Source organism: Hypanus sabinus, chromosome 3 (assembly GCF_030144855.1).
Source record: "Hypanus sabinus isolate sHypSab1 chromosome 3, sHypSab1.hap1, whole genome shotgun sequence".
NCBI classification, from domain to species: Eukaryota; Metazoa; Chordata; class Chondrichthyes; order Myliobatiformes; family Dasyatidae; genus Hypanus; species Hypanus sabinus.
The window spans coordinates 116,383,293-116,671,650 of NC_082708.1; the positions used below are offsets into that span (position 1 = coordinate 116,383,293).

Below are 288,358 nucleotides of genomic sequence, written 5' to 3' on the forward strand. Positions count from 1 at the left end.
TTGAGGCCCAGTTCACAGTGTGGGCAGTCTCACAAGACAACACGAAATATTACTACATCGTCACAGCATTAGACAGCTCTAGTGTGAGCGTCCTACAGCAGCCCCCAGAAGTCAGCAGGTACGAGACTTCAGCAGCTCCTTCTAGAGACTTCCGAACTTTCCAAGTCTGAGTACACCCGTTGGCTGCTCTCATTGCCTGGCTTAGGCGACTCCAAGTCGTTGGAGTACTGTCTATACGAGGTCTAGTGAGAGAGGCTGACAAGGTGTTTTCCGTCACCAGGAAGGCCTGTCTGACCATTTGGCTAGACGACTTCGCTGCCTCACCACCACCAGAACATGAGACGATCGCCACGGTTCAACGACGGTCCCTTCCCTTGTTTCTACCACGCCAGGTTTGGGCCAAGGGCTAAGAAGTGCTGCCCACCCTGTAGGTTCAGGGGGCTGGGAAACGGAACAGCCAGCGCCTATTAGATGCTGTGGGTGTTGGTAGGTCAGGCAGTTCATTGCTCATTACAGACTCTGCTTCCAAGTGCCATTTCCTCTGACAAGGGTATTCGTGTGAGCATCCTGCCCGTGGTCTAAATTGCCCGTGGAACATGGACCATCTCTCGAGGCTGCGAATGGCAGCGCCATCCAGATTTCCGGTAAGCGTGAGATGACCCTGTGCTTCAGTGGGCAGAAGTTCCACTGGAATATTGTGTTGGCGGTGGCGTCTATGCTCCTGCTGGGGTCTGACTTCCTCTGCACCAACACCCTTCTCGTTGATGTCCAGAACCGGGGCCTTGTCAACACAGAGACTTTCTGCTCCCTCTCCGGCACATTCAGCGCCACCGGCACTTCAAAGTTGTCCAGCGCCCTTTCTGCCCTGTCCGTGAGTGACATTCCTAAGACTGCCGTTAGTACAGGGTCTGCTTTCTTTGAGTTCCTTCGAATGCCATCCAGGCTGAAGAACACAGCCCAGATCTTTCAGTGCCTCTGCCATTCCTGTTTGTTCACTTCGGTAGCCATCTCTTCTAGGGACGAGCATCTCTTACACTTGAGAACACCTTAGTCAGCACGGTCTGATCATCAACCCGGCAAAGTGCCAGTTCGGACCGTCTATGGTTAATATCCTTGGACACCGCGCAAGTGCAGCTGGGACAGTCCCCCTGTCGGCTAAAGTTGAGGCTGTTAAGAGATTCCCTCAGCCAGTCACCATTAAGGCCCTGCAGGAGTTTTTGGGCAGGGTGAACTTCTACCACCGTTTTGTCCCCAGAGCAGCTTGGCTCGTGCAGCCCCTCTACAAGGCCCTTAAGGGAAACACAGCCCCACATCGTGGACTGGACAGAGGAAAGGTCCGAGGTGTTCTGTGCGGGATACCTCCGAAGTCAAGCCTGCCCATTGGGACCTGGACTCTCCAGTGGCACAGCCCCTGCAAAGGGGCCGGCCTCCCACCTCCAGACCTTCCGACATTGACTGTTCTTCCTCCCCGGCACCTGCCCCTGAAGGCAGGAGTAGATTCCGCTGAGTTAATTCTGGGGGAGGGGTGTGCATAGGGACCCCTTAATTTCAGTAGCAGAATTCACTCAGAGTGTTAAGGGTTAAGTTGGGTGTGTATGTTACAGGTTACGTTGCATGTTATTACGTTTTGGGGGCAGGGTTTTTTCTTATATCCAACGTCACCATTTGTTGGGGGTTTCAATAAAGTGCACATTAGAAGCAATTATACTCATGTCGATTTTTGTCGACACTCCTACTTTATAGTGCATTTTCCCAAACTACTGTAACACTAAAGCCACACAAGTTTATAGTAACTAAAGTAGTTATAAATTGTTTACAGTATATTACTAAGTACCAGATTCAGTCATAATATTTCTTTGCATTCATCGCTCCTACAGGTCTTCGTTTCTTTATCCTCAGTCTTGGCTCTTGACTTGCCATCGACACTGAGCTGTTTTTGGTCACTCTGACTCTTGCTCTCCGAATTAATCTCATTCTCGCTGTACTAAGGCTAGATAGATAGATAGATAGATACTTTATTCATCCCCAAGGGGAAATTCAACATTTTTCCAGTGTCCCATACACTTATTGTAGCAAAACTACATACAGTATTTAACTCAGTATAAATATGATATGCATCTAAAATCACCCTCCCAAAAAGCATTAATAAATAGCTTTTAAAAAGTTCTTAATACTGCTACCCAGTATTGATCTGACATTCATTACTCTGAACTCAGTGTACAGTACACAGACCTGCTTGCACGTACAATATATTCCTCTGCAATGTCTACCACAACGAGGATGAATGATAGGGCCCATTATCATTGCAGGTAGCTCTCACATAACTTGGAGAATTCTGCTGTGTAAGGTGCCCAACGACATTCTTCACCAACTCAATGGGAAGTGTTTGAGGTGGTTCCGATATACATGCTGGCCCAGAACTAACCGGTTTGAAACAGCACTGATGCATGGAATGATCATGGTACAGTAAAGCTCCAAACGTCCAGCATCCTCGGTACTTTCATGGTGCCAATAGGCAGATCTACCAGACTACTGGATGACACTACTACAGTATTAATATCCTAATCTGCTTTCAGGTAGATCTTGCATTGTAAGATGATACATTTTTCAGCAATCTAGGTGAATTTAGAGAGAGTACCTGAAATAAGTCTCAGTTAGCTTATAGGGAAGACTAGAAAGGGGTACTGGTAAATTTTAAAGGGGCACGGGAAACAAGGTCCCAGTGAGCACTGGAAATAGGAATTTACCGAGTTTAATAGGAGCATAGAAATGGGGTCCAGTGAGCCAGATTCTGAACCATCAGACTTTCCAGAAAAAGTGATAGCAGATTGTCCGAATTTTAACTGTACAATATTTGCAATGAATATGGTGATGTATAATGTACTAGCCTGCTTAGCAATTGCCTAGAAATTCAACTTCTGCATGTGACCAATATCCCAGTGATACAGTTCCATAATTTTACCAAGCCAAATAGAGTACTGCCTTTGCTAGTAGTTACTGTCCGTGGCCTTTGTACCCACATGTGATGTAGCCCATTCTGTGATCATTATAGAACTAGAATAAGCATTATGAACACCTCCCTCCCTTTTCTCAATCTTTCTGTCTCTATCTCTGGAGACTTTATAAGACCATAAAACATAGGAGCAGAATTAGGCCATCTGGCCCATCGAGTCTGCTCATGACTGATCCTTTTTTTACTCCTCTTCAACCCCAGTTCCCGGCCTTCTCCCAGTAACCTTTTATGCCATGTCCAATCAAGAACCTATCAATCGCTGCCTTAAATACACCCAACAACCTGACCTCCACAGCTGCCTGTGGCAACAAATTCCACAAATTCACCACCCTTTGGCTGAAGAAATGTCTCTGCATCTCTGTTTTGAAAGGGCGCCCCTCTATCCTGAGGCTGTGTCCTCTTGTCCTAGACTCTCCCAGCATAGGAAACATCCCTTCCACATCTACTCTGTCTAGGCCTTTCAACATTTGAAAGGTTTCAATGAGATCCCGCTCATCCTTCTGAATTCCAGCGAGTCCAGACCCAGAGCCGTCAACGTTCCTCGTATGATAACCCTTTCATTCCTGGAATCATCCTTGCAAAGCTCCTCTGGACCTTCTCCAATGTCAGCACATCTTTCCTAAGATGAGGGGCCCAAAACTGTTCACAGTACTCAAGGTGAAGCCTCACCAGTGCATTATAACCCACCCCTGCATCACATCCATACTCTTGTATTCTAGACCTCTTGAAATGAAAGCCAACATGGCATTTACCTTCCTCACCACTGACTCAACCTGCAAGTTAATCTTCAGGGTGCTCTGCTCAAGGACTCCCAAGTCCCTCTGCATCTCAGATTCCTGGATTTTCTCCCCGTAAAGAAAAGAGTCCACACATTTATTTCTACTACCAAAGTGCATGACCATACATTTTCTAACATTGCATTTCATTTGCCACCTTTTTGCCCATTCTCCTAATCTGTGTAAGTTCTTCTGCATCCTACCTGTTTCCTCTACATTATCTGCCCCTCCACCAATAAATCCCCTGAATCTCACAGCTACCTGATCTATACCTCTTCCCACCCTGTTACTTGTAAAAACACCATGCCCTTCTCTCGATTCCTCCGTCTCTGCCACATCTGCTCTCAGGATGTGGGTTTTCATTCCAGAACTAAGAAGATGTCCTCCTTCATTAAAGAAAGGGGCTTTCCTTGCTCCGCCATCAATTCTATCCTCACCCGCATCTCTTTCATTTCCCACATGTCTGCACTTACCCCAACCTCCCACCACTCTACCAGGATAGGGTTCCTCATGCCCTCACCTACCACCCCACCAGCCTCTGTGTCAAGTACATAATTCTCCATAACTTGCAGCACCTCCAACGGGATCCCACCACAAAGAACATCTTTCCCTCCACCCCCACTTTCTGCTTTCTGCGTGGATCACTCCCTACACGACTCCCTTGTCCATTTGACCCTCCCCACTGATCTCCCTCCTGGTGCTTATCCTTGCAAACAGAATAGGAGCTACCCCTCCTCCCTCACTACCATTCAGGGCCCCAAACAATCCTTCCAGATGAGGCGACACTTCATCTGTAAGTCTAATGGGGTCATCTACTGGACCCAGTGCTCCTGGTGTGGCCTCCTGTATATCAGTGAGACACGGTGTAGATTGGGAGACCACTTTGTCGAGCACCTACGCTCCATCTGCCAGAAAAAGTGGGATTTCCCAGTGGCCACCCATTTTAATTTGACTTCCCATTCCCATCCCAACATTCCCATCAGTCCATGGCCTCCTCTACTGCCATGATGAGGGGCACTCAGGTGGGAAGAGCAACACCTTATATTCCGTCTGGGTAGCCGGCAAGCTGATAGCATGAGCATTGATTTCTTGAACTTCCAGTAATGCCCCCCTCCACCATTCCCCATTCCCATTTCCCTCTCTCACCTTATCTCCTCACCTGCCCATCACCTCCCAGTGGTGCTCCTCTCTCTTCCCTTTCTTCTGTGGCCTTCTGCCCTCTCCAATCAGATTCCCCCTTCTCCAGCCCTTTATCCCTTTCACCAGTCAACTTCCCAGCCCTTTACTTCACCCCCTCCCGGTCTCACCTGTCACTTACAATGTTGTACTTCTTCCTCCCCTCCCCCACCTTCTCACTCTGACCTCTCATCTTTTTTCCCTAGTCCTGATGAAGGGTATCGGCCGGAAACTCTGAATGATTACTCTTTTCCATAGATACTGCCTGGCCTGCTGAGTTCCTCCAGCATTGTGTGTGCGTTGATAGGCATTATAAAGGCAGGTGGTTTCCTTAACATCCAAGATCTCCCACATGTTACACCCACATGACTTGCAACCCAGCTAGAGGAAACATCATCCCTACAGCTGATCTATCAAACTGTTTAGGAATGTTGTATGTTCATTGAGGCTGCCTACCATTCTTCTAAACTCTAAAGTTCAAAGTACATTTATTACCTAAGTATGTATGAATTATACAACCTTGAGATTTGGCCCCTAACAGGCAGCCACAAAACAAGAAACCCGAAAGAACCCATTAAAAAAAAGCTAACAAATACTCAATGTGCAGAGAGAGAAAAAAAACACTAATCGTGCAAACAATAAAAGTAAGCAAAAGCATTCAGAATGAAAGTGAGTCCGTAGACACGAAGCCCGGAGCAGCAGCACCAGGCCCTCAGCCTCAGTTCATCACACAACAGAGCAAATCGGTGTGGAGCACGCAGATACAAAGCCTGGAGCAGCCAAAGCAGGCCACGGCCTCAGCCTCAGTTCATCACAGAGCGGAGTAAATCATCACAGAGCTCACAGACATGAAGCCTGGAGCAGCCTAGACAGGCCACGGCCTCAGCCTCAGTTCATCACAGAGCAGAGTAAATTATCACAGAGCTCACAGACATGAAGCCCAGAGCAGCCTAGACAGGCCACGGCCTCAGCCTCAGTTCATCACAGAGCGGAGTAAATCATCACAGAGCTCACAGACATGAAGCCCAGAGCAGCCTAGACAGGCCACGGCCTCAGCCTCAGTTCATCACAGAGCTCACAGACACAAAGCCTGGAGGAGCCAAAGCAGGTCACGGCCTCGGCCTCAGTGCTGCGCAGAGCGGAGTAAATGACGCAGAGCAGCAGCAAGCGGAGAGCGAAGAAAGGAAGTCAATCAACCAACCAATAGAAGAGGCTGATCCCATTACACATGATTTATACACTTCATAAAGGCAGTCTGATATTCACAAATACTACAAAAAACAACTAAGCCTTCCTTTGCCCAACACAAACAGTTCTGGTCCTGTTACAAGAAACATCATGCCCCAGCTGTTGCTATGTGAACGATGAGGAGTTACAGCCGCCTATTGAAATGAACAATTGTTTAATTCACAGGTAAGAAAGAGGCAAGTATCAACTAACATCTGGTGAACTCTACATTGCTATTTGTTCAAATGAGAAAATAGTTCCAACTTAGAACACTGATTTCAATCAGAGAAAGAATAAATTTCTTGAAACAATGTTTGTTCTTAGTAAGAATAGATTTGCCCAGGTATTATAAACATTCACAATCACATTATTGTCATTCAAGGTTATTTCACCGATGCAGCTATGTTCATGTAGATCACAATATCATCACTGCAAAGACCTGCAAGGGCACGTTGCAGTTCGGCCTTCTGTTTTGGTAAAAATAAAAACCACTTCCATCACTGTGCCATCAGTCTCTTGGAAGTTTTCCAGTAGGTTTGATATTAACACACAGCATCAGCAACTGGAGCGTGTAGACAAGCTGTCTCCCCATATAGTACACCAGCACCAAGAATTAGATTACACATTGCAGTCACGTTCTCTGCTAAAAATCTTGCTGCAGCATGTGCTAAAGCTGCCAAAACTTAGGTCAATGAAAACATTTAAATATTTCAAATGTTGTTGGCTTATAGCTGCCCCCAATTTCATTGAGAGTTCAGTAAATGGGAGAGAAGTCAAAGTCTGTTTACAGAATTGTAAAATACACAACAAGGAGATACACTAAACAATCTGGCTCTTTCAATATCTACATCACCTTCACCGTGGCAGATCAATGGGGCTTTAGTAATCTACCTTGGGTATAGTTGAGGTATAGCTTTGATATACCAAAGGGATGAGGACATTCCAATTTGGTCCAGAATACAGGTCCTGGCAATAAATTAGTAAGGAATTGTTAATTGCACACTACAGCTCCAGCTTCAATCGACTAATTAGCTGAAGAAATTTGTCAGCTTTTTCTTCCCACCATTAGAGCTTCTGACCTTCCCAACTGTGAAGTCTGGTTGGCCCTGTTATGTCATTGTATGCTGAATCGTATGCGCCTTTAGGGCATCCTCTTTATAGAAACATTGTACGTTTTTGCAGATAAAGTGTAGAAAGTATAGTTACTAAAGTCTGCTTCCAAACTCTATCGGAAAATGTGCAAATATAATTACGGGGCAGATAACCGACTTCTAACAGCGTACCCAAGGGAATTTAAACACGTGACAGAAACTGGACTTAAGACCACCAAAAATAAACATGAGAAAAGGAAGGCCCAATTCCCTCTTCACCTCACCGGTTACCATAGACTTGTTTCAGAAGGTTCAGGGCTCACAACGAGGAATGGATTGGCTCCAGCCATCACGAGAGTATAATCTCAGCGGGCTGGCACTTGGACAGCGGCACTTCACAAGTATGCTTTGCAAGTGACCTAACCTCCTCGAAGTTCCCAGGGTCAACTAATTGAAATAATTTCAACATTGTTCCGGGTATTAATAATGCAGATAAAGCCCAGACAGATGATCTGTTGCAGGGATTACTGGGAAGATTTCTTTGTGGTAAGAAATATAAAAGCTGACCTTCTATGTTGACTATCTGTGTGACCCACCACCTTTCCACTCACAGTTCATTGAGAGTTGGGCAAGCCAATGGACCAGAAACTTAAGGGACTAATACAATAAAAGACGTGTATAAAATTTCACAGTAAATTTTCGATTTTGCTGAAATGAATGAAGATAGCAATGAACATTTGAAGAAAACATTTCAAAGCCCAGAGTCTTCCAACTACGAAGCAACTCTTATAGATGTGTAGTGGTGAGCATATTCACCAACTGCATTACAATCTGCTATGGAAACAGCAATGCCCTTGAACAAAAAATCCTAAAAAAGTAGCGGATATGGTCCAGTCCATCTCCCACACCACCCCCCCCCCCCATCCTCATCACATTCTACAGGGGTTGTATTGAGAGCATCCTGAGCAGCTGCATCACTGCCTGCTTCGGAAATTGCACCATCTTGGATCACAAGACCCTACAGTGGATAGTGAGGTCAGCTGAGAAGACCATTGGGGTCTCTCTTCCTGCCATCACGGACATTTACACTACATGCTGCATCTGCAAAGCAAACAGCATTATGAAAGACCCCACGCACCCCTCATACAAACTCTTCTCCCTCCTGCCATCTGGGAAAAGGCTCCAAAGCATTCAGCTCTCACAACCAGACTACGTAACAGTTTCTTCCCCCAAGCTATCAGATTCCTCAATACCCAGAGCCTGGACTGACACCTTACTGCCCTGTTGTCTTGTTTATTACTGTTGTAATGTCTGCACTGTTTTGTGCACTTTATGCAGTCCTGGGTAGGTCTGTAGTCAAGTGTAGTTTTTTTTTTCTGTGTTGTTTTTTACATAGTTCAGTCTAGTTTTTGTACTGTGTCATGTAACACTGTGGTCCTGAAAAAACATTGTCTCATTTTTACTGTGTACTGTACCAGCTGTTGTGGTCAAAATGACAATAAAAGTGACATCAGGGACACCACCACCCAGCACATGCTCTCTTCTCACTGCTGCCAACTTGAAGAAGATACAGGAGCCTCAGAACCCACACCACCAGGTTCAGGAACAGATACTACCCCTCAACCATCAGGCTCTTGAACCAAAGGTGATAACTTCACTCAACTTCACTTGCACCGTCATTGAAATGTTCCGTCTTTCAAGGACTCTTCATCTCATGTCCTCGATACTTATTTATTTATTTATTTATTTATTTATTTATTTATTATTATTTCTTTCTTTTCGTATTTGCACAGTTTGTTATCTTTTGCACACTGACCAAATTGGTGTGCCCAAGTTGGTGTCATCTTTCATTGATTCTGTTATGGTTATTATTCTATAGAGTATTGAGTATGCCCACAAGAAAATGAATCTCAGGGTTGTATATGGTGACAGATATGTATTTTGAACTTATTATTTTATTGAAGTGGGAGGCAGGCCATGAAGCCCAGTCAGCCCTATCTCCTCCTTCTTCCTGCATGAACTGAAGATCAGTGTCTGTGCATATCTGCTGAATATATTTATGTAACATTCCTTTTCCAATATTTTAATTGTTCCTTCTCCAGAACCTTACCTAGTAGTTGAACTGTCTCAGGTATCTTTAGGACACTGGCTAGTACATTGTATGTTAGTCCTGAATGTGTTCCTTTAACATAATCATTAACCTGCAGCACGCACTGTAACTGGATATGAACGCACTAAGCAGCACACAAGAACGGTAACACAAACACTCCTAAATGTCACCTGGTTATGCTTTCTGCTTCAGAAGCCTTCCTTTGCAATCAATTTCTACCCAGTCCCTCCAGTGGACTGAGCCAGGGCTTTCTAAATCCCATGAGAAGCCACTCTGGGTGAAAAACCTGCCAGGAAAAGCAACTGATTTACAAATGGAGAACTGGAATTGTAGCTGGTTTATTATTATAATATGTGCAGTGAAGCTCTGGATGTTGTCTATTTGTACCTTAGCAAGGCCTTTGACGTGATGGGCTAACCTGGAGGTTTTGGTGCATGGAATCCAGGGAGAGCTGTTTAGGTGGATTCTAATTTGTCTCAGAGCAGGGAGTACAGGTTAGTGGTTAAAGGTTATTTCTCAGAATGAAGGCTGGTGCCTAGTGGTGTCCTGCATGGGATGCTTGTTATTATTGACAAAAATGACTTAGGCATAAATGCACAAGGCTCGATCGGCAAGTTTGTGGGTGACACAGAATCAGATGCTGTCAATGGTGAAGGAAGTTATTGTAGATCAAGGGTGGGGGGGGTGGTTCTTGATCAGTTAGGGAAGTGTCTGTGGAATGGAAAACAGATTTGAATACAGACATGTGTGAAGTGATGCATCGTAGAAAGTCAACCCAGCATAGGACCTACACTAGTAGGGCATTAGGAAGTGGAATGAAATAGAAGGACCCAGGAGCACACGTACACATCACAGAGTGTTATAAAAAGTGTTTAGCACACTGGCCATGTGCACTGATAAAGGAGCTGGGATTTTATGTTGCAGTTCTATAAGTCGTTTGTGAAGCCTCACTTAGAATACTTTGTGCAGGTTTGGTCACCATCAAAGGAAAAAAAATGAAGGATGCATAAAAGATTTACAATGATATTTCCAAGACTTGTGGGCTTGAGTTGGTGACAGAGGTTGCCCAGGCTAGCTCTATATCCTTTGAAAGGTAGGGGAATGACAGGCAACCTAACAGAAGAGTTTAAAGTTATGAGAGACAAAGATGAGGTGGATCTTTTCCTCAGAGTAGGGGAGTCCAAAACTAATGGACATAGATTTAGGGTGAGAAGGAAAAGATTTAGAAGTGAATGAGGGTAGCGTTTTCCATGCAGAAGTGGGAGAGTATATGGAATGAGCTGCCAGAGCAAATGGTTGAGGCAAGTACAATAGTATTATCTAAGAAGCACTCAGATAGGTTAATGGAGGGCTGAGGTATGAATGCAGGAAATTGGGACAAGATGGCATGGACTCATTGGACTGAAGAGCCTGTGTTTGAGCTGTATTTCTCCATGACTCCGTGACTCAGACGTGTTAGGAGCAGAAATAGGCCACTTGACCTCTCACATCTGTACTGACACTTAGTGAGATAATGGCTGATCTCAGTGTAGCCTCATCTCCACATTTCATCACAACCTCTCACCTCTCACTCATGTACCCTTCCCTGAACACAATCCGAAACCCTACATTCACCGCCACCAGAGGAATAGAGTTCCAAAGACCCATAGTCCTCTGGAAGATAATCATCTCGTCTCTTCCTGGATCCGGAAAAAGCAGAGCCATTATCCAAGTTAAAGAGTGTTGAGTATAGGAGTCTACAATGTCCTTTTCAGAAGTATTTTCCTTTCACTTATTTAGGATTTCAGCGGGACAAAGAAAAGAATGAAGACAAAGAGATCAGAATGGGGTGAGGTAAAGTGACAAGTAAGAGACTGGCACAGCTAAGAGCTGAGCCACACGTCATCTCCGTTCCTGTTTGGTTGATAGATTTCTCCGCTCTGACTGGTAGTCCAAATTCCAGCTGAAACAGATCGGCTATTTGGATGACATCTTTTCTCAGTGGTGACAAGACTTCAATCAGAGCATGTCCTTCACCAGTCATTCGGACCCACCAGCCTATTCAGTCATTCAATTAAATGACATTTACTCTGTAGCTGTCCCCACAGATGCAGGCTGTTCACTGCAAGGAGCTTGGCCAAAGTGCTGGGTACGTAAGTCTGCCAATGCTAGAAATCCAAGCAACACACACAAAATGCTGGAGGAACTCAGCAGGTTAGGCAGCACTTATGAAAAAGAATAAACTGTCAATGTTTCAGGCCAAGACCCTTCTTCAGGGTCTCGAAGAAGTGTCTCAGCCTGTAATGTCAACTCTTTATTTATTTCCATCGATTCTGCTGACCTGCTGAGTTCCTTCAGCATTTTGTGTTGCTTGGATTTCTAGCATCAGCAGACTTTCTCGTGTTTATGTCATCTCATTGACTGGAACATTGCAGCAACGCACTTTATCACCCAATCTGACCATAGAGAGGCTTCCCTCCTCCACTGTGTACCCTGCACCCCTAACAGGCAGTGGCAGGGATTGAACCCAGGTCACTGGTACTGTAAACAGCTGTGCTAACCACTACACTACCCTGCTGCCCCTTCACTGCTGTACTGTATTAATGTAGGATTCTATTGCTTTCAAGAAGGAGCTAGATAGATATCTGATGGATAGGGGAATCAAGGGATATGGGGACAAGGCAGGGACTGGGTATTGATAGTGAATGATCAGCCATGATCTCAGAATGGCGGTGCAGACTCGAGGGGCCGAATGGTCTACTTCTGCACCTATTGTCTATTGTCTTTTGTAAATTCTATGGAATACAAGATGATTCCGTGGTTTTTAATACTGGAGGTAATGAAGCTCGGGGTTCACCTGAAGCAGGATGTTCAATTATTCCTCTTCTCCAGGTCCATTTTCCACAGACTTAAGTGGACAACCAACACAGAGGCTATATACAAGAAGGGCCAGAGTCATCTCTGCTTCCTGAGGAGACTGGAGTATGCAGGCCTCTCCATCACATGTTCTACCAGTCTTACGATCTTCTATGCGGTGGTGTGCTGGGACAATGGCATCAACAAGGGTGATGCCAACCGGCTCAATAAACTGATAAGAAAGGCTGGCTCTGTTATAGGAGTCAAACCGGACACACTGGAGACTGTGGTAGAACAAAGAACCCCATGGAAAATCCTAGCAATGTTTCTCACCCTCTGCATGCCACTTTGGCTAAACAGAGGAGCATCCTTAGAAACAGACTAAGTCAACATCGCTGCTCCAAGAAGCGCTATATGAGGTAATTCTTACGCTCAGCCATTAGACTCTGTAACAAGTCAGTCTACAGCCGCGGAAGTGATGACTCCCTCCTGTTATGCTGTTTGAGGTAACATTTTTTAATTCTTTCTTACTTCTCTTATAATATTTGTACATCTGTGCACTTGTAATGTTACTGTATCATTGTAATTTCCATTGGGATCAATAATCTATGTATCTCTCTCACCAGTGAAGGAGAGAGAGATATCGCTCCAGCCACAGCAAGAGGGGAGACCAACAGCGCACTGTTGTGATGTTACAATCTGCCGCATTACTTGTCCAAATTTCCCTGACTCGAGAGAGTGAGAGAAAGTGTGAGAGAGAGAGAGAGAGAGAGAATTCTTTCGACAGCAGTGTACACTGTCTGCCTGCTGTCTTGATGTTTCAATCTTCTGCAATGCTGAAGGAATTGGGTTGTCCACAGGGCCACACCCTGAAGGGGCATGTCTTCCTGGCCACACCTGGAGATGTTGAACACCAGGCCACTCAGCGAGCTGAGAGAGCAAGAACTCATCACGTGGGAAGAACCACAGTCTGAGCTGTGGCTGTAGATTACGGACTGCAACAGGACCCCAGCCACCTTGAAAAAGGGAAAGGAGACATTAGAAGAGGAGAATTAAACTGTTACATGAACAAACTGGAAGAAGTTGCCCAGGTCAACAAAAACCTCTGGTGCCATCTTTAGCTCCTCCCAGTCCAGCAGGAGGGAGTGTTGAAAATTCTTCAGGAATTTGGCTGCCCAAGGGAATAGGTATGTCTCCATTCTACATTTGCCACATGATAGCATGCAAAATGTAATTCTAACCAATAATTTGAATGGAGAATATGGCCAAGCAAGACTGCATCATTTTCCACCATTTCCTTCAATCTTTCTTAGCTGTTGGAGTGGGAATGATCTCCAGGACAAATAGAATGTTCACCGCTCCACTACAGAGCCAACTTTGTCGCAACTTCAGTCCGAAGAGCAAAGTTCCTGACTTTTGCATACACACACCTTGGGAAGCTGACAGGGTCGCTGAAGCGTCTGGGAGACTGGGCCTGACCCTCAACACCTGAAAAACAAAGGTTCTCTATCAATCTGCCCCTGCTGTACCAAGACAGGGACACAACAAAACCCATGGAGACAGCTGTCAGCGGAGACAAGTATCAATGATGAAATTCACGATCCGTGTAAATAAAGAGCTTTCATCGGCATTGTGGACTTCCAGCATCAGCAGAATTTCTGCTCTATTGCAAGATAACCTTCCCCACCCACCCACATCAGCCTAATTCTGCAGCTTCAAACAGCAATACCTAATGTTCCTTGGTGGAGAAGAGAATCAGAAATGACAGACCTTCAAAACCAGTTGTTGCTTTTGCATTTCTGATTTAGCCAGTTATATTGTTTTCAAATTTGATTTGAAAGAGTTGACATGAATCACAATTTGAGAGAGGAACAGATGATTTTCTGTTTTTTTTTCCATTTCAAACAGAAAAATATTGTCTTGAATATACAGCTATATGTGGTGCAGTGAGGGGAAGACATTACCAGATGGATAGAGGAGAAGACTTAAGGGTATTGTTCTGTTTTGTAACTTCAGATCATTAAACTAATTCAAAGGAACACACAGGAGTGCGGAATACAGGGAGGGGTAGCTTCAACTTTACTTGGAGTGAGGCGCGCACGTATCATGTGGTAACAAGATGATGAATGCAGTTAACATATTTTTACGTACAGCCTGTGATTAATCAAACAAACAAGAGTGATTAATCAAACAGTATACTGTATATACAAGATTACTCAAATATTATTGAAATATCAAATAGACAACAGGCATGTCAAAAGCTTCTTGAAAAATGTAACATTCTCACAGACTCTAGCACAGAGTGTAAGGGTTAATAAGTTGTGGGCATGCTATATTGGTGCCAGAAGCATGGCAAGACTTTAAGGCTGTCTCTAGCACATATTCGGACTGTGTCGGTTGTTGAACTACACAACACATTTCTCTGTATGTTTCAATGTACATGTGGCAAGTAAAGCTAATCTTTATAAGGGAGGAGGAACACTCCGATGGTATACAAAGCTCAAGTATATGCATCAATGCCCTGTGAGAGAGGCTGTGGTTACTCATACTGACCTTATCAGCCACACAGAACCCACAAAACCAGATTGCATGCAAGCTGTCATTGATCTCAGGGGTCTCCATCAGAAGACTAAAGACGATGTTATAACCGCGTGGCAGAGCACATTTATAGCACATAATCACACATTAAAAATATTATATTGCAGACAAATATATGTTGGTAACTAACTCTTTCTTACTCTTTGAAAAGGGTATCTACTAACTATGTCAACATTAAATAAATAAGCACTCCAGATTTATTTATAATGTAATAAAGGTTCGGTATGCTTTTATTTAAAACAAAGTCATTTGCGTTTAAATTAAATGACACTATTACAGCTCGGGGCATCAGAGTTCAGAGTTCAATTCAGGGTCCTCTGTTGGCACGCTCCTTCCCTCGTGTGCATGGGTTTCCACTGGGTGCTCCGGTTTCGACCCACAGTGCAAAGGCATACAGGGTAGGAGATCAACTGGGTATTGTAAATTGTCCTGTCATTATCCTAGGGTTAGACAGATGAATGCTGGTTGTAAAGGCCTGCCCCACTATATCTCTAAATTTAAAAAAAATTGAAGTCCATTCTAAACTACTTACAGTGCTGCAGTTGAATTAAAGTTTAATTTTGTTTTCCAAAATGAGTGATATCATCCCCCGGGAGTGGTGGGAGATTCTAAGGGGAGGGACGATAAAGATAAAGGGAACACTGGGGGGGGGATGCTCAATGGAGGGGGCAGCTGAAGGGGTACAGGCTTAATTTTTAAAAATGAATGACTTAGTATAATTGATTACAATGATCGCATATTCACCTCATCTCTTGCTGACCCACAGTTCTTTAGCTTTTGATCGAAGCCCATTATAGTTATTGAAAAGCAATGTGACACTTCTGCACCTGGTACATCATGAGAACTCTGGACTAAAGAAATGGTGTTATTTCCAGGCCTGGCCCACACATTATTGTCATTCACCACTGTCGTAGCTGGTACAATTCCCACACACTAGTCACACAGTGATGCAATTCCTGTGAATTAGGGTATGGCATTCAATGGGGTAAAGTTCAGAATCTTCCCCTTTGAATGGTCTTGAGCACATTTCTCTAGCTTTCAGCCCAAATGCAATATCACTGCCCCTGCTTTATATACCTTCAGGCAGAGAGTCAGGTTTTGCCCGAGCTATGATGATGTCATAACTTTCCCCTTCATCGATCGCAGCACTTGAGGTTGGACATAAACAATAACTGACTGACTGTGGCCATTAATTCATAATGAAAATGGCAGAAGCAAACCCGATGAAAAAGGGTAGACAGTATAGTGTGGAGTATCTGAAATATGGATTTATACCAGCACCAAGTAACCGATGTGTCTGTTGTGAGAAAAAGTTTTTTTTCAAATGAGGCAATGAAAACATGCAGGCTTCCTGAACATTTGAAGAGAATACACTTGAAAAAGCAAACAAGAACTTGGCTTGTTTTCAGTCACTTTGTGAAAACTTTCAGAAATGGAAAACAAAAACTTCAATATATGTTTACTCACACTTCACAACAAAATAGTAATGGTTAGCATGCCTCATACAACATTTCATTACTCTTTGCTAATGCTAGAAAGCCCCATTCAATTGGAGAAGAACTGATTCTGTCAGCAGTATGAGATGTTTTAGATTTAATTTTGTTCAAGTCACCTGGCCAAATAATTAAAGGAATTCTGCTCAGTGAAACTCTGTTCAAAGGTGAATAGATGAAATGTCTAATTATGCAGAAGACACATTGTGCAACATACTTAGGACAACAGAATCTGGTGTGTGTTTGGATGAGTCAACTTTATTAGTTATGCTTGCTTCATAAAAGATGAAGGCATGGTTCAAGAGTTGTTACTTCCAAGGGGACTAGAAGCAGATACTAAGAAGGAGTTGAGCAATTTTTCAAAGAGAAGGTCATTCTGTTTATCAACATTCTTATTTGTGCAACAGATGGGTCTCCGCTAAGGATAGGACCCCACTAGTTTCCTGAAGAAAGCTGTACCTAACATATTTACCATTCACTGTGTAATTCACAAACGTCATGTTATTAAAAAAAAACCAAGTCATCAGTTGCAGAAATTATTGAATACTATTATCACAACAGTAAATAAAATCAAGTCCCATGCTCTTGATTATTGACTATTTCCAGAGTTTTGTATTGAGAATAATGAACAGTTTGAATGCTTGCTGTTGCACACAGAGGTCAGATGGTTCTCTTTCTTTCTCTTTATTAATCTTTTTATTAGTGAAATAAAAGTGTGTATATATATAAACAAGAGGAGAATTATCTCAAATATCTATATTAAAACAATTTATATAAAAGGTAAAATAAACATTATCAAGATCATACATAGTATTAATCTAATAGTATGTAATAAAGAAAAAGATCATTGATTCTTCTCTTATCCATGAAAGGAAGAAAAAAGATAAAGGAACTTTTATAATCATAATATACACAAAAAAAACACAAACAGAAAAAAACAAAAAAAGAGAGAGAAAAAGGAACTGGGCAGCTCAAACTGAGAGTAAAAGCAAGAAAAAAGAAAAACTTTCTGATCAAATCCAACATTTCGTGAAGGTAATTGGAACAGCCATAAGTCAAAGCATATGGTTCTCAAAAGGAAACTGCCTGAGATGTTTTTATGCACTTTTAGAAACTGAAAAAAAATCTTTGAAGACTCAAATGCTTCATTCAGTAATCAACTCAAGAATATCAGGCATGACATTGCTTATCTGTCAGAATTATTCGCAAAGTTTGAAGAAATCAATCTCCAATTGCGAGGAAATGATGTGAATCTTATTAAAGTAGGATCAGACATCTCCACATTTCTGTTCAAGTTAACTTGATTTAAGTGCAACATTGGCCGACATGACCTTTTCTAATTTCTGAGCCTCTCTGAGATGGAAGACAAAGAAAGAAGACCAGATGATCTTTGAGTATACTGTGCTAAATCATGGAATACATTCCTTTGGACTCTTTGACAGGTATGGTACACTCAAAAACAAATAGTTTTCATAAAACATGGCAACCTTTTCTGCGGTATGTAGATGCAAACCTGTCTGCTATACTGACAAGGGCTTTTGTATAGGATGTTGTGGTGATGTCTGTATTTTGATGGAAGTGTTCTGATAGCTGATATCTATGAAGGGAAGCAATGTAAGTGTAAATGTATCTGGAAATTGAAAGTTTTGTTATGCTGAGCAAAAGAATTTTTTTTTAAGTATACTGTGCTGAACTGCGTGAGTTGTATAAAGACATGTCAGAGAGATTTCAGAATCTTCTCTCAATCCTAATTCCAGATTGGGTTATAAATCCAATCCTGAACACTTGTAATGGGGAATTAACCGGAAGGATGGAGGAAGAACTGATCTCGCTATAAAATGGCTTCAAGTGAAACTAAGTTTCAAAAATTCAAATCAAGACTTTTATTTTCAGAAAGAAATTTCTGAACACTAGCCTGCACTGTGGAAAAAGCTCAGGATGTTCTTTATTGCCTTTCCTACATCATATTTAGCCCAGCGTATTTCCAGTGCAGTCAGACAACTTCTTTCAAAGCAACAAACAGACTGTAAGTTACTGAACGTGGGGATCTGAAACCCTTTCAGAGTGATATCCAGCCTGATGTTGAGGAGTTGCTATCACTGCACCAAGCCTGTCCGTCTCACTGAAAGGTGAAAAACCAATGAAGAAGTGAATAGTTGGACTATGACTGTACACTCTAAAATTGTTGATTAAAATTGTTTTTATTGTAATTAGAGAAAAAAATTATAGTGTTAAATATATTTGAATATTTTTGCAATTATTTGTCACAGCTTTGAATTTGCAGTTCCTATCGCTGCTCATCATAAATCAAAATTCTTTGTAGTTTTTACATAACAGCTGGACAGGGAGAGGGGGGCACTGGGGATGTGGCCTGGGAGCCCAGGGGACAGTAACCTGAAAAAAGTTTGGAAAGCACTGAATTAAACACTAACCAGTCCCACCTACTGGAATTGCATGGAATGACACAAAGAAACAACTGAGTTTTTCAGACGCAAGTAATTCTGCCGATGCTGGAAATCTTGAGTGACACACATAAAGTGCTGGATGGACTCAGCAGAATCAATGGAGGGGGAAAAAATGATGTTTTGCACCTGATGAAGGGTGTCAGCCTGAAACTTTGACTGCTTGATGCTGCCTGATCTGCCGAGTTCTTCCAGCATTTTGCATGTGTTGTCCGATATTTTTATTTGCTTTTAAAATATGCATGTAACTGCTTGTACCTACATTTTCAGTTTCACATTCACAACTGTTTCATTGTTGAGTACAAGACGACGTGACTATTGAAAACATCTTACAGTGCTTTCTCAAGCACTTTTGTTCTCATAATGCTATGAATTCAGACGACAGATTGAAACACCAGAACAGCAACTGTTTCTTAGTCTCCCCTTTCTCTGTGAAATGGGTGACACCTCTCCATCCCTTGTTTGTGAGGCATATCAAACTGTTGGGTAAACAATACTTTCTGTTAACTGCAGATTATAGTCTCTCTTTGTTGTTGCTAGCATTGATGCTTTGCTGCTGCTTGTGTGTGGGAGGAGGAGAGGGGCTTTGGGGTTCGAATGCTTTTTGTCGTTCACTCTTTGTGGTTCTCTTCAGATTTTTGTGGATGTCTGTGTAGAGTAAGAATTTCAGGTTGTATACTATATACATTCTCTGATATTAAAATGGAACCATTTGAATTCCAGTTCCACCTTTAAAGAGGACAACAGCAAATTTGGGTTGGAATCACCAGAAGAGTTAAGGAAATAGCCAAAGACACAATGAGAGACAGAAGTCTAGGAGGGTATTTGTAGGTGGACAGAGATGCAAAACTAGCAGGAGGTTTTTTCAAGCATGCAGAGCAGATGACTGCAGGATCAGACGAAAGTGAAAAACAGCATAGAAATTTTACAACACAGAGGCCTATTCAGTCCACCTTCCTGGTGCTGATCAAAAACAGAACTATATAATCGAAGCCTGCCTTCCAGCACCTACCATTGTTTACATTTGACGGCAGTTTCGGCCTCTACCACTGTTTCAGGTAGTGAGTTGAATATTTTCTTCAACTTTTCTCTAATCCCTCTACCAAATACTTTCAATCTGTACCCATGATTTTAAGCCTTTAGCTAAAAGAAGTGGATCCTTCTATCTAGGCCACTCGTAATTTCATATATCTTAATTAATTCACCATCACCTTCCTCTCTTACAAAGAAAACAGCCCTAGTTTATCAAATTGTCCCTCGGCAGCATCCTGGAAAATCTCTGCACCCCAGCTGGTGCAATCACACTGTTCATGTAAAGTGTTGACCAAAACTATATGTAGTCCTCAAGCTGAAGCCAAATTCAAACTCTCTGCTCTTATATTCCATACCATCTTCTTGACCTGCCCCATTATATTTAGGGTTAGACTGATGGCAGTGCAGATTTATATAGGTTGGTACAACATCTTGGCGAAAGGGTCCACACTGTGCTGTACCGTTCTATGTTTTATCTGTAATCATACATAATCTGTCTGTCCCTTCACACTGTCTAATCTCTTCCAATTTAATGCATATTGCATTCCTTGTTGCACCTCCCCAAATGCATTACTACACACTTCATATGCGTATTTAAAAAAAATGTAAGTCTGAAATAAAAACAGAAAATGTTAGAAACTCTCAGCAGACCAAGCAGCACCCATATTATCCCCTCACACTGCTGATTATTTCTTTAACCACCTCCTTTTTTTCATCACCCCTCACAATTTCACCAAAAAAAAAGCCCGGATTTCGATGTCTATTTAACTCTTTCACTACTGGTCTGCCTTCCATTTTCCAGATCTGCTTATATCCCCTCTAAGTCTTAGCTCCACTTCTCATTCCACTGCCAATTTAAGGTAAACATCCCAAACATATAATTCTGGGACCCAACACATTGATGGCATTAGCACTGCCTCATTTGGAGTTTGATATGTCACCAGACTCTTACAAAAGATGTACAATGGAGAGCATTCTGATTAGTCACGTCACAGAGCCTCCATTGCACGGAATCACGTGGGGCTGCAGAAGATCTTAGACTCAGCCAGCCCCACCACAGGCATCTTCGAGAGGTGAGACCTCAGGAAGGCAGAATTGAGGACATCTTCAAGAGGTGGGGTCTCAAGAAAGCAACATCTGCCACTAGGGACCCTGACAATCTTGGACATGCTCTCCACTTGTTACAACAATCAGGGTGGAGGTATGGGAGCCTGAAAACTCACATTCATCAACTTAGGAACAGCTTCTTCAGTTCCACTATCAGATCTCTGAGCTTTCCATGAACCCATGAATACCTCAATATTCCCTTTATTTCCCCTTTATTTTGTATTTTATTGTCATTTTAATGTCCCTGTACTGCACTGTTTCCACAAAGCAACAAATTTCCCATCATATAAGTCAGTAATGATACAGCTGAATCTGATTCAGAAAAAAACCAGCAAACCTGCTGCCAGGAAGTTGAACCCATCACTGTTGAATTACAATCTGTCTTGTAGAAGTAGCGCCTTCCCCAGAACTGGTTTCTGTGTCCCAAGAACATAAGACTCACCCTGTAGCCACAATCTGCACCACCAAGCTCTAGCTGTATCCACTGGTGGAGCGGATTGGAAGTAATTGTTGTGTAGTTCACATTTCAATGATCTTTTGTATGTATATTGACTGACTGAGCATTTGAGTTCATTTAAATAATTAATTATGGGTCGTATGTAAAAATACATTAATTGCATACGTCATCTCGCTGCCATGTAATACCTGCGTGCCTCAGTAAAAGTAAAGAGGAAGTTACACTCGTATTTCAGACTCCCCGCATCTTCCTTTGAATTAATTTATCATTTTGGAATTACAAAACATAATGGTAATCTGGAGATTAATGTGTTTGCAGTCATGTTTCTTAATCTCTTTGCTTATTTGTTAAAATCCCTATTTAAATACCGTACCCTCTTTTCTACTTTTGATATTAGTAATGATATTTGTCCATAATCTCTGGTTGCCGATCCTCCATAACATTTTGCAACCACTTAGTGATATCCTTGTGATATACCCCAGCCACCAAAAGGAAAACAAGCAATCAGAAAGTTCTTCTAAGGCTGCAACAATGATTATTTGCCCCCTGAATTACAGAATCCCCTACAGCCATTGATTTTGAAATTTCTACTCCCGTCCATATATTTCCTTAAATGTAGATGGAGCTTGAACCCTATGCCAGCTCACAGTATAATTCGATTTCCCCACTAATATTCCCGTAACTTATTCTCCCACCCAACCCACACTTGGGATAATTTGCCGTGATCAATTAACCTGTAAGTCAGAGAAGTGAGAGAAAGCTCGAACAGCCAGGGGTGACAGGGAGAGTGACGAGGAGGGATGACGGGGAGGGGTGACGGGGAGAGTGATGGGGAGGGGTGACGGGGAGAGTGACGGGGAGAGTGACGGGGAGGGGTGACGGGGAGGGGTGACGGGGAGAGTGATGGGGAGGGGTGACGGAGAGAGTGACGGGGAGAGTGACGGGGATGGGTGACGGGGAGGAGTGACGGGGAGAGTGACGGGGAGGGGTGACGGGGAGGGGTGACGGGGAGAGTGACGGGGAGGAGTGACGGGGAGGGGTGACGGGGAGAGTGACGGGGAGGGGTGACGGGGAGAGTGACGGGGAGGGGTGACGGGGAGGGGTGACGGGGAGAGTGACGGGGAGAGTGACGGGGAGGGGTGACGGGGAGAGAGACGGGGAGGGGTGACGGAGAGAGTGACGGGGAGAGTGACGGGGATGGGTGACGGGGAGGGGTGACGGGGAGGGGTGACGGGGAGAGTGACGGGGAGGGGTGACGGGGAGGGGTGACGGGGAGGGGTGACGGGGAGAGTGACGGGGAGGAGTGACGGGGAGGGGTGACGGGGAGAGTGACGGGGAGAGTGACGGGGAGGGGTGACGGGGAGAGTGACGAGGAGGGGTAACGGGGAGGGGTGATGGGGAGAGTGACGGGGAGGGGTGACGGGGAGAGTGACGGGGAGGGGTGACGGGGAGAGTGACGGGGAGAGTGACGGGGAGGGGTGACGGGGAGAGAGACGGGGAGGGGTGACGGGGAGAGTGATGGGGAGGGGTGACGGGGAGGGGTGATGGGGAGACTGACGGGGAGGGGTGACGGGGAGGGGTGACAGGAAGAGTGACGGGGAGGGGTGACGGGGAGAGTGACGGGGAGGGGTGACGGGGAGAGAGATGGAGAGAGTGACGGGGAGGGGTGACGGGGAGAGTGACGGGGAGGGGTGACGGGGAGGGGTGATGGGGAGACTGATGGGGAGGGGTGACGGGGAGAGTGACGGGGAGGGGTGACAGGGAGGGGTGACAGGAAGAGTGACGGGGAGGGGTGACGGGGAGAGTGACGGGGAGGGGTGACGGGGAGAGAGACGGAGAGAGTGACGAGGAGGGGTGACGGGGAGAGTGACGGGGAGGGGTGACGGGGAGGGGTGACGGGGAGAGTGACGGGGAGAGTGACGGGGAGGGGTGACGGGGAGAGAGACGGGGAGGGGTGACGGGGAGGGGTGACGGGGAGGGGTGACGGGGAGAGAGATGGGGAGGGGTGACGGGGAGAGAGATGGGGAGAGAGACGGGGAGGGGTGACGGGGAGGGGTGACGGGGAGGGTGATGGGGAGGGGTGACAGGGAGGGGTGATGAGGAGACTGACGGGGAGGGGTGACGGGGAGGGGTGACAGGAAGAGTGACGGGGAGGGGTGACGGGGAGAGTGACGGGGAGGGGTGACGGGGAGAGAGACGGAGAGAGTGACGGGGAGGGGTGACGGGGAGAGAGACGGGGAGAGTGACGGGGAGGGGTGACGGGGAGACTGACGGGGAGAGTGACGGGGAGGGGTGACGGGGAGGGGTGATGGGGAGACTGACGGGGAGGGGTGACGGGGAGAGTGACGGGGAGGGGTGACAGGGAGGGGTGACAGGAAGTGACGGGGAGGGGTGACGGGGAGAGTGACGGGGAGGGGTGACGGGGAGAGAGACGGAGAGAGTGACGAGGAGGGGTGACAGGGAGAGAGACGGGGAGAGTGACGGGGAGGGGTGACGGGGAGGGGTGACGGGGAGACTGACGGGGAGAGTGACGGGGAAGGGTGACGGGGAGGGGTGACGGGGAGGGGTGACGGGGAGAGTGACGGGGAGGGGTGACGGGGAGGCGTGACGGGGAGGGGTGACGGGGAGCGTGTGTTGACTCGCAGAGACTCCAGAATCAAGCCCGGGTTATGAGCTGAGGGACAGCAGCACCACTACACTGTCCTGTACAGCTGAGCTAAGCCACCCAGAGTCTTAGGTCTGGCTACACTCCCAGGGTAAGTATCTCTCTTTTCTAAGTCCCTGAATTATCAGCTGGTCTGACAGTCATCCCTTGCAACTCTGTTCCATTCTGATTGCCAGGAAACACGTAACCTTCCCAATTGACCACAGCAACTTCAGGCATGCCTTAAGTTCCAGAATCCAGGGATGAAATTCCTTTAACCAACAGAACTTCCAACACCTGTAGCTATCAAGGATATAGGAAGCATCCTTAAGTTTCCACATTGCACAGAGGGCCATTCCACAGATCAGAGGGCCTCTGCAATGCCCCTTTTTGCTCAGACTTGCATGCAAAGCACAAAACAGGACATTTTATTTATTTATTTACTTACTTACTTACTTACTTATTGTTAGTCCTGACGAAGGGTCTCGGCCCAAAACATCAACAGCGCTTCTCCCTATAGATGCTGCCTGACCTGCTGCGTTCCACCAGCATTTTGTGTGTGTTATTTAGTTTATTTAATTCTTTACCGCACTATTGCCTTTGTTTCATCAAAGTCTATTATGTACATATGATGAGAATCCAGAGATATCACACCTGGTGAGCACCAGATGATGTGCAGATCTACTGATTTCTATTCTCCTTCTGAGCCGACTGAGTTGCTCAGTTCTGATTGGTTGGTTACTTAATTAATAACTGTTATACTTATTTAGGAAACTGGCATACCAATTTAAACCAACTGTAAATAGAAATGATAAGGTTAAGAAAAATCCTTAAGCAGGCGAAGTTAAATTTAAAAAAATAAATATTTCATTCACCTGGCTTTTTCCTCCTGAAGTCAATAATCAGTTTCTTGCTGACACTGAGTGAGAGGTTGTTGTTGTGGCACCGTTCACTCAGCCACACTTTCAATTTCCCTGACCTTTGATATCAGCCAGTGACAGTGGCGTCATCATCAAACTTAAATATGGAATTGCAGCTGTGCTTGGCCTCACAGTGATGGGTGGAGCAGAGGGCTAAGCACACAACCTGTGCTGATGGAAGTTACGGAGGAGATGCTGCAGATCTGAACTGACTGGGTCTGCAAATCAAGGATCCAAATGCACAAGGAGTTATTGAGGCCAAGGTCTTGAAGCTTAATAGATTCGTCTTGAGGGGATGATAGTTAACAAGATTTATAAATAAGTCAATAAAATATAATTCAAAATGTATGTGCAGCGTGCAGCACAAGTAAACAGCTCACTGTCCTGGTGACTAGATTTCAGTAGTATTCTTTAGTCTCACAGCCCCCTATACACTACAGAACAGAACTGAAGGTACAGAATGAGTTTGTCACTGAGAATATAAGGCTGCAGAAAATCGAAAAGTTGAGGCTAGATTACTTAGAGGTTTAAAAAGGGATTTTGAAATGGGGAGTTAGGAGATAATTGGCAAGACCATTGGTGATGCATAATTGACACTTGAACCAAGGTAGGATAAGTTATAATTTTTGTGAGTTAGAACTTAGAAGTGATGGAACAGTTAAAACTGACCTCAAATAAAGCACCCCATAAGATGCAAAACTATACTGTGTAGGTGAGACAGAAGGAAAATAGGTTCTGCTCTTAATTAGTGCCAAACTCCAGTACGAGACTGGTGACAATTGGGGACAACATGTTCAGGTCTCCTGTGCATCCTGGTCAAAGAGACAGCTCACTCTTTGTCTAATGAATGGACTTGTTTAGGAGAGGAAGATAAATAAATCTGCTCTTCTGGCAATTCATTCTAAGATCTGAATGCAATATTCTTGAATAGAAAAGAGAAGACTGGAAAATTGTGGATTGCAATAATGGACTCATACAATTTCTTAGCTTTTTTGACTACATTTGTGACTGTCACAGCAAGTTCCCATTTCTCATGAGCTCCTGTCAATGAGACTGACAATTTCTTTTCCAGCCTGTTTATTAGAGTCAGTATACATATGGCGTTCTCGAGTATTTATAAATCAGTTGCTTCTGGCAGAAAAAATACATAACATAATTTGTATCCATCATAACATCTGAATCATTTTCATGGAAGCTGTATACGTACCATTCAGCTGTGAAAATACCAGCATATTGCCAGTGCAGTCGAAAAGTGATTTCAGACTTTGTTAATGTCGAATTTAGCTACATTCATCAATTATTACTTGTTACAAAATTGGCTTTCTCTTGTGTTTCCTAGTATTTTGTTCCCTCCTGTAATTATATGTATATTTTCTTAGGAACGAATCATTATCAAATAACAACAAAAATCTCATGGAGACAATACTCTCACTATGAAACTTTGCCTGCTGGAATTTCAGGATCATTGAGCTCATAAGGTGTCATCCACTCATTTCAACAGATAGGAATTCATAGGGAGCATTATGACAAAACATGAGCCCTACTCAGTACTCGACCGGTTACCTTGTAGACTACATGATGTTCTTTGAATTCAATGGAGATTGCTGAGAGAAAATGATCAATTAACCTTAAAGAGCCTTCTCTCCGCGGGTTCAGACATGTACCTGACACAATTGTATTTCATACAGCAGCTTTGCAGATAGACCTCAGCTTTCCACTGAAGCCAATGGCAATGTTCTAAGAACTATGTAGACTAAACTCTGACATACAAGAGGGTGATCTCTCTTTTAACATAAAAGCAAATACAGACACTATATGAACCCTACTGCTAGGATTAAAATCAATGGATATTTATCAAATAGTCTTACCCTAGAAAGGGGCACGAGACAGGGTTGAGCATGGTCACCGCTACTTTACACGTTATATCTGGAACCATTAGCTCAATACATCAGACAAAATGAAGATATCAGGGGAATTACTATTAAAGGGACAGAGCATAAATTGGCTTGTTACGCGGATGACATTTTGATCTATCCAGGGCAACCAATATACTCTTTACCTAAAAACACAAAATGCTGGCAGAACTCAGCAGGCCAGACAGCATCTATGGGAGGAGGTAGTGAAGATGTTTCGGGCCGAAACCCTTCATCAGGAGTCTTTACCTAAATTGATGGAATTCTTTGAACAATATGGTCAATTATCAGGATACAAGATCAACATAGATAAAACCCAATTACTCACATATTACTATAGCCCACCGAGAGAAATTGAAAGGCGATACCCCTGGGCATGGCACACAGAGTCTTTCAAATATCTGGGCATCATTATGCCAAAAGATTTGGCAAAATTATCAGAATGTAATTATCAGCCTTTATATAAAAAAATTAAGGAAGATGTGGCAAGATGGAACCCGATTCCTTTTTTCAGTCTCAGTTCAGGGATTGAGTCTATTAAAATGAATATACTGCCAAGACTGTTAAATTTCTTTCAGACCCGACCAATAGAGATTGATCAAAATCAATTCAATGAATGGAACAAGATGCTATCAAGGTATATTTGGCAGGGTATAAGGCCTAGAGTTCTTCTCAGAACTTTGCAATTAGCAAAGGAAAAGGGGGATGGGGCCTACCTTCTCTTAGAGATTATTATTATTCAGCACAGTTGAGAGCTGTGATATGTTGGTGCAACATATGACTCTCAATGGTAAAACATTGAGGAGCGGGTACTTCCCATCTCCATACAAACAATTTTGGCTGATAACAACCTGCAAAGGTACATAAATACTATTGAAAACCCATGGGTGAAGTTGACTCTTAAAATATGGAAAACTACGATAAAAGAATATAGTCTAGAGGGAGATATTGCAATTCTTAAATGGTGTGCATATGACTCAGATTTTACATCAAATAAATTGGATGCTAGATTTAAGTACTGGACAGCTAAAGGAATAACAGTTCTTTGAAACATAATGAAAGAAGGAACACTGTTCAGTTTTGAAATGCTTAAAGAGAAACACTTATTAGAAAAACAAGATTTCTATCGGTATTTACAGATGCGACAATATGTTAATAAGACGCTTAAAAATGTAACCAAGACAAGTACATGCTTGATAGAGCTCTTTAGAAAAGCATATAATTCAGATAATGGTAGTAGAATCATTTCAAGCGTGTATAAGGGGTTGTCAAATCTTAAAACACATTCGACTTCATACACTAAAACAAAATGGGAGAAGGAAGGAGGAATAATTATATCTGAGGAAGAATGGACAACAATATGGAGGTATCAATGGAAGTGTACCAGTTCACAGAAATGGAGGGAGTTTGGATGGAAAAACTTGATAAGATATTTTATTACACCCTCTTAGAAATCCCATTATGATAGTAACCTCCCTGTTTGCTGGAGAAATTGTGGAAATCAAAATGCAAATCATTATCATATTTTTTTGGGACTGCCCTGTTATCAAAAACTGTTGGAGAGGGATACACAATGCCCTACAAGACATCTTTAAATATGAAATACCCTTAGAGAGTAAGACCATATATTTTGGATATATACCTCAAGAATGGTTGAAAAGAGATAAATATTTAATGAATATACTGTTGGTGGCTGGTAAACGACTCTTACTAGGAAATGGTTATCACAGGAGAGCCCAACTTTAAATACGTGGATGGAAATTACAATGGACATTTACATAATGGAGAAGATAACAGCATCTGTTAATCATAAGCTGGAACAATTTGATTCATACTGGGAAAAATGGTTTAACTACATAATGCCTCATAGGCCTGATTCTCACAAATCAATGTATCTGTTGTGAAAAAAAGATCACTCCCTACTTGTACATAGTTCTTTCCTTTTGCTTGTTTTTTCTTTCCATTCTTTTCTATAAGTGTATACCTCAGATAAATACTTTGTGGAGATTTGTGACATATATGATTATATGATATATATGTACAATGTCTGAAATACATCTTATGGAAATGTTCGTTCGATGATGAACTTCAATAAAAAAATAAATTACAAAAAAAAAGCAAATTATACGATCATTGGCATTTTTCAGCAGATAGATGATATGGTTTCATGTGAGGACAGTAGGAGAAGGCTTTTTTGTAGTAAACATTTCCTCTTCACTTTCCAAACATTGGACAAAATCCTTCTGGATGTCCCTCCTTCTCTGAGAGACAATTCAAAATTCAAAGTACATTTATTATCAAAGACTGTTTACTTTATACAACCTTGAAATTCATCTCCTTACAGGCAGCCATGGAACAAAAAAAAGACAGTAGAACTCATTAAAAACAAATGAAGACCATCAAACACCCAGAAAATAAACAAATCGTGCAAACAATAAAGCAAGCACATAGCATTCAGAACTGAAGTTCACGAAGCCAGGCATCACTGCAGCGAATCCAGAGTCCACTAGTTGCAGGCTACACCTTCGGTCTAGCACAGAGACAAACAAAGAGCAGCAAGCCAAACTGGACTGACTCTCACCTCTGACCCTGACACCCTGACCATTTCAATGTGGCCCGGCGCTTGAATCGTCCAAATCTCGGCTCTGCCCATGGCCTCGTTTTGAGGTCACAGCTCAAATTGCAGGAGGCATTCCTCTGCACATCAGGGATAAATTTTAAGACCTGAGGATTGTGTACTTATGATACTGAGTTATGACCTTTCTCCTGTGTGATCGATTTGAACAGCTGAGATGATGTGTTACTGTTATGTAATCCCGTAACTGGATCACTTACCAACAAAGATAGAGAGGTCCGTTGAAGTCTGATGGTACTATTTTTAAAAGTCTTTATTTGAAAAGGGGCACAAAAATAAGATTAATACCGACATTCAGATAAAATACGTCGTCCATACTCAATCTAAAAAACGCGGGTATAATAATAATCATCAATTAAGCAATAGCTCTATCGGTTGTCTAGGGGATATTGCATTGTCCGATGGAAAGATAAAAGTCACTGTCCTTTCAAGCTGCAGCTATTTGGGTTTAAGAGAGACGGTTTTAAACTTGCCCGGGACTTTTATGAGGCCAATCCGTTGAGTCGGGGGAGTTGGTTCCCCGTTGTTAGTTCCAAGTCGTTTTCCGTGGTACCAGCCACCAGTCCCCAGGCAAGGGAACCGAACGCACGTGGCTTCCTTCAAATGGCTTCCTGCTATAACGGGATCGCTAGTGTTTCTTCTGGTGCGTCTGAAAGGGGTTGTTGCCCCAGACCCTCTTTTATACTTCCTCACGGGGTCTCAGATGTCAATCAGGTTGGGATGATGCAATCCCTCTCTCAACCAGCCCACTTTGCCCGAGGGCCTGCACGTAGCATAGTCCCTAATCCACAAACGTGGTCTCCAGGAGACAATGGCCATGTCTCTCTCTCATTTCCTGGGTCCTCTGAGCCAACCCAATAATGCTCTTGCGATTCTCACAAAGGAGGGGGCTCCCCTGCCCCTTCGGCCCCTCAGAGCTGTGGTGCATTCATAACACTACCAAAGCAAATATTTCTTAAATAATTAATCTACTTCAATGCATGCATATTTTTCAACAATGGAGATATCATTTTTGCTAATATAATTGGGAAATAAATTACTATAAATGTCAGAACCTCTGATAGCTGAAGTATAAAGCAAAGGAAAATATTATAGCAATGATTGTTGAGGTTACTGATTTTTTCCAGCTCTTCATAAAACTGTCAGAAGATGGCACTACATTCACACCACTTACTCCAGGGTTTATCATTAATGAGACAAAAATATTGTGAAGCAATTAAATTCTCATATACCAGCATAGTGACCTTTTTGACCACTTCAAATGCATCAATGTCATTAATGCAATAAAAGTTATTAATATCAAGAACAGTTACATGTTCACCCATTAATTATTTACATCACTTACATTGCTTTGCCTCCGTTCAATCTAGTTCTTTATTATAGACATTTCTCTGTCCACTGCAACAGCAAATGACACTAATCTATTGCTGACTGTTGACAATAATAGTAACACATCCCAGAAAGAAATATCATTCACGCAACACTTTGTTCAGTTTTGTCCCCACTGAAGTAAAATGGAACTACTATTTTACTAGAAACTGCTTTTGACAGGGATGGCAAACCATTTTGACAGTGTGAGTCCAAATAAGCGATTAAGTTTCTAAGAATGTTCTCTCCGGTGCCATGGTATATTTGAGATTATCGTTGATTAATGAAATAGTAACCATTATTATGGACTTTCTTAAGGTAAAAGAAATGAGTGCAGTTGATTATTTATGTGTGTTCATTGTTTTAATAATAATAAAAGTTTAATAGAAGCAGATTGCAATAAATGAAGCATTTTAATCAATACTAATCAATACTAATTTTTGAAAAATAATATAATTTCTAAATGGCATTGCTATTGTATCTCATAGATAAAGTAAGAATCCTGAACGTGAAACTTATAAACTTTGGTGCATATTCTTAAAAGTTAATGGAGAGTGAAATAAACACACTTTACTCTCAGTGAGACTTGGATGTTGCTGCACTAATGATGACAAATATTTTCTATTGAGCTGGTACTGGTTGCTCTGAGAGCTACGCACACAGCGTTAGTTTCATCAGTAAATCTATTCACATAATTAGACTTGACCAAGTTCATCACTGAAAACAATGAGTCACGTGGATATGTCAATGAAAGTACTGTTAATATCGTCATTGCACAATTTTTCAGTGAGTTATGTGTTTCAAGAATGAAACCCCAATGTTGAAACCTCATTGTCTTGATTTTATGCATTGATTCAGTGACTACCTGATCTCTTCTAATATTTTCTAATTTACCTCTTAAATTGAGCTTTGTAAATCGATCAATTGCATTTCAAAATTATCCAAATTTCCAATTCATTTTGTCTAGTGACTGCATCATGAATGTTGCAGTTTCTTCAAAAGACCTGTACTTAGTGAAGCTTAAAGAAAATTGTTCAGTATGCTGCTCAAACAAATGCTGCTCAAAATTTGCATAGGAAGGCTCTGGAAGTCTGCCTTTTCATGGACTTCAGTATCTATAGGTCCGGAAATATTTAGAAAGGGCCATTTTCTGCAGCACACTTAAATACTTCCAGTTTGATTTCAAAGACTTTTATACGAACAGAGGATCAGGAGTTTGCCGTAACTTGGTGTTGAAGTCATTTGAATGTGAGAAGAAATCTGAGAAAAACATCAATCTACAATCCATTCAATGTCAAATAATTCTTGACAACACGAGTTTTTTTTGTCAAAAACAGGCAAATTTCATACAAGTACTTGTTAAAAAATTTTAAGGACAGAGCTCTTGTGCACAAGTAGTTCTGTGTGCACTGAATGCATCTTGCTTAGTAAACTGCGAAGTTGTCAAAGTACACCCAGAAATAAAATCAATTACTTTGCTTACAATTTTTGTCACTTCTTCAAGTTCCTTAAGGCCATTTTTTGCACACAAAGCCTCTTCTGGTACTGTACAATGAAAGCCCATCAATGAATGTCTAAAGTCCTGTAATTAGCCAAGATTCACAAAACCTGCCTCTTCACCAATTATGCTGGATGCACCAGTTATTATGGAAACTAATTTTGAAGGGTAACTTGTCAACCAGACAATTCTTCTACTATTTCCTTACATATTTCAACCCCTGTGGTGTCTTCAGGTAACAACACCAAGTTAACCATATTTTTGCATATGTCAGCACTCCTATAAAACCAAGCAATAATGGCCAGCCTAGCTTAGCATGTAAAATCAGTGCTCTCATCAACACAAATGGAAAGAAATTTACTTGTCCTGATAACTTTTGTTAGCTGTTCTGCTATGTTTGTTCACGACATTAATATTCTATCTTTTACTGTGTTTCTGCTCTCTGGCAAATCCTTAATCACTGAATATTTTATTCTTTTTCTGGAAAACTGTCAAAAAGGAAAGGAGCACACTCTACCGATGATTCTTTAACATGATCCCCATCCCTGAGTGGTATCTAAGTCGGAACTATCTGAAATAAATATCATCAAAATATTCAACTGTGTTGATTTATTGTTGCTTTCTCAAGAACCATGTTTCTATTTTCATTTTTATTTTTATTGCAAGGTCATTCACGAATAGTTTCATTATGCTGATTTAAAGGGGAAGTCCTACTCATTGCTATTTTGGAACATAAAATGGATAATGCTTTATCAATCTTTTTAATCATGCCAAATCTATCTCTCTGCCACTCTTGAAAATCTCTGCTGGTGTATCTGATGTTTTGAACAAGCTGAAAATGGTAAACACAATTTAAAACTATCCCATAGTTTTACTATTATAAATAAAATATTTTTATTGTGATAAAATAAATATTCATGTGTGGAAGTTACAGTAAGGCAAAGATAGCCTGGGGCGGTTGTAGTCAAGTGAGGCTTTCGAGTTGAGACTGCTGAAGACATCTCTGCTGAGGGATTGTGTACTCAATTCAAATAAGTGAGGACTCTGTAGTGAGGCTTTTCCAGAAAGGTCTTCCTAAAAGATAGTGTCCCTTTACACAATAGGAGGTGCTGGAGACAGATGAGATCACAGAAGGATATGAGGCATAGCCAGCAACTAAGGCTTTATTGTCTTTACTAACTTCAAAATATCATTGGCTGCGTGATCGAAGTTTTGATTGTCTTTTAACAGCTCTATTATGAATGGCAATGGATCCTGCAAGTATGGAATTCAAATACATACAATTTACAATAATTAATAAGTGTAACTGATAAGCCATTTCTATACAAATTTAGCAGTCTTCTGTTCAGACTACAAAACAGTGTGGGTGACAAGGGCCCATGCTGTTTTCCTTGTGCATAAGTAAAACAAGTAAAAGATGTTATGGTGAGGCTGTGTAAGACATTGGTGGGGTGTATAAGACATTGGTAGGATGCTATAGTGAGGTTGTATGAGACATTGGTGAGGCCAAATTTGGAGTATTGTGTGCATTCTGGTCACCTAAGGATATCAGTAAGATTGAAAGAGTGCAGAGAAGATTTACTAGGATGTTGCTGGGTCTTCAGGAGTTGAGTTACAGGGAAAGATTGAACAGGTTAGGACTTTATTCCTTGGAGCGTAGAAGAATGAGGGGGGTTTTGATAGAGATTTACAAAATTATGAGGGGGATAGACAGAGTAAATGCGAGCAGGCTCTTTCCACTTACATTAGGAGAGATAAATATGAGAGGACATGGTTTTAGGGTGAAAAGGGAAAGGTTTAGGGGGAACATTAGGCGGAAGTTCTTCACTCAGAGAGAGGTGGGAGTGTGGAACAAGCTGCTATCTGATGTGGTAAATGCGGGCTCACTCTTAAGATTCAAGAATAAATTGGATAGGTACATGGATGGGAGAGATCTGGAGGGCTATGGACTGTGTGCAGATCAATGGGACTAGTGGAATAAAGTCTCAGCACAACTAGAAGGGCCGAATAGCCTGTTTTCTGTTCTGTAGTGTTCTATGGTTCTATGGTTCTAAAAGGATGTTTGAGTCATAAGTGTGAGTGTGTATTGGGCCCAGGTATTTAGTTATTTCATTTCATTACTGGCAATAATGGTTACTTCAATACATGAAGATATAGTATTTATTATCACTGAATATCAGTACTCACTCACAAATGACAGAAGAAAAAACATAATTAGAGTAAAGCCAATGCCAACTGCCCAACCGTTTGCTATCAATCAATGTCACGTGTTCTCACAACTGTCCAGCTGGCGCCAAGCCAGTATGAGACATTTCTTGTGAAAGCATCTCACTGCTCTCAGGTTACAAAAAAGTAATTTGCTGCTTCACCTGGCAGCAATGATAATCACTATGTATCTTTTTATTACAAGTGGGGTTTAAAGAATCAAGGGGCACCACCACATGCTGTGTGCCAACAAAAATCTTGCATGTGACATCCTGGGACCATGTGCCATAGGTTCACCATCCCTGGATTTTAATACCTTGCGGTTGAGATTACACAATGGGAAATTAATCTGTCTGAAATGAAATGATGGGAAAACAAACAAAAAGAAAATGGCCAGTGTCCCTAGTTTCACTCCAATCCTTTCTCACATGGTCCTGGGAGGTTGCAAGGTTCAGTGGCTGAGGCATATTTTCTGCGCATGCAGAATCTTCAATGATGGATATTAACCGTTGTTCTTCAAGGACCACTAAAGAATCAAAAGTCATCATGGTCAAGGTAAAGCCTCAGTGGTAGTGGCCAGAAAAATAACAATATTTCCTTTCTTTTTACATATTGTAGTGTAACTAACTTTGTAGAAATACATATGCTTCTCTTTCTTGAATAGTTAACTTGCTGCAATTCTAAACTTTGCCAGGGTGTTGGAGTTAATTTACAATAGGGTACCATTCTGCCATTGAAAAGGTTTCTTATATCTCCAAATCTTTAGAAATAATCATAACTTTCAGCTTAAAGCATACTGCAAAAGCGGACAATAATTTTCTCAATTGTGTTAAATCAGCAATGTATAAATAAACAAGTCCTAAAATAAAACAATATTTCAATCAAAGCAAGGTTTCTTGTATGTTCCCATTCAGTACATGCATGCAAAACTCCTGCAAACATTGTTTCAATTTAACAAACTAAATCAGTCTGACAGCCCTCATTCATTTCCAGTGCTGAGTCTAATATTTAATTTCATCTTGAGGTCAACCATATTAAACCATAGAAAATAGTTTCCCATTTATCAGTAAGTGCCCCAATAGCAGAGCCACCCCTGATTGTAACACAGAAGTTACAATCTCTCAGCATAACCAGTGTTTTAAATAGCAACACAAGCAATGAAGTAGCGGGCTATACATTGAACTGTATGTTGACTGTTCAGTAATGGTCCTAGGTTGTGCCTTTAAACTCCAGATCCTCTCACTAAAGACAGAAATAGGTGAGGCATGAATAATGATGTAATGAATTTCAAATCTGACTCTAGAAAATTAACATGAATACCACACCAAATCCCCCAGTTTAAATGCTTGAAGACAGACAGGTAAGAGTTTATATCACTCGGTATTGATCACTAGGGTGGATCTTTGTCAATTTAAATCACACTATGCATGACATACAAAATAAAGAAGGACTTCAATTGATCCAGCTTTTGAGCTGTGGCCTTCTTTCAGTTCACAACTCGAGCTGCTCTGTCCAATTATGATTCTGGAGATATAATAGAGAATTCCTTTATTGATGGCCTGGGGATGGGAAAATTGGCATCAGTCAATACAATGTGAGATACAATTCCAGCCATCAGAACACCTTTACCTTGATGCTCAATGACTTTGGTTTACCAGGATGGCCTGATGTCAAGGACACTCACTATCAACTCACCTCTGGAACTCAGTCCATGCTTCCACCAAGGTCATTATGAAGTCTTGAGCCAAATAGTCCCTGATAAAACTGAAAATGGCCATTGGCAGACGCCACCTTGGTAAATGTCACTTGATAAGCGCTGTTGACGACATCTTCCACCTGATTATTGAGTGCTGATTCTGGATGGTAATTCACTGGGTTTTATTTGTCCGGCTTTTATAAACAAAACAAGCCTGGGCAATTTTCCAACATTGATAGGTAAGTGTCACTGCTGTACCTGTAATGGAACAGTTTGTCCCAGAGCCCTTGCAGTATTCAGTGATGTCGGCTCTTGCTGTTGTGTGGATCAAGTCAAATAGGCAAAAGACTGGCCAATGTGATGACATGGGTCTCAGCAGGAATCGGAGATGGATTTTTTAATTCAGTTCTTTTGGTTGAACAAGTTAAGAATGCTTCAGCCTCATTTTCAGTACTCACATGCTGAACTCTGCCACTGTAGGGGATTGCAGTCTCCTCCTTCCTTCACTGGAGGGGGAGGGCGGATGGTTTGACCTATCATGAGATGGTTAGCTGTGTCTATTACATGCAAGTTCACGTAACACACATGCCGCAGCGTCACCGGGTTGGCACTTCACTCTAAGCAATGACTGCTGCTACTCCCATCATGCCCTACTGCACTTCTCATTGGCCAGGATTGATCACCTGGCTGAATAAGGAAAGTTATCGTGTCATGGTGTTGCCAATTATGGCAGAGCCTATTTCTGATGCTCATGGAGAATCAGGATGCAGCTTCCAGATTTACTCGACTTCTATCCAATTCAGCGTGTTTGCGGCTCCGCTCTGCACGTCAGAGGGACTTTAGTTACTTGAGAACTGCGCAGTGGTCACTTACACTATCACACACACATGGGCCCATCACCGGGCAATTGGCAAGGACAACATCAGAAGGCTCATCCCTCATGGTGGCTCATTCACTGCCTGTGCAGAGCCAGCTTGGCATCACGTCTTTCTCAACTTGGCCTGCAATAGTGCTGCCTAACTGTCTATCAAATACATTGAAGTCACCTACCCATAATAGGTATTACTTTCAGTGCTTTTCTCAGACAGGGTGGTAATTGGCGGGAAGATTCCTCTCATGCTCTAGGAATCCAAGACTGCTGCTTTCCTAAGCAAAGTATTACTGCTGTTCCCACCTGAGGGCAATCAACAATAGTGATGGAAGGGACCAGCAGTTTGATACAGTGAGTATGGTTCTGTCAGGAACAATACTGTCACTTGATGATTTGTGGGACTGGGTTCTGCATATAGTTGAAAAAAGAGCTTTGGGCAAGGCCAACTGCACTAGCAAACTAAAACCACAGGCAAAGTAATGAGACTGAAGAGCAACAGGTCCCTGGGCCAATGCCCTGTGTCCTGCGGTCTTAAAGGAAAGGGCTGCTGAGATGGTGGGGTTTTGGATGTAATGTACCAGTGTGGGGAGATCACAGAGGACAGAAAAATCACTAAATACAATGAATATAGAGAGTCCAAAAGCAGGAAACCATAGTCTTTACTTGTCATTGAAAACATACTGGAAACCATTAAGGAAGCAAACTTGGGACACTTAGGAAATCATAATACATTCGGGCAGAGTCATTATGTTGCATAAATTTACTCAATTTCTTTGAGGATATAACAAGCAAAGCAGATAAAAGGGAATAGATGGATCCAGTGTTTTTGGATTTCTGGAAGACATTTGATAAGGTGCAACATGAAAGGTCACTGTTTGAATCATTTGTGTCTAAATCCATTGGGTATAGAAAAATGGAAGGTGATCTCACTGAAGCACAATATTTTGAGGCGGGGTAGATGGTGAAAGGACGTTCTCAGTGATGTGGATTTCCAGAACTAGACAGCATAGTTTCGGAATAAAGGATTGACTTAAATGGGTAAATGTGAAAAGGAAATTCTCCTCTAAGAAGGTTATGAATCTCTCCGAACATCTTCCCACAAGAGCTGTAGAGGCTGTGTTACTGGATATATTCAAGGACAGAGACCGACAGACATTAAATCTACAAGAGAGATGGGAAATAATGCAAAAGGGATGTTGAGGCTAAAGCTGGCTCAGCCATGATTTTATTGAATAGAGGAGTAGGCTTAAGGGGCCTATTGGCCCATGTTGTGATGTTGAAGTTGATAGAAAAATGCAATAATAATCTAAAATGAACAAAGGAATAGCAGAGACAACTGAATGATGATCCAACATTGAAAAGAACTCTCAGATTTGAAGAACATGGGGCATTTCAGGAAGAATAATGCAAATGAAAATCATCTTAGACTGGAATGATTTCTAATAAAACTAGTAGAACTAGTAAGACCAAAATGTGAAGTTTATGTCGATTCTGATGTTTCACTGTGCAGTAAAAGATCCAAACAAACTTGCTTCTAAGTGGAAAGATCCTCTTGTGATTGTAAGATAATAATTTGGTTCAAGGGCTCATACCGAGGTTTTAAGAAGGAAAAAAAACAAATTAACTTAGCCCACATACTTAAGGTTACTCTCTGACAAGTGTCCTATTACAAGTTGCCTCCAGGTAATGAACAGGTTCCATTTTTACAGACATCCATGAGACAATTATGTCCATAAGTTAATACAAGCACAAAAATCACTCAATGTTAACCATACCTCCATGGTATTGTGATGAATGGCATCAAAAACACCTAAGCTGATAAAAAAGACAGAGAGAGGAAACAAACGTCGGTATGTAGGATCTGCATTCTGTTTCTCCATCATTTTGTGTGTACTGTATGTATCTTGGGCTTTTGAATTTCATATGATAGAGCTCATTTATGTTTAATGGGTGTCCATGACTCAGGTGTTCTCAACCAGAGAATGGTATTTCCATTATATGTTATCGTGATAAACTATTTTTGACAATGTATCTTTTTAGGTTAATGTTCATCCGACATTCCCTCACAGGATGTCAATTGATGATTTGTCTTCCAAAGGATAATAAGGTTGATTTGGAAAGTGACAATCAAAATGAGCTTCCAAGACATAAATTATTGTTTGGGCTTCTGCTTTGGGATGGTCTTTATAGTGCTGGATAGTGTCCCAGGGATTATTATTATTGTCTGTGCATTTTGTCTTCAGAACAGCTAGATGAGAAAATATTTTATTGTTCTTACTGGAGCAGCCAGAACTCTGTCTTTGCTTATTTTCCTTTGTTACTTCTATCTCATTCAGCTTCTAAATGTGTCCATGTTGCCACTCCACATCAGTATGAGAATACATTGAACATAGAGCAGTACAACACAGGAAAAGGTTACCAACCTAACTAATCCCAGTGTCTGCTCATGTTCCTCTGTTCTCTGCCTCTTCGAGTGTCTGTCTAAATTCCTCCTTAGGCATTATTGTCATATCTGCTTCAATCTCCTCGCATCACATACCAGACACCTACTACTCTCAGTGTGTAAAATAAACCTCCCTCAAACTGACTCTGTTTACCTCTCAGCCACTGACATGCCAGATAAAACAATTCGAATTTGCCCGATTTCTCCTTGTAGCTAATTACTGTGCGATTCGGGCAATATCCTTCTTGTAGGGTAGCACACAGAACTGCACACTCCAAATAATCCAACTGTGGTCTATTAAAGTTCTATACATTTGCAACATGACTTTCTAACTTTTGTACTTAGAACAGCATTGAACAGGCCTTTCAGCCCATGGTGTTGTGCCAATCTGGATGCCAATTCATGCTAAATGACCCCTCCTATGTATAGATCCATATCCCTCCATTTCCTTCAGATTCATTCATCTATCTGAAGTCTCTTGAACTCCACCAGAATGCTTGATTCCACTAGGGCACAGGACTAGATGCCTGTTTGATACGGGCAGCACTGAGAGTTTTATTCACCCGGACACAGCGCAACGCTGCGGACTCGCAACACGGCCGGTAAGTCGGAGGATCAATTTGGCTTCTGGGTCACATTCCACAGACATCCGGGCGGGTTGTGTAGCGACATTGGTGGTGCAGGGCACAGAATATCGAAACTTTGCGCTACTGGTCATGCCTAAACTGTGCGCACCTGTGCTATTGGGGCTGGACTTCCAGAGCCATCTCGAAAGTGTGACTATGGCAATATGACGGGCCCCTCCCACCACTCACTGTCAGGAATCCTCAGTTTTGTGGGACTTCATCACTACTGACCACACACACACACGGGCCCACACGTCCCATCCAGAACCATGCCAACAGCTGAGCTACTGACACCACTTGCAGTCTCTCCACCCTCAAGGTCCCTCCCCCACTGCTGTTCACCAACCTGACCCCCGACTGTAAACCTGTGGCAACTAAAAGCAGGAGGTACAGCGCGGGGGACAGGGCCTTCATTCAGTCAGAGGTGCAGCGGCTGCTCAGGGAGGGGATCATTGAGCCAAGCTCAAGCCCTTGGAGGGCCCAGGTGGTTGTTGTTCGGACCGGGCAGAAAAATAGGATGGTCGTGGACTATAGCCAGACCATCAATAGGTTCACGCAGCTTGACACGTACCCCCTACCCCGCATCGCGGATACGGTCAACCAGGTAGCTCAGTACAAGGTGTACTAGACAATAGATCTGAAATCCGCTTATCACCAGCTCCCCATCTGCCCAGAGGACTGCCCCTACACCGCCTTTGAGGCGGGCAGCAGGCTCTATCACTTCCTGCGCGTCCCCTTCGGTGTCACGAATGGAGTCTCTGTCTTCCAGAGGGAAATGGACCAGATAGTGGACCAGTACCAACTGAGGGACACATTTCCCTATCTGGATAACATCACCATCTGTGGTCGTGACTGACCAGATCATGACGCCAACCTCCAACGATTTCTCCAAGTGGCCAAAGCCCTGAACCTTACTTATGACAGGGACAAGTGTGTGTTCGGAACCACCCGACTCGCTATCCTTGGGTATGTCGTGGAAAACGGCCTCATTGGCCCTGATCCAGACCGTAAGCGCCCCCTGTTAGAACTCCCTCTTCCCACCACTCTCAAAGCCCCCAGACGGTGCCTGGGTTTTTTTTCCTATTACGCCCAATGGGTCCCCCATTACGCAGACAAGGCACGCCCCCTGGTCAAGTCTACCACTTTTCCCCTCTCTGCTGAGGCCTGCGCGGCCTTCAGCCGCATTAAAGGGGACATTGCCAAAACTACGATACATGCGGTGGACGAGACCATTCCCTTCCAAGTGGAGTGTGACACCTCCGATTTCACTCTGGCTGCTACCCGCAATCAGGAAGGCAGGCCAGTAGCATTCTTTTCTCGTACCCTCCAAGGCTCTGAAATTCGGCACTCCGCGGTGGAGAAAGAAGCCCAGGCCATAGAGGAGGCTGTTAGGCACTGGAGGCACTATCTCGCTGGCAAAAGGTTCACCTTGCTGATCGACCAGCGCTCAGTTGCATTCATGTTCAGCAACCAACAGCGGGGCAAAATCAAAAATGATAAGATTTTGCGGTGGAGAATAGAACTCTCCACCTGCAACTATGATATTCTGTACCGGCCTGGCAGACTCAATGAGCTCCCTGATGCCCTATCCCGGGGTATGTGTGCTAGCTCACAGCTCGACCAGCTATACGCCCTTCATGCACAACTTTGCCATCTAGGGGTCATCCGATTTTACCACTTCATGAAAGCCCGGAACCTGCCGTACTCCCTGGGGGACATCAGGACGCTGACCAGGGACTGCCAAATTTGCACTGAGTGCAAACCACACTTCTACCGTCCTGACACGGCGCAACTTGTCAAGGCCACCCGCCCTTTTGAGTGACTGAGTGTTGACTTTAAGGGCCCCCTTCCCTCCACCGACTGCAATGTCTATTTTCTCAATGTTATCGACAAGTACTCACGGTTCCCCTTTGCCATTCCCTGCCCCGACACCACTGCCACGTTAGTCATAAAAGCCCTGCGCCAGCTCTTCATTCTGTTCGGGTATCCCTGCTATATCCACAGTGATAGAGGGTCCTCCTTTATGAGTGACGAGCTGCGCCAGTACCTGCTAGCTAGGGGCATTGCTACTAGTCGGACCATGAGTTATAATCCCCAGGGAAATGGACAGGTGGAGAGGGAGAATGCCACAGTGTGGAAGGCCACACTTTTAGCCAAGTCAAAAGGATTGCTGGTCTCTCGATGGCAGGAGGTCCTCCCCGAGGCACTCCACTCTATCCGCTCTCTGTTGTGTACGTCCACCAATGCCACCCCTCACGAACGCCTATTCTCTTTTCCCAGGAAGTCTGTCACTGGGACCACTCTGCCAGTTTGGCTGACGTCCCCGGGGCCAGTGCTGCTCCAGAAACATGTGAGGAGTACTAAATACTCCCCGCTGGTTGAGAGGGTTCACCTTCTACATTCGAACCCCCAGTATGCCTACATGGTCTTACCCGATGGGCGGGAGGACACGGTCTCCGTCCACGACCTGGCGCCCGCAGGTGCAGCAGACCACTACCCTGAACACTCTCCGGTAACTATGAACCCTGTACCCGAGGTGACACCGCGCTCACCAGGCCCTACACAGACTCCTCACGACACTCATATACCGGGCGTTTCGTACGCATATATTCCAGGCGCCTCGCACATGCGTGAGGGACCACTGGCGCCTAGTGAGCTGGAACCAGCACAACCTCTGTCTCCTGTGCAATCACCACCACCGGCACCTGTGCAATCACAGCCGGTGCTACGTAGATCGCAGCGACGGATTCAACCACCTGATAGACTTAACCTGTAAGAAACTTCGCCACATGGGGACTCTTTTAAAACAAAGGGGGGGTGAATGTGGTGAACTATGTGTGCCTGTCTGGACACGCCCCCTCCCACAGACCCCTGTATAAAGGCGATCAAGGCCTGAGCCCGGCCTCTCAGTCTCCAGGATGTAGTTTGGTGGTCACTCACTGCTGGTTCCTTCTTCCAGTCAATAAAAGCCGATATCTCGCCTTTATGTCTCAGAGTGAGTTATTGATGGTGCATCACACCTCTGACCTTAAAAACATGTCCTCTGGTGTTAGACATTTCTATGTTGGGGAAAGTATTCGGACCATTTACCCTATCTATGTCTCTCAAAATTTTTAAGATCCTCTTAGCCTCTGATGTTAGGGAGAACAACCCAACTTTTCATTATGGCTCATAATCTCTAATCCAGGCAGCATCCTGGAAAATCTCTTCTGCGTCCTTTCCACATCCTTACTATAATGGAGCAACCATGCGATACTCGAGAGTGGCCTGTTTGAAGTTTTATACAGCTGCAGCATGACTTCCTTACTCTTACACTCAACACACTTACCAATGGAGGCATAAAGTTTCTTTACTACGTTATCCACTTACAGTGAACTATGGACCTAGACCTCAAGATCTCCCTGTATTTCAATGTTATTTAGTGGTTTACCATTAACTGTATCCTTTCTCCTTTCACTTGATGCCACAGTGCAACACTTCACACTTACCCAAACTGAACTCCATCTGCCACTTCCCTGGTCATGTCTGTAACTAATCTATATCCACTGTATTCTTTGATATTCTTTTACGCTGTCTACAACTCCAACAATCTTGGTGAGATGTGTAAACTTGCTAATATACCCATCTATATTTTCAACCAAATAATTCATATACTGTACGTACATATCACAGACATCAGAGGACCCAACCCCAAACTTTTCAGAACACTTGATCATGGTTCTCCAGGCAGAATACCAACCTTCCACTGCTATCTTCAAACCTGCAGTTCACCCTGGATCTCATGCATCTTTATCTTCTGAATCAATCTACCTTGAGGAACTTTATCAAATGCTTTACGAAGGTCCATGTTGATAATATCCACTACCTAGCCTTCATCAAGTTCCTTTGACACCCTTTCAACCACTGACCCGACAATGAGGTCTGGCATGTGCTCTCCCAACTTCCTTTTCCTTAAGTCCACAATCAATTCCTTGGTCTCGCTGACATTAAGTGCAAGTTTGCACTCAACCAGCTTGTCAGAATCTAAGATTCTGTCAACAACAGTGATGGCATACGCAAATTTATGGGTGCTTGAGCTGTGTCTAGCCACACAGTCATGAGTATAGAGTGACATATTCATTCAGATCCTAAGAGAGTCGTTGAATTTTTTCCAGTTCACCATTCAAAGCAGTCCTGTGAAAGCTCCTCCACCTCTCTTGACCATTCCTTTGTGGTCTTCACTATTGTTGCTGTGGTCCTCAGACTCTACTCATACACTGGGAGTAGGAGAGCAACCAGAGTTTTGGACTTGCCAAAGCGCGAGCATAGGATGGCGCTGTGAGTGTTATTGCTTAGTGGTGTAACAGTGATTAAGTGTGTTGACTCCTCTAGTTCCACAGGTGACGTGCAGGTAGTATTTGGTCAGAGAGTTCTTCTGTTAGAGATAGGGTGCACTGTCTCATAACTGTTGATCACAGTGCTCAGCTCCTCCAGTGCCAGCTTGATGTTTGCCAGTGATGCAAAGCACACTGTAACCATGTTGATGGCAGAGAACTCCCTTGGCAGATAGAATAGTCAACACTTGACTGCCAAAACACTCCCCCCAAATACTTTACTATAAAAGGTGCTTTTGAAATGCAAGATATTATGTGATTATGAATGAAATAAACTTTGAAATCAAAAATTCAAATGAGGCAGCATTATCTTTATACTAGAGGTGCAGCACAATAGAACAATTCAGAGATAGATTTTCACCTGAAACTTAATGTACTTTTAAATATCAACTCTGAAAGCTAGCAGTTGGAGGTTAATGCAGGAATATTGTATATCTCCTGGGATATTATAATTTTCATATTAATATCTTACTGGGATGAACAGAAGGAGCCCAATTCACCATAAGACAGGTTTGTTCTGCAGAAAATCATCATGGGAATAAATTCAGGCACCAGCATTCAGTCAAAGCGAAATACCTTGCTCAAAGTATGTGAAGAGACATTTTGAATCAGTTTGGCTGCCATATCATATTATGCTCAAAATTTAATAGTAAGTCGGTTTATTATTGACATGCGTAGTGAAAAACTTGTCTTGCAAAAACTATTCACAGAGATAAATTCATTACAACAGTGCATTGAGGTAGCACAAGGTAAAAACCGAGTACAAAGAGTTATTGTTAAAATATAGAGCAGGTAGACAATAAGGTATAAGGTCATAACAAGGTAGATTGAGAGGTCAAGTGTCCATCTTATATACAGAGGAACCATTCAATAGTCTTACAAACACAGGGTAGAAGCTAACTTGGAGCCAGTGATATCCATTTTCAAAACTTTGTATCTTCAATCCAATAAGGTGGGGGTAAGAAGTGGGAATGTCTGGTGTGGGAGGGATCTTTAATTACATTGGCTGCTTTACCAAGGCAGTGAGAGGTGTAGACAGAGCCCATGGAGGGGAGACATACATGCTGTGTGGGCATCCTTGAGTTGTTCAGGTGCTGTAACAGGGTCTACTGTAAATACTTTCTCATTAAACTACTTAGCAGAGTGTGACATGCAAGAATATCATACACTTTGTCAATATCCACTGTTAGATATGCAGTTGTTTCTCCATTTTGGGAGGAGTGACAACAATTTGCAGATTTCCCCCGTGCTTCAAAGTGTTATAAAGAGAAAATGCAGTGCAGGTAGACAATAAGGTGCAAGATCATAAAGTAGTAGGTGATTCCACCAAGGGTCTATATCAAAGTTCGAAGTAAATTTATTATCAGAGTACTATACATATATGTCACTATATACAAACCTGAGATTCATTTTCTTGTGGACATATTCAATAAATTTATAGGATAATAACCATAACAGAATCAATGAAACACCACCCAACCAGGATGTTCAGCCAGAGTGCAAAAGACACCAAGCTGTGTAAGTACAAGAAGAAGAAGCAACAATAATAAATGATAAGCAATAACTATCGAGAGAATGAGATGAAGAGTTCTTGAAAGTGAATCCAGTAGCTGTGGGAACATTTCAATGAAGGAGCAAGGTCTGGATCCTACAACGATCACAATATTAGTCAGTTTTCTAACATGTGTTACGTATTCAGGCAACAATAAATATATGAGTTCGGCAAGGGTTTCTTATAACAAACAACCCGTTTATTAAACACAGAAAACAAACCCCCCAAAAGTAAACAAACACTACCGTAACCGGAAACAGCTGCTGAGCGGCTGTTCAAACAGTTCGTAAAGTGATATTCCAAAACAGTTCTTTAAAGTGGTATTCCAAAACAGTTCTTTAAAGTGATATTCCAAAACAGTTCTTAAAGTGATATTGCCAAAAGTTCGATATGCTCACAGTCCATTTAAAAGGAGAGACTTTACAGGACGATTTAAATTCTCTTTCACGTCGCTTGCTTCGATTCCCGACGTCGAAATTCCCACGAAGAATTTACGAAACAGAACGGCTTAAAGGCACTGACCTTTCCTTCTCCACTACCTTCAATCCTTTCTAGGTAAACCTAGGGATTAACACGAAGATAGTCAACGAAATCCTTCCAAATAAGGATCAAACAAAGGTCGCCCCCGTTTCACCGTAGAAAGCGATTCTCCTCGATCTTTAACTTCCAACCTTGAATCTTCACTCTCCTTCAATTCTCAAACTAACAGAATCATAAAGAACCTGTTGGCATTAACCTTTTAAACTTTAGGCATTAAATAAAAACTTCATCCTTCAACTAAACTGCGTCATCACTTCAAACACGCAGTGGCATGAAGTCAACTTGGCAAATCCAGCCACGAACTGCCCCTCCTCACAGGGTGGGGTCTACCTTTTATAACCTGTAAAAAAAACCCATCACATGATCTCTACTGGCGGGAAAATGACGTCATTCCACCATCACAAGACCATCACCTCAAGTCCAGTACAGCTTCAACCCCAGTCACATGACAAGGGCACCACTGTCATGTGTCACGAGTATGTAACACCTCCCTCCAAAAAAAAACATTTTTGGTCTGACAAGAACAAAAATTTTTAACAATTGCTTACAAGAAAAACAAAGGTATAAATTTTATAACATATACAATCCACAACACCATCATATAACAGCTTATAACTCACAATACAGTAGGAGTGTTACAATTGAAAAAAAACCACTCCATAAAAAAAATTACAGTGTACATTCAACATCGAGATAGACAATCAGCAACCACATTATCTTTACCTTTAATATGAGTTATCACAATATTGTACTCTTGTAACATCAAACTCCAATTTAATAACCTTCTGTTTTTGTTTTTCATCTTACTCAGAAAAACTAACGGATTATGATCAGTGTAAACAATAAGTGGTTTCTGAGTTGTACTAACATATACCTCAAAATATTCCAAAGCTAAAACAAGAGATAACAATTCTTTCTCTATTGTCGAATAATTTCTTTGATGCTTATTAAATTTCTTAGAAAAGTAAGCTACTGGATGATCAAGCTCATTCCCCTCATTCCTTTGCATTAATACTGCTCCTGCAGCCTCATCACTAGCATCCACAGCCAATGAAAAAGGTTTTCCAAAGTCAGGTGCCTTAAGCACAGGTTGTTGACATATCATTGTTTTCAATTTTTCAAATGCTTCTTGACAAGGCACCGTCCATACAAACTTCTCATTTTTCCGCAGAAGGTTAGTTAATGGAAGGGCAACATTAGCAAAATTCTTACAAAATTTCCGATAATATCCTACCATTCCCAAAAACCTTCTGAGAGTCTTTTTCCCCGTTGGAGTGGGAATCTCTAAAATTGCCTGAACTTTTGCCTGAACAGGAGCTACCTTACCTTGACCCACAACATAACCAAGGTAAGTCACAGTGGCATGTCCAAATTCACTCTTAGCTAAATTTATAGTTAAGTTAGCTTTTGAAAGCCTTTCAAACAATTTCTCCATCGCAATAATGTGTGCTTCCCAAGTATCATTTCCTGTCACTAAATCATCAATATAAGCATCAGTATCTTTCAATCCCTTTCTAACTTGGTCAGACTCTAACAAAGCCTCATTTGTTTTTATCAAACCCTGTAACTTTACAGGTTCTTCAGTATGTTGCACACAAGCATCTGGAACTGCTTCCTTCTCTTTCTTTCTCAATTTGAAACAGTTAGCTATTACATGGCCAGGCTTCTTACAATAGTTACAAGTAAGACCAAACTGTCTTTCCTTCACTGGCTTTCCTTTCTCATCAACTTCCTCATTAACCCCCGATTTAATTTCAAATTTATCTGGAGTCTCCATGTTATTTTTCCTCTTAAAAATTCTGCCCTGAGGAAATTTGTTCTTGTGGATCAAAACATACTCATCAGCTAATCTAGCACAGTCCTGCAATTTATCAGTATCCTTCTCATTTAAGTAGATCCTTACTTCAACAGGAATGCTTCTTTTAAATTCCTCCATTAAAATCAGCTCTCTCAATGTATCATAGTCCCCATTTACATTTTTAGAAGAAACCCATCTCTCAAAACACATAGCTTTATCATAGGCAAATTCCACATAAGTTTTTTCCACAGACTTTTTCAAACTTCTGAATCTTTCCCTATATGCTTCTGGGACTAACTCATATGCGTTTAAAATATGACTCTTTACAATATCATAATCAAGAGCTTGTGCAGCTGTTAAAGCTGTGTAAACTTGTTGTGCTTTGCCTTTAATTACACTCTGTAACAACACTGACCATTTATCTTTCGGCCACTCTGACATCAGAGCAATAGTTTCAAAATGTTGAAAATACCTTTCCACTTCTGTTTCACTAAATGGAGGGACCAATTTAATTTCTTGACTAGCAACAAACGTTTTTTTAGAACCAGAAGACTGATTTCCAGTCCTTAATTCCTCCATTGCATATGCAAATTCTCTCTTCTTTTGTTCTGCCTCCAATTTACACCTCTCCAAATCAGCTTTACTTTGTTCCAATTTCATTTGTTCGATTTGCAACTGCATCTCCAGTTTACTTATTTGAAACGACTCTAAAATCGATTCATCAAAAACACCCGAATCCACATAGTGTGACGCGATTTTCCTCTGTATTACAGCCTTAGAAGTAGTCTGCAAAATACCTTTAAGTTGCAATCTACTAGCTATCTCAAACACCTCAGTTTTTTTCGCCGTCGCCAACACCTCTGCAGCTGGCGAAGCCAGAAACTCATCAATATTCATTGCTGCCGAATACCACAACAAGTCAAACAAAAGAACCGAGTAATCCCCGTTTCCAAAACACCGATTTAAAAGTCAGCAAGCATTTAAACTCAAATGATTCGATCCCGGACGAGCCCCCATATTTAATGTTACGTATTCAGGCAACAATAAATATATGAGTTCGGCAAGGGTTTCTTATAACAAACAACCCGTTTATTAAACACAGAAAACAAACCCCCCAAAAGTAAACAAACACTACCGTAACCGGAAACAGCTGCTGAGCGGCTGTTCAAACAGTTCGTAAAGTGATATTCCAAAACAGTTCTTTAAAGTGGTATTCCAAAACAGTTCTTTAAAGTGATATTCCAAAACAGTTCTTAAAGTGATATTGCCAAAAGTTCGATATGCTCACAGTCCATTTAAAAGGAGAGACTTTACAGGACGATTTAAATTCTCTTTCACGTCGCTTGCTTCGATTCCCGACGTCGAAATTCCCACGAAGAATTTACGAAACAGAACGGCTTAAAGGCACTGACCTTTCCTTCTCCACTACCTTCAATCCTTTCTAGGTAAACCTAGGGATTAACACGAAGATAGTCAACGAAATCCTTCCAAATAAGGATCAAACAAAGGTCGCCCCCGTTTCACCGTAGAAAGCGATTCTCCTCGATCTTTAACTTCCAACCTTGAATCTTCACTCTCCTTCAATTCTCAAACTAACAGAATCATAAAGAACCTGTTGGCATTAACCTTTTAAACTTTAGGCATTAAATAAAAACTTCATCCTTCAACTAAACTGCGTCATCACTTCAAACACGCAGTGGCATGAAGTCAACTTGGCAAATCCAGCCACGAACTGCCCCTCCTCACAGGGTGGGGTCTACCTTTTATAACCTGTAAAAAAAACCCATCACATGATCTCTACTGGCGGGAAAATGACGTCATTCCACCATCACAAGACCATCACCTCAAGTCCAGTACAGCTTCAACCCCAGTCACATGACAAGGGCACCACTGTCATGTGTCACGAGTATGTAACACATGCACTTAAAGGAAATCATTTTAATCTCCTTTTTGTTCAATTTATTGGATGAACAAATTGCAGTATAAACTGATTCCATTGTGTAATCCAATCACTTTAAGGATAATGGGGGGAAATAGCTTCCTGACATTAACGCAGGATTGATTGTGCACATCGACTATTGATCACACTAAATATTAAATCTTGGCAAGTTAAATTGGTACATTTTTGCCCTCATTTAGCATTTATAGAACTAGCAAACATGTTCTGTGCTGTGAGTTTACATTGCTAAACAGTACCTCCAGATTACTGATGGAAACCCTGTGTTAACATATAGACACAGAGCAGTTATGCACCAGCTTGTACATATTACGTTCCCGGACATGTCATCAAATTTTAAAAACAATGCTGCAGAAAATATTCTGCTTCTAATTGATTTGTAACTATTTCCAGTAGGCTAAGGCTTGATAGCCCAAAACTTTTGCAAACTGCTCAAATCCCAACCCACTTAAGCTTTTACCTTGACACCTTGAGATCTGCAGGGTTTTGTCAATCACGAATTCCATATAAATACTTTTGAAAGATGTTGATCCAAGCTCCTTAAGGATGTTACAGCCAGGGTGGTAATGGGAATAAGCTCCCACTATCTATTAAATGCTCCCAGTGGCAGGTGTCTCAAATAGCCTCTGACAACTAAGTTCAGCTCCTGGTCTTCATGTGTGGCTTAGCTATTAAGCCCAGCAGAGCAGTTTCTACTGATAGGAGAAGGAGCAAAGGTGGATTATTGGCGCCTTAAAACTTGTCTCTTCGGGCAAATGGGGCTCATTAGCCCCATGATGGCAACTCACCTAGAAGGAAAATTCTGAGCTCTGCTACCCTGCAACTATACCCTCTCACGGGGAAGGCTTCAGGAGTAAACCCCAAGGAAAAATCTGGAGCAGGTGTCCATCAGGCAACCCAACACTGAGTTCAACACTGACTGAAACTGCGTCGGTCTCTGCCATTTTTGGATTCGTCAGCTACGTGGAGAAAGGTATCTTGCTACATGGGCAACAGCTTACTCTTCTTATCATACTGCCCTGGTTTGCATAGTGATTTGCTCATCATGTTGACAGCTGGGATGCAACATTCATGGTCAACCCCGACCAGCAGAGTCCTCCATGTTGATGCAATGTCCCTGGTTGAAATGGCTACCAAAAGTTTTAATTTTTGTAAAGATCTGACATTAAAGAGTTATTAATCTTATTAAAGTGTTTTATTTCATCTGAAACACACATCAAACACTTATAAACAATTAAATACATGCAATTCCAAAAAGTCTAAATTACCTTATACTCATTTGTCTCATTTGCTTGAAATGAAGTCACTGAGAGAGGGCCAGGCCTCATTTGGCTCTGATTCAGATTACCCACTGTTTCTGGACATGGAACCTAGCATTGTAGTGCTGTTGGGGTAGCAGTGGGAATCAACTGTGCTAAAGTTTGGAATTTCACTGTTTGCATACAATTGCAAGAGGATTTTGAACTTCTGAAAATTTCTAAACAATTTCAGTCATTGTAACTTACATTGCCCTGTATCTTAAAATAATTAAAGAGTGAGGGGGTAGAATTACATTGCTCATGTTGGCTGTCACTATACCAGTCTGCAAAAAAAAATTTCATTATTAGCAAATGGCAGAATCAAACAATCAAATGTTTATGTGGGCCCAGCCTAAATTAATTTGGCTTCAGTTGATCAATAACTGTGTTGAGTCTCCAATCAAATCTTCTTTTTGCCCTTTTATCAATAATTTAAGTGTTTTGGTGCATAAACACACATATTTTACTTGCAAAAACTTCTGGTTGATAGGCAGGTTTAGAATATAATAGGTGCCCTACTCAATGTCATGCACTGACTTACATCATTTCTCACTTACGTGAATGTTTTACCTTTGTCCTACACCCTACAAACAAATGCACTGCAGTGGTATATCGAAGTACAGCATCCCCAAACTCTGTCATCAGGAAATGGAAGGACAGGAGGTGCAATGGAAAGTGCCTGCAAATTCCCCTGCCATTCTCGACTATATTGGAAATGTACTATTGTTGTCATCAATGTCAATATAAATTCAAGAACTTTCTATCATAAAAACATTGTACAAAATACCTTAACAACAAACAGATGTAAATCAAGGCAATTACCCACTGCTGCCTTCTTTGGGGCCATTTGGATTGAGAAACAAATAGTGAATTGTCAGATTTTTTTGTAGTCATAATTTTACAGCAAGTACGGCTTGCCTTATACAATTATTCCAAAGGCACGTACACTGTAGCATTTTAATTTAATTTCTTTTCTGGTAATCTTTTTAGAAGGGTCAGTGGGATCAGTGTATTTTACATAGCTGGATAAATTTGCTATCACAATGGACTACAAATGACCTAAAAGTAAATGAAGAGACTTTAATTATTTTAAAGCTATGTTTCTAGTCAGTATATAAGAGTTAATCATTCTTCAGAACAGACGATCACATTTCTTACAACCAAGTAGTCTTAGTCCAAGGGTTAGAATCAGTCATACTGTTCTGCCTCTCGAAGAGTTGTTCATTGTGTACAAACATCACTTCCTGGTTGTAAGCTGTTTTTACATTATTTCCTGCGCAAGTTAAAATTTGGATTACAACTTTGAGTAAACATGTTAGAAAGACATCTATTTCCATTCACTCTTTACTTGCCTTTGAAATAGCAATATCTGAGAGTCTTAAGCTTTCTTAATATAACGCATTTAGCAGATGTACTTTGAAGGAACTATTATGTTGATCATTCATCATTAAGTTATTGCTGTTGCACAAGTTCACTTTAGTCCACTGCACAGCGACAGAATGCCGCATGTGTATTACCTTGATTAATGCTGTTAGTGAGAATAATAGTTATCAATAATATTAGTTTATTCTGTGTTTTATTTAACTTTCTGAAATTTCACAAACTTTTCACATTTAAAAACCCTGAAGAAAGTTTCCAGCTCAGATGATTTTTGAGAAGGTGTTTAACTGCCTGCCTAACTTTGTATGCAATCCACTGTGAGGGCAGCAGGGTGAAAATGTCACTTCTTAAGGACATGGCTGACAAGATCCTCACACTTGACTCATCCACTGAGATTCTGCTGTTGCTTGGCAGAGACACCATCTGTGGACCTGGGTTGGGTCACAGTGGGTGAGATCTTGCTTGATGGCGCTCATTAGCCCACTCTCAGCACATTTAAGACTAATGTGCAGAAGAATAGGCACCCAAGTTATTTCAGACCCTGTGAGAGTATAATTGATAAGAAACTGAAGATTGTAGAAGTAACCAAAGACAGCCTTTGTAGTGGTTGGCACACATATATGCAATCTCAGTGCAGAGCAACTGGATCAGGCAAACGTTAGAATCCTTCTTGCTGTTCAAAGACAGGTGTATGCTGAGGAAGAACAATGTATCACCAAGCAGGTACTAATTCTAATCAAAAGTTAACTTAGTGAACTCTATCCTCTTCTTGACTCTGAGGGGCTACAGCAAGTTGGAGGATGTATTAAGAAAGCATGACTCACTTCAGAGGTGCCTCACCCGATGGTCATTCTGGGTGTGCATCATGTCCGATCTGCTCATGAGACATCACCATGAGAAAGTACATCAACACTGATGACATTTTCGAAACAAGAATGGTTGAAGACTGTGCAGTAAGACTGTTTTCAAGACCAGTTTCTGAGACTATCCTTTTTTGCCAAAGACTTAATGAAATGATCATTTGACTTTTAGTTTCAGTAGATAAGTTTGACATCATGGTTATCAGGTGCACAGTGCTCGGCCTTTGGAGGCGCTGTTTGTTTTGTACAAACAGCACTTCCTGGTCACAAGCTGCTTTTTACATCATTTCCTGTGGGGTTAATTTGGATTTTGACTTTGAGCAAACATGGTAGAAGATTATCCATCTCTATCCATTCATTATTTGCCATTAAATATTTGAGAGTCTCAAGCTTTAACATCAGTAAACATTTAGAAGATGTAATTTGAAGGAACTGTGAAGTTTATCATTCACTGCTATCATTCCACCACACGTTCACTCTCATCCACAGCATAACAATAAAATGTTGCATGTATGTATTACCTTGTTTAACACTGATCATGAGAATAATCAATAATATTAGTATATTCAGGCTTGCAATAATTCTGAATTGAATCTAACATGTGTTTTACCTAAATTTCTGCAGTTTCACAAAGTTTTCTCAAGCTTCTGGCTTGGGAGATTTTTGAGAAGGTATTTAACTCTCTCTCTAGCTTTATACGCAATATACTGTGAAGGCAGCAGACAAATAATTCTCAAAGTGCGAGGTTTGATAAATTATTTTTATTTTGCATCCATTCAATATAGAACATTTTCATGATAAAAAAAGACCATTGCTGATTAAGAAAAAGTGACTACTGATGTAATCATCAAAGAATGTACACAAAACATTTGATTTAATGTTCAATCATCTGATGCAGCGATACATCATGAAGTCTATAGTGGTACATCTAGGAAATTTACCAATTGAACTTTCTTCCACTGGCGTGTAGACTTTAATCTGCCTCATGTGTGTGTCTCTTCCATTCTGATGATTGGCTAGTACAGCAATCTGTATCATAAACGTACGGATTGGCTTCTTGTTGATATCAGTGAGTGGAACATGAATCCAGCCGCTGGGCTCCACTAGTTCCAATTGCTGTAGTTAAATTAGAAACAAGAGTTTAAACACTGATTCCATCTTATTGCAAGCATAGACAAAATAACTCCAGTATGCTAACAGCATATGAAAACAAATAAGTGCAATGAGAATATGACCTTAGAACTACTCAATTTTTAAATCTGTAAGTAGTTCCATTATGCATTATTGTAGCTTAAGTTCATCAGCCACAGACCTTAAAATATAGTGGAAGCTACATACAACTTATTTTACAAAAACTAAAATGTAGCAGATAGAAATGTAAGAAAAAGACTACTCACAATACAAGATTAAAATGATACAACTCTCCAAATGTAGGAGATCCAAAATTGGCATCACATGTATTAGGCACAACTATCGAAATGTGCCTTTGAGTCAGAAGATTATGGAATAATGCCTCAAGCCAGTGAGTTGAACATCAAAATCTCAGATACCCATCCTGGTATTGCACCAAAGGTGATCTGGAGCCACATGTGCCCTCTCAGGTCAATTTTAAAAAATTACAAGACACTATAATGCAAGATGGCTAGCCATGGTATTGTGGCCAGGATTTACCCCCTCAACCGGTATTACAAAAACAGAATATCTGACCAATGACAAACATTTGGTTGCAGGTTTTTGCTATGTAAAAAAATTAAAAGCTGCAATTTCTACATTCAAAAGTAGTTTACTGGCTGTGAAACACTTGTTGCAGACTACCATAACCTGCATTATAAAATGTAAACCTCCCTTTGTTCTTTTTTAAAGATCAAGAGCAGCAAAGAAATTTATTCTGAAAAATCATTTGCCAAGACAGCTAACTACTCTCTCCCCACCCCGCAAAGTTGCTGTCTGACCCCTTAGTATTTACAACATCTTCTGTTTTTACTAAAAACTAGTATCTGTGTTTTTCTTTTATGATTACAATGTGAGGGAGATTTTTAATTATATTACATTAAATTCCATTTGTGTACCTCACCAGCTGGAATTCAGGGAATGGCTGAAACTAACTGGAAATCAGGAAATAATGTAAACTTAGTCACAAATTCCACCCACCGTAGTCATTTATTTAAATGATGAACAACAATGGTCACACCAGTAGTCACAGGCTTCCAGTCTGAAAAATAACATTCCATCATCCCTCTGCTTCCCAACATCAAGCCAATTATGTATTCAATTAGACTGATCTCCTTGGATCCCATGCAATATAACCTTCCAGCCTTGCCTTCCATACAGAACCTTGTCAAAGGCTTTGCTAAGGTCTATATCGACATTGTCCACTACTCTCCCATCATCAAAATGCTTGGTTACCCATCAGATTTGAGAGAGACAATTTCCCCATACACAAAGCTTTGCTGACTATCCCCAATTAGTCCTTACCTATCCAATGCTGGTAGATCTCAGAAACGCCTCCAGTAACTTGTTCAACACTGATGTCAGGCACACTGGCTTATAGTTTACTGTCTTAGATTTATTTCCTTCCTAAGTAACAGTATAATAACACTCTCCAGTCTTTTGGAACTTCACCTGCAGTTAAAGATGATTCAAAACATCTCTGCAGAGATCTCTGCAATGTTATTCCTAGCTTCCTACAAAGTCCATCTCTTCCACAGATTCTTTCACAATTGAGCATTTCTCCAGGGGCATCAGCCTAGATTTTAAGCTAGCTCCAAATTAGAACTCTAACTCATAATAATAGTAGTCTTGCCTCAGAGCTATGTCACATTGACTGACTGGTACTGGGGCAATAAACAAATGAGAAGCTGGCTGTCACAAGACTGTCTTATGCTCAAATCTTGAGCAACCAAACATCTCAGGATAAAGTGAAATAGAGGAAGTAGTTATGGATGAGGTATGGAGGGAAAAGGAAGGAAAAAGAGAATGCTATGATGGAACAAAAATCTTGCACCTGCACAAATAAAAATGGAAGTATTATGTGAACTCAAACATGTTAAAATTACTGTTTCAACATCCTGGACGACTTCAACAAAAATATTGAATAAAACTTCACTTTTCCATTAGGAAAGATGAACAAAAGTACACCATGTATATTTTACTTGAATATCAGAGTACTGCTAGAGGGTATTTAAGCTGACCATTCTAACAGCTTGTAACCAAAACATATTCATTGTGTTGAATTAAAATTATTTAACTTGGCTGTATAAAGCCAAATAGACTTTCAACCATAATGAATTGCCCATGCACTGTTTTACTACAGGAAGATTTTCTTGGCAAACTTTTTAAGCAATTGATTACATTTACATATCATTCTTTAAGTCAGTTTTAATATTAATGTAAAACAGCCAAGTTTCTGTTCATAAATTGAATACAAACATTGAGTACTGGGTATCAGTTTAATGTATTTCCATTGGCATTAAAGTGAGTTTCAAAGTAAAATCTATAACTTATTTTTAAGATTAAAACTTTTTACTTGTCTGAAAGTAGATTACACACAACAAACGTGAAAGTTTAGGTATATATGATTACATCGTTTTCTAAGGTCATTTGGGAATTCAGAATGGGCTGAGTTCACAAAATGGAGACAATAGTAACATTTTCCAAGTGGTTGAACGCCTATTTTGAAACTGTAGACAGCCTATAACAACCCATTATAAATTAGCATAACCTGCCACCCACATTGCTGAAGAAACAGCTTTCCAACACATGCATTAAGATAAAAACCTACTAAATCCTTTAACACCCATTCACATATTTACGACACTTCATTTAGTTGAAAATGCCAAAAAAAGCTTTCTACAATGAATCTACTCTGTTGATGGATCAATTGCGAATTCAGCTGCTGTTGAAGATTCATGACTAAAAGCACTTTAAAAACAAAACTGCTGAGTATACTATATTCTTTATATCACCACTTGTGGAACACATTTGATGATTTAAGAAAACCTACCAGAAGTTCCCACAGCTTGTGGATACAGTATTCAATGCTCAGAAATGCAACTGGTCACAGCCAGTGCTAGAGCCAGCTAGTTCCCTTTATTCTCATTTCATTTCACTAAAGAGCAGCTGAACAGACCCTGAAACAGTAAATTTTACTGGTAAGTACATTTAAAATGAGCATGTACCTCAGTAACTACAGAGAATTGGGAGAATATACTTCAAAGAATAAATGATGTGAAAATAAGATTACAAGTTTACAGATGCTTTTATTTTACGTTAAAAAAAACACATGCGACTCATATGAAGTCTGCTGCAATCACCTTATAGCCATACAATGATTCAATCCAAAGGACAAATAAAAGCTTTTAGGATCAGAATCAGATTTACTATCACTGAAATAAGGCATGAAATTTGTTTCATGGCAGCAGTGCTGTGCGAAGACAAATAGTATTGTAAAAAGGAATAACAAGATGGTATTCATAGACTGTTCAGAAATCCAAAGGCTAGAGGGAAGAAGCTGTTCCTAAATTGTGAGCATGGTTTTCAGGTTCCTGTACCTCATAACTGATGGTAAAAATGAGAACACAGGTGAGGGTCCTTGACAATGGATGTCTCTTTCTTAAGACACTTCTTGAAGTCTTCGATGATGGGGAGGGTGGTGACCTTGGAGCTGGTTGAGTTTGTAACCCTCTTGCAATTCCATGCATTGGAGGCTCCACACCTGTCTGTAATGCAACTAATCAGAATGCTCTCATTGTATAGCTATAGAAATTAGTACGAGTAGTGAAAAACCAAATCTCAAACTCCTAACAAAATAGAAATGATGTGCCATTTACATGATTGTATTAATGTGTTGGGCCCAGAATAAATACTCTGAAATGGTAATGTCCAGGAATTTCAAGCTGCTCTTTCCACTTTGATGCCTCACTAAGAACTGGTTTCTCCCAACTTCCTTTTCCTGGTGTCCAAGATCAGTTCCTTGGACTCACTAATGTCAAATGCTAGGTTATTGCTACATCACTGAACCAGCTGATCTAATTCATCCCTGTAAGACTCTTCATCTGAGATTCTGCCAATAATGATGTCATTAGTAAATTTATAGATGCATTTCAGCTGTGCTTAGTCACACAGTCATGAGTATAGAGGCAGTAGAGCAATGGGCTATGCACACATCCTTGAGGTGCACCTGTGTTGATAGTGTACAAGGATAATATGTTATTACCTATCTGCACTGACTGTAGTCTTCCAACAAGGAAAGGGTATCCAGCTGCTAGGGAAGTACAGAGGCCCAGGTTTCCAAGCTTAGTTATTAGTACCAAGGAAATGGTGGTATTGAATACCAAGTTGTAATTGATAAGAAGTAGCCTGATGTATGTCTTGTGGTTGTCCAAGTGCTCCAAAGCAGAGTGGAGAACCAGTGAGATAGTGTCTGCTGTAGTAGGCAAATTGCAGCAGTTACAAGTCCTTGTGTTCAGATCCTGGCCAGGTAGACCCATCAGGGTCTGAAAACTTGGGAGGGTTTACCCACTTGAAGGATGTTTGGACATTGACCTCCAAGACAGAGATTATAGGGTCGCTAGATGCTCTGGGGATTCACACAGGTGTAGTGCAATTCTTCCTTTCAAAGTGTGCATAAAAGTGCACATTGGGGAGTTGAGCATCACTGCCATTTATGCTGTTATGTTTCACCCTATAGGAAGAAATGGCACAAGAAACCTGCCACAGCTGGTGTGCATCCGATTCTGTCCCTAGCTTCACTTGGAGTTGCCTTTTCACACTCACAATGGCTTTCTGTAGGCCATACATGGATTTCTTGTAGGATTCTAGATACCAGCCTTGAACGTCACAGATCTAGCTCTCAGCAGACTGCAAATCTTCAAGTTCATCCTGGGCTTCTGGTTTGGGGCAACTCGGTATGTTCTCGAAGGCACAAACTCATCCAAACGTGTCTTGATGAAATCAGTGATAGCTATGACATGTTCATTCAGATCTGAAGGTGAATACCTGAATGCTGTCCAGTCCACTGATTCAAAGCAGTCCTGTAAATCCTTGTTTGCCTCACTTGACCATAACTTCGTCGCCCTCACTACAGGTAGTCTGCCTATACGACTGGACCTATTTAGGTCAGATATTAGATCATATATTGGGTTGGATTATAGGATACATGTCACAGCAATAAGGGGGAAACAAGAAAAGATCACCAGAGACAATCTCAAGAAATCTAAAGATATATACGATTTCAATTTACATGGTAATCCTCATCTTCTAGAATCACATAGTTCATCAGTTCTTTCCTTCAAGTGCATATCTGTATAGTGACAACTTTGCCAAAGAAATGACACAGGAAAGGAAAGAGAAAATGAACAAGATCAAAGAGCAATTACTTAATGATGTTAAACAATCAATACAGCTTCACAGGCAAAGAGCATAAGACCATAATATAGAGGAGCAGAATTAAGCCATTTGGCCCATGAAGTCTGCTCTGTCACTTCATCATGGCTGATTCAATTTTCCTCTCAACCCACTCTCCTGCCTTCTCCCCGTATCCCTTCATGCCCTGACCAATCAAGAATATATAAAGACTTAACCTCCACAGCTACCTATGGCAAAGAATTCCACAGATCACCACTCTGTCTAAAGAAATTCCTCATTATCTCTGTTCTCAAAGGACATCCCTCCAGTTTGAGGCTGTGCCCTCTGGTCTTAGAATCTCCCACCACATGAATATTCTCTCCATTTCCACTCTATCACGGCCTTTCACCTTTCGATAGGTTTCAATGAGGTCACCCCTCATTCTTCTGAATTCTAGTGGACACAGGCCCAAAGCCATTAAACATTCTTCCAATGACAAACCATTTAATCCTGGAATCATTTTCATGAACCTTCTTTGAACCCTCTCCAGCTCATCCTCTCTAAGATAAGGGGCACAAACCTGCTCACAATACTCTAAGTGAGGCCTCACTTAGTTTCAACATTACATTTTTGCTTTTATATTCCAGTCCCCTTGAAATGAATGCTAACATTGCATTTCCCTTCCTCACCAAACTTAACCTACAAATTAACCTTTAGGAAACCCTGCACAAGGATTCCTAGGTCCCTTTGCACCTCAGTTTTTTGTACTTTTTCTCCATTTTAAAAATAGTCATTTTCATTTCTTCTACCAAAGTGCATAACCACACACTTCCCGACACTATTCGACCTGCCATTTCTTTGCCAATTCTCCTAATCTGTCTCAGCCCTTCTGTAGCCTCTCTACTTCCTCAAAACTACTGTCGTTCCGCCTATCTTCAAACTTTGCAACGAAACCATCAATTCTATCATTCAAACCATTGACATCTAATGTAAAAATTGTTCCCAACATAGACACCTGTGGAGCCAGAAAATGCTCCCTTTATTCCCATTCTGTTCCTGCCAATCAGCCACTGCTAGAATCATTCCTGTAACCATGGGCTCATAGCTTGTAGAACAGCCTCATGTGTGGCTCCTTGTCAAGGGCCTTCTGAAAATCCAAGTACACAACATCAACTGATTATCCTTTGTCTATCCTGCTTGTTATTTCCTTAAAGAATTCCAATAGATTTGCCTGACAAGACTTTCTTGAGGAAACCATGCTATGGCCTATTTTATCATGTACCTCAATAATCAACTCCAACATCTTCCCAACTAGGGGTCAGACTAACTGGCTTATAGTTTCCTTTTTCTGCCTCTCTCCCTTCTTCAAAAGTGGAATGACTGCTGCAATTTTTCAGTCTTCTTCATTCTTGGACCCAGGCCTGGGCCCCACTGCTTCAACTCTGCCTCACCTCCGCTCACCTCAGTTCTGCCACTTCAAATCACCTACAAGTCCACTACTGCAGTGACCAAACATTGGCTCATGCGCCACTCTTGGGCCTAGGACCTGCCACCTCATTTCATCCCATACACGCCACACCACAACTGGCTTCACCTGCAAGAATTCAGTTCGCATTGCAAATATGCTTGATCGTACAGGCGATTACAAGCTCAACTCCAAAAGAGAAGTTACAGGCTATTGATTGCAGTGATTGTATCGAGTAGAAGTGTGTTTAATACAATAATTTATAGTTGAATTTGCCACCAGCAAGTTGTTGCTGTGCTTCACCAGTACCACCTTAAACTGGATTCCACAAAATAACTAAAGAATGCAATCATTTTAAATGTCTGGGACTTGTTTTTTCTTTTTCCAACATATTGAAGGGCTTAATTATATGTAACAGAAGCATAAAACAAATGTAATAACCATTGAACAAATAAATCCTGTGACCTTTTTAAGTCCACATTTTTAATATTTAATTTATGGAGGAACCAAGGTATATTGTTCATCTCTCAGGTAACAGAAAATGCTTAATGCAAATTACTCAAGTTTCCCACATTGTGGTTCTGGTACTAGATGTTCATTTCTGAAATGAGAGCAATGTAACCCAACACATATTATAGCATACAACTTTGAAGAGAATACTTGATGAGTCACAAGCAAAATTCCCTTTTCGTACCTTGAGAGTGAATTATTTTCTGGAGCATAATGCACAGGTAGCAATAGTCAATTATTCCCAACATGCAAGAGTGGCTGAACAGAAAATTAGGAAAGCATAAGGGGAGCAATCACTGAAATCTAATATAACTCATAAAATAGTGCAGCAATGGCATTTTTCATTACAATACATTTCATGTACAATTTGAATAACCATCAGAACATAGAACAGGGCAGCACAGTGCAGGCTGCTCAGCCCATGATGGTTCTGACCTTTTAACATATTCCAAGATTAGTCTAACCCTTCCATGCCACATAGTACTACATTTTTCTTTCATCCATGTGCCTTTGTAAAAGTCTCTTAAATGGCCCCTTGTATTACCCATTCCCACCCTGGGAAGAAGTCTCTGGCTATCCACTCTGTCTTGTACATTTCTACCAAGTTACCTCTCATCCTCCTCCTCTGCAAAAAGCCCTAACCCATACAACTAATAAGACATGCTCTCTAATCCAGGCAGCACCCTGGTAAATCATCTCTGACCTTATAAAAAGCTTCAACATCCTTCCTATAATAATGTGACTACAACTGAACACAACTCCAAGTGTGGTCTAACCAGTTTTTCTGAGCTGCAACATTACTTCGTGGCTCTTGAACTCAATCCCTTGACTAGTACAGGCCCATGCACCATAAACCTTCTTAACACTATCAACTTGCAGTGTAATTCTGAGGGATCAGTGGACATGAACCCAAGATCCTTCTGTTCATCCACATTTAAAAATCCTCCCATTAATCCTGTACTCTGCCTTCAAGTTTGACCTTCCAAAGTGATTCACCACACTTTTCTGCACTGAACTCCCATTGTAACCTATGACAATCTTCTACACTATCCAAAACACCACCAACCTTTGAGTTATCTGGACCTTCGTATTATCTGAAAACTTACTATCTCACCCTTCCGCCTACTCACCCAAGTTATTTACAAAAATCAAAACCAGTAAGAGTCCCAGTTCAGATCCTTGTGGAGCACTGATGGTCACTGACCTCCAGGCAGAATCCACTCCATCTATTTCCACCCTCCATCTTTTTGTGGAAAAGCCAATTCTGAACCAACATCAGCAAATTTCCCTGGATCCCATGCCTCCTGACTTTCTGAATGAATCAACCATAGGGAAACTTGTCAAATGCCTTACTAAAATCCACATACACCATATCAAATGTGTTTTGTTACCTCCTTGAATTTAATCAGGCTTATGAGGCATGAAATGCTCCTCACAAAGTCATGTCACAAAGCTTCACTATCCCTAATCACATTATGCTTCTGCAAATGCTCATAAATTAGGCCTCTTGAATAGTTTGCCCATCTCAGGCACAAGACTCACTGGTCTATAATTCCCAGGAGTATATCTATTACCTTTCTTGAACAATGGAATGACATTTGCCATTCTCCAACAATCTGGTATTACTCCTGTGGTGTAAGTTAGGCTGCAAAGATTGTCATCAAAAGTACAGCAATTTCTTCCCTTGCTTCCCATAACTTGAGGTATATCCCATCCTATCTGGGAGACATCTATTTTAATGATTTTCTTAAGTTCTACTATATCCTCTTTCTTAACATCAGCACGTTCAAGCATATCAGCCTGTTCTACATTGACCACACATTCGTCAATGTCCCTCTCGCTGGTGAATACTTAATGAAGTATTAATAAAGAGCCACCCCTACCTCCTCTGACTCCAGTTACCCATTTCTACTTGTATCCTGATCAGTCTTACCCTCACTCCAATCATCCTCTTGTTCTTCACATACATGTAGGACACCTTGGGGCTTTCCTTAATCCTACTTGGCAAAGCCTTCTAGCTTAACCTCCTTCTTGACTATCCTTTAACTCTCTAGAGCCGTCTGATCCTTGCTTTCCAAACCTTAAGTGTGTCTCTTTCTCCTTAACTAGATGTTCCACATCTCTGATCAACCATGGATTCCTTCAGCCTATCAATCTTTCCCTGGTTCAGTCAGAAAATCTAAACAGAATGCCATGCAAGTGTTCCCTAAACAACCTCCACAATTCTGTTGTGCATTTTCCTGTGTACGTTTGTTCCCAATTTACGTTCGCAAGTTCCTACCTAATATCTTAATTCCCCCTCCCCAATTAAATAGTCTGCTCCTATCCTTGCCCATGGCTATAGTAAAGGACATGTAGTTGTGATCACACTCTCCAAAATGCTCATCCACTGAGAGATCTGTCATCTGACCAGGTTTATTGCCAAGTAGGGTCTAGAAGGGTCTCTCCTCTAGCCAGCCTGTCTACAAACTGTGTCAGGAACACTTTGCAGACACACCTAACAAATTCCACACCATCTAAACTTTTTTTTACTGATGAAATGCCAATCAATATCAGGGAAGTTGAAGTCCCCCATGACAAAAGCCATGTTATTTTTGCATCTTTCCAAAATATGACTCCTGATCTGTTACCATTGGGGGGGTAGTTCTATAGAATATTCCCAATAGAATGATTGCTCCTTTCCTATTTCTTATTAACACCCACTGACTCAATAAGTGATCCTTCCACAATGTGCTCCCTTTCTACAGATGTGATACTATCCTGGATTAGAAATGGGAACATTTCAGTGATGGGACGAATGAAGTAGTGAATTTATACACCCTGGTTCAAAAGCCTGCTGACTGAGGGATAATAACTGCTCCTGAATTTGGTGGTGTGGGTCCTAAGTCTCCTATGCAGTGAGAATAGACCATGGCCTGGGTGCTGGGGGTTCTTGATGATGGATGCTGCTATCCTGTGACAGAGCTCCTTGTAGATGTGATCTACACAAGGTTAAGGATAAGGTTTTGAATGACTTAGAGGAACATGATAAAATAGGGCTAAGTTAGCATGGTTTCCTAAAGGAGAAATCTTGCCTGACAGATCTGTTAGAATTCCTTGAGAAAATAACAAGCATGATAGATAAGGAGAGTCATTTACCTTGTTTACTTGGGTTTTCAGAATGGTTTTTATAAGGTGCTGCACATGAGCCTGCTAAACAAAGTAAGAGCCCATGATATTACAAAAAAGATACAAACATGGATAAAGATTGGCTGACTGGCAGGAGGCAGAAGGAATAAAGTGGCCTATTCTGGTTGGCTGCCAGTGATTAGTGGTGCTCTGTACGAGTCAGTGTTGGGTCTGCTACTTTTCATATATGATCTCAATGATGGGTCTGAGGCCAAGTTTGTGTATAAAGCAAAGATAGGTGAACGGGCAGGTAGTGGTGAGGAAGCAGGGAGTCTCCAAAAGTGTGGCAGATGGAATAGTGCAGGGAAGTGCACTTTGGTAAAAAAAAAATAAAAGCATTATAAACAGGGATCAAAGTCAGAAATTGGATGTGCAAAAGGTCTTGTGAGTCTAGTGCAAGAGTTACTGTTAACTTGCAGACTGAGCTGACAATAAGAAGAGCAGAAGCAATGCTACCTGAGAGGACTTAAATATAAAAGGCTTTATAGTGATCAGACCACATTTCAAGTCAAGTGAAGTTTACAGCATTGTCATTTACTACATGTGTATATAACATACATAATGTATGTAGAAACTAGACGACGATTCTTTGAACCAGGGTGTAAAACACACAGCACACAATAACCTATGAAGAATAAGATTTACAAATGAATCACACATAAATAACACACTAAAGTGCATTAATATTAAATATTGTAAGGTACAGTTCAGATTAACCAGTGACACTTTGAATATGACGTGGCTGGGAGTTCAGAAGCCTAATGGCCTGAGGGAAGACACTGTTTCTCATCCAGACTGTTCTTGTTTTTAATGAATTGTAGTCTCCTGCCTGATGGTAGAAAGTCAAAAAGGATGCTGGATGGATGAGTGGGATCCTTAGTAATACCAAGGGCCCTGTGAATACAGTGCTCCTGATAGATGTCCCAGATGGATGGTAGGGAGACCCCTATGATCCTCTCAGCTGTTCTCAGCCCTTTGTAGAGGCTTCCGGTCCAATGCTCGTCTGTTCCCATACCGGATGGAGATGCAACTTGTCAGGATGCTCTCAATGGTGCTTCTGTAAAATGCACTTAAGGAGGGTGGGAGCCTTGCTTGCTTCAATTTTCTTAGGAAGTGGCAGCGCTCCTGTGCCTTCTTTTTCATGGAAGTGATATTAAGGGACCAGGGGATGTCATCCATGATGTGAACTCCCAGTAACTTGGTACACATTTGGAATACTGTTTGTAGCCTTATCTAAGAAAGGATATGCTGATTCTGGAGAGCAGCAGAGATAGTTTATGAGAGTGATCCTGGGAATGAAAGGGTTAATGTACAGCGTGTTTAATAGCTCTGGACCTGTACTTGCTGGTGTTTAGATGATGCAGGATCCCATTGAAACCTACTAAATATTGAAAGGCCTGGCTTTAGTGGACATGGACAGGATGTTTCCAATATTGGAAAAGTTAGGACCAGAGTGCACAACCTCAGAATAGAAAGACTTCTCTTTAGAACAGAGACAAGTGGGAACTTTTTAGCCAGAGGGTAGCGAATTGTGGGGAATATAACTGCAGCTGTGAAGATTCCTGCTGCACCCACTGACCCTGTGATCTCTGTTTCAGAGATGAGAGGGCGTACAGGAGTGAGATATACTAACTAGTGGAGTGAGGTCACAGCAACACCCTTGCACTCAACACGAGATAAAAGAGCTACTTGTGGACTTCAGGAAGGGTAAGATGAAGGACCACATACCAATCCTCAGAGGGATCAGAAGAGGCGAGAGAGAGCAGTTTCAAGTTCCCGGGTGTCAAGATCTTTGAGGATCTTACCTGGTTCCAACATATCGATGCAGCTATAAAGAAGGCAAGACAGTGACAGAACTTCATTAGGAATTTGAAGAGATTTGGTATGTCCACAGAAACACTTAAAAACTTCTACAAATGTACCACAGAGAGCATTCTGATAGGTTGCATCACTGTCTGGTATGGGAGGGGGGCTCCTGCACCAGACTAGAAGAAGCTGCACTGGGTCGTAAATTTACTCAGCTCCATCTTGGGTACTAGCCTACAAAGTACCCAGGACATCTTCAAAGAGCGGTGTCTCACAGCATCCATTATTAAGGACCTCCAGCACCCAGGGCATGCCCTTTTCTCATTGTTACCATCAGGTAGGAGGTGCAGAAGCCTGAAGCCACACACTCAGTGATTCAGGAACAGCTACTTCCCCTCTGCCATCCAATTCCTAAATGGACATTGAAACCATAACCACCACCTCACTTTTTTTTATATTATTTCTGTTTTTGCATGATCTTTAATCTATTCAATATACATGTACTGTGATTTATTTATTTTCTTCTATATTATGTATTGCATTAACTGCTAAGTTAACAAATTTCACGACACATGCAGGTGATAATAAACCAGATTCTGATTCTGAAATGATTGGGTATATTTAATGTGGAGGTTGACACGTTCTTGATTAGTAAGGGTGTCAAAGGATTGGGATTGGGATTGGGAATGGGATTGAGAAGGAAAATAAACCAGCCATGATTGAATGCAGAGCAGACTTGATAAGCCAAATAACCCAATTCTGTTGCTATGTATTAATGCTCTGTATATCAAACACTTTAAACTAATTTTTATGACAGCACACAGCTAACTGATAACTATATATCATTTTAAATTCTAAAATGATCAATTACAAATGAACATATGAAACTTAGCTCTCATTGTAGGCATAAATAACCATGGCTAATCAACAATGTGTATCTGACTTTAAGTCAATGAATGAGGTACAAGTGCACCACCCCCCCACACCCCACATTACAAAGGGGTTGCATTTCAATGAAACCATCCATATTGCATTAACACAAACCCTTTTTACCTTCCTTTTGTAATAACTGGAGATGCATTCCTATAGGAACAATTTCTCTCATCATTAATACCCTTATCGGTACATATCTAAAGGCAGACAATTGTATTTTCAGCGGAAGAGAAAGGGGTGCTTGATTAACTAGAATGTTTAGGAATCAGTAGCAAAGATTGCCTTGTCAGTTTCCAAAGCAAATATCCTTAAGTGGCATTCCTGTGTGAAATGGCAAACTGTGATTATTGTGCTTGGGAAACTCATCCAATTTTCTGTATACACTTTGTGTTTATTATCTTCCCCTCCACCACATACATTCTATAAAAGCAAATTTTTATTCTGCATCACAAAGTCTCTTGCAGTGATTTGAGTTCCATAAAGGTGACTTTCCATCACTCAAGCTGCTATAACAGGTATACACCATATAGTGAATCAATCCATAATTAGTGTCCCCATCTATTAGACATTATCATTAATTCCAGACATTGATTACTGAAAATAAATGTTTTTGCACAAATGATACTTCATGCCCAATACAGGTGTCCACCGTTTATCGAACGTTCACTTTACGACACTTCGCTGTTATGAAAGACCTACATTAGTTACTTGTTTTCGCTAATAGAAGGTGTTTTCACTGTTAACAAAAAAGGCAGCGCGCGCACTCCCCCGGAACTGCATTCTAGCCAGCGTTGCTTAAGCATTAATGATGAGTACTAAGGTATCGGGAAACTCTAAAAGAGCATGTAAGGGTGTTACTCTTACCGTAAAACTAGACATAATAAAGCATTTCAATCGTGGTGAATAAAGTAAGGATATAGTGAGTTTGACTAAGGGCTTGTGGAAGTTGACGAAGATGATGTTGAAGAGGTTTTGGCATCCCATGACCAAGAAATGACAGATGAAGAGCTGATGAAGAGGAAAATATAACAATTGAAACCAAACGCAGTAGCGAATGGCCCGAAAATGAAGTTGTCCAGGAACTGAACGTGAAGCAATTGCGTGAGATTTTCACTGCGATTGACAACGCTGCAATGTTTGCAGAAAAGTATGACTTTAATTTTGAAAGGGTACGTAGGTTTAGGACATATTTGCAGGATGGCTTGAGTGCTTACAAAGAACTGTATGATGGAAAAATGCGCGAGGCTAAGCAGTCAGGAAACTGTCATTTTTCAAGCCACAGCAGACGACGAACCTCGACCTTCGATATCGAGGCAGGCAGACACAGAAGAAGGTGACCTGCCTGCCCTGATGGAAACAGACGACGATGAGATGACACCCCAGTCTCCTCTACCTCCCACTACCCCAACCTCCGACAACTCAGCCTAACACACCATCATCAGTGTGCTCACTGTCTTCCCAATTCCAGTAAGTTAAACTACACTGGACGTACATTATTTCTACTTTATACAGGCTGTGTATTTTTATGTGTTATTTGGTATGATTTGGCAGCTTCATAGCTTCAAGGTTACTGGAAAGAGTGCTTCTGCTGAGAGCGCTTACACAGAGTCTTTCTGCCGAGCGCGCTCGCATGAGATTTTCACTGTTGTTGACAGTACTGCAATAATTGCAGAAAAGTATTCCTCCTTTATATAGGCTGTGCATTTATCAGATGATTCCTGCTTTTACTATATGTTACTGTTATTTTAGGTTTTATTGTTATTTGGCATGATTTGGTAGGTTATTTTTTAGGTCTGCGAATGCTCACAAATTTTTCCAACATAAATAAATGGTAATTGCTTCCTCATTTTACGACATTCCGGCTTACGAACCATTTCAAAGGAACATTCTACCTTTGAATAGCGGGGGGAACCTGTATGACCATCTTCCCACGAGAAAGAACATTACAAAGTAAACCTCAGATTAGTATGAATTCAGATTTTATATATTGTCTAATTTAAGCAAAAGAATTTCTGTAGTACAGTGACACCTGGTGGATATACACTAGATTTAAATTAATTAAAGGACACTTTCAATTCGATAAATTATTAATTTTATATACAGTGAAACACAAAACATAGGTGATACCACAATTGTACAACCTAATAAAGAATATTTTAACTACAGGAATAGCTTCTGTGTCTTTTCTCACGCGTTAACTTCATTGAGCTCTGCTTTTCCCGTTTCTCAGCGTCTGCAAGAGTTCCCCAAGTAATATTAGGTAATGAGAAAGTGCCATTATCTATATATTCCTTGACACTACCCTGCTCTGCTCCCTCCACTGTGACTTGTGCTAAAAAGTTGCTTTTAGGTAACATACATTTATGAACATGCCATAATTTCAAAGATTTCAAGGACTGAAACCAAGAAATTTAATAGATTTATCACCATTTCCAATCCTGTGCTTTGACCACAGTCTTAACCTGTTTTTTTCTGGGTATCCTGTCTGAGTCTGGACACAGTTCTTTGATTTATTTTCTGCCACTGCAAAAAGACTATAATTCAACTTCCATAACGTTTGCCACATCTGCTCTTGCTTTAGCTTACCTACCTGGGAAGTCTCTCTGCCATGAGAGGGAAAAGGCTGATTTTTAAGAAGTCACAAAGTGAGGAATCATGAATGTTAAGTAGATGAGATGAAGAGGATTAACAAATGAATCAAAACTAATATGAAATAAAGCAGAGACACATCAATCATGGTGTTCAAACAGGAACTGGATAAAGGGGGAAAACTGCATGGCTATAGGAAGGCACAGGAGAATGCAACAAGCCAATTACTAATGCATACAACTGTCACAGACTTAATGGGCTGAATGATTTCCACGCACTGTTAAGTTTTTCATGGATTCTTACCTTTGTCAACTCTAATAGTTTATAAAATGCAGCTTTACATTACTAACATGTTATACCGTCTTTAAAAATCTCGTTATTTCTTAGTTTTTTCTGACTAAAAAAACCACAATTAATCATCATGTCAAATGATAGGATCCAACAATTTTTACATGGTTCATTTTAAAAAGCTTTGTCTTTATAACCTGTGATAACATTCCAAATTCTCAATTTATTCAAAGCCTTGCAGATTTCATCCCCAAACCTCATCCAACCTCACAACCCTCAATCCTTGTACTTATCCAATTGCAGCCACTTGCACATTCATAATTTTCTTTGCCATTTCATTGGCAAATGTGAGGCCCATTTTCAGTAGTTTCATCACAACCACTAGTAAGCTTAGGCAGAAAGTAACCGCTCTTCTGGGTGGATATAACACTGCAATGGTAGGTGATCTAAAGACCAGAGCTGAATCAGAGCAGTTAAAGGTCCAGCTTTACACATACTTTGCCAAGTACACTCCACAAGCAGCCTTAACACAAGTATCAGTGAATGTGCATTTTGATGATACAGGCTAAGTACCTCTTATCCAAAATAGCTGGGCTGGAAGTGTTTTGAATTTTGGAGTATATAATGTGATAGTTCGGGATCACTATGATTTCCAACTCTGAATTTATGTGCCACCGATAAGCTATCTTTGTCTTACACCTGTTCATCACTCAAACAGTATGTATTGATGCAGTCATTCAGTGCGTTAGATTTTCTTCAGTGTTAATCTTGGCAAACTCAATGAATTTCTCTCTGCTTCCTGGTCAGCCGACACTCTTATCACCATAAATCTTTAAAAATTTAATGCCATGCATTTTTTTTAAATTTCTGCAACCAGCCTGTTGAATATTTAGAAATACCTTCAGTTTTCAGATTATCATGGTAGATCTTTGCTTGTTTCATGACCAGCAAAATGCTCACTCCAACATCAACAAATCCACTAATTGAGATTTTCATTGTTCTATTTTTCATTAACTTCTGTTCATTACGTATGTGAGGTCACTTATCAAAACTCTCTGTGGTGCACTGAGATCTGCACATCGCCTGAAACCTTCCTAGTACTTAAGGAATTTTCCATTTGTGATGCCACTTCAGCACTCAAAAAAATTTGGATTTCAGAATTTTGGATCAGAGGTACTCAACCTGTAGTCGCTATCTGAACAAACAAGAAAAATCAAATGGGGCATCTGTTTGATGTACAAAACATGGAACAAATATACAAAAAACAGAAATGACACAATTGTAAGAACTTCCTTGGCAGCATTCTACCAGATTCCTTCTGAAGTTATTTGATCATCTGCTAACTAGGAATAGAAAGCTAATTTTTGTCAAAAAAATTAAAAATTTCAAAGCAACTATTTTATTAAAGGGATCACACGATGAACATAAACATGTAATTGAACTCAGGATGGAATCTGCAATACTGAGTTAATGGCAATATTTTAAATTACTGCATTTGAAATCAAGAATTTTCTTTAAATTATTTTCTTGTGATGATTTCTCTATATGACAGTGAGTATAGGAATATAGTGAGGCAGAGGATAAATGTGTGGCTGAGGGATTGGAGCAGGGGGCAGGGATTCAGATTTCTGGATCATTGGGACCTCTTTTGGGGCAGGAGTGACCTGTAAAGAAAAACGGTTGCACTTGAATCCCAGGGGGACCAATATCCTGGCAGGGAGGTTTGCTAAGGCTATTGCGGAGAGTTAAAACTAGGATTGCTGGAGCGGGGGTAGGAACCAAACTGAAGAGACGGAGGAAGAGGCAGCTGGCTCACAAATAAGAGAAAACTTGGAGACAGTGCGAGAGGGAGGATAAGCAGGTGATAGAGAAGGGACACACGCAGATGGTTTGATGTGTGTCTATTTTAATGCAAGGAGTATTATGAACAAAGCGGATGAGCTTAGAGCTTGGATTAGTACTTGGAGATGATGTTGTGGCCATTACGGAGACTTGGATGGCTCAGGACAGGAATGGTTACTTCGAGTACCAGGCTTTAGATGTTTCAGAAAGGACAAGGAGGGAGGCAAAACAGGTGGGGCATGGCACTGTTGATCAGAGATAGTGTCACAGCTGCAGAAATGAAGGAAGATATGGAGGGATTGTCTACGGAGTCTCTGCGGGTGGAAGTTAGGAACAGGAAGGGGTCAATAACTCTACTGGGTATTTTATATAGACCACCCAATAGAAACAGGGATATCGAGGAGCAGATAGGGAGACAGATTCTGGAAAAGTGTAATAGTAACAGGGTTATCATGGTGGGAGATTTTAATTTCCCAAATATTGATATGCATCTCCCTAGAGCAAGGCATTTAGATAGGGTGGAGTTTGTAAGGTGTGTTCAGGAAGGTTTCTTGACACAATATGTAGACAAGCCTACAAGAGGAGAGACTGTACTTGATCTGGTATTGGGAAATGAACATGGTCACGTGTCAGGTCTCTCAATGGGAGAGTATCTTGGAGATAGTGATCACAATTCTATCTCCTTTATCATAGCATTGGAGAGGGATAGGAACAGACAGGTTAGGAAAGTGTTTAATTGGACTGAAGGGAAATATGAGGCTATCAGGCAGGAACTTGGAAACATAAATTGGGAACTGATGTTCTTGGGGAAATGTATGGAAAAGTGTAGCAAATGTTCAGGGGATAATTGAGTGGAGTTCTGCATAGATACGTCCCAATAAGAGAGGGAAAGGATGGTAGGGTACAGGAACTGTAGTGTACAAAGGCTGTTGTAAATCTCGTCAAGAAGAAGAGCTTACGAAAGGTTCGAAAAACTAGGCAATGATAGAAATCTAGAAGAATATAAGGCTAGCAGGAAGGAGCTTAAGAAAGAAATTAGGAGAGTCAGAAGGGGCCATGAGAAGGGCTTGGCAGACCAGATTAAGGAAAACCCAAGGCATTCTACAAGTATGTGAACTGCGAGAGGATAAGACACAAGAGAATAGGACCAATCAAGTGTGACAGTGGAAAAGTGAGTATTGAACCGGAGGAGACAGCAGAGGTACTTAATGAATACTTTGCTTCAGTATTCACTATGAAAAAGGATCTTGGCGATTGTAGGGATGACTTATAGCGGACCAAAAAGTTTGAATATGTAGATATTAAGAAAGAGGATGTTCTGGCGCTTTTGGAAAGCATCAAGTTCAATAGGTTACCAGGGCTGGACAAGATGTACCCCAGGCTACTGTGAGAGGCCAGGGAGGAGATTGCTGAGCATCTAGGGTTATGATCTTTGCATCATCAATGGGGACGGGAAAGGTTCTGGAGGATTGGAGGGTTACAGATGTTGTTCCATTATTCAAGAAAGGAAGTAGAGATAGTCCAGGAAATTATAGACCAGTGAGTCTTACTTCAATGGTTGGTAAGTTGATGGAGAAGATCCTGAGAGGCAGGATTTATGAACATTTGGAGAGGCATAATATGATTAGGAATAGTCAGCATGGATTTGTGAAAGGCAGGTCGTGCATTATGAGCCTGATTGAACTTTTTGAGGATATGACTAAACGCATTGAAGGTAGAGCAGTAGATGTAGTGTATATGGATTTCAGCAAGGTATCTGACAAGGTACACCATGCAAGGCTTATTGAGAAAATAAGGAGGCATGGGATCCAAGGAGACATTGCTTTGTGGAACCAGAATTGGCTTGCTCACAGAAGGCAAAGCGTGGTTGTAGACGGGTCATATTCTGCATGGAAGGTCAGTGACCAGCGGTGTGCCTCAGGGATCTGTTCTGGGACCACTATTGCTGTTCATGATTTTTATAAATGACCTGAATGAGTAAGTGGAGGGATGGGTTAGTAAATTTGCTGATGACACAAAGGTTGGGGATGTTGTGGATAGGGTAGAGGGCTGTCAGAGGTTGCAACAGGACATTGACAGGATGCAAAACTGGGCTGAGAAGTGGCAAATGGAGTTCAACCCAGATAAGTGTGAAGTGGTTCATTTTGGTAGGTCAAATATGATGGCAGAATATAGTATTAATGGTAAGATTCTTGGCAGTGTGGAGGATCAGAGGGATCTTGGGATCTGAGTCTACAGGACACTCAAAGCTGAAGTGCAGTTTGACTCGTGGTTAAGAAGGCACATGGTGCATTGGCGTTATCAATCGTGGGATTGAGTTTAGGAGTCGAGAGGTAATGCTGCAGCTGTATAGGACCCTGGTCAAACCCCACTCGGAGTATTATGCTCAGTTTCAGTCACCTCACAAGGGTGGAAACCATAGAAAGGGTGCAGAGGAGATTTACAAGGATATTGCTTGGCTTAGGAAGCATGCCTTATGAGAATAGGTTGAGTGAACTCAGTCTTTTCTCCTTGGACCAACAGAGGATGAGAGGTGACCTGATAGAGGTGTATAAGATGATGAGACGCATTGATAGTGTGGATAGTCAGAGACTTTTTTTCCCAGGGCTGAAATGGCTGGCATGAGAGGGCACAGTTTTAAGGTGCTTGGAAGTAGGTACAGAGGAGATGTCAGGGGTAATTTTTTTTTAAAAAAACACAGAGAGAGTAGTGAGTGAGTGGAATGTCAAAGTCCATCTGAAGTCCAGATAAACATCATCCATTGCCCTGCTTTTATCTATCCCCTTAGTTACCACTTCAAAATACAAACTCCAGAAAATCTCACAGACATATTTTCCAGTGCACAAAACCACACTTTCTATTGCTGATCAGACTTTGACCATCCAAGTGATGGTCGATCTTGACCCTTAGTAACTGCTACAACTGAAGTTTGGTTCAACAAGCTGTAGCTTCTTGACTTGTCCTTACTAACCTTCTTAACAATGGAACAACATTAGCTACCCTCCAGCCTTTTGGGATTTTACTAGAGGCTAACAATGAAGCAAATATCTCTACAAGGGCCTCTGCAATTTCTTCCCTGACCTCCCAAAAGGTCAGGGGACACATTTGGTCAAACCTGACTTCAATAAAGTTCAAAACTGCAAATACCTCCATCATCATAATATGCATATGTTCCAGGACCTAACTGTATATTACCCTCATACTACTTTGGCATCAATGATATTTTCCTTTGTAAACATAGTGAAGAAATAGACAAAAAAATCTCCACAATCTCTGCAGCCCTGGCGGTCTTTAAGAAAACTTGGTCACTGCCTAGTCACTCTTTTACTGTTACCTTAACTGAAGAACCTCTTGGATTATCTGTAACCCTGCCTGCCAAGTCCATCTCGTACCCTCTTTCTGCCCTCCTGATTTTCCTCTTAAGCTTGCTCTTAAACATTTTATATTCATCGAGAGATTCATTCATATGCCGCTGTCTAATAACAATGTATGCTTCCTTTTTCATTATCAATGCCTCAATATCTCGTATCAATCAGGATTCCTTGAACTGCCCTTCACCCTACCTGCTGCCTCTGCACTCTTGATATGACCCTTTCAAAAGCCTCCCAATTGTCAACTATTCCTTTGCCTTTACATAAAGTCACCCAGTCGACTCCAGTTAGATTCTGCCCAATGCCCTCAAAGTTGGCCCTGTTCTGGTTCAAGAGTTTTACTAGCGGACCTGTTCTATCTTTTTTTCATATGTGATTTAAAACTAACAGAATTGTGGTCACTGGACCCAAAGTGCACCCCAACCTCCACCTAAGTTACCTGGCCCACCTTGTTCTCTAAGAAGAGATGCTGTATTGCTCCTTCCTGAGTATGTTCCTCATGAGGAAACTGTCTTTGAAGCACTACCCAAATTCCACTCCATGCAAGCCCTTTGCATTCTGGGTGGCTCAGCTGACAGCAGGAACATTTAAATCTCCCACTAGCACTGCTCTACTATTCTCACAGCTACGTGCAAAATCTCAACCTTTGTTCTAGTTGCATTTGTATACAAACATGAGGGCCATACAGGCAAAAAAATACATTTGTTTCTAAATTATTAGTCTGGAATGCCCTGAAAGATGAGAAGGACTTAAATATCAAAGCCAACATCATGAGCAGCAATATAGTAAACATACCCGCATTTCTTTAAGATCATGAAAGTTGTTTCCCACTCTGACGGAGACCTTGCTTGGTGTATAGCTTTCATCAGATTTGTAGTCAGCATAAATACACAAGGTTTTCACAGTTGTTTTTCGTCTATGAGAACAATTTATTCTCAGTAACCAATAATCAAATACATACAGGTCAAAAACTGATCAAGGGCAGCTACAACATTTTTATTAAATCAGCTCTGATGCATTATATTAAAATGTAAAAATCACACAAATGTACCACTGCTTACTGTAATTTCACTATTGAACTTCTACACCAGGGATTTCCAACCTTTTTTACGTCATGGACCTTTACCATTAACCAAGAGGGCTGTGGACCCCAAGTTGGGAATCTCTGTTCTATACGGTGGGCTGGAAAAATAAATCTCAATAGCCTAATATAGCCCTAATATATCATAGCTATCTAAATAGAAGCAACAGTCATTCAATAAGGTAAGAAGAGCATGGCAAGAGCCGCACCCAGCTTTGATACCAATCTTGTGAACATGTAGCACAGGACTATACACATGCTAAACAGAAAAACCAGCATGTGAAATTTTGTTCATAGTCAAGTGTGTGAGCTAAGTGATTCCACAACTGACATTCTAGACTATAAGTACATTCTTATGACCTTTAGTTAATTTATTAGTTAACAAGTTAAAGAGGCCATTAGATGATCTCCATCTTGCATGACCAAGCCTGGTAAAAGTGCCAAAGGCTGAGATATTTGGAACCATATTTATCCAGAAGTATGGAGAACAATTTAATTCAGCTCTTTCCAACAATCTTCATTAAAGAATCCAACCTTTAAGCAATGCAATTCACTCAATATGGTATCAAGGAACTAGTCAAGTACGAGATTGTGTCCTCCCGCTGTCTTCTATTATAATCCTCATTACTTAGCAAAACTGCAAATTTGCAGGTGTTAGCTGCAATGTTTGAAATATTAGCCTGTACCCTTATACGTGGATTTGTGAAAGGAAAATCATGTCTGACGAATCTTATAGAATTTTTTGAAGATGTAACTAGTAGAGTGGATAGGGGAGAGCCAGTGGAGGTGGTATACTTAGATTTTCAAAAGGCTTTTGACAAGGTCCCACATAGGAGATTAGTGTGCAAACTTAAAGCACACTGTATTGGGGGTATGGTATTGATATGGATAGAGAATTGGTTGGCAGACAGGAAGCAAAGAGTGGGAGTAAACGGGACCTTTTCAGAATGGCAGGCAGTGACTAGTGGGGTACCGCAAGGCTCAGTGCTGGGACCCCAGTTGTTTACAATATATATTAATGATTTAGACGAGGGAATTAAATGCAGCATCTCCAAGTTTGCGGATGACATGAAGCTGGGCGGCGGTGTTAGCTGTGAGGAGGATGCTAAGAGGATGCAGGGTGACTTGGATAGGTTAGGTGAGTGGGCAAATTCATGGCAGATGCAATTTAATGTGGATAAATGTGAGGTTATCCACTTTGGTTGCAAGAACAGGAAAACAGATTATTATCTGAATGGCGGCCAATTAGGAAAAGGGGAGGTGCAACGAAACCTGGGTGTCATTGTACACCCCAGTCATTGAAGGCGGGCATGCAGGTACAGCAGGTGGTGAAAAAGGCAAATGGTATGTTGGCATTCATAGCAAAAGGATTTGAGTACAGGAGCAGGGAGGTTCTACTGCAGTTGTACAAGCCCTTGGTGAGACCGCACCTAAAATATTGTGTGCAGTTTTGGTCCCCTAATCTGAGGAAAGACATTCTTGCCATAGAGGGAGTACAAAGAAGGTTCACCAGATTGATTCCTGGGATGGCAGGACTTTCATATGAAGGAAGACTGGATCTACTAGGCTTATACTCACTGGAATTTAGAAGATTGAGGGGGGGGATCTTATTGAAACGTATAAAATTCTAAAGGGATTGGACAGGCTAGATGCAGGAAGACTGTTTCCGATGTTGGGGAAGTCCAGAACGAGGGGCCACAGTTTAAGGATAAAGGGGAAGCCTTTTAGGACCGAGATGAGGAAAAACTTCTTCAGAGAGTGGTGAATCTGTGGAATTCTCTGCCACAGGAAACAGTTGAGGCCAGTTCACTGGCAAAATTTAAGAGGAAGTTGGATATGGCCCTTGTGGCTAAAGGGATCAGGGGGTATGGAGAGAAAGCAGGTACAGGGTTCTGAGTTGGATGATCAGCCATATCATACTGAATGGTGGTGCAGGCTTGAAGGGCCGAATGGCCTTCTCCTGCACCTATTTTCTACGTTTCTATAAGAAACTACGTTAACAAAGATACTACTTATTCTGTCAGTTATATAAAATGACCTCCCCATGGTGGGGGAGTCTAGGACAAGAGAACACAGCCTCAGGATAGACGGGCGTCCATTGAAAACAGTTGCGGGGAAATTTCTTTAGCCAGAGGGTGGTGAACTTGTGGAACTTATTACCACAGGCAGCTGTGGAGACCAGGTCGTTGGGTATAGTTAAGGCAGAGCTTGGTAGGTTCTTGCTTAAATATGGCACCAAAGGTTTCGGAGAGAAGGCTAGAGAATGGGACAGAGGAGGGGATAAAAAAGGATCAACCTTGATTGAATGGAGGAGCAGACTTGATGGGCAATATGGCCTAATTCTGCACCTATATCTTATGGTCTTGTGACTCATAACTTTCTGCCATTAAGACACTGACTCTCTACTTCCTGTCCTTGTATTTTGCTAACCAGCTTTTGGGTGGGATTTGACACTTTAAAAGTTACATTACTGAAACCCTTTTACTTGCCTCCTTTATTGTCACATTACTAAATTGAATCACATTAATCAGCATGGTTTGCCTTTATCAGATCTGTGTTGCTTCTCCTTTAATTTTTATTAGTTACTTAAATTTGATTTTCTCCTGATGAATGTTTCTCAAAGCATCACTAACAGATTAAACAACCAGCACATAGTTGTGAGACATGTCCATATATTTTGGAATGAAGGCAAGATCTTTTGCATTTTCCATTTCCCATGTCCCTCACAAATTGGGAAGCATTTATTCTGGATTTATATGCCATAAAACATAACCAACCTTTTAATATAATTTGTAGATTGGGTAAAAATTGAGATATTACATCCAGTTTCCAACAGATTTTGATAGTACTAATTTATCTGATTAAAGACAGGTACATAAATATTCTACTCTTAACTCTGACACTGGTCATGAATGGCAGGTGGACGGAGGAAAAAGCTCAAGAATATAGTCTGAGTCTCTCGGCAAAAGAAGTACACCATCCCCATTGGCCCTATGACTGAGACAGCAAGTTGGATTGGTACTGAGAACATTGCAACAGAAGCTAGCATAAAAAGCGGAAGAGGGAGAACACCTCACCACCTACCCATCCCATCAGACATTTCTGGCTTAATTGGTATGGTGAGTCTGGGCTCCCACATAAGTCTCATCAGTCATCTCAGAACCCATAAACCTTGAGTAATTCCAAAGGAATGCCAAAACGTAGACTATTCTTACTTTGTAGTTCTATGTATAGAGCATACTCTTTGCCCCTCACCTACCTGCGAATCATTTGCAAATTTACTTTCTCCTTTTGCGCATCTGTTTTTCCTTTAACCTCACCAGTCACCTTGCTTACTTCAGTTTAGTTCTCACTCATGTTATTCACCCGACATGCAGCAAGGCTGCCAATATCCACTGCCTTTTTTTTTGTTCCATCATTCTCTCTGCCATTCATATATTTCAGGGATTGGCTCTCTCTTCTAGAAGCATCGCCAACCAGTTCAGAAAAATCTCGTTAAATGCTGCCAAATGTTGGAACATAAAATGAAACGTGCTTTTATTTTCTTGAGTGCCAATACAGTGGCTATAAGATGCTATAAGCAAACAATATGACATTGAAGAGGAAAAAAAAAGAAATGGTGCAATGTACATTATGCCAACTGGAACAGGCATTATCAATATTTCTAATCAGCTGAACCAATATTTTGCTGTATTGTCATACCTGAATTGAATGTTTACAAGATGAGGCTGAGATCCATCTGACTGCCAGTATGTTTCCAGGTTATCATCACGTAACTGATCCACACCAAATCCTAATAAAGCAATCAAATTTCACTGTATTCCTAATTGTTGAGTCAAATGAGTATTATTATTGCTCATAAATACAAAATTAAACTTTAAACTTTAGATTCAGCTGCAATACCTTAAATTATGTTCTTTATCTTGAATATTTGCACTTACCCAGATGAAATTTTCAGCATTACAGGTTATTGATACAGGAATTCACTAACAGAACTATGTATGTTAAAAATAGAATTTCACATTCAATTTTAGTCAAAATTGTGTTGAGACAACCCATTATTTAACAAATCTAGATTTAATGAGTAGCTGCTTAATCATTCAAGCATTTTGAACTAAAGTCAATTTCAAAATTGTGAAGGCAACTTAAAAACAGGGTAGAAATTATATTGCCTTGCAAACACACAATATGTAAAGTGTTCAAAAGAAGACTGCAGAATATCTGCAGGAAATATTTAATCAAACTACACTTTTTGATTGGATATTATACTCTGATTATGTCACTCTGCTCCTCCTCCTCTCTCCTGCCTGTTAGCATCCAACAGTTTCAAATTGAACTCTGCTTCCATTGATTAAAGAAGGTAAAATTACATCTTTGGCACGATTTAATTCCAACCCTGAAGATACCCAAGCCCAACCAGCTAAATTGTATTTACCCTATGCCAGCAGTTCATAGGAGAACCTATCGGCACAGACATTCAGAAAGAGCCTGAAAGACCTTTGACAACATAAGCTTTCATAACCTGCTCTCCTTGGTATAACAGCTGCCCATTTACAGCTGCAGTGAAGCAAAAGGTCAAAATGGCCACATAAATCAAGCATGATCTAACATCTCCAGAAAAAGAACTCAAGCAAATCCTTGATCAGAGGCATCCTGAAATGAGGAGTTTTGTCAGTGAGGGACCTGTGAACTTAACTGAGTTCAAATATATAGAAAAATTATTATCTTTTATGCAGGCAGAACAAATGTTAGACCAATCATATTTGCATAAAGCACTAAAACAGTGGAAATGGGGGAGAATCAACAAAGATGTTAGAACAAAAAGCAAACTGCTCGAGTAACACAACAGGACAGGAGGAAAATAAATACAAAGTAATTTGCGTTAAGATCTTACATTGGATTGAAAAATAGAAGGGAGGTAACTAGTATAAAGAAGTGAGGGGAAAGGCTGAAGAAATGCCCGGCAAGTGATAGATGGATCCAGGTGAGCAAGAGTGATAAGCAGACGGAGATAGTGATAGGGGTTGGGAAGTGAAAGGTGGAGGCAGCGAAGGGCTGTACATGATTAAAACCTGATAGAAAAGTTAGCTGGAGAGTTAACTGAAGTTTATTTCAGCAATTCCAATACAAAATACAAATACTCAATATCAAATATCTGATCTGATAGTGCAAGGTTTATGATACCTGTATATCATACTGGATTTACAACCTGCATTTTTTAAAATTAAATTTCACATACTAGGGTCAAATCCAGTGTTAATCCAAATTGAATATAGAGTCTCAACATTATCATCCAATTACAATACCGTGCAAAAATATAAAGCACACATACAGTTGCAAGAAAAATTTTCTGAACCCTTTGCAATTACCTGGTTTTCTGCATTAATTACTCATAAAATGTGGTCTGATCATCATCTAAATCACAATAATAGAAAAACACAATTGTACTTTCCATGCCTTTATTGAATATATTGTTTAATTGTTCACAGCCCAGGCTGGAAAAAGTATGTGAACCCTTCTATTTAGTAACTCCTTTAGCAGCAATAACTTCTACTAAACCTTTCGAGTAGCTGCTCATCAGACTTGCACAATGGCGAGGAGGAATTTTGGACCATTTCTCATACAAAACTGTGTCAATTCATCAATATTTCAGGGATACCTTGCATAAAACAGCTCTCTTCAGGTCTTCCCACAGCATCTCAATTGGGTTAAGGTCTGGACTCTGTCCTGGCCATTCCAAAACACAAATTTTCTTCTTTTTAACCCAATCAGTTGTTGATTTACTTCCGTGTTTCAGACCATTGTCTTATTGCATCATCAAACTTCTATAGAGCTTCAAGTGAAAGCTGTAAAATGTCTTGATACAATTTTGAATTCATTGTTCCCTCCACAATTGTAAGCTGTCCAGACCCTGAGGATGCAAAGCAGTCTAAAACCATGATGCTCCTTCCACCCTGCTTCACAGCTGGGATGAGATCTTGGCGTTGGTGTGCAGTGCCCCTTTTCTTCCAAACATAGCAATGTGCATTTCTCCCAAAATATTCAACTTTTGTCTCATCCGTCCACAGAACATTGTCCCAAAAGCTTTGTGGAACATCCAGGCATCCTTTTGCAAACTTGGGACGTGCAGCAATTTTTTTTTTGGGAGACCAGTGGTTTCCTCTGTGGTGTCCTTCCATGAACTCCATTGTTCAGTGTTTTTCTTATAGTGGACACATGGAGAGAATTCAGCAAGTTCTAGAGAGTTCTGCAGGTCTTTTGTTGATGCTCTTGGGTCCTTTTTTTACCTCCTTCAGTATTGCACCTTATGGTCTTTGTGTGATCTTTGCAGGATGCACACTCCTAGGGAGAGTAGCAACAGTACTGGGGAGAGAGGCGGGAAGCACCAAAGAGATATACTATAATGACCAATTGCTTGGAATCAAATGACCTTGCCTGATGACTCAGGACTGGGCTTGTCTGCACCTGTACCATTCCCCCCCCCCCCCCACCCCACACTCCTTTTCTACCACCTGTCCCAGACTCCTCCTGTGGCATCCGATCCTCACCATTCCCAACATCTTTTGCTCCTGCTATATTTATAAACTCGCTCTCTGCTCCACTTTGATAAAGACAGTACAGTGCAAAATATATATGCCCTTGGGCACATATATATACCCTGACATTCATACTGTGAATTTCAGTATAATAAGCTAGCAATTATCAACACTTTCATATTTGATGCAGAACCTGCTATTTATCATCCAAATCAGGACACATTCGATTTGAATGGATAAAGTTGTTAAAATGCAAATATGGTGCTGTAGTGCATATTTGTTCTTATTTTTTGATGAATCTTTTAACATTTTTGAGGAAAGAAAGATTTCCAGAACAACAAAGTTAACAGGATTCTAGTTGCAGTTTCAAACTAAGGTTTTAGTTTGTTATTCTTGACTACTTACACATTTTCAACTGTGTTGCCTATTGATAACTGGAACACTTGGGGCTATCTCATAGAATGGAATACCACATTATATAGTACTTCATTCTATTTTATGTACAATTAGGAGCAAGAAATTAAAGCAAAGTCAAATGATTACACAAGCAATATTCAGGGCTTACCTGGTTTACACGAAGACAAGGACCAGACAGCCTGTGAACCAATCTCTCGCACTGTACCAGTTCGTTCCAGCTGCTTTGGGTCATCTCCAGGGGGTGTCTTACTTGGAGTGGTCATTCTTCCTAACTACTGTTGATCTGCAACAGATTATATGATTACAGTTGTAGTTGTTAAAAACAAAGTAATGTTTCAGAAAACGCATTTACATTCAATGTGGACAAGAAATGCACCTGTTGTAGTTTTAAGTGCTAATGATATTTTCACTAAAGGTCGCATGTCCTCCCCAAAAGCTTGTACTACCCTACCTATCAGTTTCTCATCTGGGTACTTGAGTCAAGAGCAGGCTTCAGTCAGTACCATCTGTCCTTTCCAGGCTGCCAACTGTCTCAGCAGTGCCCCAGTGAACATCTTGTGAAAATGGCCTCATACTAGAGCAATTATTCCATGAAAATGAAGTGAAGAAATGGCTGCTAAAGAAAATTATGCATGTCTTCATCATTTTCACTATTTAACTAATTTTAACTTTTTAAAAACTGGTTTTCTTTCAAAAGATCCCAGATGATTTTGAATGTTTGTAAGTTACAGGCTGAGAGCTGAGGGCACAGCCTTACTAGCTGCCAATGCCTTTCTAAGGAGTAACCAGTATTTCACTAGAGGCAGATCCATACTGCAATCTGCCATATGAAAGCTGGGCTCTTAGTGGAAGATTATCTCTGAGGCCACATCAGAAGAAACAGCACGGACCAAGGGCAGGCAGTTAGATATATCTGTGCTGCAGAATATTTGTCACCATCAATACACATGTACATATCATTTGATAATAAGGTGCTCTTTATTTGCATTTAGCAACCCTAAAGTAAATGTTGTCAATTTTAAATTAACATTTTAAAACTGAACTTGAAATAGCAATAAATTAAGGAAGGTGAACTTTAAGTGAATAACAAACATACAAAACTTCTTTTCAGCATAATTTCTGAAGAAAGGTTCTTCAGAGGTTTCAATCTACCAAAAAACACAATAACATCACCACATGATGTCTAACACTAAGACAGAAATGGACATATCATAACTTATTATACTAAAATTATGGATATAATAAAATTTCACCATTCAAAGTAAATTTATTATCAAGGTACATACTGTAATGTCACCATAAGATTTGTCTCCTTGTGGGCATACTGAGTAAATCCAAGAACCATAATAGAATCAATCAAAGACCATACTCAACAGGACAAGTGCAATGTGCAAGAACAAATGAACAAAAAAATCATAATAAGCAATAAATATCAAGAATGCAAGATGAAGAGTCCTGAAAATGACTATTAAGACTAAATGTTGATATCAAAATAAATATTTACTAATAACTTCCTAAAGTTGCAAGATACAACCCATTAACATAGCCATCTTTGTATCATATTACAGTCAGCCCTCCTTATCCGCGAGGGATTGGTTCTGAAACCCCTCGTGGATACCAAAAAATGCAGATGCTCAAGTCCCTTATTCAACCTGTCTCAATGCGGTGTGGCAATGGAGGAGCCTATATGATGACTCTGCTTTGGTACACCATGTTTCAGTACATCCTTAGAATAGACTCCTGCAGTCTGGACAATGCCAGTCTGATTCATTCCTTTAGAGAAGTCATACTCTGCTGCAAGATCGAGGGGCTTCTTTCACTGACTTGGTGACCTTGATGTCTGTCTTAGTGTGTCCCTAGGAACAACCCAGAGAGCAGTCTTCTATTATGCAGTTGCTGTAGATGAACTGGTTTCATGGACACTTGTATCTGTCCACACACCCTCTTTGCAAATCCAGAGTCTACAAAGAAGTGGGTGACCATCTTTTCCACGACAGCTATTCCAAAGGCAGCGTGCATTAAGGATGAAAATGTCATTTGTACAGGAAGGACCTGACAGTGAGGATCCCACTCACTGCCAGCCATGAGGTCCTGATGTTCATTTGTGAATTCCAGTGAACTGATGGGGAAGGGGACATTTTATTGGTCAAGACATCCAGCAATAACCTTGTCTAACAAGAGGGATGTTAACTAACTACCCATGACATTCAACAGGGTGGCCATTGAGGTGAAAAATCATGAACATTCTTCAGATCTGCATTGACAAGAAGCTCAACTGGATCAGCAACTAAGGCTGCAAGAGTACTGTACACCAGGTAAATCACCACCTGACACTCCAGAGCCTTTCCATCATATGCACACAACTTGCCTGGACAAGTGTAGCTCCCAAAATGCAATGCTCTGGCAGCTTGAAGCCATACAAGGCAAAGCGTCCCACCTGACCAGCACTTTTACCATTGCCCTAAACATTCATCACATTGAGACTACAAATTCTCAGCAGTTACTCAGCAAACTCCGCAATTGCCTCCAAAATGATGTGACATTAAAAACATTGCAATTTAAAGGCTCCCCTCCAAACATGGATCAGCTCAACTTGAGGGAATAAAAGGTCACCAGGTATAATTTCTGAGAAACTCTAGCCTTCACTGATAGGAATGGAGTGGTTCATCTTTATCACTGAGAGTGACTCATTGTCTTCCCCTTCAAGAATTAGAAATGAGCAATAAACATTGGCCTTGTAACTGATAACCATAATCCCATAAAGTGAAAAAAATATTCTTCAGTTATACCCTTCTCTAGACTGTCTTTAAAATATGACATGCTTGGACCTGTGCATTGACAATTAGAAAGAAAATTCTAATGCAAAAGTTGAAATTGTTTCACACTAGTGTGTTCAATGCAAGACAAAACTGCAGTTGAATAGAAAGCACTTTAGACTACAAGCTATACAAATTCATATAAATTTCATATAAAGCTTGTTTTCCAAAAAAGTAGAGTTCTGTAACAAAGTGCAAACACTACCACTCTTTAACCACATTTAATTTTAAATATACAGAAGTGCCATTGACAGCTTTACTCGCTGTTGACAGTTACTCAATAGTAAAGGCAAGTAGAAAACTCATTCAAAACAAATTTTGCCCAATTCGCACCACGTCCCATTCACATATCAGCCCCGATTTCACTAACCACCATTAACTCAAGGCTTCAAAGTTTACAGTTTGTTTATCAAAATGGACAAATGAAACCACCATCTTTCTTTAATTATGTCAAATCATAAAACTCTGAGCTCTGCACACTTCCAGTATTGGCCTTACGCACACCCTTAATTTACCAGCTTTCTCTCTCACATATACCCTCAAAATATGATTCTCTATTTTGTTTGTTTTTAGTCCTAGTACAAGTGACTGGTTCATAACTGCCATTTGATAACACACTTCTGAAGCACATTTAAACGGTATGCCTTGTTTAAAGGCCTAAATACAGTCGGCCCTCCTTATCCTTGAGCTCCGCATGCGCGAATTCAACCAACCGCAAATCAAGAAAACCTGGAAGTGCTCTTCCAGCATTTGTTGTTTGAGCATGTATAGACTTTTTTTTCTTGTCATTATTCCTAAAACAATGCAGTATAACAACTATTTTACATAGCATTTACATTGTATTATAAGTAATCTAGAGATGATTTAAAGTATGTGGGAGGATGTGCGTAGGTTACCGTGGATCAGGATCGAAAAAAAAATTGGGAGTTCTCTTACTATGTAAGTCTGAACAGGTACATCTGGTATTATTTAGCATCAGTCAAACGTTTGTCTTAGTATATAGTATATATATGCATATAAAACACTTAAGAATGTATGTTTCAGTGCCGGGCTCGGGAAGTTCCCAAGTTCGATCCAGTGACAGACCACTTCCGAGCGCGCTCTCCATCTGTGTCTGGTTGATGTGGAGGATCAAAAACCCAAAACCCAATAATTAAACCACTGTGTTGCTTAGTAATAATGGTAGCTTTCATCGGGGCAGGGCCTTTCTCACTTTATCCTTTAAAATTGTTCTGATCGTTGACCGACTGTAGCCTAATGCTTTTTCAATGACCGATGGCGTTTCATCTCTTTTGATTGCTTTATTATTTCCACTTTATTTTCAATTGTGATCGTGATTACTTTCATGAACAGAAACACTGCAGATTCAGAGCTCGACCGCAGGTCCTAATGTCCATCGCATTGAGTCAGGTTAAATGAGGTCTGTGGTTCCGTTGGGTCCTAAGGTCCACTGCATTAAGACAGGTTGAATAAGGGACTTGAGCATCTGCATTTTTTGGTGTCTGCGAGGGATCCCAGAACCAATCCCTCACGGATAAGGAGGGCCGACTGTAATTGTAAGTCATTAACAATGTAAATATGCAATGAAACTGCCTTTGCATGTATGACTAATGCACGTTATTTATACATTTGTTTCCAATTTAACAATGAAATTCCTTTGCCACCAAGTTCACTCCTTTCACATCATTAAAAAAATCCTGTGGCAAGTGAATATTTATGCAAGATTTGGTTGCAATTTTAAATTATTTGGTTTTGTTACACTTGTGCAGGTTGTAGTGAGGCCATACCTGGAAAACTGCAGTATTGGCAGTTACCTAAAAACAAAGGATATAGTTGCCTTAGAGGCAGTCCAAAGGGCTAGGCCGGGGGTCGGCAACCCGCGGCTCCGGAGCCACATGTGTCTCTTTTACGTCTGTGCTGCGGCTCCCTGTTGCTTTGGGAAATAATTGGTTGTGGCGACCCTTTTCCTGGCACATCCGAACCGACTCACAATTAGATAGCCTACGGGGGTTTGCGAGCCTCTGCGCCATGGGGGGCAGGTTGAGGGAGGCTTAAAAGTGAGGCTGAAGATTTCGAATAAAGTTTTTTCCTTCGACTGCAGTTACCGACTCCGTGTCGTAATTTTAGCGCTGCGTGTAGCACACCGCTACATGGTCAGTATTTAATTAAAATGTATTTTATGTTAGTTTGTTAGTTTTTGAAATGTAAATCTAAATTTGAAGATTATGGTGATCTTGTACAATCTAAATAAGACGTTGTGGCGACCCATTTCCTGACACATCCGAACCGGCTCACAATTAGCCAGCGTTCAGGCTAAGGGAGATAGCCTACGGGGGTTTGTGAGTACGTGTCTTTTGGAGCATCCGCGCCCATGGGGGGCGGGTTGAGGGAGGCTTAAAAGCAAGGCTGTTTAGTTCGAATAAAGCTATCTTTGACTGCAGTTTACTGACTGCGTGTAGCACACTGCTACAACGTGTTTTCATCGCTGGCTGTCCAGAGGGGAGGTGCTGAAACGCTTTGTCGCGTGTCTGGAAGAAGTGAAAACTTTCCTGGGCAGCAAAGGGCTCACCTTTCCTGAGCTGGAACAGCCAGAGTGGCTGGAAAAACTACACTTCATGGTAGACATGACAGCGCACCTGAACACGCTGAACACAGCTCTTCAGGGGTAAGGACGTACAGCCCTGCACATGTTGGAGGATGTTTTGGCATTCGAGCGCAAGTTGACGTTGCTTGCCAGAGATCTACAGAAAGGCACTTTGTCTCACTTCCCCAATTTGAGAGAGTTCAAACAAGGTCACGACATGATAAATTCGGGGTATTTACATTCTGCAATCATCACAATGCAAACATCGTTTGGGAAACGCTTCTGTGAGTTCAGAGAGGAAAAAAACACATTATCCTTCCCGGTCATTCCCCTAAGCATCGATCCATCCCTACTGAATACGACTGCATTGTCAGGTGTGAGTCAACCTGAACAAGTATGATAAATATTTTAATTGCCTATTATTTTACGTATATTCATATGTTTTCATTGTTCAGTGAAATAGTCCTTTTATTTTTCAGGTTGACAGCTGGCTGACGTTATTTTTGGTTTGCTGCTGGCGGCAAATTTAAGTTTGGCGTTTTTCATAAATACAAGAAGGACTCAAATAGACGTTGAGTATTTTACTTAAAAGTAACCTTCAACCCAACGTCTTTTTTTCGGAGTTCAAAATGTTTTTGTTGCATGCAGAAATGTAATTTCGTTTTCTCTGCAGGAGTTCATCAATTTCATAAATGCAACACATTATACTTTGTTTATACATAGCATAAAGGCAAAACAAAACGTTGTATGCAGTGTTATTTCATTTTAAATGTCAAACGGGTTCTGCGGCTCCCAGTGTTTTCTTTTCTGTGGGAAACGGGTCCAAGTGGCTCTTTCAGTGGTAAAGGTTGCTGACCCCTGGGCTAGGCTAACCTTAGGATGAAGAGGATGTTCCATCAGTAAAGCCCAGACAGTTTGAGTCTGTATTTCTTGGGGTTCAGAAGTATGAGAGGTGATCTCACTCAAACATACAAGTTCCAAAGCAGGCTTAAGAGAGTAGGTGCTAGATGCTTTCATTAATGGGATGGTCATGGACAAGGGGTCGTAGTTACAAAATAAGAGACTAGTCATTTAACTGAGGTTCATCGAGATTTCTTTTCTCAGAGGGTATTAAATCTCTGGAATTCTCCAACCAGGAAGTGGTGAAGTCCAGATAGTAAGTATTTGAAAGATTCATAAATTTAGGGTTATGAGGATATGGCACAGAAGAGCAATTGAGATCAGCATAGATCAGTTTGAATGGCAGGGTGGTCTATGACTGCTGTTATGTTCCTTGAGTATTTTGTTATCACATGCCTAGTGAGAAAAGCATGCTATATACCATGTGGCTAATGCTATATTGCTTTAAAAAGTACTTTTTTCCACACCTAAGGTAAGCTAAATTGGGAAAGGTATTACACAAGTGAAAGGTTTGCTTTAAGAACTCATAACATCAAACCAATTTTGAAATCAAGGTGTGATATAGGTTACCCAATTTTCTTGCAGATGTAGGGTTTACCAGCATATTAAGACTGTAGAAGAGACATGTTGGACATTTAAACATAGTATGAAAGATACTATTAAAAAAAAATGCTGTGCTATACTTTTCATTTCATAGTTCAACACAAAGCGTATTATCCAGAATCAAGTGTTGCTAATCATCACTAACAATCATGTGGTAATTTCCAGTAGTGTACATATTTGTCCAGTCTAGATCTATCATTGTATACAGTAGTACCTTTAGCCAAACAGACAACTGTGATGAAGACTCACCAGTTTCATCAAAGATACAGCCCTCCCCCTCCCTACCAACGAGGCTATCTTCAAGAGGCGATGCCTCAAGAAGGCAGCATCCATCATTAAAGACCCTCAACTTCCAAGACATGCCCTTTCCACATTACTACCATTCGGGTATTGGTTCAGGAGAGTGAAAAGCCACACCTTATAGGAACTGACCCCCCCCCCCCAATCAGACTTCTGAAAGATCAATGAAACCTACGTTTTCCATCTTTTTACACCACTTATTTACTTTTGTAACTTAAGGTAATGTTCAGTCAAGTCGCTTTTTATTATCATCTTGACCATAAACTGATGGTACAGTACACAGTAAAAACAAAACAACATTCCTCCAAGACCATTGTGCTACATGAAACAATACAAAACTACTCTAGACTATGTGAGACAACTCAAGGCTACATGAGACTATGTAAAACACCACAAAAACTACACTAGACTAATCCTACATAGGACTACATAAAGTGCACAAAACAGTGCAGGGCAGTACAATAGGCACAAGTAGAGGACAAATTTCAATATAAAAATAAATGATGTAGATGCCCGTCTAGACTCTGGGTATTGAGGAGTCTGATGACTTGGGGGAAGAAACTGTTGCACAGTCTGGTTGTGAGAGCCCGAATGCTTCGTACCTCTTGCCAGATGGCAGGAGGGAGAAGAGTTTGTATGAAGGTTGCGTTTATGTCTTGCATTATACTGCTGCTATAAAACAAAATACAGACATATATCAGTGATAATAAGCCTGACACTGAATCCTAATGCTTGTCACAACTGTAACCTCATTGCCTATACTCAGGAGACGAATGGATACACAAAAACACAATTAGCAAACAGAATTGCCTAAAAGCACAGAATACTCTGCAGATGCTGGGGTCAAAGTAACACGCACAACACGCTGGAGGAACTCAGCAGGTTGGGCTCCCAGCATCGGTGGAAACGAGCAGTCAACGTTTCAGGCCGAGACCCTTCGTCACGAAGTCCTGACTATTCGTTTCCACGGATGCTGCCCGACCTGCTGAGTACCGCCAGATGTTAACCCGTTGAAGATAAGGGGGAGGCGGATACCATGGGTTCAGCGAACACAGCTTTACGCTTACCCGGAGGCGGCAGCGGTAACGGTGCCGAACGGCACAACGGAGCGGGAACAACTGGGGTGACGAGTACACCACATGAAATCACGCCTCCGAGTCCTGCTCAATGACTGACGCGAATGCAGGGCTCGGACAACAGGTGCTTCCCGCTAGATAAGGACGCGCAAGTGCGAACCGAGAGTCACAAACTGCCGCTTCGGCTACCGGGCCGGACATCCACCGCGCCTGTCCGGCGCATGCGCAAGGGGAAGGCTTCGGGGTTCGCGTACGAATTGAGGAAACGTCACTACGTTTGCGTGCCTCGGCGGGTGAGCTGGTAGAGTGGGCCCTGCGCATGCGTGCCGGGCGCCATCTTCCCCGGCGTTTTCTGCGGCTCCAGGGAACGTGTCAGCGGAGCTGGATGGTCGGCGTGGAGACTATTCTCATAAGAAGTTAGACCTAGGCAATTGCTCTATCAGGGCCGGCTAGGCCAGGTAATCGGGGTGCTAGTGGGTGCTGCCAGATGTTGTCGGGTGGGGCGAGAGTTCGTGAGAAAGTGAGTGAGCAACTTGCAGCATTAACCAGGCCGCGGCCCAATTGGCCCCATTAGGCCGCAGCGGTGCCTGTTAATGTTCCAATATGGATAGTTAGCAACATCAATATGGAAAGTAGAGGGATGGGGCTGTGCTTAGAATAAAACAGTCATTCAGCCGATAGGATTTCTGTTTAAACGGTATGTCTCCCGCCGACTCAACCAAATCCCCCTAAATTAAAGTTAATTTGCCCTTTCAGGGTGTTTCAACCGGACATTGCCGTGTGCAAGCTTGAATGTCCTCTATTATGAAAGATACATAAATAAACTTTTGACAGTGCAGAATCATTTTTGATGAAAACGATAGGGAGTTCAACGTTTAACCTGTCAGAAGATTCATCGTTCTAGAAACTCAACGTCGCATTTACAAATTTCCTAACCATTTAACTAAATATTTAAATCTACAAAATTGCTAACGTTGTGTCTTGTAAAAAAATAGAAGTACTACCGATGGAGGGGATTCTCTAGGGAAAAAAAATTCTGGAAACAGTCAACAGGTCCGACAGCATCTACGGAAGGAGAAACAATGTCTCAGGTGGAAGACTGTCAGAACCGAAGATCGATTGTCAGACCGTTAAGATAGTTTGTTCTGATAAAAATTAAGTCAGTGAGCAGAGAAAGCTTTCCTTCACTTCTGCCAGAAGGAAGTGATAATTTGAAATCGGGTTTGTTCTTGGAACTTTTTTTAAATCGCAAAATCTGATTCTTTTGGATATTGTCACATTTTGGGTTTTTTCAGCTAAAATGGAAACCACTGATAACTTTATTGGATCTTTCATTTATTTAAACACAAAATAATCAAAAATGGTGCTGATAACATTTTGAGCTATTGCTTTTAATCGTTTATTAAAGCGAAATAGTAATAACCTGTGTATTCACTTAGTGACATGTCAATGTGAATGGAATTGTCAAGCAGGGCAAATGAAATTATAGAATGATAATTTGAAATTGAATGTAGTTGCCTTAGATGTTGCAATTTCAAAAAATATGTATTCCATATGCCTATATTAAAATGTGTAAAACTCAATTAATACTGAAGTGAAAGTTAAGATGTGTTTATCCCTTGTCTAAAAGGACTGTGTCTTGCTCTCACTCTTCAAAATGCCTTATCAAATTTAATCTTTTTTACACGTTCTGTAAAATCTGAAAATTGATAGTTTTAAGTTCAGTAGATGGTTGATAGTGTGCAGCGCTGTTTATTAAGTTTGTTCTTGCACTTAAATAGACCTTATTAAAGGAAATTTCTTTCTGCAGTCCTTGAGTCACACATGGCACTATACAGCATAATTTTTTTTTGCCACAGAATAAACTCAACCGTACAGAATGGCAGATAAACTCACCAGAATTGCTATTGTTAGCCATGATAAGTGCAAGCCTAAGAAATGCCGTCAGGAGTGCAAGAAGAGTTGTCCAGTTGTTCGAATGGGTAAGTAATTTTGTCTTTAACTTATTCATGTATTACATTAGAAGATAAACAGTCATTTTGTTGGGTTTAGCTTAATACACTTAATATGATCAACGTGGGGTTTTTTTAACATTTAAAAAAAAGCTGGCAAAATGTTAAAAACAGTGAATTTACTGTTGAGAATACCTGTCCTCAGATATAACTCAGTGCATTAATATTAAGAAAAAAATGCTCTTGTTTCAGTTACTTTAGACAATTATGAAGCAATCCTGTGAATAAAGATTTTGTATTTATTCAGTCTTAGGATGCCTGATGAAATGATTTGGATGTAAAATGTTGCTGAGTAGTTTACATAATTCAGTTAATCAATATAATTACTTGACAATATTTAATTTGTTCTGTATATTTTGTTATCACACAGGAAGAAACAATTTGGTCCATCAATTGTACATTTGCTTTCAGCAAACCATTCCACTACTTATTTTTCTGTTACCTATTCTTTCTCGTATCCAGTAACGCCCCCTAATTTTAGTGGCCACCTACCTAAAGTAGCCAATTGCTGTTTTGCAGAGGTCTCATTGGACATGATCTCCTTCCAAGCTGTAAGCATTTTGTGATTCATTTTCTATACCGGTGCTGTGCAGCATCTCCAGAGATTCCATACAGATTAGATTTCTGGTATTTTTGTTTTTGCTTTCATCTTACCACAGAATTATGCTGATGGTGACTTTTCGTGAAGCCATGATATGTTTGTAGATGTTCAGTACAGAGATGTGGAAATATCCATTAAGTGTCTTTCTGATCAGTTTAAGTGATAGCATTCAGTGAGTGTTTTTCTTTCTCACAGGAAAGCTTTGTATCGAAGTAACTGCCCAGAGTAAGATAGCCTGGATTTCAGAAACTCTCTGCATCGGTTGTGGTATTTGCATTAAGGTAATCAGCCTTACAGGTTTTTCCAACTCTGATCCAACACATGGCCTCTATGCTATTTTGAAAAGCTTGTTGTTTAATGTTATCCAAAGTTACTAATGAATTTTACTTTCAGCACTTAAACGTGACATTTATTATGGGTTCACAGCATTTAGCACAAGGAGCATTATTCATCTCCAGATGTTATATTTTGCATATCTTTAAGATAAATTTACTGCTTAAGGATTCTGTGCTTCTTATCACCTCTGGTACTTGGATGTCACATTATTTGCAATTGGCAATTGTTATGTTGTGCGGCTTATCAGTTAGAAGAACGCAGGGAAAAGCAGAATCTGGTTTGACTTACCCCCTGGATTTTATTCATTCCTGGGTGAATTTCTATTGTCGGTCAACAATCTCTGTAAGATAATCATTGGACAATGAATGTACAGACTAATAGAATTGAGCATCACAGTTGAATCTGTTGCCTTTTCATTGGTTATCCTGTAGGAATTATTGATTGGTACCCCAAGCAAATTCTTATAATTACCTTCTTCACCCTGTGGCTTGTTGCACCTGCATTGGTCCTCAATTATTTTTGTCAGAATGATTTGTGCTGACTGATTTTTTACCACTTTAGCCACTGAGGTAATTAAATGTGGCTTACACATCTACATTGCTATCACAGAGTACAATATACCATCTGGTAAATGCTCAAGTGGAGCATTTCAGAAATGAACTTAAGAAATCCTCTTAAGTATAAAGGTTCCTTTTAGATTATTGTAAAGTATGCAAGTCACCGCAACTTTTGTGCGTTCTTGTTCACAAAATTTTCCAACCAGTATTTGTGAATGCCAAGATTGAACGTCCATTGCTTCAACCAAACCCATAATAACCTACAGGCATTTTTAGTAGATAAAATACACTTGTATTGGTTATGTTGCCAGTAATCAATAGTAGATGAAGTGATTTTGACCTTTTATCAATATTTTCTGTTTCAGAAATGCCCTTTTGGAGCTTTGTCAATTGTTAATCTGCCAAGCAATTTAGCCAAAGAGACCACGCATAGATACTGTGCAAACTCCTTCAAGCTGCACAGGTAATGGAACAATGCAGGAGAAAAATGAATACTTTGTAAGCTACTTGGTAGTTTTAGACAACATCAAATAATAAATGGTGTATGTAAAACTTTGTGTGTATGTATGTGTATGTTTCAATCAGTATGTGTTTCTCCATGTTTCTCAAATGGTTAAAACTTGTTTAGAGAGGAATAACATTACATTCAAATTTCAATAATTTTGAGTTTATAAGTAGTCCATGCTGCTAAAAAAAATCAAATGTCACAGCATGTTGATTGTTTGCTGAAAATTATTTTCCTCTTCCTTGATCAAAATTGCACTGATTGCAGCTGTCTTGTGTAGTAAGCCGCCTTAACTGTTTGAAAAAAAATTAAACTTCGTTTCAATGTAGATTCATTCCCATTGCAGCTCAATTATAGCGTACCGTTATATGAACAATTTGTATAATTCATTATTAACCTTGATGAGTATGTAATCTACAGGCACTTCAAACAAAACACTTTAAGGTATTTGTATTCAGTTGGAAATTTGTAATTTTATATTTTATTGTTGCTGAATTCAGACAATTGAAACCTATTAAAATATCTCAGGTCTTATTGCCAGCAAAGCTGAATTTGGGGCATTTCTGGTTGGGGATGATGGAGAAGGGGCAGGGACTTCAGTGAAAACTCAACAGTCACCGTATCACTTCACTGAAGTTCCTGTTGCTGTTGGGAATGTGCTGCTGCACAAGAATGCCTCTATCCAGTGAGGTGACCTTTTACCCCCAGACCTAATAAGTATAAGTGCAGTTGATTGTGGATATGGATTAGAGTGGGGCTAGCATCTGGACCAGGCATGGGCAAACTACGGCCCGGGGGCCATATGCGGCCCGTTAAGCTTTTTAATCCGGCCCGCATAACTTGATGAAATTATATTAATAAACCTTGTTAACGTTTTCTCCCCGCAATTCTGGCGTTTTCCCAATAGATGACGCACTCTATATACATTGACCTTTGTTGAGGTGCAGCGTATTACTCCACATTTGTGCTTTACTCTTTGTTCGGCTCGACCTATTTGTGTGAACAGGCGTTCAGCGTCATGAGCATCAACAAAGCCAGCCACAGATCCAAGTTAACTGACCAACACCTCAGATCCATCCTGAGAATCGCCACAACAAAACTAAATCCAGACTTTGATGCGCTGGCTAAAAAGGGAGACCAACAACACTGTTCCCACTGAAATTAAAAATAAGTTTCTTCGTTGTATTATGTAAAAAATGCATTTGAAAATATGTTTTTTCAATAAGCCTTACATGTTACATGTCATTTCTGTTAAGTGATGGACATGAGTAGTGCGCAGGTGCACGTATGTTCTCAAAATAAAAAATGCGCTCCAGATCAAATAACGCGCTCCGCATACTGGCGCGCTCTCACTGTTCTGTCCTTGGGCTGGTTGTTGTTGAGTTTTGGCACAGGGGACAATTGAATAAGAAGGAGCAGGACAAGTAGACCTGCATCTCCTACCGTTTTTGAAATAAAGACAGTCAGGAGGAGAGTGATGATGATAATATCTTGAAGGATAACAGAATTTTCAGTGCTTTAAAATAATAACTGTTACTATTAAAAAAAAGCTGTATTTTATTCATTTAATTTTCAGTGTTTTAAAAGTCATTTCAATAAATAGCTAAATACCATGGGACTTCAAAGACAGATATTTTGTTGTAATGCATTTGTTCATTTTCAATTGAAATTAAAGCACATGTTTTCTACATATCCCATGATATTTTATTTTCTCTTATGAGGTGTATTACCAAAACACTCCATCCATCTGGTCCTGGTCCGGCCCCCCTGTCAAATTTTAGAACCCTTTGTGGCCCACAAGTCAAAAAGTTTGCCCACCCCTGATCTGGACCAATGTTGTCATAGTTGTGTGAATTTTCACAGATTGCAAATAATCTCATTATTAGATTGCCTATTCCTCGCCCTGGTGAAGTTTTAGGCTTGGTGGGAACTAATGGTATTGGAAAATCTACAGCTCTGAAGATTCTAGCGGGAAAGCAGAAGCCTAACCTGGGGAAATACGATGTGAGTTTTCTCTGTTATTTTTTGCAGTTATCAGTTACTATTGCTAACAATTTTTAGAATTGGTCCAAGTGACTTGTTTTTATAAAATGAAACAGTTTTGTTGATTCTGTTTCACTGATCTGAATATAATGGATTTCACCTAGTTTATATCTCTCTCTCCCCTCCCCCTCCTACACAGAAGGTTCAACAGGTCTATCCTGGTTCTTGGGAATTTTTTCAGTTTCATTCCACCTCTTATTTTCTTGTAGCCTTGTAAGATTTCTGAGATACCCTCCATTTCATACTTTATTTTTTTCCATTTACCTAAAGGCTATACTTTTGACTACATTTTTGTCTTTTTGAGAGAAAAACCACTCAGCTACAGAAAAAATGCAGTTTCCACTCATATTGCTAGCTTGGAATTGAACTTGTGACCCTGGATCTATGGCATTATCCATAGTGCAAGCTATAATTTAAAAAGTGCATTGAAATAACTGTTCTACATTTTAAGAATTACTGGTTGCTCGGGGCAAGAAAAACATGCACAACTGTACATTTTAAAGGGGGGTAGTGATATTTCTGAAGCTTCATATTTCAAAATGTTTGAGTGCCTTGCAGTCCTAGATTTATTCTGTCCTAGTTTTGTCAAATGAATGTAACAACAAATTTTCACCGTTGTTGCTCTGTCATCATGATAGATCCAACAAATATTGAAATAAATTGAATGATAATACAATTATTAAGATAATTGGGAATTAACTTAGTCGGCACAGACTAGGAGGGCCAAGATGGCCTGTTTCCGTGCTGTGATTGTTATATGGTTATATAAAGTAGATGTGTTAAATCAATCAAACCTCTAGGGGGAAGCACCTCAGAGATGGATTGTATTTTAAAGACTTTCGGGGAAGCAATGGGAAAGCCCCTTATACCTAGGGTAAAATGCCGGAGGATTAGTAAGTTTCTTACATTTTTGATAAAATAGGTGACAGAGTGAATTTCACTTGTGCTTTATTTTCCTGATGCTCTACAAGTCTTACCATTCATGTGGTTTTTCTGATAGGATCCTCCTGACTGGCAGGAAATTTTGACTTATTTCCGAGGGTCTGAACTGCAGAACTACTTTACAAAGATCTTAGAGGATGATCTAAAGGCTATAATCAAGCCCCAGTATGTGGACCAGATTCCAAAAGCAGTAAAGGTAACTTTTGACGTAATATATTTCAGCAATCACATGTGTCTGTATCGCTTGGCCTGTGCACTTTTGAAATTGTACTGAATGTGTGTTAAAATTTAAAACAAAACCGCCTATTTGATGTAATATATTTTGAAGATCGTAAAATAATTAATTCATTTCAAAGACATTGTAACTTTTAAAAGATTTTTAGTAGTGTTGTGGATTTAACTCAGTCAAATACAGTATTCAGGTATGATAATTGCCCAATGGATGTTGCATCAATATATAGTACAGAATTTACTTTGTGTTTCGCTGTGCTCTTCTATTTTTTCAACAAAAGCTCTATTTAGTTATGTTGTTGAATAGAGGTAATTGTGATGCATCTTCTTGCAGCATTGATGGGTGAAAATCAGAGTTGAAATTCCATGTCAAAATCTTTCTTTAGATTTGGAAAAAGGCGAAATCAAGCATGCTGAGTTGCTAAGTTTATTTTACATTGCACACATCTGAACTTGGCAATGCTTTATTTACTAACAATGAACCACACATCATTGGGTAACCCTTTTGGCAATATTAAATATTGGTGCTGTTATGGCTTGGTGAAATTACTTCTACTCACAGAAATTGAGTGTATGAGAGATGATAGTACTTTCTCCTCCAAAACAGGATTGCCCTAGAGACCCATTTTTTCAATGTCTTCTTGTCGCACAGAACTTGCTTCTTTCCCTCATAGCATTTGGGGAGCCAAATACAATTCAATTCTCAACCCCACTCCTATTTAACCCTTGGCATTGGTAAATCTAGAGAGTGAATTGCAGAGTGTGCAGTGGTTTTCCTGGGGTTGACACCAAATCTGGCAGATAAGATGATGGTATCAAAACAAACAGCATCAGCTGCCTCCTGATTAAAGACAGAGATCAAAGTGTAATTTTTCATTGTGTCCACTAGATTCAGTGTTAGTCAAGAAAATTGCACACTGTTAAGATGTAACAGAATAATGCAAAACCATTCATATGGATCTTTAATAAAAACTTCTTACAGATGCTGCATTCTTACTTTGTTTTTCCAGGGCACTGTGGGTTCTATTTTGGACAGAAAAGATGAGACCAAAACACAGGATATAATTTGTGAACATCTGGGTAAGAAGACTGAAGCTAAACATTCTGAAATATTTTAATTTTACCCTATTAGTGTTTAATTCACAATGCATTAAAATATCAAAATATTTTTGGGTGCCATTTGTCCTTGTTAAGTACATTTGGTGGATTTGGGCATTAATGGTAGGGATTTATTGAGTTTTTAATTGTCCATCCATAAATTCCATTCGAAAAATAAGTTGATAACAAGTCTAGAGAGCAAGGGTTTCCAGGGTCTAGAAATACTGTAGTGATGTACTACATACAGAGCTAAAGACAACACGCAGTCGTTAAGTCATTTCGAGACTAGTTTATTCAAATTTCGTGGCACTGGCATTTAATTTCTAGCGCCCGCCCTCTCCGGGCGGAAATGACATCAGATGTGCATTACCAAAGTCTCTCCCCGCGCGCTGGCTATTTGTGAGCTGGTTTGCCTGTGCAGAAAGTGGGTCACCACATAAACCGCCCCCCCCCCAGAACCGGCGATACACCCCCCCCAATGTCCACAGTCTGGATCAGCCTCTGTTTGGGAGGTCTGCCTCTGCGCCACGGTGCCTGAACCTCGACCAGCTGCGCCAAGTCCACATGGGCTGGTTTGAGTCGATCCACTGTGAAAACCTCCTCTTTCCCCCCAATGTCCAGGATGTACGTGGACCCGTTGTTGTTGATCACCTTGAACGGCCCCTCGTACGGCCGCTGTAGCGGTGCCCGGTGTCCGCCCCTTCATACAAATACAAACACAAACTTACAGTCCTGCAGGTCTTTGGGTACCTGGGTCGGGGTTCGTCCGTGCTGTGAAGACAGCACTGGGGCCAGGTTGCTGAGCCTTTCGCGTAGCCTGCCCAGGACTGCTGCGGGTTCTTCCTCTTGCCCCCTTGGGGCTGGTATGAACTGTCCTGGGACGGCCAGGGATGCGCCGTACACCAATTCGGCTGACGAGGTGTGCAGATCCTCTTTGGGCACTGTGCGAATTCCACGCAGGACCCAAGAAAGCTCGTCCACCCAGTTAGGTCCTGGTTTCTCCTGGGCATTGTTAATCTTGAGTATCATTGGGGCTGCATTTGCTCAGGCAGCTGGAGACTATAGCACCAGTTCCCTAAGTTTAATCCTTCTGGTAATGGAAAGGCTTTGGGTACTGTAGAATATTCATCCTCTAACGCTGACGGTTAATGATTGGGATTTAATAAAGGCAGTGTAATTAAATCACATGGGGATCTGGTAAGATTTTTTATTGTTGATGCTGGTCATTGCTTGTGTGTTCTACATATTCTATCGGTGCTGGGATATTTTTATACCAAAGCTGAATGTATCCAAAATCAGCTAATTGTGGGCAAATAGAACTTAAAAATGTCCAGTCATTAACCAATGCTATAATTTCTGATCTTATAAGGGTAGGGTCACTAGCAAGCAGCTAAGACCTGACCCAAGGAATTTCCATATCTGTGTCCTACAGATTTCCTTTGACTGGATTTGCTAGTGCTCTAAATGTCTTGCATACTGCTTTACATTTGAGAACTGTTGTTCATGCCATATGTAAACTTTCCAGAATTTAGCTTGTCACCCTTACAAGGACCAAGGCTGTAATAGATTTTGGAGCCAAGTAAACCTTGTAGAATTCTAACTGAACATTGCAGTTTGTTATTAGAAAACCAGGGTGTGATAAAAGTTGTTGTTCATATCTTGCATTGTACTAAAGATCTGAGAATTGAATGTGTAACAATAATTGGCAGGATTGTATCTGTACTGCTCTCCATGGACTTGTCAGTTCAAGACTATTTTTCCTTGGATGCTAGAGTTGTAATTGCACTGGAGCAGCTTTGTTGGAGTTGTAGCTAATTTTGGAGCTCAAGTTTTAACAGCAGCTGAAATGTCAAATCCCAATATCATTTGTTTGTTCTATTCTGTTCATGCAATCGCTATTAACTTGCCTAGATCTTTGAAATTAGAGGTAGATTTCTAACACACGGATGGGGTAAGGGGTGTGAGATGAGCAGAAATTTCTATTGGAGAGTAACAAGTTTTTGAAATTTTCAACTGAAGAGGGCTGCAGATGTTGAATATATTAAGGCTTAAACCAATGAACATTGAGCTAGCCATGATTACAGCAGGGGTCCTCAACCTTTTTTGCACCGTGGCCCGGTTAATATCGACGATATTCTTGTAGATCGGCTGACCCGGGGGTGGGGGGGGGTGGGGAGCAGTGTTAATCACGACCTGAATATAGGTGAAACTGTAAGTCACTTATGTGGCTAATAGTACACTCAATTTTGTTTCTAACGAATTTAATATTAAACACGCAGCACATATTTTCCTCCCATGAATATAGTGATAAGTCCATTGTAAGTCACTTATAACTCAATAGCATCATAACATTTTAAGTAATGTTTGGATATTAAACACACAGTGCATATTTTCCTCATATGAACATATAAAATCATTGCAACACACCAGTATCGGTGAATCTGTGGGGGCCCTGTGCTTGTTTGCCTGCAACAAGATGGTCCCATCGAGGGGTGATGGGAAACAGCAATACTCGGAAATGGGTTCCTTATGTCCCAGCCTATTCTACAATTTAGTTTTTGTTGCATTCATTGCAGAAAATCCTGCTTTGAAAAGATATGATGTTGGAAATAGAAGCAACATTTGCAACATTTTCAGTGCTTTCATGGCTATCTCAGGATATTCAGCATTGACTTTGATTCAGAATGCCAGTAGAGATATTATGTCAAACATACTTTTCAGCCCACCATCATTTGCAAACTCGAGGAGTTGATCTTCTTCCCACGCTGACGTGGATGATTCACCGGAGACATTCACAAATGGGTCACGGACCCATTCCTTTGCACATCTTGGATCATTTGCAGTTGGGGTGTAACGCTTGAATTCTGTCGACAGCGAAGTTAGGTGATCACGCACCAGCTGTGAGAAAGACAGTGCAGCCTCAGTCTCTCCCAAAATCCCAGCTAATGTTGGGGGCATGTCAAATATGCCCCTGTCCATTCACTGTCCCCACAGTTCCAGTTTGGCTTTGAAAGCAGACACTTTATCTGCCAACTTGAAGACAGTTATCATTCTCCCCTGAAGTGACAATTTGAGTTCATTTAGCAGGTTGAAGATGTCACACAGATAAAGCGAGTTTTGCTATCCACTCCTCGTCACTGAGGTGTGCTGCCAGTGGTGACTTTTTTCCTGAAAGAAATCTCTGAAGCAGTTCTCTTAACTCAAAAACCCTGGCCAGGGCTCTTCCCCTGTGATAACCACCTGACTTCAGTGTGTAAGAGAAGGCATTTGTGCTCTACATCCATTTCCTGGCAAAGCTGCTCAAACAGACGTGAGCTGCTTTGATGTGATTGATAACTTCAACAACATCACTCAATAAGCTGCTAAGATCAGGTGACATTTTTCGGCTAACCAGCACTTCCCTGTGTATGACACAGTGTGTAGGCTGGCATTCAGGAGCAACTTCTTTGACTCAGGTAGTGAAACCAGACAGTCGTCCAGTTATAGCTGCAGCTCCGTCTGTGTATATTCCAACACAGAATGACCAGTCCAGTTTGCCTGGCATGTAGTCATTCAAAGACTTGAATAGTTCTGCCCCAGTTGTGTTAGTTGGCAGTGGCAGTGTACACAACATATCCTCGTGCACATCGTTTTGAAATATAAATCGCACATAAACCAGCAGCATTGCCTTATTGTCGACATCGGTAGACTCGTCGATCCGGATGGCATACCATGGTGACTCGTTAAGCCGTTCCAACAGCTGTGCTTCGATGTCCTCTGCTATGTCATCGATTCTCCTTGAAACTGTAGTAGCTGAAAGAGAAACCTGTGCCATCTTGTTAGCTGCAGCTTCTCCCAACAGTTCATGGCACATGTCCTTGGCAGCAGGCAGAATCAATTCTTCACCAACAGTGAAAGGCTTCTTAGCCTTAGCAATACGGCTAGCCACTAAGTACGATGCTCTCAGAGCAGCAGCATTTGTGGAGGTGGTGAGTCTCAGCACTTGCTTCTGTCCCGCTTGCTCACGTTTTTTCTGCTCAAAAATCTCAATGGGTTTGTCTTTAAGTGCAGGGTGCTTGGACTCAAGGTACCGAAGCAGTTTTGAGGGCTTCATTGCCTCATTAGACAGCTTGTCTCCACATATCAGACACAGGGGGCTTGGAGCGTGGGAGTCACCGGTTGCAATAAAGCCATATTTTATGTACGACTCATATTTTCTGTTGAAGGAAGGTTTTTTTTTGCGGTCTCTGCCTCAGCTGTCTCTGCGTTATTATCATCATTAGACCTTTTATGTCCTCTTCCAAAGAAACTTTCAAGGGACGTTTTTTTTTTAAACTCATACCGACCAATGACCTCCGGCGTGGGTAATGACCTCATGTGCGTTCAAGCTCAGCAGAGGGCATGACAGGGAATGAGGAAAGGTGCAGCTGATCCATATTGCCAAATCATATCGTTTCCTCGTGGCCCGATAGCACATGCTTTGCGGCCTGGTGGTTGGGGACCACTGGGTTACAGAGATTAGGAGGCAAAGCTGACTGGAAGTTTCAGATCAGCCGTGATCTTACTGAATATAGAGTTAGGCTCAAGTGGCCAATTTACAAGTTCTTTTGCATGGGAAGTTTCTGAAGCACTGTTAATGTTTGCCCTATCATACTGACCTACTTAATTGCCCACCATCTGTCTGAGTTGGGATGGTAGAACTTTGATCTGAAACATTGGTTGGATTGCTTGACTCTGCATTCCTCAATTGTTGTTTATTAGCTTCTCCAAAAGCTTGTCACCTTGCTTTTTAGATACAGGCAGTGAGTGGTGTTGTTACTGATATTCCTGTTGAGCTACTGGCTTAATTGTAACATTTGGGACAAAGGTTACAGATCATGGCAATGAGATTATTTCGCATGTTCCCAGTTTGAAGCTTGTATATCTGTACTGAATCTGGCCATATTGGCACAGTGACAATATCACATAGTATTGTGAAAGGTGTCTTCTGAAATGAGATGAGTCTGTACCCATTAGGGAACAGTGATAAATCTGCTTGTTAGTTCTCAACATCTATAGCAGCCCTCGTCCAACAGCAGATTTCTTCCGGGCTTTGTCAGTTAGTTAATAGTACTGTTGTTGATATAATATGAGATGAAAATCAAAGTTTTCTATCCAGTATGTATTCTATTCCCTAGTCATCCAAATATCATTGAAGATTATTAATCATTTGAAGGAGGGCAGTTGGTTGTCATTAGTTTTGACATGGTCACATTTTCTTTCTTTCTTTTCTTTTTAAATCTTTTTATTAATTTTTAAGCAAACATAAATGAAACATGAATACAAAGAGTTTGAGAGTATATAGTTAATAGTTTAAGTAGACATTCAAATATATAATAATATATATAACCTCCCAAACTCTTAGTATTTATGAACAAAAGAAATAAAATGAAAAAAAGCCCCAAAAAAAAAAAGAAAAAAAAACACTAACCAACATGGGCCATTGCATAATGTCAGATATATACAGTAGTGCCAATAACTCCAAACCTCCATCCAAGTAATTAAGGATAATAAAAGTGAGGTTTAGGAAAAGACAATTTCACTCGTATGAAAATGTTGAATAAGGTCACATTTTACTTGTATAGGTTGACTGCTACCTTTCCATGCATCGTAATAATGGATAAAAAAATACTTAATTTGGCATATTGAGGTACCCAAGGATGTAAAAAGACACAGATGTACGTTAAATCTTCATCAGTAGGCCCAAACATTGCTTTCTCATAATGGTAATTTTTGTGATTAATAGACCATAACTCTCTTACACAGATCTGACTCACTTGAAAGAGAGGAATGTTGAAGATCTTTCTGGAGGAGAGCTCCAAAGATTTGCATGTGCAGTAGTGTGCATTCAGAAAGCAGACATGTAAGTTTCTGAAAGAATAAGTTTCATTATTAACAATTCATATACAATCATTGTCCACTTTATTAGGTGCAGGAGTGGCACCCAGTGTGGTCTTCGAGATTCGATCCTATGTGCATTCCGAGATGCTCTTCTGCACACTAACGTTATAATGCATGGATATTGGATTTACTATCACTGTCCTATAAGCTTGAACCAGTCTACCCGTTCTCCTTTAACCTATCTCATTAACAGAGCATTTTCACCCACAGAACTGCTGCTCACAGGATGTGCTTTTTTGTGTTTTTCGCATCATTCTCTGTAAACACTAGAAAAATCTCAGGAGATCAGCAATTTCTGAGATACTCAAACTACCCTGTCAGGCATCAACAATAATTCCGTGGTAAAAAGACATGTTTTTTTTCCCCATACTGATACTGGCCTGAACAACCAAACCTCTTGAACATGTCTACATGCTTTTATGCATTGAGTTGCTGACATGTGATTGGCTGATTAGATATTTGCATTTAAACTGGTGTACTAGATAAAGAACCACTGAATATATTTTACAAGCAATATCTATATATCAATATCTTCTGTTGGTAGGTTTAATATACCTCCACAAAGAGATTAGGCATGCCTGCAATTAAATGTTACAGTTTATGTTCAATTTCCACAAACATTTTTGAATGTTCAAAGTCAAGAAGTGAAAGGTTAAGCATGGTGGGACAAATGTACTGATTTGCGTATATTTCAATGCAAGAAATATTGTAGGAAAGGCAGATGAGCTCAGAGTATGGATCAGCACATGGAATTATGATATTGTAGCCATTAACAACTTGGTTTTAGGAGGAACAGAACTGGCAGCTTAATATTCTGAGGTTCTATTGTTTTAGTCGTGCTAGAGCGTGAGGGATTAAAGGGGGTGTTACTAGATGTGGAAAAATCACATCAGTGTTCAGTCAGTATAGACTGGAGAACTCAACTAGTGAGGCTTTATGGGTGGAACTGAAGAAAAGGTATGACCACGTTAATAGGGCTATATTATAGACTACCCAACAGTCCACAGGATTTAGAGGAACATATTTGTAGAAAGATCGCAAATCGTTGCAAACTTAAGATTGTGATAGTAGGTGATTTTAACTTTACACATTGATTGGGGCTTCCATACCATAAAAGGACTAGATGGGATAGTTTGTCAAACGTTCAAGAAAATTTCCTTAATCAGTACGTAGAAGTTCCAACAAGCAAGTGTGCAATATGTGATCAACTATTAGGGAATGAGACGGGACAGATGACAGAAATTTGTGTAGGAAATGCTTTGCATCTAGTGGTCATAAAGCCATTAGCTTCAAGGTAATTACAGAAAAGGATAGGTTTGGTCTTCAAGTTAGATTCTAAATTGGAGAAAAACTAATTTTGATGGTATCAGATAGTGTGGTATCTGCAAGTGTGGATTGAGACAGGCTGCTTCCTATTTGGTAAGTGGGAGCCTTCATATGTGAAAATTTGAGAGTACAAAGCTTGTAAGTGTCTGTGAGAATAAAAGGCAAGGATAAAGAATAAACACACACAAAATGCTGGAGGAATTCAGCAGGCCAGGCAGCATCTGTGGAAAAGAGTACGGTCAAAGTTTCAGGCTGAAACCCTTCAGGAAGGATAAAGGATAACAGGTCTTCAAAAGATAAGAAGGCTCAAGTTAAGAAAAAAAGGAGATGCATATCAGAGATAGACAGGTACGAACAAATGAGTATAGGAAATGCAAGAGAACACTTAAAGAAATCAGGAAGAGTTTAAAAAATGGCATGAGGTTACTTTAGCAACAGGGCGGAGGAGAATCCTAAGGGCTTCTGCAGATACGTTCGCGAAAGGATGGCAAGTCACAAAATTGATCTAGAAGACCAGAATTGTAATCTATGCATGGAGCCAAAAGAGATGAGTGAGATCTTAAATGAATTTTTTCTATCTATTTACTCGGGAGATGGACATGGTCTATCGAAGTGAGGCAAAGCAGTAGCGAGATTATGGACCCTATACAGATTATGGAGGAGGAGATGTTTGCTGTCTTGAGGCAAATCAGGGTGGACAAATACCCCAGGGCCTGACAAGGTTTCCCTTGGACCCTTCACCCTTAGTGACAGGTGAGACCGGAGTTTTGGAGGATAGATAATGCTGTTTCACTGTTTAAGAAAGGCTCTAAAAATACACTAGGAAATTATAGATCCATAAGCCTGTCACCAGTAGTGGGAAAGTTATTGTAATGTAGTCTAAGGAACCAGGTATATGAATATTTGGATAGATGGTTTGATTAAGGATGGTCAGCATGGCTTTGTGTGTGGAAGATCATGTCTAAAGAATCCAAGGAAGCTACCAGGGAAGTTGATGAAGGCAATGCAGTGGATGTTGTCTACATGGACTTTAGTAAGATATTTGGCAAGGTCCGGCATGGGAATTGATCAAAAAGGTTTAGTCACTTTGCTTTCAAGATGAGGTAGTGAAGTGGATTAGACATTGGCTATGCAGGAGAAGCCAGAGAGAGGTAGTAGCTGGTTGCCTCTCTTACTGGAGGCTGTGACCTGTGGAATGCCAGAGGGATCTCTGCTGGGTCTGTTGTTGTTTGTCATCTATATCAATGATCTGGGTGATGATATGGTTAACTAGATCAGCAAATTTGCTGATAACGCCAAGATTGGGGGTATAGTGGACAACGCGGTCTGGACCAGCTGGGAAGATGGACTGAAGAATGGAATTTAATCCACACAAGTATGTGGTGTTGTACTTGGGTAGAACCAACCAATGTAGGTCTTACACAGTGAGCAATAGTGCACTGAGGGATGAGAACAAGGGGATCTGGGAATGCAGGTTCATAATTCTTTGAAAGTGGTGTCACAAGTAAACAATGTTGTAAAGAAAGCTTTGGGCACATTGGCCTTCATAGAACAAAATTTTGAATAGGAGAAGTTGGGATGTTATGTTGAAGTTGTGTAACGTTGGTGAGGCCTAATTTGGAGTATTGTGTGCTGTTTTGGGCACCCACCTACAGGAAAGATGCAAATAGGATTCAAAGAGTACAGAACATTTTCAAGAATGTTACCGGGACGGGAGGGCCTGAGGCATAAGGTAAGATTGAATAGGCTGCAACTTTATTCTCCAGATCATAGAAAATTGAGGGGAGATTTGATAGAGGTATGCAAAATTATAGATGGGGTAAACGCAAGCAGGCTTTTTCCAGTTCAGTGGGACTACAACTAGAGGTCATGGGTCAAGGGTGAAAGGTGAAAAGGTACATAGAGGGAAGGGGTATGGAGGGCTATGGTCTGGGTGCAGGTTAATGGGAGTTGGCAGTTTAAGTAGTTTGGTGCTTAGTAGATGGGCCAAAGGGCTTATGTCTGTGTGATAGTTATCTCTGACTCTGTGACACATCATGGGGGGGGATGTGGGAATGTTTGCTGGTAACCAAAATTATAGGAAGCAATGAAAATGTGCAATGCCATTTCTAAATTAATTGTAGTTCCCAATTTATTTGAAAATAAATACATTCAAAAGATTGTAATACAGTAGTGTTTTTAGAGCCCGTAACATTGTGGCTAGTAGAATTTTACAGAGGTGATGAACTCATTTTGTTCTGTGAGCAGAATCACATTACTGGTTGATATTTATTACAACTGGTGCAAGAGATTTTAGAAATGAATATTTCAGGTGTGCAATCTTTATCCTAATGGTGTACAGCTATCTTATGAGAAAGTCCAGCTATACAATTGTTCTTATTCACGTATTCTAGGACAGTCTTTATGAAATACGACTTTTGACCAAGAATTACAGTCCTTGAGTATCTGGATGATGATTATTTGACAGGTGCATTACATTCAGTAACTTTTATTTTTAAAAATCGATTGGTTTTTCCAGTCCTCTGGATGTAAAAGCACTTGTATGTGATACACATATATCCATAATCAAATACTGTTGATTAAAGAAGTCATGTTATTATTGCTGATGTTAAATTTCACATTAAGTTTTGCACTATGTTTGATATCACAACATTGACAATTGCAGAACAGGAATTTACAAAAAGTAGCTGTCTGGGTGTTGTTTTGTTGGATTTTGACTCTTGGTTGGCAACACTTGACGGATGTTCCATCAACGTCCATCAAGCCTAAATGGAAGGATACCCACATACTTTTGTTCCCTTTTAGTGGGGTGAATGATCCAAAAGTAGAGGAGGTTCCTGTCTCAATTTTGGGCATTTTGCAGCACTGGGCATTGGAAATATGACCACTTGATGCAGTTGTACATGCATGATACAGGAGAGTAAATGTACTAAAGTCTAATGTGCATGTTCTTAAATTTTAAAAAAAACTTTATAGTTTGCTGGTATTCCTTCCCCCACTCCCTTCTGCCAATCTCAGTTTTGTTCACCACACAATCAACTGAGTCAAAATGATCATATGCCTTCATTTTTTTTTACTTCCTTTGATCTAGTTCTTTTTAGAAAGTTGATTGCTGTCCTGCAAAATGAATAATTATTAACCGGATCTATTATCCAGAATTACAACACACTAACATTCATGTTGCAGTTTAATAGTCAACTCTCTTAGTTCTTTGGTAAAGTTACAGAAAACTGATGTTATTGCATCTTGAGTTTATTATTGTAATCATAATAGTTTATCTGCTTCAACTTTGCTTTTGTTTTTTAACTGTATATTTCAGCAACAAACTTTTTTTTAAACAGTTTTATGTTCGATGAGCCCTCCAGTTACTTAGACGTTAAACAGCGTTTGAAGGCTGCCATTACTATTCGCTCCCTTATAAATCCAGATAGGTAAGCTTATGGTATATGTTTGATTTTGCCAAATATTGATTCTGTCTAGAATTGTGTTGCTCTGTGAATCTAATAGCCATAGTTACTTATATTATCAGTTTTTTTGCAACTATGTTTTTAGTAAATAACTTTTTACTCTTATAATAAATATATGTGCAGTGCTACTTGAATATTAGCATTGCACATTAGACAATTTACTACATTTTTGCCACACCTTGAATCGACTATGTAAAACTATAAAGGTGGTCTGACAACTACAATGGTATGAAAGAGGAGGGACTCACATTAATATACTTTCAGATCACATTCACAATGTTACTAGTACTCACTAATATAGTGTAAGTGTTAGAAGCCGTAAAAAATGTGCTTTGCAAGGAAAATTTCAGTACATGAGTCCAAACTTGTCATTTGTAACGTATTTCAGATTTTACATGAAAGAGAGTACAGACTGGTGCACACATTCTTATCAACAAGATGGAAGAAATGAAAGAACTCCGATTACATTTCCCACTCCAAATAGTGCTATTAGTGCACAAAGCATCATTGTGCAAAATCTTTCTGCATTTCTGCTCTTGAAGTCTAATGCAACCACTAGTCTGAGCTTTGTTGATAGTTATTTTAGAGCAAAACAGTTTTGAAATTAGACCAGAATTTACTGACAGCAGTTAGCTGGCTTGTTGTTTTTCTGTTTATCTTTGGGGGAGGGGTGGGAAAGGGTTTGACTTGTTGTTAAGGCTGATTTATACTTCTGCGTAGTAGCCTACGCCGCAGCCTTCGTAAGTGACCTGCGCCATTGTGAACATTTATACCTGTGCGTTGGTGTGTCTGCGTCGATCTGCAATTCACCGCCAAAACGCTAGTTGGCGGTGGGGTTTCTATGCCTCTGTATGTAGGAGTTGGAGCTAATAAATGTTGAACAAGGGTTACTTTTATTGAAATTACTGCAACACAGAAAAGAGGGAAGTCTTCGGAGGAGATGGTACATATGACCATTGAACGGATCGAGGCAGAAGGAGGGTGAATTTTCTGTGCTTGTCCGACCACTGAGAGACATGGATGAGGAAATGCATTTCAAATATTTTCGGATGTTGGCAGGTAGATTTGACGATTTGGTTCATCTTCTCCAACCATTATTTCGCATCAGCATACACACAATATGCCTATAGACAGGAGGAAATGCGATGCTACCAAACAGACCAATCACAGTTGTTGGGGTCTGTGTCGCCGTGATGCGCAGTTATATTTTTGGAGAGGTGCGCGTAGGGTACAGTGTAGGTTACGTGGCTACGCCATACCTAAAACGTTCATTTGACACAGAAGTATAAATCAGCCTTCAATATTGGGAACTTTCTGTGTATAGCCAGCTTTTTTCCTTATGGGACCTGCACATCAAAAAGACTACATTAAATTGGAGGTGGAGATTTCCTATTCAGAAACACTCAATACCATATTAAAACTCAATTCAGCAAATAAATTAAAGGCTGTATTTGCTAAAACTAATCTTGGTCCCTATCAAAGTCAATGAGTCATAGAGAAATACAGCACTGAATGAGGTTAATAACTGACAACTGATTACAGCTTCAGGGCTTCTCTGACTGTAGGGACTATCAGCAGTTATGGGGGAACTAGCAGTATTTCCCTAAAAATGGGGAGTAGTAATTGTTTTTGCCATGTAAATCCACCTTAAACCTATATTTTTACCATTTTGTTTTGAAATCTGGGAAGAAATTTTGATGTGATATTCTTTTTAATTTCAATGTTTTGACCATCTAAATTACATTCATAACAAGGAAGTATTGGAGCTTATCATAAATTGTGTAGCTGCCAACTATATATCCTAAGGCCTTGTAAAATTTAAAACTCTATTCTTGTTATATGATACTAAAGGCTACTTTTGCAAGTTTCCAAATTTAAATCTTAAAAATTCAAACAATATTGGTCATTACATAACCAATAAACCATAATTTGGATCAACTTCTGTTTGAAAGTTGGGTTGATCGCTGAGTTTAGCAAAATGTTTTCAGACATTTTGGCTCCAATCGAGAAGCCATCATCAGAGCGCAGTTGAGGGTGTTGTCTCCTTAATGCCGCCTTATATATTTCTCTGGGGCCCAAATTAATATTGATTAAATGTCATGATCTGTCATACAAGATTCTGATTGGCTAGCCTTGAGGAAGGTCCATTTGCTGTCCAGATCCCGAGATCACTAGCGATTCATTGATTGTATATAAGTCAGCATTCTGAGGAGACAACACCCTCAACTGCGCATTGACGATGGCTTCTCAATTGAAGCCAAAACATCGGCACACTTTTGCCAAGCTCGGCGATCAAGCAAACTTCCAAATGGCCAACCCCAAGCTTTCAATATTTCAATCAAATTCTGTCATCGGAAGGGATTGGATAGCCTTGGGACTTTCAAGGACTTGGTCCTTCTTGAATTTTTTGACAAAGGTATTATTAAAATCTCTGTTGTTCAGTTTTCATATAGCTTGAATTATAAGTTTCATAGTTTTATTGTCATATTTTACAATAACTATTTGTTTCCATGTGCAAGTGAAATTTCAGTTACTGAAATTCAAATTTGTGTGTGATATCTTAGTGCAACTTGAGTTGTGGCACAGATTAATTTCCTTCAATTAATTTTGAATCTTCAACAAATTACTTTTAAAAGCAATGTTAAATCTTATTAGGATTAATATTTCCAGCTGACCTCGTGATTAAAAGTTACAGTAAATGTTTACTAGATGTGTGATTTCTCATCTTTTTTTATTTAGATATATCATTGTTGTGGAGCACGATTTGAGTGTACTAGACTACCTTTCTGACTTTATTTGCTGTTTGTATGGTGTGCCAAGTGCATATGGCGTCGTTACTATGCCTTTCAGTGTTCGAGAAGGTAAAACTTAAATGCATTTAAAAACCTTATTTTGTACAAAGTTGTAAATACTCTTAACAAAAAAATGCACCTGTAGACTATGTAGAGACTTTAAGCTTTGAAGTGTGGACACGGTTAATATTTTAACATACTCTGCCTTACCAAGTGGGTAATGCATAACTACTTTCTTTAAAAGTTTGATTTCAGCAGATGTTTTGGAAGCATTGGTGATTAGGAAGCTGTCAAATCCTTGAAGTATTTCAGCATTTTACTGTTAAGATAAAATAATATGAAATCATTTTGATAAAATAATGCATGTTCAAATTGAGGGTTACAGTTTGAAATAAATATTTGAATATACATGGAAAAACTGCATAACTGATCCTAGATCTGTAGTTATGGCAATGCAGTTTGTAAAGTTTGTTTAGGTTAAAGCCACTGTAGTGGAATTACATTGTGCCAGGTGTCATACACAACAGTAACAAAATAATCTAGATTCAGTGAATATATAGTTGAGGTATTCATTGTAGAATACTGTGTTATGAAAGTAATATTGGGTTCAGTTACACTTCTGGTCATGAAGCCAGTAACAGATATGGTCTAAATAATGTGAAGAACATTTCTCTCTAAAATCTCTCAAAAGGTATCAACATATTCTTGGACGGGTATGTGCCAACTGAAAACTTGAGATTCCGTGATGCTTCACTGATTTTCAAAGTGGCTGAAACAGCAAACGAGGAAGAGGTGAAAAAAATGTGCCGGTACCATTATCCAAGAATGAAAAAAAAGATGGGTGAATTTGACTTGGAAATTGGCAGTGGCGAGTTCACAGACTCTGAAATCATGGTAATGTTGGGAGAAAATGGTGAGCATTTTATTACACATGCTGAAATCATGGAAAATTTATAGTTCAAAACAGGTACTGGATTAACATGCATTTGATGTAGTAATGTCTAAAAATGTGTCCAGCGTAAACTCACAATATCCTACAACATCGCCCATGCCACATTTTCCATATTAATCCCCATCTGATAAGGAAATCAGTTTTTAAAATCAGATTCATCTGAAATCAGATGATATGGAAGACCTGGCTACTACTTGGTCTTTCGGCTGGAATTGGATGTGAATGGTTCTCCTATTAACATGTAATTGTCTATAACAAAGTAATCATAATCACTAACTGGAGGTGCACATTTCAGGGTATCCTGCTGGGTCACACCCACGTGCTTACTATATATTCACTGGTATGAGGGTAGTTAAGGGGCAGAAGTTTAGGGGTAACACGAGGGGGAACTTCTTTACTCAGAGAGTGGTAGCTGTGTGGAATGAGCAGTAGAAGTGGCAGGTTCAATTTTGTCATTTAAAAAAAATTGGATAGGTATATGGACAGGAAAGGAATGGACGGTTATGGGTTGAGTGCAGGTAGGTGGGACAAGGTGAGAGTAAGCATTTGGCACGGACTAGAAGGGCCGAGATGCCCTGTTTCTGTGCTGTAATTGTTATATGGTTATGTGGAGCAGGGCTCTGCGGGCTGCCCTGCAGGGTGTGAATGGTAATTAACGTCACTTCCCCTCCCCCAATCAATGCTAAACTGTTTTGTTGCCTCGTTTGCATCATCTGCAATATTTTCCCATTCATCTCATTCAGGGTTCCAATTAAATTTTATACTCATTTTTTAAAAACTTATATATTTTGTTAAAACAGTAAACTTACCATGGCCTATTCAGAAACTCCTGTGGCCCCGTTTCTTGTTTTTTTACTTGAGACCCTATGGAACCCAGTGTGGCCCCTGGAGGGCCATATGGCCCATGTTGAGAACCAATGACCTAGCATATACAGTGAATTGGGCCATTGATTTATCGGGCTGCTGCTTATTTGGGACAACTCTAAAAGAACAAAATCTAATTGAAAAAATGGCTGGGATTCCCTTTGTTTATTTGCCACTTAATTGGGACAAGAGACTGTTTCTAACTCCCCTCAGTCATGTTCAGTTATGTGACTGTTCAAGACTACACCATGCTTAGAACAAACATTTTTAAATAGCATCATTTGCATATTTTGTGTTCAAAAAGCAATGGTTTTTGTCACTGATTGTTGGTGAGAACTAAGCAGTAAGACAATTCAGAACAGTTTTGCTCAATAATATTTCAAGCATTCAGGCATGGAGATGCCAGAAACAGCAGGGAGCGAAAATGAAATCATTTCACTACCTCATCATGTTAGCCATTACAAAAGAATTGACAGTCATCTCAAATGTTACAATGAAAATGAAAATTAGGATGCAGTCATTAAAGGCATTGTATGAAGGCAGTCCGTTATCTGCACTAAGCTGTCTGCACTGAATTTGTTCTTTTACAATCAATCAAAAGAACACGGCATTGTATATTGGTTGAATTCTATCAATAACGATTGGGAACTAATACAGTTTTATGGTACTGTAGTGGAATTGGTAGTGCTATAAATTGTTCTGGTTTTCATTTAAATACATAATTTGTTACTTGATTAAATTGTGGTTTATCTTTTTGAACTGTTTCCATGAAACTTCGGCTAATTGGGCCAAAATGTGCTGGTCCCAATGTGGCCCGATTAACCGGAATCCACTGTATATGCGTCTCTGAACCTTCATTTTTGTGTAGTTTCTCATGGTGGTGCAAGAAAGAGAATTGAATTGTTGAGGCACATGTTGCAATAAGAAATTAAAAACAAATAATCAGGAAACCCTATTTATAAATTAAGACATTCTAAGGCATTTTTTTCTATTACTGTTTGAACAATGCAAATTGGAGAAAGGAACATTAGCTTGGGAAATTGAACTCATGGCTGAAGAGGTGGTTTGAGAAATAGGTGCTACTACATAATACACAAGTGTCGTTAACTGTAAGGTTAAGAATCATTGGGATGGGCCCCTTTAGAGCAGGCTGGGACTAGGGTTTTATTATAAAGAATCGGGATAGTCATGAGGACTTCGAAGTATCAAGTAAATGGGGGTGGGTGGTAGGTGGGTGCAGGTTGATAGTATGTTAGCAATAATAGTAATTCTGTATTAAAAATGAAGTACCTTTAAATGGAAGATTTTAACTTTTAAATAATAAAAAGATCAGCTTTACTTGTCACATGTACTTTTGAAATATATAGTGAAATGCATTTTTTATGTCAATGACCAATACAGTCTGAGAATATGCCGGGAACAGGTAGCCATGCTTCCATCTCCAGCATGTTTACTTACTAATCCTTATTAACAAGTGTGTTTTTGGAACGTGTGAAGAAACTGGAGCTCCTAGACGAAACCCACAGAGTCACGGGGAGATTGTACAAACTCCTTAGAGAGCGATGGGAATTGAACCTGATCACTGGCACTGTAAAGTGTTACTTTTATGCCACTCTTAATTAACATGTTTGATTAGAGCAGGGGTTCCCAACCATGGACCAATACTATTAACCAAGGGGGTCTGTGGACCCCAAGTTGGCAACCCCTGGCAAATCTGCTAGAACTCTTTGAAGAAATAACAGGCAGGATAGACAAAGAAGAGTCACTGGATGGTGTTTACTTGTATTTTCAAAAGGCCTTTGACAGGGTGCTGCATATGAGGCTGCTTAGCAAAATAGGAATGGTACTAACAGGAAAGAAGATTTGCTGACTGGCAAGAGACAAAGAATGGGAATAAAGGGGGGCCTTTTCTGATTCGCTGCAGGTTCCACAGGGATTGGTGTTAGGACCACTTCATTTTGTGTTATATTTCAAAGATTTGGATGAAGGAATTGATGGTTTTGTGGCCAAACTTTGTGGTACAAAGATAGGTAGAGGGGCAGGTAGTGTTGAAGAAGCAGGGTGTCTGCAGAGGGACTTAGATTGGAATATAGTGTAGGGAAGTGCATTGTGATTCACTCTGGTAAAAGGAATAAAGGTGTGGGTTAGTTTCTAAATAAGGAAAAAAAATTCAATAATCAAAGATGCAAAGAGACTTGGGAGTCCTTGTGCAAGATTAGTCCTAAAGGTTAACTTGCAAATGAATCGGTGGTAAGGAAGACAAATGCAATGTTAGCATTAATTTCAAGAGAGCGAGAATGGCATGCTGAGGCTTTCTAAGACATTGGTTAGACCGCACTTGGAGTATTGTGAGCAGTTTTCGGCCCTTATCTAAGAAAGGATGTGCTAGGGTTTACGAGAATAATCCCAGGAAAAAAAGGGTTAATATGAGGAGAGTTTGATGGATATTGGATTGGATATTACTCCTGGTAATAATGTAAACTTTTTTTTTTAAATTGTGTATTACACAAATTTTCCAGTAAATCTGGTGAGTGTAATGGAACTGGGAAATGTACAAGCATAGTCCAAAAATCAGCTCTGACTGTAAATACAGCTTGTGTTTGAAACCCAAGGTGCACATTTCAAATCATCTGCTGAACTGTTAGGAGTTCTAAACAACTGGCAGGTAATCAGAGCTTTACTGTACATTCTTAGCTGTACCAGTTAATTTAAGAGTTTTGGAAAACAACTGGAGTTTATGGTAAAGGAAAGAATGATTATTTTATTTTCTTAATAGGTACAGGGAAGACGACATTCATCCGAATGTTGGCCGGAAGATTGAAGCCTGATGAAGGGGGTAATGCATTATTGATACGATTTTAGGAAATGGCACTATCAAATTATAACACTCACTGTCACATCTGAAATAATTTATTAAATATTTTAATAGGTGCAGTGCCTGTACTAAATGTCAGCTACAAGCCACAGAAGATAAGCCCTAAGTCTCAAGTAAGTAGCATTATAACTTTTGGCTGTAAATGATGTAAAAGAATTGCTGTAAGAGGATTGGAAAGACTTGCAGTTGTGAAAATTGCCCCTCAGTTATGTGTGCAAGATTTTAAACAGTTACAAGTCTAGAAGTGGATGGGCTTAAATTTAGTTCATCCTATCTGAGTATTTCAATACCTACAGTAATAGGGTAATACAGCACAGAAATAGCCCTTCAGACCAACTGGTCCATGCCAACAAGAGGTACTGCTTCAGCTAGTCCCAGTTACCCATAACGCTTCAAGCTCTACTTACCCAAATGTCTCTTAAACGCACATGTATTGGCCTTGAACCCTTGCTCTGGCAGCTCATTACAGCTACTCACTACCTTCTGTATAAAGAAGTTACCTCTCATGTCTCTAAATTATCCTGTCTTGTATTTGCCTTCTTCAAATCTAAACTGAACTTTCAATTCTGTGCCTCAAGGTACTTTAATGTTGCAAATGAAAGTACAGGTAGTCCCCAAGTTACAAAGGTCTGACTTATGGACAACTCGTACTTATGAACTGAGGAAGGAGAACGCCGACCACCATTTTAAGTTGTTGCCATTGACACTGTGTTGAGTGTGTAACTTTGTATTTGGCTTAAATTTTTCTTAGCAAGATTCACCCTGACCCCGCCCACCCCACCCGCTCTGGTCGGCTGGTGGCGCAGTGACATCAGTGCTGGGCTTGAGAACGGAGGTTCCCGAGTTCAATCCAGTGACAGACAGCTCCCATGCCGGGTTGATGTCGATACCCCCGTACCATCCGTACCGGGTTGATATCGAGCTTGCAACTTGACCTTGTAAAAAAAACACTACCACCTCCAGTTTAAGTTCCCATGCAGAATATTGTGGAGGATCAAATACCCAAACCCAGCACAGCCCCCATTTGTCCCATTTAATCTGTCTCCGTGTGGTGGACTTTAGGACCCAGCAGACCTCAGGAGTCAGCAGAGGTCGGGACTCGCCGCCCACAGTGTTTCTGTTCTGTTGATGGGAAGCGATCACAATTGAAAATAAAGTGGAAGTAATTAAGCGTTTAGAAAGAGGTGCAGCTTCATCAGTCATTGAAAAGTGTCGGTCAATGTTCAGAACAATTTTAAAGGATAAAGTGAGAATAATGGAGCATGTGAAAGGCCCTGCACCGATGAAAGCTACAATTATTACTAAGCAACACAGTGGTTTAATTATTGGAATACAAACATTTCTTAAGTGTTTTATATGCATAGAAAGGTAAAATAAAACCTACATACTAAGACAAACATTTGACTGATGCTAAATAGTACCGGATGTACTTGTTCTGACTTACGTACAAATCCGACTTAAAGACGGACTCAGGAACGGAACTCGTTCATAACCAGGGGACTGCCTGTTATACATAGAATACTTGTAGGTTTGTTAATCTTGTTATAACATTTTAACTACATGCATTGAATTGAGCTATTGGGGACATATTCGAAATAAGTATTAGTTTTTTAAAGTAAAAGAGAAAATGCACTTTGCCTTATTAGGGAACTGTTCGTCAACTACTTCATGAAAAGATCAGAGATGCCTACACTCATCCACAATTTGTAACTGATGTAATGAAACCACTGCAAATTGAAAGCATCATTGATCAAGAGGTACTGCTTCAGCTTTTTTTTCCTGTGTAACATCTGGTATTATTAATGTAAAAAATTGCTTGAAGGAAATATCTCTGCTAAATCAGGACCACCCATTATACTTTACTCCTAATTGCTGTCAAGCTGGCTGTCAACTGAAATGCCCAGTTTGAGCAAATAGCTGATTATTATTGGATCTTTAGCATTATTCTCTTAATGAGCTGGTCTTATGAGATGAAGATCATCAAGCTGCAGCTCCTCGGAGAAAGTGTTAAGGAACTGGAGTTGCAGCTCAATGACCTTCAGCTCATACAGGAAACTGAGGTGATAGATAGGAGCTACAGAGAGGTATCACCCCTAAGTTGCAGGAGGCAGGAAAATGGGGGACGGTCAGGAGAGGGAAGTGAAATTGGAAGAAAGTACAGAGTAGCCCTGTGGCAGTTCCCTTCAATACTATTTTGGGTACTGTTGAGGGGATGACCTACCAGGGATGAGCTGCAGCGATCAGGTCTCTTGCACTGTGGCTCAGAAGAGAACAGATGAGCAGAGGACTGCTGTAGTGATATCCTAATTCTTCCATAGTTAGAAGAGGAGACTCAGGATTCTGTGGATGTGGTAAAGACACCCCAATAGTATGTTGCCTCCCAGGTGCCATGGTCGGGGTCAACTCGGATCGAGACCATGACATTCTAAAGAGGAAGGTGAGCAGCCACAAGTCTTGATACATTTCAGTGCCATTAACATAAGTAGGAAAACCGAGAAGGTCCTGAAGAGAGAATTAGGGAGCTAGGTAGAAAGCTAAAAAGCGGGACCTCCAGGGTAACAAGGATTGCTGCCTGTTTCACATGCCAGTGAAGGAAAGAATAAAATGATTTGGCTGAGGATTTGCTGCAGAGGACACGATTTCAGATGACTGGATCATTGGGATCTCTCTTGGGGAAAGGTATGATTTGTTCAAAAGGGATGGATTACACCTGAACCTGATGGGGATCAATATCCTTGCAGGGAGGTTTGCTAAATCTATAGAGGAGGGTTTAAACTAATTTGGCGGGGTAATGGGAACCAGAGTGTTGGTTTACAAGCAGAGGCTGTGTGTAGTAGAAGTGATGGCAGTCACTGGGATGAGTTGCAGTGTAAAAGCAGACATTGTCAAAAAGGATGACAGATACAGGATTGAAGGTGTTAGATTTGTATGCATGCAGTATATAGAATAAGGCAGATAATCGTGTAGCACGGTTAGAGATTGGCAGATGATGTGGGTATCACTGAGTTGTGACTGAAAGATTATAGTTGAGAGTTTAACATCCAAGAATTCACATTGTATCATAAGGACAAGCAGGTCGGCAGAAGAGGTGGCGTAACTCTGTTGGTAAAAATTGAATTCAAATCCTTAGAAAGCGGTGATGTAAGATCACAAGATGTAGAATCCTTGTGGGTATAGTTAAGAAACTACAAAGATAAAAAGACCCTGATGGGAGTTATAAACAGGCCTCCGAACAGTGGCCAGGAAGTGAGCTATAAATTATGAGAGATAGAAAAGGCATGTCAAAAGGGCAATATGATAGTGATGAGCCAGGTACATTGGGAAAATCAGGTTGGTGCCAGATTCCAAGAGAGAGAATTTGTAGAATGCCTATGAGATGCCTTTTTAGAGTAGCTTGTGGTTGAGCCCATTGGGGAATCAATTCTGGATTGGATATTGTGTAATTAGTTGGATTTGTCCTGGGAGCTTAAGGTAAAGGAACTCTGAGGAGTCAGTGAACCTAATATGATAAAATTCACTCTGCAATTTGAAAGGAAGAAGCTAAAGTCAAATCAGTGGAGTAACAGCATGGTCCTGGGGGACTGGAGAACTGCAGAGGTGGAAGAAAGGAAATTGTAGGCCAGTTAGCCTGAGATCAGTGGTTGGGAAGATGTTAGAGTCCATTGTCAAGGATGTGGGTACTTAGAGGCACATGATAAAAAAAAAGAGCAAAGTCAGCATGGATTCCTTAAGGGAAAATCTTGCATGACACATCTGTTGGAATTCTTTGAGGAAGTAACAAGCAGGATGGACAGGAAATTCTGAGGATGTTGTGTACTTGGATTTTCAGAAGGCCTTTGACAAGGTGCCACACATGAGGCTGCTTAACAAGAGCCCATGATATAACAGAAAAGACATCAGCATGGATTGAGGATTGGCTGATTGGCAAGAGGTAGAGTGGGAACAAAGAGAGCCTTTTCTGATTGTTGGTGACTAGTGGTGCTATGCAAGCAAATGCAATGTTAGGATTTAATTTTGAGAAGGCTAGAATATAAAAGCAAGGATGTAATACTGAGGCTTTATAAGGCACCAGTAAGGCCTCACTTGGGGTACTGTCAGGTTTGGGCTCTTATTTAAGAAGTGATGTGCTGACATTGGAGAGGGTCACTCCAAGAATGAGAGATTTGCTTTATGAGAGGCAATTGATGGCTCTAGGCTTTTGCGTGTTGGAATTTGTAAGAATGAGGGGGGATTTAATTGAAATCTTATCAATTATTGAAAAGCCTCGATAGAGTGGATGTGGATACAATTTTTCCTGTGGTGGGGGAGTCTAGGACCAGAGGGCACAGCCTCAGAATACAGGCAGCTGTGGAGACCAGGTCATTGGGTACATGTAAGGCAGAGGTTGATTAGTCATTGCGTGGAAGGTTACAGAGAGAAGGCAGGAGAATGGAGTTGAGAGGAAAATGGATCAGCCATGATGAAATGGCAAAGCAAGCTCATTGGGTTGGATGTCCTAATTCTACTTCTATGTCTTATGGTCTTAATGTGGGGGAGGCGTGATTACATGATAGTTCCAAGCAAATAGAAGGGTAAATGTACTGCCAATGGACGAGATGAAAGGTGTGACAGAAATGTTTCCAGAATGATAAATTCTAAATCTTGAGTGAAGACCAGGTGTTGGTCTAGATTAGCTGGAAGGTATAATAACTGATGGTTTTGTGCAATGGAAGAATCAGAAGAAGTGTTTGAAGGGGTTGTTACATATCTCAGGAGAAATGAAAGAAGAGAAAAGTAATTAAGTTATTTGAATTTTAGTAACCAGTAGGCGATAACGTCAGATGGTAGGAGTAACGAGTGAGAAGAACTTAAATGTGTGCCAGGTGCAGGTAATTACAGACTGGATGTCTAATTTGTAGATGATGGCTGATGATCAAGATGGGGTTTTCATTTGTCATTAACATTATATTTCAGGGTTATTCTGGCTATTTTTGCTGTAGAAAAAAAAGTCACTGAAGGTCACATAAAACATAAAGTCACATAAATTTACTTTAAGCAGATTGTTCCCTTTATAAGAGACTATTATGATGTTAAGTTTTAAATTAGGAACCGGTTGTATAAACTAGGATTGTAATTCATTGAGAATATGAGATTAAATGGTGATCTGATTGAAGGGTCGAAAGTAATTAATTAGTTCCACTATAAAGTTCAGGATGAGGCTCGAGTAGATTAAACTAGAGCTAGACAGTGAATCTGGACAACATGGTTCACGCTTGGAATCTTTTCCCAAAAAGAAATAGACCAATGCAAGTGGAAAGATTTAAAATACAGGAGACTTGTGATGTAATTCAGTGGTAAAACAGGTTCAGATGGTTGAATGGGACTAAGTCCTGTTTTAAAGTTTTCTGCCAAGCTTAAACTATCTGATTACTCAAAAGTGGCTTGTGCATACTGTTATGAAAAGTCATTTGCCCATTATCTGAACAGGAAGAAAATAAGCATTGGAAACTAACAAATGATGGGAAATCAGCTTCATTAAAGGGAAAGCAAAGATGTAGAGCTGTATGTTTACTTGAAATAAGGTGACCAGCTTGAGATTTTGTTACACCAAGCCCAGTTATAATTACTACTTTCACTGTGCTGTGTAGTACAGAAACTGAACCCGATCACCTGGCCTTCTTCAATCAAGCTCGGCCTGCTTTGTGGGATGTGAATATCCAGTTCAAATCATGGCCATGCTTGCTGCCTTAAGAGTTTGATAAAGAATAATGAATCAAATTGCATCAAAGAATGATATTTAAATCACGTATGTGAGTGACTGATACCATTTTACCTAGACATTTGTCAATATAAGAAAAAGTGACATGCTGTTTTCATTAACAGAACTGATATCCACAGTGGGAGCCTTGGGGATAGATATCAAGCAGCCATTACGTTTGAGAGGATACAGACTAGAAATTGAGTGCATGGTCAAAAAGGACAGTTTCTGGCTCAAGCTTTAACTCTGTTCTCTTTATTCATATATAGTCCAGCATTTTCTTTTCCTGTTTCAGATTTCCAGCATCTACATTAGTGTGTCATGGTTGCAAATTACCTTATTTAAATAATTGATAAATACTTATGTGAAGTAAACAGACTGAAGGCATCTCTCCTAAGCAACAGACCTTCATAAAAGAGATTCTTTTATGTTATGAAAATCAGGGATTGTGGGTACATTGCTCAGTATCTTTGTTTCTTGGAGTAAGGAACATTCTTTGCGTGCTGCTTTATTGGTCATTATCCCAATCAAGAAAATAAGTAGACAAATAGTTGAGACTTGCTTCAGAACTTGGGCAAAACAGCCCATAAGGCAACTTCATGTGTATCAGAGTGAGCTTGGACCCAGTGTGAGAAATAGGCACTGGACCACCTACCTATAGGCACCTCACCATTGCATATTTGAGGTATTATCATTGTTGTGAACTTTCATCCAACATCTGTTGCAATGTGGTGTAATGTAGTTGTGCAACATTAAGAAGTTTGAATCTATTCCATTAGATTTTGCTCAGTGCATAATATATGGCAAGATTTATCTCTTTCACCATAAATTTAATAATCCATAATCTCATATAGGTTCAGAATCTATCTGGAGGTGAATTGCAACGTGTGGCACTGGCGCTTTGCTTGGGTAAGCCGGCTGATGTCTATCTGATTGATGAACCATCAGCCTACCTGGATTCTGAACAGCGTCTCATGGCTGGAAGAGTAATAAAACGGTAATTTTTTTTAGGGGCAATTATTCAATAACTTAAATGTCACCTTAGTTCATTAGGATGTACTTTCAGTTGAACTTCAGAGATTACTATAATGTTAGTGATGCTGTTTGCTAAGGATAGCATGCACTTCTTAAGAGAATGTAGTTGCATTTAGAAAGGAGTATTAGTTAACATGATTGGCCCCTGTTTGCACCAAAAGTTGATGACAATATGGTGTTTGATGGTATATGTGACTTTTGCAAGGCCTTTAATGAGGTTTTGTTATGACAGACTGATTGTGAGAACCAAAGTCCATGAGATCTGAGGGTGGGGGACAGGCTGGAGCCAAAATTAGCTTGGCAAGTAATGGTTTTACGTTTTAAGGATTATAAAACTATTGCAGTGGAGTTCTGCTGAACTAGATTTGACTTTTATGGTAAATGCCATTCAAACAGACAAATACAGTTATCCTAATTAAGAGGTTTCAGGTGGTACCAATGAGAAAGAACATTTTTGCTGAAGTTAGTTCTTAACGGACTGAACACAAGCGGAAAATGAGATTTGGTTGAATGAAATGCCTTTGAGGAGGAAGAACATGGCAAGAAACTGTGCATAGTTGGGGAGTCTTTCTGCTAGAATTCCCATCCTAGGCATGGTACAGTTTGTATTCAGAGGCTTCTTTAACAAAGTTGGAGTTTGTACAAAGCAATTGAAACATTTAAGTTTTCAAAGATGTCTGAGGCACTTAAAGCATATTTACATCAGTAACTTTCTATTAAAATTATTTGATAAATATTCCTTAAACATAAATCAACTCGAGATTTTCAAGGCAAATTCCACCTTTTTGTGCCTGTAATTTCCATTAAAATAGCTTCTGTGAGATAATTACTATCAAATATCTGGATTTACAATGTTTTATTTTTATATTTGTTTTATATAAAATCATTGGTTACTTGATGTCTTGAAACCATTGTTTATTGGATTAGTGACAAGTGCTCTCTCTACAATTATTGTTTAGTTTCATTCTCCATGCCAAGAAGACTGCCTTTGTTGTGGAACATGACTTTATAATGGCCACCTATTTGGCTGACCGTGTGATTGTGTTTGATGGAGTACCATCTAAAAGTACTACTGCTAATCCGTAAGTTATGTTTTTGAGAGCATGATTATTTGCATCCATTTTGGAAGTCAGACCGTGGTTAATGGGGCTGAATGCCTCTTTTTCTTTGAACTCTGTTCGCTCACCTGTGCAAAACATTGATATAAATATGGGAAGTCTGAACTCAGTCCGGTATTGTAGAAATAAGAAAGATGTCCTTCTTAATTATGATGGGATATCCTGTCAATTTTAACTTATTTTCCTTTCTTTCTAAATCTTTTTATTAGTATTAATAATATGGACAGAATACAAATGATATATTGATAAAGAAATTACCAACATACACATTCCATTACATATGAAAAAAAACATACATAATAGTTACAATATATGAGTTTACAAAGACCTAAGCCATAAGATATATGTATGGACATAGTAAATCTAAATATTTCATAATGTATAATATAAAGAAAACAGAAAAAGGAAAGAAAAAAAATTTTATAATGCAAAACTAGCTAATCTAATAACTATAACTAATAAGTAATAAAAAAAGAAACAAAAAAAAGAGGGAAAAAAAGGGGGGCTGTTTATAATATCTCACAAAAATAAGTATTCATCAATGCCATCACTTCCGGTCCTCTCAAAATACATAAGCTAAAAGCTGGGAAATCAAATGAACTTGGCACGGGGTCATATTACATCATATGAAAATGTTGAATAAATGGTCTCCATAACTTTTCAAATTTAATAGAAGTCTCAAAAACACCACTTCTAATTTTTTCTAAATTTAAACATAACATAGTTTGAGAGAACCAATTAAATACAGTGGGAGGATCAATTTCTTTCCAATTCAACAATATAGATCTTCTAGCCATCAGAGTTAGAAATGCAATCATTCGACGGGCTGAAGAAGATAAATGCAGTGAGTCTAACATTGGTAAACCAAAAATTGCGGTAATAGGATGAGGTTGTAAATCGATATTCAAAACCGCAGAAATAATATCAAAAATATCTTTCCAATATTTCTCCAAAAATGAACACGACCAAAACATATGAGTTAAAGACGCAATTTCAGAATGACATCTATCACAAATAGGACTTATATGAGAGTAAAAACTAGCTAATTTATCCTTGGACATATGGGCCCTATGTACGACCTTAAATTGTATTAGTGAATGTTTGGCACATAACGATGATGTATTAACTAATTGAAGAATTCTATCCCAATTCTCACTAGAAATACTAAAACTAAGCTCTCTTTCCCAAACCTTTTTAGTCTTATAAAGAGGCTCTGAACGTATCTTCATAATTATATTATAAAGTTTTGAAATAAACCCTTTTTGAAAAGGGTCTAATTCAAATAAACTCTCCAAAGTATCTGAAGGCACAAAATTTGGAAACGTAGAGAGTACAGAACTTAAAAAATGTCTAGTCTGTAAATATCTAAAAAAAAATGAAATCTCGGCAAGTTATATTTGTTGGATAATTGCTCAAAAGACATGAAACAATTATCTAAAAATAAATCAGAAAATCTTAGTAATCCCTTAGTTTTCCAAGCCGAATAAGCTTGATCTATAATGGAAGGGTGAAAAAAACAACTAGATACAATAGGACTATTTAAAACGAATTGAGTTAACCCAAAAAATCTCCGAAATTGAAACCATATACGCAAAGTATGTTTAACTACCGGGTTGTCAATTCGTTTCGGCAATTTAGAAAGAGCAAAAGGGAGAGAAGTCCCTAAAATAGAACCCAGAGCATAAGCTGATACCGATTTAGTTTCTAAACTCACCCAACAAGGGCCAAAAGATCCACCCCCATCTTTCAACCAACATAACAAATATCTAATATTAACTGCCCAATAGTAAAATCTGAAATTAGGTAATGCTAACCCGCCTTCCTTTTTTGTCTTCTGTAAATATGTTTTAGCTAACCTGGGATTTTTATTCTGCCATATATATGAAGAAATTTTAGAGTCAACATTAGTAAAAAAAGATTCCGGGATAAAAATTGGTATGGCTTGAAAAATATATAAAAAATTTAGGTAAAATAACCATCTTAATAGCATTAATCCTACCTATTAGGGATAAAGACAGAGGTGACCACCTAGTAAACAAACCTTTAATCTGATCAATTAAGGGTAAAAAATTAAGTCTAAATAAATCTTTATGGTTTTTTGTGATTTTGATCCCTAAATAAGTAAAAAAAAGTCATTAACTAATTTAAAAGGTAAATTTCCATAAATTGGGACCCGTTTATTCAATGGAAACAATTCACTTTTATTAAGATTTAACCTATACCCAGAAAACTCACTAAATTGAGCCAATAATGATAAAACTGCTGGAATGGATTTCTCCGGGTTAGAAATGAATAGTAATAAATCATCTGCATACAAAGATAACTTATGAATATCTGTCCCACGATTAATACCCAAAATATCCTGTGATTGTCTGATGGCAATTGCCAAAGGTTCTAAGGCAATGTTAAATAGTAATGGACTAAGAGGGCATCCCTGTCTAGTGCCCCGAAATAGGCGAAAAAAGGGAGATCTTTGATTATTGGTAAACACTGAGGCTACTGGAGTATGATAAATCAATTTAATCCATGATATAAATATCAGACTAAAATTAAACTTCTCCAACACATTAAATAAGTAAGGCCATTCAACTCTGTCAAATGCTTTCTCCGCATCTAATGAAATCACGCATTCTGAAGTATCATGTGAGGGAGTATAAACAATATTCAACAATCTCCTAATGTTAAAAAAAAATAACGATTTTTAATAAAGCCAGTTTGATCATCTGAAATAATTTTGGGTAATACCTTCTCCAATCTAGATGCCAGTAACTTGGAAAAAATCTTGGAGTCTACATTCAATAAAGATATAGGTCTATAAGAAGCACAGTTAGTAGGGACTTTATCTTTCTTCAATATTAAAGAAATGGAAGCTCTATAAAAAGATTGTGGCAAATTCCCTAATCTAATGGCTTCCTCAAAAACCTTACCTAACCAAGGGGAAAGAGTAGCGGAAAAAAATTTTAAAAATTCAACTGTATAACCATCTGGACCCGGTGCTTTCCCAGAATTCATTGAGGAAATAGCCCCTTTAATTTCTACATCCGTAATAGGAGTATCCAATATCAAAAGATCATCAGATGATAACCTTGGAAAATTTAATTTTCCAAGAAAATCAGACATGGTATTATAATCTTGAGGAAATTCAGATTGATACAGGGAGGTATAGAAATCTTGAAATGCCTTATTTATCTCATCATGATTAACTGTCAGATTCCCATTCTGCTGACCAATCTTAGTGATTTGACGTTTAACCAAAGCATTCTTCAGTTGACTAGCTAACAGTTTACCAGATTTATCACTATGTATATAAAAATCAGATTTAGTTTTCATTAATTGATTTTCAATCGAGGATGTAAGTAATAAACTATGTTCCATTTGAAGTTCAACCCTTTGTTTGTAAAGCTCCTTACTAGGAGCAATCGAATATTTCTTATCAATCTCTTTAATTTTATCAACCAATAAAAGAGTTTCCATCTTAGTATGTTTCCTCAAACCAACAGAATAAGAAATAATCTGTCCACGTATATACGCTTTAAAAGTGTCTCAAAGTGTTCCGCAGGAAATATCATCTGTAGAATTAGTTGAAAAGAAGTCGTCAATCTGCTCCTCCATAAATTTTATAAAGTCAGAGTCTTGCAACAAGGTAGAGTCAAATCGCCATTGACTAGCATTAGAAGCTGTATCTGTAAATTTCATAGAAAGTAATAATGGAGCATGATCAGAGATAGCTATAATATCATAGTTACAACCGATTACCAATGGAATAAAACGAGAGTCTACAAAAAAAATAATCAATTCTCGAATAAGAGTGATAAACATGTGAGAAAAAAGAAGACTCTTTGTCATTAGGATGCCGGAATCTCCAAATATCAAAAACTCCATTGTCAGTCAAAAAAGAGTTAATACAAGTGGCCGACTTATTAGGTAAAGTCTGAATAGATAAAGATTTATCCATCAGAGGATTTAAACAACAATTAAAGTCACCACCCATTATTAACTTATATTCGTTTAGATTGGGTAAAGAGGTAAATAAAGACTTAAAAAAAGTCAGGACAATCCACATTTGGAGCATAAACATTAACCAAAGCAACCTTTTTATTACAAAGTAAACCCGTAATTAACAAAAATCTGCCATTCGGATCCGAAAAAATATCATGTTGAACAAATGAAATAGAGGAGTCAATAAAAATTGAAACTCCTTTTACTTTAGCATTCGAATTTGCGTGATACTGTTGACCCCGCCAAAATCTAAAAAAACAAAATTTGTCCTCCTCCCTCATTTTCCTTATACAATTGTACTCTATTCTGTTATTTTGAGTAACTGTAGCTTTAAGTTACAACAAATTTGTGGAGAAATATTGCCCTATGCAAGCTCAACACTGCCATTTTTTTCAAATGGATATATAATGTATTGAAAGTTCATTATGAATAACCTGACAAGAAAAAGGTCAACTTTATAAATGCTAAATAATCCAAGGGATTGAGCTGTGTGGACTAAATTACCTTTCTCTTGATCTCCTTTCATGAGGTTACTTTTATTGAAAATAGATTTTTCAACTTGTGGACATTAAAAATGAACATTTCTTAAATAAAAATATTAAGTCAGCAATCTGTTCCAATAACTGAAAGTAGTTTCCTTTTTTGTGGCTTTTGTTCTTTTGCATGTTAAACTCTGGTCTCTGGTGAAAATTAATAAATCCCTTGAGCGATAAATTATATTAGAATAATATTGTTACAAGTCAAGTAAGATACTGTGTAAAACTTTTGGACATTATCAGTGCATTGCAACAGTATTTTAATTCAGTTTTGCATTTGGGAATTAGCTTTACATGGAAGTGAGGATTACATTATAAATGTTAAAAATTATTCTCAGATTTAGTGTGCTTCAACTTGGATCTGGATTTCAGTTTACTAAATATTGCATTAAACAATTAGTCCACAGACTCTGCTTGCGGGAATGAATAAATTCTTGTCACAGCTGGAAATCACATTCCGAAGAGATCCGAACAATTACAGACCAAGGATTAATAAAATGAACTCTATCAAGGTAAGCATAAATTGTGTGTGTTAACTATGGTTACAAAATTTAAATCAATGTCCCTTTTATGTGCTCACAGATTACAATGTTACCTAAGGGAAACTTAGATCCATCAAGTTTGATTGTCTGTGTATATTACATACAAATGATTTTATTTAGGTCTTTCTGAAAACAAGGGTGCTGCAAATGATTAAATATTAACTAATTCACAGAGTTAGCATCACAAGCTGTTGCTTCCTACATTTGTTCTGATAGAAGGAAGTCTTATATCCATTAATACTACCTTTCTTTGTGGTGATCAGTGTTAGTGGTATCATGCAACTAAGTGATAGGAATGGCATCACATTTGCTGTTGCCCATAAGGAAGTAGATATGACTGAGGTAATGCACAGACACTAAGCAGCCCTTCACAGGAGAACTAAAGGAAGCAGTTTGAGGGAGGTGAGCAGCTGCAGTTCTTTTTAAAGTAGATTCAGCTGTTTGAATTATCTTTATATAATTAGTTGCAGTAGAGATTTTTTGTTATTTGGAAAATGTTTGGGAAGCCTGTGACCTACTACTTTTTTGTTAATAGGATGTGGAGCAGAAGAAGAGTGGAAATTATTTTTTCTTGGATGACTGACCCATTGTATGGTGAATCCAGTTGTCATATTCAAGAAACATATGGAATGAAAATGAACAGTCTACATCTCTCACTGCTCAATCAACATCAAGAGCAGTTCTTTCTAATAATTCTTAATTGTTCATTTTCCCCCTTGAAACATTTATAGCTAATTGATAATATAATTGTGGTTTTATTACATCAACATTTATTTATTCCTGGCTGTAATGTGGAACACCAATTTGAGGTGTACAAGGGGGAAGAAGCGTCTCAGAAAGAGTAAAACAACCATGTGCTATAAAAGATAACCAGAGGGGTTGTGGTGTAATTAAAAAATGGAGACATCAATTATTCTTTTATTTTTTACATCAACCTCTTATGGCAATAATTGAATTTTGAGGAATAAATCTATTTCAAAGTGTCCTGTAACAATATTAAATCCTATAAAAATGAAGATTAAGTGTACTGTGTTTCCTGTTCTGATTGACAAGTTGTACATTGCCATATGTGGAATAAGTTACAGTATGAACAGATCTGCAGCTGCAAAGGAAGATCTTATGACATTTGTATACATTACAGGAAGGAAATATTTATGATCTTTTGCTTGATATCCAAGCCTGCTTGAATTAATCAATTATGATTCTCTTTTTTCTTGTGATCAGAAAAGTGGATGAACACAAGCACCTTATTGTTGTGGTTGGGAAATCAGACAAAGTGGCTTCAAACCAATACTGCTTTGTTGGTGGGCAATGCAGGTGTATTTAAATGGTGGTAGTAGTATGGGGGTGGTCTGTATGCATGTACGTTCATCTAGTTGACTGCTTGTTATACTAGACATCATTAGTATTCTGTGAATTAGTCATTGACTATGTAACAAACATTTTGTAAATAACTAATAGTGGTATTTTGACAAAACTTTTATTGGGGTCTGTCCTAATCCAGGGAGGTTAATTTGCAGTTCCAAAGTTGAATGGGATATCTGCAAATTAAATTGATAAGGAAGCTTTCCAGCAAAACACTAATACAGTGAATATCCAGAGAACACTAAGATCAAAATTTTGGATTAAACTTTTCTGTAATAGTAATGAGCATCCTCAGGCCAATTTTATCCTAGAAAATGTGTTATTTCAGTGACCATGTCAAAAAGTATTGAAAGTGTTAAATTACAATTTATTTGAAGTCATTGAGCTTTGCTTTGTAAATTTATGCCTATTCACTTTGATTTCATGACAATTTATACTGTAAACATTTCCAATCAATGTACATTACTACAGATCACTGAAATATTGCCTTTGTTTTCATATTAGTCAATTTTCCTGAGGAACATTGGAGTTTTGTAAAGACTCATTGTTTAAGTGAAGAGTTTACTTGGGCTTGAAGAGGGAATCAAGCTCCAATTAGTTTTGTTTTAATTTCTGTTGCTACATTTGTCTATGGTTAAACAGTCTTGTCCCATACATGGCTGCCCCATCCCTTCCCATGGCAAACTTAGGTCCCAAGTTGTTAAAATTGTAGAGTGTAAATCTGAGATAATGCCTTAATACCAGCCTAAAACATATCCATGCACCTCATCCTCTCTCAGAACAAATAGTAACTGAGCAGGGAATACAGTTAAAATTCTGTATAATGATGCATTGTAAGCTTTACAATACTATCACAAGTTGCAAATAAATGTAAAATGTGTTAAAAGAAGCCAATCCCTTAAAACATTAGATTTGATCTGTAGGAGCTGTTGTTGCGTTTGAAACTTGTCAGCAAAGCCATATGGAGCAGTACCAGGAAACCTAATATTTTTTGTTTTGTAGTCTAATTCTTCCCCTCTATGGCAATAAAAACCTTTTGGAATAAACTTCAGATTTATATAGCCAGTCATTCACATAATCTTGACATGGGGGAAATCTGGCAAATTACAATTTGGTATGAAAACAAACCCACTTAATCAAAATTATCATTGTTTAATATACAATCTTTGAAACTATTAATAAGCTAAGAACATTAAAAAGTAAACAACACCAGTGTTCAATTCTAGACAACTGAATAGAGAAATTCAATGGTTAAACTACAGCATTAAGTTCTAAGCCATACTACTCTTCAAAAAACATTAAGGCAATGGAGAAAATAGTAAAGGAAAATTCATTTGATGTTATGCCCATCAAAAACATTAGCTAAGTTCTTTTTCTAAAAGGGAGGGGGTGGGTGGTTTTAGAACCAAAGTTACTTGGAGTGCCTTTGAAAAGGATCAAGATGGTTTCCATTGCCAGGTGATGAACGTCTTTTGGGTATTCAAATTAAACAATCACACTTAAATTTGTAAAAGAAAATCACAAAAAAAAACCCTGATTGACAAAGGTGAGAGCTGCTACAAGAAATAATGCACAAAATTATTGTCAGGTCATTTAGTTCACTCCCCTACTCTACATTGAAAGTGACATGGAAGATCCACAGAATATCCAATGGAAGCTCACCTACCATGTGTATTTGAACCAATAAAAGGTTCTCAAAGAACAAAGCTTCTCAAACTTGCATTCTCAGAGATAAGTAATGTAGAAGAAAGTTTAAAAGGTCCATTGATTGTCATGCAAACCGCATTTCTTTAATTTTATGTACAGTCAGCCCTCTTTACCTGTGCATTCCGCATGCGCGAATTCAACCAACTGCGAAAACCCGGAAGTGCTCTTCCAGCACTTGTTTGAGCTTGTGCAGACCTTTTTTCTTGTCATTATTCCCTAAACAATGCAGTACAACAACCATTTTACATAGCATTTATATTGTATTAGGTATTATAAGTAATCTAGAGATGATTTAAAGTATACGGGAGGATGTGCGTGGGTTATCGTGGATCAGGATCGAAAAAATCGGAAGTTCTCTTACTAAGTATGTTGGAACAAATACATCCGGTATTTACCGTCAGTTAGTCAAACGTTTGTCTTAGTATACAGTATATATTTTACCTTTCTATGCATATAAAACACTTAAGAACATACATTTCAGCACCGGGGTCAGGAATGGAAGTTCTCGCAACTCGGGCAGATCGCTCCCAAGTGCACTTTCCACCATCCCGGGTTGATGTGGAGGATCAAAAACCCAAAACCCAATAATTAAAACACTGCATTGTTTAGTAATAATTGTAGCTTTCATCAGGGCAGAGCCTTTCTCACTTTATCCTTTAAAATTGTTCTGATTGTTGACTGATGTAGCCTAATGCTTTTCGAATGTTCTACCTTTTTCCAATCGCTTTATTACTTACACTTTATTTTCAATCGTAATCATTTTCGCAAACAGAAACACTGCAGGTTCAGAGCTCTGCCACCGGGTCCTAATGTCCACCACACTGAGGCAGGTTATATAAGGTCTGGGTTTCTGCTGGGTCCTAAGATCTACCGTATTGAGACAGGTTGAATAAGGGACTTGAGCATCCGTGAATTTTGGTACAATATCTGCGAGGAGTCCTGGAACCAATCCCCCGCGGATAAGGAGGGCCGACTGTACAACTAAACAAAACCAAAATTAGAATGCAAAAAAAAATCCCAGCAAACAGGTGCAGGTGATTTACTGTGTAGAAAGTTTGCTCGTTGATGACCTGAAATCACATTTACAAAATCTACAGCAGCTTGTTTTTAATACAATAGTAAACTATATCTGCCAATAAAAAACCCTTACAGGCCATTCCTCAGTTAACAAATGGCTTGTTTTTACAGATGTCCGTAAGATAGTTTTGCCAGCATGTTGGAAAGTACACAGAACAAAATCTCGTATTTCACTGTATTGTAATGAATAGCATCAAAAGCACTTAAAAACCAGTAAGAACCATTACTAAAAGTGGAGAATGGGCAGTTGTTTGTAGGAACAAATAAACAAATACATATTCAAGTTTTAAATTTGGGTATCCACATCAGATATTTTTCCTGTGGAAACAGCTTGTATTTCCCAAATTATGCCATGGACAGACAGTTGGGTAAGTAAGTCTATGTTTAATTGTACAATGTTCTTTCTCCCTTTCACTTTATTGTCTTATAAAATTAAGACAAGTATTGCATTGCAAGGCAGTTATTTTATTAATGCAAGACACCCTTTACAAATTCAACCATCTTGGAATACAAAATGAGACAGATTTCCATAATCAATAGGAAATGCCCATCAAAAAATATGGCTCAATGAAATCTGCAAACTAAAAAGTCCAGTCTGGATTATATTACATTCCTGTTTGCATGGTAAAACGTGTAAGATGTTTTAGCAAAATGTAGTTAACACCACATTTCAAAATGGAAAACAATCCAACAAACGCATGGATCAATTAACATTTATTACAAGTTTGTCAGCGTTTTTGTTAATAACTGTTCATCAAATTGAAATAAATCATTAATATTGTCTGTCCACAAGTCTATGCTGTTGTGTCCATCTCATCAATGCATTATATTTTCATAACCACATTTAAGTACGTGCAATATAATCCCTGCAAAGTTAATATTGTCATCTTTTTATTAAAATAGAATGTTTCCTGTAGTGTTAGGGTACAGTTATTTGAAGCATGAAAATAAAATACATACAAATTGGGATAACTATAGGATGAAGCAGCACAAGGGTCTGCCAAAGCTAAGAAATCTCCAAAACTCCAGATGCGATTGGTCAAATGATGTTATTGTGCTGCTAATATTTTGGTTATAATTTTGAGATCATGGGGCTGGACAGCAAGGATATGTTGGGCCAAGCCGTGAGTCTGGCGGGACGTTTGAAGGCCAATAATAAAAATACACAGATACTTTGAAATGTTAAATCTATGGTTTTAAAATGCCAGAGGACAAATTCTCTCACAACAAATGTCTCATTACCTTAATGCTTACAACCTCAATACAGAGACTAAGACAATTAAAAGGAACATATGCCTACTTTTTAAAAAATTTAACCACACACATTTAATGTCACTTTAGTCTTTCTAATTGGACTACAGCTACACTAGTCATTTACACTTTGCAGATAAAATTGTACTGAAATATTTCGGCCTGGGAGGTCATATTCAGATATGAATGGAATACCACATGTTTGTGAGTAATGAGTCAAGACAATCATAAGCAACATTAAGCAGTCCTGAGGTAGGTATTGGCATCCTAATGAAAAGGCACAAGGCAGTACTCAAACTAAGTGGTGTTGCAGGTGTTCTTTGAGCTTCCACCAAAAAAGGAAGTAGTATCTCCCCAGCATTTCCAAAGATTCACATTTTTGTAAAGGTTGGGTAAAAGGATGTAGGAGTGAAACGATAACAAACTAAATGGCAAAACTGTACTAAAGCAATCACTGCTGCAGCTCCAGTGAACAGGTGCCAACAAAATTCTGCCGAAACTACAATCATGGTATATAGAAAAACTGTGTTATACTTAAGCCTTGAAAGAGGCAATAAGGTAACATCTATTCAATTTGTTATCTTGAATATGAATTCCCTGTGCCTCTATTATTACTAGGAATTACTGCATTTTGCAATCTAAACAAAATAACATTGTCCTTTAATACTAAAGGAAATATTTCTAGACTGAAAAGAGTTCATTCATATTCTTGGCAACTGCAAAAAAATATCTTAAAGTAAGATAGAATCATTATCACGAGAATGAGTAAAAGAATTATCAGCATAACTGAGCATTTTTGATATGCTTTAAATAATGAAATACTCCCCAAGTTGACTAATTTCAGTATTACTTCAACCATTTACACCTAGTGATCACTTTTATTATGTGCGCCTGCTCATTAATTCAAATATCTAATCAGCCAATTAACTCAATGCATAAAAGCATGCAGATCTGGTCAAGAGATTAAGTTGTTGGTCAGACCAAACATCAAAATGGGGAAGAAATTTGATCCAGGTCAGTTTGACTGAAATAAATGATTGTTCATTTCAGATGGGGTAGTTTGAGTATCTCAGAAACTGCTTATTTCCCGAGATTCTAACACACAAGTCTACAAATTACAGAAAATGGTGTGGAAAAACAAAAGACATCCAGTGAGTAGCTGTTCTGCAGGCGACAATGCCTTATTAATGGAGAGGTTGGAGAACAGCTAGTCTGGTTCAAGCTGACAGGAAGGCGCCCGTAACTCAAACACGTTACAACAGTGGTGTGCAGAAGAGCACCACTGAACACACATCAAGTTTTGAAGTGAATGGGCTACAGCAGCAGAAGACCACAAACACACTCGGACCACTGCAAGTGCCTCTCTAGACACTTGCAACAAGGGCCTCATCTTGATTTTCAGTGATTTCGAACAATTCAAAAATAAAAATAAAATCGTTGGTTCTGTAAACAGGAACATGGAAACAAAACATGCTAAACATTTTGTATCACTGGATTAGGCCTCAACAGCAGTGCTAAGAAAGATGTCAGCACAATGCAGATTTGTTTAAGAGGAATGATCCCATATGAGTGTTTGCAGCTATGAAGTGATATTGAAGGAACTGGAAATATTATTTGAAAGCAAAGGTTAGGAAACAAGGAACATGAATTGTAGAAAACACAATATCCTTTGTTGAGGGGAAGCTCATCATTAAATACTAACTGCTTTTTTGTGGGAAATAGTCAGTTGATCGCTTCTTTTAAGTCTTTACTCTGTACATCCTGGATGTTCTGCTGTCTGACTTTCAACACTTCTACCAACATCCAGTCTATCAATACTTTATAGTTATCAAATTATCTAATGCATATACCTGCAAATACAATAATTAATCTAATTTCTTAGTCCAAACCCTTGAACCCCCCTTAATTTACCGGTGAACTTGTGCTAGAGACCTGACACCTAGAATTCCACAGAATAACTCAGATGAGGCATAAACAAGAATATACAACTGTGATAGAATTGTTTACATTCCAGGCCTATTGCTAGAAAAGTTAAATATTCCCCAAGTCTTAATTTTTTGTGACTATTGCTGTATTTTACCAGAACCTCAAATCAAAGTCTTTAGCAGGATCTATTTCTCAGACAATACAGATCACCCTTCTCTTGGGTTGAAATACATCTGCCACATGATCTTTGTAATTTAATGCTTTGTAACTGAAATATGCCTTCAACTTCCAGTATTATAAACTTACCACAAACTATATGATAATTTATTTATATATAACCATCAAGTCCCTCAGTACAAATCCTAGTGGAATATTTGTTTTCAATAAAGGAAATCTAACTTAAAAATTTCAAAGCTTTTTAGTGGAGGTGGAAGCAATTTCTGCAGGAAACAGATCAGTAACAAGAGGATACAGATTTACATTGTGACAAAAGGAACAAGGATTTTTTTTAAATCAAACTAACGGTTAAGATGAGTAACAACAGGAGGTAATGAAAGCACATTACATATATTTTTCAAACAACAATTGGACTCAAGACCGATAAAGGCTGGGATGTGGGACTAAAATGGCAAATGATTTCAGAAGTCACAGCACAACAGGAAATTGGTCTCAACCTGTAATGAAGGCATTTAGATCCCAGCACAGTAAAGCACATGAATAGGCTCTCTGGCTTACAATGTCTGTGCTGGACATAATGCTGTTGATAAAGAAAACTCTTTAACTCCTTTCAAAAATCTTTCTAGTTATGCCAGTGTTAAATTAATAATTATAGAAAGTATTATCATTTTCTTATGTAACTATTAGACTTCCCACTCTCTTTATATCTCTGTTTCCTAAAACTACTGCGTTTCCGTTCATATGGTGCACCACTGGTGTCTTCCACAGCTGTTGGATTTCGAAACGGTCTTCCATCGCCATCCCTCCTATTGGCTGAAGTTCTTTCATGAGATCTATTATCACTCATATGGTACCTTTGGTTTTCAATTCTTATCTGCAAATTTTCCATCCCACCAACACCTGCATTCATTTCAGATCTCTGTACAATTCTGTCTCTAGAAGGTGGTCTTCGATCTTCCTTTGAGGCTGCTTCACTGGTCCTGTCAATATCGTCATCATGTAAGTAACTTGTGTCTCTTGATGACCATGGCTTGCCTTGTTTATCTTTCCTACTCATTTCTCCTTCTTCCTGCTTATGGATGTGCGGATTACATCGAAGTACATTCTTTTCTGAGGGACTATCATCTTTTGAGTAGTCATTCATGTCTCTTGAAGTCCGTTTGTGAAAATGTCCAGGTTTATTGTACAAGGTGCCGGGCAATTTATAATTCCTAGAATTCTGATTCCTGGAGGTGACTGCTACAGGCTGCTGCTCTACGCTATCAACTTCTGATTTATCAATACTTTGAGAAGCTAAATCACCTTTGGATTTTGCCTCTGTGTGTAGACTCTCTGAATTACTTGCAAGATTCTGTGACTCGATATTCTTTGGATCCAGACTAGAAAGCCCAGAAGTAGAAATTATGCTTGCTTTCTCTAGCTCTATTTCTCTTTTAAGGACTGGGTGTTGCTTTACATATTCTTTATGCGGACTAGGAGCTGACTGCTGCTTATCACTTGAGGGACGCAAGTCTCTGATATTACCAACAGTTTCTGGAAGTAGCTGAGTCTGAGAAAGCTCACCCTTCCCTGCATGGCTGATTTCTATTGGCTCTTTTTCCGATTCATCCAAGTTGAGACTTTCAGTGCTGTCGGAAATTTGTGCACATTGATGTGGTGCACCAACCTTCTGCTCAGTTGGACACACTGAGGTCCCACCACTTACTTGTAATGGATATGTGTGTCCTTGTACATTCATGTACATAGGATGAAAATTGAAAGGGTGCATGTGTGCAGTCTGAGGAATTAAATTCTGGGGTGGAGGTGCAGCCCATCCAGAAGGCTGTGTTCCATCCAATATCAAGTTAGGAAAAGGACATGGGAAGAAAGGATTAAAATTTTGTGGGGCTTGTAAAGGGTTTGATGAGACTGGGACAGATTTGTTTTCATGAGGCAGGTGTCTGGTAGCTGCTTGTGGAGCTACTGAATGACCAGTGTCTTCACCGACATCTGACCGATTAGCAGCATTGATTTCTTGAGTATTTGACATGGGCAACGGGGCTCCCGCATCCTCAATCCGCACCTGCCCAGCCATCGCCTGGAACTGAGGATTTGCATGGAATATCGGAGGAGGACACCCAGCATACATTCCACAATGTTTCAAATAAGCCTGATTCAGTGGATAAAGATAGGAAAATGGTGGCCACCATGGAAAACTGTAAGCCTGGAAAAGAAAGTGGTTGATGTGAAAAAGTGTGATCACCAACATGACTGACGCCTTGCACAGCAACTTTCATGCTGCAAGCTATCAGCATGAAACTGACATCCCTTTGTGAGAAACTCATTATTCCCTCTTTCCCCAAGGCATACAAGGAAGTTATCCAAGGTCCTCCTGCTCATTACTATCCGATTAAATTTATTAGGGTTTAGACAATATGGGTGTAGACAATAGACGGCAGCAGATTAGCAGTACAACATATGAAAAGCTTCCCACTCTTAATGGCCAGGCACACACAGGAATAGTCATTTATGAGCAATGCATTAGAATTAATACCACCGTTAAATGTCATGTTAAAGAGGTGGACCATAAAAGTAGCAGTGATAGTTTCCTTTTATGCAAAAGCAATTAGACTAGAGGACTACAATGATCACAAAGTGTAAAGCAACTTATTAAACAAAACTTAAATATTCAGGAATTAAGATTAGTCCACAAAGCCAATGTAATGGCAGGCAATAGAGCCAACATGCTTCCTATGGCTAATAATTTCCTACTATGAATGACAGTAAAGTCACAATAAGCTGGCTTACCTTAACACCAAGGTTGTAAAAAAAGCGTAGAATGCTTTTATCTATTTGAAGAATGAAAAAAAAATACTTTTTCATGAAATGGAAATGACCATCAAATTTGTGCACATTTTACTAAACGTTTAAATGTTATTTAAATTTATCAAAGCACCACTCTGGAGTGCTATGAATGCTTTTATCTTGTACATGTTCAAAAACAAAATCAACAAAAAAAAAATCTGTAGATGCAAAGAGCAGCAGGAAAACAGAGTGGCAGTCAGTGATCTGCACTGATCTTTCTGAGTGGTTATAATAAATGAGATGGTTTATGCTTACTCCTACTGATCCTGTGTTCTAAGCTCCAGAGAAAAGAGACCCATTCCCACTAAATCTCATTTTCATTCTTTAAATCATACAAGAGAATCTTCATCAGACCACTTCTAAGTTTGCAAACAAGAACTGTATCCTGGCACTTGCTAACTGCAGAACTTGTTGTTGTGTGATATTATGAAAACTCTTCCATTCAGACACTGATTGGCTGAATATGCATTTCAAACATCCACTCTACTTCTACTTTTAATTGCAATATATTTTTCCTTTTGAAACTCTTGGCCAATACTTGACATATGCTGGAAAAGAATTCACAATAGTTTTGCAAGTTAAAAATATATGATACTGTATTTTTAGTCAATGTTTTTATTGTTTATTAAATAAAGAGAACATAGTGTAAAGAAGAATTGTGCAGAGCATACTAAATGTAATAAGTGTACAATTCTCATTCATGAAAGAGATGCACACACAGTACAAATCATTGTCACCCCACTGCTCCCAGTCCCCAACTCCAAGCCATCAATGAAAGGCAGAAAGGGTTAAACAGAACCTTTGTCCCCACAGAGCTGCAATGGTATAAAGGTGGTGTATTTTTCTAATACATAGCCTGTTGTATGATAACAAATCTGAGTCCGAAGAGTTTTACCGGGAAATGCTGGAGGTCACGGATTTATGTACTGAGGAAAGGGAGAAAGAATGGACCTTTAGTCTGGCTGGGAATTTTGAAAATATTCAGAAAGGGTCCCCACACCTTTTGGAACTTCATTTCCGAATTGAGGATTGAGTAGTGGATCTTCTCAAGGTGTAGATTGGACATGATGTCCCTGAGCCACTGAGCGTGGGTGGGCGGGCAGCATCCCTTTACTTGAGCAAAACTGCGCGCCTAGCCAATCGCATGTGCCCCTCTCCGGAGGTGCCGAAAAAGGAATCAAAGGGTTGGGTTCCAGGTTGTAATTAAGTACTTGGGATAGAGTTTGGAAGAGATCTTTCCAGTATTTTTCCAAACTAGGGGATGTCCAGTACATATGAATAAGGGAAGCCTCGCCCCTTTTGCATTTGTCGCAACAGGGATTAACATCTGGGTAGATGAGAGATAATTTAGTTTTAGACATATGGGCCCTGTGTACGACCTTGAACTGTAGCAGGCAGTGGTGGGCACATAAAGAGGTTGAGTTAACTAATTTGAGAACTTCATCCCATACCTCCTCTGACATTTAAAAATGTAAACCTTGATACGCTATTTAAAAAAAAAACAGCACTTACCATCTGGAAGGTCTGCTCCACTTTTGTTATACGAATACACAGGTGCGTTAGTGAGGTACTCGCCCCTTTCATTCATAGCAAACCCAGGGTATAATACATCAAAAGTGCCTGGGATCGGAGCTGTCGGCATCCGTGACAGAGTAGGTCCAAGGAAAGGGGAACTAAGTGGCTTCATCTGGACTGAGCTCATTGGAGCCTGCGATACCACTGGACTGGGAGTCACTGCGGATGAAGTTGTAGATGGAATGACTGTCTGTGATGAATTTTCTGTCAAATAACAGAAACTACGTCCATTATCATTATTTAACATTTTTAAAATGTTAGTCAGAGGGGCTGTGATCCATCACAGAATTCAGAAACATAGTTCCAAATAATAACTTTATGCATATAGCACCTTTCATACATTAAGATGCAGACTTAAAGTGCTTTACATTGATTGTAAAGATAAATCAAGTCATAAAAAAATTAAAATTTGTAAGACAAACATTCTATAGAATAAAAATAATTGAATATACCAAATTATATAAATATAATCATTAATAGGCATTAAGTAGGCCAAATTTAAAAAGGTAAGTTTTTAAAAGTGTTTTGAAATGTTCCTCAGAACTTGCCAGGTGTACCTCAGTCAGCAGATAACTTCAGAATTTTGGGCATAAGAGCAAATGGCCACATCATCAGTTCTTATATGCTTGGCTCTAGGAACATTAAGCAAACCAGTATTTGCAGTTCCAAGATGATGATTAGGTTGTAAGACGATAGACACTCAAAAATATATGGAGGAGCTTGATTATTCACAGCCTTGTATACAATTAAGAACATTTTAAAGTTGATCCTAAAAGACACAGACAACCAGTGTAATGATGCTAAAAACCAGTGAAATGTGCTCGAATTTTCAATTTTTGGTTAAGATTCTTGCTCCCGCATTTTGAACAAGCTGCAGCCAATTTATATCTTTCTTAGCAGTCCTGAAAAGAGTGCGTTAGAGTGATCTAATTGACTAAAAACAAAATTGTTTATCAAATTTTTTGCATGTTGAGATATTATAAGAAATCTAACCCTTGCAATGTTCCTTAAATGCAAGAATACAGTCTTTAGTAATATGGTTAATGTGTGACCTGAAATTTAGCTGAGTCAGTGAATTCTTTCCTTCTGGCTGATTTGTAAAGCCAGATGATCAAGGTTAATTCTAAGATTCACACTCTTTGTTATTACTACCAGAATTTCTGGGTTTTTTTTCCCCTTAATTTAAGGGAATTCGAACTCATCCATTCTGTAATGCTGGTAAGACCAGAGGGTTTAGAGCCTCAGAGTCAGCTGGAATAATGGACAAATACAGCTGTGTGTCATCTGCGTAGCTATGGTAGTTCACCTTGTGTTTTGAAATAATCTGACCTAATAGGAGCATACAGAATGAGAACAATAATGGGCCAAAAATTGATCCTTGCAGCATTCCAACATAATGACAGGAATTGAATAATTAGCTAATTATCTGACTCAACAAGGAAGTTAAGCAAACATATACTCCAGCACCAAGCTTTAAAAATTAGAGAAAAATTGCACTTTGCTACAAGAAAATAACAAATACAGTGGAATCTTGTTAATTGGGCCATTGATTAATTGGGACAGCCACTTATTTGGGACACTCTTAAAGAACAAAAACTAATTGAGAAAATAGCCAGGATTCCCTTTGTTTATTTGAGACTTTGCCACTTAATTGGGACAAGAGTCTTGCCAAACAGTTTCTAACTAGCGTCACTCACAGGTACCTGTATGGCTGTTAAGACACTACACTATGCTTAGGGCGAACAGTTTTTAAACTAGCCTCAGTTACATATGTTTGTGTTCAAAAAGCAATGATTTTGTCACTGATAATTGGTGAGAAATAAGCAACAAGACAATTTAGAACTGTTTTGCTCACCACAGGCCTGGAGAGTCACAAATAGCCCGGAGTGAAAATGAAATGATTTCACTAATTCAGTAAGTTAGGAACTACGAAGAATCTGCAGGTATCAACAATCATCTCAAATATTTTAATGGAAATGAAGATTTGGAGAATGCAGGCATCCTAAAGAGACATTTGCACCAGGTGTCTGCACTGATTTGATTAAGGCCAATCAAAAGAACACAGCAGCACAAACTAGATGAATTTCTCTGGCAATAACTAATGAAAATTAATATACAATTTTATAGTACTGCATTGGTCTTGGTAACGTTCTGTATTTAATTAAAATATATAATTTGTTACCCAATTAAACACTAGTTTGTCTCTTTTTTAAAATATCTTTTTCACCATTTTCATGAAATTATTTTCATAATTGGGGCAATCGCTTAATTGAACCAAAATGTACTGGTCCCAATGTTTCCTAATTAACTGGAATCCATTGGACGTTGATATTAAAATCACTGACTATCATTGAATTTGTTATATATTCAAGTCATTTAATCTCAATACATTTAGAATATTCCAATTTTGGCAATACAGTATATCTAAGCACTCCAACCCAGAATATACCTATAATAACTCAAAAGTAATAGATCCTTTTATGAAATATATATTGATACTGAGTATTTACTATCCAGGCCCTCCCCAGATTCCAACCCCAATTTATGGACTCTCCGAGCATATGAACAAGTGCTTGGGAGACCAGCTGCTTGGATGTGGATGGATTTGCCAGCTGTTTCTGCCACACTGTCGGGGCATTTCCGCGTGCCTTCTCTCCCTACCCGCTCCTTCTCCCGATCTGCAACGATCAGGAGCGGTGTCAAGCCAAGCCAAGCCAAGCGGAGCCGGACCACCGAGCAGACACCCCTCACTTGCTCACTCACTGAGCCGGTGAGGCTGGCTGGCAGCCACTCTTTCTGTACCTGCACTCTCTCCATCACAGCTGTTACTACAATTATCACCCACACACAGTTTTTGTTCATTTCTGAATTACAAACAGTTCCGGTCATGAGCAGTTCCCTGGAATGGAACCCTACTGTAAACTATATAATTATACCTCCCTGTATAATTCAAGATTAAAAGAGATTAAATTTCTAAGTTTGGATGGTTTTCTAACATTCTCAGTTAGTTAAGTGAAGTTTGAATTGCTCTCCCAGCCTTTGAACTTCTGTTGGAAAATCTCTTCATTCACAATTTGTGAAATGTATTAACATATCTGCAAAGTTAAGGATTGTAAATATGCTTTAACACATTACCAGCTGATTGACTTGGCAAACATGTTGGAACTTCAGATGGAGTTGCTACTGGTGCTGAGGAAGAAGAATATGATGCTTGCTGATCCAACTGCAGATCGGGCTCTATCTGTTCCACTTTCGTGTGAGGAGCCTTCTCCAGAATGATCTTCAGGACAAAAAATTTTTAAATAATATTTCTGAAAAATCTATGCAATTTTACTCCCTAAAATTTGCAACATCAATGAACCTAGGGAACATCTGAACACCTCATCAATGACTGCAACATGGGTAAAACATCAGGAAGGTACAAACCACCAGGTCACAGATGCCGTTCAGCCAAACCAAAACAAGTCTTCGATGCGTGTTCACATTGTATAAGTCCAGAACCTCCTGGCAGTTCTGGGGGTTGCAACCTGTTACTACACTCCACTGCAGTATTCATCATGGAACGCAACAAGTCACTGATGGAATCACTATTCTGATTTACAAAATGACCTGACATTGACTCTGAAACCCCACTAATTTCAATGGGGATTCCAGACCCACAGATTAACATGGGAAGACCCTCAAACATTGTTTTGCTTCAGTTTAAAATTTCTTTAATTATTTCTGAATAAATAGCTATTTTTATTTTTATTTGGAAGCTATTAGTATTGCAGTAAATGTTTCTGAATACCAAAAACATCCAAAAGCTTCTAAATTCTGTAACAACCTGAGAAAAGACAAAGAAGCCCCACCCCCAACCACAACTGAAAACCAGGAGCATTTCCAAGCAGTTCCTATTCACTAAACTGCCTGTGGCACAGTCATAGTTTAGATACTGCCACCAGCCCCAGAGTTCAGAAGACCAGCAAAACAAGCCTTCTGCATCCCAGCTCTGCATAGGGCAGCAAGATCTAAACCCGTGATTTACCACAACATTTTGTTACGAAGTTTACAATCCATGCAATTGCTGCAGAATCACTCATATTTTCCAGTTTTAAGAATTAATAATCATTAATTACTGATTTATTTTTCCTTTGTTGCTGATATAATGCACTCATTATCAACCTATCCCATTCAATGCCATACCCCATCTCTCTAACAAAGCACCGTTTTCACTGGAAGTAAATACTGATTTAACAATATAGCATTTGGTTTAGTAATACCATTAAATTGAAGTACATTTTTTTAGCAGTTTTGCTAATTCATTGTATATTTATTCATCTTAATCCGTGCAAATTGCGTAATTTAAAATTCTTTCTGAAGATGTGAGCACTGCTTAAAAGATCAGCATTTCATCTCTACCTCCAATAACTTTCGAGTGCTGGGGCGCCACCTTCACTACTAGCAGCTGTTAGAAACCACAGTTTTTCTTTAAATAATACTTATTGTAAGATTTGTACTTTTTAAACAGTCATGTACTTTTCACACTCACGGGCAGAAAGCGGTACAGCAGCTAAACTAACGGTTCGTCACCTTTCTCATTTTTCATTGGCTGAGTATTAGCACATTACCCACGTGATGTAACTGTTTTAATTATATAGACTATTAACTAATTTAATCCTGTCTAAGGAATTTCTTACCCATAAATGTAATAATATTTTTATTTTTTTGTCTTACCCCTTAACATTAGTTCCCCACTTGGCATCATTTATCAGCTCTTTATTTAGTTTACTTTGTACTTTACGTTTGTTTGTACTTTAAAATAAACTGATATCTTGGAATTAAGACAGCATGCCATTTTTGACTCCTGGAAGAACCCCCAAAGATCAGAAATTAAGCAGAGAACTAACACAACTAACCTAGAACCACAATTCTTTCCTGAATGTTGAACGTGTTAAAATGGTTTCTCCTCAAGCTTGGAAGCTCAGTGTTTCCATTTGGCCTGCTGCGTCTGCATACAGAAGTTTCCTTGAAATCATAAAAAAAAATTGTATCATACTCACATCAAAAGCAGGCAGAGCTTTCTCAACTTGCAGGTGAATATTAGTTGATACTTTAGCTTCATTCATCCCTGGTTCAGCCTTCACTGAAGTATTAGTGCCCATACATTCTGCATTCCTCTGATCAGATTCTAGACTTCGAATACTCTTTCTACAAATGAGATTGCAATAAAGCAAGATCTCAAAAGATCATGTAAAACACGCATTCTTTTTCACATCACAATGATAGGTTTACAACAAACATCACAGTAAACTGCATGACAGGACAAGCACGATATGTTCTATCTTTGACAAATACAGTTGAAGTCAGAAGTTTACATACACCTTTAGCCAAATACATTTAAACTCAGTTTTTCGCAACTCCTGACATTTAATCCTAGAAAACATTCCCTGTGTTAGGTCAGTTTGGATTACTACTTTATTTTAAGAATGGGAAATGTCAGAATAATAGTAGAGAGAATGATTTATTTCAGCTTTTATTTCTTTCATCACATTCCCATGGGTCAGAAGTTTACATACACTTTGTTAGTACTTGGTAGTGTTGCCTTTAAATGGCCTAACTTGGGTCAAATGTTTTGGGTGACCTTCCACAAGCTTCTCACAATAAGTTGCTGGAATTTTGTTCCATTCCTCCCGACAGTACTGGTGTAACTGAGTCAGGTTTGTAGGCCTCCTTGCTCGCACACGCTTTTTCAGTTCTGCCCACAAATTTTCTATCGGATTGAAGTCAGGGCTTTGTGATGGCCACTCCAATACCTTCACTCCTTGATTTTGTTGTCCTTAAGCAATTTTGTCACAACTTTGGAGGTATGCTTGGGGGTCATTGTCCATTTGGAAGACCCATTTGCAACCGAGCTTTAACTTCCTGGCCGATGTCTTGAGACGTTGCTTCAATATATCCACATAATTTTCCTTCTTCATAATGCCATCTATTTTGTGAAGTGCACCAGTCTCTCCTGCAGCAAAGCACCCCCACAACATGATGCTGCCACCCCCATGCTTCACAGTTGGGCTGGTGTTCTTCGGCTTGCAAGCCTCACCCTTTTTCCTCCAAACATGATAGTCATTATGGCCAAACAGTTCAATTTTTGTTTCATCAGACCAGAGGACATTTCTCCAAAAAGTAAGATCTTTGTCCCCATGTGCACTTGCAAACCGTAATCTGGCTTTTTAATGGTGGTTTTGGAGCAGTGGCTTCTTCCTTGCTGAGCAACCTTTCAGGTTATGTCCATATAGGACTCGTTTTGCTGTGGATATAGATACTTGTGTACCTGTTTCCTCCAGCATCTTCACAAGGTCCTTTGCTGTTGTTCTGGGATTGACTTGCACTTTTCCCGCCAAAGTACATTCATCTCTAGGAGACAGAGTGCGTCTTCTTCCTGAGCTGCGTGGTGCCATGGTGTTTATACATAATTGCGTACTATTGTTTGTACAGATGAACGTGGTACCTTCAGGCGTTTGGAAATTGCTCCCAAGGATGAACCAGACTTGTGGAGATCCACAATTTTTTTTCCTGAGGTCTTGGCTGATTTCTTTTGATTTTGTTTGTAACCTTCTGACCCACTGGAATTGTGATATAGTCAATTAAAAATGAAATAATCTGTCTGTAAACAATCGTTGGAAAAATTGCTCATGTCATGCACAAAGTAGATGTCCTCAATGTCTTGCGGAAACTATAGTTTGCTAATATGAAACTTGTGGAGTGGTTAAACAATGAGTTTTAATGACTGTAACCTAAGTGTATGTAAACTTCTGACTTCAACTGTACGCCAACATGTTCTCTTTATTTAAATTAGTTCCAATCAAAGACACACGGTAATTTTTTAGAGGAAGTTCAATAAGTTGTGCTGCTGCTGCCTGGTTTATCCTTTGACTTCATAGTTTGAAGTGCATTTTGTTACCAAAGTATGTATACATTATACAACCTTGAGATTCATCTGCTCAACAGGCAGCCACAAAACAAGAAACCCGAAACAATCCAATTTAAAAAAGACCAACAGCCAATGCCCAGAGAGAGAAAAATTATATCAAATCATACACAATAAAGCAAACATCAGCATTCAGATCAAAACTAAGTCTATAAACCCAAAGCTGGGAACAGCCAGAGGCGGCCCATAGATGCACTCTGCCCACACAGTACTTGAACAAAATCTATTGAAATGTTCTTCCATTCAGTTTTTAAGATTCAGAAATATGAAAAATTCCACACACAAGTTATAGCATTTTCCAAGATACAAGAATCTATGAAAAGCTTAATGCTCGTTCCAAGATTTAGGTAATGGGTTCTTCCTAGCACATTAACTGTCATTAAAAGACACTGCTCGATGTACAAATGATGTTGCATCACTTACTTTGAGAGTTCTGGGAAGTCCTCCAGTCGCCCCAAGTACTCTGCTGGTGACACTTTGGGTTGTTGGCCTGAGCTCTGCTGTCTGGCTATCTTTGCTTGATGAAGGCGTGGCGGTAAGTTTGACTGCAAGCGGTTTGGCTTACTTACAGAACTGCCCGGATTCTTCGGTCCCCTGAAGTCAACTTCTGTCAAGTATATGTTTTCAATTATTAGACTCACTCGGCCCAACATCCACAGTGATAAAGATGTCCATTTATGCAAATCCCATTAGTCCACTTTTAGTCCAAAAACTTTAAAAATTCTCCTACCCATGTACCTGGCCAAAATGCGTTATAAACATTGTAATCGTACAATCTATCACCTCCTCATGCAGGATGTTTGATACACCATCATCCTCTGCGTAGGAAACTTACCTCTCAGATCTTTCCCTTCTCACCTTAAACCTTCTGGACTTCACTCTTCTGAAAAAAAAAGACTGACAACCTGCCCAACGTATGCCCCTTATAATCTTACAAACTACTTTAAGGTGTCCACTCAGACTCCTTTGCTCTAAAAAAGGTAATCCAACCCATCCACACCCTCCCATACAATTCACGCTCTCAAGCCAGGCATCATATCTGTGAATCTTTTTTTTTAATCCTCTCGCAGCCAGAACTGCACACAATACTCCAAGAGCAGCCTAGCCAACGATCAGCACTACTATAATGTGAAATCCCAACTCCTACACCTAGTGCTTCAGCTGATGAACTTTGATAATAAATTTACTCTGAACTTTGAGGGCAAGCACGTCAACCTGATTCACCCCTTTCAGGGAAGTATGTATTTGAACCCCAACATCTCTCCATTCTGCAACATTTCTCAGGGCCCTGTGTACATCCAGGTCTGGTTCACTTTCCCAAAACAAATTATTTTGTACTGGTCAGAGCTAAATTCAATCACAACTTGGCAACTTTTGCAGTCGATCACAATGAGTTTGTTCTGACTCAGAGCACGTGCAGTAAAAATCAATAAATGACAAACACTTCATGGTATGCTTGTAATTTCTGTTAACACCTCTGAATAACATATCATCCATGAGGCCCTGTACTTGAATATTACAGGAAAGAATATCCTCGACACTTAACAAGCTCTTAAACATAATTTACAACAAAAGTAATGTTTTTACTGCCAATTTCTGAATCGTACATCTATTCTTCCAGGAGAATTTAATATCTGATGTTTTCTTACCAGAATGGACATTCAATGCCTTCTTAGCTCTTTTTCCTTGAACTCTGTTCCAGGTTCCCCTTTGAGAAGCTTGCATTAGTGGCCTAAGGTTCTGAAGAGGAGTGTTATATCTGAAGGTAAGAAATATTTAGGTACACTCAGTGGCCACTTTATTAGGTACACCTGCTCATTAATACAAATACCTAATCAGCCAATCATGTGGCAGAAAAGCCATGCATAAAAAAAATATGCAGGCATGGTCAAGAAGATCAGCTGTTGTTCAAACCAAACATCAGAATGGGGAAGAAATGTGATCTCAGTCACTTTGACCATGGAGTGGTTATTAGTGCCAGACAGGTGGTTTAAGCATCTCAGAAACTGATCTCCCAGGGTTTCCATGCACAATACACTCTAGAGTTTACAGAGCATGGTATGAAAAACAAAAAACATCCAGTGAACAGCAGTTCTATCAGTGAAAATGCCTTGTTAATGAGAGACGTCAGAGGAGGATAGCCAGACTGGTTCAAGTTGACAGGAAGGTGACAGTAACTCAAATAACCATGTTACAACAGTGGTGTGCAGAAGAGCATCTCTGAACACACAACACATCAAAACTTGTAGATAGGCTACAGCAGCAGAAGAACATGAACATATGCTCAGTGGCCACTTTATTAGGTACAGGAGGTAACTAATGAAGTGACCACTGAGTTCATGTAAACAAATCTGCTTATGTTATGTTTTGTTGCACCTTAACTTGTTTTATTTTTCCACAGCCTCCTTTTTCAATATAATCAATTAATTAGTCTTCCAAATTTTTCAGTCACATCATGGAGAAAGATCTGATTGAATCTAATCTGAGCCTATGAGTCTCAACAAAATGCATTTGTGTGCCATTCACATTAACCTGTTAGTTAAATATAACTAGTGTGAATGGGGTGGCAGAGTGTAGTAGTGGTTAGTGCAACACTTTACAGTACCAGCAACATGGGTTCAATTCTCTCTCCAGCCTGCAAGGAGTTTGTACATTCGCCCTGTGACCGCGTTTGGACCCACTGTTCAAAGACGAGCCAGTTGATAGCTTAATTGGTCATTGTAAATTGTCCTGTGATTCAGCAAGGATTAAATCACAGGTCTGCTGGGCAACACAGCTTTAAGCCAAGAAGGGCCTGCTCCATGCTATCTCAATAATAAAATATATGCATGCAGCTTCCAATTCGTACATAAAATTGCTTAGTGTTCTATAAATATAAGTGATACAAACATTAAATAAGGTGACTATCAAGGAACATTGTTGCTTCTGAAGAAGAATTATAGAGAAATGTGATATTCATTTTAAGCCCTGCCACATTTGTAATAAAACATCTCGTAACCACTCCAAATGCCCACAAGATGGAGCACTAACCACTTCACTTCTGAAGGAATTCTGACAGGAACTCTGAAGAGCAAGCCACAGCAGGCCACAACATTCACGTCCTACTGGTGATGAGAACAAGCTGTTACACACAAAGGAAGACATTCTGTGCAAACACACACAGACAAAGCTTTTTCTTCCACGCGATTCTGGAAGATGTTTTGAATTGAATAATTAACAGAAAATTTGAGAACCTATTTTTATATGTCGCAGACAGTACTGTGAGGTATTTGAAGATGCAGCTGAATAGTACTGGGAACCAGGGTTAATGACTTGTTTTGTCTGTTAATAATGATAATACACAAAGATCAAGCCATCCTTTATAGATTTCATTTAAATTTATTTCTCCTTTCTCTTCCCATTTAATTTCTAAATTGTTAGCAAATAGGAGGTCAATCTTAGTGACACACTTAAAATTCTTTTCTTCTTTTCCCATGCTTTGTTACAGATGGAATTCTATTTAATGCATATTACTTCTATATTCTTCAATCTTCCCTTCTACTTTCCACTGGACTATAATTCACCCCTACTAGAATTCACACCAATCTGTTATTCATACGTATTTTTCAAGGGGTGATTGATAAGTTCATAGCCTAAGATAGGAGTCAATTTTAGAAAACCTAACTAATTTATTTTTCAACATAGTCCCCCTCCTATATTTACACACTTAGTCCAGCGGTCGTGGAGCATATGGATCCCTTCTTTGTAGAAGTCAGCATCTTGGACCTCCAGAAAGTGTCCACAGCAGGGGTAATTGATAAGTTCGTAGCCGAAGGTAGAAGCAGATGAGTTTACAGCTCTCATTCCATGCATGTGCAGTTCAACTCTGAATGATTATGCAGAAAGTTTGAAGTCAATAATTTTTGTGGTATTTCTGTTTAAGATAATTGAACGTTCCAAGTAAGCACTGTCTGAGAAAATGGACATCGGACTTGGTGCAGTCATCCGCTACCTCGGTCTCAAGGGCTTATCACTCAAGGAGGTTCATGAGGACATGGCGGCAACACTAGGGGAGGGGGAAAAAATGTATGTGCGAAGTTTTCTAAAATTGACTCCTTGAACTTATCAATCACCCCTCGTGCACATCAACCGAAGGTCAAGCAGTGACAATGTGGATCAACACTATGTGACTTAAAATCTTCGTACTACACTCATATTTGCCACCACACCAGCATCTCAGCAGTCCAGTCCCCACACCAAAACAATCTGCTTCCTCGGTGTCTGCTAGGGAAGGGGAAGAATTGGTAAAACTCAGAGACATGATATTCTCAGTATAAAGAAAGAGAGCAAAGCAACTTCAGATAAAGTAATGGCCACACTAACACAGTTCCAAAGAGGGATGACGCCCAGTGGAAGAAGACACATAGAGCTTTGACTTCTACAAGGAGATTCTAACAAGTGATACTGTTTTTAAGAAGAGTGCTCAGACACTGGCAAGTTTCAATCTTGTTGGTTTCAATTCAGTTTAAAGCAACATCTCCAACAACAGCTATTATTCATTCATTTCAGAAACAGGACGGTTAAATAGAACAAATCCAAAAAATTGGATGCCATCCAGGTATCATCTTACTGCTTGCTGCAGGTAGAGTTTAATAAAACCAAAGGCCAGCTGTGAGAACCAGCAGCAGCAGTTTCTTAATTGCTTGGAGCAAGGGCGACATTTTACAGATTCATACTCCTCAGCATTCCCTTTGCATCAAAAATATTCTAATAGAGATAATAGTTCAACAAAACTTATCCATCCCAATTCAAAGAAATAGAAATAAACAGCACACATTTTCTCAAATTTGCCTCTGTAAACTTTGAAACAGAGTTGACAGAATTTAGTAAAAATGTCTGGATGATCAATCTTGTTATTATTGTGCAGATCAGCTTGCAACTTGCGATAAGGAAGATACACCAGATGTATTAATGTTATGCCCCATCTCTGTAACATAAAAAATCCAGCTGATCTTATGATCTTATGATCCCATGATTTTCATGGTTCCTGTATTTGCATATTGCCTATTAAACTTGCAACAGAAAATCAAATCTGGAACTTTGCAGCTTAAGTATCCTTTTACATTGACAGTCTCCTGATAGTCAATCAACCACTCTCATCCAGAAAGTGAACTGTGTTCTATCTCATTCCCCAAGGCAAGGTTCAAATTTTAAGTCAAACTTTTTATGCTCCCCCCCCCCCAAATCTTCCTTTGTGATCTCTTGTCACTCACACTTTTGTTTAATCAAACCTCTCTCTTTCTCTCTCCTTATTTCTCTTCCTGTTCCAATTATTCTAATTTCTTTTAAACAATAAAATTTAGATGTTGGCATGATACAAGTTCACTCTCAAGCAAACTTAAAATAAACAAATAAATAAAACTGACAACAAGGTGTATCAGAACTAGCTTTGCTCCCAAGCATTTAATGGAGTACTTATCCTGAAAATACTGGGTTATGTTAGGGTAGGATTCTCAGAGTGTCCATATTCCCCATCACGTTTGGCTATATTACATAACTCAAAACGACTGATATGTACTTGGATCCAATCTGAAAAGGAGCACTCTGTTTTATTGGGCAATGTACTACCAAGACAGCCATCAGGGAAAACATACAAATACCATTCACAGTATGATTATTTTATCTCAACATATTTCATTCCAGCCCCTACTAGCCCATCTTACATTAAAAAAAATTCAAGGCTCAAGAAGAGGGGCTTGCATCCATTCTCCAAGTTTACATGAGGCATTCTTTCAAGCCTCTTGTAGATCAGTTGGAATACACACTGTGCTATTATCTAGCATACTGTCATCAGCCACTCTGCATAGTCTATGCTCTCACATCAAAGTCACACTGTTGCCAGAATGCTGCTATGAAATGCAGTCATCTAAAATTCTTAAAAGCTGAAAAAAAAATTAAAGACAGGCACAATAATCTTTAAAATTAAAATGGCTGAACCTACTTTTCGCCTAGTTCTTCGACGTAGACACCAACCGGTCCATTGTCAGGGCTGACCGTCTCAATGTGTGCATTATAGCACTTACCATCGTCCAAACAGACCTAGTGAAGAGATTGTAAAGGATCAATATTCTTAATTTTCATTATTTATGTAATGAATGCCTCTGCAGTAAGATGAAAATAGAGTTTCATAAAATAGATCTCCCACTGAAGGATTTCAGTAATACTTTAAATTCAGTAATAATTTAAGAGACTACTAGACAAGTATATGGAGGAATTTAAGGTGGAGGGTTATACGGGAAGCAGCGTTTAAGGGTCCGCACAACATTGTGGGCAGAAGGGCCTGTACTGTGCTGTACTATTCTATGTTCTAAACAATGTCAACTGAATGAGAATGCTGGATTTAGGCAATATCAGGAATATAATAATGAACAAGTCCCTTCATCGGACATGTTGATCCTGTGCGGGAAGACTTAACTTTACATACCCTCTAGAGGGCAGCAGACTCCACTGAAAATCCTAGAGCACAATTCAATCAGAGACAAGTTACTGTATGCCTTGAAGAAACACTATTTAAGAATGAGTGAGAGTTCAATACAAGTTGGTTTAATATACACTGATGCAGAAGCTATAGGAGCTGACTGGATTTGCACATAATGTTTTTGTGTTCTTATATTCACTGCCTTCAAAAGAGATGATGGGAAAAACACAGAATAAAAATATGCATCATTAGTTCACAGGAGTTACCAATGATAATTTTCCAATTATTAATTGGCCATTCTACAAATTTACAGTTACCTTATAAAATTCCATTTCTCCCTTTTAGATGAAAAGTTTCTACAGCTCATACAAAGAGTAAAGGGGGGGAGAATTTCTTCATTTAATGTAACTTTAAATTGCAACAGACAAGTTTTAAAACCATAAGATAATTTCTTCCTGCACTTTGTTGATCAAAGTGCCCGTCGGTGCGGGCAGTGGAGCGGGAGTAAGGAGTGCTCATGATCGACAGATGACTGGAGATCGGAGGATCAGAGGATGAGCCGTTGTAGGTAGGCCGAGACCCTCGGACCTACCTGGAGAGTACCTGAGGAGGAAGGTAAAACTGCGCAGGCGCGGGTGACGTCAGCGGCGAGCGTGGGCTTTAAAAAGCGGCCCACTTTCAGGAGCGGGCAGCGGAATGCGCGGGAGCAGAGTGCTGGGCTTTGGCTCAGCGGGCTTCGGTGCAAGAGGGCTTCGGTGAGAGGAAATCAGTGAGCCTGAGTTCGTGCTTGCTGAGGTAAAAAGGTAAGGACAGATGGTTCTTTTTTCATTTATTCTGACTAATCTGGGATCAGGTAATGGGGGAGACAGTCAGAGCAGTGGTGTACTCTGTATGCAGTATGTGGGAGGTCAGGGTCAACACAGTTGTCCCTGATGACCACACCTGCAGTAGGTGCATCCAGCTGCAGCTCCTATCAGCCCGAGTTAGGGAATTGGAGCAGGAGCTGGATAAACTACGGATCATTCGGGAGGCAGAGGCAGAGATAGATAAGAGTTATCGGGAGGTAGTCACACCGAAAAGACAGGAGTTAGGCAAATGGGTGACAGTCAAGAGAGGCAGGGGAAGCACACAGAGAGAGCAGAGCACCCCTGTGGCCGTTCCCATCAAAAATGTTTACCGTTTTGGATACTGTTGGTGGGGATGACCTACCAGGAACAAGTTGCAGAGGTCCTGTCTCTGGCACTGAGGTTGGACCCTCAACTAGGAAGGGGAGGAGGGAAGAGAAGAGAGCAGTATTGATAGGGGATTCTATAGTCAGGGGGGCAGATAGGAGATTTTGTGGGGAAGATCGGGAGTCTCAGATGGTATGTTACCTCCCTGGTGCTGGGGTCCGAGACATCTCAGATTGGGTGCAGGTTATTCTCGAGAGGGAGGGCAAGAATCCAGATGTTGTGGTCCATGCAGGGACCAATGACGTGGGTAGGATGAGCGAGGGGGTCCTGCGTAGGGAGTTCAGGGAGTTAGGTGCAAAGCTGAAGAGCAGGACCTCCAGGGTAACAATCTCAGGATTGCTACCTGCGCCATGTGTGAATAAGGCAAGGAACAGAAGGATTATACAGATTAATACGTGGCTGAGGAGGGAGGGCTTCAGGTTTTTAGATAATTGGGCTGTTCCAGGGAAGGTGGGATCTGTACCGAAGGGACGGTTTACACCTGAACTGGAGCGGTACTAACATTCTTGCAGGGAAGTTTGCTAGTGCTTCTTGGGGGGGGGGGGGGGGGGGGAGGGTTAAACTAAATTTGCAGAGGTCAGGGATCCAGAATGTGAGAGAGGATAGCGAAAGGAAGCATAAAGGATAGGTGGGGACTACACGGTTCCAGAATATTAAGTGTGTAGTAAAGAAAGGTGAAACGGAACAAGTGATAAGGAGGACACGTGTACAGAGGGATGGTCTGATGGAACATGGAGTTAAATGTGCAGAAAGAATAAGTAAATTTAGGAAGGACAACAAAATTCAAGGGGCGTATAGCCCTATGGGAGTTCGGGGAGCTGGGTTAAGCACAATAGGCAGCAATTCAAACAAAGGAGAAATTGGCTAAAAATTCTATATCTGAATGCACTAAGTGTCAGAAATAAGGTGAATGAGCTTGAAGCTCAGATGCGAATGGCTAACTATGATGTTGTTGGGATAACGGAGACATGGCTGCAGGGAGATCAGACCTGGGAAATGAATGTACAAGGGTATACGTGCTATCGTAGGGACAGAAATGTGGGCAGAGGGGGTGGGGTGGCCCTGTTGGTGAGGAATGAGATTCAGTCCTTTGCAAGGGGGGACATAGGATCAGGAGAAGTAGAGTCTGTGTGGATCAGAAATAATACCTCCACCTTGCCGATAATCAACACTGGTGCACCTCAAAGTTGAGTGCATAGTCCACTGCTCTGCTCTCTCTACACTCATGACAGTTCAAATGCCATCTATAAATTTGCTGACAACACAATTATTGTTGGCAGAATTTCAGATGGTGACGAGAAGGCGTGCAGGAGCACGATAGATCAGCTGGTTGAGTGGTGTCACAGCAATAACATTGGACTCAATGTCAGTAAGACCAAAGAATTGATCGTGGATCGTAGAAAGGGTAAGATGAGAAAACACACACCAGTCCACAGAGAAATCAGAGGTAGAAAGAGTAAGCAATTTCAAGTTCCTGAGTCTCAGCATCTCTGAGAATCTATCCTGGACAGTTACAAGGAAGGCACAACAGTGGCTATATTCTATGAGGAGTTTGAAGAGATTCAGTCCTTTGCAAGAGGGGACATAGGGTCAGGAGAAGTAGAGTCTGTGTGGATAGAACTGAGGAACAGTAAGGGCAAAAGGACCCAAATGGGTGTTGTCTACAGGCCACCAAACAGTAGCATGGATATTGGGTGCAAGTTGAATAGGGAGTTAACATTGGCATGTGGCAAAGGTAATGTCGCAGTAGTTATGGGGGATTTCAACATGCAGGTGAACTGGGAGAATCAAGTTGGTGCTGGACCCCAGGATAGGGAGTTTGTAGAGTGCCTACGGGATGCATTCTTGGAGCAGCTTGTACGAGAGCCGACCAGGGACAAGACTATTCTGGATTTAGTGTTATGTAATGAACAGGATTTGATAAGCGATCTTGCAGTAAAGGAGCCATTAGGAGGTAGTGATCATAATATGATAAGTTTTTATCTGCAATTTGAGAAGGATAAGGGCAGCTCGGAGGTGTCAGTGTTGCAGTTGAACGGGAAACTATGGAGCCATGAAGGAGGAGCTGGCCAAAGTTGACTGGACGGATATCCTAGCAGAAAAGACAGTGGAATAGCAATGGCAGGTATTCTTGGGAATAATGCACAAGGTGCAAAATCAGTTCATCCCCCAGGGAAGGAAGGATTCAAAGGGGGGAAAGGGGCCACAGTGGTTGACAAAGGAAGTCAGAGATTGCATAGCATTAAAAAAAATTAAGACAGAGCTAAGCTGAGTGGGAGGACAGATGACTGGGAAGTTTTTAAGGAACAACAGAACTTAACTAAAAAGGCAATACGGGGAGAAAAAATGAGGTACGAACGCAAGCTAGCCAGGAATATAAAGGAGGATAGCAAAAGCTTTTTTAGGTATGTGAAGAGAAGGAAGATAGTTAAGAACAATGTTGGGCCCTTGAAGAATGAATTGGGTGAAATGGTTATGGGAAACAGAAATGGCAGAAGAATTTAATGAGTACTTTAGATCTGTCTTCACTAAGGAAGACACAAGGAATCTCCCAGATGTATGGATGGGCCAAGGACATAAGGTAACAGAGGAAATGAAACAGATTGACATTAGGAAGGAAACGGTGATGAGAAGACTGATGGGACTGAAGGCTGACAAGTCCCCAGGTCTAGATGGTCTGCATCCTAGGGTACTAAAGGAGGTGGCCCTGGAAATTGCGGATGCATTGGTAATCATTTTCCAATGTTCCTTAGATTCAGGATCAGTTCCTGAGGATTGGAGAATGGCTAATGTTATCCCACTTTTTAAGAAAGGAGGGAGGGAGAAAACAGAACTATCAACCTGTCAGCCTGACATCGGTGGTGGGGAAGATGCTAGAGTCCATTATTAAGGATGAAATAGTGGCATATCTAGATAGCAGTGATAGGAATGGGCCGAGCCAGCATGGATTTACCAAGGGTAAATCATGCTTGACTATTCTGTTGGGAGTTTTTCGAGGATGTAACCAGGAAGTTAGACGGGGGAGATCCAGTGGATGTAGTGTACCTCGATTTTCAGAAGGCATTTGATAAGGTCCCACATAGGAGATTGGTGGGTAAAATCAGAGCTCATGGCATTGCGGGGGAAGACATTGACATGGATAGAAAACTGGTTGACAGATAGAAAGCAAAGGGTAGTGGTGAATGGGTGTTTCTCAGAATGGCAGGTGGTGACTAGTGGGGTGCCACAGGGCTCGGTATTGGGACCACAGCTGTTTACAATTTACATCAACGATTTAGATGAAGGCATTGAGAATAACATCAGCAAATTTGCTGATGATACTAAGCTGGGTGGCAGTGTGACATGTGATGAGGATGTTGGGAGAATTCAGGGTGACTTGGATAGGCTGGGTGAGTGGGCAGATACTTGGCAGATGACGTTTAATGTGAATAAGTGTGAGGTTACCCACTTTGGGAGTAAGAACAGGAAGGCAGATTATTATCTGAATGGTGTAGAGTTAGGTAAGTGAGAAATACAAAGAGATCTAGCAGTCCTTGTTCATCAGTCACTGAAGGTGAATGAGCAAGTGCAGCAGGCAGTGAAGAAGGCTAATGGAATGTTGGCCTTTATTATAAAGGGAATTGAGTACAAGAGCAAGGAAATCCTCTTGCATTTGTACAGAGCCCTGGTGAGACCACACCTGGAGTATTGTGTACAGTTTTGGTCTCCAGGGTTAAGGAAGGACATCCTGGCTGTAGAGGAAGTGTAGCGTAGATTCACGAATTGGGATGTCTGGACTGTCTTACGCAGGGAGGTGAGGGAGACTGGGCTTGTACACGCTGGAATTAAGGAGATTGAGAGGGGATCTGATTGAAACATATAAGATTATTAAGGGATTGGACAAGATAGAGGCAAGAAATATGTTCCAGATGCTGGGAGAGTCCAGTCCCAGAGGGCATGGTTTGAGAATAAGGGGTAGGTTATTTAGGACAGAGTTAAGGAAAAACTTCTTCTCCCAGAGAGTTGTGGGGGTCTGGAATGCACTGCCTCAGAAGGTAGTGGAGGCCAATTCTCTGGATGCTTTCAAGAAGGAGCTAGATAAGTATCTTATGGACAGGGGAATCAAGGGATATGGGGACAAGGCAGGAACTGGGTATTGATAGTAGATGATCAGCCATGATCTCAAAATAGCGGTGCAGGCTCGAAGGGCCGAATGGTCTACTTCTGCACCTATTGTCTAAAGTGTCAACAATAATGATTATGCCTGAGAATTTAACTGCTGACAAAGAAGAAAGGGGAAGGAAAGGCAAGGGGGGGGGGGAATATATTAGAACACCATCCTTATAGCATAAATCCAAAAAAGTACATTAGGAGTAATAACTCATCAAAACCGATGGCCTCTTGCCTCCCAGCATACAACCTGGTGAGAGGAAATAGGATGCAAGAACACAGAAGGTTTATGAATCAGTAGATGGAAAAGCAGGACTAGAGGGTGGCCCAACTGCAAGAGCATAATGGAAACAAGGCAGGATTGTCTGTGGCCAGAATTTGAGTCTTCATATTAATCTCATTCCCTTCCCCAAATGGACATGTTTTTAGGAGTCCACATAATCCTCTGCAGACACCCTGTCCATTCTAATCAAACTTAAGCAGGAAGCCTAATTCCCATGCCTTCAAATTAGTGTACAAGCCTGCAGTTTTAACAAGGGATATTTGTGGCTCCTGAGCTTTGGATTTAGGGCTTGAAAATTCCTTTTACTCTATTTGTTGTTCTTCTGTTCTATATCCATTCTTAAAGACAGAGGCCAAAAAAGGTATTGCACATATTAAAGAGAGATCACAAATTTGAAATTTGAAAATCAGAGAGTAGATATTCTGCATCAATGCCTACCTTGCATTTATCCCCTACAACATACTGCATCCCAGCAGCAATGGAGTAGTCCCTTTTCTGCTGTGCTGAAAAGTACAGATTAAATATTAATATTTAACAGCAACAACGTGCGAAAGAGCCAACTTGAAATCAAAGGTTACAAACTTAAAACATTTACCTTGTTTCGATTTCTGCCAAACTTCATATTCAATATTTCTGTAAATATTTGGGTTGAGAGCTCGGAGGACCTCGCCAGGGAAGGAGATCTGGGCTGCGCTTTCATTTTTCTTTTGTTGTTTCTGAAAATAAGTGATAAAACAGTGTCTGAAGTACTTTAACATATTCTCAATGATGAAATGATGTAAAACATCATTTACCTGGGCATCAAAATATTGCTTAGTGTTTACTGATATACTTCACTGTACAGGTAGCTGTGCTATAATGTCATAGTTGTGGCTTTCTAAGATCTCACATTATAGAAATTTGCTTTATAAAAATAATTGTGTCAATAGGAAAAAAAGGTCACAGGCAAGAGATTTTCAGACTCACAAATAACAAAAGTTTTCCTGCAGGGTTTTCAAAAAATATAGGTGTTTTTAAACAGCTACAAGCTTACTTTGCTACTGCAAGTTAAAAATACTAAAGGTTGCATGTTATATTGTTTCATAGAGGATTGTTGCACAAGTGTCAATGGAAGCGATTACTTGTCAGTTTCCAAAGTAACTCCCTTCAATGGCCTTCTGCAGTCAAACCCTCAGCCTGTGGGTGATTACTGCAGTTACTTCCCAATCGAAATTGTATTATAACCAATGCAGGCCAAGCAACACAAATACAGTTTCCCAGTTCATCACTCGCATTATATCCAATTCTTGTTGCGATTTAGCTGAATTACAGTTACAAGAAAAAAGTTTGTGAACCCTTTGTAATTACCTGGTTTTCTACATTAATTACTCAAAATGTGGTCTGATCGTCATCTAGGTCACAATAATAGACAAACACAATCTGCCTAAACTAATAATGCACAAGCAATTGTACTTTTCATGCCTTTATTAAATACGTGGGGGAGGGGAGAGAGAAACACAAGATGATGGTGATTATGTATTCCATTGAACTGCTGTTGCTAAGTTAACAAACTTCACATCACATGACGGTGATAATAAGCCTGATTCTGATTCTGAAGTTAAGAGCTGGGAAGTTGATTGGGGAAAAAGATACAGGGCTGGAGAAGGAGAAATCTAATAGAAAAGGACAGAAGGCCATGGAAGAAAGAAAAGGAGGGAGGAGCATCGCAGGGAGGATCTCCCAGTGGCCTCCCATTCCAAAGTTGATTGGGAGACCACTTTGCACAGCAACTATTAAATAGTCCTCTCCTATTAAGATTCCTCTTTCTCCAGCCTTGTATCTTTCACCAATTAACTTCCCAGCTCTTTACTTCATCCCTCCACCTTTCATCTCTACTCCTCAGCTTTTTTTCTCCAGTCCCGCTGAAAGGTCTTGGCCTGAAACGTCGACTCTACTCTCTTCCATGGAGTGCCTGGCCTGCTGAGTTCAGCAGCATTTTGTGTGTGCTGCTCGGATTTCCAGCATCTGCAGACTTTCCTTGTTTGCCAAAGATTCATCAGATAATTTTCACCCTGAGAAAACAGTAAAGCTTTGATAATCCACTTGAGATAAAGGAGACGGCTGATACTGGAAGCAGGAGCAACAATTTGTTGGAAAAACTAAGTGGGCTGGGCAGCATCTGCAGGAGGAAAAGAGCTGTCGGCATTCTTGGGTCTAAACCATGCGTCAGGTGCTGTATCCTGCAATTCCCCCTCATACACCAGGGCCCTGGGTGCATGCAGCTACACTGCAAAACTCCATTAATCAGCACACGCAGGATCTTAATGGCGCTGGACTACCAGATTTTTCCACCTTCTGGATATTATTTAAATGAATACTCTACCATATTCTGTTTTTTTTCCCTGTAACATCATAAGGTAAATGATAAACTTTCTAGTGAACCTGGTAGATTTAACCATAACCACCAGGAACCATGGCCCCAGTGAGCCCAAAGGGAACTGGGGGAACCAGGATTCCAGTGAACCAAATGCAGAAACATCCAGATTTCTGAATAGCAAATTGTATATATTATCTTGATTCTACTTTAAAACATGCTAAAACAAAATATTGTGGCTTACATTGCTATTGCTTCAATTTTCTGGAGCAATGCTGATTTGCCCATTTTACCACATCTTAACTGAAGCAAAATATTACACAGTACATTATTAATGGTACAAATAGGAATTTGGAAGCTGAATTCCCTGGTATTTTACACCAAGAAAGTATCTTCCTAAAATTGAAACACCCAAAAGAATTGACCAGAAGTGTGGGAATGGAAGGGGGAAATGAGGGTGTGATATCCTTCACATTACATTGATGTTTAACATGACTTAACACAATCCCACTGGTTCTCCACTCTGCTTTGGAACATCTAAACAAGCACAAGATATACGCCAAGCTAGTGCCGACGATTATAGCTCTGTGTTCAACACCACCATTCCCTCAACAATAACAGATGAGCTGCAAAATTTGGGCTTCTGTACCCAACTCTGTAACTGAGTCCTTAACTTCCTAATTGGAAGCCCAGTTAAGGCACATCTGTAGTAACATCTCCTCCTCACCGACTATCAACACAGTCACATCTCAAAGGTGCATGCTCAGCCTCGCGCTCTACTCTCACTACACCTTACGACTGTATGGCTACACACAGCTCAAATGCCATCTGTGGTTGGTAGAGTCCTATATGACAATGACAATGCTTACAGGAGTGAGATGTATTGGCTGTTTGAGTGGTGTTGCAACTACAACCTCATACTCAAGAAGTCAGCAAAACCAATGAATCGACTGGGGGAGAATCAGGAGAACACACGGCAGTCCTCACGGGGGGGGTCAGCGCTGGGAAGAGTGAGCACCTTCCAGGCTCCTGAGCATCGACATCTCAGGGGATCTCTCCAGGGTCTAACACATTGATGCAATCAGAAAGGTGGCATGTCAGCTGCTCTGCTTTGTCGGGAGTTTAAGGAGATTTTTTATGTCACCAAAGACTCCTACAAATTTTCTACAGATGTACAGTGGAGAGCATTCTGACTCGTTGCATCACAGCCTGGTGTGGAGCCTGCAGTACACAGGATGGCAATAGGGCTGCACAGGATAGTGCACTCAGCCAGCTCCACACTGGGAACAACCCTCCCTCTACAATTTAGGAACAGCTTCTTCCCCTCTGCCATCATACTTCTGAATAATGCATGAATCCATCAGTACCATCTCATTAATCTTTTGTGTGCAAGATTTCTTTTTGCAATTTATAGATTTTTGTCTTTGCACTGTACTGCTACACAAATCTCATGTCATATATCAGTGGGAAGAAGTCTTATTCCAGAGTATATCCACACAGGAACTACATTTATGCTGACTTTTATTCCATTTACCTAGATTCTCCTGAAATGCATCAACATTATCCACCTCAGCCATTTCCCACGTGGTAGATGTTCCACTGTGCTGCCTTCATTTCCCAACCCACAAACTTGCATCAACGCTGTTTTCTAGCCAGCCGCATTTAACGTGCAGGGACAAATCTGGCAAATGCCACATTAAGTTCTACCTCTCCATTTAGTGCCAGACAACACTTGGCCTTTTCACCTTGGCACCATTTTACCAAGAAGCTAAGAATATGGACTCATCATGTGAGGAAATCAAACCTTACTTCCGACTTTGTAGTATAAACATTGCTCAAAATATTTCATGATGCAAAGCTATAATTAAAACACCAAACAGTACTAGTGCAACATGATCAGAGATAAGGATCAATAGGGCTGTGCAAACTAGCTGATCTTGGCCAAACAACAAAAACCAAACAAGGAGCTGCTCTTTCTCCATGAGGAGCAAAGAACGAATCAGATAGTCAATTTAAGCTAAAAGCAACTCTGCAGATGTAACTGTCAACAACGTCCTTTGATCACTCTGTATCAAAGTCGAAATGTTCCAAAAATAGCAGCAACTGTTAAATACTGTGCTAGTTTATATCCCTCTCTAATTTATTGAAGCACCTGCATTAAAGTTACAGCTTTAAAATCTTTCCAAACAATTACTTACTAATTACCTGTATATGCTCTGATTGTGTGATTACAAATGAAGCCATAATATTTCATTTTTGCTTCATTATATTAAAAACCTTAATAAGGATGAACCAGTACCAATTTCATAACAATTTGACTATTAATGTCTGAACATGCCAGTCATTCATGAGCAAAAGAGAGTGGGGGGGGGGGGGGGGGGGGTGAAAAAACACAGAGTTTCAAAATAATCCAACATGTCAGCTTGACCCAAATCGTACAAATCACAGAAGGTTCAAGCATTATTAGACTTATGAACAAGATTTACGTCAATATTCAGTGTAATGTGGAAAAATTCTCTTCAGCTGAAGATGCTGTTTTTCAGACAAGATATTACATTTCAATAGCACATATTAACATTTATATAATTGTAAGGGAATACCTTTTGGACTTTATTACATGATTGAGACTTGAATCCATTCACATCATTTTCATCAACAGCATTGCCCCTGTTAAAAATTTCAAAAGGACATTATCAAGAGTTTAGATAAAATCCACTAAAAGTGCCATGAAAGACATCCAAGATTAAGGAAAAAAATAACTGTAAGCATGTACTTTTATCACCATGCTGAAGGTTGTACTCGTCCAGGAAATTGGATCACGTGCTGAAAACATCTGTTAAAATCAGGTACTAGAAGAGTCAGATTATGGCTAAGACACAAATATAAGAATCCAATTAACTTCCTAGTTATCACTCTCAATCATTCTCCAGGTTGTTGTTCAGCAGCCCTCAGTTCCCAATGTGTCATCACCTTTCTTTAACTAAAGCTCATATTACAGCAAGGTTGAAGTAATGATCACCATGGTAATTGTCCTCTAAGTGTGAACCAGTAATTTTTCCTGAGCTGTGAGTCTGCATTAAAGGAATGAGCTGTAAATATCAAGTAATATTTTCAGCTACAAATAGATACACAATTCCCTTCAGAAAAAAAGTTTCTTTTTTTTAAATTAACTTTGAAAAATTCTACTTTACCAAAACACACCATTCTGTCATGCTATAGATGGCGATGATTGGGGGGGATTTTATTTACCTATGGTACCTTGGTTCCCCAGTTTCAACCTCTACAACTACTCTAACCACTTAATCCTTTTGATTGTTTTCTGTCACTTTTTCAGCTGAACCATTCAAATACAGTCGGCCCTCCTTATCCGCAGGGGATTGGTTCCCGGACCCCCCGCGGATACCAGGTTCTTAATTTCCTCTCTGAACTCAGACTCATCATTACCCAAGATACGGCCTTCAATTGTGAATGCTTTATAAGATGCATGTTGTCCATTGTCCCTGGATCTACCTTTACAGGAAAAAAGCCCAGCATAAATGATTTGACTTGTTTGTGCCATTGCTATTTGGGCATATTTGGAGCAAGTATTTCAATGAAATAATTCACAAACATTAACACAAAAGTTAAGTAGTCGGTCCTCCTTACCCGGGGGGGATTGGTTCCGGGATCCCTTGCAGATACCAAAAAACACAGATGTTCAAGTCCTTTATTTAACCTGTCTCAGTGTGGTGGACCTTAGGACCCAGCGGAACCCCAGACCTTATTTAACCTGTCTCAGTGCGGTGGACATTAGGACCCGGCGGTGGAGCTCTGAAACCGCAGTGTTTCAGTTCACGAAAATAATCACCATCACAATTGAAAATAAAGTAGAAATAATAAAGTGATCGGAAAGAGGTAAAATGCCAACAGTCATTGGAAAAGCATTAGGCTACGTCGGTCAACAATCGGAACAATTTTAAAGGATAAAGTGAGAAAGGCCCTGCCCCAATGAAAGCTACAATTATTACTAAGCAGTGCGGTGGTTTAATTATTGGGATTTGAGGTTTTGGGTTTTTGATTCTCCACATCAACCCGGCACAGATAGAGAGTGCACTCAACAGCCGTCTGTCACTGGATCGAACTCAGAAGCTTCAGTTCCTGAGCCCGGCGCTGAAACATACGTTCTTAAGTGTTTTATATGCATAGAAAGGTAAAATATATACCATACAGTAAGGCAAACGTTTGACTAACTGACGCTAAATAATACCTGTTCCAACTTACTTGGTAAGAGAACTTATGATTTTTTTCGATCCCAATCCACAATAACCTATGCACATCCTCCCGTATACTTTAAATCACCTCTAGATTACTTAATACCTGATACAATGTAAATGCTATGTAAAATGGTTGTTATACTGCATTGTTTCGTGAATAATGACAAGAAAAAAAAGTCGGTACATGCTCGAGCAACAAGTGCTGGAACAGCACTTCCGAGTTTTCTCGATTCGCGGTTCGTTGAATCAACGGATGCGGAACTCGCAGATAAGGAGGGCCGACTGTATAATCTGCAGTGTCACATTCAGAACTCGGCTTATCCCAGTAGAGTCGGAGCTGTAGTAATGGATCTAAGTCACAGGAACTACTAAATGGAAAAAAAGTTCGACCAGCTCCCTTTCTACTATCCATGTGATGAATAATTACACCGTGGCAAAATAAACTATTAATTAGCAATGATAAAATTAAGGCTAACCTTAGGAAGACCTCAGTAACTACAAGGTTTGTGGTCTGTCTGGTATCACCTGTTCCTCCCAACTACACTACTCTCTACCCTGTTCTCTATTCTGTTCTCCGTGTTATCTATGTAAATAAACGCATCAAAACCATCTGCTTCCATTGTAACCATCGGAAACCTGTCCCACATATTAAGCACTCTGCAGAAACTATAGAATCAAAGGTAATATGATAGCTTAGGGAACTGTACACTGTTCTCATGGGTAACTCTGATCAACTGGTTGTGACAGACAGAGCCTCAAGGCTGAATGCCTGAAGAATGTTTCAAAAAAATTAAATATATCTGTCCTTTGACAAAATTTGCTGTAAGTAATTGAATCTGATACAAAACTAAGATTTTTGATAGTTTTCAGGAATTGCATATTTGCTTCCCCATTTATAACTTTCACTTGAATTCCCTTGTTTAAAACTCCAGTAATCAACATGAATTTTTAAAAATTTCACAGCTTACCTAGGCAGTTCTGTTTCTGTGCCAGAATCGGAATCATTGCTGGAAATACAATGATCCTCATTTATTTTGCTGTTTGTATCCAATGAAGACAGTACTGCTTCAATGTCAACTTTAAGCACATCCTGATATAACATTTCATACAAAATGGCTGCAAAATAGAAGTTTAAATTCAAATTACATTTATGAAAACATATACAGAATTCCTGAAAACCCTTCAAGCGAGACCCAGTAACGTCACTGTGGCTTCATCTAGCAATCAATTATCTTTTTTGAAAATAATCACTGCAAAGGCGCTTCATTCTTAAATGTCACTGGAGAAAAGTCTGCCTAGAATACTTCAAAATCCAGCATCTTCTTACCAATGAGAAAGGAATGGAAAGAGACTTCCTAGACTCTTAACCACTCTCCCCCAGAATTGTTTCTTTTGCTCTTTAATCCAACACCAAAATATTTGAAAACTTTCTTCAGGGAACCCAAGCATTTGTGCAGATGCTGCAACACAACTCGCAGGGACAGATAATGAATCACTAGGATATACATTACACTCTAAACTTCAACCCCTGTAGGAGTGGTTTAGCTCTTGTATATCTGTGCTGGCCATTCAAAATCAAACAGACGTTCCTGTAAATGTCACACTGGAAATAGATTCTAAAACAGCACCAACATGAAAGCCAACTGGATTTATTTTTAAAACCAAAAATAACATTTTGGAAAATTTTAAAATCTGTAAGTATCATTTCCTGGCTTATCCTATTTGCAATGGAATAAAGTGTAACCACACACTAAATGCTACACAGCCCAAGAGTTTACATTGCTTATTCCACAATCTATACTGTATGAACTGATCTTCACTGGGCTGAAGTTTTATGGTTTCTTCCAGAGTACCCACATACATTCTGGGAAAGGGTGCAGGGCATGAAGAAGGAAAAAGTAGTAAAAGATCAAATGCAAAGCTCCCCATTTATCCTTTGTTTTAAGAAAGCCATTGCTGGAGGACTCTTATATTAGATATTTGTTTGTACCACCCTTCCTCAAGGTTCAGCCATTATGAAGTGCTTTAAAAAGTTATCAGAAAGGGCTTGCTTCTTATGGAATTGTGCCCATTAAAGTTTAGCAAAAGGTAGTTGGGGGGGGGGGGGGGGGGGGTAAGTAAACCTAACTGGTTCTACTTCATTTCCAGTTTGAGAATATCATCTAAATGTTTTCTTACAGTGATCCTCACAATATGCCAGGGTAAATTTAAAACCCGAGGCATTAAAATTATTACTTCAACTTAACTGCAAGGACTTCCACCTTTGAACTGATACTGTATCAAAATGGGCTTATCATAAGCCATCAAAATTGTGTTTAATTCTTTTTCACAACTGCAGAGCAGACTCAATGAGTCAAGTGGTCTAATTCTGCTCCTATATCTTTTGATTTTATGTGGAATCTCCTCAGTTAAAATTGAGTGCTTGTAATCACTGTCAATGGGATTTACTATTTTCTTATAGTAGAGCTGCAGGCAACCCATGCAGATTCAAGGAATGTTCACTTCTTGGTGATACCTTCCCCCCTCCCCCCCCCCCCGGCGCAATTTGTTTTATTTTACAAGTTCACGCAGCATGAAGTGGCAGCTAGAACAAAAGGTTACAACTTCAAGTATCTGCTTCCCCCTTGCTATAAAGGAGCCACCGCAATGATGTAATAGGGTTTGTAATTTACAAGCAATTCAAATTTCAAACAAAAACAAATAAATACCTTTAAGCAGCCAGAGCAATAAAAATGTTAAAAAAGGTGAAACCATAAAAGTAGAGAGTAGCAAGTCTAGGTAACTATGAAAATTCTGTAAGTGTCTAATAAGTTACTTTAGTAAAGGGAAGAGCGTTAGAAACAAGGTGAATCCTGAAATGGTCAAGACTGAGATGTCAAATTATTTGACCTGTTAGTGAAACTCAACGAGACAATTCCAGGACCAGATTGAACGCAATTGAAGATTAAATCAAAGGATGACAGACTTCAGTAAATCTGTAGAAGAATGGTGAATGGAGAATAAAAACAAGAAATTGTGGTTGGGACAATTTCCTAGCATTTATCCAAGAATAAATTGAAAACTACTTGCATAATAAATCAACATGTTAAAGTTAATCACTGTAAGTACATGATTTACAAAGAAACAAATCATGCATGAAAAACATCAGTCTTCCTTAGTTGGTAGGAAGAGCAGTGAACACAGAATTAGGAAGATCTGGACAGGGGGACTCTATAGGGATTATGACTAGGACATCAACCAGGTTAATAAAATTGGCTGCAAGAGAGAAAATAGTGGACGGCAAAAGTAATTTTTTCCTAATACTTAGAAATATTTTGGACCACAGAATGAAATAAAATTCTGGATCAAAAGCCTCTTCTCTTGACTGGTCATTTCAAAGACAGATATATAACCCTAAAGAGGAGGATATTAGAGTCAGCTGGAGACGCTCATGGAGTGAGTACTGTTTTGAATTCGCTCCATAAACTTTACTTTTTTTAACCTTTGATCACCCTTATTCAGCTTATTTTTACCTATACCAAAAGTTTCTTTGTTAATTTTTTTTGGATTTACTGCCAAGAGTTTGTTGTGAACTTTTGAAGATATGCAAACAGAAATGTTTCTCAGGTCTAAGGGACGGGATCCCGGACGCAATCCGAACGGTAACGGAAAAAAGCAGGCTCCGCCACAACAAACTCAATTAACTTTTGAAGTGTTTATGGAGGTTTTGGATAAAAAATTAGCTGAACTACAACAATTTTTTAAAGAAGATATAAAGATTCAAGAGTACATGGTTAAGACGGATTTAGTAATTAAACAGCAACAAGCTCTTATTGCGTCTCTGCAAGAAGATGCTCTGAAGCGAGATTTGACTATTGAAAAACTGCAACAGGATTTAATTTCCACCATTAAGCTGATGGAAGCCCTTAAAGTCAAGAGTGACGATTTTGAGAATCGGTCCAGAAGACAGAACTTACGTATACTTGGTCTTCCAGACGCCATAGAAAAAGATGACCCTTCGAAATATTTTGCTCAACTTTTAAAAGAAGCGTTTCCGATGATTTTCCCGAATAACCCCCCTTTATTGGACCAGGCACATAGAATTCGGCATTGATCACCGAGAGTTACAGACAAACCTTCGGTGGTAATTGTCCGGTTCCATTACGTACATGACAAAGAACAACTTATAAGAGCAGCTCATCGGGCAGGAATGATTAAATTCAAAGAATTCAAAGAATTCCGCCTGGTCAAAGACTTTAGTCCTGACCTCTTAAAAAGAAGGCTTCTTTTTAAACCGTTGATGGCTGAACGTTATGAGAAAAATCTGAAACCTGCGCTCCTATACCCTGCGAAGCTCCGAATATCTCTGTCGAATGCTCCATGACAGGTTTTCATTTCAACTTCGGAAGCGAGAAAATATCTGGAGAACTTCCCTACTGCTACAGACACCGGTCTCTAATAAATGAACGATTCTGATCCTGTAAGATGGTTCTCGATCTCTTAAACCTGAATTAAAATCTGGTTATTGGTGTAGGTTCATCCTATACTTTATACTTAAGTTAAAGTGTGTTTTCGTCATATTAATTGTTTTGCCTTATACACTTTAATCATTTAACTACATACTTGTCCATTAACTTTGTTCCTTCGAAGGTATATTTTTAATTCTTTGAAGGTGAATTTTTCTTTGATTAAGATGGTGGTTTTTCGAAAAAGATTTTTGGTTTTGCTTAAGATGGCGTTACGTTTTTATTTTTTTCGTCTTTTTCTTACAATGCATCGCTTATCATAGCTTAAATATTTTTTGTTTTGTCTGGGCTAGAGCCCGATTTATAATTTTTTTTAGTGATTATATTTTTATTCTTTTTACAACTAACTATACTTAGAAATATGGTTTTTATTATAGCGATTTTAATTTTTAAAGTTGGGGTGATTCTTTTATATATATCCTTTATATATGGAGTGTTCCTTCAGCTGACATGGGGGTAGGATTAGTCTTACTTTTTCCCTTTTTAAGTCATATTTTGGCTTTTTCTCTTTCTCTTGGGGGGTGGGGGGATGGTCTGTTTTCTAATTCTATTTTTTTTTGTACCAGTTTGTGTTAGTTTTTTTATTTGGGCTGTTTTTGAACTTCAAATATGTCTGTGTTGTCATCACTTCCGGGTCTTCTCATTACTTTTGTTCCTCTTCCGGGTGCATGAGTTTATAAGTTGATTAACCCTTTCTATACCATAGGGTTAATTTTAGAATTATGGCTCAGACCATTAATTTTGTGTCTTGGAATACTAATGGTTTAAATCATCCAATTAAACGAAAGAAGATTTTCAAAGTATTCCAAAGACTTAATGCTCATATCATTTTTGTACAAGAAACTCATGTGAGGAAGGAGGACAAATATCGTTTTTTTAGATTTTGGCGGGGTCAACAGTATCACGCAAATTTGAATGCTAAAGTAAAAGGAGTTTCAATTTTTATTGACTCCTCTATTTCATTTGTTCAACATGATATTTTTTCGGATCCGAATGGCAGATTTTTGTTAATTACGGGTTTACTTTGTAATAAAAAGGTTGCTTTGGTTAATGTTTATGCTCCAAATGTGGATTGTCCTGACTTTAAGTCTTTATTTACCTCTTTACCCAATCTAAACGAATATAAGTTAATAATGGGTGGTGACTTTAATTGTTGTTTAAATCCTCTGATGGATAAATCTTTATCTATTCAGACTTTACCTAATAAGTCGGCCACTTGTATTAACTCTTTTTTGACTGACAATGGAGTTTTTGATATTTGGAGATTCCGGCATCCTAATGACAAAGAGTCTTCTTTTTTCTCACATGTTTATCACTCTTATTCGAGAATTGATTATTTTTTTTGTAGACTCTCGTTTTATTCCATTGGTAATCGGTTGTAACTATGATATTATAGCTATCTCTGATCATGCTCCATTATTACTTTCTATGAAATTTACGGATACAGCTTCTAATGCTAGTCAATGGCGATTTGACTCTACCTTGTTGCAAGACTCTGACTTTATAAAATTTATGGAGGAGCAGATCGACGACGACTTTTCAACTAATTCTACAGATGATATTTCCTGCGGAACACTTTGGGACACTTTTAAAGCGTATATACGTGGACAGATTATTTCTTATTCTGTTGGTTTGAGGAAACGTACTAAGATGGAAACTCTTTTATTGGTTGATAAAATTAAAAAGATTGATAAGAAATATTCGATTGCTCCTAGTAAGGAGCTTTACAAAGGGTTGAACTTCAAATGGAACATAGTTTATTACTTACATCCTCGATTGAAAATCAATTAATGAAAACTAAATCTGATTTTTATATACATAGTGATAAATCTGGTAAACTGTTAGCTAGTCAATTGAAGAATGCTTTAGTTAAACGTCAAATCACTAAGATTGGTCAGCAGAATGGGAATCTGACAGTTAATCATGATGAGATAAATAAGGCATTTCAAGACTTCTATACCTCCCTGTATCAATCTGAATTTCCTCAAGATCATAATACCATTTCTGATTTTCTTGGGAAATTAAATTTTCCAAGATTATCATCTGATGATCTTTTGATATTGGATACTCCTATTACGGATGTAGAAATTAAGGGGGCTATTTCCTCAATGAATTCTGGGAAAGCACCGGGTCCAGATGGTTATACAGTTGAATTTTTAAAATTTTTTTCCGCTACTCTTTCCCCTTGGTTAGGTAAGGTTTTTGAGGAAGCCATTAGATTAGGGAATTTGCCACAATCTTTTTATAGAGCTTCCATTTCTTTAATATTGAAGAAAGATAAAGACCCTACTAACTGTGCTTCTTTATAGACCTATATCTTTATTGATTGTAGACTCCAAGATTTTTTCCAAGTTACTGGGCATCTAGGTTGGAGAAGGTATTACCCAAAATTATTTCAGATGATCAAACTGGCTTTATTAAAAATCGTTATTCTTTTTTTTAACATTAGGAGATTGTTGAATATTGTTTATACTCCCTCACATGATACTTCAGAATGCGTGATTTCATTAGATGAGGAGAAAGCATTTGACAGAGTTGAATGGCCTTACTTATTTAATGTGTTGGAGAAGTTTAATTTTAGTCCGATATTTATATCATGGATTATATTGATTTATCATATTCCAGTTGCCTCAGTGTTTACCAATAATCAAAGATCTCCCTTTTTTCGCCTTTTTCGGGGCACTAGATAGACAAGGATGCCCTCTTAGTCCATTACTATTTAACATTGCCTTAGAACCTTTGGCAATTGCCATCAGACAAGCACAGGATATTTTGGGTATTAATCGTGGGACAGATATTCATGTTATCTTTGTATGCAGATGATTTATTACTATTCATTTCTAACCCGGAGAAATCCATTCCAGCAGTTTTATCATTATTGGCTCAATTTAGTGAGTTTTCTGGGTATAAGTTAAATCTTAATAAAAGTGAATTGTTTCCTTTGAATAAACGGGTCCCAATTTATGGAAATTTACCTTTTAAATTAGTTAATGACTGTTTTACTTATTTAGGGATCAAAATCACAAAAAACCATAAAGGTTTATTTAGATTTAATTTTTTACCCTTAATTGATCAGATTAAAGGTTTGTTTACTAGGTGGTCACCTCTGTCTTTATCCCTAATAGGTAGGATTAATGCTATTAAGATGGTTATTTTACCTAAGTTTTTATATATTTTTCAAGCGATACCAATTTTTATCCTGAAATCTTTTTTTTTTACTAATGTTGACTCTAAAATTTCTTCATATATATGGCAGAATAAAAATCCCAGGTTAGCTAAAACATATTTACAGAAGACAGAAAAGGAAGGCGGGTTAGCATTACCTAATTTCAGATTTTACTATTGGGCAGTTAAAATTAGATATTTGTTACGTTGGTTGAAAGATGGGGGTGGATCTTTTGGCCCTTGTTGGGTGAGTTTAGAAACTAAATCGGTATCAGCTTATGCTCTGGGTTCTATTTTAGGGACTTCTCTCCCTTTTGCTCTTTCTAAATTGCCGAAACGAATTGACAACCCGATAGTTAAATATACTTTGCGTATATGGTTTCAATTTCGGAGATTTTTTGGGTTGACTCAATTCGTTTTAAAAAGTCCTATTGTATCTAATTGTTTTTTTCACCCTTCCATTATAGATCAAGCTTATTTGGCTTGGAAAACTAAGAGATTACTAAGATTTTCTGATTTATTTTTAGACAATTGTTTCATGTCTTTTGAGCAATTATCCAACAAATATAACTTGCCTAGTTTTCATTTTTTTAGATATTTACAGATTAGACATTTTTTAAATTCTGTACTCTCTACGTTTCCAAATTTTGTGCCTTCAGATATTTTGGAGAGTTTATTTGAATTAGACCCTTTTCAAAAAGGGCTTATTTCAAAACTTTATAATATAATTATGAAGATACGTTCAGAGCCTCTTTATAAGACTAAAAAGGATTGGGAAAGAGAGCTTAGTCTTAGTATTTCTAGTGAGAATTGGGAGAGAATTCTTCAATTAGTTAATACATCATCGTTATGTGCCAAACATTCATTAATACAATTTAAGGACGTACATAGGGCCCATATGTCCAAGGATAAATTAGCTAATTTTTACTCTCATATTAGTCCTATTTGTGATAGAAGTCATTCTGAAATTGCGTCTTTAACTCATATGTTTTGGTCTTGTTCATTTTTGGAGAAATATTGGAAAGATATTTTTGATATTATTTCTGCGGTTTTGAATATCGATTTTCAACCTCATCCTATTACCGCAATTTTTGATTTACCAATGTTAGACTCACTGCATTTATCTTCTTCAGCCCGTCGAATGATTGCATTTCTAACTCTGATGGCTAGAAGATCTATACTGTTGAATTGGAAGGAAATTAATCCTCCCACTGTATTTAATTGGTTCTCTCAAACTATGTTATGTTTAAATTTAGAAAAAATTAGAAGTGGTGTTTTTGAGACTTCTATTAAATTTGAAAAGTTATGGAGACCATTTATTCAACATTTTCATATGACATAATATGATCCTGTTCCAAGTTCATTTGATTTCCCAGCTTTTAGCTTATGTATTTTGAGAGGACCGGAAGTGACGGCATTGATGAATACTTATTTTTATGAGATATTATAAACAGCCCCCTTTTTTCTCTCTTTTTTTTGCTTCTTTTTTCTTTTATATTAGTTATTAGATTAGATTAGCTAGTTTTGCATTATATATTTTTTTTTAAATTTTTTTTCTTTCTTTTTTCTGATTTCTTTATATCATATATTATGAAATATTTAGACTTACCATGTTCATACATATATTTTATGGCTTATGTCTTGGTAAACTCATTTATATTGTAACTATTATGTATGTTTTTTTTCATATGTAATGGAATTTGTATGTTGGTAATTTCTTTATCAATATATCATTTGTATTCTGTCCATATTACTAATATTAATAAAAAGATTTAGAAAAAAAGAGGAGGATATTAATTTGTGGGCAACAATAGATCAAAATATTACAGTTAATTCTTCAGCAAACCCCAAAGAAAGCTGCAAACAAATATTGATAAGATGGGGAAATAAAAAGTTTGACTCACATTTGCACAGTGACCAAGGGATAGGGGCAAAGATAATAAATGGCATACAAAGGTGACCAAACTTACCTACTTGAGTATTATGGATTCTAAGGCACCCATCAACTTATTGATAAGCTCATTTCATTTTAACTGTCTAGACCCATCATTTTTCTGGCAGGAGGGATGCAAGCAAGAAAAACTGATTTTTCTCAAGATCACAAAACTTTCTTTCAGGAATTAATGTCTTGACAGCTTAAAATGGTCAATTCTCAATTATATAAAACTATTCCCAAATTTTTAAAAAAATCGGAGTACTTACATTGACAAAGGGCCGCAGCATCGATAGATTCCTTAGGATAGACACTATCATAATGGTTTCCATTTGAAAAGCACAATGAGATCTATTTGGAAATTAAGAAAAAAGTGAGATATCCTTCCTTTTGTCACCTTCAAACATCACTTTCTATGCTACATCTGAAAGTGACCAGGTTAGCTAAAATTTAACAGGAGCTCAAATTCATAAACAGCTCAAAAATTCAATTACTTCGAAGACCATTTTAAATCCAATATATCAAAAAATGTTACAGAAGTTCTTTTCTGTTTTCTTAACTAATTAATAGAGGCAATATTTTTTCATCATTAAGTTCAACTAAAAACACAATCCTTCATGCAACTCTGCCCTGGATGTCACCCTTCAGTGATCAACGATGAGAGGTGTTCCTTACAACACATGTTTAATGCATTCTTCCCAAATAAAATTACCTGATCAGAAATGCCAGATATCGCTCAGGTCTAAGAATCTGATGTTCATTTTCCAGTTGCAAAAAATTGCTAGGTGAAATTTTTCCAGGTAGTGAAAGCATTCATACCAAGAATTGAAAAGTTCCAATTTCAGATCAAAATTTGCTAGTATTGAGGGCTAATATCTATTACGGAAAATATCTGAGAATGCCCATCTCTTGATCGCTTTCTTTTGCCATTTGCACAATTTGTTTTTTTGTGCCTTGGGGGTTTCATGCTTTTCTTTGCATGGGTTCCATGGTTTTTTTTTGCCTGTCTGAAGGGAAGACGAATCTCAGGGTTGTAACACTGCACAAATACTTTGATAATAAATGTACTTTCAATCTTGAAGAAATGACTACATGAATTACTAATTCAGGAATATCTCCTGAAATTGTACCTGAGACTGAGACATTTGGCAGAACTAAATGATAAACTACAGGTGTAGGTATATAACTAATGCTAAAAGTAAAATCTTATCCGCTAATTCCACTCCAGTTTAAACTCATTCTTCGTCATGATTCATTTCTCTTAATAACTTACTCCCTCACCATCCAAATGGCAATTTAAGGTTTAACATTTTAAAACATTAGGTTAAATGTAGAAACATAACATGGCTATAAATAAGCTTAGCATCAATGCATAAAAAGGCGCTTCTATATGTTATTCAATTTCAAACAACAACCTCAAGATCTGTCTTCAGGAGAACATTTAGATGCTATAGAAGACGCTAGTGCAGTGAATTTAGAAACATTCAAGACAAATCAGGCAAAGTAAATGTGGTTTTGTGAAAAGGAAAGCATGTTTGACCAATTCAGTGGACCTCGTTGAGAAAGTAACCTTTATCGTAGATAACAATGGATGTATTACAGCTACAGTGCATTTGATAAGATGAGATGAAACATCAAAAAGGGTATTGCACAAAATAAGAGCTTATGGCATAGGAGGTGATCTATTGACTTGGACTGAAGACTGGCAGGCTATTAAAATAGACAGTGGGGAAAAAAATTTCTCTGGTTGGCAAGATGTAACGAGTCTCACAGAAGTCAATGTTTAAGAACTGGGTTATCAGTAATTTTACTGAAGGGTAAAGGAAGAGAAGATCCAAGAAGAGAAATAATTGAGGCATTTTTAACCGATTGAGCTTCTAGTAAAGTCCATGGTGGACAGTCATCCCTTTCAGAATGTGATATTCCTTATATTAGTTGCCCAGTAATAGAATCTAAAATTAGGCAAAGCTAGACCACCATCTTTATTTTTCCTTTGAAGAAAGACTTTGTTCAGCCGGGGTTGTTTATTATTCCATATGTAAGAGGAGAGAATTGAGTCCAAAGGGTCAAAAAAACTCTTTGGAATAAAAATAGACAATGCTTGGAAAAGATATGAGAATTTAGGTAACACATTCATTTTAATAGAATTAATACGGCCTAACAAGGATAAAGAAAGAGGAGAACATTTACTAAATAGCCTTTTAAGGTAACTCAGTAGCGGAATAAAATTAGCTTTATACAAATGTTTAATATTTTTAGTAATAGTTATTCCAAGATAAGTAAACTGGTTAGTCATAATTTTAAACGTAAAACTGGTGTTTATTGGTATCAGGTTGTTTAAAGGAGATAATTTACTTTTATATAAATTCAACTTATAACCTGACAATCGACTAAATTGAGAAAATAAAGAAAGAATGGAAGCTAAGGAGTCATTCACATTGGAAATAAAAAGTAAAATATCATCTGCATATAAAGAAACTTTATGAATAGTATTACCTCGGGTGATACCTGTAATATCCTTGGAATTACGGAGTGCTATGGCTAGAGGTTCTACAGCCAAAGCAAACAACAGAGGACTAAGGGGACAATCAATGACATTTGGCCCCCCAAGTTTGCTCCACCATTCAAAATGACCATGGCTATATTTCATTCCCATATTCCTTTTAGGTCTAAAAGTCTGTCTACCTCCTTCTTACATATATTTAGCAACATGGCCTCCAAAGCCTGTGATAGAGAATTCCATGGGTTCACCACCCTCTGAATGAAGAAATTTCTTCTCATCCCAGTCTAAAATGTCTTATCCCATGTCTGGGATGAAGTCTGGAGACAAATGACCCAGGTAGCCCTCAAAGTGAGCAACGAGTAGGTAACTGGTAAGTACGTTATTGATAAATAACTGCCACTTACTAGCACAATCAGCTAGTAACATTCTGCTACTGATCAAATAAGGGTGGGCTGTAATGAGCTACATCAGATTTGAACAGGAAATATCTAGGCAGTTTTTCTCATTAGGCACCAGATGCCCATGGTATAAATATACTGGAACAGCCTGACTCAAGGTGCAGAAAACTCTGGAGGTCAGGACTCCAGTTCTAGTCAGGATGTGTTCTGGTCTCACACCTTTTCCTGATCCATTGCTTGAGATTACATAACATTAAACTGTTGTAAGAGTAGTCTTGTCATATTGGAAATCTCAAGAGGAAACGAAGATGGATCATTCACTTAACATTGCCTGCTGAACAAGATTGTGAATGCCTCAATCTTGCCTCGTATGCTGAGCCTTGCCAACACCAAAGACTGGGATGGGATTTTCTTGATCCATTCAATTGCATACAACCAAATACAAGAGGAATGCAGAAATCTGACCAAATCCATTGTTTCAGTGATTATTTTGCTCTCTACATTGATTGCTGCCTTAGTCGTTTTGTCAGGCAGCTTCATTAGCTTGGCAAGTCACTTTTCAGAAAGCTTAGGGCCACTCCCAGCTAACCATTCTGCATTCTCACTAAAAAGGTTAGCCACCCAGTCTACACGGCAATACTGAAGTGAGGGATACTTCAACAGTTACACAATACGATGAACACTTCTGCTGTCAGCACAAGAGGCACAGATCTAAGTTGCTGGATCTGTTCTGCTTCTAAATACATTTGGCACAATTGTAATGCTTTGGCAACGGAGTGTGTCCTTGATGTCAAGACAAGACTTTGCGTCCACAAGCTCCATGATGTTATTTTACAGATGTACCTTCTATAGGCAGATTACTGAATTTGAATTGTCCCACTGTCACTCTCCAAGTTGCTATATATTCTACAGGATTTAGCCAGCTGGATCAGCGATGATGCTAGACATTAAACCCCCCCATTTAGATCAGATTCTGTGTCTTGATACTCCCAGTATCCCCCGAACCCCCACCAAAGCAGTATTCATTCTGGAGGAGTGCCACTTCATCAGCTGAGAAGGAACAGCAGATAATAATCAGAAGGCAGCTTCCTTGTCCATGTTTAGTCTTTATGTTATGAGTTGTCCTGGGCTTCAGTGTCAATACTGCGGCCTGGGCACACCCAGGGACCATGTTAAAGGAGTATGACACATCTTGTATGGCAGCACACTTCTGTTTAAACATGTTTATATTTTGCTTTAGGTTGGAGGAGAGAATACTTCAAAGAGAAGGAACTCGCCCCATCTCACCTGCTCCCAACATTTCCTTTTAAATTTGTATGGATCATAGGCATTTTAGTCCAAAACACAGCAAAAGGCCCTAAAATTAAGGAATAAGGCTTCTACTCCTGCAGTTCTAACCCTAACTCATAAATACTAAATCACTTGAAAAGAACAGACTTACATGCATTTTGCATTCTTCATTACTTCAGGATTTTCCACAATGCTTTACAGCTAATCAAGTGCATTTGAAACAACAGTAGTGTTACAATACAGGAACTACTCAGCTGCCAATTTGCACAAGGCAAGCTCCCACGAACAAGAAAATAATGACCAAAATGTTTCAATAATGATAAACTTTAATAATGATAAAATTATTTTTTTAAATGATAAATGATAAAATGATAATGATAAACACACACAAAATGCTGGAGAAACTCAGCAAGCCAGTTCCATCTATGGAAAAAAGTATGGTTGATGTTTTGGCCCAAAACCCTTTGGCAGGACTTTAGTACTTATTTCCAGTCGATGCTGCTTGGCCTGCTGAGTTGCTCCAGCATTTTGTGTGCGCTGCTCGGATTTCCAGCATCTGTTTGTACTTCGATAATGATAACCGAGTAGTAACTATTTAGTAAGACACTGTGATGAACTTACTTACCGTTCTTTATATTTTATATCAGGGGTTCACCAACTTTTTTTGCACCGCAGACCAATTTAATATTGACAATATTCTTGCAGACCAGCTGACGGTGGGGAGTGTTAATCACGACCGGAATATAGGTGATAAGTCAATTATAAATGGCTAATACACTCAAATTCATTTCTAAAAGGGTTCATCTGGTGAATTTAATATTAAACACACTGTGCATATTTTCCTCATATGAGGATATAAAATCAATGCAACACACCAATATCACTGAATCGGTGGGAGCCCTGGGCTTGTTTCCCTGCAAAAAGATGGTCCCAACGAGGGGTGATGGGAGAGAGCAATCCTCAAAGCAGGTTCCTTTTGTCCAGTCTATACTCCAATTTAGTTGTCGTGGCTCTTAGCACTTGCTTCTGTCCCACTTGCTCACATCTTTTCAGCTCAAAAAACTCAACGGGTTTGTCTTTAAGTGCAGGGCGCTTGGATTTAAGGTGCTGAAGCAGTTTGCATTGCCTCATTCGACAGCCTCCAGGCCCAAACTCTAGCCTCCCGCCCGCCCGCCGTCAGGCCAGGTGCGGCTGGTCGTGGGTGGGGTGAAAGGATAAGGTAAGAGCCGGAGGTCCCCATGCCGGAGCCACGGCAGTCACAGCCCAGAGAGCGAGGAGGAGTGTGACAGGGCGCGTGCCTGCCCCCCCCCCCCCCACCACCCTCCCCGTAGGTAGGTAGGTAGGTAGGTAGGATCTATTGGCTGACAGAAGTTTGGCTCAAGGGATGACTTTCAGTAGATCGCAGCAAGGTAGCTTTTCAAGGCGGCGCCCACCTGCCCGCACTCCAGGCCAGTACCAACGGCACTTCCCGCCGGCCGCGCGAGGCCAACCAGTAATCCCTGGTGCAAGGGTATCACTGCGTTTAGGTGACTGATGACCTCGCATGTGTTCAAGTTCAACAGGGAATGACTCATATTGCTTCATATGGACAAATCGTATCGTTTCCTCACCACCCGGTGGTTGGGGACCACTGTATTATATGTCCTTAAAGGTTAACAAGGATAAATGAATACTTCATCTGTTTCAATGTCTCAACCTTGAGGCTTCACAATTCAAGATGCCTTATGCAATGGCTTTGTTATACTTTTTTTTAAAGTCACTTTAAATGATGTTTTAACTTACCGTGTCAGGAAAACCATTTTCAGTAACATGGGCAGGAGGTCTATTTGGTTCCTGGTAAATTATAAAATCCCGCCTGAGAAGTTGAAAAAAAATACAAGTTAAATGTCTGGACCAATCAATGAACCACTGCTGCATTCTGTCTTTCTACACAACTCAATAGGCAATTGCCATCACTGCCCTAATTGCTTCAGGTACGATACAAACAGTTAAATGAACTTGAAACCCCTAAAACTGCTTCTTGAATTGCAGCAAGTTAGCCAATCTCAACTAGGACACAATATAACATCAGATATTCAGATCCAAGAACCAGAATTAAAAATCTTGTCAGTGGTAAACTGCTGCATATGAACTACAATTTGGCAAGACAAGCTTCAGCCAAATATGACTTAGAAGTCATTTGAAAAACTGAATGATATTCCCAAAGCAAATATTCTGAAGATGTAGCATAAAATCATTAATATTAGCATAGCAGAAGTCTCAGTGGCTTTCTGAGAAATGATGAATGGGAGGAAAATGGATAGGGCATTGATTCTGGAAGAAAAATTGCCCCATGGAGGACACGTTGGAGTAGGATTCAGCATATGACTATAATGCTGTCTCGATCCAAATCATCTGTCAGAGCCATTTACGGGATGTAATGCAAGCACACTCATAAAAACAAAATCTGCAAAGCTGTGAGCCTAAATTACTCTGGCGCACATCCCAATACATATGACAACAATGTTTTCTCCCCCCACCCCCACGATTATCAACCTGCCAATACTGAGAGAATTAAAATAATGGTCTTGTTGTAAGAAGGTGATTCTAGATAATCTAATTATAACTTAAAGTGCGGGTACATACTTTCAGTTCGACTGCACATCCTTCACTTTTAATCAAACCTACAGACTTCCACCAGGGAATTCTGTAAAATACAGTCATCAACCCTTCCCCAATTGAATAGAATACTCAGTACGTTTACTCAGGTAAGATAATGCAAGTTATTTCAGAAAACAGTAATCAGTTATTTTTTTAATACAAGGAGGCTTGAGGAAAGAGACCAAAGGTGTTGTCAATGTTTGACAGGCAGAACACTGAAGTAGGTCCTTCAAGCACCAAGGCCAGCCTTCAAGTATCCATTTGAGCAGCGCTGTTGAGAGGTAAAGAGATGAGGTGGGGGGGTGGCAGGGAGGACTCCAGCAGAAACTTGATCCAAAACATCTGAAAATGCAGTCAAGTATGAACTAAAAAAGCACACAATTTCACCTGCGCAATGGAACTTCAATTATACATTCTGAATGTCATCACCACATAACAAAAGAAACCCAATTTCCTAAATCACCTCTACAAGGTTTATTAGAGTGTAATGAAAGACAGTATCATCTAGTTGCATTTACAGCTATGTTACTTGTTCACCGAAACAATGGCCTGAATTTTCCTGAGTGGGACCCACTGCCACAACATACTCCTGGTTCCCAAAACCACAGTCTCACTTTCGCCACATCCTGAAGACCATCCTCATTGTCCCAGGAGGAGATGTAGCTCAGCCTCATAGCCATCAGTGCCAAAAAAGCCCTGAGCACCTGGCAGGCTAATGTGGTAAAACAAGTCAAGCACTACCCAAGAAACACCTCTGGTAGCCTTCAGCAGACAACAAAATCCCTGCACTCAGTTTTGTTAAGATGGCAAAATTTCCTTGTTACACTCACGATAAGAAGAAGCACTGTCGACATTTCGGGCCGAGACCCTCCATCAGGTCTAATGTCGACAGTGCTTCTCCCAATAGATGCTGCCTGGCCTGCTGTGTTCTACCAGCATTTTGTGTGTGTTGTTTTAATTTCCAGCATCTGCAGATTTCCTCATGGAAGTTTCCTTGTTGCATATTTCTGTGCCATCCAGAAACATTTAAGATCAAAAATGATTAAATCATTAAAGTATTAATAAAACCAACAAAAAATACTTAAACAACAACACACACAAAATGCTGGTGGAACACAGCAGGCCAGGCAGCATCTATAGGGAGAAGAGCTGTCGACGTTTCGGGCCGAGACCCTTCTTCAGGACTAAACGAAAGGAAAGATAGTAAGAGATTTGAAAGTAGTGGGGGGGGGGGGGGGGGAGAAATGCAAAATGATAGAAGACCGGAGGGGGTAGGATGAAGCTGAGCTGGAAAGGTGATTGGCAAAAGTGACACAGAGCTGGAGAAGGGAAAGGATCATGGGACGGAGGCCTCAGGAGAAAGATTGGGGGGTGGGGGAGGGGAAGCACCAGAGGGAGATGGGGAACTGCAAGCAACACACACCCAAAATGCTGGAGAAACTCAGTAATTCAGTAAACTCAGTAATTTGCCTAAAAGTGAGGCAAAGACCTGGTGAAACTGCAATGCAAGAACGTGGTAAAGAGCTAAAGCAGCAAATAATACAAAGGCATAAACACTAGAGGTTCTGCAGATGCTGGAAATCCAGAATAATGCACAAAATAAAACGCGGAAACACATCTATGGAGAGGAACAAACAGTAAATGTTTTGGGCTGAGAACCTTCATCAGCCAAAACGTCAACTGTTTATTCCTCTCCACAGATGATGCCTGACCTGTGTCCTCCAGAATTTTGTGCAATAGAAAGGACATAGCTATTCCTTAATCAAAGGTCTGTAGTGTTTCTGGTTTTGAATGATGATGGACAATTAACAGCTAACAGAATAACCCCATTTCAAGAATTCTCATCTCACTGTCAGCTCAGTAAAGGTTCATGAAGACAAAAATGAAACATATACAAACACCCAGAGGCTGATAAGTCTAGCAGATGCTTTAGTTTCAGCCAGAAGTATTGAGTAGAAAACCTGTATCAGTTTCTTCCAGAGGTCTCCACCACTGCAGAAGATGCTCCTCTGCAAATTCAATGACATACAATGGGGTATTTTAAAGCACTGGACATGGAAATAAGTATTGGGGGGGGGGGGGGGTTGAGGAGCAAAATCATATCACAGCAATAATGTTGAAGACTTGCATTCCAGAACTATCCAGGCCTCCAGCCTAGCTGGCCCAGTACAGTTTAAAAAACTGGTATCTTCTCAATAGAGAGAACATTTACCAGGTACATTCCTAAACCAGAACAAATCTAGTCTAGCTAATAATTACCCAGTCCACATTATTGACCTACCCTCCATCTTTTCTGAAATGAGAATGCAATCCTTAGTAAACAATGTTCCATTCCATTCATAACTCCTTAGAAAGTTATAACATTCATAAAAAAAAGTTGGTCTGCATTCAGGCAAGAACCAATCGACATGAAATAACATGCTGGACAAGCACAAAATAAGAATCAGCTCCAACAAGGAGCCTCTAACTAGCTACTTTTGACTTCTAACAGGACTACCAGCACAAAATCCTCCTCAGCAATATCCTGATCTCTGCTGATCAGGAACTAAAGTAAACAGGCACAGAGTGTCACAACTGAAACAGCAGCTCAGTGGCAATGTCGGCCATAGTGAGCGATTCATTTCCCGACTTCATCCAAGACTTTTCACCAGTAAAATGTGTGTCAGGAATAGAATGAGATAATCTCCATTTCCCTTGCTGAATGTAGCTCCATTATCAGAGCTCAACTCCATCAAAGACAAATGAAGCCCACTTGATTGATACCATTCTATAAATCTGCTTCGTCTACTATTGGCTGCAGCATGCACACTTAAAGCACCCTGATCTGAAAATATACCTCCATTCCTTCATCAATGCTATGCCCAAATCCTGATACTACCCAATTAATAACACTGAGAAGTAGTTCAGAGGGACCAGAGCACTTTAAGAATTTGACACAGTACCACTCTGCAAATCAAAGACAAAGAAGGTGAGGGGCCATAAATGCTAAGTGTCAGTGATGCCTACATTTTGTGAAATAATAAACGGATGAATGTAGATTAGGGATTAAAGTGATCTGCCTGGGCTGGAAAAACAATGATGACAAAGTGGCTTTGCAAAACTGCCAGGAAACCAGAGCTAGAAACACACACTCCGAACAAATCATGTAAAGCCCGGGTTTCCAATATTCTACGTGATGTAGGGTCAGGATGCTCTTCCTTATCCCAAATAAACTCAAGACCAAGGGTTCCCAAACTGAGGTCCAAGGACCCCTTGTTTAATGGTATTGGTCCATGGCATAAAAAAAGGTTGGGAACCCCAGCTCAAGACAAATGGCTTATACTTAACATTCGGAATGTTTCTATGAGATTCCCCCACATTCTCTTGAACTCTAGGGAATACAGCCAAAGAGCTGCCAGATATTCCTCATACAGTAACCCTTTCATTCCTGGAACCATTCTCGTGAATCTTCTCTGAACCCTCCCCAATGTCAGTATATCCTTTCTAAAATAAGGTGCCTAAAACTGAACACCATACTCCAAAAGTGGTCTCACGAGTGCATTATAGAGCCTCAACATCACATCCCTGCTCTTATATTCTTATATCTCGAGAACTGAATGCCAACATTGCATTTGCCTTGTTCACCACTAACTCAACCTGGAGGGTATCCTACACAAGGACTTCCAAATCCCTTTGCATCTTTGCATTTTGAATTCTGTCCCCATCTAAACAATAGTCTGCCCGGCTAGTAACCAGCAGCCAGCCAGAATAGGATTCCTTTATTCCCACTCTGTTTTCTGCCGTTCAGCCAATGCCCCACCCATGCTAGTCAATCCCCTGTAATTCTATGGGCTCTTATCTTGCTAAGCAGCCTCATGTGTGGCACCTTGTCAAAGGCCTTTTGATAATCCAACTACACCATATCTACTACATTTCCTTTGTCTACCTTGCTTGTAATTTCCTCAAAAAAATTGCAGGAGGTTAGTCAGGCAAGGTTTTCCTTTCAGGAAACCATGCTAGCTTTAGCCTAACTTGTCATGTGCCTCCAGGTATTCTGTAATCTCATCCCTAACAATCAATTCCAACAACTTCCCAACCACTGATGGCAGGCTAACAGGTTTATAGTTTCCTTTCTGCTGCCTCCCACACTTCTTAAATAGCAGAGTAACATTTGCAATTTTTCAGTCATCCAGTACAATGCCAGAATTTATCAATTCTTGAAAGATCTTTGTTAATGCCTCCACAATCTTTCCAGCTACTTCCTTCAGAACCCAAGGGTGCATTCCATCAAGTCCAAGAGTCTTATCCACTCTCAGACCATTAAGTTTCCTAAGCACCTTCTCAGTCGTAATTTTCACTACACAAACTTCACTTCCCTGACACTCTTGAATGTCTGGTATACTACAGACATCTTCCACTGTGAACACTGATGCAAAAGGCGCATTCAGTTCCTCTGTCATCTCTGCGTCTCTCATTACAATATCTCCAGAATCATTTTGTATTGGTCCTATATCTACCCTCAACTCTCTTTTACCCTTTATATACTTAAAAAAAAGCTTTTAGTATCTTCGATATTAGTTGCTGGCTTCCTTTCATAATTCACCTTTTCCTTCCTATGGACCTTCTTAGTTTCCTTCTGCAAGTTTTTAAAAGCTTCCCAATCCTCTATCTTCCTACTGACTTTGGCTTTGTTGTATGCCCTCTCTTTTTGCTTTTACTTTGGCTCTGACTTAACTTGTCAGCCATGGTAGTGTCCTTCTTCCATTCAAAAATTTATTCTTATTTGGAATATATCTGTCCCTCATTTTTCACAGAAACTCCAGCCATTGCTGCTCTGCTGTCCTTCCTGCTAGTGTCCCTTTCCAGAACACCTTGGCCAGTTCCTCTCTCATGTCACTGTAATTTCCCTTTTTCCACTGAAATTTCACAAAGTGGAATTTAGTTTCTCCTTCTCAAATTTCAAAGTGAGCTCGATCATATTGTGATCACTGTCCCCGAAGGTTTCCTTAACCTTAAACTCTCTTATCACCTCTGAATCATTGCACAGCACACAATCCAGCACAGCCAATCCCCTAGTGGGCTCAACAACAAGCCGTTCTAAAAAGCCATCCCTTAGAGCAGGGGTCGGCAACCTTTACCACTGAAAGAGCCATATGGACCCGTTTCCCACAGAAAACACTGGGAGCCACAAAACCCGTTTGACATTTAAAATGAAATAACACTGCATACAATGTTTTTTTTTCCCTTTATGCTATGTATAAACAAACTATGTGTTGCATTTATGAAATCGATGAACTCCTGCTGAGAAAACGACATTACATTTCTGCATGCAACAAAAACATTTTGAACTCCGAAAAAAAGACGTTGGGTTGAAGGTTACTCCATAGTTAGCCTACCTTGGATCGAAGAATTAAAAGAAAGCACGCACTGGCGGGTGTCAGGCATTGGCAGTGGTGATGTATATTAATAGTGATAAAAAAACACGTTGTAGCGGTGTGCTACATGCAGCGGTAAAATAACGACACAGAGTCGGTAAACTGCAGTCAAAGATAACTTTATTCGAACTAAACAGCCTTGCTTTTAAGCATCCCTCAACCCGCCCCCCCCCCCCCCCCCGTGGGCGCAGATGCTCCAAAAGACATGTACTCACAAACCCCCGTAGGTTATCTCCCTTAGCCAGAATGCTGGCTAATTGTGAGCCGGTTCGGATGTGCCAGGAAATGGGTCGCCGCAACGTTTTATTTAGATTGTACAAGATCACCATAATCTTCAAATTTAGAATTACATTTCAAAAACTAACAAACTAACATAAAATACATTTTAATTAAATATTCATCATTTATTTTCCCAAGCCACAGGGAGCCACAGCACAGAGATGAAGGAGCCGCGGGTTGCCGACCCCTGCCTTAGACATTCAACAAATTCTCTCAGTACTGGCCTGGTTTTCCGAATCCACTTTCATGTTAAAATCCCCAACGATTATCATGACATTGTCTTTCTGACATGCCTTTTCTATCTCCTGCTATTAATTTGTAATCCACATCCCGGCAGTTGGAGGCCTGTATACAACTGCCATTAGGGTCCTTTTACCCTGGCTGTTTCTTAACTCAACCCATATAGACTCTACAGCCTCTGATCCTATATCATCCCTTTCTAATGATTTAATATTATTTCTTATACATTGGGCCACACCACCCCCTCTGCCTACTAACCCATCTTTCCAATACACCGTATATCCTTAGATGTTTAGCTCCCAATGGCAGCCATCCTTTACCCATGTTTCAGAGATGGCCACAACGTCACACTTGCCAATCTGTAGCTGAACTTCAACATCACTCCAGTTCCCAACCCCCTGCCAGATTAGTTTAAACCCTCTCTGACAGCTCTATTAAACCTGCCTGCTAGGATATTGGACCCCTTTGGGTTCAGGTATTACCCATCATTTTTGTTACAGGTCATAAATTCCCCAGAAGATGCCCCAATGATCCAGGAACCCGAAACCCTGTTCCCTACACCAGTCTCTCAGCCACGCATTAATACGCCTGATCATGCTACTCTTACATTTGTTAGCACTTGGCACAGGCAGCAATCCTGAGATTACAGCCCTAGAGGTCCTGCTTTTCAGCTTCTGTATGACCAACAACTATATGGGACTGGTGCTGAGCGGAGGAAGTAGTAAACCCCATTAATATACTTGTAAAGCAATGGTAGTGACCGGACTGGACAGAAGAGGAGAAGTTTTGGAAGAAATTGTATAAAAGGATTGAAGATAGCAGGAGCAACAATTATAGAGACCAACCATTGGTAAGTAGTAACAGCTTACATTTGGTACTGGGAGTCAGGGAAACCTCTTGCCGTAAGCTTCACCAGTTCATCAATGTGCAAATACTAGCCCAGTTTTGCAATCAAAGTTAAATGTAATGATGCACGTTAAGTCACCAGTACATGCAAGGGTAGTAAGTTGGTACTTCAATAAAGCACCTTGGAAACTGAAGGTTTCATTATTTGACTGAAAGGGTTGTCATTAGAGCTGCCTATAATAGTGTTGTAAGCAATTTTACAGAGCTAAGCATTTTAAGTTATTTCAAATAAAATTATGTGTCATAATACAAAAGCTGGAGAAGTGAGAAAGAATCTCAGACTGAAGAATTGATCATATATTTAAAATTTGTAGCATACACATATTGGAAGCTACTTTTCACATTTTACCATTTGTTCAATAATTCTTCCTTTTCCCTGTTCATGAGACAAATAGCATTTCCACTAACACAGCCACTATGTTAAACATATGTTTCTTATTTTTATTTACATATAAACCTAATGTTTCAAGGGGCTTTTGGTATTCAGCACAAAGATAATATTAATGTTAGCTCTCTTGGTCAATAAGATGAAGATGTTTCAATCTCCACAAGTAATCCAGCCAACTCTTGGGAGTGAAAAATAAATCACATCATTAGATACTCTTTTTTAAAAAGTGAAACAGGTTCTGTTTAGACATTTTTTATGATGTACTTTAAAGCATAATGTTATTAATGATGATTTTCCAAGTAATCATGAAACACAGAAGGCAGATCAACCAGCAAAAGTTACAGATCCCCAATGTGCATTATATCTAGTAACTTAAATATCCATGATGGTCTTACTTGAACATGAGTGAAAGAGCACTGATTTCTACTTGTCCAACCCATTCCTGCAATAACAAAGATACATAATCAGATTTTTCAAAAACTGTCACATTTGAATAATATTGAATATATAATTCCAATTGAACCAATTGCACCACAAAGTGCAACTGTGCCAGTTTTCATATCCTAATGAGAATCAGGTTTATTATCACTAACATATGTTGTGAGATATGTTATTTTGTGCCAGCAGTTCAGTGTAATACAAATTACTATAAGTTACAACAAGGAAGACAGAAGATCTGAGTGTCTGTCCCCAGTACTTCCTTGCTGATGGTAGTAATGAGAAGAGGCCATGAACTGGATGGGGAGAGCCCTACATCGTGGATGCTGTCTTCTTGAGTCAGAGCCTTTCAAAGATATTCTCAATAGTTTGGAGGCCAGGGTCCATGATGGAACTGGTTGAGGTTGCAACTTTTTTCAGCCCTCCATGGTACATCTGTTGGCAATTTGTTAGGATCTTTAGTGACATATCAAATCTCCTCAAACTCCAAATGAAATACAGCCAATGGCATGTTTTCATTGTAATTGCATCAATATGTTATTTAGTTTGCTTAGTATTGTATGTTTGTTTGTACTCTAAAATAAACGGAAATCTTGGATTTACGATTGTTCAACAATTCCGACTCCCAGAAGAACCCTAAGGATCAGAAAGTAAACAGAGATCCAACAGGAGAAAGGGGTGGAGGAGGTGACAGGCACGCGAGCAGAAGAGGTAAGAGGGAAGCCAGGGTGAGGAATTGAAGAAGAGGGAATGGGATGGGGAATATAGTTACATATATGTACATATTTTGATAATAAATTCACTTTGATCTATCTCATGTCTATATGCCTCCTTTAAGCTGTACCTAGCCACTCAATCGGCTATAGAGAGAGCAGAGCAGTGAGCAAAGCACACATCCTTGAGGCATTGATTGTCAGTGAGGAGGAAATGTTCTTATTTCTGATCAGCATTGACTGTGGTCTTCCAATGAGGAAGTCAAAATCCAGTTACAGAGGAAGGTACAGAGGCCCAGATAACCCATGTAGCCTGAACACTGAACAGCTAAAATTATGCAGGGGTGGGACAGAGTTTCAAAGCTGTTTGATGGTGTTTGACAGAATAAGCTACAAAAACATAACCGGGGCCCTCCAGTCGAGGGTAGTCAGGATCCACCATGTGAGGCAAACCAGCACTCAGACTGCTCCAGGTTACAGAACAGTGATGGCAGAAAGGTCTGAAGGTTGGTTTAAAAATACAGAGTCACAAAAGACAAAGAGTTACCAGCTCGATGATCTTTGATCATTCTGCAAACAATTGTGTAAAGGGCTGCCAAGGTGCTCGTGTGCACAAACTGCAAAATAAGTTAGCAGGCAATTACAATGAATGTGCCACTTGCACTTTGGAAGAATGAGGGCCAGTCCTATTTAGATGTGAACTTGAGGGACATAGTTACAAGATCAGAGAGTAGTTACTTAAAATTAAAGGGCATAGAAATGCCTTCTCCCTGAGGGTGGTGGTGAATCTATGAAATTTTATATCACATTGGGTTGAGGAGGCTGGATTTTTGGAAGTATTTACAAAGAAAAGTAGCTAAATTTTTGGAAAAATCTGGGAATTTAGAGTGATGGGGAACTGGCACAAAAGTGGAGATCAAGCCTTGGATAGACCAGTGAATAATTATAAGAAATAGCCTCCACAACAAATGGAAAGATGCAAAATAACTGAACATAGCTTGACGATGGTGCATCTTTGAAGATATTACTTCTAATTCAGTTATGGTCTCCTCTAAGATAATTACCTATTAATTCAGTGAAACTATATAACAGATACTCAATTTGAATTTTAGCATAATTGAAAACCATTGAAATGTAATAATTTTCAAGTATTATTTAGATTCCAAAGCAAAAACATGTATTCCCTCTCTCCCCACTCTTAAAATTTCCAGAAATCATTTTGTATACTGGGCACTACTGCCTCAGGTATTATTCTTGTAGAAGTATAAAGAATATTTATAAAATTCTAATTCCATACCTGTGGCTTTTCAAGTTGCTTTAAATATTCATCAAATGATCCTTCAATGAACTGCAACAATGACAGAAAAATAAAATCTTACAAAATACACAACCATGAAGGATCAACCTTATTTGCCATATATATTTACATTCTAGAAACTTGCTGTGGTGTGTTGTTCTCATAACAATTAGACAAAATCATATAAAGTTCCAATGTTAATGTACAGAAATGGAATAAAATGTGTATCAATAGCAGATATATTTATAATGTAAACAGCATTATAAAACGTGGATTAAAGTGCAGTGCCTTGACATAGGTAATAGATAGAGCGGGGGTGGGCTAACTAGAATGGTTGATCACATTAACAACTTGGAGGAAGAAACTTTTAAGATGGCATGAAATTTTTGTTTTAATAGCCTTATAACAATTTCCAGAAGGAAACTTGTGGAAGAAGCAGTTTGCAGGGTGCTCACAATGACTTATCCTTTCTGCTTCTTTGCTCTTGACACACGCAAGTCCTGCAGTGATGCTAGACTGCAGCCAATGCCACTTTCTGGTGACATGACAGTTTGCTGCAGTTTCTGTAAATTGTCTGAGAATGCTGCACCAAACCAGATAGAAATGGCTAATATGAGGAGGCTCTCTATGATGGCAGTGTAGAATTGCACCAGTATGTACTGGAATTTTAACAATCGCCACAAGCAGTACATCCTCTGCCTGGTTTTTGTTAATGGAGAAGATATGGTTCTCCCATATGAGGTCCTGTGAAATAATGATAGTCAGGTACCTGAAAGTTGAAACAGTGAAAATTAAACTGTAGAATTTTAATGATAAAGGAGACACATTTTTCTTGCCGTTGAAACACATCCCCATGGTTTTGAGGGCATTATGCTCCAAGTTGATGTGATTGTACCAGGGCACTACCTGGTTTATTTCCTGGTGGTACTTGGATTTGTCACCTCTGGTGATTAATCTAATGGCAATGGTGTCACCTGTGAACTTTATCAGTTTAACTGATGGATGAATGGAGACAAAGTCATTGGTGTATAGAGAAAAAAGGAGAGGGCAAAGAACACACCCCTGTGGTGCACCACTGCTGAGTGAGCAGCTTGTGGAGATTTGCTTGCCTAGTCTTCACATACTGCCTCCTATCAGAGAGGAGAATAGGTCATTATGTCCTTTAACTTGTTCTATTATTGAATTAGCTATTGACTGACCTTCATCAGCATCATATCAGCATGTTCAAGATTGTTTAATGTCATTTCCAGTACACAAGTGTAAAGGAGAATGAAATGAATGTAATGCAGGATCCAATGCAGCACAAAAATACAATAAGATAAAGAACACTATTATAATAAACTATAGTTACACCAGATAGCTTATATACATCAATTGATATGCCGATAATGTGACGCACTTAATATCCACACTCAACAAAAATAACAATCTCAGACTTAAAATTTTTTAATTTCCCCAGTCTGAATTTTCTGTGTGAAAATGCTTCTAATTTCCAATGGGAAAATTTCCATGTGGATAAACACTTCCTGACAAGGTGCATGTTCCTGTATATAACAGATTGTGATGCTGCAAAAAGACAACGCATTGTGTCAAACCGTTGTAAAGGAGAGATGCTTCCTTAAGTGACAAAGATAACCCAGCACCTGCCATTTACCCAATAACTAGCTCAAGAAAATAAATATTAAAAGCCTTAAACAATAAATATTTTCAGTTCACTTAGTCAGCATATCCAACATCATTATTTTTTTTAAAAATTAACCATTTAAAATCAAAGAGAAAACATACTGCTTCAAACTGTTCACGGTTCCTCCTCAGGTAAGAAACACAAGCTCTTCTCACTTCAAGGTGTTTTGATTGTGTGTGGAAGACCTGAAGAAAGAGAGATACTAAAATAATTCCAATTATTTACACAATTAAATGTGTTCTGATATTAGCTGCCAGCACAATTTAATCTTTAATTTCCTACATCACTAAGCAAAATGTTCAAAAAGTTCTTCCATTTCTATAGCGATTTTTAACCTTGCAGGATGACTGAATGCACTTTATAGCCAATGACAAACTTTGAAAGTATTATAAATGCAGAAGCGTGGCTGAGTGCACACAGCGAGCTTCCCGCAAATAGTAACGTGATAACAAACAGATCGTTTGCTTTTCGTGCAGGCTGGAGGATATGTATTGACCAGAACCATGAGACAAATTCCTATTCCTTTTAGAAATACAGGAGATACCAGTTACAAACAAGAGAAAATCTGCAGATGCTGGGGGGGGAGAGGAGAGAGGGAGAGAGGAAGAGAGACACACACACACACGCACAATGCTGGGGTAACTCAAGTCGGCCAGCATCTATGGAAAACAGTAAGCATTCTATGTTTCCAGCTGAGACCCTTTATCAGCACTCTGGTTAATTGGGCCATCAGTTAATATGGCCACTACTTATTTGGGACAACTCTTAAAAAAAATAAAATTTACTCACCAAAAAACCAGGATTCCCTTTGAAGACTATGCCATTTAAGTGAGAGAGGAGACTGCTGCCAAACAATTTCTAACTAGCGTTAATCACGTGCACTTGCGTAGCCATTAAACACAACACTGCTTTTGAGTGAACAGTTCTTAAATAGCGTCAGTTGAGCGTTTGCATCAAAAATCTGCTATTTTTGTCTCTGATAGCTGGTGAGAAATAAGCAGCAAAATAATTCAGTACCATTTTACTCACTGCGGTTCCAAGCATTCAGGCTTGGAGATAGCAAAAACAGCCGGGAGTGAAAATGAAACAGATTCACTATTTCAACAAGTTAGGAATGACTAAGAGCATGAAGGTATCGGCAATCATCAATCATTGACAATTGACAATCACTGTTACAATGAAGATGAAGATTTGAAAAATGCAATCATCAAAAGCATTGCATGAAGATAGTCCACTACCTGCACTGATATTGTTCATTTACAGTCAATCAAAAGAACACGGCAGTGTACACACTGGCTAAATTCCGCCATGGATAACCATTAGGAGCTACAGGTCCACAATACCTTACCCAAAATCCTTGGGACCAGTTGCATTTTGGAATTCAGAATTTTCCGCATTTCAGAATCCCTCCTTATTGGTTCCGTGACACCACCCCCCTTCCCCGCGGATACCAAAAAACACCTATGATCAAGTCCCTTATTTAAACTGTCTCAGTATAAGTGGACTTTAGGACCCGGTGGAGCTCCAGAACTACGCGCATCTTCCTATATACTTTAAGTCACCTCTAGATTACTTATAATACCAAATCAATGTCAATGCTACATAAATATTGTTATACTGTATTGTTTATGGAATAATGACAAGAAAAAAAAATTATTTCCAACAAAAACATTCAATAAAACATAAAAATATACAGCTTCCAATGAACCAAATCAAACACATGGTAAATGACTTATTGGAATAAACGTAGAACGTCACTGTCACTATAAAACTTCAGTAACTTGTCTTTCTGTTTCTTTAAATCATATACAGTGGTAGTTCCAACACCATATTCTTCAGTAAGACACTGCACAGACACACCACAATCAAGCTTTTGCAATAACTCCACTTTCTGTGTTATTGATAATGACGGATGCTTCCTTCCCTTTTTCTCATTGTTACCCATTGGGGTATCTGCAGCTCTTTTTGACATTTACATAGTGAAGTTAAACACAAAGTCAACAGTGAACACAAAATATCAGTGAACAGCAAATGCACGTGTAACCAGTACGAGCGCTGAGCTGCAACTGTAGTCTGGCGGCCTCTGCTAGTGCTGCCACGTCGCACCTGAGTGACGTCAGCTGTTGGCAAAAAACTTCGGTTTTTGGAGCTTTTTGGATTTCAGAATTTCAGATAAGGATTATGAGGAAATTGTGTTCCTGTAATTTGTTCCAGTAAAAGTCTTAAATTTGTCCAAAAAGGTTGAATTTTAGAGCAAGACCATGTCGAATGTAAAAAAGTACCAGTTTCCTGGTTACATCGGAAACACTGATCCGATAAATTTGGATTTAATTTTTTTATTTTTTGTGGTGTAATATATAGTTGATGTAGAAAATTATACTGCACTAATCTTAACCGAACATTTATTGTATTTGTCATACTATCAAGACATAGTCTTGACCAATTTGTTTCTTCAATTTTAATATTCAAATCACTTTCCCATTTTTGTCTTGACTTATGGACTCCTTGTTTAATTAACAGGATTAAATATATAGATGCTCTGAAGATGAAACAATTGGTTATTAGGGGAAAGAAATAAATATACATATTAAAGTTATTACGAATTCCATGGAGCATGTGGAGATCTTCCAACAACCAGGCATTCTTTCTTTCTTTCTTTCTTTTTTTTTCTATAGGGCAGTTAGGGGGGAGGGGTTAAGGGGAGGGGGTAAGGGTTATATACATTGTTTTTTCATACTTTGTAACCATTTAAAAATGCAATAAAAAAAGTTAAAAAAAAATTTCAGATAAGGGATTATGGACCTGTACAGTTTTATAGTACTGTCAATGTCCTCATTTCATTTAAGTACATGATTTGTTACTTAGTTAAAAGGTTGTTTGTCCTTTTTATGTTTCAACCACTTCAATGAAACTTCAGTTAATTGGGGCAGCCACTAGGTTTGACCAAAATGTACCCGGCCTGATATGTCACAATAAACTGGAGTTCACTGTGGTGCTGTTGGATTTTAACCCACCTGAGAGTTCAGTTTAACTTCTCAACTAAAAGATTGGACCAGTGAGCAAAGCTTTGAGTGGAGTAAAAGCTCTAAATTCAGGTATCACAAATACTCAACAAATTCAGGTCATCGCCGTCATTTCTAAACTACCTGAAGTAAACCCCTCCCCCAAACACACACAACCCTACCTCCTACAGGCACAAAACAATACTCATTAGCTTTCATAAAACAGATACAAATGGGTATCCAGTGACATAAGTCTCAGAAATTAAGTTTAGTTATATAAGCACAAGTAAACTCTAGCATGTGTTACTAAGGAAGCAACTATTCTGAAATACTTAGAGCTGAAAATTTATACAGTTGAGTGAGATAGTTGAAGAGCCATCTACCCAGGCAAGTGCAGGCACTCGGCCAGTTGAAATGATACGGAGCTGGGGACCCAGGATTGCCAGGCACAAGTCCTTCTCCTCTACTGATGAGATGCCAGGACACGACTGCTCTTACCTCCAACATCCAGCATGGTCAGTGTGGCTACTACTGAAGTACCCAGGAAAATAGGCAATAATTAGAGAAATAACAGAGGATCTTGCCCAAAGTCTCACATCTGGACATGAATAAGCAGGACCCACTGGCTGTATTCACCACCCACATTCTCCATTTCCACAAACTTATCAAATACCCTGCAGGTCAATTGTGTTGTTCCTGGCCACTCTGAAGTTGAGTGGCAAGGCTCTGGTCCTCAAGCAGGCCTTGAGCAACATCATGAGACAACTTGGATGGACAAGAGAAAAGCCCATCCATGAAACTCCTCTGGAAACTTTTACTCCACTCTGAGTCTTCATCCCAGCTTCGTCATCTGTCAAAGGTTTGAACTACCACTAAATCTCAGAAATATTTAAAAACATTCAAAGTTAATCAACTTAAGTATGCTTTCCATAACAATTAAAATCTATTTTAGTGCACATTGCTAAAAGTAAAATTTAATGCTTCTTCCTTCAACTGTACAATGCCATTCGGTAAATGGGCTTAGCAGGGAACTGTAGGAGGCTCCACTCCACACCACTGAATTCCATAAAACATACACCAGCAGAGCACAGCCTCTAAATGATTCATTTCAGATATCCACACAGGAGAAGCTAAAATTTTTTGAAGAGCGCCGCGTTACCTGGAAAATTCCTGGTTGTACTGCCGAGGGTCCTACAGTAGTGTCAAAATTCAGCGCGGCACACCACACAACAGAGTGACTGAACTGCCCGATCAATACTAATTGCAGTGGATGGATGTTATGAAAAGTGCAAGGCCCAACAATGTTTCTGACTTGTACACACAGACACACACCAAAATACATAAAAGGCAACCAAAACAAAAAGCGGAATCACAGAATATCAAACACAAAAATCGAAAGGTATATTCAGTTTAACTCAGTGCTCATTATCTGCAGGGTGCTCTGATTCAAAATTGACCAAAATAGCAACAAAATAAACAAGAGCAATCAGAAACCAGAAGCACATCATAACATGAACTACAGAATCCAATCTACAAACTGCATTGATTAAATCTTGCCCAAGACCTAGGTATCCGGCACCATCAAGGGAGAAAGAGAGACTGTCACACACAGAAACCTTTCTCCGGCAGCAGTGAACAAGAGACTGGTAGATGGCGCTGAACACCCGCTTGTTTTCCATACTCGCCTCGATGATTTCAATCTTCCTCGGCGCTTCAATCGGCAATCAAGCCCCGTCTCCAGGATTGTTGGCCTCGAGGCTGCACACTCTACTCAAAGCCTCACAGAAACACCTTCAGAGACAGCAAACTGCCAGACAGAAACATAGAAAACCTACAGCACAATACAGGCACTTCGGCCCACAAAGTTGTGCCAAACATGTCCTCACCTTAGAAATTACCTAGGGTTACACATAGCCCTGTATTTTTCTGAGCTCCATGTACCTGTCCAGGAGACTCTTAAAAGACCCTATCATATCTGGCTCCACCACCGCCAGATGTAACATTCCACGCACTCACCACTCTCTCCATAAAAATCTTATCCCTGACATCTCCTCTGTATCTTCTTCCAAGCACCTTAAAACTGTGCCCTCTTGTGTTAGCCATTTCACCCTTGGGAAAAAAACCTCTAACTATCCACACAATTAAAGCAATTCATCATCTTATACACCTCTATCAGGTCACCCCACATCCTTCGCCACTCCAAGGAGAAAAGGCCAAGTTCACTCAACCCATTCGCATAAGGCATGCTCCCCAATCCAGGCAACATCCTTGTAAATCTCCTCTGCACCCTTTCTATGGTTTCCACATCCTTCCTGTAGTGAGGTGACCAGAATTGAACACAGTACTCCAAGTGGGGTCTGACCAGGGTCCTATATAGCTGTTACATCTGGGCTCTTGAACTCAATCCCACGATTGATGAAGGTCAATGCACTGTATGCCTTCTTAACCACAGAGTCAACCTGTGCAGCTGCTTTGAGCATCCTATGGACTCGGACCCCAAGATCCCTCTGATCCTCCACAATGCCTAGAATCTTACCATTAATACTATATTCTGCCATCATATTTGACCTACCAAAATGAAACACTTCACATTTTTCTGGGTTGAACACCATCTGCCACTTCTCAGCCCAGTTTTGCATCCCATTGATGTACCTCTGTAACCTCTGACAGCCCTCCACACTATCCACAACGCCCCCGACCTTTGCGTCATCAGCAAATTTATTAATCCATCCCTCTACTTCCTCATCCTGGTTATTTATAAAAATCACTCAATCTGCCTGAAAACACACCACTAAAATGTCGATCACAGGCTCCAATCATAGCAGGACCACATTTGAAAGAAAAAGGTGCAAAAGAAGTAGTTTTGTGAACCATCTGCTGGATGTCACCCTCGGTGGCATTGTTTGCTGGCACCATTTTCTTCAACACAGTAGTGCACAATCGAAGATCCATGTCCCCTGCACTAAACATTCAGCATAAGCAGCAGCACACTAGGCCTTGGAAATGCAATCCAACAAGCTGCACAAATTGCAATTCCCCTGCATTTTTTGCATAGACATTCCATTCATTTGAAATTCTGCACTAGACAAACAAATCCCCTAGTTATTGAAAATAAAGGTAAACAAGCAAACATGCAATAAACTAAAGAAACATGCACACATTTTGTAATCATATTGCCCAAAGCAGGGGTTACCTACTTTTTTATGCCACAGAACTTTACTATTATCTGAGGGATCTGGGGACAGCAAACCACCCAGAACTCCTGTCAAAAGGCATCGAGTACATTTGTAAGTTTAATCAGAAGCAACCTTTCTATATACATTTCTCTGCATCCACAAAGTATTGGACAAACTATGCCATCAAAACAGTGATTTTCAAATTAATTACAGAAGACATTACTTGATTTTAATCCATTGGGGAAGACAAAACTAATTCCTTGGCTACTTTTCAATAGCTCATATTCCTACGCCTCCCGTTTACCCTATCTGATGGCTCATAAACCTACGCCTCCCATTTACCCTATCTGATGGCTCATAACCCTACATCCATTTACCCTATCTGATGCCATGGGGGAAGTCAGTGAAACAGTGCCAAAGAAAAGTAGCAGCACCATCTTCTCTTCAGATAATCCTTCTACACTAGCAATGTCTTGCTTCCAGTTTAGTTCTGTGGGTTCTGAGACGGCTGCTAATGACAATGTGTGAACTGGTAATTTGGACCCAGATTCAGCCAGAGAGATGTGTGACAGAGAAGATGAACAGTTCATGTATTATTCCACTTATGCAGACTGTACGATACCATGCAAAAAATTCCCAGTTCATTTTGAGTAGTCAAGGAAAAGAGATTCTCAAGCTTGTGGAAATGTTCCCTTTTTCCAAGGCGGCTTTGTACACAACGTCTCCTGATGGTCTCTCCCCATGAAAACAGGAGCCTCCTGTCAGACATGGAACAAGTATAGCCCTGAGCAATGCAGCTAACTGAGATGTAATTAGGATGTGCTGAGAATGTTAGCCTATAGGAGGACTAGAAGAGCCTAGGAGGAGGACACAGTAGCATAGTGGGCAGCGTATCGCTTTACAGTTCAATTCCTGCCTTTGTCTGGAAGGAATGTGAATGTTCTCCCCATGACCATGTGGGTTCCATCCAGGTGCTGCAGTTCCCCCTCACATCCCACAGATGCACAGGTTAAGGTTAGTGAGATGTGGATATGCTGTGTTGGCGCAGAAGCGTGGAAACACTTGCTGGACACCCCCAGCGCATCATCACACTGTGTTGGCTGTTGACGCAAATGACACAGGTCACGTATGTTCCAATGTACATGTGACAACAAGGCCAATAAAGCTATCTGTCAACACTGACAATGCAAGATTTAGCAGAGATAGCATTGCCTTCCTTCCAGTGACCAGAAGTAGTTACTTTACAGTCCAGTTCTTAGAAATATATCTGTAGGAGAGCAAGGATCACTGCTGTCTACTAAATTACTAGGTATAAGCCAGGTTTGAGGTTAAGTACCTTCTCTACCTCCCTCCCACCCCGACTGATCAAGACTATGCCAACGCATTGATGCATTTCCATGGAAGTGTCTGCCTTTGCTGAGAAATGGAATGAAACGGGATCCATGGATTCCAGGATGTCACGGTGACTACTCATGATCAGATCGGGTACTGTGATGTAGCAGGGGCATTGTTGGGCCAGGGAGGGTGGGCAAAGGCACTGGCCAAGTGGAAGGAATACAAGGAGCAAGTGCAGAGGTTCAGGGGCACAACTGCAGGACCAGAGGGTAAGAATTGAAGCTCAAAAGTATGGTGTTGGCATGCTCAAGTCCACTCCAGGTCACAAGCTGGCTATAAAACAGTAATAGTACAACATTCCCTTTAGTGTTTTTTTTAAACAGCAATGGGTGGAATAACCATTGCTCAGAGCATGTATGTATGTATGTATGTATCTATCTATTTATTTATTTATTTAAAGCACTGCCTGAAAACTGCGTTGTACTTTACAAACGATAAACTGCGGGCCAGCACTTTACTAACAATGAGCTACCAACTTCCATTCTGTGTTGATTGTTACAATTTGTAACAGTGTTATAACTTGAAACACTGACAATGTAAATACGTTGATGCACCAAAGCAGTTCAAAGCAAAGGTTGGGGTATGTATATTATTTAGAAAATATATGGATTACATTCATTAACACATAAATAATTACGGGGTATTTCACAATGAGCATAATTTCAAAATTACAAACCCCATTTCCAGAAAAGTTGGGATATTTTCCAAAATGCAATAAAAACAAATATCTGTGATATGTTAATTCACCTGAACCTTTATTTAACTGACAAAAGTACAAAGAAAAGATTTTCAATAGTTTTACTGACCAACTTAATTGTATTTTGTAAATATACATAAATTTAGAATTTGATGGCTGCAACACACTCAACAAAAGTTGGGACAGAGGCATGTTTACCATTGTATTACATCACCTTTCCTTTTAAAAACACTTTTTAATCGTTTTGGAACTGAGGATACTAATTGTAGTAGATTTGCAATTGGAAATTTTGCCAATTCTTGCTTGATATAAGACTTCAGCTGCTCAACAGTCCGTGGTCTCCGTTGTCTGATTCTCTACTTCATGATGCGCCATACATTTTCAATAGGAGATAGATCTGGACTGGCAGCAGGCCAGTCAAGCACACGCACTCTGTGTCTACAAAGCCACGCAGTTGTAGCCCGTGCAGAATGTGGTCTGGCATTGTCCTGCTGAAATAAACATGGACGTCCCGGGAAGAGACTTCGCCTTGATGGCAACATATGTCTCTCTAAAATCCTTACATACACCTCAGAGTCAATGGTACCTTCACATACATGCAACTCACCCATGCCTTGGGCACTGATGCACCCCCATACCATCACAGATGCTGACTTTTGCACCTTTCGCTGATAACAGGATGGTCATTTTCATCTTTGGCACGGAGAACTCGACGCCCGTTTTTTCCAAAAACTAGCTGAAATGTGGACTCATCTGACCACAGCACACGGTTCCACAGTCTTTCAGTCCATCTGAGATGAGCTTGGGCCCAGAGAACTCGCCGGCATTTCCACATAGAGTTGATGTATGGCTTCCTCCTTGCGTAATACAGTTTCAAGTTGCATTTCTGGATGCAGTGACAGACTGTGTTAAGTGACAATGGTTTTCCGAAGTACTCCCGAGCCCAGGTGGCTATAATTGTCACAGTAGCATGACGGTTTCTTCGGCAGTGCCGCCTGAGGGCTCGAAGATCACGTGCATTCCACAGTGGTTTCCGACCTTGCCCTTTACACACTGAGATGTCTCTGAATTCTCTGAATCTTTTCACAATAGTATGTACTGTAGATGTTGAAGGACCTAAATTCTCTGCAATCTTGCGTTGGGAAATGTTCCTTTTGAACTGACTAACAATTCTCTCACGAATTTTGGCACAAAGGGGTGAGCCACGATCCATCCTTGCTTGCAAAGACTGAGCCTTTGATGGATGCTACTTTTATACCCAGTCATGATACCTCACTTGCTACCAATTAGCCTGCTTAATGTGGTCTTCAAACCAGTGTTACTTGAATATTCTGTGCACTTTTCTATCTTATTTTAACTCTGTCCCAACTTTCGTTGAGTGTGTTGCAGCCATCAAATTCTAAATTTGTGTACATTTACAAAATACAATTAAATTGGTCAGTAAAACTATTGAAAATCTTTTCTTTGTACTTTTGTCAGTTAAATAAAGGTTCATGTGAATTAACATATCACAGATTTTTGTTTTTATTGCATGTTGGAAAATATCCCAACTTCTCTGAAAATGGGGTTTGTATATTAGTGTAATATAAAAGAAAATTCCAGCTGCACAGCCACGAAGTCTATATATGGGGGGGGGGGGGGGGAGAGGGGGGGGGGAGCATTTCAGCTTCTGCACAGTCATGCGCCAATGCAGCTTAGAGAGAAAAGTGGCTGTAGATCAAGAATACAATTCAGATATTCAGAGGAAGCAAAATGTAAATCAATGCAAAATATATCTTTTGCTTTGTATGGAAGACACAACATTACTAAATACACAGTAAATATAGCAATAAATGTTTCTGGTCTGCCATTCCAGACAGTGTAATGGTTAACAGTACAATGAGATATATTGATCAAGGTCAAAGTTACAAATCGGAGGAGAGACACTGTTTGGTCTGGATGATCAGAGTATTTTCAGACTGGCTGTTGGTCTCAATATTACAAAATCAGTTAAGAACTTAAGAACTAACATGCAAACACAAGTAAAAGACTAATTGCTGAAGTTACCCAAGTTAAAATAAACTATCACTATTGTTTAAGGATTTAATTTTTGGATACATACTAACTACTGTATCCTGGCTAAGTTCTTTGCAAGTAGTTTGGAAACTTGGTTTCAGTTTCACTTCTAGTAAAATGAAAACCTAAGACAGAGTAGCAGAATTTATGTTATCACATGTCAGTTCAGCTTGAAAACGAAAGCTGAGGAACTCAAGTTGTGATTGTCAAGAAGCCATGGTTTTTGATCATGGCTGTGTGCAGGAATTTAAATCTGACCCATTTTTGTGGGGTATATTAAGTTTACCCATAGTTGATGCATGAAAATATACCCATTGTATGGTAACTGATCATGGGACTGCTGAGAATTGGAAAGAAATGGGATCCATGGGTTCCAGGATGTTTGCTGTGAAAGAGGACTCAGCTTTCAGAGTTGAAGGAAGAAAGAAAAATTTCAGAGTTGTATACTTTGATGATAAAAGAACCTTTGAATCTTTTGAACTGGAGAGAAACTCCTTTCAAACACAGTCTGTTCAAAAGGAAGCTTTGATAAGATAAATATGGATATTAAAACTTACATTGTTTTACTGAAGAACTGGATGAGATAATTATGTTTTCAACATTTAACTCATTCAAAGGAAAACAAAACCAAGAGATAAGAGTCTAGGTTTGCCCTTCAGTGAGGTGTGCACGTATCACGTGGTAGCAATATATGCATTTATACATATAACCTATAATGAATTATTTAAAACTATTTTATATATATATATATATAAAATACACCCACACAAAAGATTACTCAAATATTACAGAAATATTAAATACACACTACTTTCTGCTTAGCTACAAACTCCAACTCAATAGAGGCATCTCAACCATATACACAATATACTATATAATACAGCTAACATACAGGCAGTATTGCAAAATTTTAAATATCCCATTCAGGCCTGAAGATTTAATCACTGTGGAGGATTTCTTACTCTTCTGGGATAACGTCTTTCCTGACAAAGGGGATCACTCTGCTTGGCAGGACAGACTCGTGGTTGTGAAACAATCCCTGGTTCTGGATCCGCCTCTGCATGGTGGTTGTCGGAGTTGACTCAAACTGCAGGAAGCGGTTCTGACAGCTCTGGACACCTTTCTATCCCTTTTCTTGGCTTTTCTCTCTGGACCTACTTCGATCCTTGTTTCTTGCCAGGTCCCAGTTTCTTTCTTTCTCATTTCTGTTCTTGTTCTTCTTTCTAGTTTGTGCATCTTGACCTTGGGAAGGTGCATTTAGTTCACTTAAGTATTTGCGTATTAATCCTCCTATTGCTCCGTTTCTGATCTGATCTCTCCTCTTGGTTTCCTGATACACAGCATCATCTGACAAATCCTCTGTTTTTGTACCTCCATTCACTTCTTTCTTTCTGGCTTTCCATTCATCCAACTGAGCTTTGGTCTTTGCATCTACTTTTACAAGCAGGTTTTTGGTTTTCACTTGTAGATTCTGGTTCTTTATACTCACAAAAGACGAATGCTTGCAACTTTCCTGAAGCTCCCCGATCTCTATTCCAGTTTAAAACCAAGCCTCATTTCACAAGCAACTGCCTGATTAGCATATTAGAGGCTTCCTCAATTATGTTACCTACAAAACTGTTGTTGTTGGATACTGTTTTTTAATCATTTTCTCACTTCCTCCGAGCAGCATGGTCTTTCCTTTGTCCAATATACCAGAACCACCAACATCTGTATGTCCTCTGTTGGGCAACAGTTCATGGTGTTCGGCAAGGAGACAGTTGAGGCTTCATCCAGTACCTTTCATAATTCACTTTCAGTTGGCTTGAGTGCAGGAGATGTGGCTTGCAAATGGTGGATGGATCTCCAACAAAGTTGTAGTTATCTCACCCCACAATGCTAGTCTTTCTGATTTTAACCACGTTCAAGCTCAACGTGGCTTGTTGGTTGTTGTATTTCACTGTTACTAATGTCATTCCCACAGGAGTTATCTTTTCTCCAAAAAAAAATTCTTACTTGGATATCTGCAGGCTTCAGTTTAGTATCTTTGAAATGCCATTCAAACTCATTTTGCAGAATGACTGAATATACAAATCAGTGACCAATACCATTTTAATTTACTTGCCCGTTCACTTCTAGCGCATGCCACATTGCTTGTCTATTGTTACTTTTCACATTGTAATTCTCAAGGTTGGCCAGTCCTGTGTCACTCTTATCATTCTCAACTTTTTCTTCAACAGCACGCAGATTAGTGCTCTTTTTGAAACTGCAACTTGACTTTTTAATCTTTTTCTCTTCTCTGTGAAGTCCATTTATCTTTGTCAGCTCAATATACTCTTTGCACATGTCCTACTTGTTACATTTTCTGCAAGTTTCACCTTTGAACCTTCACTGGTCTGACGTAGGTGAACCCCTGCCACAGCGGTAAGGCTGGTTTCTGTCCAGATGTTGCAATTTTATTCACTCTCACTTTCATTCCTGACTGCAACTCAACTGTGTCTGTCTGCTATTTCCATTGCTACAACAATTTCAACTGTTCTTTTAAGTGCGAATTTTGCTTCAAATGGGAGCTGTTTTTAAATGTTTTCTTGTTTTGTTACAGGTATACAGGCCTTGGTCATACCCCACTTGGAGTACTGTGTTCAGTTCTAGTCACCTCACTACAGGAAGGTTGTGGATGCTATAGAGAAAGTGCAGAGGAGATTTACAAGGATGTTGCCTGGCCTGGATTGGAGGTCGTAACTTAGGAAAGTACATTGAGTGAACTTGGCCTTTTCTCCTTGGAGCCAAAGAGGATGAGAGGTAACCTGATAGAGGTGTAAATGATGAGGGGTATTGATCGTGTGGATAGCCAGAGGCTTTTTCCCAGGGCCGAAATGGCCAACACGAGGGGGCATAGTTTTAAGGTGCTTGGAAATAGGCACCGAGGGGATGTCAGGGGTAAGTTTTTCCACACAGAGAGTGCATGGAATGCACTGCCGGCAGCGGCAATGTAAGCAGATACAATAGGGTCTTTTAAGAGCCTTTTGGATAAGTACATGGAGCTTAGAAAAATAGAGAACTATGCACGCGGGATATTCTAGGCAGTTTCTAGAGTAGGTTACATGGTCAGCACAACATTTTGGGCCGAAGTGCCTGTAATTTGTTGTAGATTTTGATATTCTATGTAAGATTCCACAAGGTAAACAATTTCTCAATGGTTTTGGCTCTAAATGTTCCTACATTACTCTTGTAATATCTGCAAAGCTCATTTCAGCTTGTTTGGTTGGAGCAGTTAAACTTTGAAGAAAACAGTATATCTTTAAACCCAGCATGCTCAGCAAAATTGGTACTCATTTTTCATTGGCTATTTCATTGACTTCAAAATACTATTAAACCCGTTCAGTACATAAAATTCAGTTATCTGTTATGTAATCAAATGCTGCAATCTTTCCAATGTAGCCAACCACTTCTGCATTTTTAATGATTATCACCCAGTGCTCACTGTTTATGAACCTGTGAATTCTTCCACATTCTGCCTTTAAAAAAAGCTCAACTTGTCTCTGCACTGCTCTTTATTTATTTTGCTCTTCTTCACTGCCTTTTTTAAAAAGCTTGAACATCTTACTACACTTCAACAGGTCAGTACTCATCTCGGGTTCATTTAAAAATACCTTGTTGCCACCGTTAGGTTTTGTAACTTCAAAACATTAAACTAATTCAAAGGAAACAGGAGAGTTGAGAGATGAGATTCCTATTTGTTCTTTTACTTTAGAGATGTGTGCACATATCAAGTGGTAAAGTGATGATGTATGCAATTCATGTATTTATTTGGGATACAATAAATATATATCCAGAGAATGGATCCATTTATCTTTCCCCTACCCCCTCCTGTCCCCAACCCCATGTGGTCCTCATCCTGATGGGGAGTTCTTTGTATGGTCACATCAAGCTGTGCTGGACATACCAAACATCACCCTCTGAGTTTCAAAAATAAATTATTTAAATAAACAAGAAAGCTAAATTGGTCATAAATATACAATTACTGGAATATTAAATACACAATAGTAATTGGATAACAGATGATCAATCCTCACATAAATACATAAAAAATGTTGTCAAACAGAAATGCCACAATTCAAAATGGTCTGACTGGCAGAAAGCCATAAGCAGGGGAGCAATAATGTATAAATTCTCCAGTGCATTTATTGCTAATATAGTCATACTTGTTATTGATGGTAGAAAAAATATAAACTTAATTATAAGGAAACTCTATACATTTGAACTCCATTGTGAACCAGTAACTTGAAAATCCACTTCCTAATATTGGTGCACTCTAACCAATTTTTCCCTTTTATTCTAATGAGTTTGTTCCTTCTTTCAAACAAACAATTTAAGCACCAGCGAGTGTAATTTAAGAGTTGGAATTAGAGGAATATGTATTGAAAGATCTTTCAGTAAAAAGGTTCTCTAATTTCCAGTGAGACTGCTGAAACATAGTTAAACAATGCAGTTTCTTTTCGAAACTCAGAGGGTGATGTTTGATTTGTCCAGCACGGGTTGATGGGACCATACAAAGAACCACATGGGTTGGGGTTGGGGGGGGGGGGTGATAGGAGAGTTAATGAGTGGGTAGGGGAATGATAAATGCACCCGTTCTCTGGATACATGTTTACTGCATCCCAAAGTATACGTTCCATTTTGGACCTACAGATGAAATGGGTGACAGCAAAAGTGCAGTTACTGGGCAAGGGTTGACTTGAGTGTCACATACATCTACTCTGAGAGCAAGTTCATTTCCACAATTAAAAGAGGAAACTTGTTCTTGCGTTCCTGGTTTCTATTGCACATCAGCAGTGCACTCCACCCAGTCCTTGATGCACACCCAATGTGAACAAGTCACATTAGACCTGACAGCAAAAGGGACAAAGAATCATTTGATTCATTTGAACGACACTATAACTGACTCTGGCCTACAGACTAGTGCAAACAGGCTGCAAACTCTCACCTCCAGACTCAATCATGAAGCTTTCTATATCGGACTGCACTGGTACTCGTGCACAGCTGGTATATTCAAATAAGATGCCCTCTGCAGACTGCACATTGCACAATTCATCACACAAATATCCAATATTCTGTAAAACACCTTTCCCTGCCATCAGTGATCTCCATGCTCTGCACAGCATGGGTCTGATGGGAGTTGAATCACCAGACATACAATTCCCATTCCCACTTTGACATGTTGGTCCATGGTGTACCAAGGTGAAGCCACACTCAGCGTGGAGGAACAACACCTTATATTCCATTTTGGTAGTCTCCAACCTAATGGCATGAACATCGCTTCCTTCATCAGATGAAAGAATTATTCTTCCCCCCCCCCCCACCACTCCCCTTGCCCTCTCTTCACCCCTGGGTCCCCTTCTCTTTCTCCTCTCCTATCAGATTCCTTCCACTCCAACTTGCGGGGGGGGGGGGGGGGGGGGGGGGGGGAAGAGTGCTGATAAACAGGTGAAGAAGAGGTAAAAGGCCACAGTGGAGAATAGAGGAAGAGGGCAACTGTTGAGTCTTGTTTTGGCAAGCAGTCTGTTGTAATTAAAACTTTTAATGTCAAATTTAATGTTCTCTTTTGTCCTCTTCTCCAAGGTTCGTTTTTCTGCTCCTTTGCGATCTTTTTCCACTACTAACCAAAATCCCAGATACTCAAAGCCCTTGCCCCGCACTGCAAGCTACACCACAAAGAGAGCAGGACATACTTTTAAAGTATACCCACACTTTATACTCTATGTCACAGCCCTTTGGTGAATGTTCTGGTCGTGAAAATGCTAAACAATTCAGGCTCTTGATTTTTAATAGGCTTTTATCCAGCATTGGAAAGTTAACAAATATAACTACCCACTTAAAAAAATAAAATTGTCTTTAAGTGAAGTAAATACATTACATTTGTTTCCACAGAGCAAACAAAATAAGCAGTTTTCCAAAGAAATCCAAGTAATATTTTCTTCCGGTTTGCACTTAACGCAATTATTAACCTACCGAAATTTTAAGACATGCATTATGATTGCCAGACGCTTTTATTTTATTGAGTGTGCTTCATACCTGTTCAGCAACAGCTCTGAAAAGGCAGGAGCCATCCTTAGCAATACGCTTTCGGAAGAGACCTTGGCTCCCTAGGAATCCGTCGAGCTGAACTTCGCCGGGACTAGAGGCGCTGCTGCGCTCCACGGCCTCGCAGCCTTTGCCTTTCCCAACGCCACCGCCTCTCTCCATTTCAAGTTGCAGCCTCACGTTTCGAACATCAACATGGTTGCATAAACGGGGAGACAGCCCTGAGAACCTGAACGTCAACCTCGCACTACAGGACAAACATCCAAATCGACTATTCTCCGTCGAAGACTACACCACACTGCCTTCATCTGTTTTGACGTGGAGGATTCTGGGTGATGTAGTCTGGCTCTCAGACAACTGCGCAGCCGTCAGGTGACGCAGGACTACAGAACCCAGTGTGCATTGCAGGGCAACTTCGCGGAATGAAAGCGCAGCATTAGTTAAAAGAAATTAGATTGTAATCGGCTCTGTTTTCTTCCAGACTGGCTTCTTCTTCGTAAATATAGTGGGAGGGGTAGCAGTACTTAGTAGAGCAGGCTGGAGTGCGAAAGAAATAGAAGCAACAATAAACCATTCGACCTATATGCCATTCACTGTCTTGCCCGATCCCATCTCTACTGTACCACTGCTAACCAAAAGTTTATCAAATTCAATTTTGAATTAAATCATTTTGTCAGATCCAAAGCATTCAGCTTAGATAATTTTGCCTCTTATTTTGAAAATGTGAACCATAATTCTCCATTCGTCAATTTGGGAACCGTGCTTCCCCCACCTATACTTGAGAAATTTCAGAGAAGTCCTCTCTTTCCCGAATCTGGAGAACAGCGACAACAACCCACTGTATCTCGCGTTGTTTGACATACCTGCAATTCCAAAAATTATTTGAGGATTTTTTGCCGCACTTTCTCCCAGGCAAATATTTCCTTTTGTTGGTATGACCTTTCATAAAGGGTGGAGATCAAAAGAAAGCGAATGACAATTGGTGACGGTGCTTGCTGGATCACAAAAATAGACTCCTTCCACTTGAGGCACAGTGGGCATGATAACTGCAGGAGGCAAACCACCAACAACAATACGTGGTGCTTTAAAGTTCCTGAAGAAGGGTCTCATCCCAAAACGTAAACTGTTTATTCATTTCCATCTGTGCTGCCAGACCTGCTGAGTTCCTCCAGCATTTTGTGGGTGTTGCTTTGGATTTCCAGCATCTGCAGATTTTCTTCTGTACTTGGTGGGTTTTTTTTTACTTCACTAAAACCTTAGACTCTAAATGAGGGTCTATGGAGCATCCTCCTCAAATTTGGCTCTGGCAGAAATTCAACCCCATTACACATCTGCTTTATGATACAATTCACAGTATATTTATCATTGAAGAATGCATAAATTATACAACCTTGCTTACAAGCAGCCACAAAGCAAGAAACTGGAAAGAACCCAATTTGCAAAAGAAAGACCAACACCCAATGTGCAGAGAAAGAAAAAAAACACAAATTGTACAAATAGTAGAAGTGAGCAATAGCATTCCGAACCGAATTAGGTCCTTATATCCGAATCCCTGGAGTAGGCCCAAAGCCTTGGTCTCAGTTCATCATATTAGTGGGGCAAGTCGCCGCGAAGCTTGCAGGCATGAAGCACAGCAGCCGGGGCAGTCTCACAGCCTCAGTGCCATGGAGCGACATCGTGGGATAGCAAGCGAAATCAGCCTGACCCTCGCTTCCGATCCTGATGCCCTGCCTTTCCAGTCTATCTGCACTAGTATTTAAGTTGTCCAAACAGCAGATCGTGTCTTGCATTAGGACCCAGGCCACGGCACAACAATATGCTCTGGGCCTAGAACCTGCTGCGCAGCCCGAAGCCATTCTCAACCTCTCCGAATCGCTCACTTCAACTCCATCTGTGACCCCTCCTCAAACACGCTACGCATCAGCTTTGCAATGCTACCAGCCCAGCTCATCCCTCCAATCAGCTTCACCTTCCCGCTCGCCTCTTCATTGTTTGCGGTGATAGTTTACCACAATTTACTTCAGAAGAAGTGTTACTAATAATGTTTTAAGTTGGGTTTTTTTTGCCTTTCGAATACCAGTGACCTGGCGCACACCTTCAGCAGCGCCACCTTAAACTGGAATGCATGTGATCCCAACAAGCAATTTCTCAACAGGTTCGATATAATTCCAGACACATATAAAGGAAGACTGTGTCATTGTTCCAACACATTTTTCAATCTCTCTTGCTCTAGGGCTACACCTCATCTCACTTGCAACAAGGTTTCCGGTGGAAGAGAGCTCACTTTCAGGAACTGATATGAAACTGCTCCACCTACATAATCTCTGCTCCAGAGCCAATGTCACCCAACCTCAGAGGTGGAGCTGCAGTAAACAGGAAATGCTTGTGTGTCGTGCATTTGGGAGCCAGTCACATCATAAATGACATGTTCACTAAAGCATACAAGATAATGCATCTTACACAATAGTCCTCAACTGACCTTTTTCTGCTGTTCACAGCTTTGCAGAGTAAAGATGCATGCATGATGTGGCCCTCGGAAATATGGACCAATTTCCAGAATTTAGGAGCTACCTCCCAGAAAACGTAGACATCAGCAATGGTATTCACTGCCTCTTGCAGTGTGATAGCAAAGCTTTTGATTATTGAAGCAAAGGGCCCCAAGTCTGTTAAAAAATACTTGCTGTTCCCGGCAGCAGAGACCTTCTGAAACCTGGATTATCTACAGCAAGCTTTCAAAGTGTGGAAAAGGAACAATGTTAACTCCACAAAATTCTCTAAGTCCATTAACAGCATAAGTGAGTCAATGTTAGTGTCTTCTTCCAGGACAATGTCTCCAGTACTAATTACATTCAATTCCATTGGACAGGCTACTTCAATTACATGTCTGAAATCAAACACTCCATGGAGAGCTGTCTCCGTAATATGTTACGAGGCATTCAGATGAAAAGCAGGGAAAGATCATAATGAGTCTCAAAACTCCTTTAAAATTGCAGCATTCCCTGTAATTCCTGGAAGTCTCTGACTTGTGATTGCTCAAAACAGAGAGCAAGCATTTGAGATTATGTTTTTGGTATTAGTAGCACACTTCAGCATTGGTCAGACCAACCTGGAGTATAATGAACACTTTTGGTCCCCCTTATCTAAGAAAGGACGTGCTGCCACGGGAGATGATCCAGAAGGAGGCTGACAGGAATGATCCCAGGAATGAAAGTGGTAATGCATGTTTGCTTGCTCTGGGCTTCTATTCACTGGAGTTCAGAAGAATGAAGGGACTCTCATTTAAACCTATCGAATATTGATAGGCCTACATAGAGTGTGCGTGGAGAGGATTTTACTATAGTGGGGGAGTCTCATTGGGGATATTTAAAGAGGAGACTGATAGGTTTTTGAGTAGAAAGGGCATGAAAGGTTATGGGGAGAAGGCAGTAGAATGGGGTTGGGAGGGATAAAAAAAATCAGCCATGATGGAATAGAGGAGCAGAGTTGATGGACTGAATGGCCTAATTCTGCTTCTATGTCAAAAGGTCTTACATAAGCTCTGGGTAAATAACAGAAGTGTACCATCCACCTGCCAGCCCACCAAGCTCACTTTGCCCAACATTGGAAAATCTGCCTCATCAGTCACCTCAGAACACACAAAACTAAGTGGAAGCAAGTGATCCTTGGTGCTAAGGAACTGCGTAAGAAGACAAAGGAATCAGCTGAGAGGTGAAGTCCTGTTAATTGCATTTTTGAGAAGATATGAAATGCGAACTAAAGTAAAGGGTAAAGAGAAAGCTGAAATTGCAGTGTTTCAAAGTTTGACATAAAAAAGAAAGTTGTAAATACTCAGCAGGTCTTCAGCATCAAGAGAGGGAAAGAAATTGAGTTCACATTATAGGATGTTATTATATTTTAAAGTCATGAACTCATCGAACACTACAGCACAGAAATAGGCCCTTTGGCCCATCTAGTCAATGCCAAACTGGTAATTGGCCAAGTCCCATCAACCTGCACCTGTACCATAGCCCTCCCATCCATGTACCTATCCAAACTTCTCCTAAATGTTCAAATTGCATCCACCACATCTGCTGGCAGCTTATTCCACACTCTCACCACCCTCTGAGAGAAGACATTCCCCCTCATGTTCCCCTTAAACATTTCGCCTTTCACCCTTAACCTATGGCTTCTCGTTCTAGTCTTACCCAACCTCAGTGGGAAAAGCCTGCTTGCATTTACCCTATCTTTACCCCTCTACCAATCTCACCTCCAAGGAATAAAGTCCTAACATATTCAACCTTTCCCTAGAATTCAAATCCTCAAGTTTTGGCAACATCTCTATAAATTTTCTCAGCACTCTTTCAATCTCATTTACATCTTTCTTATAGGTAAATGACCAAAACTGCATTCAACACTCCAAAGTAGGCCTCACCATTGTCTTATACAACTTCAACATGACAATACATTGACTTATGAAGGCCAATGTCCCAAAAGCTCTCTTTATGACTCTATCAACCTGTGACACCACTTTGAAGGAATTATTAATCTGTATTCCCAGATCCCCTTATTCTAACCAAACTCCTCACCATGTCAGTCTGATACTGATTTGTCTTGCCAAAGTGCAACACCTCACACTTGTCTGCGTTAAATATTATCTGCCATTTTCCAGCCCATTTTTCTAGCTGCTTCAGATCTCACTGCATCTTTGAGAATCTTCCTTTCTGTCCTCTACATCCACAAATGTATTAAGCTAGTTGACCACATTATCATCCAGGTTGTTGATACAGATGGCAAACAACAACTGACCCAGCACCGAATCCTGCGGCACTCCACTAATCACAGGCCTCCAGTCAGACAGGCAACCAGCTACTACCACTCTCTGGCTTCCCCCACAACGCCAATGTCTAATCCAATTTACTACCTCATCTTGAATGCCAAGTTACTGAACCTTCTTGACAAACCTCCAATGGAGGACCTTGTCAAAGGCTTTGCTAAAGTCCATGTAGACAACATCCACTGCCTTGCTTTCATCAGCTTTCCTCAGAAAAACTCTATAAAATTGGTTAAACACGACCTACCTCACACAAAACCATGAAGACTATCCCTAATCATTCCCAGTCTATCCAAATACATTTATATACAGTCTCTTAGAATGCCTTCCAATAATTTATCCACTACTGAGGTCAAATTCCTAGCCTAAAATTTCTTGACTTACTCTTAGAGTTTTTCTTAAACAATAGAACCAAATTAGCTATCAGCCAAGCCTCTGGCACTTCACCCGTGGCTAAGGACATTTTAAATATCTCTGCTAGGGACTCACTAAAGGCAACTAATTTGACTAAAACCAGCCCATTTGCTTATATACAGGAAGAGTGGTTATCTGGAGTTGATGATTCATTGTTGAGTCCTGAGGGCCTGATGCACTGTCAATAACTCTTGGAGACGGGAGGCAAACGATAGGCTTTTATTAGCAGCAGAAGTGACCACGACATCTTGGAGACTGAGGGAGGAGCAGTGCCTCCAATCGCCTTTATACAGGGGTCTGTGGGAGGAGCCACAAGAGCAGTCAGCAGAGGGGTGTGTCCAGACAGGTATACACATAGTTTACCGCAAGGCACATAATTACTTTGTGAGAATATAACTTGCCCAAGTACAAGTTGTGATTTGTTGGTACGAAGAGGTCAAAGATAGAAAGATCAGAGTGGAAGTGGGATGGAGCAACAAAGTGGTCAGGACTACCCTTTGAGGTAAATTGTTAATGTTCTGCAAAGTAGTCACCCAATCTGCATTTGGTTTCTCCAGCGTATGCTGAGTACTAAGTTACAGTGAACCGAATTGAAAGAGGTGCAAGTGAAATGCAGCCAACGCTGCGACGACTGTTTGGATAACACAAAGCGAAGTGGTAAAAGGGATGGATCTTTAATCTGATACAGCTTCATGAGAAATAAAGTAGGTTTTGGTAGAGATTGTCAGCCTAGGAATCATGCAATGAATGAGCCTAGAACATCTGGACATTGCAGATCCAATCAGCAGGATGCTCTTCATTGACTACAGCTCGGCATTCAACAGTGCCATCCTCTCAAAACTAATCAACAAGACCTAAGACCTAGATTTCTTTACCTCCTTGTGCAACTGGAACCTTGATTTCCTCACTTATAGGCCCCGGTCAGTTTGGATTGGTAGAACCTCTGCTCCAAAATCACCTTGGCCCCCCCCCCCCCCACTCATTTCACACTTATGACTGTGAGGCTAAGCACAGCTCCAATCCTATATTTAAGTTTGTTGACGACACTACTGCTGCTGGCTGAATTGCCAGAATAATGCATATTCAGTTTTGTACATCAAAAAGTACTAAAGGGCAGATTGTGAATTCAATATCCTTAATATCTTTTCCTGTTGGTGACACAGGTTGATGGCATTCTACTGAATATTATCTAATATTTCTCTAGCAACAAAAAAACTGTCCATCTGTGACCTCCGAAGTTCAGGAGAGTGAATACCAATGACTTTTGTGAAGAGGGTGAAGATGTCTCCCTTGACTACTGTATTTAATGCCACTGCAAATTGGTAATCCTTTCTTTCTGAATCATGATATTCTCTATTTTTTTTAAACTCATTCCAAGATATGTCTTGAAATCTTAGTGGAGTTCACGGTGTCAGCATTTAGCTATCTGGCACCACAATTATGATAATAGCAATTGAATTTTAAACAGGAGATTGTAACCCTCTACATTGTAAAATGCCATCTACATTTTTTTGTTAACACGTCAAGACATGTTCATTTTAAATAGTACATTCTCTAAAACATGTAAAAATTCCTCAGCTATTGGAGAATGGGCAGCTTTTTAGAGATTCTTTCTGCAACTTGGATTTGGCTTCATTCCCAACACACACAAAATGCTGGAGGAGTGCAGCAGGTCAAGGAGCACATATGGGAAAGAGTAAACACTTAGTTTTCAGGCTGAGACCCTACTTCAGGACTGAGAGGGAAAGTGGGGGGGGGGAGGAAGGGCTGTCTGAATTAAATGGTGTGGGGAGGGGGAAGAGGCTGGCCAGAAGGCGATAAATGAAGCCAGGTGGATGGGAAAGCTCAAGGACTGGAGAAGAAGAAACCTGGACAATAGGAGAAAGGGAAGGAGGAGGGCACATGGGGGAAAGCAATAGGCAGGTGAGAAGAAATAAAAGGTCAGAGTGGGGAATAAAGGAAGGGGGGAGGAATTTTGTTCACTGGAAGAAGAAATCTATATGTATTCATGCCATCAGGTTGGAGGATACCCATACAGAATATAAGGTGTTGCTCCACCACCCTGAAGGTGGGCCCATATTGGCACAAGAGGATGCCATGGATTGGCACATCAGAATGGGAATGGGAATCCGAATTAAAATGTTTGGCCACCGGAAATTCCTGCCTATGGCAGATGGAGTGGAGGTGCTCAACAAAGCAGTCCCCCAATTTGCAATGGGACTCTCCATTGTAGAGGAGGCCACATCAGGATCACCGGACACAACGAATGACGCCAACAGATTCTCAGGGGAAGTGTTGCCTCACCTGGAAGAACTGTTCGGGGCCCTGAATGGAGGTGAGGGAGAAGGTGAATGGGCAGGTGTAGCACTTAGGGCACTTACAGGAATAAGTGCCAGGAGGGAGATTAGTGGGGAGGGACGAATAGATAAAGGAATTGCAGAGGAAGTGATCCCTGTGGAGGATATGGTGTTGGATGCAGCGGCTGATGGGGTGGTAGGTAAGGAGAAGAGGGTCTCTATCACTTCTATAGTGGCGGGAAGACGGGGTGAGTACGGATGTTTGGGAAATGGAGGAGAAGGCAGCATCAATAGTAGGGGGAGGGAAACATCATTCTTTAAAGAAGAAGGACATCTTTGATATCCTAGAGAGGAGAGCTGCTTCCAGAGAATAGAGGCAGAAGAAACTGAAAAAAGAAAACAGGATTTTTACAGGAGGTAGGGTGGGGGGAGGTATAGTCCAGATAACCATAGGTATCAATAGGTTTATAAACGATGTCGGTTGACAGTTTGGCTCCGGAGAGAGAGACAGAGAAATCAAGAAAGGGGAGGGAGGCGTCAAAGATGGCTCAAGTGAATTTGAGGGAAGGGTGGAAATTGAAGGCAAAGTTGATGAAATTGACGAGCTTAGAATGGGTGCATGAAGCAGCACCAAAGCAGTCATCGAGGTAGCGGAGGAAGAGCTGGAGAGTATAAATGAGGCAGGCTTCGAACATAGAGTTTTCTACATAGTCAACAAAGAGAGACATAGCTTGGGCCCATGCAAGTGCCCGTGGCTACCCCTCGAGTTGGAGAAAGTGAGAGGAGCCAAAGGAAAAATTGTTCAGGGTGAGGACCAGTTCTGCCAGGCGGAGGAGGGGGATTGGTTGGTCCTTCTGTCAAGAAATAAGTTGAGGGCTTTGAGGCCTTCCTGATGGGAAGTAGTTGTAGGGTCATGAGGTGGTCAGGACCAGGGAATTGAAAGTTTCCGAGGAGATCGAGGACATGAGAAGTGCCGTGGATGTAGGTGGAAAGGGACTGAGCCAAGGGGGATGGAATAGAATTGAGATTTGAAGATACAAGTTCAGTAGGGCAGAGCAGGCAGAAACAGTAGGACAGTCCGGTTTGTGATCTTGGGTAGGAGGTAGACGTGAGAACTCTAGGTTTGGTGGTAGTGGTTGGGAGTTCTCTAGAGTGAATGAGGTCATTGATAGTGACATACAGTTACAATGTATCAACCGCTGTCTTCTGTCACCTTGTGGATTTTGTTGCCCTCTAAAATTTCAAGGTGTTAAAGTAGCAAAATGCTACTTCCTGTGGCTTCCCACCAGCGAGACCAGGGATTTCAATTGGAGCCTGCACCAAAGTACCTTGCAGTCGCCTATTTATCACTCATATTGAAGATGACTGGTAGGATCATTATCTTCTTGGTGCTGGCTTGTTTTGCATGTTCTGTGGGTGTTGTCTCTCAGGCATTCGCAACAAGTGGCATGCTCCAGATCAAGGCATTCATGAGCACTCTAACGTACCCGCTTCGGTGATCTGGAACTTCTAAGCCTATATGTTGAGTTAAAGCCACTCCAACTTCCAGAGTTAAAAAAACTGCAACTACCTTTTTCAAATTACCACAATTAATAAAATGTTAATACTTCATGCAATATTGTGAGTCTTCAGCTCAGTAAAACACAGCTGCAGCTATTATTCAAATTCCTTGTGCGATTTAGATAAGGTTCTGCCTTCCTCCCAACACGTGACATGCAGTCATAATGCATCCGCTGCTGCCTTCCCCACCAGCGCGCTGCTTCCCCGCCAGATCCTGACTGCTACCAGCTCCAACCAATGAGCACCCTAACCCCTGTGTTTTCTGTATGTATATGTCTGTTGGAGGACCACACTTGAAACAAAACAGTTCATTGTTGTGAGGAAAAAAAACAGGCCCAAGTTTCTGTTTTATGAACTGCCTACCAACAAATCTAGAGAAGTACAGTGAAGGATAGCAACACCAGTAAAGAAGATCTGTGGATTCCATTACCAAGCTTTATATTTAGCAATAGTTAATTCTCAATGATGCAGAGAACTTTTACGATTAAACTCAGTTCATTTTTATTTTAAAATATACTTTGTTCATAAAAAAACTTTGATCATAGATAATATTTAATACAATGTTTCACAACAAGCCATGTTAGTCCCCTTGCTTAACATTAGCACTTAAACCCAAATGCCCATGATGTCCTAACAGGGACTTCAACTAATCCAATAGTAAGCCTGTTAATGTGACCCTTTCCACGCGGCCCTTGCAGCCTCACCACAATCTCCTGAACAATCAAAGCATGCAAAACAATCAAAGTTATAAAAATGCTTAGTTTTGGATGTATAATGTTCACAGAAAATGTCTGTTATACTTGAGCAAAATAATAATAAGAATTGTTGCCCCTTTTATGTAGGTGGTTGGAAGACTAAACGCACCACCAAATGTCTTTTAGGCCAGCTTATGATCCCAGTGAAAGGAGAGAATATCTCTACTCTCCGAGGAGTAAGAAATCAATGATAGAGACGGTCATTGCAGTGGGTGCTCTGATTTACAGTAGTGCTGAATAGCAGGCAGTCCCATGCTCTCAAAGTCACCATCTTCTTTGTAGAAGAGGTGGACCAATTTGGAAAAGAACGAGAAAGATCCTTCACCAGAGAAGAAATACAGATCCTTCCACTTTTAAGGTTGTCAAAAACAGTTCTGCCAGCAGTGGACAGTGGGGTAATGCTTCAGTAAACCTCATGTTGAAACCCATCCTTGTCTACTATATGAAGAATCCAAGAGTAATAAATTCCACTATGGACCACAAATTCAAAACCAAGTTCAAAGCTTAGATATTGGGTATAAAATTGTAATTGATATCTTCGATGGATAGTCAAACAACTGATTGAAACAACAGAAGATCGAGGTAAGCAGTTGACAAAGGAAATAAGGAGATCTACAGCATGATGTAGGTCATCAATAACATCAGTGCATCTGCAAGGAATTTGCCAGTGCTTAAATGAAGTTGCTTTCTGGAAGTTATGGCCAGAATAATGTGATATTCTGGGATTTGAGGAAGGGGGAGCAGGTGAAAATCAGAACCACAACGCAACAGCACCCACGCTTATGAGGTGGTACATTCACTCAGATCCACAGATGAATCAAAGCAATCCCAAAGATGGTCCTCTGCCTCCTGTGACCACCTCTTTGTTGTTCTAATTTCCTGAGCTTTTCTCCTTAGCCTGCATGTGGATAGGAGAAGGACAAGCAAGTGATCCAATTTATCACAATTCGGTCTGGGAATTGAACGGAAGGCATTTCTTATCTTAGTATAACAGTGGTCTAGTTTGTTGGGACCCCTGGTTGGTGCTACAGGTTATATGCTAACAGTGATTGAGCAGGGTTTTCTTCAAACAAGCCTGGTAGTTTCTTGTTTAGAGATGGCATTATGTAGTATCTTAAGCGATTGATTATAGTTGGCCACAGGTGGTATGTAAACTGCAGTCAGGATAATGGAGGATAACTCCCTTGGTAAAGAGAATGGACGGCATTTGACTGTTAGGTGTTCAAGGTCGGGGGAAAGCAAGTTTGACAAAACTGCCACATCTGAGTACCACTGAAAGTGTATCATGAAGCACTCACCCCCATCTTTTGCCTTTTCCTAATCAGCAGTTTGATCCATACGGAAAATCAAGAAATCTTCGTGTCTGACTGCAGGATCTGCCATGCTAGGAAACAGCCGAGCCTCGCTCAGACATAGAATACAACAGTTCCTCATTTCCATCCTGAGATGTAATCTTCCCCTCAGGTCCTCAATTTTGTTCTCTGATTGCACATTTGCTAACAAGATGCTGGGTAGAGGGGGTCTCATCCATCTGTGTTTCAGCCTAGCTTTGAAATCCCTCCCTCCTGCCTTGCTTCCAGCCACAGTGATGAACGTTCATCCGCTTAAAGGTGACATAACTGTCTGGTCTGCTGAGACCTTCAAATGATCATGAACTTTGTAGTTCATTAAGTTGATTTAAATGTTCATTGCTTTGAGGGAAATTACACGCTACAGATGGCAGAGAAAGTAATTCAAAAGAGGTATATTTAGAAATATTGTCCGCAGCCCACAGAACATCGCCATAGTTCACCACTGCCTTCGTGATGTCATACATTTTGGTGGAAGGCATAATAAAGATCATGGAGGAATGAAAATATTTTCTGAGAATGACCCAAATGGAAGGTACATTTCCTCAGTGTAGAATTGTGGATGACAGGATCTTTAGCTGCAGAGAAATGGTGTATGAGAGGAATAAGTGGGCAAGGTGATTAGCCACAGATCACTTCTGAAACAAAGGACCATGTTCTGGCCCATCTTCCCAGTAGGATGATCCAGAGCCCAGATCATCACCACCCATACACCACTCCCCCATCACTACACCCCTCAATCACTACTCACCTCACTACTCCCCCATCACTACTCCCCATCACTACTCCCTCCAACACTACTCCCCATCACTACTCCCCCATCACCACTCCCCCATCACTACACCCCTCACTACTCCCCCATCACTACTCCCCATCACTACTCCCCATCACTACTCCCCATCACTACTCCCTCCAACACTACTTCCCATCACCACTCGCCCATCACTACACCCCTCAATCACTACTCCCCTCACTACTCCCCCATCACTACTCCCCATCACTACTCCCTCCAACACTACTCCCCATCACTACTCCCCCATACACCACTCCCCCATCACTACACCCCTCAATCACTACTCCCCTCACTACTCCCCCATCACTACTCCCCATCACTACACCCCTCAATCACTACTCCCCTCACTACTCCCCCATCACTACTCCCCATCACTACTCCCTCCAACACTACTCCCCATCACTACTCCCCCATCACCACTCCCCCATCACTACACCCCTCAATCACTACTCCCCTCACTACTCCCCCATCACTACTCCCCATCACTACTCCCTCCAACACTACTCCCCATCACTACTCCCCCATCACCACTCCCCCATCACTACACCCCTCAATCACTACTCCCCTCACTACTCCCCCATCACTACTCCCCATCACTACTCCCTCCAACACTACTCCCCATCACTACTCCCCTCAATCACTACTCCCCTCACTACTCCCCATCACTACTCCCTCCAACACTACTCCCCATCACTACTCCCCCATCACCACTCCCCCATCACTACACCCCTCAATCACTACTCCCCATCACTACTCCCCTCAATCACTATTCCTCCCAATCACTACTCCCCCAATCTACCTGTAGCCTCTTCAGTTCATTTCCTTTTCCTACTGCTGTTCTCTGATGTTCATGAATACTTTTTTTTCATTTTGTATAATGTCTCACTGTATGTCCACTGTTTAATAAATAATACTCTCAGTTCAATAAATACAAGATCTAGAAGCCTGAAAAATAATTCTACCCAAGCCACCAGGCTCAAGGACAGCTTCTGTCCCACTGTTATAAAACTATTGAATGGTTTCCTAATACATAAGGTAGATGCTTGACCTCACAATCCACCTCAATATGACCTTACATCTTAACGTCTATCTGCATGGTACTTCCTCTGTAATTGTAACATCTTATCCTACACTCTGTTACTTTATCTTGCATGACCTCAATGCACTGTTGTAATGAATTGATTTGTATGAACGGTATACAAGATATTCCTCTGTACATGTGACAGTAATAAACTAATTTACAAATTTACCAATTTAAATAATACTGGCAGAGCCTTTGTTTTTTATAATGAAGCTCCCACTTATCAGTCAACACCACAGGGAATGTGTCTTCATACAATGAAGTAATATTATAATTGTTCTGGAGCTATTTCAGCTGCCACTCTTGTGCCCAGAAATACACTCTGAGTGGTAAATCAGGTACCAGAGAATCTCTGCGTTTTGGTGTCTAGATACATGGTAGTGGCAGTGTTCAGCTCTGGTCCAACCTAGGCACTGAGGAATCACTGAACCAGACCAGCAGGGCAAAGTTGCCGAAGCCTAAAATTCTGCCTGGAATTACAAGAGGAATTTCCAACTAGAATAGGACAGCTAAAGAGATGTCGCTGTTTAAACCAGGAGATGTGGTAAGAATTTGATTGTAACACAACAAAGATGCAGAAAGCTACGCTAATCAGAAAATTATCATGGCTTACAATTTGAGGCAAAAACAAGGAAGGTGGCAGGGAGCAATCTCATCTAAGGAAGACCCACAACTTCTGCTGCAGAACAAGAACTCTACAGCCTAACCTTACTGCAAGCAACAAGTGGTGACGAGATATGAGAACGGCTGGCTGACCAAAACTATTGGCAGAAGTTATGCTGGAGTAAATAGCTTGTTGGATTAGAAACTAATGTTGACTGCCCAACAGTTTATGGTTTAAGTGGCATCAACACTGATAAATGTGCATTTGTATGGACATATTATGTCTAGAATTGTACGCTGTATATCAAATGTTGAAACCAAAACACTTGCCCATATAAGGTTGCAAGAGATGTTGAACCATCAAGTGCCACCTTGTGGTAAGAGATTAATTGAATGAACATAGAACACTGAGCAGTGTAGCCCAGGAAGGCCCTTTGGCCTGTAGTTTCTGTGCCAACCAGGATGCCAATTTAAACTGCACGTCTGTCTGCATGTGGTCTATATCCATCAATCCCCTGCCTATTCAGGTGCCTGTCTGAGTGCCTCTACCATAGACATTCAGTAGGATTTAGTATCAAGGATTAAGCATTTCAAAGTTATTGATAAGGATGTGTTGCCAAAGTAATGGATGACTATATACCTGAAAGCTCGAAAGCACAAGACATCCACACAAGGAGAACCTCATTAAAAAGAGAACAATGTACTGAATAAGCACAACACATTGCTCCTCGGACTAAGGTCAAGTATGTAAGGTTTGCTAAGTGGGTCAGTATTCCAAGCGTTAGCCTGTTATGTTTTATAACTGCAAAACATACAAACTAATTGAAAGAAAAACAAGGGAGCCCAAGAGATGCATGTAAACTTTATTTTTACTTTTAGTGAGGTTAACACACTTATGACATGGTGGTGTAATGACTTATGCCATTCATGTAATTTTTCATGTAACGGTTAATGAATTATCTAAACAACAAAGAATGCTTAATCAATCAACATATTTACACTATTTCTCAAATATTATTGAAGTATTAAATACACAACACCCCTCCCAGCTTAGCTACAAACTCCAACTCAATAGAGAATGTATCGCAACATTATATACAAGGTTCTCTGGTCTCTTCCACGGTGGTTATAGGAGTTGACTCTGGGACTGCAGGAAGTGGTTCTGACAGCTCTGGACACCTTTCCTCTGGATGTGTGAGCATCCCAAACAATACGTGGCAAGCTGCCCAATCTGCTGATCCAACCCAGGCCACCAAACAAAGCTTTGAGCCAACACTTTCATTTTGACCAGGCCTAGATGGCCAGCATGTAGTTCCTACAACACTTTAGCCCTCAGCTTGGATAGTACAACTCTCAATCCCCATGTAAGGCAACCCCTGTCAAGGACAAGTTCATCCTGCCACAGCTAAAAATGGAAAAATAGGGGAAGTGGAATTTCTGCACCACATTCCAGCCACTTTGGATGACCACGTAGACCTGAGACCGTGTAAGATCTTTTCTGATTTACCTTTGGATCACCTCTGCCATGATAGGGAGGCTTTCAATTTGTGTTAGAGAGAATATGTCAAGTGGAGTGCCTTTTTTTGTAAGTTTTTCAGATACTTCCTTTTACAAGGGTAAACAGAACAATCCATCATTATTTCCACAATTAGTTAACCTCTTGAGTTCAAACTTGTAGTTGTGTTCACCAAGAGACAGAGCCCACCTCTGCATTTGTGCTGCTACTGTTAGTGGAACACCCTTCTGTGGATTGAAGATGGACACTAGTGGTTGATGGTCAGTAATGAGGGTAAACTCTCTCCCATACAAGTATCGGTTGAAATGTTTTACACCCCAAACCAGACTCAAGGCCTCTCTCTCAATCTGTGCAGAAGTTTTCCTGATCCATAGTAATGAGTTCAACGAGTGGAGCACAGTAGCCAGGTGATGCACCATCAATAACTCTCGGAGACGTGAGTTGAGTTAAGGTAGGCTTTTATTGGCTGGAAGAAAGCACAAGCAGCAAGTGACCACCACACAACATCCTGGAGACTGAGGAAGGGGCTGTGCCTCCAATCGCCTTTATACCGGGGTCTGTGGGAGGAGCCACAGGAGCAGTCGGGGGGGGGGGCGTGTCCAGACAGGTATATGTAGTTCACCACACCAGGTTTGCAAGAATCGATGTAGTAATTGACAAATCCTAAAAAGGACCGCACCGTGACACATCATTTGGCTTTGGGTCATCCACCACTGCTTGAATTTTTTCTGCACATTTGTGTAATCCTTATGTGTTAATAGTGTGAACACAGTAAGTGATGCTTGGTTTAAAGAATTCACACTTGTTACGTTGAGCCCACAATCTTCAAAAATGTTTAGTGCTGTCCTGAGATTTTGGGGACGTTCCTCGTCATCCTTGATGTCACCCAGGTAACACTAAGTGCCTGGGCAGCCTTGCAGCACCTGGTCCACAGCTTTCTGCCAGAGTGCAGGTGCAGATGCTACTCCAAAAGTAAGCCTATTATAGTGAAAGTATAAGTGTTTATAGTGAAAAGCACTTTAGACTCTTCTTCCATCACCATCTGCAGATAGGCCTCAACTAAGTTTGTTTTCTCCAGAAAGGTTTGCAGAGATATCCTCTATCCTGGGCAGAGTGTGATGATCTACTTTCGGTACTGGCTTGATGGTGGCCTTACAATTGCCACAGATCCTAACAGACCCATTTTTCTTGCTGTCTAGGGCTACTGATGTTGTCCATGGGATCCACTCGACCTTGGAAAGAATGACTTCAGCCTCCATGTGATCTACCTTACTGGCTACTTTATCACAGATGGTATAAGGAACCAGTGGGCTTTGTAAAACTTGAGTGCAGCATTTGCACTTAATACTACTTTACCCTTGATATGTTTGAGTTTTCCAATGTCATCCTTGAACACTGGCATCATCCAGTACCTTTCTTAATTCACTTTCAATTAACCCAGGAGATGTGACATGCAAATAATAACTGATCTCCAATCAAGTTGTAGTTGTCTCAACTAATCACATCCCCATAATGCTGGTCCTCCAGTTTTTTTTTACCACATACAAGCCTAAAGTGGTTTGTTGGTTGTTGTATTTCACTGTTACAAATGTCATTCCACTAGGAATTATCTGTTCTCCAATGTAAATTCTTAGTTGGGTATCTGCAGGCTTCATTTCAGTATCTTTGAAATTCCATTCAAACTCATTTTGTGGAATAATTGAAGCAGCTAAGCCAGTGAACAATTCCATTTTATTTAATTTGCCATTCACATCCGGTGTAGGTCATATTGCTTGTCTATTGTTAGTGTTTACATTGTAAATCTCATGGCTACTCAGCAATGTTCCCTCTAATTTTTAGTAGTCAGTGTATGCAAAAATCTTATGTTCTGCAATTTTTTTTCAGTGACAAGAGTATGTGCACACTGAATGCACACATGGCCCAGTTTATGTAGGTTTACAAAACATTTGATATAAAACTGCACAGAATAACAACAAAATAACATACATACTTAAGTCACTCAGGTATTTTTTCTCTCTCCTGTCTTTGGCATTTACCCATTCTTTGATCTCTGGGTTTGATCGTTTTCGCTCTTGCTCATCTGCACTCAACCGTAACATGCGTAGCACTCCTGTAACGGGTAATGACGGGTTCTGTTGCCTGAGCTTTTGTACACTGTCCAAATGTGATTTACTTGCCAAATGATGCTTCAAAAAGTCATGTTTCCAAATATCATCCCATTTCTTTCCACTAGCAAATTCTCCAGCAACTTTCACATCACGACAATACAAACAGATAACTTCATTTTCCGAATCATACATAAATATTTCTCGTAGCTGAACGTTCATGACCTCAAGAGCTTTAGGTGTGGTAATTTCTACTATTTTATTAAGCCATTCAATTTTAAACAAATTTGCCGTTCTTTTGCGCTTCACGCCCTTCGCTTCCTTTGAATTTGACATAGTGAATCAATATTTTTTCAATAAAAACTTAGTAAGCTATCTACAGGATTTGAAACAGATCTTTGTAAACTTTATGATATGAACACTGTCCGCCAAAGATGGCTGCTGCCGTGATGCAGCTGTACAAACCGGAAATGGAAAGGTGAGGTGACGTAAATTAGTGTCATGCATTGTGGTATTTGAAGAACTGACTAACTAGTTAACAGAAACATTTAGCTAAAAGATTATTTTCAATAAGTATAATGATTAATTACTACATTATTTTAGGTAACTAACCTTTTGTGCGCACATTAATTTCCTTTGTGCACCAGTTGAAAAACGTGTGTGCACATGCGCACAGCTTAGAGGGAACGTAACTACCCAGTTCTGTGTCACTCTCATCATTACCAGAATTTTCAGCAACAGTATATGGATTGGTGTTCTGTTTGAAGCTACCACTTGATATTTAATGTTTTTGTCTTCCCCATGAGCTCAATCTATTTTTGTCTACCCAACATGTTCTTTGCTTTTGTCCCACTTTGTTGCATTTTCTGCAAGATTCACCTTTAAATCTGCATCGGTCTGCCATATGTGAGCCCCTGCCATAACAGTAGTGTAATCTGTTTGGCCTAACCAACTTCTGTTTAGATGTTGCATTTTGTTCATTCCTGACTGCACCTCAAATGTGTCTGCTGTTTCCATTGATACAGTGATTTCAGCTGCTTTTTTAAATGTATCAATCTTTTCAATCCAGCCATGTACACTGAAATGGACTCCTCTTCCTTTTGATTCTACTTATGAAACATAAAGCATTCTGCAATCAAAAATGTTTTGGTTCTAAATGTTCTTGCATTGCTTTCACAATATCAGCAAAGTCCATTTTGGCTGGTGCAGTTGGAGCAGTTAAACTTCTAAGCGAACCCTCTGCTTTTCCACACGATACACTCAGCAAAACTGGCACTCACTTTTCATTGGCTATTTCACTTGCTTCAGAATGCAGCTCAATTCACTCAGGATATAATGTCCACTTCTTTTGTGCAATTAAATGTGTACAATGTCCTGGGTATGTTACTCAAAATGGCCTCTTTGGTTTGTTACAAGTAGGAATGTTTCTTTGTCGGATAAGTGTTTCTCTCCCCGTTGTTTCACTTTAGAATGGCTGATATGGTAATTGTATTCATTTGTTAATCAGTGGGGAATGTTATTGTGTCTTGTGATGCTGGGAACTTGGGGGAGGGGTTTTTGCGGTTTTTTTTGGAGAGGCCGAGGAAGACGCTGAGGAAGGTGGACATGTGCTGGACTGCTCGTAAGACCACCGGGGTGGTCCCAGGTGCGACGGCCGGATGGGTTGATTGGTTCGTTGATTGAGCTCCAACGAGTGCACTAAACAGACTGAACTTTGATAAGTTGGCGCCTTTTGTTTTTTTCCTTGCATATATATATATATATATATATATATATATATATATATATATATATATATATATATATATTGTATTGCCTACTATTTTTTTAATTTTAGTAAACTCTTTAAAGTGTATTTCATAACGGTATTTGTTGTGGGTTTGATACTGTTGGCGGGCGCGAGGCATTAACTCGATTCTCACAGCACCTGCGTGTATGGGAGGTGGGTTGGAGAGTGGCTGGATCTCCTTTTTCCCCTAGACGTATACCAGCCTGTTGGGTAAGGGTTACAAATGCATCTGTTTATCCAAGGTATCCAGCCATTTCTGGACGCAAATGTGAGCAAATCTGCAGATGCTGGAAATTCAACTCTCCACCTCCCTCTGGTGCTCCCCTCCCCCTTTCTTTCTCCCTAGGCCTCCCATCCCACGATCCTTTCCCTTCTCCAACTCTATATCCCTTTTGCCAATTAACTTTCCAGCTCTTAGCTTCAACCCTCCCCTTCCTGTCTTCTCCTACCATTTCGGATTTCGCCCTCCCATTTTCAAATCTCTTACTATCTTTTCTTTCAGTTAGTCCTGATGAAGGGTCTCGGCCCGTAACGTCAACTGTACTTCTTCCTATAGAAGCTTCCTGGCCTGCAGTGTTCCACCAGCATTTTGTGTGTGTTGCAGCCATTTCTGGTCTTTTAAAAAAATTTATGATTGTTATCACCTGGTACTCATGGTTTATGAACCTGTGAATTCATCCATTTTCTGCCTTTTTTTAAACTCAAACGTCTCACTGCACTTCAACAGCTAGGTAATTGTCTCTGGTTCATTTTAAACACACCCCTCACCACTGTAATGTTTTGTAACTCCAAACATAAATATCAATTGAAAGAAAAACAAGGGAGCCTGAGAGATGTGTATAAATTTCATTTTTACTTTATGTGAGCACTTATGACATGTTGGCGTAATATTGTGTGCCATTCATGTACTTTTACATATAACTTGTAATGAATTAATTAGCCATCAAAGAATACTTAATCAAACAACATATTTATAATATTACTCAAATATTACTGAAATATTAAATATACAACCCAGCCCATAGGGAATATTATATAATTGTCCAGGCCCTTCTCGTTCACAATTACAAACCTAACTGGAGAAGGGAGAAGTCTACCCTACTTTACATCCCATTCTATGGCTCAAGCTGGAAAATGTGTGTGGCCTTTGGTTCCCTCGAAGTATGACCTTGCCAGATTTGGCAGGACCAGTGGGAAGGTCCTCAATTCACCTGAGACTGTGAGACAGACAGACATAAGAACCACTTAAGTTGCAGATCCTCTGTAGAGTCTTTGGCCATTGCTCGTTCTACTCCTGACGCTACCTCCTCTACACTGGCGAGACTCAACGTATATTGGAACACAGCTTTGTCGAGCACCTCCACTCCATCCGCCAAAAGCTGATTTTCACGGTGCCCAGCCATTTTAATTCCTATCCCCATTCCGGTTCTGATATGTTGGTCCATGGTCTCCCCTTCTGCCACAATGAGTCCACTCTCAGGGTGCAGGAGCAACACTTTATACTCCATCCAGATAGCCTTCAATCTGATGCATGAACATCAATTTCTCCTTCCGGTAATTATTTTTTCTCTTTTTTCTTTTCCTCTCACCCTACTCTGGCCTTTTACCTCTTCCCTTTACCTTCCTCTCACCTTCGGCTGGTACCCCTCCTCCTTCCCTGTCTCCCGCGGTCCAGTCTCACCTCCTATCAGATTCCTCTTCTCCTGCTCTTTACTTTCCCACCCACCAAGCTTCACCTATCACTTCCTGGCTTGTCGTTGTTCCCCTGCACCCAGCACTTTAATTCTGGCATCTTCCCCCTTCCTTTCCAGTCCTGATGAAGGGTCTCGGCCCAAAGCATTGTCTACATTTTCATTTTCATAGATGCTGCCTGGCCTGTTCAGCTGCTCCAGCTATTGTGTGTTTCATTTGAATGTTTCAAATTATTTTTTTAGCATTTCAATGTGATTTTAACTTATTTAAATAGTTTTATTTTAAAGCATCTTAATACACTTCATTGTTTACAATTATTGAAGTATTTTTTCCAGTGTTGCTGATTCTGGGAGACACTTATAAACTGATAGGAAGTCAGTGAGATACCAATGTCTGTCGGGACCTTCTGCAGTTGGTGACTCAGAAGATGAGGCCTGAAGCTAAACTTCTGTTCAAAGCTCTATCCATTTCAGCAGATGCACGTCAGGTGTGGGGGAGTAGTGAGGCCTTTCCTACGTAGCCAGAAAATAAGTACAGGGAGCAGCAGAGCCAGGGAGAGTACTGGATCCAGAACAAAGTGTCACAATATTCTTCAGGATTCAGGCTGTTATCATGCCTGGAGTTAACCAGGTTGCATCAAAACTTTTCTATTTTTAGACTCCGTATTCAGCAACATGAGTCAACATGCCGTTAGCTCCTGCTTTACCTGGATGCTAACTAGTACCTTCTTTGTACAGCAACAGTCTGTCGTCGTCTTTTCAAGTAGTATTTTATTATTTCTTTCTTCCCTTTAATATGGAAAATGCTATTTTTTTCCATACTGTATTTCATTTGCTAATTTCTTGCCCACTTACTTATTGTCCTTTGTATTATTTTCATGCAACCAGCATTATTGGTACAAAAATAACCCTTTGTGGTTGGGTTGAAATGTTCTCCAATCTTGGCAATTTAGTTGCAAGTGCTTCGTCAGGCTGATGATGTCCCCTTACATGGTGATGAATTGTTTGCAAGTAAATTGCCAAGATCAAAGAACAACTTGACCCAATCATCAACCACCGAAGCTAAACATTTTCCAAATTATTTCCAGTAACTCTTCATGATTTCTGCCTTTCACTGCAGAAAAAAATGAATGTTCATAGATATATATTCTTCTGCAGACAGTGGAAGAGATCACAAAGACGGTTGCTGTATTCATTGAAGCATGAAAGGAACTGCTGTTAGTAAGGTTTTAACTTTTGCTCATCTCCCAGTTTTTATGTTCCTCAGTTACTGTATCTATCTGTGTTATATAATCAGGATTAAGCAAAACGTACTGAGACAATGTAAAAATATACTGTATAATGAAGGTTCGGGAGGCTGTTTCAGATGTAAAAAAGGAATGTTTTGGAGATTAGCTTGTTGGAAATGTTGTGAACATTTACATAAACTCACCCGCTTTAGGAGAATAAAGAACTTGGATTATTTATATGACAGTACAAATTGTACTTTCTCAAGCGTCAGGTCCATTATAAGTTACATTTTTACATTTTCTTGTGCACAGAAAATGCATCATACAGCCACAAACAGTTCTGAAAATATTTGGATATATGTCCTGTTGCATCATAATTTAAACATGTGAATCATGATTTATGATTTGGTTTGAGAGGTCATTGTTGTGTTGACAAGTATAGCAACCAGTCTCCATTGACAACATTACAAACAATTAGGAGATGAACCATCAGTTACTCAGATTAATTTCTGGTGGAACTGCTAAAGAAAGAATTGTGGTTTGCACTAAGGAAGAGCATTCTGATCTTCAATGCTGCCTGTTTGTGAGTTACCCTTCAAACTGCCTTACCTCCTTGGAAGAACGAAGCTGATCTTGCTCATTAATAGGCACTTCACATTGTCTAGCAGAGAATAAAGATGAATATTCATTGAATGACAAATGTTTGACAAAACATAATTTTATTTGTATATTTATGAAGTTAAAACCTGATCTTTAGAATGATAAAGATTAAGACATAAAACTGACCTTTATTTACTTAAGAGAAATTGAATAAACTTAAAAACATTTCTGCATCAAAGTTAGAAGAGAACTACTGCAAATATTTTTGTTACGAGTGTACTACAATTGAATTACCATTATTGCTCTGTATTTTTACAGTGTTAGAACCAATTACACTGCATTCTAATTCTCAAAGTAGAAAGGCGCAACGCTGCTTTACAGCTTCAAATTACTTTCATTGTGTTTCTTTGCATTCACCTGACTCCCAAACTGTGAAATGCCTTGGGGCACTTGCCTATATTAAAAATACTATTTAGGTATGTCGCTGTCGTATCCCAGAAAAAGTTATGCCGATGTTATTTAATAAATTATTCATTTGTATGCGTTCTTCTTCAGCTACTTTAGCAGGTGCAAGAAAAATAGTAAGATGTGTGATTAAAAAAAGTATGCAGAAGAATGTCATGAGCAGTAGTTTCTATCTGAAGCACATCAATGAGGTTCGTGTTGCTATCAAAGGCATATCCAGTAGATCAAAGTCAGAGCCAAATGAAATAAATAGATGCAAGATTAGGTGAGTAGGTCTTTGTGCAACTTGGGACGAGAGGAGCAGAACTTCAGGTGTGCTGAAGTTTCTATAGTGTGAAGGATGAGAGGCAATTGAGAAGACAGAAAAAGCTGAAGATAATAAAGATATGAACATGGGCTTCAACCACTGATGGGCAAAGATAAGAGATGAATGATTGTATAACAGCTTCTACAATGAAATATATGTGATACGTTATCTGCTGGTAAATAGAAGGTAATAGGCAAGGTTATGCTGATGCAACACACACACAAAATGCTGGAGGAATTCAGCAGGTCAGGCAGCAACCATAGAAACAAATAAACAGTCGATGTTTTGGGCTGAGACCTTTCTTCAGCACTGGAAAAGAAGGGGAAGACGCCAGAATAAAAAAGGTGGGGAGAGGGGAAGAAGGATAACTAGAAGGTGATTGGTGAAGCCAGGCAGGTGGCAAAGGTAAAGGGCTGGAGATGTAGAAATCTGATAGCAGAGCAGAGTGGACCACAGGAGAAAGGGGAGGAGGAGGGGCAGCAGGTGAGGTGATAAGTAGGTAGAGAAGAGGTAAGAGACCAGAGTGAAGAATCGAAGAAAAGGGGAGGGGGGATTTTTCTACTGGAAGGAGAAATCAATGTTCATGCCATCACATTGGAGGCTAGCCAGACGGAATATGAGGTGCTGCTTCTCCATGCTGAGGACAGCTTCATCTCAAGAGGAAGCTATGGACCAACGTGTCGGAACAGGAATGTGAGTTATATCTATATGCTTAGATGTAGGAGTCTGGGAATGTGAACAAACAAAACATAAATACTTATTTTTATCTTACTGAAGGTAAAAAAAACAGCTGTAATCAACCCCATCCCAGTGAACCTTCTTGTAAGTTTTAAAATAATTTATGTAAACTTACAGATTATCTCTGCTGGACCAAACAGATGTATGAAACCTAGAAATCCAGTAGCTCGCGGGAACCAGATCCAGCCATTTTCTTAATGTGGGTAGAAAGGATCTGGTTATAATTAGGATGGGTTTTTATGAAAGGTGGATTCTTATAGATTTAGGTTGCATGTCAAATTATGGTCAAATTTACAAGAACCTTCAGGAGTACAGAATGCAAAACAAAATTAGGTATTTCTTCTTGATAAGAATGCTAGGCTAAAAATTGTCAGATGTGCAACAGACCCAGACTGCACTGCGGCAGTCACTGGCTCAAGATCTGCGACAACAGGTGAACCCCCAGATGTCAGCGGTCTACTGCTTGCTGATAAAAGTGCTTCACTATGCTGATGAACATCAACAGGCTGTCCCCAGTTTGATTGAGAAAAGCTCTGAGGTATTAGAACGAGGGTCCTCTGAGGCATGAGGAGATTGGATAGCTCCTTCAATCACACTGCTCCATCAGTCACATACCCTCGAATACTGAGGTGTGTCCCACTTCCCAAATGAAAAGGATATATAGCTGACTCTGTAGAAACCCTTGTGAAGGATTCGAGATAGTGTACCACATTAGACCTCTCTTCCATGCTGTTAGATAGGATGAACAATGGAACAAAAACAATCAACATGTACTGTATCCAACAGAGTTTTGCCCATGAGTTTCTGTATTTTAATCCTCATCCAGTTTCTTTGGGATAGAACTCATCTGCTGCCTGGCACCTGGAATACTAGTTTCTCCTATCCCTTAAAACTTAATTGTAAGTGCAAATTGCAGATATCTCTTCACATGGAACCTATGTCTCTAATGTAGTCTCTTCAACTTTCTTGGCACCACTGCCTGAATTGGTGTTAGGTGGGGTGGGGTGGTGCAGTGGTGATCTTTGCCCATTTTGAGGCGTCCTTCTTCTTCCTGTAAAGTGTGAGTGACTAAAGCATTTAAAACAAAAGCAGCATCATTACGGCATATGCATGTACTACTGGTGTACTGCGGAAAAATGTACAAAGATCGAACCATTCATTGCTATGAAGGATGAAATGTGCGAAGAGGCTGACTGGAAAGTTGCACAATTGCCTCAAACGTGACACCCTTGGTTGTGGCAAGGTAATGGTCAGGAAGAGGAGGACTTCCTTCCCCCAGCTGGTCAACCTTTGTGATTTCCACCTTATGGGGGGGGGGGGGGGGGGGCGGGGTCAGATGGCTTCTATGGATAAGCTTATCCTGCACTATAAAGGATAAAAGTCATTTTAAAGTGCTGCAGTGGCATGATGTCCATAGATTACAAACAAACAAGTGATGTCATGGAATTGCACACAAGTCTGGAAGACTTGTTGCTTGGGTTGATTTCTTTTATACTCTTGCCACCTCGCTCTCATTTAAGCGCAGTATACCTTTTTAAGACCCTGCCGCAGACTTTTCCTCTCAACCCTGTCCACACGAATATATTGGTCCAATGAAATGGGAGCCATGCTCCATGACCTGCATTCCCAGTCTTGTAGCCGGCTGATCTACATGCACCATGGATGCCTAAGGCAGAATCAGAATGAAATTTATTATAACCGACTTAGGTTATGTGAAGTGTGTTCTTTTACAGCAGCAGTGGAGTGCAAACACATAAAATTATGATAAATTACAAAAATTAATACATAATGGAACAAAAGGGGATAGTGAGGTGGTGTTCGTGGTCAAGCTGTATTTGAGTGAGCAGATGCCTTTCAATGGATGGAAAACCAATATCAATTAGCAGGTGGAAGTATTGGAATACTAATTATTATTGATTATGCATTCATCTGTAAATAAAACATACCAGCTCAACGCGAATGATCAGTTTCGCAATAACTCAGATGAAATCCTACCTCTCAGATGCACTAAGTTCAGTAATGAGTGTTAATCACTCTCTTCTTAATCAGCACATCTTGTGTAGGGAAGATTTCTACAGCTTTAAAGTATTTGTTAAAGAGTACACAGAGGAACTATTTCTCCTGGACTATGAGCCTTGCCTGACAGGGAAATCTCTAACATAACCAGTGGCCGATCAACAAATATAATCATAAGTTCTTTGGTAACAATACACAACTTTCTACACTTTGCAATAAATAAAAGTAATGCTCTTATAAGGAGGTTTGACGTACCCTAAAAGAGAGTGTTATAGTGACTGCAAGCCAAGGTGAGAAAAAAAAAGACATAGTGTCGGAAATATAAATTACAGCTGTTTCTGTTTTGTAGATTTAATGTCAAAAGAAAATAACATAAGGACCAACTGACACAATATCTTAGAAGGCTATTGTGTGAAATCAATTTCCTCTTATGTATTCTGCTGTTAACCTGGGGCAGGTACATGGAAACAGATCACCCAACCTCTGTCTTAGCATATGCTTTCTGTCAATATTGCCATTTTAATCTTTGCAGAAGTTATATATTGCACTACATCGAAGAAAGTAAATTTATTTTGTTTCTGCTACATTTCCCAAACAGTTATTCTGTGTGATTCAATACAAGACTAATAATTACATAGGTATCATAATCATGAAACAGAGAAAATTATTTTTTTAAAAGAGAAACATCCCTCAAAACTGCAGAAATAACTAAATATTAAATGGGGCTTTATTTCTTAAATAACATTGGACCAGACTTCTGTGATCAGCCTTGAAAAGTAGATATGGAGGAAAAACAGTTCTCTTCAGTTTTGCTTGTATAAGATAAAAAGCAGTCTATAAAAGTCAGGAACAATGGATGCAGGCGAGAGGATGCATTTTGAGGTTGCAGTCAGAGAGCCATTGTGTAGCTGTCTTCATTGGAGGAATTCTAGACAGTTACGACATGCAGAAATGAGACTTTCTGGTAAGAGACCAAACTTGATACTGAATGGAAAAAGTAAAGCCTCTAGGAATCATTCAAATGAAATCCAGCTTGCTCAGTGCAAATCAGGGTTTTGGAAAAGAAAGCTCGACAATGAATGGAACAAATTACTTGGAAGTAAAATAGGCAACAATGTACCGTGACCACGAACAGTAAAACTGAAGATAACAGATAAAGCATAAAACAAAGGAGAAAATTTGTTTCACAAGGGAAAATCTGCAGATGCTGGAAACCTGAGCAACTCACACAAAACGCTGGGGGAACTCAGCGGGCCAGGCCGCATCTTCGGGAAAAAAGCATTTTTGCTTTTTTATGCCTTTTTCCATAGATGCTGCCTGGCCTGCTGAGTTCATCCAGCATTTTGTGTGAGAAAATTTGTTTAAAGGGCCAATTTATCTCTTTATTATATGCACATGATGAGACACCAATAAAAGATTCAAAAAGGGATTGTAGCAACTAATTCTAACCAAACCAAATTGCCGCTGCCGGTGACCCCCATGGATTTGTTATCCTTGCATGATGTGCCCTCAGCTCCAATAATGGTTGTTCCAAAAGTTGAAGATATGTATTTGATCCTTTATTACAATTAGCAAACGTACCATCTTGATGCAATGGAAGTTAAGAGAAATTAAGTGTAATTGAGCGGTCAACAAAAGATACAACATCAATTGGTCTCCAGCTAAACAAAAATACAACGAGCAAAGAACGAATACATAATCCCGTCGCTCTTACCACTCCCCCACTAACGTGACCTGTTACCATAACAAATGCATAACATAGAATACAAAGCAGAGAGAGAACGGATGCATGGCTTCTTCTGGGATAAAAACAGTAAAAACCTTTAAGGTCAAAGTTGCACATTAATAAACACTATGCCTTGTATCCGTGGTCTGTTTAACTAAGGCCTTCAGTTCTTCTGAGGATAAATCTAAGAGTAATATAATATTAGCATTTATTAACTCATAGCCTATGCATACTGTATGTAATTTTTTCCCAAGTTCCCCACCATCACTATCAAAATCCAGTCAGCTCCACATGATATGAGGAAATGCTGGCAAAACTGGATATAGCTAAGCATCCAGGACCAGATGATATGCTGGACAAAGCACTGAAAACCTGTTCTAGAAATAGCCATACCTCTCCCACTAGTAAAGATCCAAGAGGAAGGGTAAGATGAAGGAACACATATCAATCCTCTTAGAGGGATCAGAAGTGGAGAGAGTGAGCAGTTTCAGGTTCCTGGGTGTCAAGATCTCTGCCGACCTAACCTGGTCTCAACATATCGATGTAGCTACAAAGAAGGCAAGACAGTGTCTATACTTCATTAGAAGAGATTTGATATATCAACAAAAACACTCCAAACCTTCTATAGATGTACCATGGAGAGCATTCTGACAGGCTGCATCACTGTTTGGAATGGGGAGGGGGGTGTGGTGGCTATTGCAAAGGTCTGAAAGAAGCTGCATAGGGTCGTAAATTTAGTCGGCTCCATCTTGGATATTAGCCTACAAAGTACCCAGGACATCTTCAAGGAGTGGTTTCTCAGAAAGGCAGTGTCCATCATTAAGGACCCCCAGCACCCAGGACATGCCCTTTTCTCACTGTTACCATCAGGTAGGAGGTACAGAAGCCTGAAGGCACACACTCAGTGACTCAGGAACAGCTTCTTCCCCTCTGCCATCCAATTCCCAAATGGACATTGAACCCATGAACACTACCTCACTTTTTAAATATATATTATTTCTGTTTTTGCATGATTTTTTATCTATTCATTATACATATACTGTAATTGAGTCACTCATTTATTTATTAACATTTTTTTCTTTGTCTATATAATGTATTGCATTGAACGGCTGCTGCTAAGTTAACAAATTTCACGACATATGCTGAAGATAATAAACCTGATTCTGATTCTGATTGAATTCCACAGGCAGCTCCAATCCACAATGAGCATGAAAATTCTAACTCATTTCCACCCAGCCTGCTGTCAATAATCAGTAAGACGACAAAGGTGCTTTCAACAGTCAAGCAAATGTTCAGCCCTGAAAAAGCGGCAGAAAGAGCCCAAAGTCTCATGCAGCCCCCGCACCCATTCACCCCACCAGTCATCTGCCCCACCTGCACGCCAGTCTGCACTCCAACGTTGCCGTCATGAGGCACCTCAAAGCTCAGCAGAGTAGAAGCAGATGGCCCATGACACAGAGGCACCGCTTGAGAACCCTTTACAGCTACAATGGTGGCTCGCTCAGAGGAAAATAGTTGTGTTACCGGAGGCCCATCATTGAACCTATTAGTGTTAGTGCAGGATTTCCGCAGCACAATTTGTAGGCCAGAGTAGTAACATTTAGACAGTGTACAACCATAGGTAAGTTACACAAGTGCTGGGTAAAGATGGTCTCAAATGTGAGCGAGGCTGACTTCTTGCTCAACCTACCCATAGTAAGGAAAATTACCAAGTCTCTTATTATGAAAATTCTGGGTTCTCAACTAAAACAGCCATAGAAGAAACCAGAAGCTATCCACCTTCTGGTAACTGGCTCACGACTTGACAACTAAAGCTCACAAATCAGGAACAGAATTCTCCTCAATGCAGCTCCAACAATAATCAAGAGAATGAATGCTCTGAGGGTATAACAACCCACTAAACTGACACCCCAATCAACACTCTAAACATTTCTTCTGTACAGCACTGGCATATGCTGAATCCAGACATGACGCACTGAAACAGGCTCTTTGGTCCACTGTATACATGCTGACCTTTAAGCACCATCCACGCTAATCCCACTTTGGCTCTCACATCTCCATAAAATCCTCCCTTACTACCCACCCACATGAAGGGAAATTTAAAGTTGCTATTTAACCCACCAACCAGGGTATCTTTAGCTAAAGAAACTGGGGAAAAGTTATGCAATCATAACTTGCCAAATATGGAAGTAAGACTCACTGGTCTATAATTTCCTAGGTTATCTCTACTCTCTTTCTTGAACAAGGGAACAACATTTGCAGCCCTCCAATCCGCTGGTACTTCTCCCATCACTATTGATGATGCAAAGATCATCGCCAGAGGCTCAGAAATCTCTTCTCTCGCTTCCCACAGTAGCCTGGGATATATCTCATCTGGTGTCGGTATCTAACTTAATGCTTTTCACAAGCTCCAGCACATCCTCTTTCTTAATGTCTATATGCTCAAGCATTTCAGTCCACTGTAAATCATCCTCACAATTGCCAAAGTCCTTTTCCCTGGTGAACACTGAAGCAAAGTATTCATTATCTCCACTACCTCCTCCGACATTTCCACTATCATACCTGGTTGGTCTATTCTCACACGGCTCATCCTCTTGCTCCACATACTTGTAGAATGCCTTCGGGTTTTCCTTAATCCTGCTCACCAGGGCCTTCTCATGGCCCATTCTAGCTCTCCTAAATTCATTCTTAAGCTCCTTCCTGGCAACATTGTAATTTTCTAGAGCTCTAACAGAACCTAGTTTCTTGAACCTTTCATAAGCTTTTTTCTTCTTAATTAGATTTTCCTTATCCTTTGTACACCATGGTTCTTTTACCCTACCATCCTTTCCCTGCCAAAACAGAACATACCTATGCAGAACACCATGCAAATGTACCCTGAACACTTGCCACATTTCCACCGTGCATTTCCCTGAGAACATCTGCTCCCAGTTTATACTCCATAGCTTCTGCCTAATAGCATTATATTTCCCCCTTCCCCAATTAAATGTTTTCCCAAATTGTATGCTCCTACCCCTCTCCAGCACTATGGTAAAGGAGATAGAGTTATGATCGCAACCTCCAAATTGCTCTCCCACCAAAGATATCTGAGACCTGACCAGGTTCATTTTCCAATACCAGTTCAACTACAGCCTCTCCTCTAGTTGGTTTATCTACATATTGCATCAGGAAATCTTCCTGAACACACCTAATAAACTCCACCCCATCTAAATCCCTGATTGTAAGGAAATACCAGTCAGTATTAGGAAAGTTAAAATCACCCATCACAACAACCCTATTATTATTGCACCGTTCCAGAATCTGCCTCCCTATCTGCTCCTCAATGTCCCTGTTACCATTGGGAGGTCTATAAAAAACATCCAGTTGAGTTTTTGTCCCATTCTTGTTTCTGACTTCCACCCACACTGGCTCAGTAGACAATCCCTCCATGACTTCCTCTTTTTCTACAGTCGTGACACTACCCTAAATTAGCAATGTCATGCCCCCACTTCTTTTGCCTCCCTCCCTGTCCTTTTTGAAACATCTAAAGCCCGGCACACTCAGCAACCATTCCTGCCCCTGAGACGTCCAAGTCCACATATTGATCCACGCTCTAAGTTCATCCACCTTGTTTATGATACTCCTTGCATTAAAATAGACACATCTCAAATGATCTGGCTGCATGTATCTTTGCTCTATCATCTGTTTGTCCTTCCTTACAAACTCCCTACAAGCTGTCTCTACTTGTGAGCCAGCCATCCCATCCTCTGCCTCTTCACTTAGGCTCCTGCCCCTCCTGCAAATCTGGTTTAAATCCTCCCCAGTAGCATTAGCAAACCTCCCTCCCATTCTCCTCCAGTTCAGATGCAACCCATCCCACTTGTACAGTTCACCCCTTCCCCAGAAAAGGTTCCAATGATCCAAGAACTTGAAACCCTGCCCCCCTGCACCATTTCCTCAGCCACTCATTCATCTGCACTACCTTCCTGTTCTGACCTTCACTAGCTTGTGGCACTGGGAGTAATCCAGAGATGACCACCTTAGAGGTCCTGCTCATCAGCCTCCTTTGTAACTCCCTAACCTTACTGCGTAGAACCTCTACCCCTCTCCTGCCTATGTTGTTGGTACAAACGTGCACCTTGATCTCTGGCTGCTCACCCTCCTCTTCAAGAATATTTTACATCCACAGAGACATCCTGGATCCTAGCACCTGGGAGGCAACACATTATCTTGGTGTCTGTTTTGCTGCCAAAGAATCTCCAATCTGTCTTCCTAACTATTGAGTCCCCTATGACTTTTGCTCCGCCTGACTTCACCCTACCCTTTGAGGCTCAGAGCCGGTCACAGTGCTCTTGGTCTGGCCGCTGCCGCCTTGCCCAGATAGGTCCTCCTCCTCAGCCGTATCCAAAGGGGTATACCTGTGGCTGAGGGGAATGGCCACAGGGGGACCCTGCACTGACTTTCCCCCCTTCACCCAAAATACTCCCTGAATTCTGCACTCTGGGTGTAACCACCTGCTTGAAAGTCTTACCTATCGATTGCTCTGCTTCCTGGATGATCCCAAGTTAATCCAACTCCAGCTCCAGCTCCTTAATGTGGTCTTTCAGGAGACCAAGATGGCTGCACTTCCCACAGGTGTGACCGCCAGGGAGACCATCGAGGTCCATGAATTCCCACATCCTACAGGAGGAGCATTCCATTGTGCACTGTATTATGGGCAACCAAGACCAAATCAGCAATAACGAAAGGAAAAACCTGCCTTCTTACCTGTTTCCTTGGCCTCAGACTCTTCTCATCGAAGCCTCTCAAGTCAAAGCTTTTAAGTTCCCACGTTGACTCTAGCCCCCACTCCAAGGATGGCCACTCTGCTGGACCCTATCTCTGTTTTATGGTTTACAAAATAAGAAAAACCCCCATGCAAAGAAAGAACTCAGAGCATTCGATGGTGCTCCACCTGCCTTCCACTGTCATCGATGCCTCTGATGCCTCCCACGCCTGCACACTGGAAACAGTTTTTTAAAAAATACCCACACAAGGAGAAAGAACTCACACCTTTAGGTGGGGTTCCATCTGCACCGCTGCCTCTGACTTTGGGAAACATTATAAGGGGATGTTAAAAACCAAATGGGAGCTGAAAAAGTACTTATATGTAAAATCAAAAAAATTATTTAATTACATAAAGAACAACGTATAGTTGTGGAAACTGTGAGCATTGTTAGGAACAAGTAAACTAATGTTAAAACTGAGGGAGTGGATAAAGCCCAAATATCCCAGGCTTCCTAAAGAAGTGAGATAGAAAACTGCAACAAGTCCAGCACCTTCCAACCCTCTTCACAAAAGCAGTGGTACCCGGAGGGTTGCACAGTAGGGTAGTGGTTAGCACAATACTTTACAGTGCCAGCGACCCGGGGTTCAATTCCCACCGTTGTCTGTAAGGAGTTTAACCATTCTCCCTGTGACGCGTGGGTTTAGTCTGGGTGCCCTCGTTTCCTTCCGCACTCCAAAGATGTACCAGTGATAGGTTAATTGGTCATTGTAATTTCTCTTGTGAGGAGGCTAGGGTTAAATCGGGGATTGCAGGGCCAGAAGAGCCTATTCCGCACTGCATCTCAATAGATATATGAACCCTATAGCAAGGAGGAAGTGATAAAATGAGTAATTGTAGGCCAGTTCATTGAACTTTGGTAGGTCAGAAATTATTGGAAATCCAGGTCAATGATCATGACCAAATGTTGAAAAGCCCTCACAAAATGAACCAAGCATGTGAAAAAATGAGACTGTCATCACTCTTTAAGGCTCTGAGTGATATCCGGGTTGTTGACTAAGTAGGGGCATGCACATGGATTACACAGTTCCAGTGCGAGATGTACATGACTGGGTCAAAGCACAATCACAGTTAAATGATGTGTTAGATTGTGCCTCATTATCTGAAGCAGATTCCTTAACAACGGTGTGATGCTTAGTCCTCCAAAAGGTCAACACCTGTTTAAATTACAGAAGACATCATGTCTCAAGAGAGTGATTGTGCTGAATGTGGTTATTCAGAAGATAGTATGGAGACTGTCTCTCCTGCAGGTGAGTGGGAAGCTGGTCAACAGATTTAACTTACAAGAAAACATTTAAGAATTTCCAAGACAAAAATCAGTAGTCAGTTGATTAATTTGAAAAAGAATTATTTATTAAAAGAATCATTGAATGCAAAGTGTAGTGTACTTCCATATATAAGCGCTGGACATGATAAGCACCTATTCTGTTGTTTGATGCCTCTCACCTGATCCATTTCACGTTGAAGCCACAGAGCTCCATTGGCTTGACTGCTTGGTCTTTGTAAATAAAAGACCATCTACCTATCACAGTAGTTGTGGGACCCATGTATCTGTTCTCTTTCTGCTCTGTATTCTGTGCTGAGAAGTTTATTATGCTTATTATGGTAACCAGTCACATGAGTGGGATGAGGTAAAAGTGAAGGGAATAAATTACATCCTCTTGCTTATTTCGTGGCTGTTTGTAGATTAGGACTGGCAGAGGTCACATCTTTTCTGACCACTTAATATTGCTTCAAGATTGTAAGTTTGCTAATTGCTAGTAAAGGATTGAAATTAAGAATTGGACTCTTTGGAACAATCATTTCATTGGAGCTGAGGGTGTGTCACGGAGGTATAACAACACCATGGTGGTCACAAGCTAGCAGCAATTGTTTTGATTCTAAATTAGTCTCTGCCAGTACAGTAGTGTCATGAAAAATATATTAGGACTCAAAATTAAACAACATGTTTAATATTGATCACTAATGTATTTATTTTTATGCCATTACTGTGATAGGTAAATGGAGGAGATATGTAGAGAAGTGGTGGTGGAAATGTGGATGTTTAAAACCATTGATTTATAATGATCTTAATGGTGACTTGCCAGCAGGCAGGCCCATGCTCAGATACCACCTCAGAATGCTCTTCTTTAAGTCACAATAGAGATGCCTTGCCTACCTTACGAAGACTTGCCTCAGAATGAGTGTTCTGTGCCACTCACGGGCTCTTGGGCATAAAGGTAACTCTGCATCAAAATTACACAAATCTGATAGCCTCTGTGAGTGAGACACTTATGCCAAAGTTCTATATAACCCACACAATCTGTTTTTTTTATTAACTTTGTGTGCGCAATTTTAATAATTACAGTAAAAGCTGCCCTTGTCCATTAGTACTTGTCTGAATTTCGAACATTATGAGTCCTGGAAGATAATGGCACAGTGCCAATGGCCAGAAAGGTCGAGGGTTGCTGCCACCGCTTTCACTGGAGGACTGCTCGTGCAGCAGGAGAAAGTAATGTGTTTGTTTATTAAGATCACTCATTCACAGTTACAGGATAAATTATTTGTTTCACCCTTTTAACCTTGAGGAACAAGAGGGATTCTTGTACTTGAGGGAAGTTTACCGGGTCCAATCCTGAAAAGAGCCAGTACTAAAACATAGGTGGCCATCCTGTAAAGGAATCCACCAATATTTCTTCCTTAAATTTAAAAGGAAGCAAACCCTATATAGGGATTCCTTTGATAGTGTATTCTCACTCACTATCCCCAGGAAATACAGGTACGATTGGACCTGCAAGTACCACCTCTGATTCAAAGCACAACACAGGAGTTGCATCTTATTGTAACTTAGAGCATTAGTCAGCTGATATTCCCTCCAGAACTCCTTTCATTCTACTGTTGCTTTTAAGATTGATCAATACACATCTGGATTATTGAAGCATGGCTTTTAATATTTTCTGTTTTAATCAATTGCTCTCAGGATTAATGAAGCCATGAAACTGACAATGAATTTCTTCATACTAAACTGCTTTATATTTGCATTAAAAGTAAGTTTACAAGGTTTTTAATCTCTTCACCTCCTGGCTTTAAATATTCACTTTATATGTTTCAACATGCATATAGAACAGCACAAAATTTCAGAATCTGCCTTTATGCTTCATTTGAGGATTTCAGCAATCATCCCTCTTGTATTGAAAGCAGCAGGACCAAGGGATGGAAGGCTTCTTTAACGATTATCACTCGTGTCCTTTTCCATAATTTAACAGCTTCTTCAGATAACAATTTCACTCAGAAATTGCAGGAATGTGTCAACATGTAGAATGGAGATTGTCTTCAGTAACTTGGGCAGAAAATTAATCTTTCTGCATAAGATGCTTCAGATTTCAACTGATGAGTCTTCAGAGTTTGGACACTAACTTCTCAATTGGGATCCTGGACCGACGTTTTCTTTCTCCTCAGATAGAGTCCTCATCTCCCCTATGTTCTGAAGGATGTCAAACACTTTATTTCATCCAAACTTTGTTAATTATCAATTTAAACTGGCCCAGCCCTTTTCTTTAATTGCAATGCTGGTCTATTCTATTTGGCTGAAGTCTGTTGCAAAATATTTGCCTCTTATTTACAGATTAATGCGCATATCCGCAAAGAAGAATAATTTTTGGTGTGGATGGTGTACATTTCTCTGACATTAAATGGAACTATTGAACTGTGGTACTAGTTTTGCATCAAGAGTCTGAGGTTGAGTGCTCTAAGACAAGGAAAAAGAAAAAACTCTCCTGTAGTTTACTTACAGTGGATGAGTTCTGAGCAGGTTTTCCCAAATCAAATGCATGTTTCATGCACAGGCTTGTCAAGAAACTTCTGACTTAGTGTGAATGTATTTGATAGAAAATGTAGTAAATTACCGGTCTGATCATTCTGATATTTATTTTCTCTGTGACACTGATAAAATGGGGTAAATTTATTCTGTTGAATTGGGGTCGTAGTCCAAGACAACACTTGTTGATTTTCAATTTGTTCAATTAGTTATTATGCCTAAATAGATCAAAAATTACCCAGATGAGTATTCACAAAATGAGAAGTGGCAGAATCTTTAACAAAATGAGTTATTTGGTGTGAAGTTCAAATAATCAACACCAATGAAACATTAAAACCTTGAAAAAACAAAGAAGTAACAGAATTTTCAGGACGTATTAACTTGGAATTATCACAGAACAATTTATCTGGTCCTAAAAAATATAAGTTTTCTTGCTTAGAATTGCTATTCCATGAACCAATTGTAAATTTATGATTTTTTTTAACTTTGGTATTTTATTATTTCAGTTTTTCCCTTACATCCTTTTGTAGATCATAATATTGATAATCACTGAATCATAATTCATTCAACATTAATGGCCATGGAATGGTCCTTGACAATGTAATTCAGCACATTGCTTAGTGAGCACTTGAGGTGCATGTCAGTCAAAAACACAAGAAAGTCTGCAGATGTGGGAAATTCAAAGCAACACACACGAAATGCTGGAGGAATGCCACAGATCAGGCAGCATCTATGGAGAGGAATAAGCAGTTGACATTTTGGGCTGTGAACCTTCTTCAGGACTGTGAATGAAGCTGCCAGAATAAAAAGGTGGGGGAAGGGGAAGGAGACTAGCTGGAAGGTGATGGGTGAAGCCAGGTGAGTGGGATAGGGCAAGGCCTGGAGAATAAAAGAATCTGATAGGAGAGGAGAGTGAACCATAGGAGAAAGGGAAGGAGGATAGAAGTAATAGACAGGTGAGAAGAAGTAAAAGGTCTTGGGGGGGGTTAACATTTGTTCAGTGGAAGGGGAGATCGATATTCATGCCATCGGGTTGGAGGGTACCAAGTCAGAATACAAGACGTTGCACTGCTACCCTGAGGGGGGCCTCATCACTACACAAGAGGAGACCATTGTTTGACACGTTGGAACAGGAATGGAAATGGGAATTAAAATGTTTGGCATGTCAATCAACATTCTCTTGCCATAGTGCTAACAGAACTAAATCTGACAGAATTCTTTGATGTTCTTTTTGATTTATTTGCGCTCTACTAGGCTGCCTTACAAATACTGACTCAGTCTCAAAACCCTCTTCCATATCTGCCAGGAAACACTCCAGCACATCCCCTATCCCAGCATTTAAGGGTGGAGTCTGGTTCATATAAGGGGGAATGGTGATATTGAAACAGAAAAAGATCATTAGCGATCATATAATCTCGGGTTTTATGCAACATCGAGCATAATGACCTCGAAACCTAATGTTGTTCTGCCACTTTCAAGATGTCAAAATATCCAAAACAAAGGAAATGGCATTCCTATCAATGCTAGGAGCGCACTGTTTACAATTACCATCAATGGTGTTCAGACCCCAGACCTGAAATAAGCATTAGCCCCTTGGTACATTAAATAAGATGGCTAATGCCTCCTACTCAGGGCAATTTGACAAAATGGCCAACATTTGATCTGTATGCACCTTTGTTATATGAATCTTAAACAGCAGGTTCACGGGTTGTCTCCTTTGAGCGCTATTTGAAAATGAACTGCTTCTTACATTCTACTTTGTTATTATCTCCTTGCTTACTTGATACCCACCTCCTCCACTCATCACTCATGTTAATTCATTTTGTTCTTATAGTCATTGTCCTCAACTCCCAGAGATCAATGGAGACCCACTGCTGGCATCGCAGACAACTTAAAATTAATTCTTTACAATGATACCCAGCCAGGACCCGCATGCAAATTAAAATTAGATATAAACAAATTGCTAGAAATCCAAGGCAGGTCATGAATCATCTGTGAACAGAGAAATGTAATTAACATCACACACAAAATGCTGGTGGAACACAGCAGGCCAGGCAGCATCTACAAGGAGAAGCACTGTCGACATTTCGGGCCAAGACCCTTCGTCGGGACTAACTGAAAGGAAAGATACTAAGAGATTTGAAAGTAGTGGGAGGAGGGGGAAATGCGAAATGATAGGAGAAGACCGGAGGGGGTGGGATGAAGCAAAGAGCTGGAAAGGTGATTCTCCTTATAGATGCTGCCTGGCCTACTGTGTTCCACCAGCATTTTGTGTGTGTTGTTTGAATTTCCAGCATCTGCAAATTTCCTCATGTTTGCAACATAATTAATGTTTCAGCTTGATAATCTTTTTCTTCTGGATCTCTGTAAATGAGTTTTAAGGCCTGGAATATACTGTGCTGATTCAAGATTTGATCACTGCTCTCAGAGTGCATAAGCAGGTAGGCCCAATTAATTTCCTAGCTGACTGTCTCAGTAAATCAACATGTAGAGTCCAGACTCCAGTGACTTTTTCCTTCCCTGACATTCTTCATTGATTACTTAATTGTCAGGTATTCTAGTTCTAAAACCTAGTATCAACCACAGATATATAAATTTCCCGGGTAAATTCTGTTCAGCAATAGCCCTCAGGTAAATTCTTTCTTGAAAACTTCCGTACATTCTGTTTCTCAGTTACTTTTCAAAGCAGGCTAGTGTACTTCTAATGTACTGTACTTCTAGTTGCCAGAGCTCTTTGTTTCAAGTCAGAGGAGGTAGGGAGGCCCTTAATGAGTACTTTACTTCAGTATTCAGCAGTGAGGGGGACAATGACGAATCTGAAGACAGCAGAAAACAGGCTCATCTGATGGAACAAGTCAACATTAAGAAAAAGGATTTGCTGGAATTTTTGAAAAATGTTAAGGCTAGATAAGTCCTCGGGAACGGAAGGGATAAACCCCAGGTTACTATTGGAAGCAAGGTAAGAGATTTTTGCACCTTCAGTGATAATCTTTGCATCCGCACTGGCCACAGGAATAGTGCAGGATGACTTGAGGGTGGCAAATGTTATTCCTTTGTCCAAGAAAAGTAATAGAGATAATCCTGGCAATTATATAACAGTGTGTCTCACGTTAGTGCTGGGCAAACTATCGGAGACGATTCTTAGAGACAGGATTAACAAGCATTTGGAGAAACATAATCTGATTAGAGATCATTAGCATGACTTTGTGAGGGAAAGGTCATGCTTTATAAGCTTGATTGAATTTTTTGAGGAGGTGGCAAAACAAATTGATGAAGGTAGACTCACGGATGTGTTGAATATGGATTTTAGGAAAGTGTTTGAGAAGGTTCCTCATGGTAGGCTCATTCAAAAAGTCAGGAGGCATGGGATCCAGAGAAATTTGTCTGCATGTTTCCAGAATTAGCTTGCCCACAGAAGGCAGAGGGAGGTAGTAAATGGAAAGTCTGGAGTTCAGTGACCAATGGTGTTCCGTACGGATCCGTTTTGTGAGCCTTGCTCATTGTGATTTTCATAAATGACTTGGCTGAGGAACTGGAAGGGTTGGTTAGTAAGTTTGCAGCTGACACGAAGTGTGGTGGTGTTGTGAATAGTGTAGAAGGTTTTCATAGGTTACAAAAGGACATTGATAGGACGCAGACTTGGGTTGAGAAATGACAGATGGAGTTCAGACTGGAAAAATGTGAGGCGATTCATTTTGAAAGGTTGAACTTGAAGACAGAGCACAGGGCTAATGGGCAGATTCTTAACAGTGTGGTGGAACTGAGGAAGCTTGAGGTCCGTGTTCACAGATCCCTCAAATCTGACATGCGAGTTGATAGGATGGTTAAGAAGGTGTATAGCGTGTTGGTCTTCATTAGCCAGGGGATTGAGTTCCAAAGCCAAGAGGTATTGTTGCAGCTCAAAAAAATACTGGTTAGAACATATTTAGAGTATTGTGTTCAGTTCTGGTTCCCTCATTACAGCGAGGATGTGGAAGCTTTAGAGGGGATGCAAAGGAGATGTATCAGGATATTGCCTGGATTAGAGAGCACTTCTTATGAAGGTAAGTTCAGTTAGCTAAGCCTTTTCTCTTTGGGGTAAAGGAGATTGAGAGGTGGCTGATAGAGCTGTCTGAGATTGCGAGAGGCATGGAAAGAATGGAAAGAGACTTTCTCCCGGGTGGACTAGCTAATATGAGAGGGCATAATTTTAAGATGATTTGTGGAAGGTATGGCAGGGGGAGAGATGGGGGAGAGATGTGAGAGGAAGGTTTTTCCCACACAGACTGGTGAGAGAATGGAACACGTTGCCAGGGATGGTGGTAGAGGTAAATACATTATGAACATTTTAGAAACTCTTAGATGGGAACATGGATAAAAGAAAAATGGAGAAGAAAGGGTTAGATTGATCTTAGAGTAGGCTAAAGGGTTGGCATTATGTTGTGGGCTGAAGGGCCTGTACTATGCTGTACTGGTTTATGTTCTGTGTTCTAATTCCTTGTCAGATTTTATAATTTTCATCATACATTGCAAGACGTATATGTTTTTTAAAAAGTTGGGTTTAAAATGGAAACTATCTTCCCTCATGAGACTTGCAGGTGAATCAAAGTCTGAATTTCTGCAAGAAAAGGTGATTAATCTTATAAGGGGCAGGTGATATGGTGTCACTAGGTTAGGTTGTTTCTGTATATGTAGGACACTAGTCCCTTACTCAGATATCTCTACATCCCAAACCTATCAGAAGTACAATATGCTCCCACATTAACTCCAGTTTGTCCTACACATAATATTATCAACAACAGAATACCACTTACCAACAACCCCAATCTCCCATTCCCCTGCCCCCATTATCCTAAACACTCACTCTGTTCATTGTGGGTCTGCACGAGTCTTCATCTATTTTACTCAGTTCAACCTATTTGTGTTCTCCATCAAATTATTCCACAGTTTAATATCAATTCAATCTTTTCATTTGCTGACAAGCTTTTATTTCCATCTGCAATCTCCACCAAACGTTTTGTGCAGCTATCTGTCCTTTGAGCAAGTCCACTGGTGTTAGGATCTTTAAACATCAGAGCAGGTGCCACATTGCACACTTCAGTTGCTGCTCTCATCAACTTTGAAGAAATTATCAAACACTTTTGGTCAACCCTCCTAATTTATTTCTCCATGGTATTCCTGTAGCTCATTTTCTCTTTCACTCCTATAAAGCATCTCGGAAAATTTTCCAATCAAAGGTAATTCATAAATGTGTCACTAATGTTACGTACTCGTGACACATGACAGTGGAGCCCTTGTCACATGACTGGGGTTGAAGTTATACTGGAGGTGATGGTCTTGTGATGGTGGTGACGTCATTTTCCCGCCAGTAGAGATCATGTGACGGGTTTTTTTTAACAGGTTATAAAAGGTAGACCCCACCCTGTGAGGAGGGGCAGTTCGTGGCTGGATTTGCCAGGTTGACTTCATGCCACTGCATGTTTTAAGTGATGACGCAGTTTAGTTGAAGGATGAAGTTTTTATTTAATGCCTAAAGTTTAAAAGGTCTTTGCCAACAGGTTCTTTACGATTCTGCTAGTTCGAGGAAATTAGTGGAGAGTGAAGATTGGAAGTTCGGAAGTTAAAGATCGAGGAGAATTGCTTTCTACGGTGAAATGGGGGCGACCTTTGTTTGATCCTTATTCGGAAGGATTTCGTTGACTATCTTCGTGTTAATCCCTGGGATTACCAGAAAGGATTGAGGATAGTGAGGAAGGAAAGGTCAGTGCCTTTAAGCTGTTCTGTTTCGTAAATTCTTCGTGGGAAGTTCGACGTCGGGGATCGAAGCCAAGCGACGTGAAAGAGAATTTAAATCGTCCTGTAAAGTCTCTCCTTTTAAAGTGGACCGTGAGCATATCAAACTTTTGGCAATACCACTTTAAAGAACTGTTTTTGCAATATCACTTTACGAACTGTTTGGGCTGCCGCTCAGCAGCTGTTTCCGGTTACGGTAGTGTTTGTTTACTTTTGGGGGGTTTGTTTTCTGTGTTTAATAAACGTGTTGTTTGTTATAAAAAAACCCTTGCCGAACTCATATATTTATTGTTGCCTGAATACGTAACACTAAATAATGGTCTATATCCAGGGCCTCTTGGAGTGAAAAACTGTATGAGCCCAAATTGTATCTCTTCCCTTCTCAACTTACAGGAACCCAAATAGTCATTCCAGGAGAAACAATGATACACTTTTTTCTGACGTTGTGTACTACATTTAGTGATGTAATATGGTCTCTTCACAGCTGGAGAAATTAAACACAGATTGGCTGATTCATCTACAGAACATAATGTGTTCATCTACAGAGGTGACCCTGAGCTTCCATTACTTATGACATTAATTCACCATCCTATTTCCATTTTTACCTGTCTCTGTGCTATCTCCTGCACTGTTATAATGAGGCCCAAATTAACCCTGAGGAAGAGCACATCTTCTGTGTGAACACTTTGCAGCCTTTTGAACTCAATACTGGATTCAACAACTTCAGGTAACTCACTCTGGTTTGTACCAGTGCTCTTGTTTGCTGCTTTTCAAAGGTATGAAAGCTTTAGTTAACTTTGTCAATTATTGAACAATCATATTTCTGAATTTTCTGCGCAAATTTCCTAGGTCACGTAAGATCACATTAATGTGAAACTCCTTTGTGCAAATATTTAATAAATATGAAATCATTAATTATATTGAGGAAACTTCTTGACGTACCAGTGAATGATCAGTGTGGCACCATCTTTGTTCTTCCCACTCGCTTCTCTCCTTAATCAGATAAACAGCTACTCAATACATTTTGTTTCATTGCTCAGAAAGGTTAATTATAAATTGTGGCACTCTATATTCTATCCGTGAACCCACCATATTTTAGTAATTTGAAAACTATCTTAACAGCTGATGCACCATCAATAACTCACACTGAGACGTAAGGCGAGATATCGGCTTTTATTGACTGGAAGAAGGAACCAGGAGTGAGTGTCCATCATACTATGTCCTGGAGACTGAGGCCGAGCGTCAGGCCTCAGATCGCCTTTGTACAGGGGCCTGTGGGAGGAGCCACAGGAGCAGTCAGCAGGGGGCGTGTCCAGACAGGTACATAGTTCACCACAACAGCTGTTTCAAACATAAAGGAAAAGTTGTCAAAGTCTGGTGATTATTACTTTGAAGTACAGGAGATTGTGAAAGAGTGTTGCAAACAGCACAAGTACAGGAAGAACTGTTACAACACGGGTACAGCTGTGAGACTGAGAACAGTGTGTCATTAGTGCTAGCAGGAGGAAACGGTGCAAATGCAAGATGGAGAAGAAGATAGTCCACTTGATCAAGTGACAGAGAGAGGGTTGTAGGTAATAGGATGAGTGAACGCGGGTCCAATTGATTCAGACCATAATCCTTGCCATAAAGATTGTACTAAATTTAATCATGCACTAAATTTTGAAGAAGATGCTGACCGAAGATGAGTTCATTAATGTTTTTGGATTGGTGTTGAGGGTAGGTGGTGCAGTCTAGGATCCTGCCCCGGCTCTGTCCTGATGGCTGACACTGTCAAAGCATGTTTCATTTCCTTTAACGTTGCTCATTATCAAAAGTGATTGAAGTATTGGTAAAGCAAAATTAATAAAGTAATGAATGTAAAAACGCCACATAACTTTAAATTAATCAAATGTGCAGAGAAAAAAACAAGCAAAAAATAGCTAAACCCAACTTTTACAGGACGAGCCTAGGGATGGGGCAGGAGGTTGGGTGTGCGGGTGTGGGAGTTTGGACTGTTTCGTGGCACCGCTGAACTCCTGGCCAGCCGTGAGTGTGAGCCAGCTCACTACAGCTTACATTGGTCTTGATACTGCAATGTAATCAATTCCCTCTGCCGAAAATAATGGGAAAAACACACAATGCTTAAAAGATTATGGAAAGTCCAGAACTATGTATATTTACAGAAAATTATGAAAAAAAATTCATTTTAACATTATAGTTAGAGAGGGAAGATTTAATTGGTGATAAAAATCTTGTTCTGGGTATATTTCCAAAGGTTTTACAGTAACCAAAGAGTTGAAGACTGCAAGCCAGAGATATTGGCAGTTCCAGACCAGAGTAACAGATGAGTAGATAAGAAGGTTGTGTCCCACATCTACTGATCTTCATGTTCAATGCACGCAAAGTGCTGGAGGAACTCAATAAATCAGGCAGCAACACTGGAGAGGAACATTGATGTTCTGGGCTGAAGCCCTTCATCGACATCGGAAAGGAAAGGGACAGAAGCTTCCCGTGAAGAGGAATGAGAGGGATGAGATAAAGATAAAAAAGAGAAGAGGGGGGAGCCAGTTTGGGGAATGGTAAAAGAAAGGAGGGAGGGTGAAGAACCCTCTGGTTTCCCTCCTCTTTCTCTTTATTTCATGGTGGAACTGTCCTTTCCTTCTTCTTTACCTTTCCACCTATCTCCTCCCAGCTTCTTACTTCATCCTCCCATCCCCACCAACCCACCTTCTCCCTTGAAATGTACTGATCTATTCCTTTTAGAGCAATGCCCCCCCACTTAGCTCTATGTATTGATCTGTTGTCTGTGCATGCACATCATTCTCTCTCTCTCTTGTTGCAATGTGAATACACCAGTTAAGGCCATTTCTTGCATGCGTGATTTTATTTCATTGAGATGTAGTTTTGCACAGACACGACGAATTGGCAACGAGTGCGAAAATATCACGAACTACACCAACAGTTACGGGATGAAACAGCAAGAATTAAACAGCATGAGAAAGCCGAAGGACTGATGTGTAACAGTGAAAGACGTGCTGAATTTAAAGTGAAAATAACGTGGCAATGGCTTTAGCCAGAAAAGTTGATGAATTTGATAGGGCGAATGAAGTTGTATATTAAAAGGGTTGAACTGTATTGTAATGCGAACAACATGGATGAACAAAAGAAAGCCGCTACATTTCTTAACTTAATGGGTACAAGGAGGTACAGTTTCTTATGCAACCTAGTAACCTCTGCAAAACCAGCAAGCAAGACGTCCAGTGAAATGTGCTACAATTTTATAAAATTTCTTGAACCCTAAACTGCTATCAATAGCTGAGAGACTTAGATTTTACAAAAGGGACCAGTCAAAAGATGAAAGCACTTGAATGTATTGCAGAACTGCACAAAGTTTCCCAGTGACTTTAGAGATGGACTTACTGATGCATTAAGGGTCAGGTTTGTATGTGGCATGCATAGTCAAAGCACTCAAATGAGGCAACTGGCAGAAAGTGGCCTAACTTTAGAACAGACATTGACCATTGCAATATCATTAGAGACTGCAGCAAAGGATTTAGAAAAGGAGGTTAGAATGTAAAATGCACAAAATGTACTTGAGTGGTGCAGAAAGCTATTGATGTGGCAAATCCCATGATACAAATGACTGTTGGTTCAAAAAAAAAGTTTGCAGTAAGTGTGACAGACAAGGTCACATAGAGAGAGTGCAAGGCAGACAAAAAGCACAACCAAGTGAAAATTCTCAAACACAAAACTAAGCAAATGCATAAAGTAACCAAATGTAAAACAGAATCAGACAACATAGAGTCTGACAAAGGTGAACTGTTCATGCCTAGAACTGCATAGAATAACTGAATCAAATCACAAAATTATCTGGATCACAATAAATGTGTCCAGTATAAAACTGGATACAGGGTCAGCTTTGTCCATTATTCCAGTGACTGACTACAACAGACTGTTTTCTAAGCTACCACTAGAAAATGCCTCAGTGATGCTAAAGACTTACACAGGTGAATAACTGTCTCCCAAAGGCAAACTGAAAGTAAATGTGACGTATGTAGGCCAAACACAACAGTCAGAGTTTTATATATTGAAAAGTGGAGGAACAGCACTTTTTGGATGTGAAAGGTTGAGAAAAATCCAACTGGACTGACACCCAGCCAAATCTCTCAGTGTGAGAGGCTGCATGAGTAAGGTCTGCACAGAGAGAGAGGAAAATGAGTTTTTCAGGAATGAAATCTCACACTGTGGACATGTCATTGACAAGTATGGCTTACATATGTCACAAGAGAAGATTGAAGCAGTGCTACAGGCATCCGAAATGGAAAATGTGTTGCAACCTGGGTCTTGTAAACTACTACTACCAGTTCCTCCTGAACATTCCTACAGTGCTGCACCCATTGAATGCACTCTTATAGACAGTGGGAATGGTCAGAAAGAAGTGAAAAAACATTTAAGGAAACAAAGAGACTAATAACATTTGATGAACTGCTCACCCATTATGACCCTTCTCTGCCAATCAGACTGGCATGTGATGTGTCCCCTTATGGCATTGGAGCCATTTTGTCAAACACTATGAAAGATGGATCTGAAAACTTGATTGTATTTGCTTCAAGATCACTGATGAATGCAGAATGCAACTATGCACAGATCGACAAAGAAGCCTTTAGTCTAGTATGGGAAATAACAATGTTCCACCACTTCCTCTACAAACTAAATTTTATGCTGGTAACGGATCACCAGCCCCTAGTGTCCATTTACAATCCCAGGCAGGGAATTCTATTGATGACTGCTACCCATTTACAACATTGGGCATTGTTCCTATGTTTTTATTGTTCTTATGACAAAGAGTTCAAGGGTACTAAACAACAAGCAACACTGATGACCTGTCACGGCTTCCACTGTTGGCAACTGAAGAAGAAAAACCTTCGTACTGTGACCCAGTGGAAGTGTTCCATGCCACACTGGTGGACCAGTTGACATTAACAAATTCGGAAATACAAAGAAAAACAAGGAATCAAGTCATCACTTTTTATTGTCATTTCAACCATAACTGCTGGTACAGTACATAGTAAAAATGAGACAACATTTTTTTCGGGTCCATGGTGTTACATGACACAGTACAAAAACTAGACTGAACTGGTGCTGTTAACGATCTCTACTGAGGAACTGTCGATGTTCAGTGGGGAGTGGTCGCTCCGTGCCTTCCTGAAGTCAACAACCATCTCTTTTGTTTTGTTCATATTCAGAGACAGGTTGTTGGCTCTGTACCAGTCTGTTAGCCGCTGCACCTCCTCTCTGTAAGCTGACTCATCGTTCTTGCTGATGAGACCCACCACAGTCGTGTGACCCAATGTTGTCAAAAGTCTATGAAATCACTATGCAAAGGTGGCCAACTATATTTCCAGGATTCTTAGCAAGACAAGACGAACTGTTGAAATGTTTCAGAACACTGATGTGTGGATCTCTTGTTGTGGTTCCCTCTAAAATGTGCACCAGAGTGTTAGAAAATCTGCATGAAGGACACCTGGGTAGAGTCAAGATGAAGAATCTTGCCTGGAGCTACGTGTGGTGTTTGGGAACAGATAAGTAAATTGAAGACTTGGCCAAAAGCTGTTTGGGATGCCAAAAAGCTCAAAATGCACCCTCACAGATATCATTACAGCCATGGGAATGGTTGTTGTCACATTGGCAAAGAGTACATATTGACTTTGCTGGGCTATTCATGGACTCTGTGCTGTCTTTACGACAGTTATTTAGTTTATAATATTTTCGCTTAGTAATTCATTCAATAGTATTTTCTAGTTAGAATTAGAAGTGTTTAAAGTATATTCATTGCATGTAAAATATATCGGCATGCGATGACGTCACATCCGGTTTCGCCGCGTCTTGTGGGAAAACACCGGTTTGAAATTAGCGCGAGGGTGGGGGCTTTCCACGAGGCTCACCTGAGCACAAGCAGTTTTGCAGGCATGAGAAATCACAGTGAGAGCAACGCTGTAAGTTAATAGATAATCGATATATTGAACTAAGATATTAATGCTGATCCTGTTAGAGGTAACGACGGTAGATAATGTTTATGCTTTCGTTAGTTAAAGAGTCGCGGATAGTTTGCATGGAAGTGTATTTAAAGTAGTCAATGGAGCAGGTAAACTCTCCCTGTATACTGCACCTTAGTGTAATGTAGTTATAGTCACCTTTGCAAGTATTTACACTTGAAATGTGATATTAAGGAAGGAACAAATACTGTATCAATCTTGTATTGTTTTATCAACAGTTTTCACCATATGTTAATGTGAAGAGTGAACAGTAAATGGTTAATCTTACTGCGATCTGGTTCTTATTAACTGTGGTTTATCCGGACGTTAAATTCGGCGTTTCGTTACACCCGAAGGAGAACGTTACAGTGAAAAAGCGGCATTATCAGGTGTTTCAAGTGCTGCAATGTCAGCTCAATCCAGCATCAAGTCGACGCCGCCCAGCGACAAGGGCAGTAAACCGACATCAAGTAAGCCCACCCGGGCGTTATCAGGTGTTCCAAGTGCTGCAATGTCAGCTCGATCCGGGATCAAGTCGATGGCGCCCAGCGACAAGGGCAGTAGAACGACATCAAGTAAGTCCACACAGGCAAGAGCCAAGGCAGAAGCCGCCAAGGTGCGACTGCATTACGCCAAACAAGAGGCAGTTTTGAAAATGAAACTGGCCACCAAAGAAGCCGAAAGGGCCGCCAGACAAAGAGAAGAGGCTGCCAGAGAAGCCGAAATCCAGAAAGAAAGGGCCGCCAGAGAAGCCAAAACCCAGTTGGAAATGACAAAAATATCGACAGAGTTGCATGTGCTGCAGCTAGAAGGAGAAGGAGAAGCTGCCAGGGTGGAAGCAGAGTACATAGAAGAAGCTGAAGGGTCGCGTGATCTGACCGAAACAAGCTCTGCTTTGGAAAGGACCAGACTGGAACGCACGAGCGACTATGTACAATATCAAGCAGACAGGCAGGCTCGTCTCCCCTCTCCATACCTATTCGATAACTTCCCCAGCTACGAGGAAGAGAATTTACCCTCGCGGCCCCGCGATGAAGTCAAGAATGAAAGAGCTGACAACCGATATACTTTGACACCAAAGTTACAAAGTTCGATGCGAAGAGACGCGGAGGTTGAATCCAGGATGGCAAATTCCATGAGAAACGTGCGTTCTCAGTCATATGGGCGCCAACGCACTTCTCCAGCCCGCATGCCGCTTGCAGCCGATCCCACGCTGCAGTATTTAGCACGACGGGATCTCGTCACTTCGGGACTGTACCAGTTTGACGATAAACCCGAAAATTACCGTGCTTGGCTCTCCACATTCACCAACGTGATTGACGGGGTCCAGCTCAGTGCAACCCAAAGGTTGGACCTTATGGCGAAATGGCTGGGGAAAGAATCACGCGACCAGGTGAGACGCATGCGTTCAGTGTACATCAACAAACCTGAGCTAGCCTTAAGCGAAGCGTGGGAGAGACTTTGGGAGAGATATGGGTCCCCCGACATTATTGAAGGGGCGCTATATCGACGTCTGGAAAACTTTCCTAAGGTGTCAGCCAAAGATCACTTTAAGTTAAGAGAATTCGGAGATTTACTCATGGAGATCCGAGGCGCCAAAGAAGATGGCTATTCAGCTGGTTTAGTATTCCTAGATACTCCATCCGGGATTAGACCAATTGTGGACAAACTTCCATTTGGGCTGCAGGACAAGTGGCTGACTGTTGCCTCAGAGTACAAGGAAGACCACGATGGTCGATTTCCTCCCTTTGAGCTCCTCACTAGGTTTGTGTGCAAGGAGGCGAAGAGGCGAAACGACCCTAGCCTTGTAGGTCCAGGAAGCAGTTCGATTTACACCAAGCCAGGCAGATCCGTTTCGAATGTTTTCAACATTGATAAACCCGTGTCAGTGCTCAAGACCGAAGCCCTTACGACTAACAACGACCCTGGCAAGTATTGTCCATTGCATAACAAACCTCACCCCCTGAAAGCATGCAGAATGTTTAGGGAAAAACCCCTTGAAGAGAGGACGGCTCTTCTCAAGGAGAAAAGAATATGTTTTAGATGCTGTTCCTCAACCTCTCACCTCGCCAGAGAGTGTACGATCGCCGTGAAGTGTCCGGAATGTGGCAGCCCAGATCACGTCGAGGCCATGCATCCCGACCTGTCACCGCAAACCGAGAGTACTCCTTCACCCCCACAACGGGACGGCGGGGAGGGAGAGGCTCACTCTAGGTCAATAGCTGTCAGCACGAACTGTACAGAAGTTTGCGGTCAAGCTCAGTCGAGTCGTTCTTGTTCCAAGATCTGCCTCACTAAGGTGTACCCTAAAGGAGCCAAAGACAAGGCCATCAAAGCCTATGTGATTCTGGACGATCAGAGCAATCGTTCACTAGTCAGTCCAGAGTTCTTTAAATTGTTCAACATTGAGAGTGAGCGGTTCCCATACTACCTCAAAACTTGCTCAGGCAACATGGAAACCCAAGGAAGGAAGGCAGAAGGCATCCAGATCGAGTCCCTGGATGGTAAAGTCGTCATCTGTCTCCCTCCGCTCTTAGAGTGCAATGAAATCATGAATAACCGCGCTGGGATCCCGACACCAAGTGCGGTGCTACACCAGCCGCATCTCCACCACATCGCCAAACACATCCCAGAACTGGATCCGAAAGCGGAAATACTCCTGCTATTAGGAAGAGATGTTATCCAGGTACACAAGGTTAGGCAGCAGATCAATGGACCACTCAACGCCCCCTTCGCGCAACGTCTGGATCTGGGCTGGGTGGTGATAGGAGAGGTGTGTCTCGGTGACGTACACAAACCGACGGTCGACACACTCAAGACCAATGTGCTAGAGAGTGGCCGCCATTCAATCTTTCAACCCTGCCCGAGTGTCCCGTGCATCAAGGAAGCACAACAAGGCGTTAACAAGCGCGAGGCAAGCGACGAGTCGCTGGGCCAGTCAGTCTTCGCTCTAACGAAGTATGACAACAAACTTGCACAATCAGCTCAAGATACCATTTCTTTAAAAATCAAAGACACCAAGGTCTTCAGAGATGAAGCAAATAATGGGGTTGCCCCATTGCCAATCAGAGAACCACGCCAGCGCTCACCAGATAACAAAGAGCAGGCAGTCAAACGGTTCACGTCCTTACGGAAAACCTGGAAAAGGAAACCTGAGATACAGCAACGCACCCGATTGGCCCACGAGGTACTGTGCACCCTAATGGCAGAGGTCACAGCCATTATAAACGCACAATCATTCCTACCTGTGTCTTCTGACCCAGAAAACCCCTTTATACTTTCGCCATCAATGCTCCTTACGCAGAAGGCAGGAGCACCTCCTCCACCAGGAGACTTCTCAGACAAGGATTTGTACACAAAGCAATGGAGACAAGTCCAGGCTCTGGCAAATCAGTTCTGGTCCCGCTGGAGACAAAAATATCTACCTTTGTTGCAACAGAGACAAAAGTGGACAGAACCCTGCAGGAATCTTCAAGTTGGAGACCTAGTCCTGCTCAGGGACAAGCAGATCACCCGCAACAGCTGGCCAATGGCCAGAATCACTGCTACATTCCCTATCGAGGATGGACATGTCAGGAAGATCGAATTGAAGACTACCGACCAAGGCGATGTGAAAATTTACCAAGGGCCAGTTACAGAAGTTATTCTACTTCTACCCAATGACTGATTAAGAGACTAAGTTTTGTACTCTGCTCATTGTGACCTTACGAAGGTCAAGCGGGGAGTGTGCTGTCTTTACGACAGTTATTTAGTTTATAATATTTTCGCTTAGTAATTCATTCAATAGTATTTTCTAGTTAGAATTAGAAGTGTTTAAAGTATATTCATTGCATGTAAAATATATCGGCATGCGATGACGTCACATCCGGTTTCGCCGCGTCTTGTGGGAAAACACCGGTTTGAAATTAGCGCGAGGGTGGGGGCTTTCCACGAGGCTCACCTGAGCACAAGCAGTTTTGCAGGCATGAGAAATCACAGTGAGAGCAACGCTGTAAGTTAATAGATAATCGATATATTGAACTAAGATATTAATGCTGATCCTGTTAGAGGTAACGACGGTAGATAATGTTTATGCTTTCGTTAGTTAAAGAGTCGCGGATAGTTTGCATGGAAGTGTATTTAAAGTAGTCAATGGAGCAGGTAAACTCTCCCTGTATACTGCACCTTAGTGTAATGTAGTTATAGTCACCTTTGCAAGTATTTACACTTGAAATGTGATATTAAGGAAGGAACAAATACTGTATCAATCTTGTATTGTTTTATCAACAGTTTTCACCATATGTTAATGTGAAGAGTGAACAGTAAATGGTTAATCTTACTGCGATCTGGTTCTTATTAACTGTGGTTTATCCGGACGTTAAATTCGGCGTTTCGTTACACCCGAAGGAGAACGTTACAGACTCCATGTATCTGATTACTATGGATGCTCATTCAAAGTGGCCGGAAGTTATACCAATGAAGTCAACCACCTCAGCAAGGACTGTCTCCACCTCAAGGACTATTTTTGCCAGAAACGGCCTACCAGAACCAATTGTGAGAGACAACGGACCACAATACATGTCAGAAGAATTCCGGCTGCTCATGAAGAATAATGGCATCAGACATTTCAAGTCAGCTCCTCACCACCCAGCAACAAATGGGTTAGCTGAAAGGTTTATCCAAACCTTCAAGAAGTCCATTAATGTGATGGACAAGAAGGACATTTCTCTACAACACAAGGTGGACAATTTCCTTTTAGTGTATCGGAACTCTGTTCCCGTGCTAACAAATCAAACACCTGCAATGCTGTTCATGAACAGGAATCTGAGATCTCACATTGACCTCCTGATACCAGATCTACGGAGGAAATTGCAGAATAAACAGTTCAGCCAGTTGGCAAGTGAAGCAGCAAGGAGCTTTGAGATTGGACAGGAAGTCCTAGTGCTTAAGAACCAGGAAAACAATTGGACACCCGGTAGGATAGTTACAAGAACTGGACCACTGATGTGCACAGTGGACATTGGAGATCAGAATGGAGACGCATGGAGACCAGATACTGGATGCTCAACCGAAGAACACACCTGAGTTGACTGCATCCAACAAGATGGACACATACAGTCACCGGACTTACCTCTTAATGATCATGTCACTGACAGCAATGTGATAATGGAAACCGAGAACTTTACCTTACACAAGACACCTACCAAACTTAATGCCAGTCCAGCGGTCCAAAAGCGCTATCCTGAAAAACACAGAGCACCACCCAAAAGACTTAACTTTTAGAACTGGGAAGCTAGTTGTGGATTATTATTGTTAAAGTGTGTTTTTTTGGAATATGGGTTCATGTAAGGGAAATTGAATGTTTTGTACATATACAGTTTAATGTTGCATTAATCTAAAGGGGGAGGAAGTGTAATGTATGGATCTATTTCTTTTACAGCAACTACCCCATCCCCCCCTTAGTACTATGTATTGATGTGATGCCTGTGCATGCGCTGTTCTCTATGCAGGTGTATTGTTCTATCTTTCTCTGTCTCATTGCAATGTGAACACACCAGTTTAAACTACATCCCTCGTGCATGCTTTTATTTAATGTCATTGTACAGACACAATGCCCCTCACCTGGCTCCACCTACCACCAGCCAGCTTGTACTCCTTCCCTTTCCTCCACCCTTTTATTCTGTCTTCTGCTCCTTTCCTCTCCAGTCCAGATGAAGGTTCTAGACCAAAACATTGACAGTTTATTCTGCTCCATGGACACTGCCTGGCTTGCTGAGTTCCTCCAGCATGTTGTGTGTGTTCCGGCATCAGCGGAATCTCTTTTGTTAATGAGCACCGCGTTCATCATTCCTTTTGTTGGCATAAAGAAGTTTTTCAAAGGATCATTGCAAAGGAAATTAAATGAGATGGATGTTAAAAGGCATTTTCCCTCCAGAAAGCCAATGCTCAGTTTGGGTTTCTTCAGGACCAATCAGAACCAGCCTTGGTTTAACAAGCACCAAAGAACTGAATCCAGAAGAGCTGTGATGAGATTGATAACCCTTGACAAAATGTGTCATCAAGAGCCCTAGTAAATTTGAAGAAAATGGGGAAAACACCCCAGTTGTTAGAGTCATACAGTGCATTGTACAAAGATGCATGTTGGTGTTAGTGGTCAATCACGGGCATGATGCCAGAAGTTTCTCAAGCCATTGTTCCGGACCCAGCCATCTTTACCTGCTTCATCAATGATCTGTCTTTCACTATAAGGTCAGAATGAGGGATATTCACAGATGACTGCACAATCTTAATTATTCATGCTAATGTACAGGAAGATTCAGTGTGCTCTGCCAGTTCTCATCAGCTCCTCATAAGCAGCCCCTGAAAATAATTCCTTCCTCAGTTAGAAAATGGGATAATAGAAGCTGTATAAAAGGTTAAACACTTCAATGAAATTGACAAAAATACCAATTTATTAGATTCTCTCCTGGAAAGCAAGATTAAAACAGATCAATACTTAGTATTCCTAGTAGTACTCAGATGAATTTACTGTAAATTAAACTTCATCAATATTACCAAAGACTGATGGTGTTACCCGTCCTGTGAGTTTCTACCTGAAGTGTTAAATTTAATGAGAGAAATCCAGAGGAAGTCACTCCAGTGGTGTTTCCATCTCTGAATAAACTCACAATCGCCACAGGAGTCACCATCTGAACACCGTTTGCTCACCACTGATAAGTTGGTCAAGACAATTTGGCAGAGTTTCCACACATTGAAGCATCTTCAGCAACTGGAATCGAAATTGAGTTATTATTGTCACATGTACATTTACTGAGATACAGTGAAGAGCTTTTCTTGCATAGTGTTCAGGTCATTACACAGTGCATTAACATTTAACAATGGCAATGCAGAATGAAACATAATAGTTACAGAGAAAGAGCTTTGCAGGTAAACAATAAAGCTGCAAGGTCCTAATAAGATCATTGTGAGGTCAAAAGTCCAATTTATTGTACTAAGAAACTATTTAATGGTCTTATAACAGTGACACAGGAACTGTACTTTAATCTAATCGTATATGGCTCTGAGGCTTTTGATCTTCTGCCCGATGGAAGAAGGTGGGTGGGGTGTTTGAATATGCTTTACGTAGGCAGTGAGTGCATCAACAAAAATTCTTCAAGCTTGACAGAGATATGTCAAATTTCCTCGGCCTCAGAAACTAGAATGAAATAAGACCTTGCTAACTGAAATCACAAAGCAAGGCAGAGAACATGTCGAGATACAAAGGAGAATTTGTTATATTTCAGGCAACTTCCACACAAACTGTATTCACACTCCTGGCAAAAAGCGCTATCCAGAGAATACCTCACATGAACTCACAGTCGAGGATGTCACTAGGATGGAAAGTGCGCCGAAAATATTCACAAGATTGTTGCTGGATTTGGAGTGCATGAGTTATAAGGAGACACTCAACAGGTTTGGGGCCTTTTACCCTGAAATGTAGGAGTGATACGGTAGATGGTCAAAGACTTTATTTCCATGGTTGGGGAGTAAAAAATTAGTGGATGTAGGTTTACGATGAGAGGCAAAAAAGTTAAAAGGGAAATGAGGAGCGAGTTTTTCTCACTGAGGATCGTGGGTATGTGGTACAAGCTGCCAATAGAAGAGGTAGAGGTGAATACAAATACGATGTTTAAAAAGTATTTGGATAGATTCATGGATAGGAAAGGCTGAAAGGAACATGGGTCAAATACAGACAGGTGGGACTGGCTCAGATAAGCAACCTAGTATGCCAAGCTGAGTTGGGCCGAAGGGGCTAGTTCCACGATGTATAACTCTCAACCTCTATGACTTAATCTAATGTCTAGTGTGAATGGGGATTGAACGCATTCAGAGCAACCTGCTTGTTCTTTCACAGCAGGGTTACACCAAATATAACATTCATTGCCCACCATGTGCTCCTGATCTCTCAAAGTAGAATTAGACAAGCTGGTAACCATTTCAACCTCACCATGAAATATTTATTGCAAGCAATTTGCACAAAAGCAATTAAATAAGGTGTAATTAAATAAATCAGTAAATAATGAAATGTTAAATCAATATTTAACTTTCTATTGTGCTAGGCTTCTGAGCCTAAAATAATGAGTAATTTCAAGATTATATCTGTCATCTTCTTATAGAGCCATTGAAGTGAGCATTTTATAATCACAATACTATCCCTCACTACAGGGACATAGCAATAAGTGTGACTCATTAAATTAAGGAAATGGTGAAAAGTTTCATTTGCATTTCAGCCTTAGGGCTCTCTGGATACAGAACTGTTACTCAAAATTGATCACACATAATGGAGATCTGGAGTGTTAGGCATATCCAGTGCTTAATGTTTCTCTCTCACATACTGTTTGCTTATCTTCAACCAATAGATGTCTCAACAGATTTCCTTGAGTAATTAATTACTAGATCAAACAAACTGGCTCACATTTACACTCTGTGTCCCCAATACCAGTATCACTATCAGTATCTCTTGAAAATAGTTTCTACTGAATTAATCAAAACCATCCAGATAGTCCTATACATAGTTAAAATAAAAATAGAAAATATACAGTACCTCACTTTGGTGATTAATTAATTAATTTCCACTTTGGCCTCTATTAGCTTTTGGGCTCTCACCTTACATGTTTGTTCGAGTTCACCATTAGTCTCTCTTTTATTTAAGTGGACAACCATTTACACAAAAGTGAATCACCTACACCTGCTAGACAAATGTATAAACCTGTGATTATATGATCTTCTCAGCTTTGGAAAACTTATCTTTTTGTCAAATCCTGTCTAAATTCTAAAGTAATACCTTGTAGCGGTGTGCTACACGCAGCGCTAAAATTACGACAGGGAGTCGGTAACTGCAGTCGAAGGAAAAAAACTTTATTCGAAAACTTCAGCCTCACTTTTAAGCCTCCCTCAACCGGCCCCCCATGGCGCAGAGCCTCCAAAGCTCTGTGCTCGCAAACCCCCGTAGGCTATCTTATTGTGAGTCGGTTCGGATGCGCCAGGAAATAGGTCGCCACATAACCCCCCCCCCCCCCAGAACCGGCGATACACCCCCCAATGTCCACAGTCTGGGCCAGAACCTGCTTGGGAGGTCGGCCTCTGCGCCGAGGCGCCGGAAACTCGGCCGGTTGTGCCAGGTCCACATGGGCCCGTTTGAGGCCGTCCACCGTGAAAATCTCCTCTTTCCCCCCAACGTCCAGCACGAACGTGGACCCGTTGTTCCGGAGCACCATAAACGGCCCCTCGTATGGCCGCTGCAGCAGCGGCCGATGCCTGCCCCTTCGTACAAACACAAACTTACAGTTCTGTAGGTCTTTGGGTACGCAGGTCGGGTGCCGCCCGTGCTGTGAAGTGGGTATGGGGGCCAGGTTACCGAGCTTCTCGCGTAGTCTGCCCAGGACTGCTGCGGGTTCTTCCTCTTGCCCCCTTGGGGCTGGTAGGAACTCCCCGGGGACGACCAGGGGCGCGCCGTATACCAACTCGGCCGACGAGGCGTGCAGGTCGTCCTTGGGCGCTGTGCGGATGTCGAGTAGGACCCAGGGAAGCTCGTCCGCCCAGTTGGCTCCTCGCAGGCGGGCCATGAGGGCCGACTTCAGGTGATGGTGGAAACGCTCCACTAGCCCGTTCGACTGTGGGTGGGTAGGCAGTTGTGTGGTGCAGCTGAGTCCCCAAAAGGCTGGCCATAGCTGACCACAGGCTGGAGGTGAACTGGGCGCCTCTGTCGGAGGTAATGTGGGCTGGTACACCAAAGCGAGATATCCAGGTGGCGATCAGGGCTCGGGCGCAAGATTCGGAGGTGGTGTCGGTGAGCGGGACCGCCTCTGGCCATCTTGTGAACCGGTCCACGATAGTCAGGAGGTGCCGTGCTCCTTGCGACACTGGCAGGGGGCCCATGATATCCACATGAATGTGGTCGAAACGCCGGTGGGCGGGATGGAACTGCTGCGGTGGGGCTTTGGTGTGCCGCTGCACCTTGGCCGTCTGGCAGTGCATGCACATTTTGGCCCATTCACTGACCTGTTTGCGGAATCCGTGCCAAACGAACCTGCTGGAAACCATCCAGACAGTTGTCCGGATGGAGGGATGCGCCAAGTTATGAATGGAGTCGAAAACGCGGCGCCGCCATGCTGTCGGGACGACTGGACGGGGCTGGCCGGTGGCGACGTCACAGAGTAGGGTCCTCTCACCTGGGCCTACGGGGACTGCGGTTCTGTAACTCGGAATCTCCTCATCCGCCTGCTGCGCCTCTGCCAGTGCCTCAAAGTCTACCCCTTGGGAAAGGGCATGAACGGTAGGGCGAGAGAGCGCATCCGCCACAACATTTTCCTTACCCGAGACGTGCCGGACATCCGTCGTGTATTCAGAGATGTAGGACAGGTGGCGTTGCTGGCGGGACGACCAGGGGTCGGACGCTTTCGTAAACGCAAAGGTAAGCGGTTTGTGGTCCGTGAACGCGGTGAAGGGCCGACCTTCTAGGAAGTACCTGAAATGCCGGATTGCCAGGTAGAGCGCCAACAGTTCCCGGTCGAAAGCACTGTACTTGAGCTCGGGTGGTCGCAGGTGTTTGCTGAAAAATGCCAGGGGTTGCCAGCGACCTGCGATGAGTTGCTCCAGCACCCCACCGACTGCCGTGTTAGATGTGTCCACTGTCAGGGCGGTAGGGGCGTCCATTCTGGGATGTACTAGCATTGCGGCATCCGCCAAAGCTTCCTTCGTTTGAACGAAAGCGGCGGCGGACTCCTCGTCCCAGGTAATGTCCTTGCTTGGACTCGACATCAGGGCGAACAGGGGGCGCATGATCCGGGCAGCTGAAGGGAGGAAGCGGCGGTAGAAATTGACCATGCCTACGAATTCCTGAAGGCCTTTAATCGTGGTGGGTCGGGGAAAGAGGCGGACCGCATCTACCTTAGCGGGCAGAGGGGTTGTCCCGTCTTTAGTAATCCTGTGGCCCAGGAAGTCAATGGTATCGAGTCCGAACTGGCATTCGGCGGGGTTGATTGTAAGACTGTCCTCACTCAGTCGGGCGCAGAGTTGACGGAGGTGGGACAGATGCTCCTGACGACTGCCGCTGGCTATGAGGATGTCATCCAAATAGATGAACGCGAAGTCCAGGTCCCGTCCCACCGCGTCCATTAACCGCTGGAACGTCTGTGCAGCATTCTTCAGGCCGAATGGTTTGCGGAGGAACTCGAAAAGGCCGAAAGGGGTGATGAGAGCCGTTTTGGGGACGTCGTCAGGATGCATCGGGATTTGATGGTACCCTCGGATGAGGTCTACCTTGGAGAAGATCCGTGCGCCGTGCAGGTTTGCTGCAAAGTCCTGAATGTGCGGCACAGGGTAGCGGTCCAGTGTGGTAGCCTCGTTCAGCCTGCGGTAGTCGCCGCACAGTCTCCAGCCCCCCGTCGCTTTGGGCACCATGTGCAGGGGGGAGGCCCATGGGCTGTCGGACCGCCGGATGATCCCCAATTCCTCCATCTGGAACTCCTCCTTCGCCAGTCGGAGCTTGTCCGGGGGAAGCCGCCGAGCGCGGGCATGGAGGGGTGGTCCCTGGGTCGGGATGTGGTGCCGTATGCCGTGCCTGGGCATGGCCGCTGTGAACTGCGGTGCCAGAACCGATGGGAACTCCGCCAGGACCCTGGTGAAGTCGTTGTCGGACAGCGTGATGGAGCCGAGGTGAGGGGCTGGCAACTGGGCTGCACCCAGGGAGAACGTCTGAAAGGTCTCGGCGTGTACCAGTCTCTTCCTGGGCAGGTCGACCAGTAGGCTGTGAGCCCGCAAAAAATCCGCACCCAGAAGCGGTTGGGCTACGGCGGCCAGTGTGAAGTCCCACGTGAACTGGCTGGAGCCGAACTGTAGCTGCACCTGACGGGTGCCATAGGTCCTTACTGTGCTGCCATTCACGGCCCTCAGGGGGGGACCCGGTGCCCTGCTGCGGGTGTCGTAACTCGTCGGAGGTAAAACGCTGATCTCAGCCCCAGTATCGACCAAAAACCGGCGTCCCAACCTTCTATCCCACACATACAGGAGGCTATCCCGATGGCCAGCCGCCGTAGCCATCAGCGGCGGCTGGCCCTGGCGTTTCCCGGGAACTTGCAGGGCGGGCGACAACGGCGGGCTTCTGCGCCCCACCGCTGGTGGTAGAAGCACCAGAGTTCATTGGGCCGGGGGTTGGCGGGCTCTGCGGCCGGGCCTGGACTGGTTTGCTGCCGGGAGCGTGGCTGGGAGATCTGTGCGATGGACGCCCCGCTCACCTTTTTGGCGTTCCACAGCAAGTCCGCCCGGGCTGCCACTTTCCGGGGGTCACTGAAATCCTCGTCGGACAGCAGCAGGCGTATGTCCTCGGGCAGCTGCTCCAGGATTGCCTGTTCAAACATGAGGCATGTGTGTCTGTCGGCCAGAGACATCTCATTCATTAAAGCTGATGGAGGTCTGTCGCCCAAGCCATCCAGGTGCAGTAAACGGGCAGCCCGCTCGCGCCATGAGAGTCCGAAAGTCCTGAGGAGCAGGGCTTTGAATTCCGTGTACTTGCCGTCTGCCGGGGGCAACCGTACGAACTCCGCGACCTGGGCCGCTGTGTCCTGGTCGAGGGAGCTCACCACGTAGTAGTAGCGGGTGTCTTCTGAGGTGATCTGGCGAACGTGGAATTGGGCTTCGGCTTGCTGGAACCATAGGTCCGGGCGCTGTGTCCAGAAACCCAGCAGTTTCAACGAAACCGCATGAACAGAGGCGGCGTCGGTCATTTCTGGTCCAAAAATCGTTTGGACCGTCGGGGTCACCAATTGTAGCGGTGTGCTACACGCAGCGCTAAAATTATGACACGGAGTCGGTAACTGCAGTCGAAGGAAAAAAACTTTATTCGAAAACTTCAGCTTCACTTTTAAGCCTCCCTCAACCGGCCCCCCATGGCGCAGAGGCTCCAAAGCTCTGTGCTCGCAAACCCCCGTAGGCTATCTAATTGTGAGTCGGTTCAGATGTGCCAGGAAATGGGTCGCCACAACCTGACAATAAAGATGTTGCTTCCTGAATACTTCTGGGTGTATCTTATGGATTTTGGGCTGATGATCATGAAAATCACCATGACATTTCCCTATCACGGACCATTTTTTTGAAGTCACCTATATTTGTTATTTCAATTCATAATTCAAATCAATTAAAATGTTGCCCACAATGCAAGCTGAAAAGTTTTCTATCTTGTCTAGGCATCTCTGGGCATGCTCAGGCAGGGTGAATGCTGCATGGCAGGACAGGTTTTAGAAAGGCTATGAAAGCATCATGCACAAACCGTTCTATGTGCTGTATTCACATGTATCTCAATTTGCAATCATGTTGATGCACATACTCTACGCACGTAGCATATTGTATTCATTACAATAGTATTTTCAGGAGTATTTGTGATAGCAAAATGTTGCAACACACATGGTATTTCTGTTATATCAGTGGTGAGTATAAACTTAAATTTTAAAGATGGAGCATGACTCATCTTATTAAGAAACTTTACGAGCCCTACTTTGGTATAAAATTAGTGACCAAGACAAACCCTAGTCTCCTCACATTTGTTGTGCAACATGCACTATTGACCTTAGAACTTGGCTTAGAGGTACTCGGAAGTCAATGCCATTTACTCTCCCAATTATACAGCAAGAGCAGAAGGATCATGTGACAGACTACCACTTCTGTCTGACCAGTGAGTCTCGGTCCTTTGCTAAAATCCACTGAATGCCACAATCTCCCATCAGCCATGAGACCTGTGCTGCATGACAATAGTCTTAAAAGAAATGGAGTCTAGAGGGGACTGACAAAGATGCCATGATGACAGCCCAGGATGGAAAATGACACTAATTCTGATACAGATTTTGAACCTTTTATGTTGAGTGTCTGATTACTTAATATGAGTTAAATGAGCTGGTCAAAGATGTGAGTTTGTCATAGGCTGCAAGGTTCAAGACTGCAAGGGTTAAATCAGTGGTCACCAGTGGTCACAAAAATTTCCATGAAGGATTTGGATATTTGAGTCAGATATTTCCTAAAATAAATGATACCAGGATTAAGGAAGGCATTTTTTTTTGTCCACAATCAAGCAGATGGGCAATTGGAAGAACTTCTAGTGGGACTGGAGAAAATCACATGGAAGGCATTCAAGGATGTTGTTGAAATTTTCTTGGCAACTACAGAGCACCAAACTACGTGCAGCTGGTTGACAACATGGTCCAAGCATGCAAAACTATTAAGAGCAAAATGTCACTAAACATTCATTTTCTGCATTCTCATTTAGAATTCCTCCCTGCAAATCTTGGCACTGTCATTAACGAAAATGGTGGAAGTTCTGGTCATGAAGAAATGGTATCAGGGCAATTGGAATCCATCAATGCTGGCTGATTGTTGTTCAACGCTTAAGCAAGAAGCCTCAGACACTGAGTACAAATGAAAATCATCAACAAAACATCTTTAGCTTAATTGAACTATTGCAAACTGTCAACACGGTTATGCAATTAAACAACTTATATTCAATAAAAGTTAATCTCTTATTTCTCCAAATTCCTACATGATACAAGTAGCCTGAAATGATATTTGCATTCAACTTCAAGTGGTCTGTCATAAACAAAATAAAATTTTGAGGAAGCAACACATTTAAAAAATTGTTGTGCAGTATAATTTATAATATTTTATCAACATTATGCAAGCAGTCTTCAGTAAATTTGCAGTAATTATGAATATTTCTGTTTTCCTTTAATGATATTAGAATAGGTTCCTAAGGCTGTCATAGCCAGGGTGGGATCATAGTGGGGATAAGCTCCTAGTATCGATTCAATGCTCCCAATGGCGTGTGTTTCAAATAGCCTCTGACAACCAAGTCCAGCTCCTGCCCTTCATGTGTGACATACTTACTAAACCCGATGGAACCAATTCTACTGACAGGAGAAGGGGCAAAGGCAGGTTACTGGTGCCTTAAAACTAGTCACTTTGGGCAGATAGAGCTCATCAGCTGTAATTGGCAACTCATCTAGAAGAAGGAAAACTCTGATCTCAAAACTTTGCTGCTTTGCAGCAATACCCACTCATGGGGAAGGTTTCGGGAGTAAATCCTGAAGCTGGAGTGGCTATAGGGGTCCTACATTGAATTCAACGCTGACTGGTAGCTCCTGTGACGCCATTGGTGCCAAACTCTGTCGACTTCTGCCATTGCTTTGGATTCGCCAGCTGTGTGGAAAGGTGGAGCAACAGCTTGTTCTCCAGGTGGTACTGCCCAGGCTTGGGTATTGACTTCCACACAGACAGCCAGGACACAACATCCATGATCGAACCCAACCAACGGAGGTTCCTATATGATAATAAGATCTGAGATTTTTCTCTCATGCAATGATCAACATCAAATTAATATTTGCAACAGAGCTGCCTTCTTCTTACATGACCATTCTGACAGACTTCATCATTGCTGGAATTACACTACTTGGTGCTTTGATGTAATACCAACCAAAATATGTATCTCCAAATTCACATGAAGACATCACAGATTGAAGAAATATTTATCATCTTTATGTTATAGGTACTTCCTGGCAGGATGCATTGCACACACTAGATGTTGCCTGGCTTTTGTTCTACGAAACTCAATGGCAAGGAGATGAGTTTTCTAAAGGTTAATCTACCTTGACTCATACTGTTTTGGTGAAGAAATGACACCAATGTAACTGTGCATTAGATTGAAAAGTTTGTATTTATCTTTTTAAACACAGTTAACAAATAAACGTGGATTGTAATAGGTTATCAGAGTCTTTGCCCCAAACTTTACCTTACATGTGGCAACGTTGTGTGTGTTCTTTTAAAGCAGATGCTTGTCCAGATGCCAGTCTAATTGGTATAATGCTTGTTTTGCTGGGACGAAGTATGTGGAGACTGGCGGTGTTAGCAGGAGCATATTGCAGAGTGGAAGATCAGTGATAGTGAGGGAACAGCAGAAGATCACTGTTAGAGTGTGTCATCAACCAGAAGATCTGGATTCTATGGCTTCTTAGTAACCATAAGGGATCTTGGTCATATTGTGGGGCGAAAGGGCAACATGCTGAGGGAAGCAGGTTGGTTTTAGGAACTGTGTTGTGATGGGAGGGGGATGTGTGGAAACAATCCTATTCCTTTCAGAGCACAAAGCAGTTTTAGATAGATATTTACTTCCACCAAACAGCGGTGGACTCTACTTAGCTCGGAAATTCCCGACACTTTTAGAAGAAAGCCCCACTTGCTCACTCTTAGTAAAATATATACGCAACCTCAGAAATGCCTGGAGTTGGATTGTCCAAGAGTGCCTGCAGTCCTGTGGCTGAGACAGTTAGCATGCTGAATATATTGCCAGTATTTTTCATGGAGCTCAATTGCATTGTACTATTAGGCCATCATTGGGGTCCAACCACAACCCCTCCCTCTGCAGAGGTCATCTACTCCAGGTTGGGATCTGTTGGGTTAGTTTTTCTCAAGTGTGTATGAGAAATAAAGAGCAACCTCATCAAAATAGTTAAAGAAGTAGCCTATCTCTCGGGAGTGTTTACTTGTACCCGTGCCACCCTTCTGTAGAATCAAAACTGACATGTTTGAAGCCGTTTGTATTCAGGTTTGAGTTTCAACAAAAGTGAACATCCACCATATCTGAACCTACCTTTCCACTGGGTTGGGAGGGGTGGTGGAGGAGGTTATATCCTCCTTATCTCCAAACAGAATCACTTCACCAATTGATGAGCTTCAACAACCACAGTGAATTGGTGTGCTGACCTTTCTCCAGATCCTGCGCGATACTTGGAGTTCATCCCTTGAACAATGCCTTCAGGCAACTTTCGCACCACCAGTTATATGGAAAAGTCACATGTGCATATAAATAATGTTCCTTCTGGTAAAGTGCTTGTGGAGAAGGAGCAGAAGTCCAGAGAAAAATCAGCTCGAAATATCTAGAAATAAATGTTGTCCCAAGGCAAATATAGTACAGATGGATACATTTATGAGAATTACATTATTCTTGCAGGCAAACCATCATTTCCAAATGTGACCGTATAGACTAGGTCAGAGGATACTCAGAATATCCCATATTATCTTCTCATGTATCCATTGTAAACATTGCACTTTCAGGAGGAGTCTGGTTTTACTTTTCTCATGTTATGCACCAGAATTTCAGCAATAAATTGTGAACTCACAATGGCCAACATCAATATTTGGCAAGGCCAAATGAAAAATATCTTCCATCACGTTTCCAGGGGTAGGTTCAGATATTAACTCAAGTACTTTGAGTTGAGAAAAATCGAGGTTTCTGATCTGACAAGTAGCACTTCCTAGTAACAGGTACTTAAAGAGTGCTTCCTATGCTGAAAATGTCTCAATGCAAATTATAAAGATAACATTTTTAAAAATCTCAGAATAAATGTCATGAGATATTCAGAATTAAAGAGACTTCAATTTTGAGAAAAAAATCTACGCTTTATAGAAATGTAACCATCCATAAACAAAATTAGCAGAGCAGTCTGACTTACTATCAAAACAAACCTCAAAATCTGATCCTTAAAAATGAACAAGAAAACCATAAATATCCTGCAGCAAAAATGAGTATTCTGCATTGCATGCCACTGTGTAATATTACTAACATTCATCATAACTTCATTTGGCGGCAACAGACTTATGGAAATAGCATCACTTATTGCTGATGGAATGAGAATGAAACCATGTCAAGTATTTTTAAAGATTATTCAACCCTTGTTCTTAAATTTTAAATATATTAATTGGAATGACATTATACACATTCTAAATGATGTAACAGGAGTTATCTATTCCCAGCATATTACCACCTATTATATAACCTAGTACAAACTCTTGACTGTTGCTGCTTAGCTGAAGTGACCTAGTTCTTTGGCTAGGTTAGGCATTTTGCACTGTTCTGATGTTAGAGATACTCTGCAGAATTTTGAAATGTTTTCTATGCATAAAACTACTACTTGTACAAACCTTCCTTCAGAGTTGGAAAACAAAATGCAAATAATTTCATTTTTTTAACATTCTTCAATCAGATAAATTAATGCAAATAATTTCATTTCTTTTTTTTTTACCCATTTTTCAATCAGATAAACTAACTCTTAATTCTGATGAACAGTCATTGACCAGAAACAATGAACATTGTTTTTCTCCTGAAACTTTCTTCAGGACTTTTGTGTGCTTCTAACTTTTGCTAGATAAATTTCAGAACTCTTTAATTCTCCATCCCACTCCCACTCTGACTTTTATATCTATGGCTTCCTGTATTGTTGCAATGAGCTCCAAAACAAGTTTAAAGACCAACCTGTCATATTCCGTCTGGCATGTTGCAGTTTTCCAGACTCGGTAATGAATTCTCCTAATTTAGCTATCTCAATATTTCGGTCTCTATCAGAACTGACTATTTCACCTGTTAGTTATCCATCTGTGTTTTGGCTCAGTTTTCTCCCTCCATAGGTATAATCTGACCTGCTGTGTATGCCTCATAGTCATGCCATAAGCAACATATAACACAGACAAAGAAACATAATCACCACTAAATGTCTATTAAATTACGTTCTCACTTCATCGAAGATATTTCCTCTGTCCTAATCATTCCTCCCACTACATTCAATCGAACTTATAATTGCAGTACCATGTTTACCCCCCTTTCCAGTTATGACAAAAGTTCTCTGACCTGAAATGTTAACTATATTTCTCTTTCCACTACTGTTTGCTTCTAGCATTTTCAATTTTTATTCTAATTTATAATTTAATTCTTCAGATGATTTATTTGTGAATACGCACCTCAGCAATGTCATGATGTAGAACACAAAAGAAAAGTGCCTCTAAAAACTTAGTAAGTGCATTTCCTCATCAGAGCCCTTGTAAAAACTGAAATTAATGATGAAGAACTAAAACATGGTAAGATATTGTATTTATTCCATTTTGTTTTTACATAATTTTATTTAAATAAAGGTCACTGTAGAAGGAGCTGTCAGCTGGACAGTGTAAAGAGATAAAACAAATATCAGTTTAAGTAAATTACTAATCCAGAAAACTGGTTAACTTAATTGTTCACTTATTTATTATAATTTTATCTTTTTAGTTACCACAATTTGTATTGTATTCAATTTGCAGGTTCTAAAGAAAATTACAGAGTGCTTATAAGGCCATAAGACATAGGAGCAGAGTTAGGCCACTTAGTTCATCAAGTCTGCTCTGCCATTTCATCATGGCTCATCCATTTTTCCTTTCAGACCCAATCTCCTGTATCCCTGTATCCCTGATGCCCTGACCAATCAAGAATCTATCAACCTCTTCCTTAAATATACTTGATGACATGGCCTCCACAGCCACCTGTAGCAAAAAATTCCACAGATTCCCCACTCTCTGGTTAAAGAAAATTCCTCCTCATTTCCATTCTAAAAGGACGCCCCTCTATTCTGAGGCTGTGTCTTCTGGTCTCAGATTCTCCCACCATAGGAAATATCCTCTCCACATCCACTCTATCAAGGCCTTTCACCATTCAACAGGTCAGAATGGAGATTTTATTGTCATAAAAGTCTCATTCACCACTGAAAAAAAAATTCTTTCATCATCATGCAATCTGTTTTCATAAATTTTGAGCTATCACATGTATATTTATTACCTTCTAAAATAAATAATGTTTAATTATTCTATTATGTTAAGCAAATCAAGCAAGTTCAATGTTCCTAAGAAAACAATACATTTTTTGTATCAACTTGATACTCCAGATTTTTCCCCAACCCCTTATTGACATTTTATCTGTATGAGTTGACAACTGATAGGCCGCAAAAAGGTACTCCAGTCAGAGTCTTGTATAACTCAGTTCAAATAAGTTCTCGCTTATCCCTTATTTTACTAAAAATTGCGGCTTAGATTTAAATACTGCCCATATAAGATGAACTGGCCAAGCTGTGTTCGATTGGTTGTAGCCTTCTTTGAGTGTCAAACTCAAAGAGCTCCTTCTAAGATGGATACTTCAGGATTGTCAATACTAATATTAAGTTTCTCCCAGTCTTCCAGAAAGTTCACTGATGCACCCTACCCAGGACCCCCAAAACTCTGAAAAAAGTTGCTTTGCCCATTATCTATCCATAATATTGTAACTTTTTGCCTTCAGAAAGGTCAAGTAACCTTGACATTGTGTGTGTGTGATCAGTCAGCTGTCTAGTTTTACTTCCATTTTCCAAAACAGACTATTGTACATACGGAGTTGACTTATTTTCAGATTGTGCTTTTGGAGACTTTGGCTTTAGGTGTTGCCCTACAATTACATCTCTTTGACTTGCAAAAATGTACTCTGTCTATCCTTCACTGGTTTAGAGGCCAGCAGCATTATTCGCCCACCAGTACCTTGCTCCAGCATCAACCTCTGTTCATAGATGACCCATAATAGTCTTAGTAGCCTATTCAGCCAGTAGTGAGGAGGAGAGGTGGTATCTGCTCCCTCACTCTGATTTATGTGTCTAAGGTTAATTATGATGCCCCAAAGCCACCCAGGTGCGATTTCCTGACTTTTCCTTGTAACTTCACCTCAAAAAGTACAATGTTACTTCTATCACAATGGATCTTTCCATAGATATATTAGCACTGACAGAAATCTATTTAAGATAACATTGATCATAAAATCTAAGCTATTATGACAACATACATAGCAGATGTTATTAATTTTGAATGCATTACTGCCTAAATACATACCGTAAAATAGATCATCGATGACATGCTTAAAACCTTTTGTCAAAGTGCCTCAATGCAAAGATATGGTAGCCAGCACTGTATAATTTTCCCACAAGGATGTGTATGAATGGACACACGTTTAGATCCTTTGTACTAATTGAGTACCTATTTTGTTTGGTACTCACCCAGAAGGACTTGGCAGAAATTATTAACTTGCAGATGTAAGTGCTGGTTTTCCCATAGGACTCTCCACTTGGGCATCACTGTATTTACAGATGACTTAGGTGAAGGGATAGAAAATCATTTATCCAAATTTTCTGCAGACATCTGTCTAGAAATTGAATCTTATGGTGCTACATTTTATTGAATTTCTATGAGCAAATTGTATAAACCCTGTTAATCTGTGAGCGTCATGTATTTTGTGAAATTTAGCGCTTCTGGTTGCATTTCTGCTGACGACTTACACATAGGATGTGCTTCAAGTTCTGATATCACTCGTGAAATGCTTAGTTTGAGCAATGCCAGATAAAATTGGGTCACTTTTTCTGCTTTAGGGATGGCCAGCCACTCAGCAAGTTTTCACAGTGCTCCATTTACTGTAGCAGAGCTATTTAAAGGGCTACTCACCCATCTGATATTTTTGTATTCTACTGAAGAACACTCTGGTAATTCAGAAGGGTGCAGCAAGGTCACAGAGTGACTTTAGGGAAGATCTGGTGTCCCTTTTCACTTATGACTTACTTCTTGAGGGTGCTCTGGAGTGATACTGTTGTGTGCATTGAATGGTGAAGGAAGCAACTGAAATCAAACTAGAGGAAAAGAATTTTAACAAAGATGAAGGCCTCGCTCCATGTAAGAACTGGAAATCAATTGTAAACCAGGTGGGACAGCAGAAACCAGATTGGATGAGGACTAATCAATCAGGAGGGATGGACGATGGGGGTATAAATACCACCGGACTAGACGTGCCCAGACATCATCCCTGATGAAGATGGCAGAGTTTCTCATTGGAACGTCGGTTAAAATGGATACCTAAATCCAGCTGGACGTCCGACAAGAGTTTATTCATTCATCATTTACCCCAGGAAACACTAGATCCTTTTTCTTTTGCGTTGAATGAGTTGCAGCAGGTTGGGCGTTCTAGATAGAATTGGGGACACAGAGAGGAAGGAAAGTAGAACACATGTCTGCCTACAAACATCCTTTATTGTGTCCAGAACACTATCCTCTTCTCTCCATCTCTCCACAGAGTAGTGTGACTGAAAGCTAAGGCTTTCTAAGTAAGACCAGAGATCTGTAAATTCCTTTGGGCAGAGCTACAGTTATGCTGCTCCCCCCCTCCCACTCCCACCCCTGTGCCTGGATAAAATTGCTCATGAAGGTCAAGGTTACTAAAACCCTGAACTTTCTAGCATTTGGACTATTTCTGCTATTGAGGTCCAGCATTGAATTGAGTGGAATTTCTTAGGTATCTACCAGGTACTTTATGCTGTTTCAAAATCCTGGCAAATCAATGCTACCGCATTGAACACAATGGCAAAAACAGTATTGTAAATCCCAGAAGGTCAAATCCTTGACCTTTACTGGTGTACAGAATGCTTTTAATGAAAACACCCTCAGCCATCTTTGGAGTCAATTTTCAGACAGTAAGGTAGTAATCACCCTATATCCACATCTTCACTTGCTGAAGAGCTGAAGATAGAATCAAGAAGGGGGGGTGCTATTTGATTGAAATATTTTATTCCTGAGGAAGGAATCCACTTATGTGTACAAAATGAATAGCAGACCTTTAATAAGGAGGAAAACCTCAGAATATGCGCTCAGCAAAACTTCAGCAAGAACATTACCTACCTATCTAATTGTTTTGATTCATTTTAAACATTATGGCTCATAGCCTTCAGAAAGCAGTCACCTCTTGATCGCCACATAATTTTTTTGTCTGTTCCAGAAAACTCTCACAAAGGGCCATCAGCCTCCTCTGCATTAGCTGAAGGAATCTATTGTCAGAATAATAAAAGGGAGTAAGGAAGTATGTTGACTCAAGTGGGCAACTGGTAATGACCAAGCTGATGAGATATTACACACTTGCTGAATCACACATCTTATTACTGCGGCAGTTTGATTTCCTAGTTGAAGGGGAATGTCAAGGTGTCTCTAGACTTTGGATGTATTGAACAAAGGAAGACCTCCACAATGTACTGTATCTGCTTTCAAACACATTCAGTCAATAAACATTACATGGACAAAGATCACTGGACCATGCCTTGTTCAATCTCTCCGAAGTCTCTCAAGTTACTTTGTCGATACATTTCATTCAGTGGTTGTGGAAGAATGATGTACACAAATCAGATTAAAGAGTATTAATCTCATGACCCTAACTAAAATTGAAACTTTCTATCTTGGCATAGTATGAACAAATCAACCTTGCATGTTCCCTTTATGACAATTTTCCAACCAGGTCTGCTGGACAAACTACATCTAGGAGGTGCCCTTGCTCATTCCACTGCCCACCCCCATCGCCAGCCGATCTCCCTCCCAGCTCTCAGAATGGCTGTTACCTCTCATTTGGATGGATTTCAATTGATCATTGCAGTAGCTCAATACGGGGCTGGTGGCAATTGCAGTGTCTCAGGCTGTTAGACTGCTGTCTGGAGTAAAATCAGAGGATGCTGTCTATACTCTGCCGGTCAAGCAACACCTAAAGGCAGGAGAAGCAGAGTTAATGTTTCAGGTCGATAAGACACAAAGAAATTTAAAAACTGGAGCAAATCAAACTGCTGGAGGAACTCAGTAGGCCAGGATGTTTCTTTTCACATCATAAAAGATAGTGATAATAAACTCGATTCTGATTATTTGCAGTCTCTTGTGTGTCAAAGTTATAAACTGAATATGTTGTATGCAGGGGTGGTGAGCGTGGAGGGAAAAAATGGCTTTGATAGGATGGGGGCCAAAAGCCATCTGATTTCAGGCTTTTGAAGCTCCATTGCTACCACAAAGATTTACCTCCCTGCCTCAAGCTCACAGCACTCCAAGGGTCCTTTCTCCCTAGGTTCAAGTTCAAATTCAGAGTACTTTCATTCAACCATACACATGTATACGACCAAACGAAACAACATTGTTCCAGACCAAGGTACACAACACAGTACATATAACTCACACACGTAACGCATAAAGTAATATCACCACAAAATAATTAACAAATAATAAGATGCATGTACAATACAAGTTTAAACGTAAACAGTATAAAACTACTGGTGCATCGTGTGTGATGAGACCTGGGTGGTGGCGGGGAGTTCAGCAGTCTTTTGGCCCAGGGTAAGAAGCTGTTTCTCATTCAAACAGCTCTTGTCCCAATGCTACAGTACCTCCAGCCCGATAGAAAGGGGTCAAAGAGATTGTTGGACAGGTGGGAGGAACCATTGACAATGCAGAGGCCCTGCGTACACAGTGCTCCTGAGAAATATCTCTAATGGGTGAGAAAGACACGGGCTTGTGACCAGATGCCTTCTGATTCCTGTACCAGATAGTGATGCAGCTGGTCAGGACCCTCCCGATGGTGCTGTGATTTTTTTAAATGGGGGATGGAGGGAAGAGCCTCACTCTCCTTAATCTCCTTAAGAAGCGGAGATGCTGCTGTGCTTTCTTCACCAAGGAGGTGGTGTTGAGGGACCAGGTGAGATCATCTGTTGTGTGCACTCACAGAAACTTGGTGCTCCAAACCTTCTCCATGGGGGAGCTGTGTATGTACAGTGAGGAATGGTCAGCCAGCACCTCCCTAAAGTCCACAATCATCTCTTTGGTCTTGTCCTCACTGAGACTCAAGTTGTTGGCCTTGCATCGTTCTACTAGCTGCTCTAACTCCTTTCCATACGCTGTCTCGTCATCATTGTGAAAGAGGACAACCACTGTTGATGATTTGGTCATCTAGCAGGGCAGTCACATGTCAGCAGCAGGCTGAGCTCATGGCCCTGGGGAGCGCCGATGCTCAGTGTGATGGAGCTGGAGACATTTCTGCCAACACACACTGGCTGTGGCTTTTCTGTCAGGAAGTTGAGGATCCAATGACAGAGGAAGGTGTTGAGATCCTTCGAGGACAGTTTACCCACCAGCTTCTGAGGGATGATCATACTAAATGCCCAGCTGAAGTCAATAGCCAGCATCCTGGCACATAAAGCACCGTTTTCCAGGTGGGACAGAGTGGAGTGGAGTGTAGAGGCTATGACATCATTATGGGACTAATTTTGGCTGATGCATGACCTGGGAAAACCATAAGACCATGAGATGTAGTAGCAGAATTAGGCCATTCAGCCCTTCGAGTCTGCTCCACCTTTTCATCATGGCTGATCCATTTTTCCTCTCACCCCAATCTCCTGTCTCTCTCCACCCTGTATCCCTTCATCCACCGACCAATCAAGAATCTATCAACCTCTGCCTTAAATATACATACAGACTTGGCCTCCACAGCTGCCTGTGGCAACAAATTCTACAGATTCACCACTCACTGGTTAAAGAAATTCCTTCTCATCTCTATTCAAAAAGGACACCGCTCTATTCTGAGGCTCTGTCCTCTGGTCTTGGGCTCTCCCACCATAGGAAACATCCTCTCCACATCTACTCTATCAAGGCCTTTCATCGTAGGTTGCAATCAGGTCACCTCTAATTCCAGTGAATACAGGCTCAAAGCCATCAAACCCTCTTCATATGACAAGCCATTCAATCCTGGAATCATTTTTCTGAACCTCCTTTGAACTCTCTCCAGTTTCAGCACATCCTTTCTAAGATAAGAGGCCCAAAACTGCTCACAATACTCCAAGTGAGGCCTCACTGATGCTTAACAAAGTCTCAACATTACATGCATGTCCATACACTTCCCAATACTGTATTCCATCTGCCACTCCTGTGCCCATTCTCCTAATCTGTTTAAGACCTCTGTAGCTTCCCTATTCCCTCAAAACTATCCATACCTCCACCTATCTTTATATCATCTGTAAATTTTGTCACAAAGCCGTAAATTCCATCATCCAAATCATTGACATATAATGTGAAAAGAATTGGTTCCAAAACAGACCCCTGTGGAACACCACTAGTCACTGGGCAACCAGAAAGGTCTCCTTTTATTCCCAATCATTCCTTCCTGCCACGAGTCCAAAGTAGCAGGAAGATGGGGTTTAAAATGATCCATAACTGGCCATTCAAAGTACTTCATTTTTGTTGGAGTCTGTCCCACTGGACGATGGTCTTTGAGGGAGGTTACTGTCACCGTCTTTGGCACCAGGACAATGATGGCTGCCTTGAAACCTGGGGAGACAGTGGGCTGTTCCAGAGAGATGTTGAAGATGTCTGTTAACTGTTAACAGTTAACAGTTAAAGAACAGTTAAAGATGTGCAGTTAACTGGGCTGCACAGTCCCTCAGCACTCGGCCAGATACATTATCAGGCCCCACAGCTTTATGTGGGTTGACTACCTAGGGTCTTCCTCACATCAGCTATGGCCAAACAGAGTGCCTGCGCCTCATGGGAAAATGGGGCCGTGGCACCTCAAACCGAGCATAAGGACATTCAGCCCATC

At 40.5% G+C, this 288,358-nt stretch overlaps 3 protein-coding genes across 9 annotated transcripts; 1 reads left to right on the forward strand and 2 right to left on the reverse strand.

Moving 5' to 3' along the window:
* Positions 1-54,700: 54,700 nt before the first annotated feature.
* On the reverse strand, positions 54,701-84,587 carry anapc10 (anaphase promoting complex subunit 10). The gene is made up of 4 exons (XM_059964988.1): positions 84,454-84,587; positions 81,055-81,145; positions 77,067-77,187; positions 54,701-55,070 (listed from the first exon to the last, which is right to left on the reverse strand). The coding sequence occupies exons 1-4, from the start codon at positions 84,566-84,568 to the stop codon at positions 54,840-54,842; spliced, it is 558 nt and encodes a 185-aa protein (XP_059820971.1). The 5' UTR covers positions 84,569-84,587; the 3' UTR covers positions 54,701-54,839.
* On the reverse strand, positions 84,523-214,612 carry otud4 (OTU deubiquitinase 4). Of its 7 annotated transcripts, none has more exons than XM_059964985.1 (19): positions 213,860-214,607; positions 197,582-197,665; positions 195,797-195,847; positions 193,744-193,790; positions 185,264-185,336; positions 179,560-179,641; positions 170,656-170,803; positions 168,035-168,101; positions 163,677-163,797; positions 163,520-163,584; positions 156,941-157,038; positions 152,610-152,719; positions 151,384-151,567; positions 149,036-149,183; positions 147,129-147,273; positions 143,931-144,197; positions 142,362-142,402; positions 95,822-95,873; positions 84,523-84,588 (listed from the first exon to the last, which is right to left on the reverse strand). In XM_059964985.1, exons 1-18 carry the CDS (start codon positions 214,028-214,030, stop codon positions 95,832-95,834), a joined length of 1,944 nt encoding a protein of 647 aa, XP_059820968.1. In that variant the 5' UTR covers positions 214,031-214,607; the 3' UTR covers positions 84,523-84,588; positions 95,822-95,831. The 7 variants fall into 7 exon arrangements, 6 of the variants coding, with proteins under 6 accessions (XP_059820968.1, XP_059820969.1, XP_059820966.1 ...); XM_059964983.1 differs by lacking the exons at positions 84,523-84,588; positions 95,822-95,873 and adding exons at positions 126,971-130,677; positions 135,257-135,359 and having other exon boundaries at positions 213,860-214,610; XR_009511274.1 differs by lacking the exons at positions 84,523-84,588; positions 95,822-95,873 and adding exons at positions 130,650-130,677; positions 135,257-141,777 and having other exon boundaries at positions 213,860-214,611.
* Positions 92,886-133,087, forward strand: abce1 (ATP-binding cassette, sub-family E (OABP), member 1). The gene is made up of 18 exons (XM_059964987.1): positions 92,886-93,042; positions 94,444-94,566; positions 95,393-95,478; positions 96,456-96,553; positions 98,482-98,599; positions 99,639-99,776; positions 100,822-100,891; positions 106,694-106,790; positions 111,496-111,585; positions 114,361-114,482; positions 115,105-115,326; positions 119,006-119,065; positions 119,159-119,217; positions 120,751-120,861; positions 125,696-125,838; positions 126,836-126,958; positions 131,930-132,041; positions 132,607-133,087. Exons 2-18 carry the CDS (start codon positions 94,464-94,466, stop codon positions 132,652-132,654), a joined length of 1,800 nt encoding a protein of 599 aa, XP_059820970.1. The 5' UTR covers positions 92,886-93,042; positions 94,444-94,463; the 3' UTR covers positions 132,655-133,087.
* Positions 214,613-288,358: the final 73,746 nt, after the last annotated feature.

Excerpts from the sequence above, each read along its gene's own strand:
- otud4 (XM_059964980.1), bottom strand. The coding sequence starts at position 214,030 with ATGGAGAGAGGCGGTGGCGTTGGGAAAGGCAAAGGCTGCGAGGCCGTG. Across the intron at positions 185,337-193,743 it reads GCTCTTTCACTCATGTTCAA|GCGGGATTTTATAATTTACC; the intron begins GTAAGACCATCA and ends TCAACTTCTCAG. Across the intron at positions 163,585-163,676 it reads TTGGCAGAAATCGAAACAAG|CACAGCAGAAAAGGGACTAC; the intron begins GTAAATGTTTTA and ends TGTACTTTTCAG.
- anapc10 (XM_059964988.1), bottom strand. The coding sequence starts at position 84,568 with ATGACCACTCCAAGTAAGACACCCCCTGGAGATGACCCAAAGCAGCTG. Across the intron at positions 77,188-81,054 it reads CTTGTAAACATTCAATTCAG|ACGAAAAACAACTGTGAAAA; the intron begins GTATGACAATAC and ends TTGTTCTCATAG. Across the intron at positions 55,071-77,066 it reads ATGATCTTAAAGAAATGCGG|CAATTGGAACTAGTGGAGCC; the intron begins GTATGTTTACTA and ends ATTTAACTACAG.
- abce1 (XM_059964987.1), top strand. The coding sequence starts at position 94,464 with ATGGCAGATAAACTCACCAGAATTGCTATTGTTAGCCATGATAAGTGC. Across the intron at positions 119,066-119,158 it reads ATTGAAGCCTGATGAAGGGG|GTGCAGTGCCTGTACTAAAT; the intron begins GTAATGCATTAT and ends ATATTTTAATAG. Across the intron at positions 126,959-131,929 it reads AAAAGTACTACTGCTAATCC|TCCACAGACTCTGCTTGCGG; the intron begins GTAAGTTATGTT and ends TTAAACAATTAG.